Source organism: Triturus cristatus, chromosome 12, assembly GCF_964204655.1.
Source record: "Triturus cristatus chromosome 12, aTriCri1.1, whole genome shotgun sequence".
Taxonomy (NCBI): Eukaryota; Metazoa; Chordata; class Amphibia; order Caudata; family Salamandridae; genus Triturus; species Triturus cristatus.
In genome coordinates this window covers 85,670,861-85,959,218 of record NC_140595.1, presented here as the reverse complement: position 1 = coordinate 85,959,218, position 288,358 = coordinate 85,670,861, and the positions used below count along the sequence as shown (strand labels likewise).

The 288,358-nt window shown below is 45.5% G+C and overlaps 1 protein-coding gene across 2 annotated transcripts; it reads right to left on the bottom strand.

Annotated features, from left to right (window-relative positions):
• Window positions 1-49,236: 49,236 nt before the first annotated feature.
• On the bottom strand, window positions 49,237-191,375 carry LOC146772655 (islet cell autoantigen 1-like protein). 2 transcript variants are annotated; one of them, XR_014972261.1, is made up of 4 exons: window positions 191,072-191,375; window positions 51,810-52,023; window positions 51,186-51,258; window positions 49,237-49,505 (listed from the first exon to the last, which is right to left on the bottom strand). XR_014972261.1 is itself a non-coding variant. In XM_085638868.1 (4 exons), the coding sequence occupies exons 2-4, from the start codon at window positions 51,846-51,848 to the stop codon at window positions 49,384-49,386; spliced, it is 234 nt and encodes a 77-aa protein (XP_085494994.1). In that variant the 5' UTR covers window positions 51,849-51,981; window positions 191,072-191,375; the 3' UTR covers window positions 49,237-49,383. The 2 variants fall into 2 exon arrangements, 1 of the variants encoding a protein (XP_085494994.1); XM_085638868.1 differs by having other exon boundaries at window positions 51,810-51,981.
• Window positions 191,376-288,358: the final 96,983 nt, after the last annotated feature.

Sequence of the window (288,358 nt, the reverse complement as noted above, 5' to 3'; positions counted from 1 at the left end):
TCAAACTCTGCATTCAGAGCCCTGAAATCTTGTCAAGCTGGCCCTCAAACTCTGCATTTAGAGCCCTGAACTCCTGTCAGGCTGACCCTCATAAACTCTGCATTCAGAGCCCTGTACTCTTGTGAAGCTGGCCCTCAAACTCTGCATTCAGAGCCCTGAAGTCCTGCCAAGCGGGCCCTCTTAAGCATTGCATTCAGAGCCCTGAAGTCCTGCCAAGCTGGCCCTCAAACTCTCCATTCATGGTAAGTAAGCTGGGTGGTCCAAGACCTCTAGAACCCTTTGCCCTGGCGGCAGGGCCGGACTGGCCGTAGCGGGCACCAGGCAATCCCCCGGTGCGCCGCACGGGTGGGGGCCGGTTTTGGGCCCCAGGGGGGCGTTTTTGTTACAGGACCGTTTTTGCAGCTATCGGCCCTGTAACAAAATCGTCCGAAAACCGGCTCTGGCTAAGAGCTCAGTGGCACCACCAACCCCCGTGGGAGGGTGGAGTGGGGCCGCCGAGCACTTTGCCAGGGCCGGTTTTGGTTCCCAGTCCGGCCCTGCCTGACGGCCTATATCTTCCTGGATATGAGCTGGGCCCTCCACAGCAGTCAGCCCTGGTCGTTGTGCTGGGGACCCCAGAACAATGCATGCTCGACCCCCGCCCACGCAGGGCCACGCCGAGAGTGCGGGTCCCGCCTCTTTGAGCGCTGCTGGTACTGCAGCCACGAGCTCGGAGCCGCACGTGCCGCTTTACAGCCAGTGGGCCCTGTACCCGGAAGCCCACGCACAGATGTGCCTTGAGTCACCGGCTATTAGAGGCAAACAAATATACGTGATTTCACAGCTGTGCAGCCATCGAGAATATTTTCCTGGCTCTTAACAAACACCCTCTCGGATGAGCTCTTTCTATCTCCTGCACGCAGCGCTGGAAATAACATTTGTGCAAATTTCGAGATGAGCAGGCGAACGTCCATAACATTTTCAGCCCGGGCTGCTCGTCCGCGGCTCCTCATCTCCGTGCCCCCTGCAGAAAAACGGCGGGAAGCGCTTCCCCTGCCTCTTCTCCGGGCGAGGGGAGGGGAAGGCTGAACTCAGACGGATGCTCCCCTGAATGCCCAAACAGCCACCTCGAATCTATTCCAGTGCCCATCCCACGGATGCTATTTTTAAAGAGGTCATCCAGCGAATGATGTGATGTCACAATATGCGTCGAAAGCCACTCATACAGCTTCCAACGAGCATCATAAAATCCAAAAGTTAACGAGAGACAAAAACAGGGGCCTGCTGGGTTGAAAAGCTAAGCCATGATGGTGTCAAGAAGTACTGGCATTCCAAAACCCAACCAGACGCCACAGACCAATATGACATTATGCAAATCCCAACCTGACCAAACTTCAGCTTACAAAATAAAATTTCGGAATCCATAAAATGTCTTAATATTGTCCAAGAAAAGGGAATTCATGAATCCAAAATCCAAATAGGCATGGCCAAAGAAAGGGCCATGCTGCAACAACAAGAAAAAAACCTATAAGACACCAACCAACCAAAGGAAATTCCTCAACCGAAAACCTATCTGGATACCAACAAACTATGCAATATTCCGGAATTGAAAACCCAACCAGACATCAACAAATACATGCAATAGAAACCATTGTCTAACAAAGCCCCATCAGACTTAATCCAATGATATTAACTTCATCCGGACGCACAGAGATACCCCTTGGGATGGAGTCACAGGGGTGAGATGCTCACCGTGTCTGTTACAGATTGAGATATAGAATTTACTTACTACGAAAGTATCAATGACTTAGAACCAGAGGTGTGTTAAATATCTCAAGCTCCGGAAAGGCTGTCATTGGACTGGTTTGGGGGCCTTGTGGTATTGGTTCTTTATGAATTTAAGAGGAAGCGGTCCAGACTTCTGTAGGATGTTGTTGTTCATTATTTTTGGCGTTGCCGCAGAGGATTGTCAGAAAGTTATTTGCACGGAGAGGTTTTTAGTTGGTGGCATCAGTAATTATGTGTTTCGGGAAAGTCTATCTTCTCTAAAACATTTAGTTTCTGTGTTAGGTAAGCTGGGGAGGAAGGCAAGGTGGTGTTTGGTTTGTGTTTGGATTTTGTAAGCATGCCGTAGAAGGATAGCGCATGATAGTAGTGGTCAGTACAGTGAAGGGGATGTGTTGAAGCAAGAGACGATTAGTGTAGCCGATAGGATGGTAACTGATTTAAGGCTAGGATTGTCGGTGGGTGTGGGATGGGAGCAGGAGAGGGGTGGATAGACTCTGTATAGGGGTCAGCAAGGTTGGATCAGTGTTGCTTCTGTTGGAGATGGTTGTGGAAGAGATGAGGTTGACGAAGCCATCCACAAACCTCTTGTAGCGCCTTGTGTAGGTATTCAAGCTGGAATGCTGGGGATTGTGGGGGGAGAGTATGAGCTGTACCCAGGGCCCTTTCACTGGGGCTGTTGGTGGGATGGGAGGGCCGCCTGGGAGATAGAAGTGTTGTATAAATGTTAAGACCAACACAGTTTGTGTAGAAGTTGGTGAACCCTTCTGCAGTATTTCTACCGACTTGTGGCTGCTAGGATCTAGAACCTCATTTACAACAAGCCATAACCAGGCGGTAAAAGTGAGCACAGCCCTGGGAGCTGATGCAGTATCCAGCGTTATCAATTTCATGGGTACCGGGGACACCAGATCACTGCATTACCGTAACGAGGGCCCAAATGTTGTAAAAAAGCAATAATAACAGCGGCATTCACGGAGTCGGGAGTGGGCAACACTGCTGAGTCCTTGTTCCCTCCCCCACTCTGGGTTAATTATGGTTTAGTCCTGATGACGTTTTTAAGTGAATTAATAGCTGTGGAGCCCGTGCCTTGCACTGTGATGGGCGAGCCCAAACCCTAACATGGTTTCCTTGTCTTCTTTATTAATTAGAGAGCTGGGTGTGACGTAGGTTAGGCCCAAACATGACAAGATAATGGAGACCAAAATGAATTGACCCGTTATGTCCCGTTTCACCAAAAAACCCACTTAGACCTCCCCAAGCGCATCCCCACTGCCCTGCGCAAAAGATGTTTTGAGCGTGTTGTCATACAGCGCCGATTTACACGCGAGAGATCGGAGGATAGCGCACCAGCGCTGTAATTCTGCAATCGGCTCTATCACCATCTGGTAAGCGGCTGTGAACAGGGGGCAGGCCAGCACTTGTGAAAGTAAGACTGAAATGTCCGGTATTAAAGGTCAAGGTGCCAAAAGTCAGTGTGTAAGCACGGCAGATGTATCTTGCACCGGGAGCGCTGTACGATTCGGGTTCTAGGCGACCAATCAAATACAACGCAAAAACCGACCTAGAAAACTGTCATCATACAGTGCAATTCCAAGTTTTAAACGAGGCCCCGCGTGCACACAAATACATCTGAAATGCAGTCTCCTCTCCAGGGGTGAGTATGCGGGTCTGAGGACCACTGCGCGTCAGCGTCTCGCTTCTATTTAAATGCAGTGCTGCGGGGTTCGACAGGTGCCCTGGGACAACACCCACTCTGCGCGCGCGTCCTGTGCCGTGCCAGGCCCGGCGCTGCCTCCACTGCAGCCCACAGTCACCTGTGAGCACACGTACAGATGCTTTGTGACTCACAACCCGCAGTCAGCGTCAAGCCCACCTACCGGAGGCGTATTTAATGCAGCTCTGCGCCAGGGCCTGTTGATGATGACGGGCAGTGCGATGACGGGCAGTGCGACTGGTGCGACCGCACTGGGCGCTGACCTGGAGGGGGCGCGCTGACTCAGGTGGGGTCGCTGTGTTAAGCAATAACTTACCATTCAAAAACAGCGGATGTGGAGTTTCTTGGGCATCCAGATTTCAGGCAGCAATAAAAATGTCAGGATAACTTTAGGCATTGTTTTTGCTAGAGAGAGAGAGATCAGAGTTCAATCAATCAATCAATCAATCAATCAATCACAGCATTTATATAGCGCACTACTCACCCGGAGGGTCTCACGATGTAGGGGAGAGGGGGTCCGCTACTGCTCGAATAGCCAGGTCTTGAGCTGCTTCCTGAAGGCGAGGTGGTCCTGGGTCAGGCGGAGGTGGGTCGGGAGGGAGTTCCAAGTCTTGGCGGCCAGGTAGGAGAAGGACCTAGAGTTTTGTCTAGTGGCAGTTTTAACTCGCCATGAAGTGCCACAGAGGGTTAACATGCCTGCTGCAAAGAACAGATCTGTATTTAAAGTGGACAGGGAGTGGATTAGTAAAGCCAGCCTTTGCCAGCGCATTAAAACAAATGAAATGTATGCTAGAGAGGGGCTATGGAGAGATGAGTGGCCCTTTCTCCGGGATGTAGTGAGGGAATCTGAGAAGCTGCAAAGTCGGGCCTGCAAGGCACACATGTTGAACTAAGGGCCTTATTTGGTGTTGGAGTACAGAGTAGTGCATTGCAAATGTGACGCAGAACCCTGGCCGCCAAGCCCTCGGTCTGCCTGCCTCATTTAGACCCAGGCGGACCGTGAGCATTTAGTTGACGAGCTCACGTTGGCTTCGTCAACGGAATACTTTCTCTAGTGGCCAATGGAGTAGGGGGCCGTTAGATGAAGAACTTTACGCTGTCTGCCCTATGTAGGGCAGATGGTGAAGCTTTTTTTCCTGTCCATCACCACCAGGAAATATCAGACAGTAATGGACAGGAAAATAAAACAATAATGATCCCAACACCCGAGGAGACAAACTCCAAAGATGTGGGGGAAATTAGTTTTTTGTTTTTCATATACCAAAAACTTTTGAAAAGTTTGATTTACCGTACTGTTCGTCAAACTTTTCCTCCACTGACATGAAACTCCATGAAAGCAGTTGCTGTGCACATAGCAGGTGGACAAATCTAGGCCTTTGTTCACTGTAACAGCTGTGAACGACAAACATTGGAATGTTGGAGATCCGGACTTCTACCGGCCATTAGACGCCCGGAGCACTCCATTGTTTTCAATTGAGCTCCCAACATTCCAATGTTCTAATATATGGTATTGCATTCATCTCAAGTCACCCTATTTTGGAGGGTGTGACCCTCCTTTGATTTTTTTTAAAAATATTTCAACACATCAAATGTTTCTCATCGATTTTATGGGAACTACCAGTTGCAAACACCCAGCATCACCCTCCTTGGAGACTCAACAGGTTGACTGTTTTGATGTTGAGTTAGTAGTCAAGTGCTACCGGCTGCTAGGGTTGCTACCTTTCTCAGCGTAAAATATTAGCTACCTGTGCATATTTTGGGTGATCTGATGCATTTTTAGATTGTGTTTGTTATGGAACAAGCTGGTTAACCAGTACACAACAAATCATGCCGCACACTTTCTTTGAATAAACTGGATCCGTTGTATCCATATTTGGTGTCATGGCATCAGTTCAATGCACTGGTTCCATTTAATTATAATTCACTCCTTTGAGACATTATAGGGTGACGTGTATTTCTCCTTGTATAATCTGCAACCCATAATGTATATCTCAGCCGTGGATGTGGAGAGGTGAAGCTGGAAGAGCCAGCAAAGGTCCTGTTACATTTCTCACAGACTGAGGCGAGCGAATCGACACCAGAAGTCTGCTGTCACACACCCGGAGCGATGAAGCAAAATGACTCCTGAGATCACACCGAGGGCCGGAGTGGAGGAAGCAGCCTCCGGAAAGCAAAGCTGTATGGAAGGACAGCAGTCTCCGCTTGGGTCCCATCCATCCCAAAAGGCAAGGAGAACAACCAGAGACAAAGGCGGAGCGGCACGACACCGTGCACCTAAATATCTCGAACGCCGTTGGGATGTGGCAACCTGGAGAGTCCACCGTGGTGCAGATGGTACGGCACTGCGGCCCCTAGTCAGAGGTTCATGGTAGCAGTAGAGAGGTTCTTGACTGGAAACTGGGGGACAGAGCACATAACGAATGATCTCACCGTCACTATCCAAGTGAAGATTAACAACTGCACACCCTCCCTAACTCTGAAGGGCTTCAGAGTCAGCCGTGCCTGTTGGAATGACAGGTCTCCACAGGTTTCTGAAGACAGCACTTCTCTGTGTGAACCTCTCCACTAGAAGTATTTTGTAATCTACACCAGACCCACTGATAACCAGACTAGTAGCGCATGGCCCAGTATGGAGAATCCATGTTAGCTCCTCCCAATTTATAGAACGCAGGAGATCCAGGGAGTTGGCGGAAAATTTAAAGTAAAAATAACATTTATGAAACAAAACACTGATAGCAGATGCTTGTCTTGTTTAGCATTGTAGATGAATGGTTGAGTTTCTTAATTCATGAAGATGGATGCACGACATATTCATCCAGCCATGGACACCTCTGCTGAAGAGTTGAAGAAAGTCTACGAGAATCACACACTGTGCTTAAGCGTATATCTTCATCTTTTTATATATAATTTGATCTTGAGTTCCTCACAATTCCATCAGTTTCCTGCAAATGTGTCATCCTCCTATGGGCTCAGTCAGGGCACCGTCTTTGTCAAATCTTCATATTCACCGGCCAATGGCCAAAAAAGATCCTCTTCTTTTTTCTAGTGTATGGGATTGTTATTCTCCTTTGTCCAAATACCCTCAAAGTGCAGCCAAACAATAGTGGTGCACATCAGTGGTCCCGTATCGAGCTGCAACTAAACGGTAGCGAAGGAGCTTGTGATGGCATTCTCCATGATTTTCTGTGAGACCTACCATCAAAATGCAACATCAAACCTACCATCGTAATGCAACATCAAACCTACCATCACAATGTAACATCAAACCTACCATCAAAATGCAACATCAAACCTACCATCACAGTGTAACATCAAACCTACCATCATAATGCAACATCAAACCTACCATCACAATGTAACATCAAACCTACCATCCTAATGCAACATCAAACCTACCATCAAAATGCAACATCAAACCTACCATCCTAATGCAACATCAAACCTACCATCACAATGTAACATCAAACCTACCATCATAATGCAACATCAAACCTACCATCATAATGCAACATCAAACCTACCATCACAATGTAACATCAAACCTACCATCCTAATGCAACATCAAACCTACCATCAAAATGCAACATCAAACCTACCATCGTAATGCAACATCAAACCTACCATCATAATATAACATCAAACCTACCATCATCATGCAACATCAAACCTACCATCACAGTGTAACATCAAACCTACCATCATAATGCAACATCAAACCTACCATCACAATGTAACATCAAACCTACCATCCTAATGCAACATCAAACCTACCATCAAAATGCAACATCAAACCTACCATCATAATGTAACATCAAACCTACCATCATAATATAACATCAAACCTACCATCATCATGCAACATCAAACCTACCATCACAGTGTAACATCAAACCTACCATCATAATGCAACATCAAACCTACCATCACAATGTAACATCAAACCTACCATCCTAATGCAACATCAAACCTACCATCAAAATGCAACATCAAACCTACCATCATAATGTAACATCAAACCTACCATCACAATGTAACATCAAACCTACCATCCTAATGCAACATCAAACCTACCATCACAATGTAACATCAAACCTACCATCATAATGCAACATCAAACCTACCATCATAATGTAACATCAAACCTACCATCATAATGCAACACCAAACCTACCATCATAATGCAACATCAAACCTACCATCATAATGCAACATCAAACCTACCATCATAATGCAACATCAAACCTACCATCATAATGCAACATCAAACCTACCATCATAATGCAACATCAAACCTACCATCATAATGCAACATCAAACCTACCATCATAATGCAACACCAAACCTACCATCATAATGCAACATCAAACCTACCATCATAATGCAACATCAAACCTACCATCATAATGCAACATCAAACCTACCATCATAATGCAACATCAAACCTACCATCATAATGCAACATCAAACCTACCATCATAATGCAACACCAAACCTACCATCATAATGCAACATCAAACCTACCATCATAATGCAACATCAAACCTACCATCATAATGCAACATCAAACCTACCATCACAATGCAACACCAAACCTACCATCATAATGCAACATCAAACCTACCACCATAAGGTAACATCAAACCTACCATCATGAGGTAATATCAAACCTACCATCATGGCCTTGCTTCAGACCTACATCATAACTGATCATCTTGACGTACCATCAGACCAACTATCATGATCTACCAGCGTTGTCATCACACCAACCATTATGACAAACCATCAGACCTTCCATTAAAATACTGTCCGTTCTGCTTGAGATACATATTTGTTGCTATTGACTTTATCTGACTTTAAGTGAGATTGCAATGGATAGTGGCTGCGCATTGTAAGCATGTGGAAATCAGGCAGAGCTCTTGAAGCTACCACCACTGACGTCCATATTACGCTTTTCCTTGGTGTACGTAAGCCTCTGAAACAAACTACATTTCGTAAAATGGTGCCCTTCATATGGATGTGGGCTGCTTTCTCTTCTGGTTCTAAACCTAGACTGGCATTAGTTCATTCTGTGGGTTTCCTTACAGTAATCTTTGGCATCTTCACCAGTAATAACAGGAATAGGGAATGAAATGGTTGACTCAAGTTTGATTCTCTGCACGGATCCTGACCAGAAAGTCCAGTAACTGTGAAGAAAAGAATATCTCTATAATGTGAACTTAGCACAATGCCTCTAGAAGTGCAAAGGATTCACACACAACCATCTAAAAAGAGTGCCACCATATCAAGTAATTATTGTCAGAGAAACAAGACGCCAACCCTCCAGGTTACAAAAAGTGGTCATTAAAAATTGCTTAAGATTATCAAAAGTCCTTCAGACATTGCTCCATCGCCCTTGGAACCAGTCTCTATTAATGATAAGTACAAATGAATATGTAATTTCAAACATTTACTTTCCTTTTACTCCATGGTGTACCACTCTGGCAGTGTACAAGGTTTGCAGCAGAGGGGAAGGCTCTGGAGGGGTTGTATGTCAGAACAGCAACTAAAAACTGAGAACCAAAACTCCTGTGTATCTAGGTAAGAAAAGGTTTCCTACTCTTTAATCTGCGTACCTAAAAAAAAAAAAAATATATATATATATATATATATATATATATGTATATATATATATATATTTTAATATAAATAAAGGTACATATATCTGGAGAGAAGTATGGAAAACCTATACTTACTGCCATATACTAACCTTCATAATATTTTAGTTCTCAAAACTTATCCGTACATATTTTGGCCCTATGGTATTTTCAACTTGAGATTCTGTGGAATACCAGTTCTAGGGCGTGAGCACGAACACTCATTCCTTGGGCTCGGGATTTTTTTAAATCAGAACCTAAATAAGCAAAGGAAGGGCAGAAAATAGAGACTAGAGGTATTGAATTATATTAAAACACTCTCAAAGGGAGAAAGGATGTTGTTAAGAGCATCAGTGAGCTGAAGAGATGGGATGAAGGAGAATGAGGGAGAAAAAAGAGGCAGGAGGGGAAATCAAGACTATGCAGGGTTGGTGTTGAGCAGACCCAGCATTGAGTCCACAACTGGTGCTGCCAAGAAAACTTTGGGACCATCCTCTTATTTGATCTTTTTACAAATTAAGAACTGAAGTCATACAATATACGCAAGATTCCGCTCACACGTTTGTAGATGATGTGAGTTCCTCAATATCAGCAAAAAAAACCAAAGCTATTTACTCCCTTCAGACGGAAGCTGTTGTGTGGTCTTTTTCCCCCTGAATTACTTCAACAGCTCCCATGCTGAAGGTGGCGGCCTGCACGGTGTGGTTTCCAAAGTGCTCAGAAGAGCCAAATAGACGATGGACTTAGCGATACCCAATCCTCACGGCTGCACAATGGTTACCACCAATCAGCAACTCTTCAACAGGTCCGGATACTTCATTTCCGTGCCTTACAATTTACAGCCGTGGCGCGCGCGCCTCCAAGGCACTCCTGTGTACTAAATAATTCATGGAATTGATTGCGTTCTCTGAAAGGCATGGATCTGGCTGAAGGGTCCGCAGCAATCTTGCTGGTCCAGCTGTCAGGAGAGGAGCCCTCCATCATCCATTACCAGCCTCATTGATGGAGCTCTCTGCCTCAGCACTGTGATCATGTCTATAGCTTCCACCAATTAATGATCAGCAATCCATAGATAACAGAATATACCTGAATTTGTAGATGTATGCTAATATTTCTCTTTTATTTACTCTTTTTTGGGGATCCAGCAAAGTTCCTAGGAAGTTAATGAAAATCGCAGACACTGGGATTTGCTTCTTTCTCTTATCTCTGGTCCCAGGGTTGATCTAAAGTTTTAGAGTTAGGGGAAAGGTACATTTGTAGACATTCTCCACCACCTCTCCTGTTCCTTTATACACAGAGAACATATTCAATTTCCTCCTTAATTATAATCCCTTTCACTTCATGCGCTGAAAATATGTAATGGGATATTTACACTCCCTATTGCACACTTTCTCCAATATTTGTTTTGGTGAAACTTTACAAGAATCTTTAGACGCAAGAATGTTTGTTGGGTGGTCTGAGCGTTGCCAAATTACATAACACATTGATGAATTATACATGTACTTTATGCTGAAATACTTATTCTTTTTAATATGCCTGCTTTTATGATTTTAATGTCTAAAATCGAATAAAGCTCGTTTTGATTTGATTTGACATGACACATCGACTGTTTTGATAATTTTAAATTTCATAAACAAAAAGTTTGCCTGGTTGAAATCTTAAAAATCATGGAACCATTCCACTAATTTCTGCTTTTGAAAACACTACTGTTGGGGTAAAAACAGTCATAAATATGTTGATGCTCTGGCAGGGAAAAAAAATGGGTACCAACGAACACGTTGATTAGAGCAAATCAACTAATAAACATGCATACACATATTTATTACCACATTGCAATGGTCAAATTTGGGTTTACTACCACAATACAGCAAAATTAAATAAGAAAAGCTGGCTCAATGATTCCCTGTAACAATTTCATTACAGAGACAAACAACTCTCTTAAAAGTCTTGAGGACTCTTCAATGTGAATTCCACCTGCTGCACAAATGTGGTCACTGGTAACCTGGTTTTGGTTAAATATCTTAGGTTAAAACAAATACACATGAAAAGATTCTATGGCATACACCACATGTGTAGATGCGCAGAGTATAATCTTCTTTTTCGTACCATTGTTGAGGGAGATGAGGGACGTCATGACTCATCGAAGGCTTGCCTCTGATGAGTCATGGTCTCTTCGTACACTCGACAATGGTAATAAATAGCATCTTACACTGTGCATCTATCTATATCCATATAAATATATGTTCACTGAACAAAACAAAGGTTAAAGTGGAGTTATACGTAGGTCTTCTGATAATAAAATAACCAACCATTTTAAAACTAAAAAAAACGTTGGCTGTGTGTGGCACGGGGCCAGCCACAAGGGCTGGCCAACCAGGCCCCGCGCCCAATCCCCCACAATCAGCTTACCGCAGGCAGACAATGGCCAACAGACGCTATCCCACACTGGTTATTTTTTTCCTATTTTTTTCGCTGGTCCCGCTGTACTTCCATAAGACTTCACGGGGCCATGGTGGCTCCTGCAACAGTCCTGCGGGACTGTAACAACCCAAAAATGCTTTTACGTTTGGCCCCAGTGAGGGTCCCTCTGGAACCCACCCACAAGGGCTAGGGTGTCAGGTATCCCTATCCGCCCCCTTACATCAGGTTTTAAATTTTTTTTTAGGACTCGGGGACTGAGTCTCCAGTCCTGTAATGGCAGCTGCAACATTTCTTTTCATGTTGATGCTAGCTAACCACACCTCTTACTCCCGCGGGACCAGTTTTGGTCTCGTTGGCCCAGGCAATCAGAATGGTTTATTTAGACTTCTGTTACCGCGAGATGCACTGCACTAGAAATGTCTATTTTTTCAACCATAATTTCTCTAAAACAACTGAGTAGATTTACACCAAATCACTTACGGTACACTTCCTGAATAAAGAGCTATCTTGCCGCCAAATTTGGTGTTATTCTGTTCAGCTGTTTTTCATTGTCTAAAATTCCCTATGGAAAAAAATGTTTTGTGCCCCCCACTTTTTCTCGGGCTACTCTTGACGGACCACCCCATATCTTACATATAACTATAGAGTGGTGACTGCAGTATAGAGTCCTAAGCATGCACCCTTAGTTAAAATAAAGATCACAACTCCATGGGCAAAGCAGTTTTCTATTGCTAATAGCTCGCACCCTTTAATAACGAAACAGGAAATTTGACAGATGTATACCTTCACATAGTTTTCATCCTGTAAAATTTTACAAGGATTGGTCAGGGAGGCAAAATTTAGGGGCATCTCAAAATGTAGATTTCCTATTTTTCCTCGTAAAATAGATTTTGGTGATACCCTGTAAATCCATCCAGCGGTTTTTGAAATATGCACAACAGAATGTTACAAAACACATTGGGGCTAATCTACTAAAGATTATCAAATTGCTAAATCAGTCTCCCGCGATTTGCAACTGCTGGAAAAGCTTTTCCATTGTGCAAAACGTACCAACGAATTGTGTGCACCCCAATGCAAATAGTTAAGGATGTAGTACTTTGGAATGTGCTTTTCAAATTTCTTTTTTTGCCAAACTAAAGTACAGAATTGTTATTCTATTCTATAAATCAATAATTTGCAAATTGTGAATAGCTGCGATAAATTAGAAGTAGGTGGTAACCAGGTGCAAAATTAAAAAGAGTTCAAAAACAGTTTAATCTTTCAGAATTCAGCGCTGAGTGCTCTGGTGAGGTGAGTGTGCATGTTGGCTGCACAACAGGAGATAAGAGGGAGAAAGGGAAGGGTTTTAAGGGTGCTTGTAACTTAATTTGAGCAGAGGAGGTGTGTACCAAATACTGATTAAGTCGGTTGATGGTAACAGAGTTATTAGATGAATCTGAGCCCATCCTAGGGAGGGAAACGCAACAAAACCAGGCCATATCTTCTCATGCACAGGTGCTATGATTCCTTCACCTCCTTGCCCAGGTATCTACCAGGGGATAGTGGCTTCTGCATCTGCACTCTGTCAGAAGAGAAATAGGAAAAAGAAGCATCATTCACGAAATACCCAGGTAGTTTGCAATGCTGCCTGCATTGTTACTGTTTTACTGGTATAATAAGGGTGGGCGTAGTTCGCGAAGTAGCACTTCGCGAAGCTACGCAAAGTGAAGTTCGCACTACGCGAGCTACGCGTAGCACTTCGCGAACTGCGTAGTAACATGTTCGCACTGTGCAAGATGTTGTTTTCAATGATTGCACAGTGCGGACAAGCAACCGGCACTGTGCAATCATTGAAAATGGCATCTTGCACAGTGCGAGCTGTAGTTTTCTGCTGCTCGAGTAGATTTTTACTCGAGCGGCAGCTTTCTCAACGCGAACTGGTAGTTTCTCATCGCGAGCGGTCGCGAGCATACGCGACCCCTCGCAATGAGAAACCTGACCTCCTCGCGTTGGGAATCTCGCCGGGAGGTTTATTTTCCATGCTTGCGATCGCCAACTTGATGTTGCTGATCGCGAACAAGGAAAAAGTCTCGCCGGGATGTCATTTTGCTTGCTCGCGGTCGCCAACGTGACGTTGAGGACCGCGAGCAAGCAAAAAATGACCGCAGCACTACGCAACACTACGCTACGCGTGTTCGCACTGTGCTACGTGCAGTTCGCGTAGTGCGAAGTAGCGCGAACATCGCAAACTACGCGAGCGTAGCGTAGTGCTTCGCCCAGGCTTATATAATATCCAGCGAATACAAGACTCCTTCCTGACATTCAGCCTTTTACAATCACCGGGCGAGGGGCGAGCTTTGAGATGGTTATCGGCTAGGTAAGTTATCACAACATTCTTATGCATACCATATCCACCATTGCTCAAGTGGCTACATATCTTTTTGTGTCGGCGACAGTGCATATGCATGTGGCCCATGGATGGTGACCTCAAAACATAATCCATGGAGCTGGGGGAGAGCGGAAAGTGGTGGCCGCTACCTGTTAGCAGCAGCGGGGCACGGTGGGGGGAAGGAAATCTACTGTAAAATAATAGCAAACTCCATAATGTTACACAACATAGCACTCAATCAATCAATCCAGGATTTGTAGAGCACGGCAGCCTCACCCGTGAGGATCTCGAGACGCTGCGAAAGAGCCTTCCACTTGAACCTGACAGTGAGGAACTGATGATGAGGAAGACCCGCCATACCCATCACAAATGGAAATTACAAGTTACTATTCTTGAGAAATTGAACAAGAACATTTTTGTGAAGTTAAAAAAAAAATCACGAAATCACATTTCAATGCACTTTGCTACTACTTTTTCCTTCCTTTTCCACCTGCTGTTTTCGCAGTGGGATGTTGTGTTTGTCTACACTCGATGTCAGCAATCCTGCTTCGCCTTCCACCGACAATCTTTTGTACAGATGTGCTGCTCATACTTGATGCTTTTTCGCTAGTGCCTGGTGGTAATGCTCCACAGAACGAGGCACTGAAGGTTTGCAATTCCTCTTGGGTATGAGTGACTCAGGCAAGATGGTTTGTTAAGCTGCCACTTTGTCAGAGTCTGACAAGCTCCACCAGTAGATTAGAGGAATGTTGGCATAGGATGGTTGCAGAAGAGGCAAGTCACTCTACACAGCTGAAAGATCCTTGTCGGCAGCGTCTTGCATAGCACTGTACATTTAAAAAAGCACAGAGAGGCAACATATGCATTTCAGAATGCACAGATGCACAGTAGACAAAATAACTAATATTAACTATGATCCTTTAATGAGTTCTTGGACCACATATGGCGTAGGATGATGGAATAGTACAGCCAACAGTGCAGCCAACGCGTTTCGCCCTAAATAGGGCTTCCTCAGGGCAGTAAATAAGCGCAGATTTCACAGTGCCTTGTGTTGGTTTTCTTGCATCCCCAACATATTGGTTTTTAACTTTGGCGATGGTGTACCAACAACTCTTCATGCTCTGATGCTGCACTGATTGGTCTCTTGTCTTTTGATGTTGGAAGCTGATAAGGTATGAAGTAGGCTAATATGCGCCTACTAACAGTGAGTGGTGAAGTAGTGCTGGCTCGTACACTTAGAGTTGTTACAGCACTTTGACTGCCTCCTTGTACTGGGCCGCGAGTTGCTGTTTGTTGACTATGTCTCTCACTTCTTACATCCTCAGCCTTTGCTCTATGAAGTGATGTGCTTCCTTCTCCCCTTGTTTGTTGACTTCTTTATCCTGTGAGACTTCAGACACTGTGGTCTGTAAGGCGTCAGAACTGGTGGCAGGTCAGTGATATGCTGTAAAAGAAGCCTGAGAGTAAGTATACATTCATACTTTCACACACATCTAAGCCATCATCTGTGAACATAAGCTGATGTTAAAGTAATGTGAGGTAAGTAGCAACCAGGTGTGTGGCCTAATGCAAACGTGTACACACCTCCACACGTATACATACACGCCTCCAAAGTTTCCTAATTTGGAAGTTGTACAATTTTATTGCATGGCCTAAGGGTGTACAGTCATTTTTTTACTAGACTGCATGTACCTTACACTAGTAACCCTTTGAAAAGACGTGTAATGGATCTGTGAAAAGAGTCAGCATTTTTCTAATCCTTTGAGTGAGTAGTCGCAAAGCAAGAGAGAATGGTGTGTTATGTGTCTATAAGTATCCCCCTTAACACAAATGCTATCTAGCCATTCATAAATTGCACATACCTGCTGAAGCTGTTGTTGCTGATGTGTCTATGCTGCTGAAACCTGTTAAATCCTCTGGCAGGAGTGTACGCGTAGTCTCCTGCCTTCCTACCACAAGCTTCTCTTCAGTGTCCGAATGGAGGCGTACCACTGCTTGCATATCTCTTTAACACACCTGTTAGTAGCGCCAACAGCATTGATCATCTGTTGTGTATGGGACTATAACTGTCTTTTTTGTACCGTAGGAAAACATTTGTAAGGCCTTGGTGAATAAATTGTCAATTTCATCTATGCATTCCTCAGCAAAAATGTCCAACTCCTGATCAATTTTCTCTTGCGCCTCCTGCTCCCATCATCCTGGGGTTCTGGCTTTTCGTGGCACGGGATTTGGTGGATTGGAGCAGTTTCCCTTTTGAAAGCTTCTCACTGCTTCTATGCTGTGGACTGGTGCACTCCTACTGGCTCACTTCCTTGTTTGCTGATGTCACAGACATGAGAGAGTACGATGTTCTTAATTTGCGGATGATACCGAGTCCTTGTATACGAATCGATATTCCTATACAACAAATTCTAAGAAATTGTTATTTGAGGCCTTGCTGTATTTTTACGTAGAAATTTGCGGTTTCTTATTAGCGAATCACTACTTAAGTTAAATAAGGAATAGCAAAATCATGTTTTTGTACAGCAGACCACTTGGTACCCAAGTTTGTGAATCATTTCACAATTAGTGGTCTGAAGCTGATCTTGAATCTGATTGGCTGAAAGAAGCTGATAATTTACCACCAAATGGATTTGCTCTTTCGGTAACTGTGAGCCTGTGAAAAAAAATGGTCGTACCTAATGGGGAAGTGATGGAGCCTCCCACATACAAGAAGGGTAGGGGCCATTTTCGTTGGGGTGGAAAACACCCAGTTATTCCAGACAAATGGCTATTTCTAGCCACAGGTCAGAGGTTTAGATAGAATAAATATATTATCTCCTAAAATCTCAATTGTAATCTTAACCCTAACTCTAACCCTTCCTCAGATGGTCCCCTTAAGGTACCAAAGCTTTTTCTAGTTATTTCCGCAGTGGGATTCCTGAAAGCGTCAGCAAATGGGTGGAAGGGTTTACTATATTTAACCCCACCTATATGAAAATATTTCACTTACGAAGGCATTGCAGCTACAAGGCAAAACCTTTAAGGAAGGAATTAGCAAAGAGAGATCCGTTCTACTTTTCAATAAAATGACAAGAGGTCCTGTCAATCAGTAAATAATAGCTACATTCGGTTAAAATAGGCATAAAACATAACATACAAATAGCAAAACAATTCAGTAACAGATCTTCAAACTTGCTAAAAACAAAGAAGGAATAACATTAAAAAAAGATTATTAAAATTGATAAATTTCCAAAGTACATGATATTTTATACCTTATTTGTACAAACATCTTTATAAAGTTACCAAGATGTTCTGTTAAACTGAATATCAAGATTATTTTAAAAGGGTTTTTAGTACATATATTCTAGAAACTAGTATGTAATGTGAAAAGCTTTGAACTTTTTTCTACTTTTTCATACATGCCAACATTTTAAAATGGAAAGTGGGAGATTTTGAAGAAAAACTAAGGGAATGTATTTTCCACGCTACTTACATAGAATTAGGGGCAATTTTAGGAGGAAGACAGCTAAAAAAAAATCTATTTTTGGCTTAAAAAATCAGAAGACTCCAAACTTTCTGCGGATCTAGTGGCATATCTCAGATGGAGTACTCGAGCCGTAAAATAAAAAACACACTGCTCTACCGGATGTGAACTATTGGAATATTTCCCAAGTGCCTTTTCAGATCTGCCTGTAACACACAGTGGGCGCGATTCAAAGGATTTTGTCGTGCTTAGTGTGACTTACTTCTGTGGTACTAGTGGCCTCCTCTTGATGTACTGGGGTAAGCAATGAGTACTCTAGCTTACCTCTGCAATTTAGGGCTAAGCCAGGAGTACTACAAGGGTAAGCCTATGCACAGGCACGCATTTTAGCCAGGTTCTTTGAAAAATTATTCTTTAAATGCACCATCTAATTCTAAGTCATCGTCCCCCTCCTAGGAGTGAAGTACCTTCCCATACCCCCTCGGCTAGTCCTGTCTTACTTGTTATGCTCCCTCTGTTATGCGGTTTGCACACAGTTGTTACACGCCATCTCTTTTAAAGTTCGTCTTCTGCAACGGGAGCAACTCATACTTGTATGTTGACAGAATGAGTAGTAGCTCTAAACGGGTAACAATAAAGCAGCTCACGATAAGGCCCCTTGAATTAAAAAAAGCTGAAATCATCATCATCTGTTTATTCTCTATTGTGATTTATTGCACTCACCGGACCAGGGCATCAATACAATTTACAAGAAATAATAAAACTAGAATAGAACAGCCATGCATTAAAACCATAAAATAAAATGTGAAGTGGGATTTGTGTATTGAAAGGCCAAATGAAAGCATTGCGTCCCACAGGGTACAATTCACAAAATATTGTTATTGAAACCATGGTTTTATAAGAACACATTAGCAGCACAAGCAGAAACATGCATTTTGGGAGAAATGTTTTCTATTTATTTAATTACCATAGTGAGATTTACAAAAGGTGAGGAAAACCAGCAAACTAATGAAAATAAAATTTAAAGGAATGCATAAAAATGTTAATGCCTGCTGATAAGAGCCTCTCAACGATGGCGGCTGCGTTAGAAGTGGAAGAAAAGGTGTCAAACGAAAATGAGACCAGGGTGTTGCAGGATGTTGACATAGGTGAGAGGCAGGTGTAACACAGAGGGCCTGAGTCACAAAGTTATTTGTAATGTGCATATGTCTTATTTTGCCGAACCAGTCCAAAACTTCAATAAAGAAGGCGCTGATTCCGTGGGTAAGTAACCAAAGAAAGATTATTTTAATACCACAAGACCTAGACGCGTTTCGGCGGCGGACCGCCTTGCTCACGTCTTATTTTGCATTGACATCTGTTTGTAAATTAAATTGTAGCTATTTCCTATTCTTTGCTATCAAAGTAGGCAGAATTTATTGCTGTTCTATGGAATAACTATATGGTATTCACAAAGAACCGATTGTATATTAGCTCTATGTTTGATTATTTTACATACTACACAATTTGTACCTGTTTAGTATTAAGAAATTAAATAACTTTTTAAATTATATTTTAGATATTATTTAGATAATCCATGGAATATCTACGAGTGCAACCTAGAGACATTTACAAGTACTTAAAGTACACACAGGGACACACACATATTTCACTGACTTAGGCCACTTGTTACACATTAGTAAAAAAGGCTTAATTTATGCTAGTATAAAGAGACATTATTACTGGTTAAATTATATGACATAAGTTTGTTTATAGTTGTAAGTCCTGACAATGCTTAAGTAAATTGGGTCCATAAACCGAAGTTGGAAGAGACAGTAGCTGGCCAAGTGAGACACTTAGGAACATGTATGCAAGAGGCAGACTGTTGACTGCAAAATAAGCCAACACAGAGCCAGAAAGCAGGCAAGAAATCTAACATGGGGAACAACAATAATTTAGACAGGAGAATATCAGAATCTGAATGGAGAATGTTAGAGATGATAAGGGTTAGAAAAGGTTGACACTTCCTGGTGTTAAGTATTTGCAGATGGATTTTGCTACTGAAAATAAGAATTGGGTAGTTTAGAGATTGGTAGAAAGGGGAAATTTATCTTCCACCAACAAATGCCCTGTTCTCCGTATTGCGTATATACGGCTGAGTTTCCAAAGGTGTGGCATCACCAGGAAAAACCAACAGGGGTACCATCTGCTAAGGGACTGATGTCTTTTGAGCGTCGGCAGCCCCAACCTATGTAGGGTAGGCCATTCAAGACTGATTTTGAGGTCTCTTCTACAAACAGTGTCTGCTGTCGAAAGAACTTTTGAGTATAATACCAATATTTACAGAGAACTGTGGGTCAGCCCACTGCCTGTCATTGGTTCGATTTACTGTCAACAAATTTGCCGGCTTCTTATTCAATATCTTGCTTTCCTCTTCCTGTGTTTATCCTGCCAATTGAGAATATCTTTCTCTCTCATCCGTTTGTTTGGATGACATGTCTCTTTCTTACATTGAGGAAACTACTTTATTTTCTCCTGTTTTCAGTACTCCATTGGAGTTCATGTATTTCCTCCCTCCATCCCCTATGTGCTGACTTCCTGCTAAGTTGCTTTAACAGTGCATTTTAAGTTGTTTTCTTTTACTCAATGCTCCATTGCACAGCAGTGTTTGTTTTCACCAGGGAATTTAACATTGCTTAATTAGTTGTCAGTAATGCAGTTATCAGTTCTTCTGTTTTTTTATACCGTTGTAAAATTTCAGCCAGGCTTGTCGCCTACTGCCTTCTCTGCCTGTGAAAAACACCTCTGTTTTCTGTAAGAGTTGAAGTGAATTGAGATCCCCAGGCACCTGCAGTATGCTGAGGTATTTCTGTAGTGCCTTACTTCATGTGCACTATTGGTATCACTTTCTAATGTGACTGATTACTCTGTGAATTTCCCTCTTCCAAATAATTTTCTAAATAAGCTGGAACACTCAACACTCTAAAACTACTGCACGTTTTTGTAAATGCGTATTTAAAAAAGCTGGCAAACCCTAAAACTCCTTTATGCCATTATTGTTTGGAGGGTTCCAGACCAGGACTGGTTTGCTGCAGAGCACGGGCAAAGCCAAAAAGGAGCGAGAGCTGTTAGCTTTGCCAATGTTTGTTTCTGTTTCTGACCACTGTGGGATGCTTCCTCACAGGAAGCAAACTCCCTATGCATTAGGATAATTAGTTTCTAGTTTTAAAGAAATCCAGTTTTTAAGGTTTGCTTTCATTAAACCAAAACAAAGCGAACGAGCTGCCATGAGTTAACAGCCCATCCAACATTACATTATTGCCGCAAGCGTTCGTATCATGACAAACAGAGCGCATTCCTCCACAATGCCCAGCCTCATGGGGGATACTCTCTAGGCTTGGCGGAACTCCACCACCCTAGCAGTATGGCAGCCTTCAGCAAACCTTTAACTAGAACCTAAGGTTGAACTATATATCAAGGTTGCTGGTCACAGATCTCAAGGACATATAGCGTAAGGGAGGACACATATCAAAGGAGGTATGCAATTAAAAGTAACCGTGCAAGGAATGTCAGCGCTCCATGCAAAACAGAAATAAGCCTTCTAAAGTGCTCTCAGTAAACTGAAAAAATATTTTGCAGGTCTTTTGAAGTAAGCGGACACCGATACTTGGTAGCAGGGTTAGGCTGTGCTCAACCTAATCTAATGGAAGCACTAGCGACATGTATCGAGAGTTTATCAGAAGGAAACTGCTAGTAGTGAAATATAAGACCCCTGCTGTGTTACAAGAATGAGTAGGATGCTTCCTAAAGATGACATTTTCTGCACCATGGAGTCACCAACACCACCTGTCTCGAGAAGTTTTGTTATGTTCAGGATACTAGGCTATTTAAGAAACAGTTGAAGACTTTACTCTTTAATCAAGCCATCTAATCTCTGACCCTCTGCTCCTATGTCCACCAGCCGTGCCGGGACACTCTTGAGTATCCGTGCGTGATATAAATGCATTGTAACATAACGTAACATGTTGCTGGTTTGTATTGTGTTTTTACCACCATCACTTGGCAGCCTCCAGGTGGTGGCAACAGGGATGAAAACTAGGGATGAGGGAGAGAGTTCTAGATATCCTGGTCCTCTCCACAGGGTTACTATCGAAACTCATTCATCTGAAGGTTGTGAGAAGCAGCCTTAGGGGTCTGGTTGGCAGATAGAGAGAGAAATCAGAAGAGGTACTAGTGGGAGGCGGAGCAAGAGGGAACAAGAGAAGGGAGGTGATAGAAGTCTGGGGTGGGATATTCTGGAGTGAAGGTGACAGTGAGTGGAAAGGGAGCATTATTCATTTAAAATTGAGAGAGATTGTTAGAGAGCTACTAGGGCAGGGTAGCGAGCGAGTCCCTGGAGCTACAACATGTAGAAACGAATTGAAAGGCTGTGCATCTGTGGAATAGATCTCAGAGCCGTTCAGGCTCTTTGCCGCTGGAACAGCAAGTCCTAGTGGTGACAGGCTCACAAATTCTATGGTGTGGTTCGTCGGCTACGTAATACTGCACCATCCATCCACTGAAAGAAAGGGCTCCGCAGCTCAGCACCTAACACCGAAGCCATCCACTCCAATGGCAAAAGGTTCTGCAAATTTGAAACAAAAATAAGGTCCGGCTTTAACGCTGTACTATAGCTTTTATGAAGCATACTCCTAAAGATTGTGAATCCCAGAGTCCTTTCGAAGGGGTCGAGTGAGTATCTATTCAGTGTGCTATGAATTGCTGAAAAATGTTGGTTTTATGCTTTTTTATGTTTTATAAAGCTTGCAAGTATCGAAAGGTGCTCTGGCGCTATGGGAACGAAAGCAAGCAAGAGCACAATAAAGTTACAAACAAAAGAGATGTTTTGAGTGCCTTGCTGAAAAAGCAGATGGCTAGGTGCGGAAGGGAGGGTCAGAAGGAGGTTATTCCACCTCTAGACCGCGAAGGCTCGACCACCTGTGCGTTTTCTGTAGAATCTTGGGAGATTTGCCAGCAAAAAAGAAGATGAATAAAGTTGTCTGGATGGGCTGTAAGTCAGTCATTTAGTTTGTTGTACCTGCTCTGTATGCCGCTTTATGACAATAATAGTGCCTTAAAAGACAAATGTTTGCTTGCTGGTAGCAAGTGCAACCTTAGCAGATACACTGGCAGATCTGGGGAGCTCTGTAATTGCGAAAAATTGTTTTGTGATTTTATCATTTTAAATTGTGTATGATTTTTATGTGTATGATTTATTGTGTTACATAAAAAATTCTTTGGATGAATTTACATTGATTATTAAAATACAGATTTATTTTATCATTTTTGTTTCATGACAAGTGCTTCTTACAGATTCAGTATTGAGGGGGACAGTGAAGTGTAAATATGAGTGTGTTTGAGGATTGAGAGGATAGTAATCGTTGATCAATAGCCAAGAGGTACATATACTTTTATACTTGAGCTCTGTTTTTAGCCTAGCCTTGCATTGTCTCAGGCATGCTGGAAGGCCAAGAACAGATTACTGCAGTAGTCCAAACGGCTAGTGACTATTGCCGGTGCCAGCGTTTCTCTGCTTTAATAGAAGTCAACTGGGAAATATTTTCTCCCGAATACTATTTTAAAATCTCCTACTTTCCTCTTTTAAAACGTTGGACTGCATGGATTTGGATTCTTATTTAGGAAACAGCACTTTTGGTTTTAGATTTCTACAGCCTATAGGCAGTATTAATTTAAATTGGGCCGGTAACTGTAGATGGCGGAGTCTGGCACACACTTTTCTTATTTTTTATTATAAGATTTCGACCTAAAGCATTAGAAAAGAGATAAAGGGAGAAGGAAGAAGAATGAAATTAGCAACAAAGGGAGCAAAGGTGGATGATTGAGTATCAAACTTGAGATAAAGATGGAGGGTGGTGGGAGGGAGAAGCAAGAAAGGGGTACACACTGGACTGAGCTGCTGTTCAGAAATACTGGCATCCTCTCTCGCCAGTGCAACAGTCCTAGAAAAAAATGTGCCCCTGCTTTTATTACTTTTATTTCTTCATTATTTACAAATTAACCACTAACTAAAGGTTTTATCATGTGCATTTGCGTCGGTTTACAAGCGGAGGTTGGCGGCAGGACCGATGCCTGGCGCGGCCGCTTGGCAGCAGACCAGCCCTCTCCGTTTGTTTAATATCCCTGACACAACATCCCAGGTTCTCTGTGTAATTGTCGAAAGCATTAAACAAGATCGTCTCGTTGGAAGAACACAGAGGTAATTTGGTAACAAATCTATAGTGTTGCCGTGTCGCGCATGTTTTCGCGATGAGCTCTGGGCCTCTGAAACCCCGCGCTTTTGTGTCTGGCCTGCCGCAGCGGCGCTCTCAACCATTTCCGCCCCCACCCAGGAGCGGGGGGCCGCCACGGCGGTCACGTGACCAGCCCGGTACCCGCAGCTGCCGCGCTTTGCGCGCAGGATGGGCCATCATTAGCCGGATTTACATAGAGTGTCATGGCGCGCGCCGCGCGAGGGACGCCACGCGGCCAGGCCACACCAGCGGCTCGCGCATCTTCCTGCGCCTCGTTCTCGCCGAGCATACTGGGAGATCTTATCGTCTGTTTGCAGGTTGTACTGCCTGGCGCCAGGAGAGCAAACATCTCATTGTTATTCTCCTAGCCAGAAGGAAGGACGGAGCGGGCAGCTGCTCGACGGTCTCGGATGGGATAGTGATTGCGCAGCGAACACGTTCTTTCCCTGTAACCCTGCTTCTCACCATCGTCCCGGGCTCCCAGTGTTAAGACTTCCTCAGAGCCGTGTTAGCAACACGGACCCAGATGTGTGCGATACAGCACAGGATGCAAAAATCACACTTCTGCACACCCCGCTATGCAGATATTACAGCGGCAAAGCCGCGAGTGATGCGTTCAGATAATAACACTTTCCGTGCCAAGATTTTTTAAAACTCTTTGATGAAATGTTGCTCCAACTGATGTGAACCAAGCCTACATTTCCCGAAATGCACCGATTTATTAAGGGAAATCTGGCAAATAGCCATATCACAAGCAAAAAGGTGGGAAACATTTAAAGGCCACTTTTTACAACATTCTGTCAGAATTGCTAGCTTGAAAACTGAATCAAGAATTCGTTGAGGCCTGTAGGCATACATCATTAAAAATGTAACTTAAAGTTACATTTACGCCAAAATGCCAGGATGTGTGAAAGTCACTCTCTCCTGACAACGAGCCAGTGAACTCATTCTGGAATGAATAATCAATGTACTGTTCTGCTACTGGTTTTTGTTGCCCTATTATTAAATGTTTTTGAGTAGTGATTCTTAACCTGGTGCCTGCGGACCTCTAGGGGTCTAGGATTTCTACTCGGTGGGGTTTGGTACTGTTTCAAAAAATCCAATAATATTAGCAAATTAATAAAAAATATATGCATAAAAAACAAAATCAAAACTTTAAAAAACTATAAATCTGTAAGAATTTTTATTTTGAAGGCTAAAAATGAAGCTGGTACCCTTAGCTAATGCAAGGGAGCAGAATAAGTACAGCAGACAGACTCTAGTATGGATGACCGGTGACCTCAGCACTGTTGTGCACAACCAAAAGAGAACACACAATATAAGCAAAAAGGATAAAGTGATATGCAGGAGTCTACCATATTGCTTTGTCTTTAAGAAACAAACCCACATTTTGAAAAGCGCAAAGGTTCCCATTACAATTAAAATGTCAATTTTTTTTATATTTTTTCTTTGTGAACTACATACAATATTTCAAAATCTGTACATTTGCTTAATATATACTTTTTCTGTACTCCAATTATTGTTTTGAGACTCAAACTGTACATGGTGCTTAGGCCGGCATCCCCGGCTTCCAGCAGTGAATCCATTGGGTACATAGAAATGTAAAGGTTAAGAGTTTATTCAAACCAGTACCAATGTGTTTGCTCAGTCAAAATGGAGCTGCAGTAGCAACATAAAGGTAAACACTATGACCACCTCCTATTGTTAGTCATTACTCTTTATAAAGTCCCAATATGTCTGGCCGAAAACATTGGCTGATTTTTAAATTCTGAACACAACATGGGCATTGTGGTAGAAAAGGCTAGCAACATTTCTATAAAACAAATTATGTAAGAAATTACCTCACACTTATCTTCCAAGTGATTGTTTTATGGACAATAAGCTCTAATGTTGCATACACTTTGTTATATTGAATGAAACCCAACATTTATATGATAGTAGAAAAAAACCTACTGGTTTTCGATCAGTTTACATTTCAGAAGTTATTGGTTTGAAAGTGCTAAAAAGTGTACATTAAATGTACCATGCTTGAGGATAAAATTAAGGTAGCAGAAGAAAATACTAAAGAAAAGGTTGCTATTTTGCTGTGAAGCTCACTCTGGATGTGTCCAAATTAATTCTGTTAAGTATTCCGGGTATATATTTAAGGCAGCTGGGTGTGAAATTTACCCTTGCAATTTTGCAAAATGTGGCTATTTTCCAAATCTCATCTGTACTAAGATTTGTGAAAACACATGCAGAATAATTTTCCTAAAACAATTTGGAAGGAGCTCCCCCGGCCAGAATAGGTTTATTTCTCACAAAGCCTTATTTTGCGCAACTCTTTACCCCCCCACAATTTAAAAAAAAACTTTGAGATCTTGACACAGCTTGAGAAATTTTGAAGAAAACTTCATAAATTTTCAGGCAAAAAACCTTTGCAACCATGCACAGAATGGATTTATAATTCTAGATTTTTGAAAAGATCATATAGCACTCACTTTCAAGTGAACAAGTATTAAATTAGTGAGTTTGTGACGTCTCTGGACTATAAAATCACAGATGCTAGAAACTTTTTTTTGGATGGTTTGTCAAAGACATTAAATGCACCCCCTGCACACAAGGAAATCATTTTTATGCCCCATTCTTTGGATAATATAACTCCTCCCATGCCTCCCACTCTATTAAGTCTAGGACTTTGTTCTAGTTTAAACTGTTCCACCAGATGATCTTATTAGTAGCACTAGGGGCCAGATAGCTAACTAGTACCCAGACAACCACTGCCTTAGTATTGCAGTGATCTTGTTCAACAATTGATTCTTATACTTATAAGCTTTGCAAATGCCTCCATTGGACAGACTGACAACTATGGAGATCAATCTCAGACGATTTCCAAGTTTACTGGAAATCTGTTGTCATAACTAAAATAGGAAACTGCTTTAGACATGAGGAGCAAACCTTGATATAGACAAACATAGTTACAATTAAATAATGCGAAATCAGAGGTGTTATTATGCAAATGAGATTGTAAATTTTTCTTGGAAATTCACTCTTTTAGGGATTGAAGACCCTGATACTCCCATAACCAGTAAAGGTAAGATCTTGAAGGTGAACCTGAAAGTTAAGGTATCACTGACGTCCCACGTGAAAGCAGCTGTTCGCTCAGGTCTGTAATACGTGAAGCTTTTTCATAAGAACAGGCCCTTCAAGTCTCATTGTCAGCTAGATTGTGATGCTGAGGGCGCTAATCTGGACTATTGTAATGCCCTTCATCCATAAGTGGTCTCAGTTTCCACAGAATAGGGCTGCAGGTACACTCTTTGGAGTAGCCGCGCGCTCTACAAATCCCAGATAACATAACATAACTGAAAATCAGACTCCTCATTTTACAGCAAAGGTACAGAGAAGCCCTCATCATCAGTGGTGAAGCTGTGGAATGGTTGCCAGTCAGGGAAAAAAAAAAAAGTAAAACTCTGTTTGGTGTTCATCAGGAGATATATGAAACTCCACTTAACTATCCGAAACAGCAGGTAAAGTTTATTCTTTTGCTAGAGTAATATGATCATAGACTATTTCACTACAAGATGTTCAAAAATGTATAGCACTGGAGATGGTGGTAGGATTTATTTTGTGTTGCATACACCTGTGAAAAAGTCACTTTTACCCGAGTCGTGTAGCCGAGTGTTAATGACCCCATTTACAGCCATTAATGTGCTAACATTTTATAATCCAATATGGATGTCATTTTACTGTAGTCTGAGGCTTCCTTGGACATTGAATGTATTTGTTCATTTTTGTGACTCAAATACGCCCTGAAGCCAGAAACCCCCAAATTGTACATATGGACATTTCCTAAAGATGTAACCTCGCTTTCGAATTTGGCAAGTGAAAAAGGAATTTGGGAGAAAAATGAACCTATTATTGCTCAAATAAATTATATTTTCTCCTCCAGAAAACTCACCCCTTCCTCAAGGGGAAAATCCTGACACCTCTTTTGTTAAATACGTTTTTGCTAAGAGCCACACTTTTCTGTCACATGATTAGGCTATATTTACTTCCATCTAGCATATATATACTGGCTTGGTGTTTGTATATTTTTTAGCATGATGCTCCAAAGGGCTGTTTTATAGTTAGAGCCCTGGTCAGTGTAAATAGCAATTGTCTTTGATTTTTTGCTATGCGGGCTGCAATTCTGCAGGATATCCTAGCGGGACTCTAGACTTCTCGACTTTGTGTTTCATTTTGAACAGATGGTACATGTGGCATCTGATAACACCTTAAAAGAAAGCAGGGGAATTCTGGACTGAGTTCCACAACAACAACGGCAGGTACCAGAGGAAAGCGAGAAGTGTCTCCATGGGAACTGGGCAGAGAACGGCCCAATGCTGGGCCTGACAAAGTGGCTAAAATATGACCGCAAATTGAACAAACATTTGAGGAAAAGTCGAACAGCACATTTCATTTGCTTGTAGTTTGCTTGCATGGCTTCAATTTTATTGTCATAAAGTATTATCAAAAAAGGGTATGCACAGATCTCTGGGTAGGAGACAGCGGGGAATAAAAAGGAAAATAGTTGCGTTGGTGGAACTAGAGGTAATCCAGGTAAAATAAAGGAAAATGAACATGAGCGTGAACCCAAGCTATAGAACAAGTGGGGACGATAGGTAGGTGTTCGAGGATCCAGAGCATAGAGCCTTGAAGGATGAACGTGTGAGAGGTAAAGACTTTGATCCTGCCCCTCTGGCCGCTCCACGAGCTCCCTGGGTGTTGACTAAAGGGACGCAATGGGATCTTTGAGTCTGAGTGAACGATGCCTAACCCCCCCCCTCCACCCCACCACTTAATCATTTAGAAAAAATATAACTCAAGGGAACCCTATGGCATTTTCCATTTCGTTTACTACCTCCCTCCATGGGATGAGCAGCGGACCCAATGCCTGCAGACCCTTTTCCGCATTACCTGAGTGTGAGGGAATTGTATGAGGAGGTTTTTTGGGGGTCAGACAGTCAAATTGTAGCGAGCCCCCACCAAACGGGCCTCCTGCCCATGCTATGTCCTACAATATAGTAAATGTTTTCAGAAATATTTATGAAAGTGGGTGGGACTTAACTAATGAGGATGGGAAGATGTCAGTTCCAGAACATGGTACCTTTTGGTACAGAGAGAGATTAGCTACTCTGCAGAAGAGGCTGAAAGACTCTAGGAAATAATAGATGCCGATCAGTGGCCACTCTTTATACAGTGGCATGAAGAGGCACACATACATAAGCATGATGCTCAAACCCACCATTTGAAAGAAATTGAGGATACAATGGAATATCAATTTAGCCACCATATGGACTGAGGTAAGGTTTGTGCTCCGACTGCTCCCTATTAATTTCCCTAGATTACTGATCGACTAGAGAAAGAAATAGACAGCGAAAGCAGAGGGAAAGGGGATTTGTTGGACATGCCCGCCATGCTAGCCAATGGCGCTGGTAGTGCACCTGATAATGCACTCACAAACATATTTTAGCTCGTCTGACGGAGCTGACTCAGGAAGCTGTTGGTGCTGCTTTTGTGTAGGGATTATTACCACATTTAAGAGTCAGTTTACTTCCATATGTTTTGGATAACAAACCAAAAAGCTAGCAGAATTGGTGATGGTTACCAATCAACGCATGGAATTGCAGAAGAAAAAAAAAATGTTGAATCAAAATGAATGTCCTTGAAATTGCAAAACATGCAACGAGTGATTACTGGAGTGGGGAGAGAATGAGGAGAAAGCAAAGAAAAGCAGGCATCTGGAAGAATTGGGAGAGGAAACAGAGGTGCAGAGGATTTAGAAGTTCTTGCTTTGCACGTGGTCAGCTAGGACACTGGAAGCAAGATTGTTTTAATATGGCTTCCGAAGCACCCAGGCTCCCTGACCAACCTGGGTACCATTAAATTGCCCTTAATCCTTGCCCCAAGGTTGAGGGCAGCCAGAGAGGTTCCGACTGTTTAATTTATTCGTAATTGCAATAAATCAAAGCGCCCATATGTGAATTGTTTCATTGATGGTAAATTGACTACTTACCTTATTAATATGTGTCTAAGTCGTTCAGCTCTCAAAACCTCTGCATCTCCGTTATCTCTCTTGGGCTTGCCCATAGACGCAGCCACTATTTCCAATCAGAGACCATTTTCCCGACCATGTGTCCATTTCTGTCGGACTCACAAGTGACAAGCAGTTTGTGTAGTCCAACTTCTCCAGCAGACTTGCTATGCAGGGACATATTATAAAACAAACTGTGTTGTGTCCTAATTAGTTTTAATGACACTTTCCTTAATCTCTTTTACATTGTGCAGAGATTGCCAGTGTGCCAGAGAAGTTTAATAATTTGTCGCCCGCAGTATGACAGATGCAATGAGTGAGCAAGGATTTATTTGTGGGCAGCGATATCTCCAGCGTTTTTGTTGGACACAGTAAATGTGATTCAATGCGGCAGAACATTTCTTTTGAGTTACTTTCCGCTGAGTATTGTTTTCTCCGTGGACTGTTGTTTTTCAGACACCACCAGCAAGAAGGCCATGCATAGTTCATTTGAGGGTCATGAGCCTGCCTTTGCTAGGTTTATAGTTTGTTTTTCAGAGTACATTGTTACAGCTGTAAAGCATGGCCAGCAGTTCTCCCACCTCAAGTATGTAGGAGCTCCAAACAGCAGAATCTCGGTCCTATCAGAGTTACACTGGAAATTACTAGCCCACATCCAGTCCAGGACAATCCTCTAACAACATTTAAAAGACTCCAGGGCATCCAAGGACTCATTTTCAAAAGAAGAGGAACAGCTGTGTATCATCTGCATATGAAATAATCTTTACCCCAAATGTCTCCAACAATGGGGCCTCAAGATAAAAGAGGTGGAGCTCTAAGAAGACCTCTGTGCACCCTAAGGTTGAAGGACTTGTAGCTGTTGAAAATGGTGACATCCACACAGCCTGACCGCTGTTTCCCAACAAGTGAATCCATTCAAGTGCCTGGCCTCCCACCCCACTATCTCTCAATATCTGCAGAAGAGGGGTTAAGAGAAAGTGTTGAATGCAGCAGATAGATCTAATAAGATCAAGATCACAATTTTTCCTTGCTCTAGCATCAGCTTGATGGAATCGACCACTTAGAGAAGGGCTGATTCAGTGCTAGGCCCAGGCAAAAACCCGACTGACAAGGATGTAATAGCTTGAATCTTTCAAGATAATCTGAGAGTTGAATATTAATCAACTTTTATAACATTCTAGCGGCCACCGACAAGAGAGAGATAGGACGATAATTAGCCAGCTGATACCGATCAGCCATAGGCAGGGGCGGCTCCTCCATGTGGGAGGAGGAGCTTCGCCCCACTGCTTTCTCGCACTGTGAGTAAAATGGTATCTTAAATACAATTTTATGTTTCTGCTTCTCGCACTGCGAGAAAGCAGAAGGCAGGGTTTGGTTGGGGGCGGGCGGGTAGGCGTGTCTGCTGGAGGGCAGAGGAGGAGTGGCTTGCCCACTGTTGTGGGCGCTGACTGTTTGGTCGGACCAGTCATACACACTCTGCATTTTCTCTATGTAGGCTGCATGCAGCCTACATAGAGAAAATGGCCTCCACATAGTCTGTGGGGTCGGCGTCCCAGCCAATCACAACGCTGCCATGGCAGCGTTGTGATTGGCTGAGGGGAGGGGATGGAGGCTGCCTGCTGCTGCTTCCTGTTGTAGGCTGATGCAAACCGACAACGTGGGCCGTGTCGGCAAAGGTAAGGTAATGTCATTTTTTTCAAATTAAACCTCCCCCACACGCCCCTCCACCCCCCACCCACGAGTCATACCGGCCGCGACTGGCCATGGGCTTTTTAGCAGTGGGATCACTTTGTCATCAATCTAGTTGGAAGCTGTGCAATCTACAGGGGTTGGGGGGGGTATTAAAAAGGTGGTTGAATAAGAGAATGACCACTTTACTTGCAGAGCATAAGATTGAAGGTGGGCATGCAGCCGTAGAACTAGATTTACAAACCAGGAAGGCCTTTTTTAGATTCTAGTGAAACAGATTTAAATTGAAGAATTTCCCTTCCAGCAGACAGGAGAGGGGCTGTAGGTGAGAGCTCCATCTCTGTAACAAATCCTGATTGTAGCACTATCAATTTTACCTTCAAAATATGAGACTTGAGCCACGTTACATTACCTCTTAGTGGCTAAAAGGGGGTATGTACCATTGAAAGAACTGAATGTTGCACTAATTTTCCCAACACCTATCTTGGCATACATGAGCATATAGATAACATTAAGGAGCACATAGAGAAGTTACATGCAACCCAAGGCATTCCTGACCTAACCATAATGGCATTTGGAAGTGGTTGGGGGACGTTTTCAGCCCTAGTTGAATCTATCCATTGATATTGTTTTAATTGTGGTTGTGATATACATTGCTATTAGACTAATTTGGTACATCATTCCGTGCTCTTGCAAAAATAAAGTGCTACGCAAACAAATGATGTATAGAATGCTGAATAAATCGTATATTCACCCCCAGTCAAGAGATCTGGGTTAAATCCATTGTTATTTTGCTCACCATGCCACCCCAGTTTAGACCCAGCCATTTGCAAATCAGTTTTTACCCTCTTCCTTCTGGGAACAGCTCAGCCCGAACTGCAAGCCAGGTCGTCCTTGGACCAGAAACAAGCATTCTGGGACCGGTTTCAGGGTATTACCCCTCATCAGCCAGGCTAGCTGGAATCCAGTGGCACAGTGAGCAAGGGACCCACATCTGGGCATACCCATGCCACATAGGGTGAAAAGTGCTTCGCACACAAATGATGGACTGAATGCTGAATAAATCATACATTCACCCCCAGTGGGTCCCGGGCTCAATGTGCCACTGGATTCAATCTAGCCTGGCTGGTGAAGGGTGATGCCCCGAAACTAGTCCCAGGATGCTAGTTTCTGGTCCAGGGAAGACCTGGCTTGGCAGTTCGGGCTGGACTGTTCCCATGAGGCACAGGGTCAATACTGATTTGCATATGGCTGGGTCCAAATTGGGGTGGCATGGTGAGCAAAACAACAATTGATTTAACCCAGATTTCTTGACTGGGGAAGAATGTTTGATTTGCTCTGCATTTCGTCCATCATCTGTGTGTCTTTTGCTTTCTTGCCCTAAGTGCGCCGGGTATGCCCAGACATGGGCCCTGGGCTCACTGTGCCACTGGATTCAAGCTAGCCCGGGTGATGCCCCAAAACTGTTTACGTAGTGGGTCGCAACCATGCTCGTCATACTAGCAAATAGCCCCAAAGAATTCTGGATAATGTAGTGGCAGCGGTGAGTACGCCTATGCCACGAGTATGTGAAATAATGCCATCCCTGGACACGTGTTTCGAGGTAATTGCCTCTCGTCAGCAGGGAGCAGGTAGGTATGCGGGGTGCCATGTAGACTGCCAAAATATATAGGTATAGTACCTTTCAAGGCGCGCAGGTGCGGGATCCAGGCTCGTCAGCCCAAAGTCGCTCGAAAGAGCTTTAAATAGTTTATGTAGTGGGTCGCAACCATGCTCGTCATACTAGCAAATAGCCCCAAAGAATTCTGGATAATGTAGTGGCAGCGGTGAGTACGCCTATGCCACGAGTATGTGACATAATGCCATCCCTGGACACGTGTTTCGAGGTAATTGCCTCTCGTCAGCAGGGAGCAGGTAGGTATGCGGGGTGCCATGTAGACTGCCAAAATATATTGGTATAGTATCTTTCAAGGCGCGCAGGTGCGGGATCCAGGCTCGTCAGCCCAAAGTCGCTCGAAAGAGCTTTAAATAGTTTACGTAGTGGGTCGCAACCATGCTCGTCATACTAGCAAATAGCCCCAAAGAATTCTGGATAATGTAGTGGCAGCGGTGAGTACGCCTATGCCACGAGTATGTGAAATAATGCCATCCCTGGACACGTGTTTCGAGGTAATTGCCTCTCGTCAGCAGGGAGCAGGTAGGTATGCGGGGTGCCATGTAGACTGCCAAAATATATAGGTATAGTACCTTTCAAGGCGCGCAGGTGCGGGATCCAGGCTCGTCAGCCCAAAGTCGCTCGAAAGAGCTTTAAATAGTTTACGTAGTGGGTCGCAACCATGCTCGTCATACTAGCAAATAGCCCCAAAGAATTCTGGATAATGTAGTGGCAGCGGTGAGTACGCCTATGCCACGAGTATGTGAAATAATGCCATCCCTGGACACGTGTTTCGAGGTAATTGCCTCTCGACAGCAGGGAGCAGGTAGGTATGCGGGGTGCCATGTAGACTGCCAAAATATATAGGTATAGTACCTTTCAAGGCGCGCAGGTGCGGGATCCAGGCTCGTCAGCCCAAAGTCGCTCGAAAGAGCTTTAAATAGTTTACGTAGTGGGTCGCAACCATGCTCGTCATACTAGCAAATAGCCCCAAAGAATTCTGGATAATGTAGTGGCAGCGGTGAGTACGCCTGTGCCACGAGTATGTGAAATAATGCCATCCCTGGACACGTGTTTCGAGGTAATTGCCTCTCGTCAGCAGGGAGCAGGTAGGTATGCGGGGTGCCATGTAGACTGCCAAAATATATAGGTATAGTACCTTTCAAGGCGCGCAGGTGCGGGATCCAGGCTCGTCAGCCCAAAGTCGCTCGAAAGAGCTTTAAATAGTTTACGTAGTGGGTCGCAACCATGCTCGTCATACTAGCAAATAGCCCCAAAGAATTCTGGATAATGTAGTGGCAGCGGTGAGTACGCCTATGCCACGAGTATGTGAAATAATGCCATCCCTGGACACGTGTTTCGAGGTAATTGCCTCTCGTCAGCAGGGAGCAGGTAGGTATGCGGGGTGCCATGTAGACTGCCAAAATATATAGGTATAGTACCTTTCAAGGCGCGCAGGTGCGGGATCCAGGCTCGTCAGCCCAAAGTCGCTCGAAAGAGCTTTAAATAGTTTACGTAGTGGGTCGCAACCATGCTCGTCATACTAGCAAATAGCCCCAAAGAATTCTGGATAATGTAGTGGCAGCGGTGAGTACGCCTATGCCACGAGTATGTGAAATAATGCCATCCCTGGACACGTGTTTCGAGGTAATTGCCTCTCGTCAGCAGGGAGCAGGTAGGTATGCAGGGTGCCATGTAGACTGCCAAAATATATAGGTATAGTACCTTTCAAGGCGCGCAGGTGCGGGATCCAGGCTCGTCAGCCCAAAGTCGCTCGAAAGAGCTTTAAATAGTTTACATAGTGGGTCGTAACCATGCTCGTCATACTAGCAAATAGCCCCAAAGAATTCTGGATAATGTAGTGGCAGCGGTGAGTACGCCTATGCCACGAGTATGTGAAATAATGCCATCCCTGGACACGTGTTTCGAGGTAATTGCCTCTCGTCAGCAGGGAGCAGGTAGGTATGCGGGGTGCCATGTAGACTGCCAAAATATATAGGTATAGTACCTTTCAAGGCGCGCAGGTGCGGGATCCAGGCTCGTCAGCCCAAAGTCGCTCGAAAGAGCTTTAAATAGTTTACGTAGTGGGTCGCAACCATGCTCGTCATACTAGCAAATAGCCCCAAAGAATTCTGGATAATGTAGTGGCAGCGGTGAGTACGCCTATGCCACGAGTATGTGAAATAATGCCATCCCTGGACACGTGTTTCGAGGTAATTGCCTCTCGTCAGCAGGGAGCATTTATTGTTTATACTTGTAGCATAGGTGTACTCGCCGCTGCTACTTCATTCTCCAGAATCCTATGGGGCTACTTGCTAGTATGACCAGCGGAGTGCGACCCACGTTGTAAGTGTATTTAAAGCTCCCTCGAGCGATTGGCTGACGAGTCAGGATACCGCACCCGCGCGCCGTGAAAGGTACTTAACCTCATATATTTGGCAGTCTACTAGGCACCCCGCATACAGTCCTGTTCCCTGCTGACGAGAGGCAACTACCTCGAAACATGTGTCCAGGGATGGCATTTATTGTTTATACTTGTAGCATAGGTGTACTCGCCGCTGCTACTTCATTCTCCAGAATCCTATGGGGCTACTTGCTAGTATGACCAGCTGAGTGCGACCCACGTTGTAAGTGTATTTAAAGCTCCCTCGAGCGATTGGCTGACGAGTCAGGATACCGCACCCGCGCGCCGTGAAAGGTACTTAACCTCATATATTTGGCAGTCTACTAGGCACCCCGCATGCAGTCCTGCTCACTGCTGACGAGAGGCAACTACCTCGAAACACGTGTCCAGGGATGGCATTTATTGTTTATACTTGTAGCATAGGTGTACTCGCCGCTGCTACTTCATTCTCCAGAATCCTATGGGGCTACTTGCTAGTATGACCAGCGGAGTGCGACCCACGTTGTAAGATGCCCCAAAACTGGTCACAGGATTCTTGTTTCCGGTCCAGGGAGGACCTCGCTTGGCAGTTCGGGCAGGACTGTTGCCATGAGGCACAGGGTCAAGACTGATTTGTATATGGCTTGGTCTAAACTGGGGTGGCATGGTGAACAAAAGAACAATGGATTTAACCCAGATCTCTTGACTGAGGATAAAAGTTTGATTCTCTCTGCATTCTGCCCAACATCTGTGTATCTTTTGCTTGCAGAATAAAGGCACACCCAATACTTTTATGCTGGCTATTTCTCAGGATTGTGATTAAATTAATAATGGAATGGCAAGAGGGGATTCTATTGATCTACCAGATGAAATTTTCCTCCCAGAAAAAAGGGCGTGGGCATTTATTCTGTACCGATGTGCTTGTATCCTATGTATAAACTCCAGTGTAGCCTATTGTTAATCAACACAGATGTTACCAAGAATGTGCCAACATTTTATAATCTAATATAGATATAGTAGTTTAAGGCTCCCTGTGACACTCAAAGTGTTTGTTAATTTTCAAGACTCAAGTAAGCCCTGAAGCCAGAAAGCCCAGAGTTGTACATTTGCACATTTCCTAAAGGTGCAACCTCGCTTTCAAACTTGGCAAGCGATAACAGGATTTGGGAGAATAATGAGCAGAGTACTGTATGAATAAATTAAATATTTTTATCAGGATCCTGCAGCCCTTCCTGGAGGAGCAGATTCTGACACCTGCTCATTAGATATGTTTTTGCTCATTTAAAAATGTTTCTGTCACATGATTACTTCCTATTTACTTATATTGATAGAAAGCATATTTATAGTGGCTTGATTTTTGTATATTTTTAGCACTGTGCTCCAATTTCCCATTTACTAGCAAGAGCCCTGGTCAGTTGAAATGACAATTGTCTTTCATCTTTTGCTGTGCTGCTTGCTGCGCTGCATTAAACAATAGTTGGACTTTAGTGTTCTCGAATTTCTGTTTTATTTCTAATACCCCCATGCATTTTAATCTTCTAGCAAAGGAAATGGGAAAAATTGAGGATCATATGGGAGTGTGAAACTGGTTAACATTTTATCAATTTAGGTCAATCTTTTCTTTCCTGCATTAGTTTTCTTGTTCAGTGCTTCTTTCAGAAACATAGAGCTTTGTAAGTGAAATGGAATTAGATGACTTAGGGGCATATGTATCAAACCCTTTTCCCGTTCGCAAACGGGACGATTCTCAGAATCGGCCCGTTTGCGAACAGGAAAAGGCCTTTTGGGATGTACCATCCCAAAAGGACATCGCAAATTAGAGAATCGCTAAATTTGCGATTCTCTATTTTGCGATTGCATTTATGGAATCGCAAATTCCGATTCCTCAAATGCAATGTATGAAGCCTAGAAAAATTGCAATTTGGCCGTAAGAAATCGCAAATTACCACCAACTTCAAGTTGGTGTTAATTTGCGATTTCATTGAAAAATGCACTTTTTGGCATTTTTCAAAGTGCCATGTGACGCACAGACATGCCCTTAGGGCATGTATGTGCGCCACATGTGCATACATACATATTTCAGGGGTGCAACAGGGTGTCCTTTTGACACCCTAGCACCCTTGAAATTGCATTCTCATTTTGTGATTCTCAAATTGCGAATCGCAAAATGAGAATGTCTTCCCATTCATTCCTATGGGCCTCCTAGCCCATAGGAATGAATGGGAAGGGTTTCCTTAATCGCGATTAGTAATTTGCTAATCGCAATTAAGGAATGCCAAGGAATTGCAAAACATTTGCGAATTTTTTATTACATCCCGTTTTGCAATTCTCAAATAGCGATTCCCTAAAAATCGCTATTTGAGAATTGCAAAAACGGAACTTGATACATATGCCCCCTAGTAACAAAACTAGGAAAAAAACATCTTACATGGAGAATATCATTAAAGCTTTTGTTCCCTCACCGAATCAATAACGCTGAAAAAAATCATGACATCATCAACTGTGATCCAGCATTTTCTGAATGGGATGAGGGGAAATGTGCCCGGCATGGATGAAAGGAAATGTTTATGTAGCTATGAGAATGGTCCATCATCTTGTTCCTTTCAAAGATTCAGTGGTAAATTGAGGACCCAATGTAAACAAATTATGGAGACATCTATAGATATCTAGAACCCTAGTGTATGTTGTGGAGAAATAACTTGCTGTTTAATGCCTTCCAACAAATACAGATTTAGATGCATCCGTAAGATGTGAAGACATTCTCTTTGAGGTATTGGAAGTTTCATAGTATTGAGTTTGCATGACAACCATGGGCGTAAATTAATGGCTGCCAGAGGTATCAAGTTGGCTTGTCCTTTGGTACGCTGGGCACTATCCTCGTAACCCTTGGCTAGCACGTGTTCATAAATTCTGGAGAAATCCAAATGATGCAAAAAAGTACAACATTAAAAAGGTTGCCTTTTTTTTCCTTATATTGAAATTAAATCAGGCAAAGACTATTACATAATGTTGGAAATACCTTAGTACTATTTATTGTGCCTCCTTGAACAAAGCAGACATTTCTCATCTTGATTTAAACCATATTCCGTTTGTCATTGTCCAGTTTTACTTTTTGGCAATGAGGTGCTTCTGTGTAGCTTGTGTTTAAGTTAGGTGTATCAAAAGTTGGAAAGCGAGTTCCAAACGCATGCACAATGTTTTACTAGATTTTTCACCACAAAGGGGTGCATAATTTCGCCAATAATCATTTTACTCGTGTGTTTAGTAAAATAAAGTTGTATGCATATAATGACCTTTCCTCTGCAGACCAGGAGTGATAGCATCTGTTTCTTGCTTTGTTTGTACTGATGGGCAATGTGCTGTCTGTTTTTTAACTGAACAAAGTACTACCCTTTCACATGTGTGAACCAAATTCGGATACATTCAAGGATAAATCGTTTTTTTATAATAAAAAAACAAAATCCTACTGACTGTAAGCACCACATTTCTTTGGTGAGTCAGTCTTACTATTCTCTCTGAAATAATTCTTTTACACTGTATTTTCTTCCTACCTTGATTTCTATTCCCCGAAAGACACCTGGCAGGACGTATTGGAAGACAGAGCATAAAACTTGCATCAAACACCGCCAAGATTTGTCCTACCCGATGACTCCCATCAGCGATAACTACTCGATCCAACGTTTCAACACCTTACAACTAGAGTACACACTATAGATACTGCTCCTGACACCACCATGAGCACAACATGGCCATGGACTCATAAAGTTGGCTTCATTATCAACAGTTCATTTTCTCCCACAATCCTTCATGTGATATGCCATTTCATCAGCGCTACACACCGCACACTCCTAACGTGCACCTGAACAGTCACCTAAGCGAATCGATAGACAGCTGTGCAACAGTGACGGCTCCTCTGCTAAGGCGAAGGAGCGTCGCCCTACTGCTTTTCAGCAGTGTAAAAAAATAAAAATAAAAGGATAATAAAACAAAATTTTCTCTGCTGAAGCAGTTTTGTGGGGTGAGGCGGGGCGGGGCTGCTCTGCTCACAGAACAGGGGGACGAGTGATGAGTGCACTCTTGTCAGTGTGCAAGACTGTTTGGTCAGCCAAACAGTCATGCACACTTTGCATGTTCTCCACCGGCTGTAATGCACAGCCTGGATGGCGAACATGCACAGGCTCCCATTGCCTGTCTGAGCGCCGAACCATGGCGCTCAGACCAAGCACGTCGCTGTTGACAGCAGCGTTGTGATTGGCTTGTGTCCTTCCTGCTTCCGTGCCGACCAGAAGAGCCACAGAGAGATGATGGAGAAGAGATGCGGTGAAAAGGTATGTGAATTTTCTTTTTGATTTCACCCTCGATCCGTACCAGCCGCCACTGCCGTACACCCCAGCAAAACTGATCAAGCAGCAAAGTCTTTTGGCCCCTAAATCCACAAGCAGAGTACTCTGCACAAATCCATGATGGGACCTTGGTAGCAGCAACCCAATACGACCCATTACTAATCAATACAGTAATCCATTCCACCCTATGCCACCACTACCATCTAGGATTCATTAAAGAAGAGTACGAAGCACAACAGAACAGATTATACGAAGACCTCCTTGACTCCACTCAAGGAGAATCCATGAACCGCAATGGGTACCAAGACTCTGAAAGAGCAAGAGGGCTACACAAAAGACAGAAATCCTCTCAATGAATGTTTGTGACATTGGATACCAGGATAAAAACATTGACATTGCTCATTTAGATACTCAGTGGGTTAAGATTTCATTTGGGGTATGTACTAAGAGTCATAGAGACAGTGTCTCAAAATGTGAAGGTCTGCCGAAGAAACCTGTTGTGACCTTATTTTATTACACTTCATTTCCACCTATCACCTGTATTTGTTTGCTTGCCTTATATTTAACTCCCTCATTTTTCTGTCTGACATTAATGCCTCCATCCAATGTGTCCTTTAATTAAAAAAAAATACATATTTTTGCATCTGTTAATCGTTGTTCACAATTATTTCTGCATTGCAGAGTTGTTACCGAGCCTTCAGCAGGGGGGCGGGAGCTGCCACCGTCAGTTCAGTGGGCCTGATTCACGAGAATTTTGTAAAACATAAAAAATGTGTGCATCATGTATTTCAGCTACAATTTGCATACTTTTGATTGATTGCCAAACATTTCCAGGAAGATGTTCAGAAATCTCAGCAAATCGTGTAGCTTGATGTTTACTCCTACTTCAATAAACATACTGCTCCAAGGCATTTAATCTGCAGCTGTAAATTTGGCAGATGTGTACGTTTGCACCCCCAGAGTACGATAGTGCGCCTTTCCTGTTCCCACCATGGGAACGCACTTTTTCGCTTCGGCAGCTGTGTGCTTCTGTGATAGGCAACAACAGGCGAAAGGTTTATAAATTCCCATAGGCTTACAAAAGTGAAGGTGTTGAGCCATATTTCTTACCCGTTTACGTCCACTTTCCCATCACTACCCTAAACCTAATGCTGCAGACAGTCCACTGTATAAGCAGATTGTCCATAAAATTGAGTTCAATTGAAGGGAATAAATGTCTGCAGAACAGGATTCTGTTTATCAGGCTCCCTGAATTTACAACTGCAGTTCAGTGTTTTACGCACATAAGTTCCGCTTAAGAACGTAGAATGGTTTGTTAACCTGCTCAGTGGATCACCACAGGCACTTCCCAGCACCACCAGTTCAATATGTCCAAGGTCTGCAGAGTGAGCGGCCTTGCTTAGCTCAGTGTGGCGCTTCCATATGCTGTGTTATGTGTTGATGCTGATGGGGCCAGAAGACCTTGGCGGTTGCTGATGACAGCAGGCGGTATAGATTCATGCGATTTGTATACATTTAGCTATCTCGGAAACTGCAAGACCAGCTAGGTGAACAGGAATTTCTTTAAAATCCCAATATTTTCTTTTTTAACATGGCAAGTATCCATGTGGTTGACTCAATAATCACGAAAAATCATTTGATAACTCTACTTTCTTCATAGGTTTGATTTTTAAGTTTATATTTCAGAGGCAATAAAATTTCGATTTTCACGGAAGTGATTTTTTTTTTTAACTGCCCTTGTACATTCCCAGAGACATAATACAGGCGGAAGACTCACACATTTTTAAGCCAAAAATTGCTTTATTTTAGGAGTCTCCAGCCGAAATTTGCCTGTGCTTCAACATAAGATAATAGGGGAAATACAGTCCCCCTGATTCTGCTTCAAAATCTCTCTCTTTCCAATATCTGAATGCTGGCATTTATGTGTTCTTCACCTACAAGTACTGTCCAGGCCATTACAGTACCAGCTAAGTGTCAACCCCATCAAGGGTCACGAGGATCATGGCCGGAACAGGAAGTGAAAGGCATCCGAGAGACCGGTTGGTTCTCTGCAGTTCCACTTGTTTTGTTTCCCCTGTCCTATAGCAGCGAAGAAAAGACTGTTTTATGGGCGGAGCTTCGGAGGGCTCAGTCTGGAACTGAGCTGCCACTCTGAATCAAAAGGTGTGTCTTGTCATGTCTACTTTGACATGTTGGTGACTTCCTTGCCATCAGTAAAACTGAAATTGTGCTCAAGAAAGACAAAAGGCTGGGCCTCACCTAGAGGGTTCCTTTCCCCTTGCCCAGCAGAATCTGCAGCTCCCCACCCCTACCATTTATAAAAGGGCAGTGCTCCAGGAAGACTTATCAACAACTCCTTTCAAAACAAAAATCATTGCATTTTTAAAGGGATCTCCTTGGCCCCATTGTCTCACTGTTTGAGGATGCTGTCCTCCACTCCATCTTGTGCCAAGTCAAACCAGAGGCGTCTTATATGAATCCCACTGTGCTTTATAATTAATACTGTGAGCCAAACCTGGGGCTGAACATCAGTAGACATCCGCACCAGCATGTGCGGAATCTCCTTTCAATGTTTGTTCAGCAATTGCTCTACAATTCCAACCCCTGAGCTGATCAGCTCTTCTTACAGAAGGCTTGATCTAGAGGTATCCTAGACTGTTCACCTTATCCTAGTGCCTATCAATTACTTAATTATTAAAGCACTATCTGCACATGCAAATAATATTGTTTCTTCCTACAGTCTTGCACCGTCAAATTAAAGGCTTTCTCCTAAAATCCGGCATGAAAAACTGATTCTCATTTAAAGCTACGGATGGTCACTTCTCTTTTTTGGCCCTCTCCTTCCCTTCCATTCTCTGCATCCTTCTTCTCTCTGATCAAAACCTGCTCCAAGTGGCAGACAAGCTTGCCTTAATCATTAATAATGTGTTTCTGTAAACTGGCAATAACTAATTTCTAAGATCACAAACTCTCCTTTGCTGGAAAGTGATCCTCCTGCAATCTAACAATACCTAATCTCCTCCAGCTGATCTATAACCCACACCAACCATCTGCATGAGCTCACATAACCCCTGTTTCCCACTAATGATCCCACCTAACTCCTAATGCGTCTACAACAAAGAACCTGGAGCGGATCCATAGAATGGTTTGCTTGAGCGCACAAAACGAATCCCAATCACCAACCAAAAACCAATAACACTGGCCTAACCACTAACCGTGGGTTCCGGATCAGCAAGTTGCCCGACATAAAGAGCTTTAACGTCTTGTCAGGGGTAGTAAACGCGATATAAATGCAATTACAATACAATACAATATGAACTATTGTACATGAGGAATGTGTATATATAGACTACAGACAAATCGCTCAAATCTGCCTCCAGTCCTTAATTTCTACAAAAAAAGTGCTGAAACCCAAGTTTTGCTTAGGAGCCTGCCTCCAGCGGGCCCAAGGCCGGGGTTTCTGAATATCAGCGCTGTATTGAATCCAACACAAAATCCTTTCATCCATAACCGTACGCTTCCAGTGTCCAGATCATTGGAATGATCAGAATACAGGCAGGCTGTTGAAAGATTTCATTTGATACCCTATGGGTTTGGGAGATGTACTATGAATTAAGAAAATGATTGCTTTTCTGCCTGAATATATCTGATGCAAATATTGTTTTGGGGAAATATTTGGAAAGTGAACGTATTTGATGGGGTTGTGCTTCTGGAAGTTGCTGCTCTGGTGCAGGCAGTGCTTGAAGCGATGTCTGTAGCGGTGGAGACTTTCAAGTTGTTTGCCAATGGCATATTTGTCAATTTTGATGCTGTTATCGGTGAATAGACTCATTACATTACGACTTGCGCTGGATGGCGCTCTAAGCTAAGGAATAGTATGATTTACTATTCCAACACCTTTCCTACTGTAACGTAGGCTGGAGTTGGAGTAGTAAATCATACTATTCCTAAGTCCAGCGCCCTCCAGCGCAAGTCGTTGTAACGACTTGCGTTGTAAGGAACGCGATCTAAAATACCGCATTGTGAATGTATGCGTAGTAACGTCATACATTCAAGATAGAAGCATGGAGGTCATTCAAAGTATTAGTATTAGACTGTTTCCAAACACAAAAGTGAAAGTAAGTGTATACAATGGTGATTTGGAACTTATATGAGAATTACGAGCCCTGAGGAAGCACTGCACTACGTCTGCGAAACAAGTGCTGTCTGTAATAATCAAAGATAGGAATGGCTAATTGTTGAATGAAGTGCAAGGATACAAAATGAATTGATTTATGGACATTGTGAACAATACATTTTCAGCATCATTATCTTAACTGTTTGGACTCTAACAAAGTTGCCTTCTGAATGTTTGATTTTTGTTCACATACATACATATACACCAGCGGGTAACTGGTGTGTAAGGGGGTGAAGTGCTGGGTTATTTGTCTTGTTTACTGGTATCTAAAGGTTTGAATAATCGGTCCCAAATACAGGATCTCACTGCTGCTCAAGGCTTGTTGTTGGGCCTTGCTATTGTCAACAATCATTGGCAAAGCCAATAGGCCTGGCTCTATGTACCTCTGCATGTAAACACAGGCATTGACAATTGTGTTTACATGAATTGCATGCACAAATGAGGTATATGATATTAAAGACAGTCCTATGGGAAAGGGATGAAGAACGGAGTGATGTATGTATAAAATACATATAAGAGAAAGTTTTGAATGTGGCAAACAGTGTGGTAACTTGTCAGATGTAGAATACTCCTTCATGCGGTCCAGTGGATAACCTTTCCTAGAAGGCACAATGATACACCAAACAGCCAATAGCATGAGGTGTGAGCGGGAAATACCGATTTGGGTAGAGCCAAGGCTCAATCTAGGGTTATTTTAAAGAACTGGTGACATTATGTCTTGCAGAAAGATGTGCTGTCAAGCCATACCTAAAAAGGATATGAAGACATATGTTGGTCAGTCAGTCAGTTCTTCTGCTTGGGGGGGGGGGTGACAGGAGAGACTATCACTACCACATAAGCGAAGCTTAAAGTAAGACTGGGTTTCCTTAGGAAAGGCAAATACAGCCCACCTGTGCAGGTCAAGTCCTTGCCTCCTAATGAATACACGAGAACTGAAGACACGCAGATGTGGCTGAGATTGGTACGTGGACGAATACACCCGCAAGCTGGCTCCATTCCAAATTTTAAGGCAAAAACTTGATTTTGGAAGAGCGGGATAGTCCGGCCTACCTTTTGGCAATGTTCACATCTAGTTAAGAAGGAGGGAATTGGAAAGAAGGACATGAAAATTTGAAAATGTGGTTTTCCTCTGGATGGAACAAGGACTATTTCTCTCCTGAAGGTGCACACTGATCAGCGAAGCGCTGGACCGCTCACTCGGTGACAACTCTTGTTGAGTGCGAAGAGAGACTCTGCCTTTGCGCAGAAAGAGGCGACACAGTTAAACGAATCCCTGTCTCTTCGCTGGCAGCAGCTAAGAGGGTTCATTAGCAGCTTCTGCTCCCCGGGAAGATCAAAGTAAAAACAGCAGCCGGATCAATTAACACAACGGAAGAGGCTTCAAGACGACATGGCACCTAAAGGCTGTTATTAAAAAAATGTATCTCTTAGGGTGATTTGCATTAATGTGTTGTTGGGCCTGTGAAGTCCAGGCACATTGTGTTAATGGAACGGCGAGCATTTCCATGAGTGGTGATGGGTTGAGGACGGCACGCTACATCACGCGCTTGAGGACACAAAAAGTACCACCTACATCCTAGAGCCCAGAAGGGAAATTAATCAACTTTAAGGAGCAAAAATCCTACCTGGAATGATATCTTACCACAGGGGCAGATTTAGATCAAGTTTCCTGGTATATTCTGATAAGGCCCCACCCTGAGCCTCATCTTGTCCCTTTCATCATATCAATCAGTGACGTTATTGGTACTTAAGAAATCCACGTGCTCTCACATCCTCAACTGAGGTGCCTCCTTAAATAAAAACTTACACTAAGTGTTTCTGGTTCAAGTGGTACCCTCAATTTCTTAGCATCCATTGTCTTTATAGGGTAGATTTTTGTTATCTTTTCATCTCGGGATGGATATATTCCCGGTTAAAGAAAGAATTCAGAAACTAATCTGGGGTTTTCTATGCTACACGACACCACCCCTTCAGGGCTTCATCTTTTCATGCAGATGCAAGCTGATGAGGACAGATTTCAGTAGTGTGAGCCATACCTGAGATATGTCACACATGAGATTGTTTAAGAGTGAAATGGAGTCCAGAGGAATCTGTTCGCCAAAAGAGCGCCAACATTGAGGACTGTTGTGAACCTGTTTATGATGCTCTGGCGGTTTGCATTTTTGTGGTAGAAAAGAGATCTATTTGAAGAATCGATACTCAAGATAAAATGAATGCTGTTTTACCACAGATGATTAAGAGTCTATTGATGATTAAGGGGCCATTTCTGCATCTTTGCTCTGTTAAGAGTCACCCTTTCTGTTTTCCAGTAGATGTAAGCCTCGGCTTCAGCGCCGACCTCCATAGGTATTGGGCTACAGCCGCCACTGCTTTAGATTTTGAAAGCTTGTGTTTGATGCAAAAAATCACAGGGATGGTGTCTCAGAATTAAGGCTTTTCCCCCCCAAAGGCTTTCAGGGTTAGTCCATCTACTTTGAGTATAAAGAAGTTGAGAAGTAGACAACCTAGTTTGTTGCGTCATAGCTCCTCCATGGTCAGTTCATCTACTGAATAGGAGCTTCCCATTATACAAACAAGCATACACAGCTGTTGTTTCTTCTGTGGCTTTAGAAATAAGAGAGAATCATGTGTTGGTCTTATTGTGCTAAACAATATTGAAGTGTTCTGAGTCCAGAAAGTCAGGCCACCAAAGGACATGTCCTGGATGTGTCCACCTCACTACGAGTGTGGGTCCTTATTGTTAAATTTGTGGTGCATGGAGGTACTGGTTAAAACATCTATATATCTTGTTTTATCTTTTCTTCCAAGCGTGAATTCAATCCACACATCATGATTTTTGGTGGGCAGGGATGGGAGAGCAAGTACAATTGGCTTGACAGTGACCAGTAAAGTGGGTAAAAGATGCCCACTGATTACGTTGCAGGCCACATAACTTATAGGAAAGAGATTGAAAGTCTTGGCTTTCACCGACCGTCAAACACTTTTTGGTTTCAGTTTTTAGGTCGAGCCTGGGCTGCGCATACGCTGCTCTGTGAGACATGCTGTATTCGAGTATGGACTTGAAGCTCCGCCCACTCTCTGTCCATATTTGTCATTGGCTTGTGTCATTGTCCTTCATAAATGCTTGCTTCTGATTCGTTGAAAGGCTTGATAGTTCCTTCTTAGTACCGCCTTGTCTTAATTTGTAACCTCCCTTGAGGACTGTACCTTTTACTTCTATTGTTACACAGTATGTCTTTTTTTAGTCTTTAGCACTATTTGTCTCCTACTGTAGGCACAAAATGCTTTCCTGCAACATTCAATGCACCACGCGCACTTTCACTTTCCAGGCAGCCCGGGACAATGGTGGCCGAGGTCTCGCATTTACAAGAGTTTGAGTTATTGGCATTGTAAATGACAAAGCCTTTTATTTATTTGTTAGTTATTAAAACAGATAAATAAAAGGCATTGTAATTTACAATGCCAATAGCTTAAACTCATGTAAATGAGAGGCCTAGTGCATTGCAAATGCTTGTTTTGTAGAGAAACAGAGAATTTTCTTTGCTGCCTGCTGGAAGATGGTGGGGCGAGTATGAAGAGAATATAGCAATCACCTCAAAACGGAGCTCTGTACCTTTCGAAGGTCCTTTCAATGTTATGCTTTAGGGAAGGGCTCTTCTATATGGCAGCATTAATACATGCAATCATATGGAGATGAAGTATGTAAAGAAAGAGAATTGTTTCCAAACACTAGACAATTTCGAATATAGTCTCTTCAACTGACTGTCAAAGGCAGCTTCACTATATCGAGGGCCCCTGGAATTATGTGGCAGGGGAGGGTCAAATTATGCAGCACAGATGAGTAAATAATTCGGCAAGAAAATGCAAATTATGCGGCACATTTTGTGATAGTATTACTTCATTATTTTGTGATTTTAAAACTTTTTAACACTATCTGGGCATTATTTGCACCTCATTAGTACCAGTTTAACATCAAATATAGCAATAAGGTACAGAAAAGCGTCCAGGGATCTTTTCTAAAGGGCGGTCAACTGTGCGGCAACATATGTTGCTGTGTATTTACTAAATTTTGAATCGTTTGTGCGAAAAACATTTTTTTGTTGTTAAAATCTGCCGATTATGCGGCAGATGATGGATTATGTGGCAAGTGCAGTATATCTACAATTATGCGAAAATCGCTTCGCCAGCATATAATTCCAGTGGCCCAGACTATATCTGATACAGACTTGTGATGACATTGCCTTTTTTTCCCTAGCACAATCTACTTTGATTCTATGTCTCAGACAGACAGAAGAGTTTGAGAAGGACAGGTTTAGAGGGAGCTGATAAATTGCTTTCGGGAATGCAATAAAAGGGTTTGCATTCCGTGGAGTGATGCGCAGTATGCATATAAAATAATCAAATCGGTGATAAACTAGAGCCGGTGGTTGCATGGGGGGGGCCTGTCGCTCATTTTCGACTTATTTTAACTCATGAGATTTTCACACAGAGAAACGGAGAGAAAAATATAAAAGGAGAAAGATCGAAAAAGGGTGAGAAAAGGAGTAGGCAATGATGAAAAAGAACCCACAAGATTAAGATAAAAGAGCAGGGGGTGTCCGGAGGGGGAATAAAGAGGAAGGAGGGGGAATCATGACTACACAGCCTTAGTATTCAGCGCCACCGATATTCATAGTGCTGACCGCAGATTTCTAAACAAACCTTTGGGCCCCGCCGGTACATGTTTTACAAATTAAGCACTGAACTAAATCCATCAAATCACATTCAGGCTAGTCTGATTTCTTGATAGTGGGTTGTCTTGAGTTTTTGGAGTTCCCTATTCAGTGCTCATGTATACAATATGTCGCAGTGGTCCAGGTAGGAAAGAACTCGAGCTCTGCTGAGCTCAGCACTCAGTTCACAGGAGAGATTCCTCCACAGTATGAGCTGTAACTTGGTGACACGCTTTACCTTCTGCTTTGGAGTTCGGGTTGTTCCCAACTCCACAGATCACTGGAAGAAGATTGTTGGGGCAGCTGTACTTTCAGTGACCGGGATCTAATTCTTGTCCATGGCGAGGAAGAGGAACTTTTTCTTCACCTATTGATGTATGTGACTCAACCATGTGGAGACTAGGTTTCTGTGTTCAAAATGCTACAGCCTGATCGTGATCTGTGTGTCATCCACCACATGCGTTTGAGAGTGCAACAGAAGCAGCAAAAGGCCCCGCGCCAAAGGTCACATGTAGATGATAAGAAGGTGCAGAGAAATATCTTGTGAGACCTTGCAGGAGATGAGTTTAGTTGACAAGGTGAAAGGAAAAAAAGATGAGCAGAATTGCTGAGATTGATTAAACCATTTTACCTATCACTTTTTTTTCATGGAGATTATGAAGGTGCAAGGGGTAGCAAGGGGTATTCCCAAGAGTGAGTCCTGTGCCAGTTATTCAAGCTGCACCTCCTGATTCAGGTCCAAATAAGCCGAAACCAGTCGGCGTTGCTCATATTCCTTTTCAGAGGCGTCATGGTCTGGCAATCGTTTCTATTGGTGCAGAACCAAGGTAGACTGCCATATGGTATGTTCATGTCTGAAATGACACGGTGAGAAAAACATGACTGGTAAGGCAGCCCGAGTACTTACCGCTGAGTGAGGTTAATACAAGCACTCCCCAATCTCCAAGCGTTCCCCTATCTCCAAGTGTTCCCCTATCTCTACCAAGAAGCAATGAGACACATTTCTGTAAGTTTAAATGGTTGTCTTATAACTTGGGCGTTGTCCCTGAGAAGTCTATATTTCTTCCTATGCCCCGCTCTGCACCATAAAGAGGCCCGCACTGGCACCTCAGAACATGACAATTATAAAAACAGAGCGTCATGTACCATCATTTTTTCTAGTACACGAAAAGATCTGTTTACATTTCCAAGAAAAGTGAAAACGATTAGATCTTAAAAAAAGCAGGGAAATAAATAAAATGTAATAGTAATTTAAAAAAAAAAAAGAGTAATGGGAGCAAAGAGTCGAGAATAGGAAGAGAACATTGGCCAAGGAGGCAAAACATAAAAGAATAAAAGCATTGGCATAGCCAATAGGTCTCGCCTTTGGGACCTTAAAAGTGTTTAGCCATGCAACAGCTGATGTTGTTGCACCAAGGATATTGTGCTGCATAACTAAATACTTATAAGGTCCCAAAAGCGAGACCTATTGGCTATGCCAATGCTTGTTAACACAAGTTTTGCATAAGCTTAATTTCACCAAAATGTAAAGAGCTGCAGACAGGCAGAGCCTTGGTTTGAGTTGGATCTGCAAACCTAAGTTGTTCAAAGGGGTTTGTAAGAGAAGAAGAAGCAGAGCCATCCACCAACCTTAGGAACACACTAGAACCCAGCAGATTCCTCATCTTGTGCTTCACACAGGGGAATGCTGCCCACCCTTACAGAAGAAATGGCTCATTTAACAGCAGAGTTCTCAAGGGCTGTCTAGGAAATCATTGGGATCACCCAGGAAACAGCAGGTACAAACTGCGAGGTCTAAATAAGTCGATCCCTAAACGATAGCCATACAATCTTGCGTCTCAAAGGTACGTCCCGTTATTTTATTCATTCACTGGATGTGAATACTTTTTGAACTTCAGCTTTTGATTTAATGGTTTGAAACAAATTCAATGCACTTGTTGGAGTCTGCTACTAAATTCAGCATTATATTAAAATACGCAATGGTGGCAAAATGCGAAAGTGGACGAAATTTTAAAGAAGCTACATGTAAGTGAACATGCTTAGCTTATGTCTTCTTACCAAAAAATCATTTGTTTTTTTGCGTTTTTCATGCTAACCAGAGAACCATACATTTGCGTGTACATCACTCTGGTTTATCATTATGCACAAGTACTTTCAGAACTTGAATACACTGTATATTGCCAGAGAGCGGGGCCTGCTCATTTAAGATAAAACATCGCCTGTATATATGTACGAGACTGCAACCTCGAAGTTTGTTATCCAGAAATCCATATCTCCAAATGGAAACCATCTTGAAGCTAAAGTTTGTGCTCTAACAGTCACACTTGAGCGTAAAACATTCCCACCGAAGATGAAAAATAAATAATTAACGCTCCCCTACTCTCATTACCTTCACAACCACTGGGACTACGCTAATGTTTGCCAGCACACAATCAATCACATTGTCAGAAATTAATCATGACGTCGCAAATGGAACAGCCTGAGCTTAAACAATAAAAGCTTAAATGCTATTGGTGTGATTGTCGGGTACTTACCATCGACTCTCTGTAGGTATTTTTCAATGATCTTTAAAAGGTCCGAACCAGTCACCTGGACAGAGTGGAAAATCTTTAAAAATAAAAAATAGAACAAACTTGTGTTTACGAGTTATTCACTTAAAGTTAATAGTAATCAACCATACCCTAACAGTGAGTGGATACCAAAACAGAGAAAGAAAAAAATAGTACAATCGATAGAAGAAAGAGAAAGTATCTATACAATAAAAGATTATAAGAAAACACACATAAATCTGGTTAATCAAATTACAAATTCCAACAAGCATGAGAAACGAAAGTAATAACTAAAAAGAACCGGTTAAGCAATACACCTTCATTATTTGCTAGTTTATCATATCTTCTTGCAATAGTAGAACAGTTTAACGCATGTTTGTAGTGACAAAATATATTTTGTTAACAAAAAGTTAACTTAGAAAATATTGCGGAGACTTACAAGTTTTCTTCCACTATAATCTTGCTGTACCAGTAGGATATTACCATTTGGTCTTAAATGTCAAAACCATGCGGTCCATTTGCACGGCAGAACCCATCTAAGCATTTATCTGCGAAACAGGAACAGTATTACTTGCTTGTGCCTCAGAGTCAATTGGTTGGTTCCCATACCTCGAGTTTGGCATCCAGTTCAGCATCAGATGCCACCATGTGTTAATCTTCTTTCTTGCCGGTCACTTTGATTAGCACTTGTTTGGTTTTCCAGTATTTTTTCTGCATCCTACTGACGACAGACCGATCCTCTTCTAACTGGTGCAGTCCATAGGTATCCATCGTGTAAATGCTGTACACAGAAGAAAACAGATAATGTGCCACGATTGTCCACCTAATGAAAAGCAGGGACTTTACTTTAAGAATTCAATAGGACTACTATGAACGGCAATGTCTGTAATACAATTTACAAGCAATTCGTGATCCGTGGGCTTTGAAAGGGGGGTTGTTGCCTGTAAACGCACCTCAGCAATTAAACAAGCATTGGCAAAGCAAACAGGTATCGCTATTGGCGAGCTATTGCCTTTTGCAGTTGCTGGGTATGGGTGGTGAACGGGTGGGGCGGATACAGGTGGTGAAGTTGAACGGAAGGCCGGTGGAAGTGGTGAACGGGAGGGCCGCTGGGGGTGGTGAACGGGAGGGCCGCTGGGGGTGGTTAATGTGACGTATGGGAGGGCGGGTTGTTGGTAGCAGGGGTAGGGGGCCTGCGCGATTCACTTGCGGGAGTGAGCAGCTGACGCCGCAATAATTGATAACATATGGCGCCAGCTGCTCGCTCCCGCAAGTGAATCTCCAGACGTGCACGCGTTGCCATTGAAGGCAATGGAACGCGTGCACGTTTTTGTCTGAAAAGCCGAAGCGATCCCTAAAGGTCTTTTTGCCAAACAGCGCATGTGCGCTGCATAGGCGAGACCTAAAAAGAACAATGAAGTCGGTACTCAATATGAAACCAATAAAAGAGAAGTCAAAAAATGTGTGCTTCCAACTTCACAACTGACATATGGGAATGGCAGAAGGGTGCAGAGCTACTCTTTTGCTAATTATAAAAAAAAGAAAAATACGAAGGATCCCAATCGAGTTTGTGGCTCTCCTTATGTAGAGGGTACTAACTCTAGTGACAGTGATCAGGTGTTTACATACGATTTAGGTTCAATGGACAGTTTAGTGACTAACGATGCCTCGAATATTAAAAACATGTTTATTATTTTAAATAAGATGTTCTGAAGTCATAGCTAAGGACCGACGAGGAGGGTGTACATATGGACAGTTAGGAGCTGGAGAGCATCTTTTTTGAACATGCGCAAATAATGTCCATTTGATTTTATAGAAATGAAAAGCAGGGTGAGGGCATTCCTAAATCACATATCTGTCAAGATATTTTTCTATCCACAGAGATCAGTCTGTCTGTTTTGCTGAAGAGATGAAGCATGACTCTACAACAGAGTTGTGCAAATAAATGAAGTTGAAAAGTAGGTTCCAAAAGTAGGAGGCGGTATCTGGTGTTTGTATGGAGCAAACCCAGCTGAAAGGCAGTGGGTGGCTGGGAAGAAGCAAAGGTACAGCCAGTGCCTAATTTGTAAATAAATAAGTGCCAGGGCTATCGTCAGGAGGCCACTGCAGCGTGCACCACACATTGCCCCTGCCATGCTGCCAATGATAGCCACAACACAACTACTAACCATCACAAGTGTAACAATTCGGACTATTTCAGACCCCCAAAACAATAAGAATGGCTTGGGCTGCAGGTAATAGCCATTTTTTTTTTTTTTTTTTTTTTTTTTTGAAAACCTTTATTTCAAAATTCAGGACACAGCTATTCAGCCGACAGCCCGAAGGTTCGGCAGCATTGCAAGTTAGATACAGTGATGTGTCCCCAATGCAGTTCAAAGAGTAATGCAAAGGTCCAATTTTAAGTAAACACAGAAAAAACTCACAACAAACCCCAGCAAGGCAAGGACATTGAGAGCCCATGGCGAAGGCCCCCAGGGGAGGCCGGACCCCACTCATCTACTAAGTATAAGACTGTGTGCGGAGGAAGAAGGGGAACAGCAGAGGCCCAGAACGGTTACTAAAACCAAACTGTGCTGGAAAGTAGGTCAGGGGAAAGCTGTTCCTCGGGAGGTTCCAGGTCCGGGGCAAGACATATTCCCCTCCTGTATTGGTTCCACCGCCCCCAGATGGCATGCCACTTCCGGGGGCGACCTCTAGAGCAGTAGACCGTCTTCTCCCTAAACATGCTCCAATCCATGTTCTCCTTCCACGCGGTCAGTGTAGGGGGCCCCGAGGAGCCCCATAATCGCGCGATATCCCTTTTAGCTACCATGTTACCCAGAGTCACCCATTGGGTCTGCGCCTCATCGAGGTCAGTGGGCCCCCAGACGTTCAGGAGGCAGCACCGCGCCTCCGGCTGTACCACAATGCCCGTCACCTCCCCCATAACTGCATGGACTCTCCTCCAGAACTCCACAATGACACCACATTCCCAAATGATGTGCAGGAAAGTACCCACCATACCACATCCCCTTCTGCACAGGCCGTCCTCCGAGAATCCCATGTGGACCAGCCTTGGCCCCGTCACATACACCCGGTGCAGTATTTTAAGCTGCACCAGCCTCAGACGCGACGGGATCGCAACCTCCTTAGGCGAAGAAACCGCTGACTGCCAGTCCTCATTATCCAACTCAAGGCCATCCCTGGTCCACTGTTCTCTCAGCCCCAATAGCAAGTCTGCCCGGACGTTTATCAACTTCTTATATATGAGCGAGATCTTGCTCTCGGGCATATGACCATCAAGGACTCGGTCCTCAAGGGGAGAGGACTCCGGCACCTTCTCACCCTCCACGAGGACTGATCGGAGGGCGTGACGCAGCTGGATATACCTAAAATACTCTGAGGGCCCTAGCTCAAACTCAGTCTGCAACTCCTCGAAGGACTTCACCCTCCCCTTATGCAGCACATCTCCCACCTTGGATATACCTATCAGATCCCACTTATCAAAGCCCTTCGTATGCCAGAGTCTTCCCAATCTTTCCGATTCAAACAATGGGGTAGCGAGGGTTAGCCTATCCTTCCAGCCCAACGAGTCAGTCGCCATCTTCCATACGCGCACCGCCACACCTGTGGGCCCCGTGAGGGACGAGTCCAAGGACCGCGAATACAACGCCCTGTAGTAGTTGCCGCCGCGCAGCAGCCACCTATCCATGGCATACCCAGGGCTGAGGGCAGGGCCATAAAACCCATGGTTGATCGCGCTCAGCTGCGTGGCCCAATAGTACCGTCGGATGTCTGGGAGCGCAATGCCCCCATCGTACCATGGGAGCGTCAACTTTGAAATAGCTATTCGCGGCCGCCCATCCCACAGCAACGTCCTTTGGAGGCCTTCGACCTCCCGAAAGTATTTGGCCGGTACCCAGTCCAAGGTGTTCTGGAGGGCGTAGAGGAAGCGGGGAAGAGACATCATTTTGAACAGGGCCGCACGCCCAACAAGGGAGAGCGGCAGTCTCCGCCAACCTTCAACATCTCGCCTCAAGCGTACCAAGGGGGGGAGCAGATTCCTCTCATAGCGCTCAGCAGGATCCATGGATATAAAAATCCCCAAATACACAAAACCTTGCTGGGCAACCTGTATCGAACATGTTCTAGGGATCGGTGGGACCTCGCCACTAAGAACGTACAAGTACGATTTGCCCCAATTAATCACAAGCCCCGAGTTCCTACCGAACGATGCGAGTACGTCACAGACCACTATAAGTGACTTCTTAGGTGAGGCAAGATACAGCAGGATATCATCGGCATAAAGCGAAATACGGTCCTCGTGATCAGGTGACCACCGAAGGCCCCGTATATCCGGGTGCCAACGTATCCACGCAGCCAACGGTTCAAGGGCGAGGGCGAACAACAGAGGCGACAGGGGGCAGCCCTGCCGAGTACCCCTACCAAGCTGAAACGGAGTAGATGCCCGACCATTCACCACAACATTCGCTAGTGGCCCCTCGTACAGCAACCGAACCCAACTCACAAAACCGCGACCGAAACCAAACTTGGCCAGCACGGCCCATAAATATGCCCACTCCACCGTGTCAAAGGCCATCGTGGCATCAAGAGATGCCACAACAGCCGGTTCATGCAGCGTGCCCGCCCTGGCGATGACGCCATGAAGACGCCTAAGGTTCAATGCTGTGTTTCGGTGCGGGATAAAGCCAGATTGATCCGGGTGGACCAAATCGCCAAGTACCCTAATCAAACGGGTAGCCAGGAGTTTGGCCAGAATTTTCGGCTCAGCGTTGAGGAGTGAAATGGGCCGATAGGAGGCGCATCTATCTCGGGGTTTACCCTCTTTATGTAGGACCACGATCGACGCCAGCCGCTGATCCAACGGAAGGATCCCATCCCCCCGCGCCTCCAAAAACATGGCGCGCAGGTGAGGGGCGACCCTATCCGGGAACAGTTTGTACAGGTCGATCGGCAGTCCATTCGGTCCAGAGGCCTTACCCGAGTTCAACGCGCGAATCGCCCCCGCCACCTCGTCAACCGTGATGTCACCATCCAAATCGTCCCTATCTATGTCAGAGAGGCAGGGCAACTCGATATCACGGAGGAGATCAGACGAGTCCTCGGGCGGCCTGTCCGACACAGAGGAATAAACCCTATGAAAATACTCCGCGAAACACTTCACAATCCCCTCAGGTTCCACAATCGCCTCTCCCCCCTCTCCAATCAACTCTGGCACCACTCTATTGACCCGTTCTTTCCTGTCCAGCCACGCCAGGAGTTTCCCTGCCTTATCCCCAACGTCATACAGGCGGCCCTGTTGTTCCCTGCTGAGGGTCTTAGCGGCGTTCGTCACCAGGTCCCTATACTCCGCCTGCTTCAGGCAAAGCTCATGCAATGAGGACTCTGTAACCTCCTCCTCCATATCCCCTTCAAGGGCCGCAATCTCCTCCTCCACTTGCCGCACCTCGCCATCCCTCCGATTCTTGGCAGCCACCACCAGGGAGAGGGCCTCCCCCCGAAGCACGGTCTTAAAAGCTTCCCACAGCGACACCGCCGAGTCCACGGTTCCCAGATTGTCCTTAAAGTAATTATCTACCTTCTTTACCAGGGCGCTGCGCATCTTGGGGTCTCGGAAATACCATGGGTTGATGGGGGCCACCCTCCCTCCTCCCTCCCGACCTAGATCCAGCCGGATCCACACTGGCGAGTGATCTGAGATACCGCGTGCCATGTGCCTCGCCTCGGATATCAACGAGGCATGTGCGGCCAGAGTGAGCAGGTAGTCAATCCTGGAGAGGCTACCATGCGCCCCGGAGTGAAACGTGTATTGACTCTGTGTGGGGTGCCGGAGCCTCCAGCAGTCTATCAGACCAAACGTATCCAGGAAGTCTGGAAGCCATTTCTGAGCCCCCCCTGTGTCCCTGGGCGGGTATTTATCCAACAGTCCGGAACCCACAGCGTTGAAATCCCCTCCCACTACCAGCATTCCCCCCGGGAGAGTCAGCAAAGCCCTGCCCAGTTCAGCAAATGTGGAGGCCTGCAGGGCCGGCGGGACATAAACCGAAACCAAAACCAAAGTCCTTCCTTCCCACCGCCCCGCCACCGCCACAAACCTCCCCCTATCGTCAACAATGGTGGAGTCCACCTCAAAAGGCAACGATGCTCTAACGAGGATGCCCACACCCCTGGACCCAGAAGAGAATCCCGAGTGTGCAATGAATTTATACCCCTTCCTATTCAGGGCATAGCACGTATTGCCTATGAGATGCGTCTCCTGCAGCAGGACAACGTCTGGCATTGAGCGTTTCAAAAATTGCAAAACAATCCCCCTCTTGATGCGATCCCCCAAACCATTAACATTCCAGCTTATAACACTTAAGCCTCTACCCCCCATCCTCAAACGGAAAGAGGCCCACCCCACACCCGAGGCGCCACCATGGAACAGCCCTGAGGATAATCATCATGCCTTGCAGAAATAAACCCCCCAACAACAAACTCAAAATCCCCAAAACTCCCCCCACCCTGCACCCCTGCTGCAGCTTAAAAAGCCCCCCCAACTTGCAGTGTGCCTGTCGCCCTACAAAAACAAAAATCTACAAAAAGTACCCTAAGGGAGGAAAAGAGCACCCCTCGTCCTCCCGCAACCCTCCACAGTTACTGCACTCTGTTCAAATCTTCAAGTATGGTCAAATCAAGTCAGGCCGGCTTTGAGATATCAGCCCTGTCCATCCCGGCCACTGTCTCCATGCTCGGCTGTGTCCGTCGCCGGGGCAAAGCGTCCAGCCATTCGTCGGCCATAACAGGAGAGTCAAAAAAGAATGTCCGATCTTCATGCACCACCCGTAGTCTGGCGGGGAAAAGCATGGCATACTTCAGGTCCAGTTCCCGAAGTCTCCGCTTCACCCCCAGGAAGCTCTGTCTCTGTCTCTGCACCTGCTGGGTGAAGTCCGGATAAAAATTCACCGACGCATTCTGGAAGGGGACTGGGCCCGTCACCCTCGAAGCTTGCAGGATAGCGTCCCGATCTCGAAAATGAAAGAGCCGGGCGACAATCGGCCGCGGCGGGGCACCCGCCTTGGGCCGCCCGCCCGGCACCCTATGGGCCCTTTCCACCGCAAAAAACTTTCCAAGGCCCTTAGGCTTCAGATGATTGAGGACCAAGTCTTCCACAAGCAGGTCCGTCGAAGCCTCATCCGAGGACTCCGGGACCCCGATGACGCGCACGTTGTTGCGCCTGGACCGGCTCTCGAAGTCCTCCAGCCGGCGGGCGGCGAGGTCACTCTCGGCCCTCAGCTTCCGGACCTCGTTCTGCAAATCCGCAACATCATCAGTGAGGCCCGTGGTCTTGTGGTCCAGGTTCTTAACGCGTTCGTTTGTCTTGCCCAGGTCCGAGCGGATCAAGTTGACATCCACCAGGATGGCATCCACCTTATGCGCCAGGGCCTCGAATTGCCTCCCCATCGAGGTCTGCATCCCATCAAGCGCGCCCATGACATCCTGCAGGGAGAGCTTCGGTGTCCCAGGCGAGTCCTCCTTCTGGGCATCCGGCGCCTGGCTCAATCCACTCGGCGATGTTTTCAGGAGGGCGTAGCGGTCCATACTGTTGACTTGGGAATACGTTCCCCGCCTGGTGGACTTAGTCTTCAGCCGATCCCCTTCTGCTTTGCCCGACATAATGGACTCCAGGCAGTCCAATGCAGTCCAATGCAGTGAAGACCGTTCCCTCTCAGAGAGAGGAATAAGGAGTGAGCAGGTCCGCCTTGTGCTGCCAGAGTAGCCCGCCGAGCGTCCTTGAGGTTATAAAGCCACCCAGAGCTCTACAGTGTCCGGGCAGACAAAGGGAACGAAATCGAAAGTGAAAGGGCAAGGGCCTCCGTCCGACAGTTCACACCTCACCAGGCCGTTGTTGATCAACTAGGAGTCGGGCATCCTGCCAACTCTAGCCCCTGGCATCTCCGGGAGTTAGGCCGCAATCTTTCGCCAGTCGTAAGTCCGGTTCCCGACGGGCGATCCGACCGCGGGTAGCATCAATCGCCTCCCTGACAACTCAGCAACACGGTGCCATGCATACCATCAGGATTAGAGACAGGATAGTCGACGGAGGGCGCGAGGGTCTCGGGAGCTCTAAGCTCACGCGGCCATCTTGGTCAAGCGCTAGGCTCCTCCGGTAATAGCCATTTTGAATGCATATTGAATTAGTAATTAACTGTTGTTGTGGTCATCTATCCATTAGCCAGACAGTGCCACCTTGTGGCAAACTGTCAAAAGCACCGGTGTTGACAATCAAGTCCTGGTGCCGAGCACCAGAAACCACTGGCTCAAATTAAACACTGGGTATATCAATCAATGGTTGGAGGGGAGTTGGGTTCTGAGATGGGAAGGGGACAACTTTTGCGTTGGGGAATAATTTTCTTTAAAGAGGTCTGCCTTCCTCTCTTTGCTACATTGGAGCTGGGTTGGGTCAGTCTGGATGGATACTGAGAGGTTTCAGCTCTTCAGTGTTCAGACAGAATGACCTTTTGCCTTTTTACCACTTCTTTGTCTGCAGTCTGATGGTGTCTTGGATGAGGGTGAGCGCGAACCACTCTTGTCAGCAGAGCAGTGGGGGTACTGGTCGTGATGGCTTTATAGATGATGCAGCTGGCTTGTAAGTTGGGACATGCTGGCAAGTGGAGTTCCATCAGAGCAGGGGCGGCGTGGTCAAATTTCTTCAGGCCCTCTATGAGGTGTGCTACGGCGTTTAGGATACCCCTAAGGTCAGCCAGTCCGAAGACTAAGAGGCATGGTGCAGGGCATTGCCGCTATCGAGTTACAAAAGTATGAGAACTTTAATGGCATGATTTGACATTAGTAGAGAGGTGGTACCAAAGCATCTTGGTTTCCTTGATGATGCATGCTGTGGAGCTGCAGACGTACTAGTTATTCTTGGAAAATAGCCGTAATTTAGTTATGGTGGGGTTGTGCTTCTGGAAGGTGGTGCTCTGGTGCAGGCAGTGCATGCGGCAATGGGTGTCTGTAGTGGCGGAGATTTTCAAGTTGTTTATCAATGGCATATTGGTGAATTTGATGCTGTTGTTGAGTTCCAAGGAGCTCCATGAAGAGGTTAAAGATGACAGGGCACAAGATGAAACATGGAGGCGTGTGCAAGTATTAGGGGTCTTCTGGGGCATTGAGGCTCCCATGTGAACGCTCTGGTTTTGGTCATATATGTGGGAGGAGACCGAGTAAAGGACACTGTAATTAAAGTTTAGGGACTTCAGGGTGAGGGTGGGATGATCAGTGGTGTCGACAGCGGCAGAGAGATCAAGCAATAATGGGAAGCAGGAGACATCTTTATCTCTGATCTGGAGGGTGTTGTCTCTGATTTATAAATGCAAAACAACAGTTGATGGACAGAATGCAGAACAATGTCATACATTCACCCCAGTACAGAGATCTGGGCCTAAATCCATCGTTTTTTTGCTCACCATGCCATTCCAGTTTGAACCCAGCCATATGCAAATCAGTCTTGACCCTGTGCGTCATGGGAACAGTCCAGCCCGAACTGCCAAGCCAGGTCCTCCCTGGACTGGAAACAAGCATCCTAGGACCGGTTTCGGGGTTTCACCCCTCTTCAGCCAGGATAGCTTGATTCCAGTGGCATGGAGAGCACGGGACTCACGTCTGAGCATACCCGTCACACTCGGGGTGACAAATGCAAAACAACAGTTGATGGACAGAATGCAGAACAATGTCATACATTCACCCCAGTACAGAGATCTGGGCCTAAATCCATCGTGTTTTTGCTCACCATGCCATTCCAGTTTGAACCCAGCCATATGCAAATCAGTCTTGACCCTGTGCCTCATGGGAACAGTCCAGCCCGAACTGCCAAGCCAGGTCCTCCCTGGACTGGAAACAAGCATCCTAGGACCGGTTTTGGGGTTTCACCGCTCTTCAGCCAGGATAGGTTGATTCCAGTGGCATGGAGAGCACGGGACTCACGTCTGAGCATACCCGTCACACTCGGGGTGACAAATGCAAAACAACAGTTAATGGACAGAATGCAGAACAATGTCATACATTCACCCCAGTACAGAGATCTGGGCCTAAATCCATTGTTTTTTTGCTCACCATGCCATTCCAGTTTGAACCCAGCCATATGCAAATCAGTCTTGACCCTGTGCCTCATGGGTATTCCCAGACGTGGGACCCGTGCTCACTACGCCACTGGAGTCAAGCTATTCTGGCTGATGACGGCTGATAGCCAGAAACCGGTCCTAGGATGCTTAATTCCGGTCCAGGGAAGACATGGCTTGGCAGTTTGGGCTGGACTGTTCCCATGAGGCACAGGGTCAAGACTGATTTGCATATGGCCATGTCTAAACTGGGGTGGTGTAGTGGGCAAAAGAACGATGGATTTAACCCAGATCTCTTGACTGGGGGAGAATGTATGCATTGTCAGCATTCCGTCCATCATTTGTTTGTTGTAACGCTTTTCGCCCTAAGTGAGGTGGGTATTCCCAGACGTGGGACCCGTGCTCACTACGCCACTGGAGTCAAGCTATCCTGGCTGATGACGGCTGATAGCCAGAAACCGGTCCTAGGATGCTTGATTCCGGTCCAGGGAAGACATGGCTTGGCAGTTCGGGCTGGACTGTTCCCATGAGGCACAGGGTCAAGACTGATTTGCATATGGCCATGTCTAAACTGGGGTGGTGTAGTGGGCAAAAGAACGATGGATTTAACCCAGATCTCTTGACTGGGGGAGAATGTATGCATTGTCAGCATTCCGTCCATCATTTGTTTGTTGTAACGCTTTTCGCCCTAAGTGGGATGGGTATTCCCAGACGTGGGACCCGTGCTCACTACGCCACTGGAGTCAAGCTATCCTGGCTGATGACGGCTGATAGCCAGAAACCGGTCCTAGGATGCTTGATTCCGGTCCAGGGAAGACATGGCTTGGCAGTTCGGGCTGGACTGTTCCCATGAGGCACAGGGTCAAGACTGATTTGCATATGGCCATGTCTAAACTGGGGTGGTGTAGTGGGCAAAAGAACGATGGATTTAACCCAGATCTCTTGACTGGGGGAGAATGTATGCATTGTCAGCATTCCGTCCATCATTTGTTTATTGTAACGTCTCGGATTTATAAGGCAGCTGTTTCTGTGCTGCAGTATGATCAGACGTTAGACTGGTAGCCGTGTTGGAGGTGGCTGGCCTTGCCGTGATCTGGAAATTGTGCACAGACTGCTTTTCAATGATCTTCCCAATGGAAGTAAGTGAGTGAAGGCATAGTGGTTAGCAACGTCATCTATGTCTAGTTTGGGTTTCTTTGTGAGTGGAGGATCTGGACTGGGTTGAGAGCTTCTCTAAATAGTCAAACAGCCATACGACAGACGCTCTGTGCATAACTTTCTTCCTCTCTCTCACTTCATTAGAATTTTCATTCCACTACACCTGTCTGGAAGGGATACATTAAATTACATTAAATTGCATTTTTTTTTTAAATCTAAAATGCTGGCAAAGGCCAATTGCCAACTCAATATTGCTGATTGTATTTGGGGAGAGGATACTTTGGGTCATATCAGCCTATCTATGGTCTAGAATTGGAACAGCACAAATTCAAATGATTGTAAACTGCATCTGACTTGAAGACGAATATGTTCTCCATGTTTACCGTAGAAAATCTCTTTATCGGCAAATCTCCCAAAATTCTAAAGCCAATTTAAAAGAGAGTGGGTCCCGAAAAAGGGCAACAGGCTTTGTAACGCATAATTGCAACATCAGCAGGTTGATAGATGTAATGCTTGAATTAATCTGAGCCACTGACTTTTTTTTAAAACACATTTTATTGAATTTTAAACAATTTACATCCATTAGGAAAACAGACATTTAGCATAGATGCCTCAGACTTCGTCATACCGTCGGATATAGGGAAGCCATTGTGGGATCCAGGTAGTGCTATCGTACATATTATACAACATTATACCACCATGTTGGATAATTCTGTTAAACAATAGTCTACCTACAAATGCTCCAACGGGCTATTTCAATGGTATTGCAGGAACACATGAAGAACTGAGGAGAAAATAAATAGAATGGAGCAAATTAAACGAAACTAAACCCTACCCTCCCCCCCTTCCCCGAATTCGGCTGGCCCAACCCTATCTCACCATCTTGACAACACGCTCCCTCAGTTGTTCCCACTATAATGAATTTGATTCTGAATATGTACACTTGATAAAATTACATCACAAGACTATATGCAGGGCTACGTTGCATTCACAGGGGGGGCTGGGTTCGGAGGGACTCCTACTGGTCCAGCACTATAACGACTGGTGCCGGCGCAAGTTTCTTGAAAGCTTCCAAAATAATCTCAGTCCATGGAAATATCCTTTTTACATAGTCCGCGGGCTTCTTCACGTCTAAATGCCACGCTTTCTGCACTATCCCATCTCACTACCTCCCGGTGCCAAACATAGAGTGGTGGGGGTTTGGCTATCTCAGCCACTGACAATGGCATTCCAGTCCATTGTTTATGGCCCCCATGCATCTCAACACAAAGGAAAGCCATATGCAAATCAGTCCCGACCATGCACCTCATGAGAACAGTCAGTCCCGAACTGCCAGGCCAGACCCGCTCCAGAAGGGACAACAAGAAACCTCAGACCAGTTTCAAACTACTCATCAGTAAGGTATGGCTCGAGTCCTATGGAAGAGTGACCACAGAACCCATTTTTGGGCATATAACCATCGCAGTTGACCCATAAACTGAAAAAATAAGGAATGCTGGAATTAATCTCAGCCACTGACAATCACTCATGCCCGCATTCCAGTCTACTGTTCTTCATCCGCCAAGCCACTCCAGACAAAGGCAAGTCTTGTGCAAATCAGGACCTACCCTGTTCTTCATGTGAACAGTCTGTCCAGAACTTGCATGCGAGACCCCCTCCAGAAGTGACCAAAGCAACCCCAGACAAGTTTCAACCTTCTTAGGTTTCAGTAGTGTGGTATAGCTCGAGTCCTATGGCACAGTGAGCACAGGATCCACGTCTGAGCATACCTGTCACACTGAGAGCGTAAATTGCAACAGCGTGATGGGGGAAATCTGTGAAATAATCTCATCCACTGGCAATAGCTTAGGTCGCATTCCAGTCCATTATTCTGTTCCGACCATGCCTCTACAGACAAAGGCAAGCCTTATACAAATCATTACCAACTTGCTCCTCATGGGAACAGTCTGTCCCAACCTGCCAGTCGACACCCCATCCAGAATGGACAAAAGGCAACTTTAGACAGATTTTGACCTACTTAGGTCTGATCGTTTTTTATCACAACAAAATCTGCATGATATGGTAAATACTGTATGTTTATCCCTGTTACATTTTGACAGGTTTGACCGGCTGACATTTCAGCAGAAAGTTAACGATTGTTGGGTTATTGAAGCATCCGATAATTATCGGATGCATTAAATAAAAACAAACTTGTAATTCTGTCCCATGCACAAACAGAGTATTACACACGGAATGGAATTTAATGAGCCACTCATAATTAGGCCCTAAGACAATTCATATTTCACTTTGTTTTCACTATTTATTTTTTTAGAATACATTATTTTATTTTCACTGTGGTTTACTGAGTACTGTTTTAGAGATTGACACAGTTTGTGAGCAAACAAATTAGTCGTTCAAACATTTTGGGGAGTTGGTCAAGGTCTGAAAAACATACAAACAAATGCAGATAGGAAGTCAAAAGAGTATTGTGAAAGAATCCAGGAACGTCAATTTCCAATGGCTAGGAATTATGTGCAATAATCTTGACCATCAGTACAGGATATGAGATATAACAACAAAAGTGAAAAGTGAGAATAATAAAGATCAACAGCTTCTGCACTCCCAAAACACTATCATTCAGCAAAACTAGAAAACCAATACATTTTTTTTTTTACAGAGTTTTATATAGCGCAAACTTGACCCTAAGGTATCGGGTATCAGAGCGCTTTACATAGCACCAGTTGTGTTACATGAGGACACGTTCATTTTTGTTTTTGTTAGGCACGGGATATTAAGTGATTTGCCCAGAATCACAGGATGTTCAGCGACATTGCCGAGACTCGGACCCAGTTCCCCAGATTCGAGGTCGACCGCCCTATCCGTTAGACCAACTCCTCTCCAAGTAAGTGTGTTCATGTTGAACTTCTTGACAAAATAAGTTGCTGATCAATAGTTGCAAGACACACTGAGGCAGCAGAAAGCAGACAAAAGATTTTCCAGGTCAAGAGAAAGTCAATACTAAGATAAAAAAAAGAAACTGTAAAACTGTACCATGGTTGTTTCAGGTTAACAACATCCCTGGGTACAAACAAAAAACAAAAGTGCGAGAGGAACAGGAAGCAGATATTAAATTGTCATAGAAAGAGGACTAATAGAAAAAAGCAATAAAAGCAGATGAGAAGCAATAACATATTGAGGCTAGAGGTTACAAGCTTTAGGCAACCCAGGATGAGAATCAGTCTTTTATGGGCCTGGAAATAGTGCTGTGGAGTTTTGCCTGCCACCTTAAGACTGAACACTTCCTTATAAAAATTTAAGAAAGCAATTAGAGAATCATTATTTCTAGAATATATGTGACACTTTAAGTTCCTCCCATGTCCTTTAACTTGTTTTGCTCTGCGACTTCTTTTTAGGATATGGATAAGATCCATTGTATGTGTGGGAGTTTGTTGATGTTGTAACTGCAATCCAATGCCTGCAAGTGGTTCTTTGGAAAATGTACTTTGAAAAAATAAAATGCAATAGAAAAAACAATGAATTTGGTGTTCTAGATAAACACCTAGAGTAAATGCAGTCAATTGAGAACAAAGACTGAATGAGGTTACTTAAAGATAATTTAATGTGGTATGAACGCTCAAAGCATGATTAAAAAACAGATAATCTGAATATATCTATCAGTAAAAAAAAATGATTAGAAATGAGAGCTGCAGGTGATGCCTTGGTTTCATTAAGGTGTAAAGTTATCAAGGAATGGATGCTGAGAAGGTCTCTTACGTCTCCTTCTTGTGTTCCAGTTGAAAGGGCACCTCCTACAAGTAGCCACAGTGCAAACCTGCACTTAATAGTCAGCATGAAATGTGTCAATTGTTTCTGTAAAAGGGCTCAAGTTAGAAGGGAAAAAAACCACAATGAGTAAAAGTCCTCCTCTGCAATCTTGTAGCTCTTGATTGAAGATGAGGATTAAAACAGAAGGTGCTAGCAAGGCACCTAACTTAGCCTGACATTAGGAAAGAGACAAGCAGGGCTACCCAGAAGCAGATTCATTAGAAGTTCCGACTGTAAGAAGAAAACACCAAGGACACAATAGGTAGTAAGGAGGCAAAAAATGTGACAAACATTAAGGGGGCAAATGCCCTGAGACACATCCGTCACTTGTAAATGCCTACTTACATATGAAATATCCAAAAAAGAAAAGCAGCCGGGTTGTAGGAGACTGCACTACCTGGATCAGTCATGTGGTATAATGTTATTGCCCACCTCAAATGATCAGCTGCCCCTTGACCATAAATATAAACATGTATACAGGGTGGATAAGAGGCAATACGATCGAATAACAAGTAGAGAGATGCAACGAATAGAAGTTGACAAACAATAACAAGTCGTTGCAGATGTTTTTGTGTGGCTTTAAATCAGGTATACTTTGTTTGCATTAGTTGGGAACAGCCAACACGTTTTGCCCAAACAAGGGCTTCTTCAGGGCGATTAACGATGCCGTGTAGCGGGCATCATAGGTAAAGGTAGGTGTAGCACGAGAAGTAATCGGCTGTTACAGAGCCTTAATCTCTAATAGCCGTCCGTGGGTGTATCTCACTGTGTTATCCAGTCCTTGGAGTAGTTAACACTCTGTGGGTATGTACGTTCGTTTGATGATCGCAGTGTAATGAAGTTGGAGCCGTGTCCAGAATTTGTCCTATCGATAGCAGTCATTTGGAACTATTAGCTAAAAAAATGTACATTTATTTTTGAGTGTGTGAACATATGTGTCAGTATGCGTCTGTGTGTGTATGTATGTGTGTGTATGTATGTGTGTGTATATATATATGTATATTCACTGAAAAAACCATAGGTTTCACACATGTTATAGTTAGCTGGACATTTTACTGATAAAAAACCAATGAAATTCCCCCGTTATAGTTAGTGCAGGCAACTATAACTCACGCGACCGCAATCCTCTGCTGATGCTAATACTGTATTTGGACACTTATTTGCCCATGTCTTCTTCCATTAAATTTTAGCTATACATATATTACAAATATTTTTTTTTCATTAGGACACATATGTCATAAGCAGAGGATTGCGGTCGCGTGAGTTATAGTTGCCTGCACTAACTATAACGGGGGAATTTCATTGGTTTTTTATCAGTAAAATGTCCAGCTAACTATAACATGTGTGAAACCTATGGTTTTTTCAGTGAATTTGCAAGGTTTTTTAAATGCTGATTCCTAACTATAACGTGTGTGAAACCTATGGTTTTTTCAGTGAATTTGTACGGTTTTTTAAATGCTAAGTTACTTTACGCCATTCGTGGCGTGCGCGCCCACTTAACGCAGTTCGTTCCGTGCGCGCACGGTGCGCTTCGCGCACCGTGGGCGCACAGTGAGCACGCGGTGCGCTTCGCGCACCGCGCGCCCACTTTACGCAGTTAGTGCCGTGGATGGGCCATGTACGCACGATGCGCTTCGCGCACCGTGCGCACATGGAGGACATATTATGCGCTTCGCTGTGAAAGGTAAGCTTTTACATTTTCTACTACAAGAATATGCCATGCACAAATGGTGCCGTTCGGGCACCATTTGCACACGGGGTGGCGCACACTTAACGCAGTTCGTTCCGTGCACGCATGGTGCGCTTCGCGCACCGTGCGCGCACAGTGAGCACGCAGTGCGCTTCGCGCACCGCGCGCCCACTTTACGCAGTTAGTGCCGTGGATGTGCCATGTAAGCGCGATGCGCTTCGCCCACCGTGCGCACATGCAGGACATATTATGCGCTTCGCTGTGAAATGTAAGGTTTTACAATTTCTGCAGTAGTGAAATGCCATGCACAACTGGTGGCCTACAGGCACCATTTGCACACGGGGTGGGGAGAGTGGGGATATTGTTTTTTTTTGTTTTTTTTTTTTACCGTACGCGTACGGTAAGCGTAATCGGCGATTTTTCGTAAAAAAAATAAAATGAATTTTGAACCTTGGGGTCATTGTGGGGACCCATTAGTCAAGGCTAGGTGGTAAGGAGCTGTCTAAAAAGTCCCTTTACATGTTTTTTGCCTTTGTTTTTCCTCTCCGCTTAAGAGTGCGAGAGAGAAAATGGCGGCCGCCGCTTCCTGGTTTCGGACGATTCGAATGTTTACTAAGATCTAACAGCCAATCAGAATCGCGCACGTCACCGTACGCGTACGGTAAGCGCACCGTAAGCGCACCGTAAGCTGGCTCAGATATATATATTGATTTAAAGGCTATTTTCTCAGAATCTACTGAACAGATTTACACCAAACCTACAAAAGGCACTTCCTTGACCTGAGGACTACCTCTCTGCCAAATTTCAAGTAACTCTGTTCAGCCGTTCGGGCTGTAGCTGTGTCTAAAGGTCCTATGGAAAAATGCATGGGAAAAACGCGTTTTGGGACCCCCCTTTTATCTCAGCCCCCGCTTGACGAATCCCCCCGAGACTTTCAGGGTAGGAGCGGAGCGTAGCGCCCCACCTATATTGAAAATTTCGCGAGGATTCGTCGACCGGCGCCAAAGTTATTCAAAATAGAATGTTGCGGTTTTCCTATGGAAACAGGGTCCTAACTATAACTACCTACTGGCAACCGCCAGTAGGTAATATATATATATATATATAAAATTGTTTATGCATTATAATACAGTTCTTTTAATTAGCACTTTTAAAAATCTGTATGTATAATTTCCATCTTTTTGCAATTTTTACTTTCCATCTTTGATTCCCAATACCACATTAATTTGGGTTTTTAACTAGTTACTTTACATGGCATTCAAGCTATGATTTTAAGTAAAGTAACTATTTGTGGGCAATTTGTTTTTAATTTGCAATGTTTGCACAGTTTGACTCTATGTAATTTGCACTAGGATTTTATCCTGTTTGTACTGTATTGCGACTTTTGCACAGAATTAACATCTCTTGCCCCTGAAAAGGTATTTATACTATGGATATCATTTTGTGAGTGCTTTTAATATTTGGGAAAATGTCAGTAAGCTATTGCTTTGTTGTTACTTTAATAACGTGGTATTAAGCACTGTCACTTTTAAGCACACTTGCACTTTAAATTACAAAAAAAGCAATGAGAAAAAATTGGTTTAAAAATCATGTGACTAATGACCAGCGTGTCATGTGATCAAGGCCCTCCGGGGCTGAAACGCGTAATGGCTGCTACATCGCTGTAAGGAGGAAAATAAACGCATTCTACCGCCAATTTGATGTGGTCTACGCTCCTTTGTGTTCAAAGAATCGAGGAAACTTACGAGGAGTTCGTGGATATATGGAGCCGGTTTTTGTCGTCCCCGGCTCAACGTAGACCCCTTCTCATCGAGGGCGAACACACAGACAAGGAAGACAACGTCCGTTTTCGGACACTGAAGATATAATCCGGGAGGATTTTCTGCAGTCTTGCCCCCCAGCCGTTATTCGAAGGATCTGAAGCCGAGCTCGGAGTGCGGCGTTACCGGGTCGGAGGACGCGGAGCTACGCATGCGCACGAGTGAAGGTAGGATCAGTTCTAATAGAACGCGCTGGGTGAGAAGTTTAGCGGGGACAAGTGATAAGGGAGATACTTTGTGTTAAACTAACCGGGTATAAACTCTCTGCCACTTCTAAGTCCCAACCAATTTTCACTATTGAATCCTCGAACAGCAAGATGTCAGCCGACATGCTCCGTGATCGGGAGACAGCTGCCCTTGAAATGTTTAACGATGCACATAATCCTGTAACGCACGCTACCAATCAAAATACTAATACAAACATTTCAGGAACTGGTTTAAAGGAGAAAATGCGTTATTTGGAAAAATTGATGAAAGGCGAACAAAGTAAATGGTGGGAAGCCAAGTCCCTCCAGAGCTATTTGGATGTAGGAAGAGTCCCACGGGGACTGAGAATATTAATAGCCCCCAGCTACGAGACCCCTGACCCCAGGATGATGAAGGAGTGGGCAGAGACCAACCTTGAATCCTCAAGGAAGCTAGTTACAATTCTTGTCAAGTACGCTGAAAGTGACCGTCTTAAGGCGCAGGAACAGATTGATCAACTGAACACAGAAATCGAATCAATGAACCTAAAAGATGAAGAAACTAAACTACGAGCTGAAATGATGAAACGCCTACGCAAGGAAGAAGAAAAAATAAGGGAACGCAAAACTTTTAAATTCCATCGCGACAAAGTCGACTATGAATGCGGACGCATTTTTACCTTTGCGCGAAAGTATGATTCCCTTAGAAATCCCAAGGACACGGGTGCACAAACAGTGAAACCAAAAGTAATTGCAAGCACCAGTCGATCAACACTTGAATACTCTTCCACTTCAGATCTCAGCTCAGCTATTGAAAGCGAAACTGAACAGGAATCAAGAGCTATCAGCCTGGCACAGACGGCAGTTAAACATACTCTTGAGCAAGAGGTTGGTTTTTTATGCGTAGAACGACGTCAAACGCTTCGCCCACGGAACCATCAACAGACACAACAAGAAAGACAAATACCATCAAAAGAAGGGAGAGGCGAAAAGCAAGACAATGGAAATCAGAAAAGACAAAATCAAAGGAAATGGAAGCGCAAACCGCAAAAGAACTGAGTGCGAACAACAACACGGTTGTTAACCTTTCTAATATCCATCTCAATGAATCAGAGAAAAGGATTCTGTCTCTGGGGCTTTCATACTGTCCAAAAAATAATTTCAACTATGCCTCTACTAGAATAGACTTCTTTAAAGGAATACGGAAATTAAAACTTAAAAATTTCATCTGATTAACAAGAAATCTGAGACACCACCACACGGAGAAAGTATGACAAAGGATCAACAAATCTCGCCTCCCTTTAATCTCACAGGATCTGACATGCCCATCCTGAGAGTTATGGAAGATTTGGCGCAAACGATCTCTCAACCAAACATGACCTCTTTCTCTAGTGACACTGCCAACACGGCTGGGAATCAGATAAAGGCTATAACTCCATTTAAACCAAGATCTACCTTTACCCCAATAGCTTTGCGAGATGCAATTGACATCTTTAATGAACAGATTACGGTGGGCATTAAAACGTTGAATTTCAAATTACAGAAATCATCCAAGTACAAAATTAACAAATCTGATATCCAATACCATCAACTAATGAAAAAACTCAAATCTAATCCAGATCTGATCATTCGGAATGCTGACAAAGGAGGAAACTTGGTCATTTGGGAGAAAACACAGTACATCGAGGAAGCCATGAGACAACTTTCGGACCGCAAATGCTATGGTCGTAGTGACAATTTAAGTCTGAAAACAACATACAATTTGTACTACACAAAGCTCCTTTCATGGAAAAGTGCAGGACTCGTTTCAGCAGATGAATACAAATTCCTCAAAAATGACACACCCATGACACCTGTCATTTACTTTCTGCCTAAACTACACAAAGACCCAATTCGACCTCCAGGAAGACCTATAATTTCTGCGCGAAATAGCCTGATGGAAAAGACATCCCAGTACATAGACTACTTTTTACAAGAATTCGTGCAAGGTCTACCCTCCTACCTCAGAGACACCAGTGACTTCCTTCTAAAAATCAATGACTTTGTCTGGCAAAAACAGTTTTTACTTATAACAATGGACATTACATCATTATATACCAGTATTAATCATCAAGATGGGTTAAGAGCTGTGCAATTCTATCTCAACAGAAGACCCCCGGAACAAGAACAACATAACAAAATGCTGGTTCAAATGATTGAATATTGCTTGCACAACAATATCTTTCTCTTTCAGAGTGCTTTGTTTCAACAAATTCGCGGAGTGGCTATGGGGGCCAGCTTTTCCCCCAGCTATGCCTGTTTACACATGGGCTGGTGGGAGGAGCTGGTCCTCAAGAGCCAACATGAGGCCACTCTCCGTAACAATGTAAAACTCTGGCTGAGATATATAGATGATCTCTTTGTTGTGTGGGATGGTACAAAAACTGAAGCTGGGGAATTCATCAAGTCTTTGAATAAGAATGATCTTAATCTTGAATTCACGGCTGAGATAAGCTCTGACAAAGTCATTTTTCTTGATGTTGAAGTTTATATCAAAGATGGGTTACTGGTAACCAAATTACACAGGAAACCAACAGCGGGAAATTCCTTACTACACGCGTCCAGTGCCCACCCCCAACACCTAATCCAAAGTATCCCTTACGGTGAGATGATTAGGTTGCGTAGAATCTGTAGCAATCCAACTGACTTATCAGCAGCACAACAAGCAAGTAAAGACAGGTTTATAGAGAGGGGGTACTCCCAAAAATGTATTAAAACAGCAATTCAGAAAAGCATGAAACAAACTAGGGCCCAATTGCTCCAACCTAAACAACAGCTTACTGAAACAGGTCCCCTATCTCTTAAAACTACTCCCCTAAGAGGGAATTTCAGAATTATCTTGGGCTTTAGTAATCAGGAAAAAGAAATCTACCAGATTATTAAAAAGAACTGGCCTATTTTACTAAATGACCCAATAATAGGCCATTTGTTGCCCATGAAACCTTCTATTACTTACAGCAAAGCACCCTCAATGAAGGATATCTTGGTTCAAAATAACCCAGTTGACAAACCAGCATCCAATTGGCTCTCCAGCAGACTGGGCTTCACCAAATGCAAAACCTGCAAGGCATGCCAAAACGGTGTTAACACTACATCTTACACCACACCCTTTAAGATGCAGGCAATCAAGATTGATAAAGCCCTCACATGCAAAACTGATCATGTGGTATATGTTCTTCTGTGTCCATGCGGTTTAAGATATGTGGGCAGCACAAAACTTCAGGGACACAAGAGAATCTTGCAACATATTCGGGCAATCAAACATGCTGATCAATCTTACCCAGTGGCTCGCCATTTTAAGGAGAAGCATCAATCAGATCCAAAGTTTTTAACTTTTTTTATTATTGATGCGATCCCTATCTCTAAAAGAGGTGGCGACAGGGAAAAATCTCTACGCAGACTCGAAACCAGATATATTTTGGAACTAGATTGTAAACATCCAGGAGGTCTAAACATGACTGAAGACCTCCATACATTTTTATAGTTCCAATAATGGCCTGTTTTTAATCTGAATATCTAAGTCATTGCTCACCCAAATATATAACTGAGCATACTAACAGGCCCTCTTGACAGCTGTTCTCCTTGATCCTAGATTAACAAAACCATTAAGGTTATCATTTTATCATGACATGGTTTTAAACAAACTATTCTTTTAGCACTCCATTTATTTATTTTTAATAAATAGCTGCTTTGCACTCAACACATTTTATTTGAACACTCCTATTTGGGTGATCAGCAATGCTTTGACAAGTCCACATCCATCTAAGAACAACTACTAGATGGACGATTAATTTAGACTAAATCCCATAAAATAACCTCACGGAGTAAAAATTGTTTATGCATTATAATACAGTTCTTTTAATTAGCACTTTTAAAAATCTGTATGTATAATTTCCATCTTTTTGCAATTTTTACTTTCCATCTTTGATTCCCAATACCACATTAATTTGGGTTTTTAACTAGTTACTTTACATGGCATTCAAGCTATGATTTTAAGTAAAGTAACTATTTGTGGGCAATTTGTTTTTAATTTGCAATGTTTGCACAGTTTGACTCTATGTAATTTGCACTAGGATTTTATCCTGTTTGTACTGTATTGCGAATTTTGCACAGAATTAACATCTCTTGCCCCTGAAAAGGTATTTATACTATGGATATCATTTTGTGAGTGCTTTTAATATTTGGGAAAATGTCAGTAAGCTATTGCTTTGTTGTTACTTTAATAACGTGGTATTAAGCACTGTCACTTTTAAGCACACTTGCACTTTAAATTACAAAAAAAGCAATGAGAAAAAAATGGTTTAAAAATCATGTGACTAATGACCAGCGTGTCATGTGATCAAGGCCCTCCGGGGCTGAAACGCGTAATGGCTGCTACATCGCTGTAAGGAGGAAAATAAACGCATTCTACCGCCAATTTGATGTGGTCTACGCTCCTTTGTGTTCAAAGAATCGAGGAAACTTACGAGGAGTTCGTGGATATATATATATATATATATATATATATATATATATATATATGTTCCACCAAGGCCCATGCGCTTGAGAGGGCACTCGATGATACTTTAATCTAATGGTATTATTTGCCTCCTTGCAGCTCACTTTCTTTTAGTCCAGCATTTTGGCCATGCCCAATTCACCTGTTGGACTACTATAACCATCATGCCAATCGGCATCACTGTAAGCCACGCCCACTGGGGCGCGTTTCATTCAATAAAAGGAGAATCTTAAAACAGGTGATACTTTTTGTGCCACGGTGGAGAAGCCCATGACTAAGAGGCGTGGTTGCCTCGAAACGCGTCGGGCATGTCCAAAATGCTAGACTAAAAGAAAGTGAGTTGCAAGGAGGCAAATAATACCGTTAGGTGAAAGCATTGTCGAGTGCCCTCTCAAGCGCATGGGCCTTTGTTGGAACATATATATATATATATATATATATATATATATATATATATATAGTCAATACAAGTGCCTGCACTTTCCTTTTATAGCCATCGACCTAAAAGGCCTCAGAAGTCCACCCAGAAGTCAGAAACCGTCTAGCTTTGATGTTTCGGTCTTCCATACTCTACAACCCTAACCTCTTTGGACATAAAAGAGGGTCCACATTTTGGATGCTTGCTTAAAGGTACTGTGCTGACACATATCCTGATATTTCGGACAGACTCCTCCTCCAGAATGGATTTTCCACGCCTTAGGTAATTTAAGCTGCATCTCAGATTGTCCTACTAAGCTAAGAATAGAAACGTATCCTACTGAATTGGGGGCAAACTTAGCGCGGACATTGGTAGATATAGATATTTCTGAGATAGCCATATCTAACCTCCAGCTTTGTATTCTGGAATGGGTGTACAGTGAGTATAAACCTGTCTCTTATATTTTGTCCTTGCCTTAAGAAGGTACTGATGGAGTATTTCCTAGCTTCCCTGAAGTGCCTCTGGAGATGTGTGGCAGTGGTAGATGTGGTAGAAGAAATACATTTAGGAAAGGTTTGGCCGGATACCAGAAGCACAACACAAAGGAGAAATTCCCATGGAAGAGTGCAAAGAGTTGGTCTAGGCAAACACTGCTATGAAAATCCAGCTGCGCCACTCACGCTGATGCTCCACCAAAAAGCACTGTACGTGTTGTTCTATGGCTTGCTCATTTATTTATTTACAAATTGATAAAGCGAACAATTACCCGAAGGTGTCCTGGGCCTGATTTTAGGCATCTAAGTTTTACAAATAGGAATCGGTGTGCTTTTAAAGACTTACAAAATTTTAGGATATTGGGTTTGGAACGTAACTCCATAGGAAGTTTTTTCCATGTCTGTGCTGTAACCACTGAAAACTCCCTTCCACCCAATCTTGCTCTATGAAATATAGGTACAACCACCAAATTGGCAGAGCACTCTAGAAGGGATGTGTTTTTTTAACATGGAAGAAATATAGTTAGTATGGCACGTCGGATGAAAGGCCTTATGGCACACGCAGAGGGCCTTAAACCAGCGTCTCTTCTGTACAGGGGGCCAGTGAAATTTTCTAAGATGTGTCGAGATGCTATCAAAAGTGATGTTACATGTAGCACCTCTCCTGCACCTCTACGATGCATCCCACACATATTACTCTTACGGACGCATGGATAATAGCTTTGCATACTGGTGCTGTACGATTATATATGTGATGTATGGCTGTTATTTGCTATTATACTGTTATTGACATACTGTCCTACATAATGTATGCATGGAAATTAAAAAATGTTAATAAACAGATATAAACAAAAAAATGAGGTTCAAATGACATTCTGGTGTCAAATGTGACTCGCAGATTGCGGACAGTGTTTGCCGGACTGGGACAGAACCCGAGTGACTGAGTTCACCAAGAGGAGGACCAACATGAAGGACTGCCAAAAATCAACACTTCAGTATCATCAGTGTTTAGGCAAAGGGAGTTAGCGTTCATCCAGCTGGCTACCTCCACAAAGCAGCCTTTAAAATGCTTTTGCAGGTGGCTAAAATTTCACTCCATCCGAATTATAATCTGGGTGTAGTATGCATAGCCAGAAAACTGAAAACTTAAAGAGGTAATTAGATCAGTCAGTGGAGCAACATAAATATTAAAAACTTTGGGGGTAAGAGCGGAGGACACGTGGAACCCCACAGGATAGATCTTTAAAATCAGAGCGTAACGAAGCCCTCTGAACAGTCTGTTATCTATCTTTCAAAAAGGGCTTGAATCATCGGAGGGCAGTGCCCTGAATACCAATGGAACCTAGGGGCATATGTATCAAAATCCGTTATTGCGATTCTCAAATAACGATTTTTTGAGAATCGCTATTTGAGAATCGTAAAACGGGATATATTAAAAAATTCGCAAATATTTTGCGATTTCTTGTTATTCCTTAATTGCGATTAGCAAATTGCAAAATCGCAATTAAGGAATACCTTCCGATTCATTCCTATGGGCCAGGAGGCCCATAAGAATGAATGGGAAGTAATTCTCAATTTGTGATTCGCAATTAGAGAATCACAAATTAAGAATAATTTCAAGGGTGCAAGGGTGTCATGAGGACACCCTGATGCACCCCTGAAATGAGCATGTGTGCGCATATGGCGCACATACATGCCCTAAGGGCATGTATGTGTGCCACATGGCACTTTGAAAAATGCCAAAAAGTGCATTTTTCAAAGAAATCGCAAATTACCACCAACTTGAAGTTGGTGGTAATTTGCGATTTCTTAAGGAGAAATGGCACAACTTGGGTGCTTGTTACATAGCATTTAAGGAATCGCAATTTGCGATTCCTTAAATGCTTACGCAAAATGAAGGAATCGCAAAATTAGCGATTCCTTAATAATGCGATGAGAAAATGGCTCATACATCACGTTTTGCAATTTTGTATTCGCAAATGCTGTTTTTTTGCGAATCGCAGCGTTTGCGAATACAAAATCATTTGATACATATGCCCCCTAGTCTCTCCAAGAGAACAATGTGTGAGACCGTGTCGAAAGCTGCCGATATATCAAGGAGGATGAGATCAGCAGAGATCCCTTCACCCAATATCATATGAATATCATTTTCAGTAGCTGTGAGCACTGTTTCAGTGCTAAGCGAATGCCTGAACCCCCACTGGAATGCATTAAGAATGTTACTTTCTTCAATAAACAGAAACAGATGAATGTTCTCCCAGCTTTCCGAAATCTTAGTAAAAAACGGGAGGAGGGAGGCAGGGCGATAATGCGATAGGATATTAAGATCAAGAGTTTCCTTTTTAGGAGGGGATGACTAGTGCTGTTTTACAAAATGAGGGAACTGAGCCATTCGCTAATGAATTATTATAGATGGTTGTTATTACTGGAGTATGAGTGGAGGCCAAACGTTTAAGAATCTTAGTAGAACAGGGATCTAGTGGTAAGCCAGAATTCTTGGTCATGATTTTGGATATCACAACATCTTTAGTAATAGGAGTAAAGTCCGACCAGGATGTAAGAGGAAGGGCTGCAGAATCAAGAGTACCGGCTGTTAAGGAAGCAGACGTAAAAGAGGATAAGACTGTGGAGATTTTATCCTGCAAAAACTCAGCCAGCCCTGAGGAGAGAGCTCTACTAGGGAGTGTTTTAGGCATATAAGCCATGTCTTTCACTAAGAAATTGTAAAGAGAGAAAATTTATTTTATGGGATTCTAGGTCAGTAAAACTTTGTTTTGATAATAATCACATCTAGTGTTATCAATACTTTATAGGCCTTAAGTTCGTACTTATATGCCACTCTCTCTGCTTCAGCATAGGTGAGCCTCCATGTCCTTTCTAACTTTTTGCATTTTCTTTTAGCTAATACCAATTTATGGGAATACCACGGGACAGATGGAACTTTTTGATGTCTGCTTTTATAGATAAAACTAATCTAGGGAGTTTGAAATCTAATTATTGAAATAATAACTGGCTCCATCAGGCTAGACATTGGATTTTGTGGTTTTTAGACAGGTTTCTAATTATTCACTGCCAAGTTTGGGCCAGGCACAGAAGGGCACTTTCATGGCCAGTCGAGTGTGGGAATTGACCTTCACTACAAGCAAATGAAAAAATATGACCTTGTGGCCTAACAAAGGAACGTCCATAATGGAATCAACAGCTTTGTGATTTGCTTTGGCAAAAATGCATCCAATATATGTCCTGCCTAATGAGTAGACGACTGGACATGTTGGTGTAACTCAAAAACTGAGCAGATATGTGCAAGGTCTAAGGCGTTGGTATTCATAGTGCTGTCAAAGAGTATATTGAAATCACCCAAAGTAATTCAAAAATTTGGCTCAAGAAAAGCAGCTGAGATTACCTCATGGAGCGAACCTCCAATGTTTTTGTTGATCCCGACTGTCTATATAATGATAATATTTTCACTGACAGTTATAGTTCACTGATAGCAAAGCAGTCAATGCTTCTGTATCTCGCAAGGTGTGTGTGAGCCACGGAGAAAAATTGAATGTCTCCTTGGGTATCAAGGCTAGTCCTCCCCCCATTCTAGTGGTCCGATTGACTGTGCGTGTAACATAGCCCTGGGATACAGCTAATGCAAGCTCCGGACCAGCGTCCTTCTTTATCCATGTTTTGGTAACAAACAGGCAAACTTCTGCTCTTCCATCAACATGCGCACTTCGGCTGCATGAGCAATCGGTGAATGTGCATTAACTTGAGAAATAAGTGAATGTGCAGAACACAGTTGATGCCTTGTCCTAGATTGACTAGAGCGTGATTAATGCCTTGGCTACGAGGAAAACATCCATGTGTGCGATTCTCCGTATTCCTACCAGAGATTGCCTGTGTTTCACCTAAACCCAGACTTGAGGGAGAAAATCCTATTGACTGAAGGTACACACGGCACAGAGTAATACAATTGAGGGAAGGTGTAAAAAATGCAGCTGTTGGGCCCTGGGCATGGCGCTGGAGTGGACGGGCTGGCCTTCAGCGTGCCAGCAACGTACTCACAGCGCGAACGCGAGATATCCGTCCGTAAATAACAGATGGAATGGCTGCAAATCACCTTCCCCAAAATATTTGATCTTGCACTCAACAAGATGGACACTCATGTGGAAACACTAAAATAAAAAAATGTCAGAGACCAAGAGCCTTCTTTGTGCCTTGGACCAATTACGCCAGACTTTGGGATAAAAAAACAGAATCTAAAAAATGCATATTTAGAAACGTCAGCTAATAAAAATCATCAACCCGCCAAACAGAATTATAGCACCCACCTCCTGCAATTTTCTGTTCCCTAATATTTTCAAAATTGCCTTCTCATCCAGATCCCCCTCACTCACTAGGCATTAGAAATGAAACAAAGTAAAATTCAAGCAAAAATGTTGTACATTAGGTGCAAACATGAGGCAGCCATCCTTAAATCATACAAGGACGGTCTGCACATTGTGTTGCCCGAAACACTAGATCATGCATGGAACAAGATGGCTAAGTCTCTCTGTCTGTCTATCAGTCTGTGAACGATAGCTTACAGATACAAAATATTTCAGACTAGTGGCTTTCGTGAATTCTTTCCAAAAACTGGCAATAAAGTGAGCTTCTCTGTCAGTGATGATGCCATCAGGGAATCCATGAAGCTTGAAGATGTTTTCCAAGAACATTTGGCCAAGTTCCACTGCTGTTGCCAATCCTCTCAGTCGCACAAAATGTCACATTTAATGAAAGAATCCACCATCACCGATAATTGTTGAATACTTATGATGATAGCCAGTCAGTCAGTAACTTTATTACGATCACAAGGATCCTGAAAAGTATACAGCACAACAGAAACCAAAATGTACAGCAATAATGAGATGACAATTATAAAAAGTTGTTGTTGTTGTAGTACTTTATTCGACATTAGCAAAAAATGTCATAAAAGTTCATCTCAATGTATATAGAAAGTTCATCACAATGTGTATGAAAACATTTTAAAATAGACCATACTACAGCAACCAACTAAAATTCATATGAAATTAAAAAGAATAAAAAAGTCATATATGCTCAGGTTATATTCACATGACCTCTGACATTGATGTTATAAGCAGAAAAAGGTTGCAAATTCATGTGGGTGGATGATATTCTTGCAGATGATGCACCTTAAGCAACCTACGTCTTAACCTCCAAGCCCAACCCAGATACTTGGCAGTCCCGCAGATTACACTTGGGACAGTTGTGTCGTATGTCAAAATACGCAATGCTGCCCTTGCAGACCTTATGCCCAGATTTTTACAAACAGGTTTAAGCCACCTTAGTCTGGGTTGCCTGTATGCCTGGCAAGCAAACATAAAGTGGCCGATGGACTCGGTGGGCGAAGCACAGCCAGGGCAACCTGTTGGGTGCGTATTTACCTTGTTCCAACTAGATTGGAAATCATAGAGAGGAAGGGTACCATACCGGAGCTTGAGGTATAATGACCGGTCGTGCGGTGATTCAATAAAATCCAGAAAAAGCTCCAATTTAGGAGCTGGTTTCATATCTAAAAAGCGCACAGTGAGGACACCATCCTGGCTTCTTAATTTTTCGGCCATAACACAATCCCAGTAGATTTTTTTTAGCATTAGTTTGGGGGGTGGGACCTGAGTCACCCACGCTTCTTCCAAACCAATCTTCTGCAGTTGTTTTTTCAAATTTATTATCCAGGGGATCTTGTGGTCTGCTCCCAAGTTTAGTAACTCATCTAGGGCTAAGGCAAAGTGGTGGAGTTGGGGGGACCTTCTAATCCTCGACCAGAATAGGATAGGACGCAGCCTGGCCACGTCACTGATGTTATATCTGCCAAAGTCGCTGCGGAGTGGAGCTAGTGGGGTAGACAGGGGGAGAGAGACTAGATCTCTAAAGAACTTGTTCTCAGATCTAATTAGCTCTGTCAAGTTTTCAAAGCCCCACAATTCCGCCCCATAGAGGGCTGATGACAGTGCCTTCCCCTCATAAACCTTAACAGCCGCCGCTATTGGTCTACTGTGTGAGAGCCTCTGATATTTCGATATTGCCCCTGTAGCTCTTTTATGGGCGAGGAGCATTTTGGAAAGATGGGGGGCCCATTTGAGCTTATTGTTGACCCTCACTCCAAGGTAATCGAAAGCATCCACTAACTCAAGTGTGGTACCATTGAGGTGGATGTTATTCCTAAAATTTTTTGAGGGGGAGAGCGCCATCAGCTTAGTTTTTGATGTATTTATTTTCAGCCCCCTGGTATCGCAGAACTGGGAGAAACGGGACAACAATGTTTGTAAGCCCATGGGGCTTTTCGAAATCAAGAGAGTATCGTCGGCGAAGAGCAGGGTAGATATTTTTTCCCCGCACAGGGTCGGAGCATCGACCCTGTCGCCTCTCAAATGGTCTGCCACACCATTTATATAGAGAGAGAACAGGGTCGGTGCCAAAACACATCCCTGTCGCACTCCTTTCTCGACTGAGATACTCTCTGTAAGTTGTCCCTGCAAACCCCACCTGACTTTGGCGAAATTGTCTGCGTGGAGGCGTTTAAGGAGGTTCAGGGTCAGGGGAGGGATTCCCAAATCAAGTAGTACCTGCCACAGCTGTACTCGTGGGACCAGGTCAAAGGCTGTTTTTAAATCAATAAACGCCAAATAAAGGCTGCCTTTTTCGATGACCACAGATTTCCAGTAGATGGTACAAAATCTAAAGACCTGGTCAATGGTACCTACTCCCTCCCTGAAACCCGCCTGCAGATGACTTAAAATATCCTCCTCGGCTATCCATGCCTTGATCCTGGTTAGGAGGACTCTGCCAACCACTTTTTGGATTACATCGATTAGACTAATCGGTCTGTAGTTGGCAGGGTCCCCTCTATCGCCTTTCTTATATATGGCCACCACCTCCGCCCCCTTCCAGGAGTCCGGAATTGGGCACCCTAGGGCTAATTTGTTAAGAAAGCGCAGGATAAATTCAGCCCAAAGGTCTTTTTCGTGAAGCAATAAGTCACCTGGGATGCCGTCAGGGCCAGCTGCTTTGCCCGGGGCAATCATGTTTATTGCAGAGAAGACCTCAATCAGAGCAAAGTCAGGCTCCTGCTCAGTGGCTTCCGAGTACTCTGATGCAAGCTCCAGCTCCCTGCGGCCCACTGTATCACAAGATGAGTAGAGATTTGAAAAGTGTGAATACCATTGGGAACCCGTTATGTGGCTTGGTATTGGATCAGCCCCACCCCTCATACCAACGTTTACAAGATTCCAAAAGTGTGATGAATCTTTTAATAGGGCTGCGGCCTTTAAGTCTTGCCAATGGGATTCATCCCACAGGCGCTTTGCCAACCTTATGGTATTGTAATACATTTTCCGGGCGTTAATGATGAGTGATTGATCCTTGGATTTAATAGCTAGGGATAGCGACTGTCTCATGACCCTACAGTCATGTGAAAACCAAGGATTTTCTGATTTTGGAGGGGGCTGCTTTGAATCCCCCTTCACCTGTGCCACAAAAAAAATTCCGACCCTTCCTATCGTTTGTTGGTAGATTTTTAGGGGATCAACAGTAGGGAGGGTCTTCGAGTGGCAACTGGTGAGTAGGTCCATTGCTGCAATACCATCTTTAACTAGGGATTTGATTTTACCTAGATCCAACTCACACTTTGCCACCCTAGGCCACTTGAGTCGTCTGTTACAGTTTGTTAGGGCGACCTCTCTAGCCCCGGGCCTCTCTTCGTCCGAGTGCTCGGTAAGAATGATGGCCTGGTCCCTCCTAAGTTGTAAAAACAAAGGATTATGGTCGCTCTCAGACCTATCAACCACTATCATGTCAACCAAATATGGCCAGATGTCAATGCTCAGAAGGATATAATCAATGCGTGAGGGGGCTCTAGTTCTCATAAATGTAGGGGCGCCTAAGCCGTCTGAATTTGTACGGCCATTTGTTGCCCTCAGGTTAAACTCCAGGGTTAGAGCATTTATTTGCACAGCTCTTTTGGTCCAGTTCTTCAGTGGTGGAAGGGTTAGTTGGGGTATACCTTGTTTGGAATCAGTGTCACTTAAACCCAGAATGTCATCACAGCTCAGGGGCTCGAAAGTGCAATTTAGGTCCCCGGCAACTATGACACCCGCCTTGGGGGAAATTGAAGAGAGTTCCGACTCAAGAGCTGAGATAGTTGGACTTACTTGCCCCCCAGGAGTACCCCTAGCATAAATATTGAATATTTCAAGGGAGGGCTGCTGGGCTACCCCTTTGATGGAAATATGCAAAAGGTCCTGGGATATGATTGAGTGCCGTTTAACTGTCCAGTTCAAACTAATACTGATCCAGATTAAAAGACCCCCGGACGGTCGACCTCGTGTGGATCTGATCGCGGGAACGAAAAAGGTAGAGAATCCTGTCCTATGCAGGGGAGCTAGGCTCCAGGTTTCCTGGAAGAGGATAACATCGAAGTTATTGATGAAATCACTCCAAACAGGGTCTGTAAGATTCCTCCTTAAGCCTGCAATATTCCATGATAGTAGCTTGATATCACCCATAGAGGGTGGCGTGGAAGAGGCCCCTATGGCAGCAGGTAAGGTGATTTGAGGGTTCACCTCTATCGTCAAGCTAGCAGTAGCTTTTCCCCGGACATTTAAGGGCGAATAGGACGAAGGAATGCTGTTTGAAGATGGGCCCATGGCAAGATGGAGTGGAAATGTGTGTAATGGGGGAGCTGTAGTTGTGTTTAGTGGTCAATCGACTTGTCTAAGGCCAGAGTCCTCACCCTCTCTGTGGGAATTCCAAATAGGGAGCTTACGGATCTGAATGGAAGAGTAAGCTGGTGGTGAAGTTCTGTACTCGAGCAGGAGTAAATTTTCAGCTAAATTGGGATCCCTAAACGTAATCTCTATGCAATCAGTGTCAGCATCCACACGAGAAAGCCTCCTTACCCTAACAATATCCTCTCTGATGATAGATCTGCATCCTCTTACGTGTCTCAACCAGTGTATAACTTTGTTCTGCAGGGATTCGCTGCCCTCAGAAGCATAGCAAGATTTTAATTTTGGTGCATGGGTCATGAAAACAGAGATACCCCTGCACCCGAGATGGTGAATTGGCAGGGGAGGTGGGGAGTAAGATGTAGAATTACCTCGACTAAATGTAGGAGGACTAGGAGGACGTCTAGAGAGAGGAATTCCAGAGGTTGCACTTGATGGTACAGGGCTTATCAGTGGATCTAGGTGTAGCCTGGAGTGGTCATTTTCTCTAGAGATGTTTCCCTTAGTGTGCGGGCCCATGTTTGCATGACCAACATTAATTTTTGGGGGAGGTAACTTTAGTGGATCGGACTTCTTCGTAGACAAGAATAACCCAGGGACAGATGAAGAGACCGGGGGGGTGGGCGGGGGGGCCTTATGTCTAATGAGACTCTCCACCCTATTGTTGAGTTCAGCCACCAACTCCTCCAGTCTCGCCACTCTGTCATATAATACTGAGTAGTGATCGACAGCGGAGCTGATTGAAGTCGAAGAGTCAGTTATAGGTCCGGCGGCCTGGCTAGATGAATGAGACAGGTCAGGGTCAAGAGGTGCGAACCTGTTATTACATAATAGGACTTGTAAAGCAGTATCCGAGTCTGGAGGAAGTACTTCCAAAGTGTTCTGAGTAGAGGTAGGCGTGGAGGTATCAGAGGCGGGGTCAGACCTTTGTTGTTTAGTCGAACTATGAGCAAGAAACATAGTTGGTATAGTAGCAATTGTCTTGGGTGCAACTATAGCTACCTGATTTTCCCCTTGCTCATCGAGCAGCGTGTCCTCACAATCATGCACTATCTCCTCTATTCTGGTCAGAACACAGTTAATGGCGGCATGGCTGTTCTTTTTAGATGTTTTAACTTTTTTACCGGTATTCGTCTGCCCTCCCTCAGCGGCTTTCCTTTTACCCATGGCTTTTTCCCAGCTTTCTTCCGGCAGGAGTAATACAAAACAAGCTGACAGGCTGTTTAACAACGACCAAGTGAGTGATAGAAAGCAATATCACACACTGCAACAGCAAGCCAGTTATAAGGCCAGGGTTTCGGGAGGACAGCTAGGCGTAACACAGTACCTTATCATTGGAGTGTGGTAATGGTAAAGATGGCTCTGATGCAATAAAGGGGGGGTGGCCCAGCCCGGCCTCCTTCGTCCTCTGACGGCCTCAGACGGCCCGCCCTTAGCCCGGGCTTCGCCCGGCGCGTCCCGCGCGCGTCCTCGCGGGACGAGCAACCGCCCGCAGCTTTAAGCGCCTCCAGGCGCGGGAGTATCGCCAGCGGGAACGTCACCAGGGCGCCAGGGGAATGCTGGGTAATGTGGTCCGACCGCTCGTCGATGTAGGGGGGACGATGGGTGTAGAGTGCGCTCAGCGGAGCACCAGCCCGGCCTCACACAAAAGCCCCCAGCAGCAGCACACAAGGTCCTCGCTACCGCCCGCAGCTTTAAGCGCCTCCAGGCGCGGGAGTATCGCCAGCGGGAACGTCACCAGGGCGCCAGGGGAATGCTGGGTAATGTGGTCCGACCGCTCGTCGATGTAGGGGGGACGATGGGTGTAGAGTGCGCTCAGCGGAGCACCAGCCCGGCCTCACACAAAAGCCCCCAGCAGCAAGTTACTAAAAACAATTACACAATTTACACAATTTAAAACTCCATAGGAAAAAAGTGCAACGTGCAATAGCAGCCAATAACAAGTCTGATTGAACAGAATTAAAGTGCTTAATGTGCTGGGTTACAGAGCAAATAGATACAAGATCTTAGTCAATTACAAAAGGGTTCGGGACAAGCCATTCCTTATGGGCAACAGAAAACTTCAAACACATAGTTTCCTTCGCTTGATCCAGAGTGCATGCCAAAATTTTGAAAGGCCAAACACAATAGGTTTTTCTAGTATCGTGCACAGAGCTTTTAACACCTCTAAGTAATGACCACGTTCTACTAGAGTACTGTAGGAAGGTGGATATCTGACTATGGTTACCCCCAACTTTTTTGCCTAGTGTCTAGCTGGTTTTTCGACTTAGTTGGCCTGAGATCCTGCCATTCAGGGTCTCAGGCTGTCTGCTCTCTCTTTAAAATGGACTCCATGTACCCTAGGTACATAACCAATTGGTAAGGATCACCTTATTGGACCCTGTACAGTGTACCCTAGGTACCCAGGGCATAGGTGTACCCTAGGCCTCCCAGGGGCTGCAGCATGTATTATGCCACCCCTGGTCTGGCCTTCCAATCAGACACAACTGGCTGATCACTCAGCTGGGGCAAGGTCGTGTAATCACCCCTTGCTTAGATATAGTATGCCTATATCTACCCTTATATATAGACACATGTGTACCTATCAGTCACTCCTATGGCAGGCCTTAACAATCCTGGAGGCAGAGTGCTTGGTAACATGTGAGATGGTGCTCTAGCGTGAGCTGAGCCTGTCTGCAGCTTTCGAAACCATGTCCTTATAGCTGTTCTATGATATAGCCTACCATATACTCTTAAAGTGCCTTATAATCTTAGACGGTTATGGTAACTATGGTTTGGCTTTATCGAAACATGTCGTGTAAGGTGTCTAACACTGTGGAATAATACCCCCATGCCATTTCTGGACATGAGAATATTATTCCCCCCTTCTAGAGGGAAAGACATGTTAAAATCATACTTCAACTGTTAGCCTCTGACCAAAGCCTCAGCATCACAAAATGGATGCTGCTGCCACGACACAAGTCTGACCTCCTGCAGCTGGGAGTGATCCCAGCCAGGGAGGCCTGGACAATAGGTTTCCTGCTTGGGGAGGTGCTAGCACCTCCCCAGACAGCCTTTAGTGTATTGGGGCAGGGTGGGCTGAAAGGAATGAGACATGCCTGGGGCACACAAGGTGTTCCTTGCATAGTCCAGTTCAAACCGGCGCTGGGGCACTCAAGCCCCAGCTCTGGCGCGAAACTGGACAAAGGGAAGTGGGTGTAACCACCCCCTCCCAGGTCCCACCCATAAGGCGTGACCTAGCAGGTATCCCAGCCCCCCAGATTAGTATAAGAGTGGGAGTTGGGCCTCAAGACTTTAGATTATCCTGAACCTGCAAAACTGAACAGAAACTCTGGACCTTCGACATTCGACGAAAGAAGAAGACTGAAGAATCTCCCTTGTAGCCAAGGAGTGGCTACCCTGTGCAAACAGGCACCATCAAGAGACTACCCTTTGCTTTGCGACCGTTCTACGAGGAACCGACTGCAGAGCCCGACCAGAGCCTTGACTTCCAGACTTCTCCGACCCTGATCCACATCGACAGCAAAGCTGAGATCCGTGGAGGCGACGAGCGACGTGGGACCGGCTACCTGGGAAAAGTGGCTAGTAACTTAAAGCGCAGCTTCTGAGGTACCCTCGAAGTTGTGCACCGGGGATTGAGAAGCCCCAACCCCAAGCACCATCTGCACCGAAGATCAGCCCCCCACACTCCACGAGTCCTGCGTGGGGCCCTTCAGCATTTTCCTGCTTGCCGCGTCTGTCCGGTTGCTTGCCCGCTGGCTAGTGGCCTTTGTGACGACGCACCCTGAAATCTTCTGCACTGGTTTGGCTCCTCCAGACTGGCTCCCGCTTCTCTGCAAAGAAGAAGCACCCCAGACCTTCCTGGTCTGCACCAGAAGCAAGTCCTTCGTTCTTCGTGGGTTCCGCTTGCCAAGGCTTGGTGAGTCCTAGTCCAACTTCGACGCCGCCGACAGCAAGAGCCTTCGTGGGACAGCTCGCCTCCTGGTCCTGGTCGTCCTCGACGCTTCCTGGTCCTCCTGGCTGCAGCGACAAGCTTCACCTTCACCTGCAATCTTCACGACATCGCCTGGTTCCTTCCTGGTTCCACGTGGTCACTGGCTAGTGACCTTGACTCTGTCCCTTCTGCTTGCAGGTTTCCTCTCTTCTTGATCCCAGCCTTGGGATCCACCGGACACTCTTCACTGACTGCCTGTCAGCATCTTTCTTCAGGCATCCATAGGAGTCGACGACGAAAACGACGCATCTTCACCCCTATGCACCCGCAGCCTGTGGGCTAGGTAACTTGGGTACTCCGGTGCTCATCAGGATAGTGACTATCCTAATGTCTAGTTTTCAAGTCTCAACTTCCTAGCTACTCCGGAAGTGTCCTAAATCTACCGTTTTCTAAACTGTACTATTGCTATTGACTTTTACGCATTACGCGTGAGTGTTTCCACTCTGCACACGAATGCCGTGGGCCTCCCACTTCCTAACTAACGCTAGTGTAGTGTAGCCCCAGCGATTCCCTAGGCCTAGGCCTATTCTATTTCCGTGACAGTGGTTCTTATACCACTTACTTAGTATATGGTTTGCGTGGCCCCTAGGGCCTAACTGTATTACTTACGTGTGTGACTTAAGGTATGCATAAATAAGTCTGTGTTGTACTTACCTCTAATCTCATAAAGAGTGCTGAGGGTTTGCTTAGAATAAATACACTTTATTTTATATATATATCTGTTGTGGTGTCCTTTCATTTGGTATTCAAGGGATTATATATGGTATCACAGCTGGCTTCACATGCCATTCAGAGTTTAGCCTAAGACTGCTCTTGTCCATGCTACCACTAGGATAGCTGGTCTATAAGGTTGACTTTACAACCAATCACCATAAGGGTATTTGGACTGATATAAGGTGTACACTAGAACTAGTGACATCATACATCAGGCCAACTTCTCACATTGGTGAGCAGCGGTTGGGATCTGAGCTTGCTGTTGTAATACCATTGTAATCTTGAGATACTAAATTGAAAGATCACACAGATATTGTCTAGGTACATATAACATAGATTATAATACTTAAGTCCTACTGGACTTTGTAGTTGTAGGTTGAAGGGAGTAACACACCCTGACTACAACTACTAGAGAGGTTTAGTAGATACAACTAGTGTAGGTAGGTGCACACACCACACCCTCACTAGATCATGTCTCTGAGAGGAGATCAAGTAGATGCTCCCTCAGGAGGATCAGGTCTGCAAAAGACCCCCTCTAGATATGATACCTTAACATTCCAGGAGATGAGACACTTGTGTACCTCCAGAGGAATAAAACAGGGTGCAAACCCTACCCTCCTTCAGTTAAGACAACTCCTAGAGGAGTATGACATTCTTAAGGCATCTCAGGCAGGTGCCCTAGGCACAGAGGAGGGTCTACCCACCACAGAGGAGTCAGAGGAGACTTCAGATGAAGAGGTAGACAGCCAGGGCCAAGTAGGAAGACTTAGCCAGGCTAACCTAAGTGTACATGGGAGTTTGCATGGGGTCCCCCCATACAGACCCACAAGTAGGCTTACACAGAGAAGCAGGAGGGACAGATCCCCTTCAAGGGAATCCATCCACTCCCATGTCTCTAACATCTCTAATGCTTCCTCTCCCAGGGGAATGACTTCACCTGAGAGAAAGGAGCATGAAGCCAGAATGAGGGAAGCTAATCTGAGGATTCAGAGGGAAGAACTTGCCCTTGCCAAAGAGAAGCTTGCTCTGGCTAGAGAACAAAAGTTAAGTGGGTTAGAACCCACTGGTGGCAGCAACATTCCTAGAGATAGGGATAGGTCTTATGACCATAGAAACCTAAGCAAGATAGTCCCCCCATATCAGAATGGGGATGACATCCACAAGTGGATGACTGCTTTGGAGAGGGCCTGCAAAGTACAGCAGGTTCCCCAGAGTCAGTGGGCAGCTATCTTGTGGCTCTCCTTTTCTGACAAAGGTAGAGACAAGCTCCTCACAGTCAGTGATGAGGATGCAAACAATTACAAAGTCCTGAAGAGTGCTCTGATAGATGGGTTTGGCTTAACCACTGAGCAATATAGGTTGTTGTTCAGAGACACCCAGAAGACACAGACACAGGACTGGTCTGATTTTGTGGATTGTGCCACTAAGGCTTTGGAAGGTTGGTTAAATGGCAGCAAGGTGCAGGACTATACAGGATTGTACAACTTGATTATGAGGGAGCAGATCCTTAGTAATTGTCAGAACCAGCTTCTCCATCAACACCTGGTAGACTCAGATTTGACCTCTCCCCAAGAATTGGGAAAGAGGGCAGATAAATGGGTCAGGACCAGGATTAGGCCTAAAAATCAGGGTGGTGACCAAAAGAAAGATACCACCAAGCCTCAAGAGAAGGGTGGGGATAAAGCAAAAGAGAAATCTTCCTCAGGGCCCCAAAACTCCACACAGGGTGGTGGGTCCCAAGCTCCCTCCTCTACCACAGTTAAAAAGCCTTACTGCCATGTGTGTAAAACTCCTGGGCATTGGAAAACTGACAGCAGTTGTCCACAGGCTAAAAACAAAACTGTTCCTCCAACTACTCCTGTCACACCACCTATTACTGTCAGCAGTAATCCCCCAGGTGGTGGGAGTGCCCCCAAAAATTTGGTTGGGTTTTCTTGGGGAACACAGGGGGATCCTGGCTTAGCCAATTCCCCTACAGCAGCTACTCTTGTCTGTGATGGTGGCATGGGGTTTGCCAACTTCACTGCCTGTCCCAACACTTTGGGTAGGTACAGACAGGAACCCTACATCAATGGTAGAAAAGCTGAGGCCTACAGAGACACTGGAGCTAGCATCACTATGGTGGCCCATAGGCTAGTTCCCTCTGAGCAGCTTTTGCCTGGTTTCTCATACCAGGTGACTAACATTGATGGCAAACAGAACAGTCATCCCATGGCAGAGGTATGTCTCAGCTGGGGAGGTGTCACTGGCCCTAAAAGGGTGGCAGTGTCTCCAACCTTGCCTGTGGACTGCTTACTGGGGAATGACTTAGAACTCTCAGCTTGGGCTGGAGTTGAACAAGACACCCATTCCAAAATGGTAGGCCTTTCCCAAAAGGGTAGTGGGGTTGTGCCAGTCACAACCCCTGTCCAAGCAGATTTCCTCCCTGAAAAGGTTGGAAGGGCGGTGGTAGCCACAGCCCAGGCACAGACAGACTTCCCTGTAGAAATTGGCAGAGCTGTGACAGTCACAGCTCAAACACAAACTGAGTGCCTTCCTGAAAAGGTTGGCAAGGCTGTAATGGTCTCAGCCCATACTCAGACTGATATAGGTGTAGTGAAGCCTGAAACTATGGATCACTCCACACAAACAGAGAGTAGTGGGGAGGAAGAAAAGTCTCCCTCTCCCCAGACATTAGGAAAAGGTCAGCCTCCTCAGGGATCTGACCTCACCCCTTGTGAAGGAACTGCCCCAGAGGTAGCCAGGCCTGGCCTGGCAGAGCCTCTGATGTCAGTGGCCCCTTCCAAGGTGGGACCCAGTCTGGTGCAGGTAGCCTGCCTCTCTCTACCCTGCCTCAGTCAGCCCAGGGCTGCAGAGGTCAGGGAGGCCAGTGGACCCCAAGAGGGCCCCTGTCCACAAGAACCCCCCCATCAAAAGAATGAGGATTGCCTGGCTAGTAGCCCTAGCCAGGTGATGGGTAAAAACATTCCTGAGGGATCCCCTTTACAGGTAGTTAGGGACCTCCCCCAGAGGGATTCTGTTGGGCACAGGCAAACATGGGACCTTAGGGCCCCAAACCTGACCTGTCCCTCCAGTAAGCCCACAAAAGGGACCCAGCCTCCAGCTTTAGGTAGCCAGAGGCTGACCCTGAGAGCACAGTGCAACTCAGTTAGAGAAAGAAAGGCATCCATGGTGGAGGATGATTGGAGGAAGCTGAGGCCTCACTCTGAGGACACTCACTTCAGTACTCCATCTCAACACCAGCCTTTTTCTTTGCAAAGACACACCAAAGGTAGAGATTCCCTATGGTGGAGACCCTATGATATCTTTAGGATGAGGGATTGCTTAGTGGACCATGAGACAGGGGGTAACCATGCCAGTGCTGGTTCTTCCTTATATGGTCACTTAGGCAATAGAGGCTTACCTTGTCAAGGCCAGCCTTATCTCCTTTCGTTTGGGGGGGGGTTGTGTAGGAAGGTGGATATCTGACTATGGTTACCCCCAACTTTTTTGCCTAGTGTCTAGCTGGTTTTTCGACTTAGTTGGCCTGAGATCCTGCCATTCAGGGTCTCAGGCTGTCTGCTCTCTCTTTAAAATGGACTCCATGTACCCTAGGTATATAACCAATTGGTAAGGATCACCTTATTGGACCCTGTACAGTGTACCCTAGGTACCCAGGGCATAGGTGTACCCTAGGCCTCCCAGGGGCTGCAGCATGTATTATGCCACCCCTGGTCTGGCCTTCCAATCAGACACAACTGGCTGATCACTCAGCTGGGGCAAGGTCGTGTAATCACCCCTTGCTTAGATATAGTATGCCTATATCTACCCTTATATATAGACACATGTGTACCTATCAGTCACTCCTATGGCAGGCCTTAACAATCCTGGAGGCAGAGTGCTTGGTAACATGTGAGATGGTGCTCTAGCGTGAGCTGAGCCTGTCTGCAGCTTTCGGAACCATGTCCTTATAGCTGTTCTATGATATAGCCTACCATATACTCTTAAAGTGCCTTATAATCTTAGACGGTTATGGTAACTATGGTTTGGCTTTATCGAAACATGTCGTGTAAGGTGTCTAACACTGTGGAATAATACCCCCATGCCATTTCTGGACATGAGAATATTATTCCCCCCTTCTAGAGGGAAAGACATGTTAAAATCATACTTCAACTGTTAGCCTCTGACCAAAGCCTCAGCATCACAAAATGGATGCTGCTGCCACGACACAAGTCTGACCTCCTGCAGCTGGGAGTGATCCCAGCCAGGGAGGCCTGGACAATAGGTTTCCTGCTTGGGGAGGTGCTAGCACCTCCCCAGACAGCCTTTAGTGTATTGGGGCAGGGTGGGCTGAAAGGAATGAGACATGCCTGGGGCACACAAGGTGTTCCTTGCATAGTCCAGTTCAAACCGGCGCTGGGGCACTCCAGCCCCAGCTCTGGCGCGAAACTGGACAAAGGGAAGTGGGTGTAACCACCCCCTCCCAGGTCCCACCCATAAGGCATGACCTAGCAGGTATCCCAGCCCCCCAGATTAGTATAAGAGTGGGAGTTGGGCCTCAAGACTTTAGATTATCCTGAACCTGCAAAACTGAACAGAAACTCTGGACCTTCGACATTCGACGAAAGAAGAAGACTGAAGAATCTCCCTTGTAGCCAAGGAGTGGCTACCCTGTGCAAACAGGCACCATCAAGAGACTACCCTTTGCTTTGCGACCGTTCTACGAGGAACCGACTGCAGAGCCCGACCAGAGCCTTGACTTCCAGACTTCTCCGACCCTGATCCACATCGACAGCAAAGCTGAGATCCGTGGAGGCGACGAGCGACGTGGGACCGGCTACCTGGGAAAAGTGGCTAGTAACTTAAAGTGCAGCTTCTGAGGTACCCTCGAAGTTGTGCACCGGGGATTGAGAAGCCCCAACCCCAAGCACCATCTGCACCGAAGATCAGCCCCCCACACTCCACGAGTCCTGCGTGGGGCCCTTCAGCATTTTCCTGCTTGCCGCGTCTGTCCGGTTGCTTGCCCGCTGGCTAGTGGCCTTTGTGACGACGCACCCTGAAATCTTCTGCGCTGGTTTGGCTCCTCCAGACTGGCTCCCGCTTCTCTGCAAAGAAGAAGCACCCCAGACCTTCCTGGTCTGCACCAGAAGCAAGTCCTTCGTTCTTCGTGGGTTCCGCTTGCCAAGGCTTGGTGAGTCCTAGTCCAACTTCGACGCCGCCGACAGCAAGAGCCTTCGTGGGACAGCTCGCCTCCTGGTCCTGGTCATCCTCGACGCTTCCTGGTCCTCCTGGCTGCAGCGACAAGCTTCACCTTCACCTGCAATCTTCACGACATCGCCTGGTTCCTTCCTGGTTCCACGTGGTCACTGGCTAGTGACCTTGACTCTGTCCCTTCTGCTTGCAGGTTTCCTCTCTTCTTGATCCCAGCCTTGAGATCCACCGGACACTCTTCACTGACTGCCTGTCAGCATCTTTCTTCAGGCATCCATAGGAGTCGACGACGAAAACGACGCATCTTCACCCCTATGCACCCGCAGCCTGTGGGCTAGGTAACTTGGGTACTCCGGTGCTCATCAGGATAGTGACTATCCTAGTGTCTAGTTTTCAAGTCTCAACTTCCTAGCTACTCCGGAAGTGTCCTAAATCTACCGTTTTCTAAACTGTACTATTGCTATTGACTTTTACGCATTACGCGTGAGTGTTTCCACTCTGCACACGAATCCCGTGGGCCTCCCACTTCCTAACTAACGCTAGTGTAGTGTAGCCCCAGCGATTCCCTAGGCCTAGGCCTATTCTATTTCCGTGACAGTGGTTCTTATACCACTTACTTAGTATATGGTTTGCGTGGCCCCTAGGGCCTAACTGTATTACTTACCTGTGTGACTTAAGGTATGCATAAATAAGACTGTGTTGTACTTACCTCTAATCTCATAAAGAGTTCTGAGGGTTTGCTTAGAATAAATACACTTTATTTTATATATATATCTGTTGTGGTGTCCTTTCATTTGGTATTCAAGGGATTATATATGGTATCACAGCTGGCTTCACATGCCATTCAGAGTTTAGCCTAAGACTGCTCTTGTCCATGCTACCACTAGGATAGCTGGTCTATAAGGTTGACTTTACAACCAATCACCATAAGGGTATTTGGACTGATATAAGGTGTACACTAGAACTAGTGACATCATACATCAGGCCAACTTCTCACAAGTACATAACGGGAAAATCCATTTTTTCCTCAGTAGCCAGTAGGACGGGCAAAAGAAAAGTAAATGGACAATAGATTCCGAACTTCCTTGACATTAGGGGTGGGCGACAATTTCCGTTCCGCTCCCGGAAATTGCGACAATTCGACATTTCCGCGTTCCGACCGGAACGCGGAAATGCCGAATTGTCGCAATTTCCGGGAGGGAACGGAAATTGTTGCCTGGCCAATATAAATAAAGCAGGTGCCCGAGTTGAAGCTCAAATTCAGTAACGCATTCATCGGCACAATACATTCGGGAGCTAGGTCGAGGCTGGGCAGGTGTGCTGTTCTCCCCATATCGACCGTCAAAAACTAGCTGTGGTCCTACCTGTCGCGCAATCCCCGTGTAGTTCCTGACACCAGCTGCTCTGATCGGTCTCTGGCCCGCGGCGTCTCTGGCCCACGGGCGGCATGTGAACTGCATGGAAGCCCCGCCCCACACACCAGCGGTGGGCAACATCTTCCGCCCTTTCCCCCACTACGATGGACAGCTGACTCGAGGGACCCGCAACCTGTAGCGGGCGGCAGCGGCAGGCCGGAAGCACCAATTTCCGCGATCACGGAAATATCGCGTGATCGCGGAAATTGCTTGCATTCTCGCGAGAATTGGCGGAAGTGCCTTCCGCCAATTCCGCCCACCCCTACTTGACATGCCGGACAGAGATCATCAAATGTAGTACTGTTCGACCATTTTGAACAAAACAGTTTGGTAAGAAGTGTTTTATAACGGAATTGCAAAAAAAGCTTCCGTGCAAAAGAGGGAACAATTTCATCAATACTTGGTTCGAAGGATAAGAAGCATTTAAATGTAAAAAAGTCTTTGGTCAGGCTAGATTCCGAAGCTATAGCATCCTCTGCTAAGATAGTTTCCCAGGACACGTCCTTCATTCTTGCTCTTGAGATTTGTCTCATACTTCCTGTGTTTGTCCAAAAAACATCCATGCCCAGCTTACCCAAGATTTTCTGTACGGCAATAAACCCGTTGATTTTTGATGCTTTGGGGAATCTCAGGAGGTCTAGCAGAGTCTCTCGGTATGGTTCAAGCTCCTCCACAGTCCAAAGTCTAAACCAGAACATTAGCAATCTATAATTCGCCTTGGGTATCAGTTCTCTATGTGCCAGATCCATGTACACAGGTTTCATTGGGGAACTTTGGGGTAAATCCACTAATATTTGGCCAAGTTTCACTGCTGGTGCCAATCCTCTCAGTGGCACAAAATGTCACATTTAGTGAAAGAATGCACCATCACCGATAATTGTTGAATACTTATGATGATAGCAATTTCACAACAAAATCCAATGTGACACTGAGTTCATAGACCATGACGAGGATCGAATGGGAAGAGGTTGCAGGCATCCGGTAGGTTCAGATCTCTCTGTTTTTGTCCAAACACAAAATGATCATCGTTTGATATAATCTTAGACATACTGGAACACCATAACTGTCTTTGTATTAACTATTGCTTTTATCTTTGCCCAGGGTGTCCTACGAGGGGAGATACTATTGAGGGAAGGTGTAAAACAGGCAGCAGCTGGGACCTGGGAATTTAGTGGGCGTGGACGGGCTGGCCTTCAGCGCAGTACTCACTGCGTGAATGCGGGAGAGCCGCTACATGACCTGAAATTGCAGCTCCTGTTGAAGGAAATATAAGGCATTTTTCCTATATAGGAGTGTTCCCGCCGTGCAGATTTTCTGTAGGTATTATTATTTATCTGTCCTTGTCCGAATTAGACTTGGGGCCAGATGTACGACCCTATTTTGCATGATCAGAATACACAACGGCCATGTACAATCCCTATTTAGCGACTCACAATTTATTTGCAACTCGCTAAATAGGCATTGCGAGTCGCTATTGTCGCTATTAGGAAGGGGCGTTCCAAGGGCATCCCTTCCTAATAGCGAGTCAGAGGTGACCGCAATCGCGAAACACTCCCAATTTACCGCCCTCTTCAAGAGGGTGGTAAAGCACTCGCAAATGGGAAGGGGTCCCCAGGGGACCCCTTCCCCTTTGCGAATGCAGGGGAAAATATTTTTTAGGGGCAGGCAGTGGTCCCAGGGACAACTACCTGCCCTTAAAAACTGAAACAAAATTGTTTCATTTTTCATTTTTTAAATGCATCTCGTTTTCCTTTAAGGAAAACGGCTGCATTTTTTAAAAAAAATGCTTGATTTAAAAGCAGTCCCAGGCATGGAGGTCTGCTGAGCCCAGCAGGCCACCATACCTGGCGGGGCAGCCATTCCTAATAGGGTCGCAAATTGCGAGTGCCTTATTAATATGCATGAGGCATGCAATTTGCGACCCCCATTAGGAATCGTTAACACTGTTGTACATGTCATTTAGCGACTCGCAATTGAGCGCAATTTGCGAGACACTAAATTACATGGTCGTACATCTGGCCCTTGGTTCGTAAAATTGATGTAAAATGTATTTTTCTTGAGTGATAGCTGATAAGATGTTAGGAGCAGGGACCAGTTATTCTCTTTCTTCACCTTGTCTAGACAGTGCATCGGCTTTGCCAAGTCTATCTGCTGGTCAGTGGGTGACATTGTACAGAGATTGGAAGAGGAACAAGGCTCACCTTGCATGTCTTTCATTTAACACTTCAAAGATCTCAAACGTAAAATATTTTTATGGTCTGCCCTGAGCAGGATCTCATGTTATCACTCCTTCAAAGTAGTATCTCCTACCATGTAAAAGGCTCTTTTAACACAAGATGGTCTCTATCAAAGATGGTGTTCAGAAGTGGAAAGCATTCTCAAGTAATAGATCAATAGTTTCATAGCCTCTGTCTCGGGATCTCTCTGCGGCAGGTCAGCTCCCATTTCAAACGCTGAAGCATCAGGTTACACGATGAAAGACAGTTGCATATAAACATGTCTGAGAATGGGTGTAGTTGTGAATGTCATCTTCAAGGTCTGAAAGATAGGCTCCTGTTCCTTGCCTGATATAAAAGGATGCCCTTTTTAAGTGAGTTAAGTGGTTGGCTTCACAATGGCTGCAATGTCTTTGATAATATGTCTGTAGAATTTTGCAGAGCCCAAGAATCTCTGCATTTTCTTGACAGAGGTGGGGGCAGGTTATTCTAGCACGGTTCTGACCCTTTCCATTGCCCATACATCTCCCGTCATCAGATGTTTGGCAGCCCAAAAAAGTAACCTTGCCACTTTTAAATACAACTTTTCCTGCTTTGTTGTACAATTAATGTTTCCTTAAATAAGTCTGTACTTCTCAAATGTGAGTACAATGCTGTTGGATATTTTGGGAGTAAATCAAGATATCGTCCAAGTAAATGAACATGAACATAACTAAGTGGTCTCTAAAATTGTTGTTCACAAAATGCTGGAATGCTGCAGGGGCACAACATAACCCGAAAAGCGTGACCAAATCTTTATAGCGGCCATAACTAGTGTTGAACACTATTTGCCATTGAACTCCCTCACGGAAGCTCTTCAATGATCCCGGTTGGAAAAGATCTTCACCACCATCATTGGATCCAGCAGTACCGATATGAGGGGAACAGGATAGTGATTGTGGATAGTAATGGCATCCGACTCTTGAGAATCTAATCTTGGCTGATATTTCACATTTGGTTTGTAGATAAAAGACTGGGGCCCTTGCAAGTGAGGTGGAATATAGCCTTAAAGCAACCATAGCGGGCTATACCGGCTATTAAAGTATTAAAGGCCCGCGCCGAAGCCGAGGGCCTTTAACAAGGGAGTGGGACTTTAGTAGCCAGTGTAGCCCAGCTACGAAGGGCTATAAGGCTATTAGAACATTCTGCCACTAGAGGGCAGAATGTTCTAACAAACAAATCAAAGGCTTCAGGGAGCGCGAGGGGATTGCAATCCCCTCAGGCTCCCTTAAGCCTTTGTTCGCAGCCACAGCTGTGAACAAAGAAACATTGGAATGTTGAAGCTCCGGCCTTCTACCAGCCATTATAAGCCCGGTGCTACTCCATTGTTTTCAATGGAGCTCCCAACATTCCAATGTTCTAATGATGAATAAACCCCTTCTCCAAGTTTTCCTGCAGATATTGTTTTAATATGCCATCTTTTTTCATTGATAAAAGATATATTCCCCCACGAGGAATGGTTGTGCCTGGCATTTAATCAACACTGTCTTACGGAACATGAGACGGTAGAGTGTTAGCCCCTTTACAACTAAACACACCTCTGAATTCATTGTAGACCTAAAGTATAGTTTCTTCTTTTGGAACCTACATCTTTGTAGCTGGAGTATTGATTATCTTTTACACAAGTACACAATTAAGATTCTGAGACATTTTTACCTTCTTTTGAGGAACCTAATTGTTTCTGCAATACTCAGAACAGTTAGCCAGAAGTTCACTGTCAATCCTTGGGTTGCGCTTGGACATGAAGTTCCCAGAATAACTTGAAAAGCTGGTGCATCACAGGCATCAAGGCCAACAGATTCTACATATACAGATTGAGCAGATGTGAACATTGTCTTGATGTGCAAACAGCCCCGGACGTAGGAGCTGTTCGGTCTATTCCTTGAATCTCCTTGGTTTGGCATAATCTTGCACTGGAATATCATTCCTTTGCTGAAACTGAGTAACCACAAAACAACCACAAGATTCAGAGTCGATCTGAGTGCAAACCTGTAAAGGCCCTTTGCTGTCAAGAGGACTACATTCATGTAAGAGTATGTCCTCATATTGACAGAGGAAATTGCAATCTTCAAGGTCAACCTTGGTTAAGAAGAAGCTGTCCCGTTTCCCGACAACACAGGACATTATTTCAAAATATGTCCCGCCTCATCACAATACAGACAGGTGGCCTTACTTAGAGATTGGTGGCTAGGATACTCCATCACAAACGTCACGGACATTCCATTGGCCACATTACGAGACAATTATGGCCCACGGCACTTGAAATACGGTGGATGGGATACTCTTACGTCTTCATAGAGAATCCTGTAAGGCCCTCAATCATTCTTTCTGTCTCAGCTCTTTTTCTTCTAATGACAAAGAACTTGTTTGTGCTCCATGGCCGCATGATTTCTATTTCATTTGTTGGGCTGTCTGAATTTCTCATAAAGATATTCGATGTAATTTAGCAAGGCCTCGTCTTTTTCTCATTTGCGTCTGTCTTGTTAAACATGGATCTGTAGAGTCAAATCAATAAAAGCAGCTGTGGTGACGGGACGGGTTATAGCTAGGGATAAGGCCTCTTACAATTCTTTCTTTATTCCCCGATAGAAATCAATGGAGCCAGCTGTGTGCAGAGCTTCAACTGACAGCTGTTGAAGACAGCGAATACATGTGAAGAGTTTAAGAGTAATGCCCAAGGCTGAGGAGTTTACGGTGGAGGGTGTAAGGGGGAACGGTGTAGGTATGAAGGGTTTAGAGATAGCGGTGAAGGATTTACGGTTGAAGTATTTGGGGTTGTGAAGTGAAGGGTTTATGGATAAGGGTTTAGAGATGAAGAGTTTAGGATCAAGGCTGAAAGATTTAAGAATGAACGGCGAAGGAGTGAACAGCAAAGTGTGTAATGGCGAGGGATTAAGGGGGAAAGTGTGACGTTTTTAAGAGTAAAGCGTTTATGGGTGAAGTGTTTAGGGAAGAAGGGTTGAGAAGCGAGGGACTTAGGGTTGAAGGGTTAAGGGGTGAATGGTGAAGAGGTTAGGAGTGAAGAGTAATGCCCAATGGTGAGGAGTTTACGGTGGAGGGCATAAGGGGGAAGGGGGAAGGCATGAAGAGTTTATAGTTTAAATATTTAGGGTTGTGAAGTGAAGGGTTTATGGATAAGGGTTTAGAGATGAAGAGTTTAGGGTCAAGGCAGAAAGGTTCAAGAAAGAACGGGGAGTGAACAGTAAAGGATGTAATGGCGAGGGATTAATGGGGAATGGTTAAGGGCTGAACAGGATGAGTTTATGGGTGACTGATGAAGGTTTTAAGAATGAATTCTGAAGGGTACGGTAATGAAGGGTTATGGGGTGAAACGTTTAAGAGGCTAGGGAATTTGGCAATTTTGTAAATGTAACAACATTTAAGAATGAAATTCGGTAATTAACAATAACATGTAGAAACGGTGAGGTAAGAGCCACAAAGTAACCGTTGAAGTGGTGACTAATAAAATAGACTAACTCACAGAAAAACGAGGAAATGATAAACAGCCGCAAACCCCTTGAGTTTGCGACCCAAGGGCTTATGCAGTGAAGAGCTTTACGCATTAGATCTTTGGCTTGTTTATTTGCTTACTATGTCAGTAGAAACATACTACATAAAATTATCGATTTTGTAAGAAGAGGAAACGTAGAACATGAGGAAGGTGCAACCCCTGCACAAAGAACAGTCCAAAAAATATCGAGCTGCGTGCGAGGCTGGGGGCATATCCGCACACCTCCCCTCTCCGTGAGAGATGCCACCTGTTCACGCGCCAACTTCCTCTGTTCCGCGGGCCTTGAGCAACGCGGCAAGAAGAAAATCACGTTAACTCGTGTTCCTGTCACCTTCATCTCCGGAACACTCTCCATAGGGACGAGCGGTCTTTCGGATCCCCCAAAGCCCCGTCCACCTGCCACTTCTAATGAGGCTGCGCCGGGAATCAAAATGGCAGCCGTGGGTCTCCCAGTCGCGCGAGAGGCTCCTCCCGCGTGCCCGGCTGCAACTGCACGTGGCGCCTGGGCCCTTCACGCGCACCACACGGGGCTACCGGTGAAAACAGGCTCATTTAGTTGATGAAAATATTTTTGTCTCCTGCTAAGCAGCAGAACTGCACAATAATTAGGAAGAAATGTGCATCTGGTGTTTCTTAATGCGGCTGACTGGATTTCAGCCCCTTACTAACAAGTGCGTTTAGAGAAGCTATTTTGGCTTTTATCTTATTCCAATTACTTTTTAACTTGTCAGTGTTTCCGTTTTATTTAATTTAAGTGCTCAACAGCTCTAGTGTTTGAAATCTTCTTCCCAAAGGCCCACCCTGGAAGGTTAAGAAGTACTCGGGCATTAGAAATGTAAATGGGTGTATAGCCCTAGGTAACTTGCCACCATCTGCCATTAAGAGTTCATAAAGCACAATGCGATATAAGAACAGCAACCCTGCCTTGAACATAAGGCCAGGAGGCTGCCCCTACACCTATGAAATATACCAATGCTCGTGGCATAGATATGGTGATTAAATTAACTCCTCCATTAGATGTAAAACTTCATTATAAGCGTCTTGAGAGATTTACAGGGAATATGCTAAGCCAACGTCACCCGTTCAGAGAAAATTTATTTATTTTGGTGTTTTACAAATAACCAGTTGTCATAAAACAACTTAATAGTGCTGAAGTTTGCTGTCGAGGTTCAACTAATATTTTTTGGGGGATAAAAAGTGCTAATATTCCATGTCAAATGTTTTTAAAAGTCGTTACGCTTTTTTGAAAGTCTAACTAATCACATGCCCAGGATAACAGGAGTAAAAGAGACTACCAAAGCAATTTTTTAAAGTAAGTCAATAGTTAGGGGACATACCTGACAGATTCCACTCTATTTGTGTTTTTCATATCTACACGCGTAAAGGAAGACAGGAAAGCCAATGGGATTTGTAAAACTTAAACTCTAGTCGCGGAGAGTAAGGGAAGGGACTTCGAAAGGTACTAAATTGAAAAATAGAACATTTGTCAGTTCTCAGTTTTTTTGTTGCATTGAAGTAACATTTCAACTCCTCCAAATTTGGAAGTCATAGTTTAAAGGAAATTATATATATGAAAACATATTTGCCTCCCTGACTAATATTAGGAGGGATTCTGGCCTTTATCTGAACTTAAAAAAGTAGAAATAAGGCTCAAATGAAGCCCTGTCTGTCCCTTTCTGTGGCAACAACATTAAATAAGCAATACTTGCAGAAAGGAAGAACAATTGTTACTTACCTGTAAACAGGTGGTTCTCCAGTATTGGTGTCTTTCATAGATTCACATGCTTGAATATTCCCCGTCGTCGGAGTGGGAGTCCCACGGTAAATAATATAGCAATATATACAGTCATAATATATATATATATATATATATATATATATATATATATATATATATATATATATATATATACATAAGTAATCATATAAAAACAGAGATACAAGTAGGTGATAAACATCAAGAATGTCCCTATATGAAATCTCCATAGAGATACATGGAAAGAGAAAAAAGACATTCGCAGTCTATCTCTGTCATTATGTTAGTCCAAACTACGGCCAATCAGGCGCCAGCTCCTCTCTAGAACCTTCTCCTCAGAGCTCCTCACCTCAGATTTTCTACCGCACGTCGTGTGACAGGGAGTCTCCCTGAGCTCTGCTCAGTTTTTTTCTCTTCAGCATGCCTCAGATTTTCGTAGCACTAAAGTGACTTTAGAGTGTATGAGGAGAACAGAGCCTCTGAAGGGAGGAGGGAGGGTCGCATGTGAATCTATGAAAGACACCAATACTGGAGAACCACCTGTTTACAGGTAAGTAACAATTGTTCTTCTCCAGTATTGGGGTGTCTTTCATAGATTCACATGCTTGAATATAGAATAGCTAGCAGTAATAATTATCGTTGTTTCCATAATCATAACAGCACTTAAAATTGTAATGACAATAAATATCCTTATATATATGATATTATTCAATATTTATATAAGTGCAAATGAAACCATTATTCAACGGTAAATGGAAACAATATGGAGGAGGGAAGGAAGAGGCTCACCTTATTTAAAAAGATTGCGAAGCACTGCCTGCCCAACTGCAGCATCCTCTTCGTTTAAAGTTGCCAAGCAGTAGTGTCTTGTAAACGTATGTCTGCTCGACCACGTAGCTGCTCTGCAGATCTGATGTAAAGGCACTCCAGCAAATAAGGCGGTTGAGGATGACATCGCTCTAGTGGAGTGAGCCCTCACTGCTGACTGCAATGGCTTGTTTGCCTTTTGATGGCAGAAAACAATGGCTGCTGAAACCCAACGTGCAATAGTTGGTTTTGTAACTGGACGTCCCTTGTGAAAGCGTCCATAAGCTATGAAGAGTTGATCAGATTTTCGAAAAGAAGCTGTTCTGCTGATGTAGAACTTTAAACATCGTTTCACATCCAAAGAATGTAATCTTTGCTCCGCAGGAGTTTGAGGATTAGCAAAGAAAGTCTTTAAGATCACTGGCTCGTTAATATGAAAGTCTGAAGGCACCTTAGGCAAGAATGTTGGATTAGTGCGCAATACCACAGAATCTGGTTTGAACTGTAGGAAAGGAGGATTTATTGTAAATGCATGAATGTCACTGACGTGACGTGAAGACGTTAGCGCCAGCAGAAGAGCCACCTTCCATGTTAGATACTTTAAGTCGACCTTGTGAATAGGTTCGAACGGTGGTCTCATTAGTTGTGCCAATACGATGTTAAGATGCCACAACGGAGGAGGGCGTCTAACGGGTGGAAATTTACGAAACAACCCTTTGAAGAATTGATGTATAATCCTTGAAGAACAAAGGGAAGTTGACCCATCCTGACGGAAACGGGAAATTGCCGCCAGAAAAACTCTCAAGGTTGCATGAGAAAGTCCGGAGTTAGCTAAATGCAAGAAGAACGGTAGCAATTGTTCTGGTGTAGAGTGAATTGGATGAACTCCATTAGATGCGCACCAGTGGCAGAATCTCCTCCACTTCAACTTGCACGTCTTCACCGTAGAAGGAGCCCTTGCCTGAGCCAAAATGTCTCTACAGTCCTGTGGAATGTCTAAATGGGCAAATTCACAGTGCTCAGGTTCCAAGCTGATAAGCTCAGTGAGGAGGGATTCGGATGACAAATTTTCCCCTTGCTCATTGTGAGTAGATCTGTACGAGGATGTAGAAGGATTGGTTCGCATTGGGACATTAGGAGTAATTCTGAGAACCATGCCTGCCGAGGCCAACGGGGGGCTATGAGAATTAGATGGCAAGGTTGCCTCCGCATCTTCCACAGGACACGAGGTATGAGAGGGATTGGGGGAAAAGCGTAGGCAAACAGCTTATACCAGTTCATCAAAAGGGCATTGCCCCGTGATCCTTGGTGGGATGCCAACTTGCATAAACGCGGCATTTCCGGTTCTCTGATGTGGCAAAGAGATCCAGCTGTGGGCGACCCCATCGTTGAAATATCCTCTCTAGAGTTGGCTGATGTAACTCCCATTCGTGGGTCGACAAGGAGAACCTGCTCAGGGAATCCGCCAGGATATTGGATACTCCTGGTAGATGAACTGCTACAATCGTGATGTGATGGTTGAGAGACCAATCCCAGATCGACTGAGCTAGTCGAGACAGTTTCGGAGATTTTGTTCCGCCCTGCTTGTTTATATAGTGCATGTAGGTTGTGTTGTCTGTCTGTATCAGAACTGATTCTCCTTGGATTAAAGGAAGAAAGGATCTGAGAGCCAGATATATAGCCATGAGCTCCAACCTGTTGATGTGCCAGGCTTTTTGACATATCGACCATTTCCCCTTTATTGATAAATCTTCCAAATGAGCACCCCCATCCCTCTAGAGAGGCGTCTGTTGTTATTGTCATGTCTGGTACTACCGACAGAAATGAAATCCCTTCTGTTAGATTTAATGGTTGAGTCCACCATCTGAGTGCCGACTTCATCCGATCTGTGACGTTTACAACGTCGTTGAAGGAACCCGTAATTTGACGCCATTGAACGTCCAGTTCTTCTTGGATGGGGCGTGTCCTTAACCTGCAATGAGGGATCAAGGCAATGCACGATGACGCCATCCCCAGAAATGACTTTAACAGTCTTACAGAAACTGATCTTTTTGATCTGATAAGGGTTACCAGTCGGAGAATCCTTTGAAGACGGTCTTGGGAGAGAAATGCTCTTGCTGACACTGTTTCTAAAGTTGCTCCCAGGAAATCCTTGCGATGAGAAGGATGTAGATGGGACTTTGTGGAGTTTATGGAAAGCCCTAAGGAGCGGAACACCTCCTGGCAAAGACGTGTGTGCTGTAGAAGTTGATCTTCCGATTGTGATTTTAGGAGACAGTCGTCCAGATATGGGAAGATCTGAACACCCTGGAGACGTAGGAACGCTACCACAGGGGCTAGCACCTTTGTAAACACTCGAGGGGCCGAGCGTAGACCGAATGGTAATACCTTGAACTGGAAATCCTTTCGACCCACTCGAAAGCAAAGAAATTTCCGATGTCGATGTAGTATGGGGATATGAAAATATGCATCTTGGAGGTCGATTGTTGCCATGAAATCTCCCTGTGAGTTTAAGCGCAAGATCTCGACAAGCGTTAACATACGAAAGGATTGTTTCTTTAGATACTTGTTGAGAGCCCTCAGATCTAGGATGGGCCTCCATTCTCCGTTCTTCTTGGTGATAAGAAAGAATCGGGAATAAAATCCTTTTCCTCTTTGAGATCTTGGTACTACCTCTATGGCTCCTTTGTGCATTAGAAGTTGAACTTGATGTAAAAGTTCCTTGATATGAGCCGGTGGTGGTCCGGTAGGTGGTGAGGGTGGAGGGAATTCGATGAACTCTAAAGTGTGACCGCTTTCTAAAATGTCCAGAACCCAACGGTCCCTTGTTATGGAGGACCATTGAGAAGAGTACAGAGAGATTCGACCTCCAATTTTCTGGGACTGATACAAGTCATTGTCTTTTCGGAGTGGAACCTCTGTACGAGGATTTTCCTCTGTAAGTCTTGGAAGACTGCTGTCGAGAGGATTGCTGTTGGTTATAGGAATAACGGTTGGAACCTTGGTTGTAAGTTCGATACTGATTGCTTCCTCTCCGAAAATTAGAGGAGGTGCCACGTCCGCGTGCACCCCGAAAGGGCTGTTTTCGAAATTGTAATGTACCCAGAGAGCGAGCAGTCTCTGTATCCTTCTTTATCGATTGGAGAGCTTCATCCACATGATCTCCGAACAAAGCTTCTCCATCATATGCCATATCTAATATCTTTGCCTCTACCTCCTGACGAAAGGATGTTGAGCGCAACCAGCCCTGCCTGCGCAATACCGAAGCTCCAGCGAGTTGACGCAAACCCGTACAGGCGATATCAACTGCACAGTCTATTATCTCTGCAGATGTACTCTCTCCCTCTTGGAGTAACTTCACAGCTTCACTCCTAGACGTCTCAGGCAGTTTGTCAACTAGAGCTGATATATCCGCCCATACTTGTTGCTCGTAACGACCTAAGATGGCTAAGGCATTAGCCGCTCTTACAATGGTGATAGCCATCGAAGAAGATTTTCGCCCTATGGCATCTAATCGACGTCCATCACGATCAGGTGGTGCAGTAATCGTAGATGCAGGGTTTCTAGCCCGACGTTGCGCTGCCTGTGTGATTACAGAATCTGGTTTTGATTGACCAGTGAGGCACGCTGGAGCTCCTATTGGTGACTTATACTTTTTCTCCAGTCGAGGCACTTGTGCCGGAAGGCTATTTGGTGTCTTCATTATCTTTTTGCCTTCCTCCCAAATGAATTCGATAATAGGGATTGTCTGTGTTTGCTTATATGGCTGATTTTTAAAATCGTACAGAAAACAATCCTCTTCTTTGTGTTCCGTTGTTAATTTGAACCGTTGGGCTGCCCTTTGCATTAGCTGGTGAAAACTTGCAATGTCAACAGGTGGTGAGTCACCAGGTATCACCGGAGAGGGAGATGGTGTTTGGGCATGGTAGTCATCCCACTCCGCCATATCATCATCATCATCATCATCACCATCGCCACCATCATCCAAGATTTCACCATCCTCCCTGTCCTGAGGAACTTCCTCTTCACTAATATGCGGAGGTAACGTCCGAGTTGAAGATTGTCTCAGCGGTACTGAAGGTATTACAACTGGCACTGGTTCCGATATAGTTGTTGGCACCACTGGAGTAGCCAGAACCACAGACTCTTGTGGCGATAAAGGAAAGCGCCGATTATAATCGTCCAACATGAGTTGAAGATTTGTTATAAGCGACAATGGCAGCGTCGCCGTTTGTCCTTCCGTAGGAATTTCTTCCTGATAAAATCTTTCCTCATCCTCACTACTTTCATCTTGGCATTTTATTATTAAATCCGATGGACTGTGTGCCGTCCCGAACGATTCAGGTAAACCCTCTTCCGAATCTTGATCCGAATCGGTTGCAAACAATGGTGAAGGAAGGTGGGAAACATCCACAGGTATAACCTCACCTGCCATATCTTGTCGACTACTTGGTGGCAATGGCAACAAGGGAACCGCGGCAAAGGATGAAGTAGTCGCTGAAGACGCGGTAGAAAGTTGGTTACCCAATGACCTCTGCGCAGAAGTCATCCTTTTAATCTTTATTTTCACAGAGGAGACTGCCGTCGAAGGGATCTGAGGTATAGAGGCCCCTGACGACGTCTGCGTAGACGGAATCGTTGATGGAACTATCGTCGACGGAACCATCGTCGACGGGACCGGAGTCGACGGAACCTTTGTCGACGGAGTCGTCATCGACTGAGTCGTCGTCGACGGGAACGACGACGAGGTCTTCTTTTTCTTCGTCGACGGAGCACTCGTCGACGGGTCAATCGACGACGCAATCGTCGACGAGGCAGATTTTACAATCTTCGACGACGACGATGGTAACGTCGACGAGATCTTTCCCTTCTTCGTCGACGACGATGCAATTGGCAATACAGATGATACCGTCTTTATAGTACTGATGATCATCGTCGACGACAACGTCGACGGAACCGTCGTCGACAATCTTGATGCTGACGTCGTCGTCAGAGTCACCGTCGACGAGCAGGAAACTGCGTATTTCGTCGTCGGAAGTCTCGTCGACGATGAAGCCAGTTGTTTGCCAGAAAACTGAGAAGTTGAAGCCTCAACAGCCTGAGAACTATGTCTCGTGGGCGACAAAGCAGTAGTCAAGGAAGAAGACGTGGCAGATGTCATAGACAGAGACATTTTCTTCTTTTTAAGGAAAGGAGAAGGTAAATCTTGTACACTACTGCGTTTTGAGGCTGTGTGGGAACGGCCAGAAGTAAAGCTCTCTACTTCAGAAATCACTTCATCCTTATCTTTCAGTCTCTGGAGCCACAACAAGAGACGGCCTTCCCTGTCTTTCAGAGTTTTTGTAGAAAAAGTTCTACAGAATTTACATTTACCCACTTCATGGTCAGGGTAAAGACAGTAAATACACTTACTGTGTGGATCTTCAGAGAATAAACGTAGTTTTCCACAAGAGGAACAAGGTCTAAACAAAGACTTCTTACTTGAAGACATGCTGAAGAGAAAAAAACTGAGCAGAGCTCAGGGAGACTCCCTGTCACACGACGTGCGGTAGAAAATCTGAGGTGAGGAGCTCTGAGGAGAAGGTTCTAGAGAGGAGCTGGCGCCTGATTGGCCGTAGTTTGGACTAACATAATGACAGAGATAGACTGCGAATGTCTTTTTTCTCTTTCCATGTATCTCTATAGAGATTCCATATAGGGACATTCTTGATGTTTATCACCTACTTATATCTCTGTTTTTATATGATTACTTATGTATATATATATATATATATATATATATATATATATATATATATATATATATATATATATATATATATATATATATAAAATATTATGACTGTATATATTGCTATATTATTTACCGTGGGACTCCCACTCCGACGACGGGGAATATTCAAGCATGTGAATCTATGAAAGACACCCCAATACTGGAGAAGTAGAGATATCCATGCTGCTACCATCCAGATGCCTCGCAGAAGTGCTTTGCTAAGCTCAAACTATTTTCCCACCTTCAGTATCGTGAGGTGTAGTCTCTCTCCCTGGCCCAAAACTATTTACCTTCTGATAGATTTTAAAACAGTATTTTTCTTCAGCTGTAGAACCAAAGTCAAGAAAAGTATTTGGTACATGTACATCTCTGGGCCTACTCACATGATGTAGTAAAGGGCCCTTCTAGTTCTAAGGACTAGTTGCACGACTAGTCAGCCTCAGCAAAAATAATGGGGGTGAAGTGGGCAGCTTGACCTGTAAAATTTTCCACACATTAGGTATATGATGTGGAAAGCTTTGGTGTAAAGTAGAAGTCCAAGCTCCCTACTGGACAGAGCCTGACATGAGTGACTCTGTAGGAACAAGAGCTGCCGTACCTGCAGAACAAACCTGTATCCACGACAGAATTTCCAATCTCAGGTATGCACGCTTTTGAAAGTAGCTTCCCTTCCTTCAGGTGGCACTCAGGGTTCTGAACAAAGTGCATATTCCCAATTGCTTTCTGCATTTTGCTATAGTTGACAGATGGACTGTGCCAGAGTGGACTGGGCGATATATGATAGATATGACAGCAGATTATGTACCTTGCTCCTGACGGTGTGACATTTTTCTTCTATGTAACAGACACTAAATAATTTCCACGTAAGCACGTATGTCTAGGACTTCAGGCCGCAAACTGCCATTTCAGGAGGCACTGGGTTGATGGCAGTGCTTAATTTGTAAAAACACAAGTGATAGGGCTCTCGTCAGGAGTCCACTGTAGCTTGCACCACACATTACCCCCACCAGCACAGCCATTGATAGCAACAACACAACTACTAACCGTCACACTTCTACAACTGTAAGAATTCAGAATATTTATGGCCTTCAAAGTTATCTCTAAATTAGCCAGACAGAGCCACCTTGTGGTAAACTGTCACAAATACCGATGTTGACAATTAAGGGCCAGTGCTGAGCACCGGAAACTACCGGCTCAAATTAAGCACTGGTTGATGGTCTCTCTTATTCCACCAGATATGCGTTTTATGTACTCTGTGTCACAAGGTACACATTTGAAAAATGTTCGAGAGCTACAACTCTCTTGTCCACTTAAAGACAATCTGAATTAAGTTTGCACATAGTCGCAAAGTTACCTGTAACTTCAGGATTTATACAAACACTTTGCATTAGGAACCTTCGGCTAAAAGAAGATAATAAAGAAAAACATTTGGCAACAAATTCACTTTAGTGGGGTGAATCCTCTTGCACTGCACGCTTTTGTGAGACCATTCTCTCGGAAAAATATTTATGTTGAAAGTTTCTATCATATGCACAGTTAGTGAACTTGACGCATTTAGTGAATTATGTTTGCTTTACCTGACGTCATGAGAGTGTAAATTGAACGTTTGCCACCTGAAGTTGCTATCATTTTGGCATTTGAACTTTTCAGTTCGTACTTCAACTAATGTATCGGGGGGAAGGTGATGTGTTACCTAAAACCTAAAACATTGGCAATGACATGTTCCGGCACTTGTCTTTACCTATTGTGTCGCAGATATTGTTAGTGTATCTGCCCCAATCTGCAAACGCAGCAATGAGTAGCCCTTGATCCAATTCAGCTCCGACCTGCACAGTAATGTTGCCCACAACATAAAAGAGTTGCACTGTCGGTAAATTCCAGTTCGGGAGTCAATTTCCATAAAGCTTGTGCTGTAGTTACTGGATCCCTGGGACAGTTCCTTCCTGCTTGTGCTAACTGTACCGATGTCTACATTCTCTCCAGCCACCTACCTGAAATCCATCGTTAGGGCAGATTTGAGTGCTCTTAGTTGCAACAAAACTAAAGTAAATTTGACATTCGTGGTCTGAAAAGTGACCTTTACTGTTTTATTTACTGGTTTATATTGTACATACGTTACAATAGTTAGCTTACATGCCTGAAAAGATATGCCTTTATTAAGAATAACCAAGTTTTGTCAGAAGTGCACCACAGCCTTTAATGGACATATTTATGGTGATTGTTCTAACTACTCTGATTCCGGTAGGAGAGTCCCTTTGTCACAGTAGTTACTGCTGGAAATGATCCCGGCTTCGGGTATCTCCCCCGACTGAAATAATTTAATATATATATAATATAATTTATATATACAGTATTTGAGTCTGGAAAAACAAAAAAATGTCCTTGAGTAACTTCAATTCTCTCTCTTCCAAAATCCTCAGCACATTCTGCAGCCTCTCATCGTGTTGTTCCATCAACATAATACGATGTAATTTTTTTATATTATAATTCCCTCTTGAATAGAAATTGCATTAGTCCTGCAGATGCTAAACTGGATAGCATCCCCGTGAATTAATGAACACTGTCCAGCATCATCAACATATTGAGATAACATAGCGTTTCAGCTAAACCATGTAGGTGATGGGCTGAGCATAAATCTAACTTGCAAAAATATTTACCTCTATACAGTGGTCACAATGCCATCTAAATTTAGGGAGGGGACAGCCATCCACCCATATGCTATGATTAAGCGTTTTTTTCTATGCCACAACTCTGGGTGAAAGCCACAACAGTCATTTCCGTTGCTCCAATCATTCCGGCTTTACACATTTTATCAATTCCTTATGACAATTCATTTCTCACACTCCATTGTACTCCCAGCGGCTCCTCCGCTATGGCGGAGGAGCCTCTCCCCTCTGCTTTTCAGCAGTGAAAAATGAAAAATAAAATAACAAGAGTTATCATTTTATTTTTCCTCGCTCACTTCCTGTTGCCAAGTCGAGGCCGGGGCCATCCGTTCTGACACAACACAGCTGCAGGAAAGAACAGAAGTGGTGTCACTGCCTCATGTGCACATGACAGTTTGGCCGACCGTCTAAAGCCGGCCAAACAGTCATGCGCCCTTCGACCTCTCCACCCGAGCTGTGCTGTATAGCCGGATGGAGAGCAAGCGCAGGATCGATTCCCTTAGGGAGGGCCTAATTAGGGCGCTCACACCAATCAATGGCCTGCTGAAATGCTGCATAATTCCAGCATGAGACCAGTATCTGGATTGGTGTAGGGGAGCTTGTGACATGACAGGAGTCTAGAGATATAGGTTGTCCGATTGGGTTGGTCCAAGGAGGGTTTTTTAGAAAGGGAAATGCAAATATATGTGAAATTATCAGTAGAGTGCCTATTGAAAATGGATGGTTGATGAGGCTTGAGAAACTTTCCCTATCGTTGTTTTGTCCATGAAAGCTGGTGCATGTCAGCCATATGACTGAGAGGAGAGGAGTTGGCCTAACGGCTAGGGCGGGCGACCTCAAATCTGGGGAACTGGTTTGGAGTCTCGGCAATGACGCTGAACATCCTATGATTCTGGGCAAATCACTTAATCTCCCCGGCCTAACAAAAATGAATGTGTGTCCTCATGTAACATAACTGGTGCTATGTGAAGCGCTCTGAAACCCGATTTGGGTCATGTTCGCGCTATATAACACTCTGCAAATAAAAATAAATATGGGTATAAAACTGTAAAAGAAAAACTGGTTGAGAGCAACCTGCGCCTGGCCCTCAAAGGACAAGAAAGTGGAGTTTGACGTAGTAATGAAGTTAGAACGGTGCACAAGAGTCTGGTCTGTAGGAAGACTGCAGAGGTGTCAGGTTGAGTGTTTGTTCACTTGCCTTAGGGACCTTGAAAGACGCTTGGTATTGATTTCTGGGACCGTTCCAAGTACTGCCTTATAGTCAGCCCTTCACTGTGTCAAAGACTACTTTTCAGGATAGATTAATGCCAACTTTGGCACCACGACAAGGACATCATTTCTTGAGGAAGGTGCTTCTATACAAGGGATGCCCCAAATCTACATACTGGGCACATTCAGTTTATACCTCAGAAATTGACTTCTTCAATAATGTGGGGCTGGAACCCAAACTACGTAGCTTGTACCATTCCCAGTAGAATGGCGCTGTGGAGTGTGCTAATAGATTAGTGGAAAGGGGCGTATGCATGGCAGCAGATAATATGAGGTTGGAGGATCTCATGACAGAGAAGTTGTGGGCATAAAACAATTCGCCCTATTCGACTAGCAGAACATCACCATTCGAAGTGCTGAATTGACATAAGGGTGTTTACTGGTGTGAATCTGAGAAGAACACCGGTGACCAGAGCTTGTAAGGAGTCTACTGCTGATAGTGAAAGAAAGAGGATGCAGTTAAGAGATTTGGTTAAAATCAAATTTAGCAATTAACTGAAGTATGGATCTGGAAAAGCTATGAAAGCACTGTCAAAATCAGAGATACGTGTTGAATAAGGAATATGGTGGCGCAAGGTAAGGGTGGTAAACGTTAAGCAGAACATGGTTGGGGATCATAAAAATAGGAGGAAAGAAGAGAGAAATAGGAAATATTAATCTTGGAGAGAAGAATCAGCATCAATCTACACGAGAGTGAAAAAAAACAAATCTCTAATCATTTTTATATAGTATTCAGCTGGAGGGTTTTCTTTATTTCTGGAGCTATTGGTTGTTTTGTGTTTTTATCAAAAAGGGAAAATGTATTGTGTCCAGTCCTGTGTCTGTGTGTGTCTGTGTTGTCTTATGCTGTGCCAGAATGCTGTATGTGACGGGGTGCTGGAACAGCCCATTCGTTAAAGGAGTGGAACGGTAATAGTTGAATATGAGCTGGTTAAAATAATGAAGAGGCACTATCATTGGAAAGGTCATGTGGGTCCTTGTTGTGGGTTTGAAATAAAGAGATTCACTTTTCTCTCACCTGTTGTCCTCCGTCTTAACAACCCCCTTCACTCCCTTTCCAAGAGACCAGGTCCCTTGCTCAACCTTTTCTCCCTTTCATTAAAACAATTAAGGTCATATTAAACTCTGGTTGAAAATTGTTTCTAGCTCTAAAGGATCAGAAGTTAATAAAAATGTGGCAACATGTGATCACATGCAGTGGACGGCCCTTCGCAAAGGTTACCTGGCCATTTTTCAGTTGCTTATTTCTGTATTTGGTTGTTAAACCGGTACTAATGAGGTGAAATATTTGCCCAGACTGTATTACCATGTGTAATAATGGCACAATAATGAAGTAATACTATCAAAAGCTGTGCTGCATTTTGCTGCATTGTCTTGACTCATACTTTAGTCAATCCTGCTGCATAATTTGGTGCTCCACTGTCGCATAATTCCATTGGCCCTGGCTATAATGCACTTGTAATACGAAGGACCAGACATCCACCACGTTTGTGATGGAGTATTCCATCCACCATGCTCTAAATAAAGCCTTCAAAGTCCTGTCACAGACATCGCGCTATCCCCCAGATAAAGGACTCAGGGTTCTGTTACAGCTCCACGCACTCTTCCATTCAAAGGACTCTGGGCTCTCACAACGACTACACCCATCCAATTAAAGAACTCCGGGGTCTTGTATAATCTCGACACCACCTTCCTGTTCAAAGAACCCAGGGGGCTGTCACAGTCACTGCATGCACCTTTCTATTCAAAGTGCCCCTAGGCTGTCACGGCCACTGCACCCCTCTCCCATTCAAAGACTTTAGAGCCCGTCAAAACATCTGCATCCCCTTCCCATACAAAGTGGTTAGAGCCCAGTAATACAGTGAACAGCCGGTTCCCTGAGAAAGAACTTGTGCCTTTTCTCTGTTTTTAGACCCCATGTGTATTCAAAACCCCCCAGGCCTTTGGTCGGATCCCTGAAAGGATAACAAGACCTAGATCTAATTACAGCGGGGCAAGAGATGATACAAAGGATGATGCAACATATGCACGGACACAGGCCCTTCTCATTATTTTTCCAATGGTTTGGGCCTTTGTAGGTCGAGCCTGAGCCAGCGCGCATGCGCTGCTCTGCGAGACTTACGGTAGACGAGTAGCGAATAGAAGCCCCGCCCACTCTCCGCCCATGTTTGCCATTGTCTTGTGTCATTGTCTGTCCTAAATGCTGACTTCTGATTCATAAATAGGCTTGTTAGTCCCTCCTTAGTACCACCTCCTCTTCATTTGTCACCTTCCATGGCGACTGGCCCCTTAACTTCGAGTATTACACGGCATGTGTTATTTAGACTGTAAACACTATTTTCTTTAATGAGGTTCTCCTACTGCCTTCTCTACTCCCCCCTCCCGCCTATTGTCCGTGCCTTCTCCTCCCTCGCCCCGCCCGCACTCCCGTTGTCCGTGCCTTCTCACCCCCACCCGCCCGTTGTCCGTGCCTTCTCCCCTCCCGGTGTCCGTGATGACTACCGTTTGCAATGCAATAGGTCTTGCGTAAATGCAAGGCCTATTGCATTGCAAATGCTTGTTTTTATCTCTAGCTAGCTAGCTGACCCCTGACATAAGTCTATCAGATCAAAATTATTCCTAGTAGCAGGTTGGAGTGAACCATTTGACCATAGTTGCATCTCAGAGAGACTACATACATGTGGCACTACAAACTAACCTCCATACCATTTATGGGAGTGAAGCTCAGAGGTTAATGACTATAAACAGTCAGACACCTTCTCACTCTTATTGTTATGTTATGTTATGTTATCAAGATTTCTAAAGCGCGCTGTTACCCTGAGGTGTCCTGGCGCTGTGCACTACCTGCCATAGCAGACAGTTAAGACATTAAGAGAAAAAGGTCGTCTAGGAAAAAAGCCAGGTTTTTAAACCCTTCCTAAATGGAAGAAGTTCTGTAGAGTTCCTGAGATGAAAAGGGAGGCTATTCCAGGCTTTGTCGGCGCAATGGCAGAAGCTCCTACCACCCCAACTAAGTTTGTGGTAGCGGGGAAGGATTGCGAGTTTAGACTGCAGAGAGCGCAGGGTTCTCCCCGGCACGTACCATTTAATAGAGTGTTTTAAGAAGTCAGGGCCAATGCCATTGAGAGCTTTAAAGACTATACATAGAGCCTTGAACTGAATCCGAGCTGCCACCGTAACCAGTGAAGGGATCTGAGTCCCCCCCTTACTGAGGTGAACCTGGGTGTGCCAGTAAGTAATCTAGCTGCAGCATTCTGAACGGTCTGGAGTCTGGACAGGTGTTTTTTATGGATATTAATATAAAGACTGTTACAATAGTCCAGTCGCGACAGAAAAAGTGCCGTAACAGCAATTTTTAGGCAGTCTTCTGGGAGAAAAGATTTGACTTTACGTAGGAGTTTAAGTGTAAAAATGCAGGAAGAAACAACTCTGCTAACCTGATCCTCAAAAGACAGTTTTGAATCTATGAGCACTCCGAGATTTTTTGCCTTCGCGACTGGAGCAGGGGGCCTTCCCATAGTGGTCGGCCACCAGTCCGGTGTCCAAGGGTTGGCCGTGTTCCCAAAAAGTATGACCTCGGTCTTTTCAGCATTAAGTTTGAGGCAATTTGATGCCATCCAGGCAGCAATTGCCTGCATACAATTGTGACACTTAGAGGCAATTTCAGCCTCTGCCCCCTTTTTGATTGACAACACAATTTGCGTGTCGTCGGCATAGGACTCCAGTTTGGCTCCCAGTTCTTCACACAAAACCTACATTCACACACCTACCAGGCGCTTGACTGGGATCAAGAAGCAGTGCAGAAATCAGGGCTTTAAGTGGCCGGGTCCTGCCGGTATTAAGCGCCGGCAGCTCTAAAAAGCAGGCGCTGAGACAGGTCCCTATCGGGCTCTCCATTTTTGCCCTCACGCTCAGGGTGGGAGAAAAAAAATCTTAGCTCTGTAGCAGTTCACTGCTTTTTATGTAATTTGTTTTGCGATTTTATATTGCGCGAGCTTGTAGACGGTCGCTTTACTGGAGCGCTTTACATATTTATATTTTTTGTTGGTAGACGCCGGGTGTTTAAGTGATTTGCCTAGAATCACAGGATGTTGAACCAACGCCAAGACTTGAACCTGCTTCCCCTGCTCCAGAGTCAGCAGCTCTAGTCATTACGCCACAACCTCTCCCACAAAAACGAAAGCCTTTTCAATATTATATACAACAAAGCCATAGTTGCTGCGTATTTATCTTATGCAACTAATAAACATTGACAAAGCCAATAGTCCAGGCTTGTTGTAGGTGTCATGTTACTAGTTGCATTATATATCTGGATGCAAGGACACGCAGCAAAATACCATGTCGGGTGGCACGCTATGCTACGCACAGACTTTTAGCTTAAGTGTTTTAAGCCACGCCCTCAATTACACCAACCACGACCCTTAGACCCCCCCAGTGTTTTCATCCCACTTAAAGCTCTGGGTGAAATACCAGCCTCGCCCAAAATTTAGGAGCAAGAGTGGATTTCACTTACATGTAAAACTTCAGAATATGCGGCCAAATGCTGCTTTTTTTTTTTTTTTACCTTAGGGCCTACCGCAGTATCTAGATACCTAGTAGAAAGAAATACTTTATTTAAACAATCAAGTCCATTAAAGTGCCAAGTGAAAGGTACATGAAGAGAAAGTCAGCAACACAATGCACAAATGTAGCCATGATTGGTAAAATGCATATATTATTAAAAATGTCTTTAAAAAATGTACACTAACGGTTAGTATCTTTTTATGAGCATCAGCGACTCATCACATAGCATCCCACAAGAGACTCCCCGGGTTTCTTTGCGTCCTTTCCAGGCGCTGCCAGCCTGAAGCCCAATCGCCATGCAGCGCGCGCACCGCTGTGCCATTAAACGAGGCCACGAGGAGGGAGCAGAGCAAATGGAGGCTAATACCAGTCAGAAAAGAAATCAATAAAGAGATCACTCGACCATGTTCAACACGGCACAAAAAAACAAAATACAAATGTTTTCTGTGGCATTTTTCTTTGCACTGCAAAGTCCCGCAAAGCGATTCCAAAGCCCTTCAAAGCCAAACACGCAGGCCCGGCAGAAGAGAGAGAGAGTCGGGCATCAGTGCTCAGGATTTAACCTGTCAGAAGCCGGTGTGTGTAATTTAACCAAAATCCTACAGCGAAAGAGAAGGGAGCACGCCCCGGGGAGGATGGAGTCCCAGGGAGGCCCTCTCGGCTCAAAGGATAACTGGACTCAGCCTAAAGATGTCAGAAGACCCGGCCAAGCCTGACCTTGTCATGGCGGCCAAGGTCATTCGGAAATGTTAAACTTCGAACTGAGAAGTTTGAAGTGGCTACTGTTTAATCTCAAACAATACCTGATTCAATATTACGAGTATAAATAAACGATAAACACCCAGTGAACAAACACAAGCCAGTGTCACTGTGCGCCACACATACTTAAACAAACAACAACACTATACACTGTGCTATGAGCTCTCAGTCCCCAGTTATTACAATGTCCAACACGTAAAAAGACACCGGGTTCAAAGGTTTATGAACTCTGCCATCTCTATATTTTATTTCTCAGTCACTTCAATAAAAGGTACTACAGTGGCAGATTATCCAATGATTAAACAGGAGTAAAGCAGCGTTTAACTTTTCTTTATATTGCAACATAAGGATGAGTCTACAACTAGGCCACCCTCACATTATATGTGATTCCCAACCTCAAGAACCCTTGCACCTTTTCAATTTATTACATTAGCTGTGAGGAATTTACAGCACCGGGTGCAAAGGCCGCTCCTTAACTTGAGAGTTCCTGAGGGCACAAGACAAGGCGAGCTCTGCTCTTCTCCTGGACAAAGACAAGTCTTTTCACCCAGCCCTGAGGCAGGTGGGCATAACTGGGCAGTATGAAGTGTTGGGTAGTGACTTTCTTCTCACTATGACATGGGCCTGCATAAATTGCTTGCACTCAGGTGATAGCTGTGGTCAAGAAGGCAAGAGGTCATTTTTGGGAGCGGTTAGCTGTTTGGGCTCAGATCTAATGTAACATAATGGTTATCATACCATGAATGTCGAGTCAGGGATATATCATTTGAAAGGAATGAACAATTGTTACTTACCTGTAAACAGGTGGTTCTCCAGTATTGGTGTCTTTCATAGATTCACATGCTTGAATATTCCCCGTCGCCGGAGTGGGAGTCCCATGGTAAATAATATAGCAATATATATACAGTCATAATATATATATATATATATATATATATATATATATTCTCTCAACAATGGTAGCTCACTGCAAAACGCACTCGAGCCTTCACGGGGTTACCAGCCTTTATTAACAACCAGGTATGGACGTGTGACACCAGCAGGTGAGTTATGCAGCTTCCCCCAGTTCCGACGCGTTTCGAGTTTCCTCTTCTTCATGGGTTAGGGAGGAAGTATGTGCGTGCTGCGGGCCAACCCCCTAATGTCAAAAGTCCCGCCCTCAATAAGGCTTGACTGGGGCTTGTGGGAGTTGAAGTGCCAAAATGTCCGCAGACTCTGCCATATTTCCCGCACTTATTTCTGCAATTTTGAGTCCTGGGTGGACCCCCGCTTGTTTCCACGTCCTCAATCCTGCGTGTCGGCCCCACAATTGGAACGATGTATTCGTGCCTGTGGCTCCCTTCTGTATCCGGGATGGTGCAGTTTCTGGCGGATGAGCGTCCGCCTCGATATTCTCTCAACAATGGTAGCTCACTGCAAAACGCACTCGAGCCTTCACGGGGTTACCAGCCTTTATTAACAACCAGGTATGGACGTGTGACACCAGCAGGTGAGTTATGCAGCTTCCCCCAGTTCCGACGCGTTTCGAGTTTCCTCTTCTTCATGGGTTAGGGAGGAAGTATGTGCGTGCTGCGGGCCAACCCCCTAATGTCAAAAGTCCCGCCCTCAATAAGGCTTGACTGGGGCTTGTGGGAGTTGAAGTGCCAAAATGTCCGCAGACTCTGCCATATTTCCCGCACTTATTTCTGCAATTTTGAGTCCTGGGTGGACCCCCGCTTGTTTCCACGTCCTCAATCCTGCGTGTCGGCCCCACAATTGGAACGATGTATTCGTGCCTGTGGCTCCCTTCTGTATCCGGGATGGTGCAGTTTCTGGCGGATGAGCGTCCGCCTCGATATTCTCTCAACAATGGTAGCTCACTGCAAAACGCACTCGAGCCTTCACGGGGTTACCAGCCTTTATTAACAACCAGGTATGGACGTGTGACACCAGCAGGTGAGTTATGCAGCTTCCCCCAGTTCCGACGCGTTTCGAGTTTCCTCTTCTTCATGGGTTAGGGAGGAAGTATGTGCGTGCTGCGGGCCAACCCCCTAATGTCAAAAGTCCCGCCCTCAATAAGGCTTGACTGGGGCTTGTGGGAGTTGAAGTGCCAAAATGTCCGCAGACTCTGCCATATTTCCCGCACTTATTTCTGCAATTTTGAGTCCTGGGTGGACCCCCGCTTGTTTCCACGTCCTCAATCCTGCGTGTCGGCCCCACAATTGGAACGATGTATTCGTGCCTGTGGCTCCCTTCTGTATCCGGGATGGTGCAGTTTCTGGCGGATGAGCGTCCGCCTCGATATTCTCTCAACAATGGTAGCTCACTGCAAAACGCACTCGAGCCTTCACGGGGTTACCAGCCTTTATTAACAACCAGGTATGGACGTGTGACACCAGCAGGTGAGTTATGCAGCTTCCCCCAGTTCCGACGCGTTTCGAGTTTCCTCTTCTTCATGGGTTAGGGAGGAAGTATGTGCGTGCTGCGGGCCAACCCCCTAATGTCAAAAGTCCCGCCCTCAATAAGGCTTGACTGGGGCTTGTGGGAGTTGAAGTGCCAAACTGTCCGCAGACTCTGCCATATTTCCCGCACTTATTTCTGCAATTTTGAGTCCTGGGTGGACCCCCGCTTGTTTCCACGTCCTCAATCCTGCGTGTCGGCCCCACAATTGGAACGATGTATTCGTGCCTGTGGCTCCCTTCTGTATCCGGGATGGTGCAGTTTCTGGCGGATGAGCGTCCGCCTCGATATTCTCTCAACAATGGTAGCTCACTGCAAAACGCACTCGAGCCTTCACGGGGTTACCAGCCTTTATTAACAACCAGGTATGGACGTGTGACACCAGCAGGTGAGTTATGCAGCTTCCCCCAGTTCCGACGCGTTTCGAGTTTCCTCTTCTTCATGGGTTAGGGAGGAAGTATGTGCGTGCTGCGGGCCAACCCCCTAACGCTCATCCGCCAGAAACTGCACCATCCCGGATACAGAAGGGAGCCACAGGCACGAATACATCGTTCCAATTGTGGGGCCGACACGCAGGATTGAGGACGTGGAAACAAGCGGGGGTCCACCCAGGACTCAAAATTGCAGAAATAAGTGCGGGAAATATGGCAGAGTCTGCGGACATTTTGGCACTTCAACTCCCACAAGCCCCAGTCAAGCCTTATTGAGGGCGGGACTTTTGACATTAGGGGGTTGGCCCGCAGCACGCACATACTTCCTCCCTAACCCATGAAGAAGAGGAAACTCGAAACGCGTCGGAACTGGGGGAAGCTGCATAACTCACCTGCTGGTGTCACACGTCCATACCTGGTTGTTAATAAAGGCTGGTAACCCCGTGAAGGCTCGAGTGCGTTTTGCAGTGAGCTACCATTGTTGAGAGAATATCGAGGCGGACGCTCATCCGCCAGAAACTGCACCATCCCGGATACAGAAGGGAGCCACAGGCACGAATACATCGTTCCAATTGTGGGGCCGACACGCAGGATTGAGGACGTGGAAACAAGCGGGGGTCCACCCAGGACTCAAAATTGCAGAAATAAGTGCGGGAAATATGGCAGAGTCTGCGGACATTTTGGCACTTCAACTCCCACAAGCCCCAGTCAAGCCTTATTGAGGGCGGGACTTTTGACATTAGGGGGTTGGCCCGCAGCACGCACATACTTCCTCCCTAACCCATGAAGAAGAGGAAACTCGAAACGCGTCGGAACTGGGGGAAGCTGCATAACTCACCTGCTGGTGTCACACGTCCATACCTGGTTGTTAATAAAGGCTGGTAACCCCGTGAAGGCTCGAGTGCGTTTTGCAGTGAGCTACCATTGTTGAGAGAATATCGAGGCGGACGCTCATCCGCCAGAAACTGCACCATCCCGGATACAGAAGGGAGCCACAGGCACGAATACATCGTTCCAATTGTGGGGCCGACACGCAGGATTGAGGACGTGGAAACAAGCGGGGGTCCACCCAGGACTCAAAATTGCAGAAATAAGTGCGGGAAATATGGCAGAGTCTGCGGACATTTTGGCACTTCAACTCCCACAAGCCCCAGTCAAGCCTTATTGAGGGCGGGACTTTTGACATTAGGGGGTTGGCCCGCAGCACGCACATACTTCCTCCCTAACCCATGAAGAAGAGGAAACTCGAAACGCGTCGGAACTGGGGGAAGCTGCATAACTCACCTGCTGGTGTCACACGTCCATACCTGGTTGTTAATAAAGGCTGGTAACCCCGTGAAGGCTCGAGTGCGTTTTGCAGTGAGCTACCATTGTTGAGAGAATATCGAGGCGGACGCTCATCCGCCAGAAACTGCACCATCCCGGATACAGAAGGGAGCCACAGGCACGAATACATCGTTCCAATTGTGGGGCCGACACGCAGGATTGAGGACGTGGAAACAAGCGGGGGTCCACCCAGGACTCAAAATTGCAGAAATAAGTGCGGGAAATATGGCAGAGTCTGCGGACATTTTGGCACTTCAACTCCCACAAGCCCCAGTCAAGCCTTATTGAGGGCGGGACTTTTGACATTAGGGGGTTGGCCCGCAGCACGCACATACTTCCTCCCTAACCCATGAAGAAGAGGAAACTCGAAACGCGTCGGAACTGGGGGAAGCTGCATAACTCACCTGCTGGTGTCACACGTCCATACCTGGTTGTTAATAAAGGCTGGTAACCCCGTGAAGGCTCGAGTGCGTTTTGCAGTGAGCTACCATTGTTGAGAGAATATCGAGGCGGACGCTCATCCGCCAGAAACTGCACCATCCCGGATACAGAAGGGAGCCACAGGCACGAATACATCGTTCCAATTGTGGGGCCGACACGCAGGATTGAGGACGTGGAAACAAGCGGGGGTCCACCCAGGACTCAAAATTGCAGAAATAAGTGCGGGAAATATGGCAGAGTCTGCGGACATTTTGGCACTTCAACTCCCACAAGCCCCAGTCAAGCCTTATTGAGGGCGGGACTTTTGACATTAGGGGGTTGGCCCGCAGCACGCACATACTTCCTCCCTAACCCATGAAGAAGAGGAAACTCGAAACGCGTCGGAACTGGGGGAAGCTGCATAACTCACCTGCTGGTGTCACACGTCCATACCTGGTTGTTAATAAAGGCTGGTAACCCCGTGAAGGCTCGAGTGCGTTTTGCAGTGAGCTACCATTGTTGAGAGAATATCGAGGCGGACGCTCATCCGCCAGAAACTGCACCATCCCGGATACAGAAGGGAGCCACAGGCACGAATACATCGTTCCAATTGTGGGGCCGACACGCAGGATTGAGGACGTGGAAACAAGCGGGGGTCCACCCAGGACTCAAAATTGCAGAAATAAGTGCGGGAAATATGGCAGAGTCTGCGGACATTTTGGCACTTCAACTCCCACAAGCCCCAGTCAAGCCTTATTGAGGGCGGGACTTTTGACATTAGGGGGTTGGCCCGCAGCACGCACATACTTCCTCCCTAACCCATGAAGAAGAGGAAACTCGAAACGCGTCGGAACTGGGGGAAGCTGCATAACTCACCTGCTGGTGTCACACGTCCATACCTGGTTGTTAATAAAGGCTGGTAACCCCGTGAAGGCTCGAGTGCGTTTTGCAGTGAGCTACCATTGTTGAGAGAATATCGAGGCGGACGCTCATCCGCCAGAAACTGCACCATCCCGGATACAGAAGGGAGCCACAGGCACGAATACATCGTTCCAATTGTGGGGCCGACACGCAGGATTGAGGACGTGGAAACAAGCGGGGGTCCACCCAGGACTCAAAATTGCAGAAATAAGTGCGGGAAATATGGCAGAGTCTGCGGACATTTTGGCACTTCAACTCCCACAAGCCCCAGTCAAGCCTTATTGAGGGCGGGACTTTTGACATTAGGGGGTTGGCCCGCAGCACGCACATACTTCCTCCCTAACCCATGAAGAAGAGGAAACTCGAAACGCGTCGGAACTGGGGGAAGCTGCATAACTCACCTGCTGGTGTCACACGTCCATACCTGGTTGTTAATAAAGGCTGGTAACCCCGTGAAGGCTCGAGTGCGTTTTGCAGTGAGCTACCATTGTTGAGAGAATATATATATATATATATATATATATATATATATATATATATATATATACATAAGTAATCATATAAAAACAGAGATATAAGTAGGTGATAAACATCAAGAATGTCCCTATATGAAATCTCCATAGAGATACATGGAAAGAGAAAAAAGACATTCGCAGTCTATCTCTGTCATTATGTTAGTCCAAACTACGGCCAATCAGGCGCCAGCTCCTCTCTAGAACCTTCTCCTCAGAGCTCCTCACCTCAGATTTTCGTAGCACCAAAGTGACTTTAGAGTGTATGAGGAGAAGAGAGCCTCTGAAGGGAGGAGGGAGGGTCGCATGTGAATCTATGAAAGACACCAATACTGGAGAACCACCTGTTTACAGGTGAGTAACAATTGTTCTTCTCCAGTATTGGGGTGTCTTTCATAGATTCACATGCTTGAATATGGAATAGCTAGCAGTAACAATTATCATTGTTTCCATAATTATAACAGCACTTAAAATTGTAATGACAATCAATATCCTTATATATATGATATTATTCAATATCTATAGAAGTGCAAATGAAACCATTATTCAACGGTAAATGGAAACAATATGGAGGAGGGAAGGAAGAGCCTCACCTTATTGAAAAAGATTGCGAAGCACTGCCTGCCCAACTGCAGCATCCTCCTCGTTTAAAGTTGCCAAGCAGTAGTGTCTAGTAAACGTATGTCTTCTCGACCACGTAGCTGCTCTGCAGATCTGATGTAAAGGCACTCCAGCAAATAAGGCGGTTGAGGATGACATTGCTCTAGTGGAGTGAGCTCTCACTGGTGACTGCAAAGGCTTGTTTGCCTTTTGATGGCAGAAGACGATGGCAGCTGAAACCCAACATGCAATGGTTGGTTTAGTAACTGGACGTCCCTTGTGAAAGCGTCCATAAGCTATGAAGAGCTGATCAGATTTTCGAAAAGAAGCTGTTCTGCTGATGTAGAACTTTAAACATCGTTTCACATCCAGGGAATGTAATCTTTGCTCCGCAGGAGTTTGAGGATTAGCAAAGAAAGTTTTTAAAATCACTGGTTCGTTAATATGAAAGTCTGAAGGCACCTTCGGCAAGAATGTTGGATTTGTGCGCAATACTACAGAATCTGGTTTGAACTGTAGGAAAGGTGGATTTATTGTAAATGCATGAATGTCACTGACGCGACGTGAAGACGTTAGCGCCAAAAGAAGAGCCACCTTCCATGTTAGATACTTCAATTCAACTTTGTGAATAGGTTCGAACGGTGGTCTCATTAGTTGTGCCAAAACGATGTTAAGATGCCACATCGGAGGAGGGCGTCTAACAGGAGGAAATTTGCGAAACAACCCTTTGAAGAATTGATGGATAATCCTTGAAGAACAAAGTGAAGTCGAACCATCCTGACGGAAACGGGAAATTGCCGCCAGAAAAACTCTCAAGGTTGCATGAGATAGTCCGGAGTTAGCTAACTGCAAGAAGAACGGTAACAATTGTTCTGGTGTAGAGTGAAACGGGTGAACCCCATTAGATGCACACCAGTGGCAGAATCTTCTCCACTTTAACTTGTACGTTTTTATCGTAGAAGGAGCCCTCGCCTGAGCCAAGATGTCTCTACAGTCCTGTGGAATGTCTAGATGGGCAAATTCACAGTGCTCAGGTTCCAAGCTGATAAGCTCAGTGAGGAGGGATTCGGATGACAAATTTTCCCTTTGCTCATTGTGAGTAGATCTGCACGAGGATGTAGAAGGATTGGTTCGCATTGGGACAGTAGGAGTAATTCTGAGAACCATGCCTGCCGAGGCCAACGGGGGGCTATTAGAAGTAGATGGCAAGGTTGCCTCCGCATCTTCCACAGGACACGAGGTATGAGAGGGATTGGGGGAAAAGCGTAGGCAAACAGATTGTACCAGTTCATCAAAAGGGCATTGCCCCGTGAGCCTTGGTGGGGATGCCAGCTTGCATAGTCTCGGCATTTCCGGTTCTCCGGTGAGGCAAAGAGATCCAGCTGAGGGCGACCCCATCGTCGAAATATCATCTCTAGAGTTGGTTGATGTAACTTCCATTCGTGGTCGATGAGGAGGACCGGCTCAGGGAATCCGCCAGGATATTGGATACCCCCGGTAGATGAACTGCTGCAATCATGATGTGATGGTCGAGAGACCAATCCCAGATTGACTGAGCCAGTCGAGACAGTTTCGGAGATTTTGTTCCGCCCTGCTTGTTTATATAGTGCATGCAGGTTGTGTTGTCTGTCTGTATTAGTACTGTTTCTCCTTGGATTAAAGGAAGAAAGGATTTGAGTGCCAGAAATATAGCCATGATCTCCAGCCTGTTGATGTGCCAGGCTCTTTGACATATTGTCCATTTTCCTTTTATTGATAAGTCCTCCAAATGAGCACCCCATCCCTCCAGAGAGGCGTCTGTTGTTATTGTCATGTCTGGTATTATTGACAGAAATTAAATGCCTTCTGTTAGATTTAATGGTTGTGTCCACCACTTGAGCGCCGACTTCATGCGATCTGTGACGTTTACAACATCGTTGAAAGAACCCGTAATCTGACGCCATTGAACGTCCAGTTCTTTTTGGACGGGGCGTGTCCGTAATCTGCAATGAGGGCTCAAGGCAATGCACGATGATGCCATCCCCAGAAATGACTTTAACAGTCTTACAGAAACGGATCTTCTTGATCTGATAAGGGTTACCAGTCGGAGAATCCTTTGAAGACGGTCCTGGGAGAGAAATGCCCTTGCTGACACTGTTTCTAAAGTTTCTCCCAGAAAATCCTTGCGATGAGAAGGCTGTAGATGGGACTTCGTGGTATTTATGGAGAGCCCTAAGGCGCAAAACACCTCCTGGCAAAGACGTGTGTGCTGTAGAAGTTGAACCTCCGATTGTGATTTTAGGAGACAGTCGTCCAGATATGGGAAGATCTGAACACCCTGGAGACGTAGGAACGCTACCACAGGAGCTAGCACCTTTGTAAACACTCGAGGGGGCGAGCGTAGACCGAATGGTAATACCTTGAATTGGAAATCCTTCCGACCCACTCGAAAGCGTAGAAATTTCCGATGTTGTTGTCGTATGGGGATATGAAAATATGCATCTTGGAGGTCGATTGTTGCCATGAAATCTCCCTGTGAGAGTAAGCGCAAGATCTCTACAAGCGTTAACATACGAAAGAATTGTTTCTTTAGATACTTGTTGAGAGCCCTCAGATCTAGAATGGGCCTCCATTCCCCGTTCTTTTTGGTGATAAGGAAGAATCGGGAATAAAATCCTTTTCCTCTTTGAGATCTTGGTACTACCTCTATGGCTCCCTTGTGCATTAGAAGTTGAACTTGATGTAACAGTTCCTTGAAATGAGCCGGTGGTGGTCCGGTAGGTGGTGTGGGTGGAGGGAATTCGATGAACTCTAAAGTGTGACCTCTTTCTACAATGTCCAAAACCCAACGGTCCCTTGTTATGGAGGACCATTGAGAAGAGTACAGAGAGATTCGACCTCCAATTTTCTGGGACTGATACAAGTCATTGTCTCATAGGAGTGGAACCCCTGTAAGAGGATTTTCCTCTGTAAGTCTTGGAAGACTGCTGTCGAGAGGATTGCTGTTGGTTATAGGAATAACGGTTGGAACCCTGGTTATATGGTCGATACTGATTGTTTCCTCTTCGAAAATTAGAGGAGGTGCCACGTCCGCGTGCTCCCCGATAGGGCTGTTTTCGAAATTGCAATGTGCCCAGAGAGCGAGCAGTGTCTGTATCCTTCTTTATCGATTGGAGGGCTTCATCCACATGATCTCCGAATAAAGCCTCTCCGTCACATGCCATGTCTAATATCCGTGCCTGCACTTCCTGACGAAAGGAAGGATGTTGAGCGCAACCAACCTTGCCTGCGTAGTACCGCTGCTCCAGCAAGTTGACGGAAACCCGTACAGGCGATATCAACTGCACAGTCTATTATCTCCGCAGATGTGCTCTCTCCCTCTTGGAGTAGCTTCACGGCTTCACTTTTCGACGGTTCAGGCAGTTGTTCAACTAGCGCTGATATATCCGCCCAAACTTGACGGTCGTAACGACCTAAGATGGCTAAGGCGTTAGCCACTCTCACAATGGTAGAAGCCATCGAAGAAAATTTTCGCCCTATAGCATCCAAACGACGTCCATCACGATCAGGTGGTGCAGTGATCGTAGATGCAGGGTTTCTAGCCCGACATTGCGCTGCCTGTGTGATTACAGAATCTGGCTTTGATTGACCAGTGAGGCACGCTGGCGCTCCTAATGGTGACTTGTACTTTTTCTCTAATCTAGGCACCTGTGCCGGAAGGCTATTTGGTGTCTTCATAATCTTTTTGCCTTCCTCCCAAATGAATGCGATAATAGGGATTGTATGTGTTTGTTTAAAAGGCTGATTTTTAAAATCGTACAGGAAACAATCCTCTTCCTTGTGTTCCGTTGTTAATTTGAACCTTTGGGCTGCCCTATCCATTAACTGGTGAAAACTTGCAATGTCAACAGGTGGTGAGTCACCAGGAATTACCGGAGAGGGCGATGGTGTTTGGGCATGGTAGTCATCCCACTCCGCCATACCATCATCCTCATCATCATCATCGCCACCATCATCCATAATCTCACCATCTTCCCTGTCCTGAGGAACTTCTGCTTCAGTATCATGAGGAGGTACTGTCCGAGTTGAAGAATGTCGCAGCGGTACTGAAGGTAGTACAATAGAAGGTATTGGAACCGGCACTGGTTCCGATATAGTTGTTGGTACCACTGGAGTAGGCGGAACCACAGACTGTTGTGGTGATAAAGGAAAACGCCGATTATAATCGTCCAACATGAGTTGAAAATTCGCTATAAGCGACAATGGTAGCGTCGCAGTTTGTCCTTCCGTAGGAATTTCTTCCTGATAAAATCGTTCCTCATCCTCACTAGTATCATCTTGGCATTTAATTATTAAATCCGATGGACTGTGTGCCGCCCCAAATGATTCAGGTAAACCTTCTTCTGAATCTTGATCCGAATCAGTGGCAAACAATGGTGAAGGAAGGTGGGAATCATCCAAAGATATAACCTCACCTGACATACCTTGTCGAGTACTCGGTGGCAAAGGTAACAAAGGAGCAGCGGCAAAGGACGCAGTAGACGCTGAAGGCGTGGAAGAAGTTTGGTCCTTTAATGACCTCTGCGCAGAAGTCGTCCTTTAATCTTTATTTTCATCGATGAGACTGCAGTCGACGGGATCTGAGGCATAGAGGCTACTGAAGACATCTTCGTCGACGGAATCGTTGATGGAACTATCGTCGACGGAACTATCGTCGACAGAACTATCGTCGACGGAACTATCGTCGACGGAACCATCGTCGACGGAACTATCGTCGACGAAACCATCGTCGACGGAACGATCGTCGACGGGATCTGAGGCATAGAGGCTACTGAAGACATCTTCGTCGACGGAATCGTTGATGGAACTATCGTCGACGGAACTATCGTCGACGGAACCATCATCGACGGGATGGGCGTCGACGGAGTCGCCGTCGACGGGAACGACGGCGAGGTCTTCTTCGTCGACGGAGCACTCGTCGCCGGGTGAATCGACGACGTAATCGTCGACGAGGCAGATTTTACCAGCTTCGACGATGACGATGGTAACGTCGACGAGATCTTTTCCTTCTTCGACGACGACGATGCAATAGGCAATATAGATGATACAGCCTTTATAGTACTGATGATCATCGTCGACGACGACAACGTCGACGGAACCGTCGTCGACGATCCTGATGCTGATGTCGTCGTCAGAGTCACCGTCGACGAGCAGGAAACTGCGGATTTCGTCGTCGGAAGCCTCGTCGACGATGAAGCCAGTTTTTTGCCAGAAAACTGGGAAGTTGAAGCCTCAGCAGCCTGAGAGCTATGGCTCGTGGGCGACAACGCAGTAGCCAAGGAAGAAGACGTGGCAGCTGTCATAGACAGACATTTTCTTCTTTTTAAGAAAAGGTGAAGGTAAATCATGTACACTACTGCGTTTTGAGGCTGTGTGGGAACGGCCAGAAGTAAAGCTTTCTACATCAGAAACCACTTCATCTTTATCTTTCAGTCTCTGGAGCCACAACAAGAGACGGCCTTCCCTGTCTTTGAGAGTTTTTGTAGAAAAAGTTCTACAGAACTTACATTTACCCACTTCATGGTCAGGGTAAAGACAGTAAATACACTTACTGTGTGGATCTTCCGAGAATAAACGTAGTTTTCCACAAGAGGAACAAGGTCTAAACAAAGACTTCTTACTTGAAGACATGCTGAAGAGAAAAAACTGAGCAGAGCTCAGGGAGACTCCCTGTCACACGACGTGCGGTAGAAAATCTGAGGTGAGGAGCTCTGAGGAGAAGGTTCTAGAGAGGAGCTGGCGCCTGATTGGCCGTAGTTTGCACTAACATAATGACAGAGATAGACTGCGAATGTCTTTTTTCTCTTTCCATGTATCTCTATGGAGATTTCATATAGTGACATTCTTGATGTTTATCACCTACTTATATCTCTGTTTTTATATGATTACTTATGTATATATATATATATATATATATATATATATATTATGACTGTATATATATTGCTATATTATTTACCGTGGGACTCCCACTCCGACGACGGGGAATATTCAAGCATGTGAATCTATGAAAGACACCCCAATACTGGAGAAGTGCCTTTAGTATTAAACTAGAAAACTGAGCATGTTAAACGAGACCAGAATTGTACAAACCAGAAACCATAGCACTTCAGTTTGTCAAGTTAGGACTCCAAATTTATTGTTGTAGTTCCATGGGGTTAAAACACAACTTTGTGTATAGCTGTGAGGCGGGTTTGTTTAGTGAGCATTTTATAAAGGCCTCGGGTCTGCAGTCTACTACTTTGTTTAGGAATCCAGGCCTCTGTCAGCGAAAGAATACAAACTAGGTGGCCAGAGTCATTGGCGTAGCATGGGTGGGGCCACAGAGGTGGTTGCCCCAGGCAAAAATTCTTAAGGGTATTCTTAGGGGTGCAAAATTTAAAAAGAAAAGTGGAAGGATACTTGCCTTGCCCCGGGCGCTGGCAATTCACACTACGCCGCTGACCAGAGGTACTCCGTACTCACCCAATCTAAGACAACAGTTGCAGTTTACTTTAGTTGAAGACAGTGTATTGGGTTGGGTTTGTACTGCTCAGTATGGGAAACATGTCACTTAGGTCCCCCGACCAGGAAAACGGATGGGTGTGGCACAGGGGTTTCAAGGGTAGTTCTAAGGCAATGGTTTATAAAGAATCCCGGAGTCGTTGCAAAAATACGGGCCAGTCGTTTGAAAGTGGCTCGACATTGTCAAGTAATTTTGGAACCCGTGGTATTTAGGGTCCAAAGAGGCCCTAGTTGGTGATGGGAGATCCTCTAGTTCTGGCTCTGGTGGGGCACTGGCATTCCACCATTGACAAGCTCGCAATTTTTTGTATTGGGCCCTAGGTATCTGTGGACACCCTCACAATGCCCATGCTGAAAATAGCCCATCTGCATGACAGCCAGCTGGACCAAGGCATGGAAATCACTGTGGCTGTGGAGAGGCTTCTTTGAGGAATGACACAGGGACTTATTAGATCTCGGCGGATGGAATACTCCATCACAAACGTGACTGGTATCCCAGCCGCCGTATTACGATCTCTATAGGATATACAGTGGGATCATAATATTGCTAACGTGATATCTGTTACGTTTGTGATGGAGTATTCCCCCCCGCCAAGGTCTAGAACAACTCCACCAAGTAATATCACTACTCGAGGCTTACTCGCCTCTACGTTTGTTCGTGTGCCAAAGATTCTTCTTATAGAAGGTAGGCATTTGGTCATAGGGTCTTTACTGGCTCCTGTTTTATTTACCAATCTGAGTTTGATCAGTAAATAAACTTTTGGTAAAGTAGCACAAAAGTATTTTTGAGTCACGGGTGGAGGGGAGCAAAGGGAGGGTGCAGGTGGGTGAAATCAACACAGAGGGAGGAGAAGGAAGCAATATGGGGGCGTAGCACCATGAGAGGAGTAGCAACAGTAGGAGCATTGATGGGGAAGCAGTAGAGGGGGTGAAGGAAGCAATATGGATGAGAGAGATGGACGTGGACTATTGGAGGGGAAGAGAAGCACATGGGCTAGAGAGAGGAATTTGGAACTGTTATGGGGAAGCACATGTGTGAGAGAGCAATTCAGAGGAGAAGCACAATAGGGAGAGCACAACCAGGAGGGGTGGTGGGAAAGAAACACATGGACTAAAAAAAGCAACAGAACGTGGTGGAGGAAAAGCAGTACATAAAGGAGACAGCTCGAAAACCTATACACTCCCATGGAGTGCTTCATGAAAAAGAAAAAAGTAGTGCTCCAAAATTGAGCAGTGGACGGAAACCAGAAATGCGTTCATGCTCCAGGGGAGGGACAAGCACAAGAAGAGGAAGTTAACCCCTCACAAGCTGACAAATGAAAGGCAAGCAAATGAGAGTGATAGTAAAACCAGCCAATGGTAAGCCACAGATGGGCTCTAAGCCCACTGTAAGCTGACAAGAGGTCTTTATGCATACCAACAGGTTGTGCTGTCTGGTAGGCGAGACCTAAAAATGGGGAGAACAGAAGAAACCGGGGGTGTATATTACATTTGGTTTAGCACTGACCCTTAATACGTATAGGCATTATCTTGACCTTTACCTTACCTGTTTGGGGGCTATAACTTAATAATGTTTTTGAAAAAGACTTATGGTTCCCTTCTGTATTACTTACTTTCATTCTACATTATGTGTGTGGTGAGTAAAACATATGAATGGCCATACCCACACAGCTACTAGACGAGTAAGCTAGCAAATGAGAAACTTTTTTAAAGATATGTATATCTTCCTTTTTCTTTATTGAAGCAACTTTTCCATTGAACGTGTAACCTTTCTCACATTTCATAGAAAAATGGGAATGTTGGTGCACATTCTCACCCGTACTTAAGAAGGAAATATAATAATAAACATTCTAAAATGATATCTTCTTTTTATGCTTATGAAAATGCATTTTTGTGAAAAGCCTTCACTTCTTAAATTCCTACAGTGAAAACTGACAATATTGTTGCATGCTCTGTTTGTTATTTCACTTACAATTACATTTATATTTACATTGTAACTAAAGCTGAGAAAAAATAAAATGGTTTATTTTCACCGAAAATTATTTTCCGAGAATGCTATTTACGTCATCCGTGTTCCCTGTGTAAATGGGAGTTATTGGGACTTTTTCCCACAATCAGAACTCTTACACTAACGCCTATGGTTAGGAAATCTTTTTATGTACCAGTTTTTATTTCAAGGAAATGCTTTTTCCATTAAAGGGCTTTCCTATCTTCTTCTATCCCGGAAAATACGGCGTATTTATTCCACTTTCTTACAGCTTTTGCATTCCTAGAATTATTCACAGAGATTATAAATCTGTTTGACTGCACAAACATCTAAATTGCTTTACCTTTCGAAGTTTCAATGAATCCCCAAATAATGATCAAAAATACATTTTCCAAGGCCTTAGCAGTTGGCACAGATCATGTCCAACATAGATTCATGGATTTCTGGCACTCAAAAATGTCTCTTAAAAGTATATGGCACTAAGTAAAATGCACGAAATGACTTAACAATGGTAACTGGCTCTGTAGCTCTAAAACGGCCATCCAGGACATCTTGTCCTGGAGTTGAATGAACTTTCAACCTTGAATCAAACCCATGGACCATCCAACTCTCCAGATTAAAGGTTCTCCAGCAACCAAGGAGGCAAGCTCTCCAGGTATGGTTGCAGACTCTGGAATGGGTTTCCATTGGATCTGTGGCTGGTCCGTAACTCCAGCTAAGAAGTTGCAAACTTTTCTTTTCAGACAGCAAATGCCATTTGGAATCTCTTGAACAATCCATTCCTAAACGAGAAAGCCTCTGTAAACCTGCAAACACTGGAGCTTCCAGCCTCTGAGCTGAAACTCTATTAACTTGCACCTTGAGTTACTTCTCCCGGTGGCGAAAGGTAATCTAAGTGGCAAACACTTAGCCATCCAGTTTAAAATGCAGCATTGTCAGTGACGTCAATTACATGTTGTTGCTGCTACACCTCTACTCCTGCTCGAAACTTCTGCCTCTTTCTGGCGATGTTTGCCTGTCAATGAATATTAGTGGGATTCTTTTACAAGTTGAAAAAGTAACATTAAGTGAACCTAAAACTGGCCTGTGATAAGTCAACATTGAACCCACTTTAAAGAAACACCCTTTGCAAGGGATAGTCAATACAAACATACTGAACTATATCTTGTTTACAAGAAAGTAGCTCACTGTATAAGAGATAAAGCACCCCCTACTGTACATTATAAGGATATTGCAAGTCACTGAGAAGTTCCATAGCCATATAGAGGAACCAAACCAAAGGCCGAGTTCCTTTATATGGTTATGGAACATCGCGGTCACTTGCAATATCCTCATCATGAACGCCAGGGGGTACTTTATCCCATATAATCCATGGTCACATAATCAACTTTCCCACAAACCACTTAAAACCTTGGTGCGCAGCTCTTTCATATGAAAGAGGGAGCATGTTTCAAACATGAAGAATAAAAAGGAAACCTCTAGTACAAAATTAAACACATCAAAAAACGGTTATTTGTTGCAAACACACATTAGAAACAGTTCAATAGAGTTCAATTAAAATAAAAAGGTGCACTAACTCAGAATGCGTGGAAAGAGGCAGAAAGATTCTAGCTTTAGTAAGGAGTTGCAAAAAATAAACATGTTCTCTTTGCTTCTCACTGTAAGCTATTAAAATAGAGCAGAAAAAAAGAAAACCGTCTGCTTGTTGCTTTAAACAGTTGCTTCAATTATGCTCCATCACCTGACCTGCCTTTAACCTCGGCTGTTGGCTCTGGCAGCAGGCACTGTGACAACAGAAGTCTACTGTGATTACTTGTAATAGTCGAGTTCTGACATCTTTTCTTCATAATGGGCGACTGGATGCGTCACAAGTCGCTGATTCTAAAGAAATTGGATACCGGCATTTATACAGGGATTACAGAATCCCGTGGTATTATAATAGAGCACTATGCGATATCCTGTCACTCATCCTTCCTCAGTTGGGAAACAGAAAGCAACACAGATACATTCCTTGCAATCATCAATTCATCCTGTCCTCTTATTTATTATTACTACCGTTATGTGGTTTCCCAGCGAGTAAACTTCAAAGTATCTAGGTGCAAAAGAAAGGAAGAAAATAAGAAATGAGCTGCAGACAGCATAAAAATAACTAGGAAAGACCAGGGCCGGCTCTAGGGTGGTGCGACCGGTGCCACCCCACCGGGTTCTGACTTTGCATGGGAGGCGCTTGTTTGCTATTTTATATTGAGCTTAAAGGCACCTGCTGCCGCGTTCCTGGCCTCCAGCAATTTTCAGGCAACAATTAATATGTCAAGAAAACTCTGGTGATTAATGTTGTTCCAGGCGAGATCAGAGATTTATCTAGTAGAAGTTTTGACTTGTGGAAGTTTTGCTTCATGGTAAGGTAGTGTAGAGGGTTAATATACCTGCTGCTAAGAACATGTACCATGAAGATCACAAAGTGAATATAATGTTAACAGGTCAGTGGGTGACTGCTTTTGTCAGAGACTTCCTTTTGCTAGTTGCAGTTTACAGTGAGCTTTTAACTGTGCAGACTTCAAGGTATAGATTACGTAGGGATGGATGGAATGTGTGTAGTCGCGCTTCGCAAAGCTCCGCGAAACGGTAAAAAATCTCCGCGAGCACGCAAAAGTTCAGCGAACATGCGGAATTGCTTGTTCCGCCTGTTCGCGATGCTTTTTTCTTGTTTGCGAACGCTGTTTGCGTGCTTGGGGTGAAATACCTCGCGAACACGCATTTTGAAAGCGCGAACAAGCAAAAAATTCCGAGAAGCCACGGATCGCAGAATTTGGGGCAATTCCGCGTTCTCCGGCGAACGCGAAATTACCCAAACTCAGCGAGCGGAATGGAATTTACCGCCCAGGCCTATAGATTAGAGCGTATGGATTTTTTATCCAGACTTTCTTTATTCTAATGTTGCAAAAAGGGTTCATTTGGTTACAAATCAGTTCTTGTTATTAAAGAGAGCCCCAAATTCAGAGTTTGTGCTTCTCCAGACCAAGTACTCTTCAACTATACTGCCTACCTGTCTGGATAATATCTGAATCCACCCCTTGTTTCTCCTTTGTCTTATGTAACATTTCCTATACAACTGTTTACACACATATGATTGATAGTCTCTGTGTAATGTGTGTGTTGTGTAAAGTGCTCTGACACCCTTCACTTTTATGAGCGACGCTATACAATTACTTAAATGCATCTGAGAGAGAGTGGATATGGAGATTGTTAAAGGGTGGTGGGGAGGCAATCTGTGGTGGAGGTGGTCATTGGGGGCACCAAAAAACATTGTCGCACTGGGCGCCACTAGTGCTAAAGCCGGCCCTGGGAAATTCTATAGGTCTATGTCTAATGTGCTGTAGTGAAAGCACCTTAAAGCCAGACAAGAAAAGAAAGGCATATATATTGGAATTTGCCTAGTTGTCAGTTCGTTGCAAGCACCAGAGAGGAGGTGAAAGGATACACCTAAACACCAGTAGTATGTGGGGAGAGATAAATGCTCCACTGGGCGGGGCTGTTGTGGTGAGACAAAGTCTAAGCAGACCCCCCCCCCCCCCAGATATCGCGACTTGCAGAAAAATTGCCAAATCAGCACTTCTGTAAAAATCCTGCAATTTTTACAAAAGTGCCCGCAAAAATTGGCACTTTAGGAAGTTTATGCATGTGACACAGGTTGATAACATAACACTGTATAAAGTCAGGAACATTAAGCAACATGGTCTAACGCGGCATACATAATAGTGCAGATGTGGGCGAGCTGCTCCTGTATCATGCAACATCCTCTCCAGTCTGCACGCCATCTTGTGCTGCTAAACACTGAAAAGACTAAGTACTAATGGAAATAAGAGCAACAGGCTCAGATAAACGGAGGTATGCATCAGTGGGCTGGAATCGGGGGCAGCCCCAAGGATGGTGAACCCCGGCACGGGCGGAGGAATCTCACAGGATGGGGGATGAGGAAGGGAAGGAGTGAGGGGAGAGGGAGGAGCAACAAGAGAGCGCCACATGGGCAGCAAAGGAGGTATCTCTTGGTGGGACGGGAGCGCCGCGCAGAGGAATGATTGGTGCCCCGGGGATCCCAATCTCTGTTGTAAAATATAAATATATATTATATTGGGAGAGGAGTTGGCCTAACGGCTATGGCGGTCGACCTAGAATCTGGGGAACTGGGTTCGAGTCTCGGCAATGACGCTGAACATCCTGAGATTCTGGGCAAATCACTTAATCTCCCTGTGCTGAACAAAAATGAATGTGTCTTCATGTATTGCAACTAGTGCTATGTAAAGCGCTCTGATACCCGATTCGGGTCAAGTTCGCGCTATATAAAACACTGTAGAAAAAAAAAAAAATTATGCACTCAGGAGTTCAGGGCGGTCTCTTGTCCCATTTGGCCCCACTGCATTTGGGTATCTTTCCCAGTCGGGAGGTGAGAGATCCACCCCAACTCTGCGCAGCACATCCTGGTCAGCTAATATACCAGAGTGTAAATCTGAGAGCCACAGCTGCAAGGGAGTGGAAAGGGCCGACTTCCAGCACATCGCCATCCCCTGCTTGGCGAGAATTAGAGCTAGGCCAGTGAACTTGTTGGGAGGATTTATGTTCACTGGTGCGGGTAGTAAGACCTTATAAACAATGTAGTGCGTCTTTCGCCAGGTGGTAATCCAGTGCATTCGAGATATGAATACGTGTCTTGTCCCAGTAGGCGCTGATGGAGGGGCATTTCCACACTTGTGGTCAAAGTCTGCAGCATCCGCTGAGCAACGGGGACAGGCATCTCCAGTGTCCAGATACATTAGGAGTATCCGCTTAGGATTGAGATAACTGTGATGTAAATAACTGAACTGTGTATATTTTGGTCGAGTTTGTGAAGTTAGTTTTAACCATCCCTATGCATTGGGCCCGTTGCTTATCCATAAACGTCATGTCTAGTACAGCCTCGCAATGAACCTTCAGAGCTGGGAGCAGTGTTCTACTATGACTATGTAAAGTACTATTTAGGCAGGTAATAGACCGTCTAGCCCCAGAATGTGTAAGTAATGTGTGCATAAAATTAGGAGTCATTGGTTCATCATGTGTCCTATGCCAGGCCTGGTGCAAATGACGTGTGAGGGTAGCGTAAAGTAGAAAAGAGCCCGGTAGAATGCTGTAGTCATGCATCAGGCCCTCAAAGGTGTATATAACCTTGTAGTTGTAAAGGTCCCGCCATGTGGTGAGGCCCGCCCCTGTCCACTGGGTACAGAGGGGTAGGCCCGGTGCATAGGGTTCTGTGTACAATGCTTGCTGGTATCGGCTCCCCAGCAGGACCTGGCCACCCGAATAAGGATGTTCCCACCCTCCTTTAGGGTTGACCGCCTCAGAGCCAAGAAACCACCTCAGGTGGAGATGATCCCCTGAACCAATGGCCTAGTTTTAACATGCCGTCTCTAGCCAGCCAACAAGTCGGCTATTGCAATTGAACTGCTACATCGTAATACTCGTAGTTCCGGGCCCCTAAGCCGCCCTTGGACAGCAGGCGTATAATTTGGTGATCGTCGTCCATCGCCTCCAATTGCCCCATATCAGTGTAATCAAGAGCGAGTGTAGTCCTGTGAAGAACCCTTTTTTCAAAAGGACTGGGATGACCGAGAAGAAGGCTATGCGCCCCATAGGGGAGAGTGGGAGCATTTCCAAAATGCTAGGGAACCTTTCACAGCGGACAATGCCCTCCCTGTATTGCCATCTATCAGGTCTTTGTCAGTGTGGTAAACTCTAATCCCCAGATATTTGAAGGTATCATAGCTCCAGGGGAGGGGGGTGCGGGGAAGTCTCTGTCGCTGCTCATCGCAGTCGCTGTCAGGGGAAAGAGATGGGATTCGTCCCTATTCACTTCGAGGTCAGAGGCCTTACCGAAGTGATGCAGTTGGTCAGCCAGGCGTTGGATGTTGTCTTCATCCTCGTGATGGTAGACCAACGTGTCTTCGGAATACAGTGAGTTTATATGCCACTGCTCTTCGAACCTTGCCACCGGTGAGTTATAAAGCTGCAAAACCTAGGTCAGGAGATTCAGTCCCACACCAGGTCGGTGAAGGACCTCCCTCAAGTAAGCCCACCTCAGAGTGTCGAACGCCATCTCCATGTCAAGGGCAGCCACCCAGGAATTGGCTCCGGATGTTCTTGCCCAGTTCATTATCATGAAGATGCCGTGTACATTTTTAAAAGGTGTCAATTGGGCTCAATTAGATGTTGTGCTATAGGTATCAATCTATTAGACAGCACTTTCCACAGAATCTTGTAGTCCGTATTTAAAAAGTACAACGGGCGATAAGACCCAATCAGCAAGGCATCCCTTTCAGGTTTGAGGAGCACCATTAGCACTGCTTCCCTCACAGAATTTGGAAGCATCACCGCAGAGTATGCCAATTTATATGTGGGGCTAATCAGTTGGTAGGGAATAAGAAGGATACGTGATCCAGTCGCCTTCCAATTGGTAGTTATATATCAAAAAAGAGTGGATCACTTGAACCTGTTATCCAGGGTTTGGTGGTTATCCGACCGTTCCTTAAAAAACCCTCATTCACGTTTTTAGGTGGATTATATGGCGGTATATCTTGGTTCTCCGCCTTTGTAACGTGATTGCATCATCATCGGGTTTAGTGTTGTGCTACCTCCACCTGGAGGAAAACCACTGGATATTACAGTAGCGATCAGAAATCAAAAAAGGACAAGGTGCTCATGTGTCGTGAAACAGTGAAAGTTAAAAAGGGGGGATGTTTTCTCATGCTACCTGGACTTTAGACTTTATTGTTGTCTGGTGCGTGGAAAAAGAATAAAAATAGAGGAGATTGTGCAGCTCGGACAGATAATGTGTCCGCTGTACAGTCAGTCCAATGAGTGGGTCGACATGTTTCAGCTCTTTACGTGCCCAGGAGGGTCAGGTGAGCTTTCATCAGGACCAGGGGGTGTTGTCTTAAAGAAGGATGTTGTCCACTTTAAGGGTGAGGAGTTCGGAATATTTTCCAATGATCTCCTATTAGAAGGTTTAGTACCTTAAAAGCTCGGATTTCGGGCTTCTTAGGAAGAATGGCAGCGTAGTGAGGCGGAAGTCCCGCTCTGCACGACTTGTGCTGACGCTGTCTTCCTGCTGACAGCGTCAGCACAAGTCGTGCAGAGCGGGACTTCCGCCTCACTACGCTGCCATTCTTCCTAAGAAGCCCGAAATCCGAGCTTTTAAGGTACTAAACCTTCTAATAGGAGATCATTGGAAAATATTCCGAACTCCTCACCCTTAAAGTGGACAACATCCTTCTTTAAGACAACACCCCCTGGTCCTGATGAAAGCTCACCTGACCCTCCTGGGCACGTAAAGAGCTGAAACATGTCGACCCACTCATTGGACTGACTGTACAGCGGACACATTATCTGTCCGAGCTGCACAATCTCCTCTATTTTTATTCTTTTTCCACGCACCAGACAACAATAAAGTCTAAAGTCCAGGTAGCATGAGAAAACATCCCCCCTTTTTAACTTTCACTGTTTCACGACACATGAGCACCTTGTCCTTTTTTGATTTCTGATCGCTACTGTAATATCCAGTGGTTTTCCTCCAGGTGGAGGTAGCACAACACTAAACCCGATGATGATGCAATCACGTTACAAAGGCGGAGAACCAAGATATACCGCCATATAATCCACCTAAAAACGTGAATGAGGGTTTTTTAAGGAACGGTCGGATAACCACCAAACCCTGGATAACAGGTTCAAGTGATCCACTCTTTATTGATATATATATGCCAATTTATAGACATGGAGGAGGGGTGGGGTCAGCTGTGATGCGGACGCAGCATAGAATTCGATGGGTCAACCATCCGTGCCCAGGGTCTTACCGCGCGGCATCTGCTTAAGTGCCTGAGATATTTGGTCTGTGGAAAGCGGGGCTTATAAGGCTGCCTGGTGCAATGCCTGCAATCATGGGAGATGCAGTATCGCGGAGGCGTCAGCTGCCGCTGGAGCTGTGTACAGTGTGCTGTAGTAGGAGTGGAAAGTGAGGTTAATCACTTCCTGTGAGTTGACAATAGTGTTGGACTGGTCCCTTGAAAGGGGTCCTGGGGGAGTCTGAGTGGATGAGCCAGGCAAAAAGTCTGCCCGCCTCGTCTCCCTCCACATGTCCCTCTGGACTCTCTGTAGTCCAGGGCTTCCAATTTAACTAGAGTGGTATTGTGTTTGAGCCTCGTCTGATCCAGTGGGAGAGTGGCTGCCCGGCCTGTGGGTAATAGCAGTTCATGCGTTCTAATTTCGGCTTCCAAGTGTTGAAGCTCCCTGCGCAGCACAAACTTAGTTCCATAGACCGTTTTGATGGCTAGACCTCTACGGACCACTTTGAATGCATCCCATTCTATCTGAGGAGGTACCACCGTTTTCCTGAAAGTACAAATCCAGGTGGTCCAGGAGAGTAGCACGGAATGCCATGTCTTGTAAAGCTTCCACGGATAGGCGCCACGTCGGACTGTTGGGTCAGTCCCGGCCCCTTGATGGTGAGAGCTAGAGTGTGTTGGGGTCGGAGGAGGTTCACCAAGGTATTCAGCTTGTGTCACTCTGGAAAGTTCGCCGGCGCTGCAATAGAAGAGACCAGTTCTGGTGTGGAGGTCGCGTAGACCTGACTAATATGAGCATTCCCTAGATACTGGGTGTAAGCAGAGCCAGGCGTCCGGCACCTGGTTGCGGGATGCCCATTGCTGCAGGTGTTTTGTCATTGAAATGGATCGTGCACCGGGGACCGGTAAATGGGAATGATCTAACACCACATCTGGAATGCAATTATAATTTCACCCCCCAAAAAAATCACAGAGCTAGTATATCAGTTAGTAATGCTGGGGTTAACGAGTCTAGGAAGAGTGCCTGGTTGGAGTTAGGGGCATTCAATGATACCAGGGAAAATGGAAATCCATCCAGCAATCCTTCTACCACCACATACCTCTCTTCCGGATCGGCTTTAGTGTGCAACGCTGACAGAAAAACCCATGAAGCAACCCATATCATGACACCCCTGGCATATCTCAAGTGTGTGTTCCTTCCCACCGTACCCTTCAATCTCCTGCACACCCCCTCCAGAGCACGGGATGAGAGGGGAGTCTCTTGAAGGTAGGCTATGTGTACACCACGCATCCTCAGGTATTGGTAAATGCGATACCTCTTAACATAGCTGACCATGACTCTGACATTCCAGGTCATGAGATGGCAGTGCGTTGCAGCAATGTGATTGCTGACGAACATGATTAATGTAGCAAGAACCAGGACCCCTGACCCGCACCCCCCTGCCCCACGTCAATGCTTACTATACAAAATAACATGAAAATGAAAAGAGCAAAGAAACTCAATATCAATACCTCAACAACAAAGCAACTTAGAGAATATGCTGATGTGGCTTAAATGCTCCAATAAGGAAGACGACCCATGTGACCAATCTGCTGCTGCCTCTGTGGCCCAAACAGTCGACCCTTCATTGACATATGTAAAGTACATCGTACAAGTAGGCCTCCAGCTAGGCGAGGGCCCATCTCCTAGTGCAATTCGCTCAGCACAGCGTCCATTCGGTGTAGGTGGTTCACACCAGATCTTCCGTTGACATGGGTGTGAGGACTGGGCCTCCACGCAGCAAATCAAGGTCCATGTCTAAGGCCGCAGGGTCTACTCCTTCTGCTTCAACCGAGGGGGCGGGGGAGCATTGTGTCGTTCAGCCATGGCACCTGCCTCAGCCCTCTCCCTGGCTGCCTTTTCCCTTGTTGAGCCTGCCCTTCTGTCTCTGGCCAGAGGTCGCCAACACCTCTGCACCTACCAGGTTCCCCCTCATCTTTGGATGGCGAAATGATGCCCCGGCCTTCCAGCCAGGTCCATGCCTCTTTGGGGAATGCACAGAAGATGGTGTTGCTGTTATCTCTAAGGAGGCAAAGAATTGCAATGTGTATTTCACTTCCAGAGCTCGATATTGCAGCTTCACCTCAAGGAAAAAGGCCCGGTGCCTTTGCATGTCTGAATATAGTCATGTAATATGTTCACACCGAAGTTTTGAACTAACCAGTACCCCTCCGCATGTGCAACCTGTAATATAGGATCCCTGTCTCTGTAGTTGAAAAGGAAGGCAACCACCGGCCTCAGGGTGCACTCAGAGGGGCTGGGGGGGACGGGGGGCACCCGGAACTCTGTGCGCCCACTCCACGGAGAAGAAGGTTAATACTTTGCCCCCCAGGACAGTCTGTGGCAGCCATTCCTCCAGGTAGAGCTCCACTCTGGGACCTTCTGTGCATTCCGACAGACCCATGATCCTCACGTTGTTGCGACACAAGGGGCCCTCATGATCCTCAATCCATTTCTTGAGCTAGCGTACCTCCTCCTGAAGGGCCTTGATACGAGAGTCCACCTCCGCAACCACTGGCCTGAGCAATGCCAGCGTAGATTCTGAGTCCTCCACTCGGTCTTTCAACTTCTTGTGATCTTCGTGCATGAGGTCCATCTCGATTCCCAGGGCATCTATTTTAGGTTTCAGTGATGATTTAATATCCAGAACAGCCTTTAAGATCTCATCGAATTTCCAAGAGTGGCCTGACAGTGTACGCTCCAATATTGCATCAGGTGGACGTAGGGCGCCTCCATCCGAGCCACTGTGCCCAGCCTCTGTTGTGGCTGCATTGGCCCTGTCTTGTTTAGGGCAAGTGATACGTCCTGCTAGGGGGCAGGCGTGCCCCCCGAGTGCTCGAAATTATTGGATGCCCACCACTCTACTCAGATCAAGGGCCTCAATACCTGCAGGATGCAACACCATGCTCATGTGATAGTTCAAAGATGTCCCCACCAGCCAGGCGGGGGGCCCGTATAGCAGAGGGGTGGCCTGCTGGTGAGGCCAGGTGCTGCAGAGCGTAGTTATACCTCCGCCGTTGGTAAAGCACCTCCTGCCAACATAATGGGGGTGCCCTCTTCACCAAAGACGATGCTCACAGTTATATAGCAGGGGGAGGACCACCAAGCAGGCTGCAGGTCGTGAGGAGGGAGTGCAGCTCCCGCTGGTTGATATGTGTTAACAGAGTCACCAGAGGGAGGAAGGGGACCCCCCACACCACTGCTCTTCTCATGGGCCCCACTCAAACAAGAAGTGGAGGTCAGGGGGGCTGCTCGTGGAGCCCTGTCCAAGATGCCCGGGCCATCAGGATGTGAAGTCAGGGAGGGGGGCTGCCCCAAATCATAGCGCCAGCCTCAGCCTGGAGGAGACTGCTTGGCCGCATAATGGGCCCGCGCAAGACAGGTGGCACAGCAAGAACCCGGCCTCAGCTCAACTGAGGGGGCTCTCCACCTAGGACCCCCCGATTCGTAGGCCACAGTATGGGGTGTACAGTCTGGCCGCAGATTGCGGCAGCCCAGCGGAGTCACAAGGGAGAGAAGGGAGCCCTGTGGTGATCACTGCTCTTTGCTCAGGGCCCCACTTGTGCAGCAGGAGGAGAAGGCCAGAGGGGGGAGGGGAAACCTGCAAGGCCTCGTCCGGTGCCTCCAAGTCGGCTGGGTGCAGTCTCAGGGGGCGCCACAGGCCCTGATGTCAGTCGCGGCTCTGCCAATTTCTTCTGGGCTGCACAGCAGGCTCGCTCAAGTCAGTCGGTGCAGCCAATCCTCGACTGTATCCCTGCCCCTCGAGGTTGCAGCGGTCAGCGCCTCACGGCCAGGCAACAGTGAATCCAGGTCCGAGTCACTACACAGGCTCCACTGAGTTAAACCGAAGAAAAGCGGGCCGAGAGCTAGGCCCCTCCCACATCGAGTCCACGGTTCAGTGAGCGTCAGCAGTCCACTTCCCAGACGGGTCAAAACCTAGGCCAGTCGGGTACCACCGGGGGGCGGCGCCACCACACAGCAGGCTTCAGGGGTGGGTTAATTGTGCAGCAGAGTGTGCCAGCCGGATGGCAGGATCCCTGGAGGATGAGTGGAGATGGACTAGGCTCACGGAGTTCAGTTCATTGCGGGACCTGCTGCCCCTTAACCATTTTTTAGGTTGGAGCCTACCAAACAGCGAGCTATCTGGTTTGCTTATGACATCTTGGGGACATTTGGAAAGCTTCCCTGGGAATGCATTCCACCTGTTAACCATTGGCCTTGTGGTTTGTAACTCACATTTGCTTGCTTTCTATTTGCTGGCTCTGTTTGTTGTAGTCTGTCCAGCATGAGCTCATCCCTTTTCTTGCCCAAATCCTATTTACTGTATTTGTCCACCAGTGCTCGATTTCTGTAAACAGGCCTTTAAATCTTGTTCTTATCTTGTCACATTTGCTGTGAATTTAAAGACAGAGGTCAAATGTCAAGATGTCTCTTCCAGGGAGCTTGGTGTTTAATTTTCTTTCTCTGACTTCAAAGTTAGAGGATTTATGAGACAATATATGCTGGCTCCGGAGAGAGTGCTTGAGGAAGGCTGTTATTTTTTTTTCTAGCACACAACAAAATTGTATTGTCTGTAAATGAACTGTGCAGATATTTCAGGATTAGAAAAGCCAAAGTGAAGTATATTTTTGGGTAATTCTGAAGTGTGGTGGAAACAAGTATTGGAGTGCTTTACATGAGCTCAAGTTACATTAAACAAGAAGTTTTTGTGCGCTGGTGAAATTTACTAATTTGCTCACAATCACAGGATGTTGAGCCGACGCTGGGACTCAGACCTGGTTCCTCAGGTGCAAAGTTGGTAGCTCTGTCCATAACGTCACATCCTCTCTTCTAAAATGTCTCCCCCTCCTGTGCCTCGTCTCTCCCTGATAAACACCTCTACCCCTACAATCCCCGGAGACTCATGGTGCCCCTCTCCCACTCACATGACTAACAAAAATAAGAGAGTGAGAAGAGGACTCGTCCGTCTTCCCTACTGTAGTATGTATTCTCACCCACCAATACTAGCTGGTGGTGTGCTTCCTCATAGGATCCCCTCCTAATGCATCTGGGTGTGCTACGAAGCCTGAGTTACAGCGGGACTGGGTTTTTTGTTTGGGACACTCAAAGTCAAAATGGTGATTTAAAATTGCCTCAAGGTCGCCAGCCCGTTGAGGCGTTTTAATAATGGAGACCTTGGGCAAGTTTTAACAACAGTGGTGGGTGTTTATGAGACATGAGCGGTCTCGCACATCCTTAATAAAGGTCTACATGTTTCGGCCATTTCTGATACGTGCCCCGTGAGTCAATATAGCTTTCATCAGGACCAGTGCTACACACACGCTAAGACATGCGGTTTTCTTGTAGTAGATCGTAACTTAAGATAAAATAGATCACCTCTTGTAAATGTTTTGCTGTGCAGGAGTTTTTCACAACATGGTAGCTCCGAGGGGGCGGACCCTGTAGTCACACTTTCGTCAAGGTGTCTCACCCTCTGTCAACCTGGATTCTTTCTCATGAGCGCCGCTTCTCTGCTCACCCCTATTGCTCTCCCACTCTTGAGTCACCAGTATACCCGACACTCCATTTGCCCCCTGCTGCCTTGTACGTGCATCTTAGGAAAAGTGGCTGTCCAATGCCAGAGAGAGCAGAGTTTTCAAATTTAGATATGCACTCTCTGGAATTAGAAACCCTCCTATTACGAGGCTCGGTGCTGCTGGACACACTGCCAGGTCATAGATATTGACATGTCAGAGTCTCCAGTAGTGCCTACGCGGTATTTTTGTGAAAAGCACATGTTATACCTGGTGCAAAAATACAGCAAATATTGGGGTTGCAATTTTTTTTTGCTGCACAATTTACCATCCCAGACCCATCCCATACCATCCTGGGGGATATGTCTGAAGCCAACTGCTGAAAAAGGCTGGTCAAAGAAAGGTCTGGTTAAAAGTGGAAGGCTGCAAGCCTCTGTTATCTATAAGCAACAGGTCATCTTTACACCTATGCATTAAAAACCCAGACCAAACAATGCAATGCGTGCAAACAATAGACCATCCATTGGACACAAAACTGGTATGATTAAAGAAGGTATCTTTCTAAAAAAAAAAAAAAAAATCCACCCAGTAGTTACGTTTTACGTATTTCATGCGTGATATGACATCAGTGCCAAGGGTAATATGACACACTTCCAGGGATTTCACTGGAGGAGGTCAAAGACCCAGTGATGCCACACACTGCGATGTTATGACCTGCAGTCAAAGGAAGGAAGGGGTGTCATGTCACTTCACCTAATACCTGCCATTTTGGTGAATCCATGTCACCGAAAAATGAACTCTACCGGTGAACTTGTTTTATGTATACAGAGCCCCCCATCCCCCACAGCTTCGTTTCTCCACCGCCACGCGCATTACGCCCACGGGAGGAAGCTTCAGTCCCTCGGTGCTTCCCCGGGAATAGGTGTTGAATGAAACCTCTCTCTCCTAGGTACACATCGGAAATGGCATTTAATCTCCGAGGGAAGCTATTCCTGCTGCTCAGAGCATCCCAGTCCCGGGAAGTGACCCGTGCAGACACCAGCTCTTTCTGTTCTCTCAAGGAAGCAATTTGCCGGCTGCCGCCGAAGGACCATTTGCATGGCTGAGCTGCGAGGGGCAGCCAGTCAAGGAAGACAATTAATGCGCTTTTTTCTGTGTGGCTATGTTTTAATTTGTCTTTTCTGAGGATTCCTGCCTCGGTTATCGTTTTTGAACATTGACAAAGCGTTATCTTCTGATCTGTAAACAATCCGGAAGAAAAGGCATTTTACGGGCTGCAACATCACGAGGCTAAAGGGATGTTTAGAAACGGCGGGACAGATGTCTCAGGAACAGACAGGCGCAGATGGAATCTGCATATCGAAGGCTCATTACTGGCGCAACTGGCTGTCATGGCTGCGCATCAGGGACACGACGAGAGCCGCGTTCTTAAAGAGAATGCGAGCTAGCCTCGTGGCGTGCGCATCAGGGACATGTGCCGCGTTCTTAAGTTGAATATGAGCGGCCTTCATCCATGGCACATCTCAGGGGAAAGTAAGCCTTGTTCTTAAACAGAGTTTAAGCTTGCCTCCTGGCGTGCATAATATGAGAAAAAGCCTGTGAGCTTGCCTCGAAATGTGCATATCAAGGTCAAATGTTGTTCTTAAACAAACTGAGTTTAAGCTTGCCTATTGGCGTGCGCACCAGGGGCAATAGAGCCTTTTTCATACACTGAGTTTAAGCTTGCCTCATTGCGTGCACATCAAAGGAAAGCCTGTGAGCTTGCCTCGTAGTGTGCATATCAGGGCCAAGGGCTGTTCTTAAACTGAGTTTTATCTTGTCTATTGGCGTCCACACCTGGGGCAAGAGAGCCTTTTTCATAAACGGAGTTTAATCTTTCCTAATGGTTAGGGTGACCAGGTTTTGATTAGAGAAAAGCGGGACAGGCCAGACATAAGCCTAACTAAAGCCTTCACCTTACTTTAATGTCGTCGGGACACCGGGACTGTCCTTTGAAAACCGGGCAGTTCGGGGGAAACCCAGGACGTCTGGCCACCCTACTTGTGGTGTTCAAATCAGGGAAAGAGCCTTATTCATAAAGGGAATATGAGCCTGCATCACGGCTTGCACCCCAAAGACCAGAGACCTGTTCTGAAAGTAGATGTTATAATACATCACGGGGTGAACATCAACATTATGGCAAGCACACCAACGACAAGAGCATTGTTCCTAAAGTGAACATAAGCTTGCATCACTGGTGCACACCAAGGACAAGAGCCTTGCTCCTAAAGTGAACATGAGCTTGCATCACTGGTGCACACCAAGGACACGAGCCTTGTTCCTAAAGTGAATACAAGCTTGCATCACTGGTGCACACCAAGGACACGAGCCTTGTTCCTAAAGTGAATACAAGCTTGCATCACTGGTGCACACCAAGGACACGAGCCTTGTTCCTAAAGTGAATACAAGCTTGCATCACTGGTGCACACCAAGGACACGAGCCTTGTTCCTAAAGGGAATATAAGCTTGCATCACTGGTGCACACCAAGGACACGAGCCTTGTTCCTAAAGGGAATATAAGCTTGCATCACTGGAGCACACCAAGGACAAGAGCCTTGCTCCTAAAGTGAACATGAGCTTGCATCACTGGTGCACACCAAGGACACGAGCCTTGTTCCTAAAGTGAATACAAGCTTGCATCACTGGTGCACACCAAGGACACGAGCCTTGTTCCTAAAGTGAATACAAGCTTGCATCACTGGTGCACACCAAGGACACGAGCCTTGTTCCTAAAGTGAATACAAGCTTGCATCACTGGTGCACACCAAGGACACGAGCCTTGTTCCTAAAGGGAATATAAGCTTGCATCACTGGTGAACATCGGGGACAAGAGCCTTGTTCCTAAAGTGAATACAAGCTTGCATCACTGGTGAACACCAGGGACAATGTGAGCCTTGCTCTTAATGTGAATACAAGCTTGCATCACTGGTGAACACCAGGGACAAGAGCTGTTCCTAAAGGGAATATAAGCTTGCATCACTGGTGAACATCAAGGACAGGAGCCTTGTTCTCACTGGAGCACACCAAGGACAAGAACCTTTTGCTCCTAAAGTGAATATAAGCTGGCATCACTGGTGAACATCGGGGACAAGAGCCTTGTGCCTAAAGTGAATATAAGCTTGCATCACTGGTGCACATCAGAGACTAGAGCCTTGTTCCTAAAGTGAATATAGGCTTGCATCACTGGTGCACACCAAGGACAAGAGCCTCCTAAAGTGAATATAAGCTTGCATCACTTGTGCACATCAGGGACAAGAGCCCGGTTCCTAATGTTAATAGAATCTTCTATCATGGTGCGCATCGGGGACCAGAGCCTTATTTGTAAAGTGAATAAAAGCTTGCATCATGTAGAGCACATCCATGACCAAAGCTATGTTATTAAAGTGAATATAATCTTGCACTATGATGTGCACTTAGGGACTAGTGCCTTGTTCCTAGCTTTCATCACCGCATACATATCATAAACCAGACTCTTGTTCATAAAGAGAATATTAGTTTGCATCATGAAATGCACATCAACAACCAGATCCCTGTTCTGAACTGAATGCAGGCTTTCGTAATGGCAATCACAACAGCTGCTAAAGACTTATCCTTACAACTACTATTAGCTTGCATCATGGTGTACACATCATGGACAAGACTCTTGTTTATAACGAAAAATAAGCTTCATTCATCACCGACTAGTCTTTCAAGTGAATTCTGGCTTGCATCACAGTATGCACATGCAGGACTAGACTCCTGTTTTTAAAGATAACATAAGCTTCCATCATGGTGTTCACATTGGCGACCAGAGTCCATTTCTAAAGTGAAAATAAGCATTTATAATGGCAAGCACAACAGGTGCTCGGCTCTTGTTCTTTAAGCAATAGATGCTTGCATCAAGGCATGGCTGTTGGTGACCAGACTATCTCAAAACAAAGAGAGTGGCCCCACTAATCTAAGAGACAGGGTACCTTATACAATTAATGTATCATAAAACAAATTGTCTTGGATAAATGTGCTCATTCACAACGTCTTACACTGTGCTATCCATACATTCATACACATCCTCATCATACTCTCAATTATAAAAATCTGTTTAATAATACATTCAATAAAAACAGTTATACAATTATATGAAAAACAACTCATTCCTTTAAAAAATAAAAATAAAAATAGTTCTAATAACAATCTCAAATTCTTTTAGAATATTATCACAAAGGCATTAAAAAGAGAGATAAAAACCATGACAAACACTTGTCATCACAGTTGTGTTAATTCGAATGAGTCAATGTCAAATAGGCCTGTAAACTCAGTAATACATATACTTCATAGTTCCTCGAATTTAACAATCAAAACAAGGGAAGCGTTGACGTGTTTTTGTGGAAGAAATTTTGTAGAACCACCTTCTTCAGGACCAGAACATTTTTTAATGTCCCTCTCAACGATAAAATAATCTAATATGTGTCTTTTGGTTCTGATCCTCCAGTTGAAATACGGGATATGAACAATTGTTACTTACCTGTAAACAGGTGGTTCTCCAGTATTGGTGTCTTTCATAGATTCACATGCTTGAATATTCCCCGTCGTCGGAGTGGGAGTCCCACGGTAAATAATATAGCAATATATACAGTCATAATATATATATATATATATATATATATATATATATATATATACATAAGTAATCATATAAAAACAGAGATATAAGTAAGTGATAAACATCAAGAATGTCCCTATATGAAATCTCCATAGAGATACATGGAAAGAGAAAAAAGACATTCGCAGTCTATCTCTGTCATTATGTTAGTCCAAACTACGGCCAATCAGGCGCCAGCTCCTCTCTAGAACCTTCTCCTCAGAGCTCCTCAACTCAGATTTTCGTAGCACCAAAGTGACTTTAGAGTGTATGAGGAGAAGAGAGCCTCTGAAGGGAGGAGGGAGGGTCACATGTGAATCTATGAAAGACACCAATACTGGAGAACCACCTGTTTACAGGTAAGTAACAATTGTTCTTCTCCAGTATTGGGGTGTCTTTCATAGATTCACATGCTTGAATATAGAATAGCTAGCAGTAACAATTATCATTGTTTCCATAGTCATAATAGCACTAAAAATTGTAATGCCAATCAATATCCTTATATATATGATATTACTGAATATCTATATAAGTGTAAATGAACCATTATTTCAACGGTAAATGGAAACAATATGGAGGAGGGAAGGAAGAGGCTCACCTTATTTAAAAAGATTGCGAAGCACTGCCTGCCCAACTGCAGCATCCTCTTCGTTTAAAGTTGCCAAGCAGTAGTGTCTAGTAAACGTATGTCTTCTCGACCACGTAGCTGCTCTGCAGATCTGATGTAAAGGCACTCCAGCAAATAAGGCAGTTGAGGATGACATTGCTCTAGTGGAGTGAGCTCTCACTGGTGACTGCAAAGGCTTGTTTGCCTTTTGATGGCAGAAGGCGATGGCTGCTGAAACCCAACGTGCAATAGTCGGTTTTGTAACTGTACGTCCTTTGTGACAGCGTCCATAAGCTATGAAGAGTTGATCAGACTTTCTAAAAGAAGCTGTTCTGTTGATGTAGAACTTTAAACATCGTTTCACATCCAAGGAATGTAATCTTTGCTCCGCAGGAGTTTGAGGATTAGCAAAGAAAGTCTTTAAGATCACTGGCTCGTTAATATGAAAGTCTGAAGGCACCTTAGGCAAGAATGTTGGATTAGTGCGCAGTACTACAGAATCTGGTTTGAACTGTAGGAAAGGATGATTTATTGTAAATGCATGAATGTCACTGACGCGACGTGAAGACGTTAGCGCTAGAAGAAGAGCCACCTTCCATGTCAGATACTTTAAATCGACCTTGTGTATAGGTTCGAACGGTGGTCTCATTAGTTGTGCCAACACGATGTTATGATGCCACAATGGAGGAGGGCGTCTAACAGGTGGAAATTTGCGAAACAACCCTTTGAAGAATTGATGGATTATCCTTGAAGAACAAAGGGAAGTTGAACCATCCTGACGGAAACGGGAAATTGCCGCCAGAAAAACTCTTAAGGTTTCATGAGAAAGTCCGGAATTAGCTAATTGCAAGAAGAACGGTAGCAATTGTTCTGGTGTAGAGTGAAATGGATGAACCCCATTAGATGCACACCAATGGCAGAATCTCCTCCATTTTAACTTGTACGTTTTTATCGTAGAAGGAGCCCTCGCCTGAGCCAAGATGTCTCTACAGTCCTGTGGAATGTCTAGATGGGCAAATTCACAGTGCTCAGGTTCCAAGCTGATAAGCTCAGTGATGAGGGATTCGGATGATAAATTTTTCCCTTGCTCATTGTGAGTAGATCTGCTCGAGGATGTAGGAGGATTGGTTCGCATTGGGACAGAAGGAGTAGTTCCGAGAACCATGCCTGTTGAGGCCATCGTGGGGCTATGAGAAGTAGATGGCAAGGCTGCCTCCGCATCTTCCACAGGACCCGAGGTACGAGAGGGATCGGGGGAAAAGCGTAGGCAAACAGATTGTACCAGTTCATCAAAAAGGCATTGCCCCATGATCCTTGATGGGGATGCCAGCTTGCATAATCTCGGCATTTCCGGTTCTCCGGTGTGGCAAAGAGATCCAGCTGTGGACGACCCCATCGTCGAAATATCATCTCTAGAGTTGGCTGATGTAACTCCCATTCGTGGGTCGACGAGAAGGACCTGCTCAGGGAATCCGCTAGGATATTGGATACCCCTGGTAGATGAACTGCTGCAATTGTGAAGCGATGGTCGAGAGACCAATCCCAGATCGACTGAGCTAGTCGTGACAGTTTCAGAGATTTTGTTCCACCCTGCTTGTTGATGTAGTGCATGCAGGTGGTATTGTCCGTCTGAATTAGGACTGGTTCTCCCTGGATTAAAGGAAGGAACGACTTGAGAGCTAGAAATATAGCCATGAGTTCCAGCCTGTTGATGTGCCAGGTTTTTTGACACATTGTCCACTTCCCCTTTACTGACAAATCCTCCAGATGAGCACCCCATCCTTCCAGAGAGGCGTCTGTTGTTATGGTCATGTCTGGGACTGCCAACAGAAATGAAATCCCTTCTGTTAGATTCAACGGTTGTGTCCACCATTTGAGTGCCGACTTCATCCGATCTGTGACGTTTATAACGTTGTTGAATGAACCCGTAATCTGACGCCATTGAATGTCTAGTTCTTCTTGGATGGGGCGTGTCCTTAATCTGCAATGAGGGATCAAGGTAATGCACGATGACGCCATCCCCAGAAATGACTTCAATAGTCTTACAGAAACGGATCTTTTTGATCTGATAAGGGTTACCAGTCGAAGAATCCTTTGTAGACGGTCTTGGGAGAGAAATGCTGTTGCTGACACTGTATCCAATGTTGCTCCTAGAAAATCCTTGCGAGGAGAAGGTTGCAGATGGGACTTTGAGGAGTTTATAGAAAGCCCTAAGGAGCGAAACACCTCTTGGCAAAGACGTGTGTCCTGTAGAATTTGATCTTCCGATTGTGATTTTAGGAGACAGTCGTCCAGATATGGGAAGATCTGAACACCCTGGAGACGTAGGAACGCTACCACAGGAGCGAGTACCTTTGTAAACACTCGAGGGGCTGAACATAGACCGAATGGTAATACCTTGAACTGGAAATCCTTTCGACCCACTCGAAAGCGTAGCAATTTCTGATGCCGATGTAGTATGGGGATATGAAAATATGCATCTTGGAGATCGATTGTTGCCATGAAATCTCCCTGTGAGAGTAATCGCAAGATCTCGACAAGCGTTAACATACGAAAGGATTGTTTCTTTAGATACTTGTTGAGAGCCCTCAGATCTAGTATGGGCCTCCATTCCCCGTTCTTTTTGGTGATAAGGAAGAATCGGGAATAAAATCCTTTTCCCCTTTGAGATGATGGTACTACCTCTATGGCTCCCTTGCGCAGTAGAAGTTGAACTTGATGAAAAAGTTCCTTGATATGAGCCGGTGGTGGTCCGGTAGGTGGCGTAGGTGGAGGGAATTCGATGAACTCTAATGTGTGACCTCTTTCTACAATGTCCAGAACCCAACGGTCCATTGTTATGGAGGACCATTGAGAACAGTACAGTGAGATTCGACCTCCAATTTTCTGGGACTGACACAAGTCATTGTCTTTTAGAAGTGGAACCTCTGTACGAGGATTTACCTCTGTAAGTCTTGGAAGACTGCTGTCGAGAGGATTGTTGTTGACTATAGGAATAACGGTTGGAACCCTGGTTGTATGGTCTATACTGGTTGCTTCCTTTCCGAAAATTAGAGGAGGTACCGCGTCCGCGTGCACGCCGAAAGGGCTGTTTTTTAAATTGTAATGTACCCAGAGATCGAGCAGTCTCTGTATCCTTTTTTATCGATTGGAGAGCTTCATCGACATGATCTCCAAATAAAGCTTCTCCGTCATATGCCATATCTAATATCATTGCCTGCACCTCCTGGCGAAAGGATGTTGAGCGCAACCAACCTTGTCTGCGCAATACCGCCACTCCAGCAAGTTGACGGAACCCCGTACATGCGATATCCACTGCACAGTCAATTATCTCTGCAGAAGTACTCTCTCCCTCTTGGAGTAGCTTCACAGCTTCACTCCTAGACGTCTCAGGCAGTTTTTCAACTAGAGCTGATATATCCGCCCATACTTGACGGTCGTAATGACCTAAGATGGCTAAGGCATTAGCCGCTCTTACAATGGTGGAAGCCATCGATAAAAATTTTCGCCCTATGGCATCCAATCGACGTCCCTCACGATCAGGTGGTGCAGTGATCGTAGACGCAGGGTTTCTAGCCCGACGTTGCGCTGCCTGTGTGATTACAGAATCTGGTTTTGATTGACCAGTGAGGCACGCTGGAGCTCCTAATGGTGACTTATACTTTTTCTCCAGTCTAGGCACTTGTGCCGGAAGGCTATTTGGTGTCTTCATTATCTTTTTGCCTTCCTCCCAAATGAATTCGATAATAGGGATTGTATGTGTCTGCTTGAAATGCTGATTTTTAAAATCGTACAGGAAACAATCCTCCTCTTTATGTTCCGTTGTTAATTTGAACCATTGGGCTGCCCTATCCATCAACTGGTGAAAACTTGCAATGTCAACAGGTAGTGAGTCACCAGGTACCACCGGAGAGGGAGATGGTGTCTGGGCATGGTAGTCATCCCACTCCGCCATATCGTCATCATCCTCATCACCATCGCCCCCATCATCCAGGATCTCACCATCTTCCCTGTCCTGAGGAACTTCCTCTTCAGTTTCTTGATGAGGTAATGTCAGAGCTGATGATTGTCTGAGCAGTACTGAAGGTATTACAACTGGCATTGGTTTCGATATAGATGTTGGTACCACTGGCGTAGCCGGAACTACAGACTCTTGTGGTGTTAGAGGAAAACATCGATTGTAATCGTCCAACATGAGTTGAAGATTTGTAATAAGCGACAGTGGTAACGTCGCAGTTTGTCCTTCCGTAGGAATTTCCTCCTGGTAAAACCTTTCCTCGTCCTCACTAGTTTCATCCTGGCATTTTATTATTAAATCCGACAGACTGTGTGCCGTTCCAAACGATTCAGGTAAACCTTCTTCTGAATCTTGATCCGAATCAGTTGCAAACAAAGGTGAAGGAAGGTGGGAATCATCCAAAGGTATGACCTCATTCCGACTACTTGGTGGCAATGGCAACAAGGGAGCAGCAGCAAAAGACGAAGTAGTCGCTGAAGACGCGTAAGAAATTTGTGTATTTAATGACCTCTGCGTTCTTTTAATCTTTATTTTCACCGATGAGACTGCCGTTGACGGGATCTGAGGTATAGAGGTCACTGACGACATCTTCGTAGACGGAACCGTCGACGGAACCAACAGCGACGGAACCATCGTCGACGGAACTACCGTCGACGGAACCACCGTCGACGGAACCATCGTCGACGGGATAGACGTCGACGGGAACGACAACGAGTTCTTCTTTTTCTTCATCGACGGAGCACTCGTCGACGAATCAATCGACGACGAAATCGCCGACGAGGCAGATTTTGCAATCTTAGACGACGACGATGGTAACGTCGATGAGGTCTTTTCTTTCTTCGTCGACGACGATGCAATAGGCAATACAGATGACACAGTCTTTATAGTACTAATGATCATCATCGACGACGATAACGTCGACGGGGCCGCCGTCGACGATCTTGATGCTGACGTCGTAGCCAGAGTCACCGTCGACTAGCAGGAAACTGCGGATTTCGTCGTCGGAAGGCTCGTCGACAAAGAAGCCAGTTTTTTGCCAGAAAACTGGGAAGTCGAAGCCTCAGCAGCCTGAGAACTATGTCTCGTGGGCGACAACGCAGTAGCCATGGAAGAAGACGTGGCAGATGTCATAGACAGAGACATTTTCTTCTTTTTAAGAAAAGGCGAAGGTAGGTCTTGTACACTACTGCGTTTAGAGGCTGTGTGGGAACGGCCAGAAGTAAAGCTTTCTACCTCAGAAACTACTTCATCCTTATCCTTAAGTCTCTGGAGCCACAACAAGAGACGGCCTTCCCTGTCTTTCAAAGTTTTTGTAGAAAAAGTTCTACAGAATTTACATTTACCCACTTCGTGGTCAGGGTAAAGACAGTAAATACACTTACTGTGTGGATCTTCTGAGAACAAACGTAGCTTTCCACAAGAGGAACAAGGTCTAAACAAAGACTTCTTACTTGAAGACATGTTGAAGAGAAAAAACTGAGCAGAGCTCAGGGAGACTCCCTGTCACACGACGTGCGGTAGAAAATCTGAGGTGAGGAGCTCTGAGGAGAAGGTTCTAGAGAGGAGCTGGCGCCTGATTGGCCGTAGTTTGGACTAACATAAGGACAGAGATAGACTGCGAATGTCTTTTTTCTCTTTCCATGTATCTCTATGGAGATTTCATATAGGGACATTCTTGATGTTTATCACTTACTTATATCTCTGTTTTTATATGATTACTTATGTATATATATATATATATATATATATATATATATATATATGCTTCAAAAATAAAGCCCCACTCCGACTTCTGTGCAAACACAAGACTTTATTCGTCTGAAGCAGCATATATATAACTCAAGTCCTGACCGGTTTCGGCGTCACCACGCCTTGCTCACAGGTGAGTTCAATATTTACCATGTGGTCACGAGGCCATAGGATCAACTACAGCCCCCAGCATGCATCATCGTTGCTTTGTAATCACGAGGCATTGCTTAATATTCATGTTTTGCCCAAATAGCGTTTTATGAACAATGTCCCAACAACGTACCAATTTGTAATGTGCACGCATTCCTTCTCACAGCAAGTGCACTTTTATGCTGCCTCTGTCCATGATAAGGGTTAGCACTGCGGAGCTTCCAAGCGGAGAAAACTCCCCTATTCCCTTTCTCTCTGATGCGCTACCAATACTTCTGGCAATCCTTCGTTTGGTGCGCGAGAGCGTGTCATGCCCCCTCCATAAAATCCAGCACAACATCCTCCGTTTACTGGGGGCCACCGACTCTGCAGGGTGGGCTCAAAGGTTGCAGGAGCGGAGAAGCCTGCATGTTCAATGCTTCAAAAATAAAGCCCCACTCCGACTTCTGTGCAAACACAAGACTTTATTCGTCTGAAGCAGCATATATATAACTCAAGTCCCGACCGGTTTCGGCGTCACCACGCCTTGCTCACAGGTGAGTTCAATATTTACCATGTGGTCACGAGGCCATAGGATCAACTACAGCCCCCAGCATGCATCATCGTTGCTTTGTAATCACGAGGCATTGCTTAATATTCATGTTTTGCCCAAATAGCGTTTTATGAACAATGTCCCAACAACGTACCAATTTGTAATGTGCACGCATTCCTTCTCACAGCAAGTGCACTTTTATGCTGCCTCTGTCCATGATAAGGGTTAGCACTGCGGAGCTTCCAAGAGGAGAAAACTCCCCTATTCCCTTTCTCTCTGATGCGCTACCAATACTTCTGGCAATCCTTCGTTTGGTGCGCGAGAGCGTGTCATGCCCCCTCCATAAAATCCAGCACAACATCCTCCGTTTACTGGGGGCCACCGACTCTGCAGGGTGGGCTCAAAGGTTGCAGGAGCGGAGAAGCCTGCATGTTCAATGCTTCAAAAATAAAGCCCCACTCCGACTTCTGTGCAAACACAAGACTTTATTCGTCTGAAGCAGCATATATAGAACTCAAGTCCTGACCGGTTTCGGCGTCACCACGCCTTGCTCACAGGTGAGTTCAATATTTACCATGTGGTCACGAGGCCATAGGATCAACTACAGCCCCCAGCATGCATCATCGTTGCTTTGTAATCACGAGGCATTGCTTAATATTCATGTTTTGCCCAAATAGCGTTTTATGAACAATGTCCCAACAACGTACCAATTTGTAATGTGCACGCATTCCTTCTCACAGCAAGTGCACTTTTATGCTGCCTCTGTCCATGATAAGGGTTAGCACTGCGGAGCTTCCAAGAGGAGAAAACTCCCCTATTCCCTTTCTCTCTGATGCGCTACCAATACTTCTGGCAATCCTTCGTTTGGTGCGCGAGAGCGTGTCATGCCCCCTCCATAAAATCCAGCACAACGTTGTGCTGGATTTTATGGAGGGGGCATGACACGCTCTCGTGCACCAAACGAAGGATTGCCAGAAGTATTGGTAGCGCATCAGAGAGAAAGGGAATAGGGGAGTTTTCTCCTCTTGGAAGCTCCGCAGTGCTAACCCTTATCATGGACAGAGGCAGCATAAAAGTGCAGTTGCTCTGAGAAGGAATGCGTGCACATTACAAATTGGTACGTTGTTGGGACATTGTTCATAAAACGCTATTTGGGCAAAACATGAATATTAAGCAATGCCTCGTGATTACAAAGCAACGATGATGCATGCTGGGGGCTGTAGTTGATCCTATGGCCTCGTGACCACATGGTAAATATTGAACTCACCTGTGAGCAAGGCGTGGTGACGCCGAAACCGGTCAGGACTTGAGTTATATATATGCTGCTTCAGACGAATAAAGTCTTGTGTTTGCACAGAAGTCGGAGTGGGGTTTATTTTTGAAGCATTGAACATGCAGGCTTCTCCGCTCATGCAACCTTTGAGCCCACCCTGCAGAGTCGGTGGCCCCCAGTAAACGGAGGATGTTGTGCTGGATTTTATGGAGGGGGCATGACACGCTCTCACGCACCAAACGAAGGATTGCCAGAAGTATTGGTAGCGCATCAGAGAGAAAGGGAATAGGGGAGTTTTCTCCTCTTGGAAGCTCCGCAGTGCTAACCCTTATCATGGACAGAGGCAGCATAAAAGTGCACTTGCTGTGAGAAGGAATGCGTGCACATTACAAATTGGTACGTTGTTGGGACATTGTTCATAAAACGCTATTTGGGCAAAACATGAATATTAAGCAATGCCTCGTGATTACAAAGCAACGATGATGCATGCTGGGGGCTGTAGTTGATCCTATGGCCTCGTGACCACATGGTAAATATTGAACTCACCTGTGAGCAAGGTGTGGTGACGCCGAAACCGGTCAGGACTTGAGTTATATATATGCTGCTTCAGACGAATAAAGTCTTGTGTTTGCACAGAAGTCGGAGTGGGGCTTTATTTTTGAAGCATTGAACATGCAGGCTTCTCCGCTCCTGCAACCTTTGAGCCCACCCTGCAGAGTCGGTGGCCCCCAGTAAACGGAGGATGTTGTGCTGGATATATATATATATATATATATATATATATATATATATATATATATATATATTATGACTATATATATTGCTATATTATTTACCGTGGGACTCCCACTCCGACGACGGGGAATATTCAAGCATGTGAATCTTTGAAAGACACCCCAATACTGGAGAAAAATTGAATCCCACTTAGGTTTACGCAGTGTTTATATAATTATTGCCAGGGCTAAATTGTCCCCCACCGTAGTGCTTTGTTCTTAAAATGAATATAAGCACACATCAAGGCTTACACATCATGGAATGGAGCCTCGTTCTTAAAGTGAGTATAAGTCGCATGTTCACGGCGTACACATCTGGGGGAGAGCTTTCTTCTTAAAGTGAATGTGAGCACTCATGATGGAATGCACATCAGGGAACGGAACCACAATCTTAACGTGAATATACGCTTGCATTTCAACATGCACATAGGGGACTGGAGCCTGGTTCTTAAAGTGACAATGCCCTTGCATCATGGTATGCACATGTAAGTTTCTAATAAGTCATATACATCAAGCGAGCATTATGATATGTTAGTTGAGACAAGTACCTTGTTTTTAAAGTCAATATAAGCCTGTTTTTAGGCATGCACTTCAAGGGCGAGAAACGTTTTAATGCGAACATAAGCTTGCACTATGGAATGTACATTCAGGTCTGGACAGCCTTGTTTTTCAGTGAATATAAGCTTGCTTCCTGAGTTGTACACGAGGGTCTATATCATTGTTCTGTAAGCTTGCACCATGCCATGCTTATTAGGGACTGAAGATTTGTTCCTAAAGTGAATTTAAGCTTGCGTCATCAGCAGGAGTGCATGTCAAAGTCCAGGCTCTTGTTTAAAGTGAATATAAGCTTGCAATTTGGAAAGCACATCAGGAACAAGTACTTGTTTTTAGTGTGAATACAAAAAATGCATCAAAGAGAACCCATCAAAAACAAGATTTTGTTCTTAAAATGAATGTAAACTTTGCATAATGACGTGCACGTCGGGGAACAGAGATGTGTTCATTAACTGAATATATTTGCATAGCAGTGTGCACATCAGGCTCTTCTGTCTTGTCCCTAAACTTAATGTAAGCTTGTATCATGATATGCACATCAAGAATAAGATCTTGCCCTTAAAGTGAATATAAGAATGCATCATGGAAGGGCACATCTGGGACCAGACCTCTATACTTAAAGTGAGCATAAGCTTGCATCATGGCGTGCCCATCAGGGACCAAAGCCCTGTTCTTGAAGAAAATACAAGCTTCCATTGTGACCTGAACATCAGGGTCAATGACCTTGCTGTTAAAGTGAATGTAAGCTTGCTTCCTGGCTTGCTCATCAGAGAACAGAGCAGGGGTGTCACTAGGGTTGGTGTCACCCAGTGCGGGTAACTCATGGTGTCACCCCCTCATGACTTACCCCATGGACCTCCTCTGTGACAGAGCTAAGGCTGCCTTGTCCGGCATGCCTTCCCGGTGGTCATCCTGGCTCCTACAAACCTCCCGTTCGTCCACGTCCTTGGTCAGGGTGTCCCTTCTGGATCCGCCGGCCTCTGGTCACGCTGGTTGTTCTCCCACCGCTTTCTCCTCTGTAGCGTCCGCTACCGCGTCCTCCTTCGTGTTGTCCTCCTCTGCTCTCCTGCTTTCACTTCCTTACATCCGAGTTCCCCTCCACAGTTCCGCGCCATCGGAATATAAAGTCCCTCCTCCCCCTTGCACCGGAAGTATTACACCGGCAACAGAGGAAGAGACCAGGAAGCAGGACTCCTTGGTGCCCCCGGGGCTCCCGCCACAAGCCCCCAAGGACTTTTCCTTACAGTACTCCCCTACCAGGCATGGCCGATCAGGCCAAGAGTCCACCTGAGCGCGAGAGAGGAAGTCCACATTGGAGCGACCCAGAAGGTGATACGGAAAGGACTGGAGGGCCCATGTAAAGGCAGAGGCGAGGCTGCAAAGTTTGGCCAGCAGCCAACACAGCGTAACAAGATTGGTGTCACCCGGTGCGGTCCGCACCCCCGCACCCCCTTAGTGACGCCACTGGAACAGAGCCTAGCCTTTTTCTTGAAGTGAATATTAGCTGCATCATGTCAATCACATCAGACACCAGAGTCCTTTTCTTAAAGTAAATATAAGAAATGCAACATTGGCAGACTCATAACCACCTCAAACTCAGTGCACTGAAAACAGAATTCTCACTGATCTCCCCGCCCACCATAACCCCTAATATCAAAGACTGGCTACCACATCTTACTGCCTTGAATTGTACCCCGCAAATCATTGACTCTGCTGAATCTCTAGGTATGACTTTGGAGAAAGCCTTTTCCATGCAAAAACACATCAGTGCTGCCACCAGAGGAGACCATCAGTTGCAAATTCTTAGGCAACTAAAACCTTTCCTCCCCTTGGCAGACTTTAAAACAGTCATTCAAGCCCTGGTATTATCAACATTAGATTACGGTAGTTTTACCCTTGTGGGCCTCACAAAAACCTCACTTGCACCGCTGAAAGCTACAGCTGCTAGGCTCATCACCGGATCAAAGGAAAGTGATCATATCACCCCTGACCTTCAATCACTGGAGTAGCTACCCTATGAGGCTAAGACCAATCTCAAAATTGCATGTATGACCCATAAAGTGCTGCACAACAGCACCCAATCCTACCTGACCCAGAAACTTACCATAGTGGGTGAAAACATATTACCAGAAGTACAAGCTCCTTACTATTTAAGCCACAAAAATTAAAGAAAAAAAAACCTTCAACCATCTTTCGCCAGAATTGTCCCAAAAATGTGGAACTATTTGCCTCCTGAGATTTGATGCAACTCATCCACATTCATCTTCCGGAAAAAAGTACAAATTCTGCTGTCCAACAAATTTCCTCTCACTCTGAGGACATACCTCCCTTTCCTCACAAGCGACTCTTCCTTCCCTGTTTGGTTGTTGCTTATCATCATGGCTCAGCCTATCCCTCCGAGGCCTATGCTGCTTTATTTCCTGCATCTCTCTGCCGTCTACACACCGTTCTGTCACCTATCGGACTATGCTTAGGCCTGGACTTATATTTGGTTGGTTACATGTACAAGGAACCCCATGTTGCGGCCTGGCAGCTGTCTACAATCTGAACTCTGCGTGCTAACGCTGTGGTTGCAACTTTAGCTCTGGTGGAATGAGCATGCAAACCCACAGGGGGCTGTTTCTTAGATCTTGCGCAGTAGATTTTGAAACGGAGCACGATCCATCATGAGATGGTCCTCTTCTATATGGCTTCTCTTTTCTTGACTCTGACATACCCCACAAAAAGTTGGTCGTCCACCCGGATCTCTTGTGAGCAGTCAAAGTAGAACAACAACGCTCTTTGTAGTCACTCGTTTTCCTCAGAGGGAGGATGCAGAGCATAAAAAGTAGGCAGAGTGATAGTTTGGTCTACGTGAAATGGAATGACCACTTTGGGAAGAAAGGAAGCCCTCGCACGAAGCACCAGTTTGTCTGGGAAGATGTTCAGGTAAGAAGGCTTGGATGACAAGGCCCGAAGCTCAATGACCCTCCAGACAGATGCGATTGCCATCAGGAAAGCTGTCTTGATGGTAAGGAGCCTGAGAGGACAATTGTGTAAGGGCTCAAATGGAGCTCACATCAGAAACGTCAGGACCAGATTAAGGTCCCACTGAGGCATATTGAAAGGGAGAAGGGGGAAACATATGTTACAAACCTTTCAAAAACGTATGTATAATAGGGTGTTGGAAGAGGGAAGGTTGGCCAGGCAATCGCAGAAAAGCAGATCTAGCAAAGGTAGTATCCCTTAACAGTGCCCAGAGCAGGGCCCTGATGGGCAGGGGAAAGAATAAACAGGAGAACCTTAGAAAGGGGAGCAGAAAGAGGGTCAACTTGTTTCTCGGCACACCACAAACTTGCCCCAACGGCAGGCGTATATCATTTTGGTGGAGGAGTGTCTGGCTGCCAGAATAGCATTGCAGACTTCGGATGAAAGGTCAAAAGCTGCCAACTGTTGCCGCTCAATCCCCACACAAGAAGGCAGGGCATTGACAGGTTCAGGTAGAGAACCCTCCGTTGCTGCTGTGACAGAAGATCCTCCCGAAGGGGCAGCCTGATTGGAGAACCAATGGCCATGCTCTACAGATCGGGTTACCAGACTCTCCTTGTCCAGTTCGGAGCCACAAGGATGACCCAATCGTACCCAACCGTCTTCATAATTCTGGGCAGGAGTGGTATAGGTGGAAAAGTGTACAGGAGGCCTGAACTCCACTTGAGATGGAAAGCGCCTCTGGACAAGAGCCACCTTGGAAACTTCAGTGCACAGAACTGCTGACATTGCGCATTCTCATCGGTGGTGAACAGATCTAACCAAGGCTCTCCCCTCCGCTGAGACAGACCTTGCACCACCTCCGGATGGAGATGCCATTTGTGATTCGCTAGGCATTTTCAGCTGAGTTTGTCCGCTCTGGAGAGCCTGACAGATGTTGAACCACCTAGGGATGTGCCCAGCCATATCCAGAGATGCAGGGCCTCTTGACAAAGTGTCCACGACCCCACTCCACCCTGTTTGTTGCAGTACCACATGTCTGTGAAAACCTGTACTAGCCTTCCCTTGATGAAGGGCAGAAAGGCTTTGATTGCCAACCAAATCGCCCAGAGGTTGATGTGGAGTCCGGATTCCGTCAGAGACAGAGGCCTCTGATCTCCACCTCTCCCAGATGTCCGCCTCATTCCAGGACGGATGCATCTGTCGCTACCGTCAGATATGGTTGGGGGTACTGCTCAAGAATTATTTTCCGACCCACCATGACACCTGGAGATAATTCTAAGGTAAGGAATCTGCAGCTAGAAGTCTCTATTAGGTGTGTATTTTAGCTCACTGTCATGGCTGCACATAAGATGGCTGTTACCTTATTGGATGGGGAAGGGAGAGGGGTTAGCTGCTGACCCAATCACAGTTCGTCAACCACCAATGCAGAGCACTTGCAGTTCCCTCCGAGATCTGGACCTTGTTGAAGTGATTCCCCGATCCTGCCCACACTTGAGCTTCAAGTCCCACTATAGAGTCTGCATATGCCAGCGGGCATTCCTCACAAGCAGGATGCAGAGTCAGTCTCACCGAAATCCAAGATAGAGGCTGAAACATCTGTATCATAGCCTGAATGTCTTGGGCTCCCATTCTGGAGGATAGGCCCATGACTACACCATGTTCATAACAGCTCGATGAAAGGGAGCGTCTGAGATGGAGTCAGGTGTGACTTCGGCATGTTGATAGTGAACCCCAGCAAATGCAGGAGGTGTGCCTTAGTCTGGAGGTGGGAGACAATAGCTTAGGGCAAGTCCACCTTCAAAAGCCAGTCATTGAAATAGGGGAAGACTGGTAAACCCTGATCTCCACAGATGAGGTGCAACCACTGCCATCACCTTGAATACCCGAAAGGCATTGGTAAGGCCAAAAGGCAGCATGGAAAACTGAAAGTGCTCGTGGCCCACCGTGAACCGGAGGGCAAGTTAGACGGGAATGTGGAAATATGCGTCCTGTAAGGCCAACGCCACCATCCAGTCTCCCTGGTCCAGGGCAGAAAGGCCCTGAGTGAGATTGAGCATTTTCAATTTCTCCTTCTTGAGGAAGAAATTGAGAGCACGCAGGTTGAGGATAGGATGAAGACTTCCTTGGGCACCAGAAAGTAGTGGGAACAGCAACTACAACCTACTTCTGGCATGGGCACACTCTCTATGAATCCCTTGACCAAGGGAGCTGTCACTTCTTGGCAGAGAAGGGATAGGTGGCCCTCTGTCAGCCTGTCATAAGTAGGTGGCATGAAGGGCTGGACAGTATCGAAGGCGGGGGTCTGCTCCAGGGTAGTATCGAACGGGGAGGGGGGTCCCCACCGGACGATCTACAAAAACTACCAGTCTGATTTTATGCACTGCCAGTGGGGTGGGTGATGGCGGATCCTGCCCTACACTGGGTACCCATGATGTTAAGAGGGCAGACTCTAAGGGCTTGAAGGCTGTGGCTGCCGGGGAAGTGGTGGACTGGCCCGACATCAGACTGCTCGACCCACAGGGTCTGTAGGAACCACTTCTTTGGCCACGCAGAAGCTGGGAAGCTTGTGCGCTGCTGTGGCTGGATGAGTACAGACGCGGCTGGAAGCCTCTTCCATGGCCTATGAAAGGAGGAAAAGGAGCATTGGGGTGACGTGGGGCCATGAAAGGTCAAAGCACCGAGCCGGAGCCCTGCTGTCTATAAAGTGCTCCAGCTCTGAATCCACCTTGTCTCCAAAGAGACAGAAGCAATCAAAGGGCATGTCCACAAGTGATTTTTAAACATCGCAAGAAAAGCCAGTAGTCCTCAACCAGGCATGGCACCGCAGGGCCACTGTCGATGACACCGCTCTGCCCAGTGAGTCGGTGGCAGTGGCGGCTCCTCCGCTAAGGCGGATGAGCGTCGCCCCACTGCTTTTGTGCAGTGACTCAAAGGGGAAATAAAATGATAATAACTTTTCTCCTACTTCCGCCCACTTTGCGTTTGGGAGCGGGGGCAGAGAAGGAGTGGTAGCACCCTCCTGAAGTGTGCAGTGACTGCTTGGCCGACCCTCTTGGGCCGCCCAAAACAGTCTTACGCACTTTGATGTTCTCCATGCAGGCTGCATTACAGCCTACATGGAGAACATGCCCAGGCTGCAGTCAGCGGCTGAGGGCCAAAACACAGCACTCAGACCAATCCCAACGCTGCTAAGGCAGCGCTGTGACTGGTTGACTGGTCGCATGGGTGTGCTCCCGGTAAGGCAGAGTGAGGGAGGACTACGGAGGCGAGGAAGCAATTAGTAAGTTAAGTTTTTGTTTTTTTATTCCTGCTCCCCCATGTGTTCCCCCCTTCCACCCCATACCTCCCGCATTCTCCCCTATTCCCGCCCACACCCCCTTACCTCCGATCAGTGCCAGCCGCCACAGGTCGGTTGTGTCCAGTCCTCATCCAATAGTGAACTTAACTGCATTCCTAGAGAGCGGCAACAGAGTGGGAGTGCACGGCATGGGCCTCCTCCGGCACAGCTCGTAGCACCTGCGCAACTGTATCCCATACTCAAAAGTCTTAGACAATACGTCAAAAAATGTTACCCAAAATTTGACTAAGGGGTAGTTCTTCCCAGATATGCACTGACCGGCATGGAAAGAAAAGAACTGACGTCAGCACCCTGGGGTGGCGCAGCGCATGTCACTTCCGACGACGCCATGCAGAACCAAACAATGCCACCCACTGGCACGCAGAGGTACTGCTCAAGAATGTTTTCCGATCCAGCATGACACCTGGAGATAATTCTACGGTAAGGAATCTGCAGCTAGAAGTCTCTATCAGGTGTGTATTTTAGCTCGCTGTCATGGCTGCACATAAGGTGACTGTATCCTTATTTGAAAGTGCATTGAAAGATATATCAAGAACCTGCCTGTAAATTGTGCATATACTTGCATCATGGTGACATATCAGATCTCTGACAAGCTCACATTTCTGGAATGCGTATGAGAGCTTTACAGTCATGAATTTAAAGTGGTTATTTCCTCACTGCCGTAGCATGCTCATAAGGGGACCAGCGTTTGGTTTTTAAGGAAATATAGTCTCACTGCCCTGATGACAAATCAGGAGCTTCTTTTACTAGTAGCACAGACATGTCTTACAGAACCGCTGACTGCATCTTGCAGCCGCACCTTTTGTTCAGGCCAAAGCTGGATTCTCCAACATTCCAGATCCCCCCCCTCACCCCCCCCCATAGACAATCTGCAGTTGCTAGACGGAATCTGTGCTAGCTGTGACTCAAGGTCGCATGATCACTTAAGAACCTGGGCGTATTTCTAAGAAGGGGTTAGTTGCACAAGCGCTGTTTCTAATCTCCTTAGAATGTGGATTAGACAGAAGGAGTGAGTAGTGAAGAGTAAAGATGGCGGCTGAAACTGGAAGAAGTGTGGGCTAGCCAGCGTTTGGCTACAAAATTTATTTGGATGTTTTTTACATCGTAAACATGTGTCTTGCAGCTGCTTGAATGGGGTATAGTACACCGTAAGCATACAGAAATGCAAAAACACAGCGGTCTCCAACCAATGACCATCATGCGTTAAGGTGTAAACACAGGGAGGCAATGTTGACTCAGAACCCAGGACCCTCAGGAGATTCTTGAAAGGTCTGAAGATCTCGAATGGCCAGGTTCTACATGTGAGTGAAATACATGAAACTAGGGATACAGCATATGATGTTGAACTTCAGTCCTATGAGCTCACCAGATGAAAAGAAATCTGAGGTGCAGAATTTAGGATTACAACAACACTGGCCTTGCCACACTCCCACAATGCCTTCAATCATATGTGGGTACTGTTCTGCGCTGAGGCATACTTCTCCCCTCTCCCTAACATCTAGTGTGGGCAGCCGCTTGGCTTAGCATAGCCTCTGGCACCTTTTAACAATTAATTGACTCTGCTTCTAAGCTCTAGCATAACTCTCGATTGAACGCTACTGCCACCATGATGGCCAAATCAAACTGTGGTCATCAACTGGAATCCAGTTGACATGTCTAGTTTGGGGTGCATCGCTAAACCCAAAGTCTGGTTCACATGCCCTGGAAGCCCCACCTCCATTGCATTCGACTGCTCACTGACCAAGGCATAGGGCACCCCAACACCCAAACATACTATCCAGTATGTTTGGGTGTTGGGAGAGAAGTGTGGCTCAATGATTAGAGCGGCAGACCCTGATGCAGAGGTCTAGCCCGGGACCAGGGTTCAATTCCCCGCCTCGGCGGGTCTTTGGCTCAAAAATTCCACGGACCTGATAATTCTCGCCTTGGTGCCTATTCCAATCATGAAGTCCCACTCTGCAACTCTGGGCAATAGCTTGCCTAATCTCCACAACGGCCCCCACAACGCTAAGGATGCCTGGCCTCCACCTTGGGGGTGCCCAGGAATGGACGCCTCACAGGGAAAGCCAGGATGGGTTCCACAGCGATATTCGTACAAGCGCCTTGAGACCCTTGCGGGTGTGTAGTGCGCTATACAAGTATCAAATTTACATTTATCCACAAGTGGTGTATTCAATTCAGGGCCACCAATAATAGCCATTCTACTGTCTTTGCCATCTCTGATGGTTCTTACCTTAATGAGTGATGCTAAATGTAATTGTATTAATGCTGTGCTTGCACTATTGCAATAGGATCAATACAGAGCTCCCTGTTGCGATCATGAACAAACCGCTACACGATGAAGACGAAATCTAGGCGCATGTTCAGCCTGAAGAAGTCAGACACCGCACCAGCCAGGGACACCCAACTTTCTGTCCAGCAAAGAATACTCAAAATCGAAAACCCTCAGGCTAGTTTACCCAGCAGTGCCCAGCACCCTGGGTATTTTATCGAATTTATTCTCACCATAGATGCCAAAGGCCCTTACATCACAAGGTGCAATCAATTGTGGGATGGCTTCTTGCATCCTAGGCTCTAACCACTAGAACATTTGCCCTTGCATGTCTAACACACAGCATCATGTTCTATGTGCAGCCAGTGGCATTGACGTGCATTGACATGCATAACCAATTGCTGTTGGTGCCAGGCCGCTGTATATAATGGATTGAAAGTTTAATGCATGTGATCAAGAACTCAGAATGGTTTATCTTCTCTATGAGACTAGGTGGCTTCAAAAGGTAGGGAGCCCAAATGCACATCCCTTCTTTAGTGACAATCACAACCACCTGGACACATCAAGCTAAGCTCTGAGAAACCGATAGGTGCCCCTCATGACGCCTGCACCCACCAAAACCTCTTTTCTAATTGATTTGTATTTTCCAGGGGCTTAGTATTTCTGTTCTGAGGCAATCTTTCATCCTCTGGGGCTTGATAGTGCAGGGGTTTGGCGCAGGCATACAGTCTTTCTCCTCTAGGCATGGGTGGCGCAGGGGTTTGGAGCGGGTATACAGTCTTTCTCTTCTAAGGCTGAACAGAACAGGGGTTTTGTGCAGGCTTTCAGCCTTTCTCCTCTAGGGCTGGATGGCACAGTGTTTAAAGCAGGTTTGCACTCTTTCTCCTCTAAGGTTGCATGGGGCAGGGGTTTGGTGCAGGCTTACAGCCTTTCTCCTCTAGAGCTGGATGGTACAGGGTTTAAAGCAGGTTTGCACTCTTTCTCCTCTAGGGCTGGATGGCGCAGGGGTCTAGCCCAGGGTAGCCTAGGACCGAATCGGACATGGGGGCTGGGGCAGGCTTTCAGTCTTTCAGCCCTAGGGCTGCCTGGCACATTGGTATGGTGCAGGGTTGGCGTGTCATTCATATTTAAATCTGGGTGGCACATGGGGGTTTGTTTCGCCCAGAGTTTGTCATTCTCCTATATATTGTTGATTCAAAGTCAATTGTGGTTACACACAGTGTGGGGCATATGATGCAATTTAGTGACCAGAGTGAAATGACTTGGGGTGTTGGACCATTTACCAACGTACGTGTTACTCTTGCGAAGAATGTATATTTCAATATACTTTTAGGATTATTGAAAAAAGAGGTATGCTCAGTTCTGTGCAGTGTGTCCAGCTGCACAGTGAAGGTCTGAAGTCTGTGCCAAACCACTCACGATATCTCCCAACACATCAGAGCAGCTAAAAGACGAACAACAGAGTCTGCCATCATCCTCCCGAGGCATGGACGAAAACTCTCAACTACTCTCCGGTCACCTGGGGCCCCCGTGGCTGGCCAGTTTTAAGCAATGGCGAAAATATCAGAAGATAAACTAAGCAGAGTAATCTGTTTATCATAATCCTGCAGTTTCCACAGGGCTATTCCCATCAGAGATGCACCTCAGGCTAACAATAGAGGAAATCAGATCTGTCTGACTTTTTAACTCAATTTTTATGTATTTCTCAACAAGGTTAGCTTTTAGCCTGCAGGCCACGAGAACAGAAAGCTGCAAATCCTGCCTCTGGAGTTATCCAACCCCAATACCGTATAAGAGAAAACCCTGCCGAACTGTGATGATGTTTGCTGCGTTTAAATTATGTAAACAGGGGGTGTCCAATGCAGCACCAGGAGGGCCTGATCCATGCAAGTGTTTACCAGATAACCATTGTGCATGCAATAATTTGTATGTATATGTCTTGTGTGTGAATGTATCGTGTGAGGCTATCCTTCATATCTGGCTTGGATCCTGCCCTCCTTGGACTATGTTGGAAACCCCTGATCTAAGCAAACTACCGCCTGAGGGGCAAACGTTGGACTCAGTGACCGCCACAAGGGGAAGCATATTTTGGTTCTTATAGCGATGGCACATTAAGTCCAACTGAAAGAGTGTGCATCTTCCTATGGACCACCGGAAAGCGGTAAACAACGTTTACCCCGCAACTTTTTCCCCGCTTGGAATCACAACGCGGTCGTTACAACGACCGCGTTGTGATTCCGCATACCATTACTCCGCAAGTCGGAAGAACGACTTGCGGAGGGGGGGGGGGGTGGTAGGTGTTGGATTTAAAATCCAACACCTTCCCTAGTGTCCGCACACACTGGAGTTGGAATAGTACTATTCCAACATCCAGCGCCCCCACTCCTCAAGTCGTTGTTCCGACTTGCGGAGTAATGGTATGCGGAATCACAACGCGGTCGTTGTAACGACCGCGTTGTGATTCCAAGCGGGGAAAAAGACGGCGGAATAACGTCGCACATTCCCGGAACGCTGTACTTAGGGGAAGGAGAGGGATTCTTGGTCATGCGTAGTATTAGAACAATGGTCCTTAAACAGAACAGTTCGGTCAGTAGGACTAGTAAATATAGACTTGAATCAGTACTATATTGCGAGTGTCCAGCCGGACAATCAATTTAATACATCAAAAATTTCAAAGAACACAAATACAAGCACAGCAATAACGTGGGACACAATCCTGCATCATACATGAACACATGACAAATACATTTAAGACAAAACATATCAGGCAAGACGGGGTAGCTTGTGGAATATTGAGCACAATTTCTGACAAGCTTAGAGAAACAGTAACTGCACTCCTTTTATCATATGCAATTAACGTGCAAACTGTTTACATTAGTCGATGACGTTTCGATCCTCTAAAAACAATAATAGGATCATCATCAGGACAGTTAAGGTACAAGCCTGAATCAATGAAAATAGCCTTGATTGGGCTTGCGGGAAAGTTACAGCCGTACGCGGACTCAGAGGGAGGAGCTGGAGCCGCAGTAACGATAGTTCTGTGGATAGAATGGAAAAGATATTCTGGCGTTTTTCAACAATGGTATCCCAGCTATTGAGCATCGGACCCCACAGCATTCTGTGCATCGCCACATGCTAATTTACTGAATTGACTATCACGTATTGTTGAAAAACGCCAGAATATCTTCACGGCTATAACATTCCTGCAAGCCCAATCAAGGCTGATATGTTTTTGTCTTAACTGTATTTGTCATGTGTTCATGTAGGATGCAGGATTGTGTCCCACGTTATTGCTGTGCTTGTATTTGTATTCTTTGACATTTTTTATTTATTAAATTGATTGTCCGGCTGGACACTCGCAATATAGTACTGATTCAAGTCTATATTTATCCTACTTACTGAACAGTTCTGTTCAAGGACCATTGCTCTAATACCAAACTGTTACCCGAGGTCCTTATCTACCTTCTGGGTTCCCTTGTGGTTGTAAAAATATCTTGGTCATGCGTGGCAGATGAGGAATGTTTCAGGAGGAAGTTTGGGTGGGGGAAGGGGCAATCCTTTGCCGGTCTTATGGGTCTAAGGCAGTGCTTAATTTGAGCCACTGGTTCCCGGTGCTTGGCACCGGCACTTAATCATCAACACCGGGCTTATAACGCAAACTCGACTCATGAGCACGAGTTAAGGACACATTCAGTTTTTGTAGGCACGGGGAGAGTAAGTGATTTGCCCAGAATCACAGGATGTTGAGCCTACGCCGAGACTCGAACTTGGTTGCCCAGCTCCAAGGTCGACAGATCTGGCCCTTATGCCACATCCTCTCCCCGCTTGTAGGGTTTCATGGTTAGTAGTTAGTTCTGTTATAGGTGGTGCTAATATGAGCAATGGCCAGTGCAAGCCGCCTCCTGCTAGAAAGGCCCGCTTATTTTTTCACAAATTAACCACTGCTCAAGGAGCTGAACGATTGCTATGGATGATTGACAAGTGGCTGTTTTCAGAAAACACCTCAAAATGACTCTATGAATATTAGCAGTGATTGGTACCTCATACGTGGTAGGATTTTCCAGATCCTGGCTGTGTACGGAGATCACTCTTGTGTCCTAGCCTTTTGTTTTTTTTACAGTTTCTGTGAAATGTTTTGTTTTTTTGCATTGCATTGGTTTTCTTAGTTTCCTGGCCAGGTAGCTGGGAGCACAGATTATTGCTGACTTGTTGGTGACACAGCAGCTCTGAAGATGGTGTAGACCTGCTGGAAAGGCCCTTCCATAAGTCGGGCACCGTACACGGTGGCGAAGGTGGCGTCTGCTTTGTATGATAAGCCCGAACGATTCACCTTACATGAAGATTTGGGGAATGAAGCGATAAGCTTGGATAGTAACTTGTCTGGTATTGTTGTTAATGAGAAGAAATTTGGTTTTAAGGTCAGAATCACAAAGGTTTTACTGTATTTGGGTGTGATTCCTGACAATGTTGTGATTAATTCTTAAATTATTATTGATAAGACACAATTATGGGAAAAAGATATCTGAATCGAGCTCTTAAGGTCTAGTTGAAGGTCAAGTGTTTCAACTACAAATATGGATGAAGCTAAAGGAGTCCTTGAGTTGGGGGATATCTTGGACTGTGGAGATTTTTCAGATAAAGTTCTGTGTTGTTGACATTTTGGTAGGCTTTTAGGAATAGCCATGTGGGATTTACATGCCGAAGATGATCGCAAAAAGCGTGGGTTCTTAAATATAAAATTTTGACAGGTCGTGTAGATGAGCTGGTGTTCCCGTTGGAAACAAGAGAACTATTGCAGCATCATGTTGGTGTACCCGTGCATGTTGACATCAGGATTTTATGACAATGGTTATTGAAGGCTGCCCAGAAGTCGTGTGGAACCCTGTGTCTGGTGTGGCTCTTATCGCTACTAAGAACAGTGTTGTCCTAGACTTGGATGGCTACTGTCAGAGTGCAGCAGGGTGGTGTGAAGTAGAACTGGTCGATATGAAGGGTTGCCTGCTGCCCACTTGAGCCTACAGTAGGCCGGCTTCTGGTTTCTTGAGCATCTTTCCAAATAATGGTAGGTGTGTGATGAGTTCAAAGTTCGCAAGATCCTCCAAAGTGGCTCTAATTGAAAAGTAGAAGGGTCTGCCCTGCTTTAAGTGCAATGGGGATGAAGTGCTGACCAGGATGAAGAGGGGAGTGAGACCTTAGCTAGGAAGGACGTTTGTCGATGTCATTGGAACAACAGCCCTTCGTATGTGGTAGCACTTAGAGTGGTGATGACGTTGATGACGTCTTCGATTGAAAGTGACCTGGTCAGGCAGGGTGCTCAAAATGTAGGCCCTGCTTCCCTATTGGTAATTCCTCAGTGACTCTGGAAAGCTTTTGAACCCAGGCATCAGGCCTGCACGATGCACAAAGGCTTCAGTGCGTATTTCACTAAACACGGCACTGCGGCTTTGTAGTTGCAGAGGAAATGTGGTAAAGAAACCCAGTGATTTTCAATGTGTCGGTGAAGGAATATGAATCATAGAAGTGGAATTTTATACTGAAAACAAAAATTCCATGGGACATGAAAAAAACACAAAGGTTTCCTTTTTCTCAAAGTTTTCTAATCTGCTCACAGTCTATGACCTTATAGGGCCTTCTTTAAACACTCATGTGTAGTTGATACTTTTTTTTGCCTTCCACTGTGTTGTGCTACTTAAAACATGGTCACAAGTCTCACATTCTTGGCTCACTTTCTTCGTCTTGGTCTTGATTGGCGAATGTATTTCCATGGTTATGTGAATGAGCTTGAAGGGTAAAGAGTTTCAGATTGAAATTCCTTGTAGGGACGGGGATGTCTCTTGCTTAGTACACGGTCAGTACCCCTGCCCCAAGCACTGCTCGATTGCAAGAGAAATTGCTATCCTACCATTATTTGGAACTAACATCAAACTAGTATAGCATGTGTGTAGACCCCTAGGCCTGTTACTGGGAATGCAATGTCCAGCACCTGTCCTGCGACACCTAGAGTGCCCTTACAGCAAGCAGTGTACTACTGTCCGTGCCCTGGCTGTATCACATTAAGCGGTGGAGGCAGTACCGTGCTTTTTATTCTGTAGTGTGACCAGACCTTTTTTTCTATGGTAGTGTGTGTGCAGTCTAATGACTCGTCTCATGTAAAGTTTCACGCTGATATGCAGGTGTGTGTGCCGGGCACTGAGGGACATGTATGGTAGTAGTACTCTGTGTTTTGAGTGAGTTTGCGAAGTTGGACCAGTAGATCAATTTGGAATGCTCCTGTTTTAGTACAGAACAAGATGGTGGATTAAGACAGCTTCTATCTTTCTTTTGGTTTTTGCAGAGTTTTATATAGCGCGAACTTGATCCGAATCCAATCGGGTATCAGAGCGCTTTACATAGCACCAGTTACGTTACATGAGAACACACATTCATTTTTTGTTAGGCACGGGGAGATTAAGTGATTGGCCCAGAATCACAGGATGTTCAGATTCATTACCGCGACTCGAACCCAGGTCCCCAGGTCCGAGGTCGAGCGCCCTAGCCGTTAGGCCAACTCCTCTCCCCATCTGATATTGGCAGTGTATTGCCCGCATTCCTGTGTAGGTGGAGACCACGAAACTGAATTAAAGAGGATGGAGACAGGGTTTCCTATAGAAATTCCATGAGTGCCTTGTTAGCAAAGGACAGCTGATTAGTTCTTCCTGAGCAATGCCAATTGCTAGACGTTAGGAGTGAGTGGAGGGAATGCAGTTTGTTGTTGTTCAAGGATGTTTCAAGGCGGGGCTTGCCCTTCCATCTGTATGTGAGTGCTGCTTCAGGAAGGCTGATGACTGTCCGTTGTAGAGAACTCAAACTGCAGTGTGACCACGTTTTTAGATACTTAAACTCCATTGATACCTGCTTTGAGAGCCTCACTTTTTCAGAAAGGTTGCATCAGGAGAAGAGCCTGGAAATGACACTTTGAAGAGATCCAACTCAAATCGGTTCTGAAAACTAAAAGGAGTGGAGTCACATCCTCTTTCTAGACGACAAGTACAAACGTGGAACACACATCACCCAACTTTGTTCCAATTCCAAGTTCTTCATGACCAAGGAAGGAAGTGCTCCTTAGAGTACTTAAAAGACTGCTGTTTGTGACAGGGGCTGGTGTCACCTCTAAGGCAGTCTCACAGAGATAAAGGGACGATACCTGAAGTCTGCATTTTCCGGTGGAAGAGTTCAGGGTCTGCTTTGAAGCCTGGTACCCTGCCGGCCGGCTGAGAATGGGAGGAAGTGGGCAGAGCACCGCTGGATGAGAGACTGTCCAGGAGGAGACGCCCAGCATGTTCTTGATGAGAAAGCAAGCAAGCAAGCCAGGAGTGCCCCATGTGTGAGAGGAGAAGCCCAAATTGGTTCTCATCATAAACTGCGCCAAGCCTTTTATAAAAACCAACCACTAAGTGAAATCAGTAATCTGCTAGTTGACGATTGTTGAGTTCTGAGCTCTTGACCCCTCCCCAACACTGTCTCCCCGAAACTACTCGTCCCCGCTACCCTGAGAGTCAAGCGCAGAAAGGGTTCTACTTGGCCCAGTTTTCAAAGACATAGTAGGACAGGCTACACAGTAGGAGTGACAATTGACCACAAACACCAAGGTTGGGGTCCAGTAGCCCGTGTGCCCTGTGGCCCACGAATGATGTTCTAAATGTCTGTAGTGGTAAGAAAAATACCTTTCATGTCACATCGGCAGCGGTGGACCAGCCTCAGTCTCTTGTCAGACTGACATGCGACTGACTGTCCCAGCCCCACTGGCCTGAGGTACCAGTTAGTCAGAAAATGTTGCAAATTCCCAATTTCTCTACCTATGCGCCCTCACCTTGAGTAAAGGTGACAGGCAACTGGTTGAGTTACAATCGTCTAAAAGACCACTAGAGTGCATAAAGCGAGTCTGAGTGCCCCAGCAGTTTTGTTGGGTATGGGGGTGTTATATACCTGTCCACAACAGAATAATGTGTATTCCTTCAGGGCTGGTTTCCAGGCTAGAAAGCTGATGATTGATTCCTAGATCCGTCCTGCCCTCTGAGCATCTCTCTGGCCCTCACCCATCCGAAGGTTTTATCTTTGTCTTGTCTGACCAGCCCTGGAGAGAAAAGACACTGTCAGACACAAGACATCTGCCTGGGGCTACCCTGAACCTCCTTGTCCTTTGGAAGCCTTGACCAATGGGAGATTTTGGGAGTGCTTGGTGTGGCATCCTGTGTTCTGTATCTAAGGGATGGTGATTGAACTGTTCTGTAACCCGTGCATCATCCCTGGAATGTTATGATAAAGGATGTGGCGCAGCAGTCAGAAGCCCAGGCAGATGCTGGGCTGAAGCTGCGGATGGAGCCTTCCACTACGACTTAACCTGAATAAAGTGAAATAACCCAACGCAGTCCTTCTACTTCTCATTTGACAACTTAACACTTGGTACATGCACGAGTGTGTTTTAAATATACAATCCCTCGGGCACAAGATCACACTAGCTTTCAAGACTGCCGCCTTGAGCCAGAATTTATCATTTAGAAACGTGCGACGAACTCACTGCAAAAATACCAAATGTAAACACCTCCTGCCGAGCAAGAAGACAGGCTGTTTAGCCACCTAAAAGTAGCAATGCCACATGCAATTAACAAAGCAATTAAATTAACTCATTTTATATCATTCCGCACTGCAGGCTCGGCTTTCTTATGTTCTATATCCCAACACTTTTCATACTCATATAGTTTGTACAAGGGCAAAAATACGCAAATCATGTAAATTTCCGACAAAAGAACTACGCGGCAAACCCTTTTCTTCAAAGGTAACCTTGTGGTATTGACATGATCGCCATGCTTTCTGTCTCAGTAGATGTTATGTTCTGTTAACAAAGATTTTGGTGTGTCAAGGCGCTAAAGAAAACACTACTAGACTATGGTTTGGTAGTTCTGATTCCAGAAAGACTTTGCCCCATTCTTAGACTGTAAACAACATGTTTTACTACACCCAGTTTTATATCACTTGGACATCTTACCGACCTCGAAAGGGTGAAGGGCTGAGTCGGCCCTGCCAGGATTTAATGTAAGGGGGGGCGCCTAACACACTTTCCTAGCTCTGCCAGGACAAGCCCTGGGGCTAAAAGGTTAGAAGTGTGCTTAATATGGAGTAAAGTCGTCGTTGAATACAGCTTTTCCAGAAGAAAAGGGCTCTTAGGTCTGGATGGTTCTGAATAAAGAAGCACTGATAAGCCTCAAAAGCCCATTTCACGGTGGGACATCCGGCTTGGTCGCACAAAAGATGGCAATTTCCAGACATTGTACAGCAGCGCCGAGGCTTCCCGTCGCGGTTCCCTTTGATGCTTCCTCGGGCCAAGGACTTGTAGACAATGGGTTGGGTTTTTTGGAAGCACAGATTGGCAGGTGCATCAGATTGAATGAACCGGCTTTTTATTTGACTTGCACGGTGTCTCTCATGATCATCCACTCACCAGTCACTTTCTTTTTCTGATAACACTGTGCATTCTCGGATAGTCTTAATGTTCATCTAAAGATCCATGGCTTATGTATGTATGTATGTGGTATTTGTATAGGGTGAACCAAGGCAAAAGCAGCAGAGCGCGGTACGGTGTCCAAAACAAGGTTACCTCAATAAGTGATCGGAGAGGTAGAGGGTTGGTGGACTGTTACTGTTTCATGGTGTAGTTTTCTGTAAACAAACGCACCTTCAACTAGTTCCTGGACTGCAGCATGGTTGGCGTGATCCTCATGGACACGGGAATGTTGTACGCGATCCTGGATGCAAAGATGAATAACTGTTGTTGTATGTAAGTAACTATGTGGTATTTGTGTCGAACGAACCTACCCAAAAAGGCTGCAGAACTTTGCCCAGAAACAACAGCAAGCATGCTTTCGACATGTGATACGAGAAGTAGCTGGTTATTGAATACTGCGTGGTACACGAGTGTTCTTTAAAAAGAGATATCTTCAACCCTTTCCAAAGTTGGAACAGGGTTGGGGCGGTCCTTAAGGAAACGGATGGAGCTCCAGATACTGGGTGCATAGATGCACAAGGCCTGCTGCCTCGTTTTTCCTTTCTTACACTTCTTAGCCTGGAGTCTGATGCGGTCCTGGCTGTGGGTGTGCCGAGAGCCACCACAGATGACTTTGCAATATTTCAATTCAATTCAATTCAATAATACTTTATTTCGACCTGTTTCGGATATAAAAGTAACAATAAAAACACAATACAATAAAATACAGAATAAAAACATCATCAGTTAATAAAAGACAACATTTTTTCAGCTAACACCCCAGATTAGTCTAGGCACTGTTTCGAATTAAAAAACTCCTTTTTATCCAGAATGCATGGAGATACTTGGAAAGTGCAAACACAATGTGGGCTGCTGTATTAGATTTAAAGACTCTAAGTGCATCTGCATATTTACGAAAGCCCAGGTTCCTACAAACAGGTATAATCCAGTGCTTCCGAGCTCTGCTATACATGGGACAGAAGAAAAGAATGTGGCATTCATTCTCTAGATCCGAGCCACAGCCAGGGCATTTGGAAACCCCGGAGCTAGACCACTTGTTTGTGAAACATGCAAGGGGGAGGCAGCCGAACCTCCATTGGATGTATAACTTTCTGGCCAGCACAGGGTAGATTACATTTAAATAATCCTCAAAGGAGTATACAGATTTGTACTCTAAAAATGAATTTACCATAGGACCAATGTGTGAGTTATGCAGCCAAACACTAGTGCATCTAGCTCTATATGACTGGGTAAGGTGTTTTCCTGAGATCACACTACAGGCAATCGCTGGCTGGTACCACAAATCCGCAAGACCCATTAACATTAGTTCCTGTTTGACATAGGAGAGCCAGGGGATGTGCGCAGCTTTGCTCAGGTTTAATACTTCCTGCAGTTCGGTTCTATATTGTGTGAGTTCAGGAGTTAGCCATAATTTCCTCCAGAATCTAAGGGGTTTAAGAGACAATTCCTCCTGGATTGGGAGTAGGCCCAGGTCAAGCCGAAGAGGAATAAGGGGGGTACTCTGCGGGAGCATTAGCAGCTGCCTCAAGAATCTGTTCTCCGCTTTAGTTAATTCGGGACTCACAACATACCCCCATAGTTCACCCCCATACAGGGCCGCTGATCTAGCCCTGGTTTTATAAATTTCTAAACCTGGGTTTATGGGCCTATATGTTGAGGCATTGTTCATTTTCAATATTCCACCCGCTGTTTGAGTCAGTTTAAGCTGGGATTTTAAGAGATGGGGCACCCAGGAAAAGTTTTCGCTCAACGTGACACCTAGGTATTGAAAGGTCTGCACTCTCTCAAGCGAAACTGTGTCCAGTATAGGAGGGGGTCTGGTGCGTCGTGGGGGATTAAAAATCATGAATTTAGTTTTGTCTACATTGATTTGTAGACCATGATCAATACAGAATTTGTGGAACCCAACCAATGTACGCTGTATCCCCATGGGTGACTTAGCTAATAAGAGAGTATCGTCGGCAAACATTATTGCCGCGATTTTCTTACCTGCCAGCCTGGGTGCATCGTTGTTTAAGACTGCATCCAGGCGAGAGATCAACCCATTCACGTACAGGCAGAACAAAGTGGGGGCAAGGACACACCCTTGCCTAACTCCCTTGTCTACCGGGAACCTTGCGGACAAAACTCCTCCCCTCGCACACCTGACTTGCGCAAAATTCTGAGTGTGCAATCTCACTAATATGTTCAACAAAGCATTAGGTACTCCCATGTCCCGGAGAACAGCCCACAATTTCCCCCTAGGCACAGTGTCAAATGCTGAACGGAGATCAACGAACACCATATAGAGGCTGCCACCCTCTATAGTGACGGTCTTCCAGTATAGCATAGCTAGGCGGAATAGCTGATCCGTGGTGGATGTTTTACTCCTAAAGCCAGCCTGGTAGGGTGACAAAATATTATTCTCATTGATCCACTCTTGCAGGCGATCTAAAATAAGTCGCGCAAATATTTTTTGGGGGACATCAATGAGACTGATAGGTCTGTAATTTGCTGGGAGCAGAGGCGACCCCTTTTTGTAGATAGGTATAATCTCTGCTCCCAGCCACGACCCGGGAACTTCAGCGCCTCGCAAGATGTTATTAAATAGAGCGCACAGATACGGTGCCCAAATCAGGGGCTGGTCCTTAAACATGTCACCTGGAAGTTTGTCTAAACCTGGGGCTTTGCCCCACATCATTTTTCCCAGGGCAATGATAGTATCCTCGTATGTAAAGGCCAAGGTCTCAACCTCGTCAACTCCAAGTGCAAGTGGATAAAAATGCAGAACATCTAGGTCAGAAGATCCTGCATAGAGAGACTTAAAATGGGATTCCCAAACCCCGGGATCTAAATTTACTTCTATAGCCTTGCTGGGTTCTGCAGTCCCATTGTTTACAATTGCCCAGAATCTCCGCGAATCCTTACTAGTAAGTGCAGAGGCAAGATCGTGCCAGCGCTCCCAATCCCAGGCAATTTTTGCCTGTTCCATTATTTCCTTGTAGGAGCGTCTGAGGGCACGAATAGTTGAACTATCCGTGCCATCCTTAATTGCATTTACCAAAAGAGTTTTTGACTTCCTGCACGCCGCGTTATACCAGGAGGAAGGGCGGGGCACCATAGGTTTATTGGAGGTTACAACTGGGTTAAAAATATCGGCTAATGAGACCACCAAGTCCTGGTGAAGAGTGAGCAAGTTCACAGAGGGAGCAGAATGCTCTTCCGCGATCAGGATATCCCGTGCCTTGGTGAGAAAGGGGAGAATAGTTGAGTATAATCTAGGGAGGGCATCCCTCTTATCTTGCAGTTTCGCCCATTTGACACGCCGCCTGTTATTAGATAGAACAAGGCCAGGGTCAGATGGCAGTTCGGGATGTCGCTTTAAAGCAAGAGGGGATAACATCTTTAGCACCAGAGCGTTATGATCGCTATCAATCCTGGTCAGTACCTCCAGATCCACGATCTTTGGCCAAAGCCTTGTCTCGACCATAACATAGTCTAGATGAGATTCGTGATCTTTTTTGTTGTACGTGCATCTAGACGGAATGTCCGAGGGTTTCCTACCGTTAACCGCCCTAACTGAATTGTGAAGGGTAAGAGACATAATCTGTGTAGCTAGTGGGGACCAGGCCTTAGCAGGAGCAGAGTTGCATGGAGGAATTCCCCAGAACTCATCCTCTTCCAACAAGGCTCCCTCGTCCATCCCTGGTAGGGGCTCATAATGGCAGTTAAAATCACCTGCAATAATAAACTGGATCTCCCGATTCAAAGAGTCGAGAAAAGCTGAAAGTTCTCTGATGGTTTGAGATTCTCTAGCCAATGCTGTGGGGCGGGAATAAACATTGATTAGGGCTAGTTTAAAAGAGGATTGCCATGTCAGTAAGACACATAAAATGTCAGCTGAATTGGTCTCTATTAGTTCTGCATTGCAACCCAGATGGATACCAACCCACATGGACAGGCCGCCGGACGGCCTCCCAATGCCACCCCAACGTGCCATGGTATTAAAGGCTACAAACCCCAATCTATGGGCTCCCTCCCTAGCCCAAGTCTCTTGGAATAAAATCACATCGTAGGTGTCTACAAAGGAACCCCATTCAGGGCACTTAAGTTTGGTGCTTATTCCCGCCACGTTCCATGATATTATGGACATTTGCTGGACGTGGCTATTGGGTAGAGATGGAAAAACAGTTGAATGGGGTAGACTCTGCGATGGGTTGAGTTCAATGGGATCCTCGGGGGCAATGATGTCATTGGCTAGATTTTCTGTGGGGTGTTGCTCGATTAGACTACAACCAATACTCTCAAGAGAGTGACCAGAGCTGATCGCTTCAGGGGGAGAAGGTACCTCCCTACTACAGGGAAGCATATTGCCTTCATGAGTTGACTCAACCTGTGGGGAAGCCTGAGTCCCGTCTAGCGACCATATCAGTCAGTCAACCTGATCTAACTGGCTGTACCTGTTGTAGAGGGGGATAAAAGTGCGGGACACGGTATGAGCTTCTCGCCTTGAATGCCCGACACGCCCCCTTCGGGAATGGGATACAAGGGACCATTCAGTTTCTTGACTATCTGTGGATTGACTAGGATAGAAGTAGGAAAGAGGGCATGTTGCAATTTTTGTTTCAAGGTGGGAAAATCCCCCCCTGCAGATATACTCCACTGTTTCGGGGTCCCTAAAATTGACTAGGACACAATCACCCTGTATAGTTTTATGAGTATGCCCTATCCAGCCCACCCTTCTAACCATAATAATCTCACTGTTGACATGGGGGGGGCAAAGGCCTGTGGGTACACAGCCATTGCATCGTCTTATTCTTTAGGGAGATGTAATCTTCTGTGATGGCTTCACTTATTTCGGGGACTCCTGTGAGAACGACCACAAGGGGGCAGGATTCGGGAGGTAAATCAATTGTCACAGAAGACCCAAGTGCCTCTCCCAGATCTCCCCTTCTTGTCAAACTTCCACTGACACTGCCTTTTGCCACCAGAGCAGGTGCTGGAATAATGGGAGCAGATGGTTGGATGTTAATGGCCCTGACTTCAGTTTGGAGGGGTGCTGGGTTGACAATATGGGCAGGAGCTGCCTGATCTATAATAGGGTGATTAGACAGTTGCTGAGTGTTTGAATTAATTAGGTTGTTTAAGGGTGCAGCTGGGGTTATCCCATCCGGCCTGTTATTGTGATTGCATTTGCAGGGACGTTGCAATTGTGAGGTGTTATGGACGTTTCCCTGAGCTCCATTGATAATGATCTCAAGCTGTGCCAGGTGAGTTGTTATCCTATCTAACCTAGTAAGAATGGGATCGAGTAGGGTGTGCAGCATTGAGTTAAATTGCAGCGGTGTTACAACCCCTTCAATTTGCAGCGGGATGTTAGATGAAACGCCTGCATCGACCATATCAGTGGGGGGAACTGAGTGCGGGGAGCATAACTCAAGAACTTCACTTAACCTGATAGGGACTTCCATGGTTAGATTGTCCCGGCGATTTGGGGTTTTCTTACCCCCAGAATGAATTCTTTTCCCCCTAGGTGCTTTAGATTTATTCTTTAGGGGCGCTATCAGAGTTTTATCCTTTTTATTGCGCAGGATAGGGCCTAAGCACGGCGGTGGAGGGGGACTAATTTTCGATGAAGTTAATAGTTCATCGCAGCTCAAGGTGTCACTTTGTGGAGTGTCATCAATAAATTGGGTCAGTAGGAGTGCAGATGATTTAGCGCCTGTACAATTAGAAATACCCTCAATTGCTCGAGGAGTACAAACAGAAGCTATGGGACCCAGGGAAGACCGTCTGGCCTGGGCAAGTTCTTGCGAAACCCTTCGTTCCATAAGAACTATGCCCTGGTCTATCACTGAGTTGGCTCTGATGATGAAATTATCTAAGGTGCCCGTAAGGTTGTCGTTGCGAGCAGGAATCCTGCCCGTTTTAGAGGCCATTGCGCTAAACTGAGTATGGGGGAAACAATTGCGTTGGAACGTTAGAGTACCCACAGCTATGACAGGCAATGCCTAACACCCACTGTGCCCACTAAACTCTATCAACCCGCAAGCAATACGACAATGTGGATGTAGAGGCCAAATCAAACCTGCACCCAAGTCCGTGAATGAAAGGGACGTGGCCCGGACCGGACTCTTGCGAGCTCGAACGGGCTACAACGGGCCCGCCCTTGGCCCGGGCTTCGCCCGCGCTGCGATCCGCGCTGCGGATTCGCGTAGACGGGACTAAGTAGTGAAGGGGGCGGGGCTGCCGGAGGAGGAGCAGGTGAGCTGAATTAACGGAGCGCAATGCTCCCAGGTCCTCGCAGTCCCGTTGTATTAGGCAGTTCAAGGGCCCCACAAGCAGCGTAGCGTCCTGGGCACAAAGAGCAAAAGGAAGACCCAACCTTCAGCACGCCAGCCGAGCTTTTAAGTGGTGGTGAAAGAGCCTGCGAGCGGCTCCCGCGCAGCGGGGGCCGCGAGGCGTGGCGTCGGAATGACCAGCGGGAAGAGGAACAGGTGAGCTGGATTAACGGAGCGCAATGCTCCCAGGTCCTCGCAGTCCCGTTGTATTAGGCAGTTCAAGGGCCCCACAAGCAGCGTAGCATCCTGGGCACAAAGAGCAAAAGGAAGACCCAACCTTCAGCACGCCAGCCGAGCTTTTAAGTGGTGGTGAAAGAGCCTGCGAGCGGCTCCCGCGCAGCGGGGGCCGCGAGGCGTGGCGTCGGAATGACCAGCGGGAAGAGGAACAGGTGAGCTGGATTAACGGAGTGCAATGCTCCCAGGTCCTCGCAGTCCCGTTGTATTAGGCAGTTCAAGGGCCCCACAAGCAGCGTAGCGTCCTTTTAGCGCTCCGCTTTGGGGCTTCAGAGGAAAGATTCAGTGCAGTTGAGCGAGATTCTGCTGTGCACGACTTGTGCTGACGCTGTCTTCCTGTGACTTTGCAATATAATTGGGGGTGCTGGTCGTGATAGCTTTGTAAATGATTCCGCTGGTTTTGAAAATGATGTAGGCGGATAGGAAAGCCAATGGAGTTCCTTCATGATGAGGTGACGTGATCCTATTTCTTCCTGCCCTGGATGAGATGTGCTGTAAAATGTAGGATGCCCTGACGGTCTGGCAGAGTCGAGTACGGGAGGCCATGGAGCAGCCATCACTAGCATTCAGAGGCTGGAGAACGAGGGCTTGAACAGCAGTTCTAAAGTCACTATCTGGAAGTACAGTTTCACGTTCTTTAGAGGAGAGAACTGGTACCAGGTTGTCTTTTCTTTTTTCTTTCTTGCAATGTGTTCCTTGAGGGTGAGACTGGCCGGTGTCCAAGGTGAATCCAAGTGATTTGCCATTCAGTGAAAGTTGGAGTTTGAAGCCATCAAGGTTCATGTAATTGAGCCAGGTTGGTACTATTTCTACCTTGTTTTTGTTGACAAATAACAGAGATTCTGTCTTGGTTGGGTTGTGTTTCAGCAGGTACTGGATATTCAGGTCTGGATGAGGTGGAGGCAGTGTCTGCCTCAATGGATGTCTGGACCAAAGGAGACTTTCGGGCACATTTGTATATCGTCAGCATATTGGTGAACATTAAATTTGTTGATGTCCCAAGGGGCTCATGGAGAGGTTTGAGATGACAGGGGAAAGTATGGAATCATGAGGGACTCTGCAGGTTATAACAATCTTTTGGGTGTTGGAAGGTGGATATGTGAATCTGGTATCGATTAGAAAGACAGGAGGAGAACATATGAAGGACATTGCCAGTGAATCCAATTCGAGACTCCAGTGTGTGGATGGGGGTTGGATGCTCGACTGTGTTGAAGGTAGCTGCGAGGTCTAGTAATATCAGGAGGCAGGGATCATCTTCATTTTTCATCTTCAGCTTCTTAACTCTACTTCCCCTCCATAGATGGTGAGCCTTTCAGCCAGACATGTGAGCGCACAGGAAAGGATGGCTTTGTAAATGATGCAGCTGTTTTGAAGATGGTGCCGGCTATCAAGGAGAGCCAATGCTGTTCCATCAAGACAGGGGGGATGGGATCATATTTCTTCTGGCCCTAAATGACATGTACTGCCTGTAGGATGGCCTTTTGTGAATGGGGACCGTGCAAAGTCTGGGAGGCTGTAGAGAAAGGAAATGCTACCAACCATAGGCAAGGGAATGTGTAATTGAACAGCAGTTTTGAAGTCCCTTCCTACAAAAAATAGTTTTACTTTCTATGAGTGTCAGGGTGCATTGTTTTCAGATACCCTGTGATAGCCTGGCAGGTGCCCTGCATAGATTTTCTGCAAACTGATGGTTGCGGGTTCCAGTACTAAGGTCGCTGACTACGCTTTTGATATATTTTTAACAATAAACAAGGGAGAAGAAGTTATCTGGTGGCATCCAAGTTCACAGCCTGCCACCATGCAGCCTAATCCAAACTTCCGCAGTTGACTGATGTTGTGTGATTCTGTGCAAAGCACTTTATTCCACTATGGCTTCTAGTGTATAAAATGTATAAGATAATGTGGAATTCAAATATTTAAAGTCCCTTCTTGATAAAAACAATCTTTTGTCGTCACCAAACCTTCTATTTAATGTACATTTCTCCACCGCTTCCCAGCTGTTTGTGCACTATACAAATGTCAATGCATTCATAGAATAAATGGAGAAGCAAGTTTGATGGAATAGGATGATTTATCCCAGATCTTCTGTGCACAAAGGGCATGGATTGTGTGATTGCATGAGCTGCACGAGGAAAGAAGTTAACGTTTGCAAAATACTAACATTGTACCAAGATAAACATACCACCATGCACAGTCTATCTATATTATCACTTTCCTGACACTAAAGTTCGATATATAGGTATCTAGTGGACTCATATTGTGAGAGCGAATTTCAGCCTACCGCACTAAGCATCCTGGGGCTTGTAGTTTCAATTTGTCTATTGTCAGAGAAGAGGTGTGGCGCCGCGGCCAGGGTGACTGCCTCGGGAATCTGGGGCTCACGGTTTGATCCCCAGCGCCGGCGGCAGATTAGCCCAGCACCATGTGACTCTGGGCAATAGCTTGCTTAATCTTCCCGACGGCCCCCAGCGCCTAGAGACCCTTACGGGTGATTGTTCGCACTTTACAAATGTGGATTATTATTATGCGAGCGTCACTACAGGTCCTGGAATGCATGTTGGCTGAAAACCCAGGATTGGGAAAGAGTCAGACCCATGACGCAGGCTCAGCGTGTCCTCGTGCATCAAGCACCTTTATTCAATCCTCATGCTTGTAGGTTACGCAAAGATATTTACAATTCAGAAGCCGACTGTTGGAACAATTGTAACACAATACTCATCATCTGACATAGCGTGCCTTAAAGACATCTAGCAAGAAATGCTAAAAGCATGCTCAAATTAGACTGTTGCTTTTCTGCTCCATTTGCAGACGGGAGGGCCATTTATATTAGTCAACAAGGTTTACATATAGCAAAGGTCTCAGGTTTCCCATACCCATGCATGAGCAGTTCTTCTAGTCCAGGTTTTTTGACGTTCTGAGACTTGGGGGTCTGTTTTATGATGTTAGAAACAGGATTACAAATCCGGTTTTACAAAAAAAAGCAGAAATTGATAGACTGCTCGCGAATTGAACTTGGAAACTCAAGGGCTCCATAAAAGAGATTTTAAGGTAACAAAATCTGAAAAATTCATGCATATTAATAGAGTTTCGTACTTCCCTTGACATGTATGCTTTGTGGTCATGAAGAATAAATATGTCACCAGAATGCACATCTATGTAAATAGGGCTGCCATGAGTTCAACACCTTGTGCAATCACAACTACCATAGTGCCAAATGGCAGCCCGCTAACAACATGTCACTTTCAATACAACAATCCCAATGTCCCTGTCATCACTTACCAACACCAGAGAGGCAACACGCTTGTCAAGCGCTACATAGCGGCAAAGTGGCCCCATGTTATGGGTGATATTATCAACTAGTCATTACTTTTTAATTGAAATCACTGTGCATTCTGAGACAGCTTCAAAGAGGCCCATGTCATGTGTGATACTTTAAGTGAGTTTTAGCTTCTTGGCCTTCACAATGTTGAATTCTGATTCTGTGCATGGACACTGGCAGGCAAAGTGGTGTTGATTGATAAACTAGGACTAGCTGAAAGAGTTGCCACACGACTTGGAGCCACTTGGCAGCTAAGCGAGAGACTTTCATTTTCACTAATATGAGGACGGGCTCACAATTTGCAGCAAGCAGAGACTGGTCTCACTCAATATGAGGCCACCGGGTGACTTGAGGGTCTGTACAAGGGCAGAAGGGGAAGACAATGCCATAAACCTTGCCTATAAATTCCAGAAGTGTGCAGCTTTTCCTATCTCTGTGTGGGACCACACTGCCGATGGTCCATAGGTTGAGTTTCCTGGCTATTAATATCCAAAGCCGTTGTTGCAATGTACGCGTGACCAAAAGTCATCGCAACAAATGCGCCACAGTTTTAATTTTCCCACTCGCCTGCTGTGCACCAGTACCCACAGTGCGCTTGCATACATACTGCGCATGTATGCACACACAGGCATATATTTACTGTTGCCTCTAGCCGCAGTTATGGTGGGGTAAAAATTATTATCGAAAGTAAAGTAGGTGTATATCTATGCTTCCCCACAAAAGAGGACAGATGATGTTGAACCAGCTGAGTCAACCTTTTCTCTCAGACTTCAACTGGAAAGTGAATGTGAGGAACAGGGATTTCCTATAAGCATCCAGAAGCTGTATATTTTACAATATTTCAGGAAAGTTAATTTTCTGGTGACCCAAATATAAGTGCCCCAAATATTCTAGGCCTGGCGTTAGAACTCCAAATTATCCTGTTGTACAACGACTGGATTATTTCTGTGTATTCGTCTTTCAAGAGGAAACATAAATACAGCTAGTTTTGTGGCATACAGTGGTATTTCCGTGTCTCCACTTACTTAGGAGAGGACGCATAGAAATATAGCTAGTACTAAAAATGTGTCATGCAGAAGTATTTCCATGCCTTCTCTGCACTTTCAAAGGAGGTACAGAAATACAGCATGCCTCAAAAATATAACATACTGTTGTATTTCAATAGCTCTTGAGGCTTCCGAGAGACACAGAGAAAGAGGAGAGCCCGCTGCTGAATGCCAAAGCTGCCTACTCTTAATCCAACCACATAACTCCTTCTTCCACCACCATACATTACATCTTTTTATCTCACCCTTGTAGATTCGTCTTCATCGTCGCTTTCTCCTTTTGTCGCTGTTCTCCTTTCTTTCCCTCCTTTCTGCCTCTCTCTCTTCCTCGAGTCAAACTCTTCGAATGAAAAAGAGTCTCGGCCCTCAAAAATGATTGCCAATGACAACCACCGCACAAATTAAGCATGGCTCACCCCGGCATTGCTTAAACCATGGGTGTAGCTATCAATAGTGCATTAGGTTCAGTGGCACCGGGGCCTGCAGGAGCCTGAGGCCTTCTTCAACTCAACTGACGGATTCTTTTTTAAAGTACAAAACCTGGAAACGGGTTAGTAATTCCCTTGGCTGCTAATTCCGATGGCGCGCTTGGCACGCATCTGTCCTAGGCCTTGGCATCTGTCCTTCTGAAGAGAGCGCCCTCCCTGCACTGCAAGGCACTCCTCCGCCGGGGAATAGGAAGAACTCTATAAAAAGTGATTAGGCGCCTCAGGGGCCTAATGGACGGCACCTGTGCCCGGCGCGGGCCGCTACGCGCGCGCCCTCACCTGCCGGGCCCGGCGATGCGCCTGTCACTCTCCCTGCCGGCGCGCGCCGCTCCGGAGCGCGGCGTCCGCAGAGGTGTCTCGCGCTTGACACGTTTCAAAACTTTGTGACTGAAGATGTATTTCCGACAGCCTGAGGAGACCGCGCGCGCCTTGTTCATATCAGCTGCGCAACGAATGCAGGCTCGCGGCTTTCACCGCACACCTGCGTCTTTCAGGAGCGCGCGACATGAGGGGAGTGAAGCGGGCTCAACGTGATCAGAGACGGACCCTGCTCCATTCTGAAGAACAAATGCTGTCAGCCAGGGCCGGCCATTGCTCAGAATGCGCCCGGGCAAAACTAAATGTGGCGCCCCTACTTATCCCACGCCCCTCAAATGTTCTCCTCCCTCGCCGTTACACTTGAGCCTTTTCTCAGCCCAGTATTTAGTGTTTACTTTGCCACAACTTTACAGTTCTGATTTTGTGCTATACTTTGTGTGAGAATGAAAAACCCTGCTCTGCTGTCTGGACCTGTTGTATGTGGTAGGGTACCCATGATGTCTGCATAGACTCTCCCGAGGGTTACCGCGCTGTACAAGCATTCATTCATTAATGCATGAGTGAAATACTCACTGCTGCTATTCTAGCTATGTAGTCTTCATCAGAAGATCCCTAAGTAACAGTGGATGTTGTGAAGCACATCTGGAAAAGAGACATGGCAGTGTTGAGAGTTATGGAAGGTCTGTGCCCTACCTACTTCACTGCTCTTGACTTTAGAGGAGCATTTGCATCTTATCCAATGGCTTTTCTTCCTCTTCCTTTGTGTGCCCCTCCCCTCGAATATGCTTTTTAACGTCATTTTGATTGGATGATTGTAATCTCAGGGAACTCCGTAGTTCTTTTAGCATTCAGAAGTGCATGCGTTTTGTTTCTCTCCTCCAGTCTACTGCCCCCCCCAAGAAACCCATCCCTCACAGGCCCCATGTGTTGCCCCCACTATCTTTCCATTTCTTCCCTCACGCAAAAGTGCAAGTCTTCAGAAAATTATTTAGGGGACTAATTACGTATCCAGTTCACAATGATATCATAAGAAACAACGTCACATCATAATGTCGTACCCTTAAAAAATCCCCAACTTAAAACTATAGGGGCCTATTGGAAAAAAAATACCATTTAAAATAATCTTGCAGAAAAGTGAAACAATATATATTTTTGTGTACCTTTTTATAACACACTTGAAGATTTTTCACAGCTCAAGGTGCAGCTGAGTCAGAAATAGAGGAAACAGACACGAGTTTCTTTTATCATTACATATTTAAACTCTATTTAGAGAATAATCAATATATGCTGAGTGTTTTTTTAACAGTAAGACTCGGTGTTAATGCATGTTTGCTTTTCACTGATGTCATTTGTCCATCTCTAAAGTACAAAGGGGCTGCACATTTGCAGTTCCTTATGTGATAGAACGTTTAACGTTGTAAAGTTCTCAGTCTCTTTTCGGATAAGAGCTTTAAAGATAATTACCCCACTCAGCCAAACATAAATAGGATGATATCAGTGGAAAGGGGGTTTCAAAAGACACTGGGGTCTGGTAACACGCATACTATATTTGTACACGCAAGCAGCTTCAGCGCAGGGGTCCAGGGTGACATCTTTCAGCTTCCTTCTATATCCAGTAAGTGGAACAGAGTCCTCTAAGATGGTGGTGGGACTTCATACATCCGCAACCACTGACTTCTGCCCAGCTTCACGCCTCCCCATCACACTCAGCTTATGTGTGCGTTTTTGTTCTTATTTAACCCCTTACTAGTTCCACATGGCTTCCTCCAAGTACGGTATTTAGTTTGTAGCTTTGCAACCGTCTTCCAAGTATGGTATTTACTTTGTAACTCTGTGACCACTCCACTGTCCCCCCCCCCATCCATCTTGGATTGAGTATTTATTTTTATTTTATTTTTAAAACTTTTTTCCCACTGCGTCACAACACATACGTGCACATGCACGTGAACTAATCGTTGCGCTGGCCCTTTGTTTTCTTTTTTTTAACCCACCTTTTTTTCCTTTACTGATGCTCTGTCGCTTTAGTCAAAATCCATTTTTTTTCTTATAAGCCGATGTTGAATAGTATCAGGAATAATATTGGCAAAAAAAGGCAAGACCTGTTGGTTTTGCCAACTCTTATCCAAGAGTCTACAAAGACACAAGCTCCGGTGCATGAAATCTGCCAAGGAACAATACACGTGAGAGCCCCCTTAGAATGCTTGGAGCGGATTACAGTTCGCATCATACTCTACACAGACAAGAACAGATCCAGGAGCGATGATTCTGGCTGGCAAACACCCTCCCCTGCTCTTCCAAGTAGGATTTTGCAAACCATGGAGACATCTCTTTGTCCAATTCTTAATTTCCAAGTTCACTACAGGGTAATAGATGCCCAAGCCTACAGGGAAAAATACCCCCTTCTTATATAGTTTGCTGCGTGTTATTATATTTTCATGACACTTTATACCTCCTTTATAATTCATGATAATTCAAGTGTATATCGGATTTATCCATAAATTCAAATTAATTTTGTAGAATTTGAGAATGCCTTGCATTTGATTGCATTTGCCATAATACATCAGCTGTACCGGTCATGATAACTTGATCTTCAGATGTGTCGATATTTGTTACTCATTCTCAAGAGTGATTATACCATTTTCTTAACAAAACAATAAAATAACATCTCAACCATCCTATCATGGTGACACCCACACGTGTAATCTAGTTTAAAGTGGTCCTTTCTATAAATAGCTTTATGGCGCAAATAGATGATTTTAGGTTATCACACATTAAAAGTTTCTTAGCTCAGAATGTTTATATAAGAATGGGGCATAACATTGGTCATTGGTATTAAATAACAACAAAAGTGAAAAAATCAACAATGCAATGTTCTTGAACTGACTCATCTGGTTTGCAAACCTCACTATTTTTTATACACTAGGGGCCTATTAGGATGGCGGGCGGAGCGGTGCTGGGACCGCCCGCCAGTGGTGCGGCGGTCCCGCACCGGCAATTAGGATGCCACCGCCACGGTGGCGGTGGCATCCCCCATCCACTTCATTGTGGCGGGCGGTGAAAACAGCACCGCCCGCCACAATGCTTTGCTTGCACATTGTGCATTTGCATGCACAACGTCGCAGGCACCGCGCGGTGCCTGCCACATCGTCCATGCAAATGCAGGGGGGTACCATAGGTACCCCCATGTGCACACCCCATCCCCCCAACATCCTGGGGGCCCGCAACAGGCCCCCAACTGCGGAATCCGCATGCCTTGATGCCGGCACGGAAAGGCTGCTTTGCGCTCCCATTGTAATATGAATGGCGGTGTCTAGCAGACACCGCCACCATATTCAACCCTTTTCCGCCCGGTCGATGAGTCGACCGGGCGGAAAAGCGGCAGACAGTCTTCCTGTCCGCCGCGGTACCCCCGCTATCATAATATGGCGGGGGGGGGGAAATGGGAGGCGGGCGGGGAATGATGTTGGGCGGATCGCCACCGACATGTGGGCGGTGGCGATCCGCCCAACATCAAATAGACCCCTAGGTTCAGATTTTTCAGTTTTTGTAACTAATAATGAAAAAAAAAACGAGCGTGGCAGTGTCAGGAACATTGATTCCTATAGATTTTCTGGTTGATAGAAGGCTGTTCTATGTTTTTTGTTGTTGTTGTTTTTTTTTTACAGTTTTGTGAGTAACAACGAGTAAAGGAGAGTTATCCTATATGTCTGCAGAGGCATGGCTAGGTGGCCGGCGGCCATCATGGAAGAGAAGATAACAGCTCCCTTTTCATCCCTCTCCGCCTTGGGTTGACAGACCGTTCTTCAACCTTTCCTCCCTCTTTCAAGAGCCAACCCCCATCCATGAGACATGCACCCAGCTGAGATGCTCTCTGGCTTCCACATTCTGCTGCGGTACCCAACTGCAGGAGTTTGAGCTTCGGTTACCGTGCGGTGCCACTGGTGCATTGGTACACATCCTTAAATACATTTTCCTCAAATTACACCAAACAAATACGTCCACTGAGCTTGACTACTCTATGGAATTCAAGAAAAGGATTTAAAGAAAGTGGAGCTAACTGGTACATTCTAGTGGATAATTTTTTAAGACATTACTAAAAACACATATATCCAGTGGCGGCTCCCCCATTAGGGCGTTGGGGCGTTGCCCCACTGCTTTCTCGCGGTGCGAGAAGGCAGAAACATAAATGGTAAAAACGACCATTTATGTTTCTGCCTTCTCGCATTGCGAGAAAGCAGAAGTGCCTCTGTGCTTGGTTGGGGGCGGGAGGGTGGGCGGTCATGCTCGAGGGCGGGGGGGAGTGGCTTACCCACTGTTGTAGATACTGAATGTTTGGCCGTCGGCCCTAAGCCGACCAAACAGTCAATACCCACAACAGTGGGTAAGCCACTCCCCCCCCTGCCCTCAAGCACGACCGCCCACTCTCCATGTTTCTCTATGCGGGAGAAAATGGCGCGGCTGGGGCGCTCTCCCCAGCGCCTCACCAGCATTGTGATTGGTGGAGGGAGGGAGGCGGCCTTTCCAGAGCGAGGCGGCCTTTCGTTTCCAGTTGACGAGGAGGAGCTGCAGGAATTGGCGCTGGACCGGACGGCGGGAGTCGGAAGTCGTCGGACCCATCCAGAAGCTCTGTAAGTTTTATTTAATATTTTGAAGTATTAGTAAGTTATTTAACCCCTCCCGCCTCCCCCCATACCCCACCTGACTACCCCATTTCTACCCCCCCCGCCCATTATGCTGGCCGCGACTGTTAACTTCTAGCGAAGGTCTCACCCGGTTCGCGGGCTGCAGCCTAATTAGCTCCATTTTGTGACCCGTGGTCGGCGGCAGGAGATTAACATCAGGCTTAATGGAAAAAGCAGGGCAGAGGCAGACAAAAGGGGAGGCTTGCGGGGGTGAGTTTTTATGGCGCCTGTCAAAGTTCTGGGGCCGAGGGTGTGTTGTGCAGACTGCGCGGCTGGCTCGTGAGATGCCAACCTGCGCCTAGAAGCTTAGCCCAAAAGCCAGTGCTGAGCATTGCAACTTGAGCACTGATTCTCTGACACCTGCCTCGTGCAGCAGGGGATCCGCCCTCATTTTTCCGGCCTTAAGGCTTACACACCCTTGCTGTGTAATGTGTTCCGTTCCCTGCCGTTCTGATACCACGGTGTGAGGGAGGGCATGGGAAACCCCCCCATAAACAGTAATACGAGATTGTGAGTGACGATGCGATCAATTTAAAGAGTGTATTTTAATATATAATATGCGTGTGTGTTCATGCTTTAGTATCACTTGGCAGCAGTGCAATCAAGCAAGCAGTATTGCTTTCAGCAAGCCATAGCAATACATATTAAAAATATCAAATTATTATTGTATTGAGAAAAAAAAAAGCTTTAAATTCGCATTTTTACAATGCATGAACAGTGGGCAGCACTTAAAAGTATAAGGCGAATATGATTTGCCCTGGGAGGCGCTAAAGATGTCAAATTATTGTCCTAAAATGCAAACTGTATACGTTCATCCGGATCTCTGCGCAGCGCAGTCGGTTAATGGTTAAGCCTCAGACTGTCGCCGAGGAGTTAAAAGTATGTTCCCATAAACAAAACTGTGTTCTGCTGTCATCAAATGCACCCTCGAGAGCTGCAATCATTTTACCATCGAACGAAATCCAGTTCTCACTACTAAATTAACCTCGCTTCTACCCCCAACCCTGTGTTTTTGATGCGACAACTACTGTGATCAGAAATGCTACCCCGTCCAAAGCTGATTCTAAGAAAGGCTGTGAAATGATCAGTACAATTAATAACAGCTAGGATAACTCCACAATAATCAGCGTAGCAGAGACTGGCCCCTGTGAAGAAATAAAAACGTGCTGTGTCTAAAAATTAAACCCTGGGTGCTCATTGCCAAAGGTTGCAATGGCTCGTGCATGGCCAGCATGCACGACTCGTCTGCGACAGTTATTTTAAAGGCTTCTTCTGGGCAGGCCTCTAAAATAACATGTGCTTCTCAGCATCTCCAACTAGGGCCTGCAGGGCCCCCGCTGGGACGCACGTCTCGTTCCTCTTCCCGGGTTTGCTGCGTTCTTTCACCAGCCGCCATGCTTTCCCTACACCTACATTTTCTCAATCATGCACTTCTGATATTATAAAGCAAAGATTTGCCCACTGTTTAAAGAAAAAAAGAACTCCCTCCAAACCTGCTTTATAATAGGCTCGATCACTTCGCTTGCGACATAACACTCAACAGCTTCTACGCCCCACAACTTTCAAATGTCACAAGCCGCCACTGCATATATCCTAAAGGAGATTACAAGAAATGCCCCTAAACATTGCAACAAGTTATGGTATATTGAGAGTCCCGAACCACCATAGTTTTTTGGAGAACATTTTGAAACTATGAAGCTAAACTATATATTTTTCAATGCAACTACTTTAAGAATTTAGGTAAAGGCCATAGGTATAACAGCCACTTTATGTAGTCTGGGTAAGTAATCAGAAACTGCCTACAATATTGAGGCAAAGTGTGTAAGTCAGTTTCCTTCATTTATACCTCCTACGTCTTTTCATTGTCCTTCCCTTCCTGTTCTCAACAGGATATTACTCATGCAGTACAGCAGAAAATCTACTAAGAACAGACAGGGTGGGAAGAGAAGAAGTTACACAGTTCTCACAATCTTAAGCTTTGGGCATGGGAGGTACTTCTGAAGTTAACACGATTTTCAGATTTAGACGGCATACATATTTCTTATGTTACACACATTTTTGAGGCTCAAAACTTAAAAATCGAAATAATTTCGAATATTGAATGATATCAATGTCACAATAAAAATAGATCAGAAAATATATAATAAAATAGCTACCATGGCAGCAAAAAAGCACCCACAGACACTACACAACTAATGCTACATCAGCATTGTGTTCATCTAGCTCAAAATATATAACCCCTTCAACACAAGCTTTTCATGTTAATTGAAAATACATTTATGTGTTTTGAATAATGGCTTATTTTCTGAAAATAAAACAATTTGTCCAATTAGCAGCTGTTCAGTTTTTTTTAAATAAAACAATTTTTTAAAATATATTTTTTAAATATTTAGTATAAAAACTAATTTTGATGCCAAAACATCAACTTACCATATTGTGAAACTATGATACCTTTCCCAAGCTAATCTTCATATACACAAAATAACACCCTTTTGTCCCTGAATGCTACGATTGCATATTTAGGGCCTGATTACAAGTTCAGCAGTTCCACCGCCGTTGTTATGTCGGATTCACCGCTGCCGACTAGGCGGTCTGCCTGCCGCATTATGATGTTGTCAGATTGGTATGTGAAAGACCGGCGGAGCACCGACGACACCAACAGCCATTCGCAGACCGCCTCAATGGCAGTCAGGGGAAAGCAGCTGTCATAGGGCGGTATAGAGAAGTTTCACTGCTGTCCAAATTACGAGTTGGCTTTCCGACGAATAGTCCGTGGTGGTGGGACTGCCTTCTTCGAGTCAGCAGAATCAAGGGAATTGTGGTGCATATTCACCTATTTTCTTTTCTTTCCTTCAGTCTCCAACGGGGATCCTGTTCTCCAGGTGCACCCTTCACCTTAGCATCTTGACCCTGAAGAAAACTACCCTTTTGGTGCCGAAATCCAAGTAACATTTTGTACTATTTATCCATTGACTGAACTGGAAACATATGGTCCAGAGTCCAGCAATGGGAAAATACTCGTAAATAAGTATTTTTTCATGTGACATGCATATGTATACACAGCAATCAAAATATAAACACCAGTATCGACATATATGGAAAAATACACACCGCCATCAGAAACACCACCGTGGGGCCAGCGGTCACATCATAATACAGCACACAGGAGACCACTGCCGCAGTGGTCTTATTTGGACCCCAGCGGCGGCGTTATGGCGGTAAGACCGCAGAACTTGTAATCGGGCTCTGTCTGTCCCATCATATCACAGGGATGACTTCTGTCTGTCAAAACTGACTTTAACGTATGATATGCCTCGCCTATCCCATCTGGCAAGCATGAGCTACACAAGCACGGAATGAATAGTATTCCTACTCTAGTTTATGCAACAGCAGGGAAGGTGTTGGATTCTAAATCCAACACCAGTGCACCCCCTACAGCAAGTCGTAGTAATGAATTGCGATGTAATGATCAATCAATCAATCAATCAATCAGGGGTTTATATAGCGCACTACTCATCTGTGAGGGTATCAAGGCGCTGGGGGGGGAGAGTGGCTCTGGATCAGTTGAAGAGCCAGGTCTTGAGGGCCTTCCTGAACGTGTGCAGGGTCGGGGAGTGTCTGATGTTCACAGGGAGCCCCGTTCCACGTTTTGGCTGCGATGTAAGCAAAAGCTCTCCCGCCGGTTCTGTGTCTGCGGATTCGGGGGACGTCTGCCAGGGCGAGATCGGCGGAGCGGAGGTTCCTCTTGGGTACGTGGAAGGATACTCTCTCGTTGAGGTATTTGGGTTCGATGTTGTGGAGGGAGTTGTAGGCGTGGGTGAGGAGTTTGAAGGTGACCCTCCTCTCGGCGGGGAGCCAATGGAGGCTTCGTAGGTGTTAGGTCAGGTGCTCATGGCGCGGTGTCCCGAGGACGAGTCTGGCTGCGGCGTTCTGGATGGTCTGGGGTCTGTGCAGGAGAGTTTTGTTGATTCCGGCGTATAGGGCGTTGACATAGTTCAGTCTGCTGGTAATGGGTGTGTGGGTGACAGTCCTTCTGCAGTTGGAGGGGATCCAGTTGAAGGTCTTACGGAGGATGCAAAGGCAGTTGAAACTAGTGGAGGCAACGGCGTTGATCTGGCGGTTCATGGAGAGAGAGGAGTCAAGGATGATGCCGAGGTTCCGAGCGTGGTCTGTAGGGGTGGGTGGGCTCCCGAGGGCGGAGGGCCACCAGGTGTTGTCCTAGGTGGAGGTGCAGGGACCAAGGATGAGGACCTCGATCTTCTCTGAGTTTAGTTTCAGGCAGCTGTCCTTCATCCAGGCTGCCACGTTCTTCATGCCTTCCTGGAAACATAGTCTGGTGTCTTCGGGATTCTTCGTGAGCGAGAGGATGAGCTGGGTGTCGTCGGCGTAGTATATGATGCTGAGCCCATGCTGTCTGACGATGGCGGCGAGGGGGGCCATGTAGATGTTGAAGAGTGTGGGGCTGAGTGAAGATCCCTGGGGTACTCCGCAGTTGATTTCCGTGGGTTTGGAGAGGAAGGGAGGGAGTCGGATCCTCTGGGTTCTGCCGGAGAGGAAGGATTGGATCCAGTCGAGGGCGGCTCCTTGAATTCCCGCATCGTGCAGTCTGGCTGCAAGAGTGCGATGTGAAACGGTGTTGAAGGCTGCGGAGAGGTGTAGAAGGATGAGGGCCGCGGTGTGTCCCTGGTCGAGTAGCATGCGTATGTCGTCAGTGGCGGTGAGGAGGGCGGTCTCGGTGCTGTGGTTGCTGCGAAATCCCAACTGGGAGGCGTCCAGGATGGAGTTTTCTTCTATGAAGGTGGTCAGCTGGATGTTTACGAGTCTCTCAGTGACTTTGGCCGCATAATGGTATGCGTGGTAACAACGACCGCATTGTAATGGCACCGGGTTGAAGAGACAGGGTTGTAAACGCTGTTCCTCCTCTAGTCCTTGTGTCTGGGACACTCATCATCTGTACACCAGTTTCAGCCTGGTATTCCTTGTCCTTAGCGACTTTCTAGTCACAGTTCAACGTGTGCTCCACACGCTGTGCCACCATTACACGCTCAGCAGGCGAAGCATCACCTTTTAACCACAGTTCGTCTTGGACACTGCAGTTTATGCACCTGAACATGAACCGATCTTTTATTCTCTTATCACACAAGGCACCAAAATTGCACTTAGCTGCTAATCCCATAAATGTAGTCGCATACCTTTCCACTGCTTCTCCTTTGCTTGCATACTGAAATAATTGCCATTATGGAGTGGCCATAGAGGATTTGCACATCTGAACAGTGCAATAACATTGTTTTATTTATATGATAAAGTTTGAAATTTTAAATATTGTAAGTGTAAATTGTATTTATATAGCATGTGCTACCCCTAACAAGGGGATGAAGCACACTACTCTGGGACCCAAGGTTAGGTATGAGAAGCTAGTAGATTAGTAAGAAGTGTTCTTTATTTTCTTGTTGATTAGTTGTAGTAAGTGTGTTCTGTTAGTGGTCTTGGGATCTCATGCATGTACTGTATTGTTTTGAAGGGACACATTTATTGAAGTGGATGTTGTCTTATTAACTTTATATTAGGAAAGAGTTTAATGGGGTGGGCGAAAAAGGGAGATGGGGTACATTCTCGCACACTTTCTGAAAGTCCCACTTTAGCTCTCCACTCACACCCTCCACACAACACCCTAAAGGCACAACCGACTCAACCAGGACAACCCCCAAAGCAGCTCCCATCTGGGACTAGCAAACTAAGGGCCACATTACGATGGCAGTGGGAGTGGGACCGGCCGACAATTAGTCGGCGATCCCCCCGCCCAGTTTAAGATGCGACCGCCGTGTAGGCGGTTGGAAACATCCCTTTTTCTATTGCGGCTTGTGCTGCGGCCTTAAAAAGGCTGCAGCACAAGTCGCAAAAGAAAAAGGTATGCCTTTAAACATCCATGCACCGTGTGGCAGGCACCATGTGGTGCCTGGCACACGGTGCATTGATGTTTGGGGGAGCACCACTTGTGCCCCCCCAGATCACATAGCGGCGGCCAAGGGGGAAGGGGTGCCCTGCCAGGGGCTCCGGCAGTCCCTTTCTGGCTGCTTGTTCATGGAGGTGGGACCGCCATGAACAGGCAGTCGGAAAGGGATATCCTAATCCCTACGGCGGTGTCTGGACATGCACTGCCCCCATTGTAGGGATTAGAAATGCGACTGCCGTCCCAACTGGATCTTTTGTCCTGGTGGAGGTGGCCGTCCTACCCCCCCCCCACCTCTTCAGTCTAACCAGCTGGATTGTAGTGCAGCGGTCAGACCGATGCCCTGGATGGTGGTCCACACACCATCAAAATGAGGGCCTAAGTGTGTGGCTCTCTCACCTTAACTAGAACATCCTTCATTGGCGCTGCCCACATCCAACACTCAGGCTGGCGTATCCAGGTGCTGCAGCGCAGCTGGCTCCATAATCAATAACGCAATATGAGCCGGATTCTTTGCAAAGGTTACTGACTGCATAGGACAATTTTATCCACCGCCACAACAGCACTAAGAGGCCTGTGCTATACAAAAACATTGTAACAAAGATTGACATAATCTAAGAGGCACAGAGGCACAGTGATTAATCAACTTCAGTAAGGAACTCACAGCCCAGTGGCCAGCTAATTGAAGTTAAAGGCTCCACCAGAGTGCAACTGACACTCGTCTGATGTTCACATGGAACATTCAAAGAGCTCCTTCCAATTAGTGTGGGAGTTGTAGCCCGCACTGTGACTTGCTGTTGTGGTGTGAGGAGAAACCTTATGATGAAGCATGGCACCTCTGGTGGTTGAGGGTTGTCGTCCTATTTAAGGAATACCCCTAGATATCCTGGGCTTTGTGTAATTTCCAAATAACACCAACATTAGCAGGTGACCAGGCCTCAGCAGATGCTCACATCTTAATACTAACATATCTGATCTTAACCCTAAAACTTACCACACTCAGAATTTCACCAAAACTGGCAAATCAGCGCCCAAGCAGAATAAACACCACTGATTATTCTAAGCTGTGAGTCTGTAGATCAGACTAATGAAAGTCACTCAAGTAAACACACGCACTCAAACTACATGAGAGCGTAGAGAACAGGTGTGGCATTCTATGGGTAGCCAAGACCAGCTTTTTGTCTGAAGAGGTCACATCACATGATACTCTTTTGCAATCTAACTTTAAAACCTTTAGCGAACAACTTAGATTAAGCGTATGAGTATTATCACTGAAACATTTCACATGCGTGTGCCACAGGGACATCTGATATCCATCAATAAAACATCTATATCAAATTACTGTCTGCAATCATGTCACATTATCAAATGCAATTCCAATACATGCAGAGTACATCCAGTGCTTAATTTGTAAAATATTAAATGCCAGGGCTCTGACCAGAAGGTCACTGTAGCTTGCACCACCCATCGCCCTTGTCATCGCTGCAAACAACTACTAAACATCTCTCTTGCATGTAAATGTGACAGTTCAGATTATTCCAGGTCCCCAAAGCTAAAGGAATGGCAGGGGAGGTAGGTGTTAGCAATTTTTTTTTATGTACATTGTGTTCCTAAACAACCGTTGTTCTGCTCATCTCTAAATTAGTTGAGCAGTGCCACCATGTGGTAGACTGTTCTAAGTATGGTGTTGAAAATTAGGTGCCGGTGCTGAGCAACTGAAACCAATTAAGTGCTGGTGCCAAGCACCGGAAAACACCGGCTCAAATTAAGCAGTGACTGCATTGAACTGCCGGGAAGAGGATGTGGTCTTACGGTTAGACTGCCGACTTTGGAGCTGGGAAACCAAGGTTCGAGGGGTCGACTCCGCATCCTGTGATTCTGGGAAAATCACTTAATCTCCCCGTGCCCACCAAAAACATGAATGTGTCCTTGCGTAACGTAACTGGTGCTCATGTAAAGCGCTCCAATACCTTTGGGTTGAGTTCGCGCTATATAAATCTGCAAAAACAATAAAAAAACGACATAACCTTTTGAGCAAGCCAGAAGAATATAACAGCATCAGGCTGTGCCTGAAACACTTCTAGCAGTGAATGAAGGAAAGCCGTCTCTGTGAAATGCACCTAGAATGAAGATTTAGGCATTAAGGGGGCAGATCCCCAAAGCCCTGGCTCAGAAACCGCTGCTGCATTCAGAAGCCCTACGCAACTAGGAGCCATCCAAGCGCAACCACAAACAGTTAAGAATATTGAGATGCAGTTTGATGAATATTTACTATTTGGCTGGTAAATGACTGAGTTGGTCAGAACACGAGTTTCTAACCAATGCTTTGAAGAAGGTTGATTCCTCTTCTCCAAGTAACCACAGCATTGAACTAACCGGGGCATTGATGCGATCGCCAAAACTCGATCAATGTAATATTAACAGCTGCACATACCAAAGAGAAGCTGCTGACTCAGGAAACCAGGCTCTGGTTTAACCTAAAACAATCTGATGACATCACACCTGATCACAAAGAACGGCACTGGCTGACCCGTTTAATCAATAATCTTCATTACTCTAAATCCTGGTCTTCCTCACCACAGTCCCGCAACCCCACCCTCAGTCCCTCTGTTTTAGGATTTGGCAACCAATGCTAAAATGGCCTGTGCATGGACATTACAGGAAGTGATGAGGATTTCCTTCCTCTTTGTACTTTGGGGGTGGATCCCGAGCAGGGGACGCCATGTTGGCAGGCTGTAAGCATTCAGATGTTTGTTTTGAGATGATTTGGTGGACAATTCTGTGGCAGGCGTGAATGGCTCCCAATGTAAGTGCAGGGATGAGGAAGGCGGATGAGGAGGTAAATTCAAGTTACTTGCATCCAGAGTAGACGCTTAATATATCTTGCGAATCTATTCCATGCCTATACTCCTGAGCCACAACTTGAGAACCAACAAGGTGACACCTATTGCCCTGTTCAAGCTCAATCAAATGACGCGCCGAGGGAGATCCATATGGGTGCCTGAAACCCAACTATTGAACCACTAGCCACCTGACAGGAAACCTAGCAAATCTAGTATTTTTCAAGAAAATAGGTGAGCTCATGATTGCCTCGTTTTGCCGTAGCAGCATCTTTGAAGTGGCTTCCATTATAAGCTAGAATTCTGCAATTCAGTGGCATTTTCAGCATAAACATGGATTTGCTGCCTTCGCCACATAATCCAGCATTTCCTGCATAGTTTGCAGATTTCAACAACAAAAAAATAGTCACTAGCCAAACATATCAAATGTTACTAATGAAAAGCGCCACACCTGGGGCCCTGTTGCGACACAGCCTTCCCTAATGGCTGTATTCTGGAGTTGCACAGTCTGAAAGGGTTTTAAAATGACAAAAGAGAGACGCAATGCTGCCACATAATGAGCCACATATTTTGCAAATGTTAATCAACCCAGCCGCATAATTCCAGTAGCATTGGATCTTACATCAGCCTCTAAAAAGCAATTACATATACATAAACACATCTCCCATCTCTCTCTTGCTCCCTTTTACTGCTGCTGGCATATCCGGGTGCTACAGAGACTTTCTCATGGAGTGCCCTGACCCTTTTACACAAGATGTTGTAAACAAGAGCTTAAGTCAGACAAGTGCTGGTGGTCTTTGGCCCTCTGGTGATGCTCGTGTTATTAGGTCGAGCCTGGGCAGCGCGTGCGCTGCTCTGCGAGGCATGGTGTATTCGAGTATAGACTTGAAGCCCGGCCCACTCTCCGCCCATATTTGTCATTGGCTTGTGTCAATATCCTTCGTAAATGCTGGCTTTTGATTAGTTAATAGGCGTTAGTCCCTCCCTAGTACCGCCTTGTCTTCATTTATAACCTCCAATGAGGACTGGCCCTTTTACTTCTGTTGTTACACGGTATGTCTTATTTAGTCTGTAAGCACTATTTTCTTTAAATAGTTTCTCCTACTGCCGGCACAACATGCTTTCCTGACACATTAAGCGCTCCACGCGCTCTTTTTCACTTTCCAAGCAGCCCGGGACAATGGCGACCGCTTATTTGAAATGAAATAGGCCTCGCATTTACAAGAGTTTGAGCTATTGGCATTGTAAATGACCATGCCTTTAATTTAATGCCTTTTATTTATGGGTTGATTATCAAAACAGATAAATAAAAGGCATTGTCATTTACAATGCCAATAGCTTAAACTCTTGCAAACGTGAGACCTATTGCATTGCAAATGCTTGGTTTTTCCCTGTCGCTAGAATTCAGCTTCAGCCCGTGCATCCCTTTGTTCCTGCCCCCACTGCCCTCAACTGAGAGGCAATTAGCAATAATCTCTTTACAGCGCTGACATGTCCCTTCCTCTAATCCCACAGACTCGCCACCCACTCCAAAGCTGAGAGAGTGCTGCTGCCTGCACGCGGGTGGCCAGGGGGTCGGTGCCAAGGCAGGGCATTTGTGGGCATTAATACCAGGGAAGCTGGGCCCATGCAGGTCAGCATCTGGCTATGGTTGATCAATAGCCCTTGAGATATTGACTCAGTCTCTCCCTTAGAGTTGAAGTTTTGTGAATAGCAGCCCTAATGTGCTCATTAGCCCAGGGAGGAATTGATTCTCTTGGCAAAGAGTTCTAATTTTATCAGAGTTGGTACCTGGCCCACACATGACATAAACCGTGTGTGGCATGAAGAGCATGGACGGCGTACACAGGGCAAGCTGTGCAGCCATTGGCACCAGATGGCATCAGCCGGCTTCACAATGCCAGCTCTTGGCCCAGGCTGCCTTTGTTCACAAAGCACAGCCAGCTCCTTCCGGAAAAAACAACATATGAAAACATTTGGTTTCAAAAACGAAATTCAGGCTTCAATGCCTCCTCTCAGCTTAATATTTCAAAGCACTCTGCAGAGCCAAAGAAACAGGTAACCCTCCTCATGATCAGGGGCGTAGCTTCAGGGGGGTGTTTGGGGAGTTATACCCCCCTCTAATAAATGTATTTTCAGATTAATAGTAGGGTACAGGGGCTTTCAGTCGGGTATGGCGAGGTGTCTGTCGGATTTCACCTGGGATTTTTGCATACACACACTGACAAAAACACACACACTCTCTCATCTCTGTTTTGAAAGCCATTAAAAAAATGTATTTTACAGAATATTCTGTTTCACTCATTTAGTACTCCTATTAATCTGTATTCCTCTCACTTACCACTGCCTTTTAAGCCCCTCTCATGGATCCTGCTTGTCATAAAATGTATTTCAGTGGAGGCTCCTACACAATGTCGTAGGAGCGTCGTCTCACTGGCTCAGAGCCAGCAGCTAACAAATACAACAATATTTCATTATCGTTTTATTTTTAAGCAGTTGGCTCAGCCAGGGTGCAGAGGGAGGGGCGGGCCAGGGCATGGGATGGGGGAGGAGGAGTGCTATGTGCACTCTCTAAGTGCCGTCTCAGGCCGACCAAACACACATGCGCACTTAGGTTTCTTTAACCCAGCTGCATTAAACAGCCAGGTTAGAGACATAGACTCCCTGTGCCTAAGCGAGCGTCTTTTCAGCCTGCTCAGGCCAATCCTTGTGCTGCTCTCAGAGCAGCGCGAGGATTGGACAGGAAGTCTGATGTAGCCCCAGTGCCTCTGGGTCAAGGAAGAGGAAAGACCCGGCACGAAGCGGGACCCGGCCGCAGACTTCAGGTAAGTGTTCCTTTTTTATTACTAAACTACCCCCCGCGCTCCCCTTCCCATGCGACCCGCCCCAACCACTTTTTGTATGTGGTGGCCGCCACTGATGTATTTTAACATTATATGCCAGCGGGATGGTCGAGAAATATGATGCTCAAAGCCTCCCAATCTTATCGACCAAGCTACGCCCCTGCTCATGGTCTGAATGTAGTCCGTTTTATTTTCAGGTTCCCTAGCTTTCTTTGTTTAATTCGTTTTTATGCAAAGTAGCCAAGGCTTCTGAGCACACTATACAAAACAGAAAAAAATACGAATACAGAAAAACATAAAACGAAAATAACAGTAATCGTTGCAGAAGGGTAACATGATTTTACTGCACTTACAACATTCCCCAATAATTTCAGTGCCTCATTTAAGTGGCATCGACTTGCACCTTTTCCACAAATTTATACCCACCTGCCTCCTTGCTTGTTATGTACAATGCACCCCCTCAATGGGTGCGGTGCTACCCCTGTGGATCTGCACCCTCCCCAGCTCTCACAATTTTCAGGTCCAGGTGGCAGGCGAGGCATGTTGCAAGTCCTCAGATCACACTGCGATTGCGGGACGGTGGACAAAAGGCAGGACGGGGACAGTGCAGGTGACGCGTCACTTCCGGTCCAGATGTCACCATGTCAGCGGGCTAGTTATGCCCGCATCGACTTGTCCTTTTCAGGCCTTCGCGGCATCGGGATGGGGACTGTCGGGGTTCCAGATACCTGCAGACCCTAGATGCGAGACCAGGAGGAGCTACAGCCCTTTGTGCTGCATGGATAAACTTTAACCTATAACACCCCCTCCCCCTCCCCCCCAGTCGGTGTGACTGTCCTTTGCAAAATAGAGATTGCTGCCCATCCCTCCAGTGCTGCCCTAAGAAGTGTTTGTATTGGAGAGTCTATTCATCCCTCTAATCATTTTTTGCTGCCTGTAACTGATTCACCTAAAAAGAGGGCGGGAAGTTTTTTCACAGGTTGCAGAGCGCCGCAGCAGTCCCGGGCCTGATGTTGGAAAGACCTGAAAAGTAAAATGGCAAGTCGGCACGGGCATAAATAGCCCACCGACATTAGTGACATCAGTGCTTAATTTGAGCCAGGGATTTCCGATGCTTGGCACCGGCGCTTAATTGTCAGCACCGGCTCTAGTGACAGTCCACCACATGGCGGCGCTGTCTGTCTAATTTTGAGATGAGCACAGCAACAGTGTTTATTAAGTTAATATACATTAAAAAAAGATTAGTACCTGCCGCTCACGCCATTATTATAGCTTTGGGTGGCCTAGAATAGTCTGATCTGTCACACTTGTAGGCGTGTGATGATTGGTAGTTGTGTTGATACTGCTAGTGGCAGAGCTAATAGGGGCAACCAATGGGTGGTGCAGGCTGCGGTCGCCTCACGAGAAGGGCCCTAGCACTTACTTTTTTAGAAATGAAACACTGCTTCCATTCCTCGTCCCGCTCCGTCGAGATAAGGGACAGAAAGTTTTACCTGAGGACCCGCCAACCCCCCCTGCCTGCCCCCTGGGCCAGAGAATGGCAAAGGGAGGGAGCAGGTCCACAGGGGCCCGAGTCCAAGCGCCATACACCAGAAGAACTATTCTGGGTCGCTCTGTTGTCACCAACAGCATACACTCCATCACCCATATCCACATGCATTACCAGGGGAGGCTTCTCCACTAGGGCAGAGGAGCGTCACCCCACTGCTTTCTTGCAGTGCGAGAAGCAGAAACATAAAATGGTACCAACTACCATTTTATGTTTCTGCTTCTCGCACTGCGAGAAAGCAGAAGGGTTTGGTTGCGGGTGGGCGGGCAGGCGAGGCTGCTCTGTGAGCAGGGCTGGACAGGGGGGGAGTGGTGTGCCCACTCCTGAGTGCGCATGACTGGTTTGGTAAGCCCTCTGGGGCCTACCAAACCAGTCATGCACACTCTGCCCTTCTCCATGCAGGCAGCAATGCAGCCTACATGGAGAACATGGCCGGGCCATTAGCCCCTAGCTAGGCGGCATCCCAACCAATCACAACGCTGCTTGCAGCGTTGTGATTGGCTTAGGGAGTGGGAGCCTGGCTGCCTGCTTCCTGTTCCTGCCAGAGGCAGGAGAGCAGGAGAGGAGCAGAGACGATGCAGGACCTGGCCGGCGGGAAAGTACATTTAATTATTTTTATTATTAAATTAAGCCCCCCGCGCAACCCCCGTGCGACCCCCCTTCCGACCCTTGCCCCCCTTCATCCGCAAGTCATGCCGGCCGTGACTGATGTTACTCATTTCCTTGCCTGACTGTAGTGACTTCTCCACACTTTTGGCGATTTCTATGGTCTCTTTCAACGTAGGTTTCTTGTGGTGTAGTAGTCATTTCTCAGAGATCTTTTTTCTGGAGCAATGCATCATGATGCTGTTGGGAGTAATAACACACCTGGTAAAGACCAATACTGCAGGGTGGTGTATTTACCGGGTGCAGGTTTCTTCCCCATTCACAGCTATGCACCAAGGAATGGGGGTAATGTTCGTAGATGTGAACTCGGAATATTATTTCTCACTGCACAAATTATACCAAGTTTTACTTGGCAAAGCGCATGTAGGGGATAGAGTTGTGAATTTAGCCAAAACTTTGTAATTCTTTTTTGTCTTGTTTTAATTTGATGATCTTTTTTATTGAGTTGATCAAACCAATACAATTAAAACTGAGCAAGCAGACATCTCAGAATTTGTCAGTCAGAGACCCCATCATGGTGACTGAGTTATTAGTAACTCTGCTGCACCAGCAGAGTTTACAGAGTTTTGCCTACTCCGCGTTCCGTTGCGAACGCGGAGTTTAGGCAAAGCTCCGACTCCGTGGCAGAGCGGAGTTAGCTGACCCCTCCACCCTCCCAAAGTAATTATAATGTTTAAAAAAAGGCACTTGCCTGCCGTAGCTGCCTCCTCCTCGCCATGGCTGCTCGCCTTCCTTGTCCTCGCCATCCTCTTCTTTCATAACCACTACGTTGTACGTCTTGCGCGTGCCCATGCAAGTTACGGATCAGGCCTCCACTCAGGTGGAGGAGATGGGCCCGCCCACAAGGGGGCAGGAGCCACCAGCTGTTCATCAGTCTTCGCTAACTGCAACATATATTCTCGGTAGGGACCCCAAAATCTCTAGGCCTTGCTTCCAGGGCTTGTAATGGTGAATACAATTCTACCTCCTCGTTACAGACTCTGACGTCTCATAGCCAGTCTCGGAGTTTGGGAAGGGGGCCTTTTAACCAGACCCTGGCCACCAGCCACTAGTCAAGCAGCAGGACCACCAGTCATCTCCTGGAGCAGGTAATGTCCATACCAAAACACAGGATCATCGGAAGTGGTGCATGGGGCAGTGAGACTGTCGTTATTTCAACGATCATGCTAGCGACTACAGACCAGAAGGCTCTAGTTGGAGGGCAGTTGCAGGTCCGGTGTATGAAGTCAGCAGGGTCAGTGGAGCATCGGGCACACTCAGAGAATTGAGACGGATCCATCTTGTATAGTCGATGCGGGTTATGGTTCGCTGGGTTAATAAAATTCAAATGAATAAGTCTATGGCTCTGGTCAATGGAGATAAGTTTAATCTGTTCGCAGCAGTGACACCAAATCTTATTGGCGAGAGATGTCCCCAGGTCCACCTCGCACCGCTATCTAAGGTTGGAGTGGAGCAAAGCCTCTGTCCTCTTATATAAGAGAAGACACAGCCCCTAGTGTTAGTAAAAATATACATCCGCGTGAGGGGGCACATTCTTGGGGTTCAAACGAGAAGTCAGGCCATTGTGCTAAGGCGGCATGACGCAGTCTCAAATAAGCAAGAAGGTCTAGTGCGTAAATTTCACCTGGTGCCCGAAATTGCTCAAGAGTGAGAAAGAGACCGTCTTGAAATAACCGCCTGATTTTAGCGATGCCCAGTCGCGGCAGCGTAGTGCATATGGAGACATCCATTGTAGGAGATAAGGATGGGTTATTAAAGATGGGTCTCCTGGGGTATACAGTGGTGTAACAAAACTTGAGGGGGCCCCCCTGCATGATACATGTAGGGGCCCCCGCTCCGGATTTAATCAGGAGCTCTCGGGCCAGAGTACTGTGCTGTGGGGGCCCCCTGCAGCTCAGCCCCCCCCACCACCACGGGTGCTGCGTTGGCCTGTGTTACGCCACTGAGGGTATAGACTGCGGACTGTCCAGCACAGCTCACCTGCGTCCCGTTGCCCAGTGCATACAGTAAACTCTATCGATATATTTACAAGGTCTGGGCATCTTCACAGCTAGCGTTGTGTCCCGGTTACCCGCATCAAGCAGGTCCCTCTCAATCGGGGGGTGTTGGGCTGGTCACCTCGGAATCAACCAGTAGATAGCATAGTGCACTAGTGCACTTTCCCGGCTAGTATGCAAAGCCATGGGATCTCAACCTGGGACGCGAGCTCGTCCTGCGACAGATCATAGAGTTATCCTGGAGGATTGACCATAGGGTTCTAGAGATCCATATACCAAGATAGCAGACTGAGTCGTCCCTCCACACTAGTGGGAAACCTAATGGGAATTGCTGGGTATCGTCTGTAGTAGGGAATATTCCCATTTTTCCTCGATTTATACGCAGTCCAGCACGCCTCCTACTCTGCATGTCAGTTTTTGTGATGTCCAGACTGATATAGTTGGACACGTTTTGGGATCTGTTGATTAGAGAAGTAAAGGTGTAGTTGCATGCTACAGTATATTTTGTCAGGCGGTTCCTTGATTTTGTCTTTGCGTTGCTTTCGGTATAGGGTTAGAGGTCTGCTTTGTTTTGCTTATCTAATAATACAATCGAAAATTGAAAATGTTCACAGTGTGGGTTGGGTGCATTCGTGTTAGTAGTCAAGCTTCCAGGAATGTAGTTTATATGATAATATTTTCCTTGTTTACAATTTCATGCAATGTGTTCAGGCGTGTATTTCTGTTCGGAGTGTGGGGTGGTTGTGTCGGTGTGAGCGGATAATTTGTCAGGGTACTTGTCTGGCATGTTGTAGTACGAACGGTGCGTGTCTCTACAGTTGGATGACGCAATCCAAATATATCCGACTGCAACCCAACTCTCTGATTGAACCCCCTTTCATCACACAGTACGAAGGGACAGAAGGTGATACCTAAATCCTAAATAACTACATGTGTGTACCGTTCACAGGGCCTGACTTGCTATTCGACCACAGCGACAGCTCCTCCGCCATCACCCCCACCGCCAGCACCCTCAAAAACTTGAAAAATAAAATAATAATAAAACGGGTTTAAAACTCATTTTAGTTTTCTTCTACGTGACTGTGTCCTGAGTCTTGGGGGTGGGGCCGGGGGGGGGGGGACAGTACTGCAGGGGGAGTGGTGGGCACTGTTATCAGTGCGCATGACGGTTTGGCAGAGCTGCGTTGCCGGGCTGTCTAGGAGCATGTGCCTGCCTGCAGTGGAGAGGCGCAGAAGAGCGCAATGGTAGAGGGCCGCAGGTAAGTTATTTTCTATTTTTTTTTTGTCTCCGTCATTCCCCATCCACTCCCCCCCCTAAATCCCCTGCACGCCTCATTTCCCTGACACAAGCCGCTCCTTCTCTGCCAAGCCCCTGGTAGGCTGCAAGTTAGGGTTCCGCTTTCAGAACTGGATGGTCTGCTATGGGCCAAGCATTAGCAGTCGTCTCACCCTGTTCTAGTCACAGCCTCCTGCAGTGTGGGCTGGTTTGAAAATTTCTGCCAGAGTCGATCTTGGTTTCCAATCCAGCTCCGATTGTTTGCTACATTGTCCATGGATGTGGTCACTCAGTGGGTTTTGCTAGCCAGCGCAGACTGGGGACGCAGTGAGTTGGGGCTCATTGAAGACATGTACTGTTGCCGGAGGGCTCGCGGTGTGATGTTTGTATTCAGCATGAGCGAAAAAGCACATTTGCATGTTCTGAGGGTTCAAGTGCTCGTTTGGACTGGCACCTGAGAGGCGTTGCATGTCAAGAGCCGTATAAGGCGAGACTGATGCCAGATCGCAAATGGGTGGTGTGCTTTGATGTTGCATGCAGATGCAAGCATGTCTGCTGTTTGTATTGTTGAGTGCTTGCCCAAGGTAGTAGCTGTGCTATGTCAACAATAGAGTATTCAACATAAGTGTAGACAAGTCCACCATGGCTGTCTGCTGGGACTGATGCTGCATGGGAGGGCGTATTGCGCTCGTGGAAAGGACTATTATTGGGGTGTTCTGCAAGCCTGGTGTATATGTCCATTCCAGAAGATAGGGTGGATGTCTGGATGTTGATGGAGTCTATTAACTGTAGGTCAGTGGGAACCAACAGAGGAGATGCGGGTGTGCCATATTTACTTGCGGAATGAGAACATGTGTATAGTTTCTTTTGTGCTGAAGTTGTCTGTGAACCTTGCATGGTTGCCTATGTTTGTTTTTCTCTTCAGCATTTTGGGTGATTTTGTACTACTAACCTGTTAGTGGTGCATTAGTTACTACTGCTAGTTTTGAATTTCTTTAATCTTGGCAATGGTTGAGATGTTAGTCTTTTGCCTAGCTGTTTTTTTTATAGTTATTTTCTTTTCTGAAATAAGAAGGGTGTTTTAGTTCTTGGTCATTTGAGGCTTAGTCCAGTGTTCCGGGATGTGTAATACTGCAACCTGGGTATTGGGCAGCAGCGGCTCATGGAGGGAGTGCTGCGGGGCGGTGGGGCGGGGTGGGAGAGTGGAGGGGCAGGGTGGGGGGTAGTAAACTCCGGCTCACGGCCAACTGGAGTAATGTAAATAAATAAACAAATTTAATTGCGCGTGCAATGAAATTCATTTTATTTATTTATTTATTTATTTACATTACTCCGGTTGGCCATGAGCCGGAGTTTACTACCCCCCACCCTGCCCCTGCCCCTCCCCCGTCCCCCGAGAGGCGTGCTGGAATCGTCATCTCCACGCTGACGACAGGTCTGCTCAAACGTAGGAGGTCCTGTGCTTGTTGTGTTGTAGATTTCAAGCTGTCCCTCGTCGATGAGGTCCAGCAAGACTTAACTGGCCTTGGGTTGCGTTTGTTCATGGTGAAATGGATGATACATGTCCTGGCAGAGCAGACATAACTGTTCCTTTTGGAGCAAGACCAAGGCCACTTTTGATAAAGATGGTTTGTGTCTTTAGTTGCACAGTAAGCAAAGCAAATGAACTGAAATGCAGCCCAGAATACATACCAGTGGCTGATATTAATTCTAACTCTCCACTCATCACTTTTTTGTTTTTGCAAGTGAGTGTAGTGGTAGACTTAGACAATTTAAGTCCTTTGTCTATATTTCGGGCATATGGTGTGATGGCTGCATATGGTCTCGCACCATGTTTGCTTTTGTAGTTGCTTGTGTTTAACTGGGGTCACGTACCGCGTTCCTTCTCCATGGTGACCAACTATGACTTGGGTAGTTACAGACTGGATGCCGTGGAGACAGGACGTGCTGGACATGGGCTCCCTTGAATTACCACTATACACTCTACTTGGAAACTTCACTGAGGCTTATCTTTTTTTTAATTTATTTTTTTAGAGTTTTATATAACGCAAACTAGACCCGAGACATCAGGTATCAGAGCGCTTTACATGAGCACCAGTTTCGTTACAGAAGAACACATTCATTTTTGTTAGGCACAGGTAGATTAAGTGATTTGCCCAGAATCACAGGATGTTGAGCGTCGTTGCTGAGACTCGAACCCAGTTCCCCAGCTTTGAGGTCAACCGCACTAGCCGTAAGGCTACAGCCTCTCCCCAAACAGTCACTTTATGCTATTTCTGGAGTTTACCCTCAGAATGTATGGACTTTCAGATGACATTTCTAATGTCGGGTGACTGCAGCCTGAACTTGTCCTTCATGTGCTATATATTTAAATTGGAGAAAAGTTAACCGATCCACTGATCTCGGTTCAGTTGAGGGCAAGAACTTTTGCTATGAGACTCATTTGCTTTTATCAATAGCAAGTAAATTGGTCATTTCTTTAATTCGCACACAAAACAAAGTTATGTGTCACACACCATACTACTGGCTTTAGGTTACATGGTTCTGAATACCGTCCACATTTCCCAGCCTTGGGCTAGTTCCGTTCTGTCAAATGCATCACTAGTCCCTAAGGTCAGAAGACTATGGGGCCGATTACAATGTTGGGCGGAAAGCCTCCGCCAGACACTGTCTCGGAATCGGGACCGACCGACTTGTGGTCGGCGGTTCCCACCAACGGATTACAATGCGACCGAATACTGTTTGGTCAGAATCCCATTGTTTCCTATGGAAGCCCGTGTTACGCCTGAGAACCGGCCGTAACACTGGCTACTATGGGAAATGGGGTGTTTGCAGGAAACCCTGCACCCTGTGGCAGGCACCCCATGGTGACTGACACACAGTGCAGGGTTTTACAGGGAGATCCCGTAGGTACCCCCTCGGTCATCAACCGTAGGCTGCGGGGCCCTGCCAGGGGTCCCCAAACTCACTTTCCGACAGCCTTTCTGTTTCGGACAGGCCAACGCTAAAAGTCTGTTGGACGACGACATCGTAATCCCATGGGCAGAAACACTGTCCACAGGGGTGTACAATGTGGTTCCGACCAACACAAATACTTCGCGAGTCTCTCGGAATCGCTTCGGAATGACCAAGCAGTTTCTGTTCCGACCGCGAACATCGTAATCGAGCGGTCGGAATGTAAACTGACCGAGTTGGTCGGAAGGGCTCTGATGCGGTCGAGGAGATTCCGACTGTCGGGAGGAGGCTTTCCTCCCGACATCGGCCGATTAGCCCCTATGTTGCTTATTTATTTTACCTAGGGCATGGTCATTATGGGTTTCATGGAGCATAAGAAAGTAGGAAACAACACCACATGGAAATAAGAGTTGTTTAAAAAGTCTGGGATACATCCTTCTAGACTGAACTACACAGTATTTCAGTCTCTCTTCGCCTGAACACCAGAAGTGGACCATGAGACAACAACAACAGAGAAGTCATGACATAGTAAAATGTCAGGGCTTCAAGGCTTTGAAAATATTGAGATAATTTTAAAAGATGCAGGCGTAGAAAGTTTTTGGTCTCAACGATCCAGAATCGGCTACCAACTTTATCCTTCATGAAGCTAGGAAACATGAGAAAGTTATTGAGAAGCCACAAGTAAGGGCAGATACATCATGGAAAATGTGGACAAAATTAAGGTGGGTCCAGTCCCATGACAGCTGAATGGGCCAAGGATGTGTCTTCATATTGAACCATTGCAACAATCTCAACGCTGGTTGTAGAAATGGGATTTTTAGTCGGCTAGGGCACGTGCCAAAGTGGGGCAGAACCACCACTCTAGTCACAATAAGGGAGTTACACTCCTAAAATAACCCCTGCTCACCCCCTTGGTAGCTTGGCACGAGCAGTCAGGCTTATCTTAGAGGCAGTGTGTAAAGCAATTGCACATAACCAACAGCAATACAGTGTAAACACTACAAAAGGACACCACACCAGTTTAGAAAAATATCCAATATTTTTATATATTTAAGACAAGACCAAAAATGATTAAAATCCACAATTCAGTACTTAAAAATCTTCAGTTATCACAATATGCTTGAAAAACAGTTCCTTGATGTCGATAGCTCCGTCCGGGGCTATGGCGGCGGCATGAGCAAACAAATCCAAACAGTTCTGGCTGACCGCGGTGTCACGGGCCAGCTACTGTGTCAGGAAGACCCACAACAGTACCTTTTAGAAATGCAGGGTGTCGGCGATCTCTTGTGGAGCTTCCAAAAGCACGCCGTCCGCAGGGGTCGGTTCCGGAGGTCAGTGCAGGAGTCATCGGGGCCCTCGAAGTCACACGCGTTGTAGATCGAAATCCTCTCTGTTGAAGTCAAGAGCGCTGGCGTCGGCAGGCGTCGGGTGCTGCTGTGCGAAGTGCAGTGGTGCGACGTGCGGTGCCCTCAGGTCGCGGTGCGAGCAGCGGCTCGGTGGCGGCATCAGATGGCGTTGTCGGTGAGACCAGGGTCGCGGTGCGAAGTGAATGCGGTGCTCGTCATGGTGCTGGCAGGTCGCGGTGCAAGCAGCGGCGTTGTCGTCGCTGAAGCACTGTCGTCGGCTGACGAACTGGAGTCGATGGCACCGGCTTCGGTAAGCCAAGGCTGCGGTGTGGGAGGAGGGTGGTGCGTCGTGTAACTTTACGAGCGGTGCCCTCGAACCTCGGTGCAAGCAGCGGCGTCGATTTCGGCGTGGAGCGTCATCGTCAGGGATATCAAGGCTTCATCGTGAAGCGAGGCGAGGCGGTGCGGAGTGCGGTGCCCAGAGGTCGCGGTGCGAGCAGCAGCTCGGTGGCGGCGTCAGCAGGCGTCACCGGTGAGACCAGGGTCGTAGTGCGGCGTTGCGTCATTGCCCTATGCGGTGCCTTCAGGACATGGAGCCGGCAGCGACATCGTAGACATCGTAGGGTTGCTTTTCTTCTGTTGCAGCACAAACACACAGTCCCCAGTGCTGAGGGCAGACGAGCTTTAAGTCTTTGCTGTCCCTGAGACTTTTTGAACAGGGGACAAGCTCTACCTCAAGTCCTTGGAGAAACTCACAAAATAGATTGCAGAAAGTTCAGACCAGTCCTTTCACTGCCCAAGTCAGAAGCAGCCCCTGCAGGCCAACACAGCAAAGCACACAGCAAAGTGGTAGTTCCTCCTCACAGCTTCTCCGGCTCTTCTTCTTGTCAGCCTTCTTGGTCCAAAAGAGTTCTAAATTTCAGGGGTCTGGGCCCCAATATTTATATCCTAAAATCCTTGGATCTCTTAGGCAGAGTGAGTCTGTGCCCAGCCAGAACCAGTTCTGCCTTCTCTGGTGTGACTTCCTGGCAGGGGGTGGAGACAGCATTGTCAGAGGCAGACCAGGCCCTTTGAGGTGCAAGGAAATCTCCTCCTCCTTCCCCAATTGCAGCCCAGGTCTATTCAGCCCTTTCCTGACCCACCTAGACTATCTGGAGCCACTCCTGCTCCCCAGCCCTCTGTCATCCAAAACCCAAACAGGCAATCCACATACCAGCAGAGGCACACGGGATGACTGAGCAAGAAAATATCTACTTTCTAAAAGTGGTATTTTCAAACACAGAATGTAAAACTCACCTTCACTAAAAGATGCATCTTTAGATTCTGAGTTCAGGCAAACTAAACTTTATTTTCTTACCTAAGTCCCCGGGCCAGTTATGTTTATAAGATGTTATAAACAAACTTCCCATTCAGTCCTATGGGGAACAGGTAGCCTTGCAATAGCAAAAAACAAAATGGGCCATAATTCGCTACCAGGACTTGCCACACACACCAGGGCATGTCTTACCTTTCACATACATTGCACCCTAATCACAGGGGTACCTTGGGCCTGCCTTAGGGGTGGCTGACGTGTAAGAAAAGGGAAAGTTAGGGACTGGCAAGTGTGTGCACTGGCCAAGTCGACATGGCAGTTACAAACTGCTTGCAGACTCTGCAATGGCAGGTATGAGTTACTTTTTGAGGGCTACTTACGTGGGTGGCACAATCAGTGCTGCAGGCCCACTAGCACCATTTGATTTACAGGCCCTGGCACACTCAGTGCACTTTACTAGGGTCTAACAAGTAAATCAAATTATGATTAGCAGGGGTAAAGTGCCCAGAGTCCTAAAACCAACACAGACAAGTCAGGAAAAAATAGAAGGAAGAAGCAAAAAGTTTGGGGATAACCCTGCAAAAAGGGCCATTTTCAACACTGGTGATACAAGGTCAACGTTTTAAAATGGATAAATGGTGTTGTGTAGCATTCTGGACGTGTTGTAAGCTGCAAAACAATCTGGCAGTTACTCCCAGATACTAAGCATTTGCATAATCAAGTTGTTCAGGAAACAAATACACACATTCATAACTGTGCCTTGGTGAGAAAATCATAAATGCTGTGGAAAATGACACAGAAGCTTGATATGGAAAAAATGTATTCCGTGAGACCAAGTGTTATACAGCAATGGGAAAATGGCTGACCCCTGTGGGACTCCTCACTTCTGGGTTTTAAGAACTGATTCCCATGGAGTGTGCTCTAGTGAGGCCTTACCCTGGACCCCACGATTCAAGAATTTATAATATCTAGGCATGTTCCTACGGGGTGAAGATCTCTGCCTCATCCCCTCCCATACTCAACTCCTCTGAGTCAGATCTCACCCCTCTCTCCATATCTGATGTCTGGTCTCGAGCCCACTAGAAAGTGTCCTAGATATTATAAATTCTCTTGTGGGGATGGGACTTTGGAGGGCTGCTTGGACTTAGTTGTTTGGCAGATAATTCACGTGGCTCTCACACGTCACTCTTTAAACTGTAGGTCATAATAGAAACTGTAACTTTTATAATTCACCTTCACCAAGATTAACATCAGGCTGGAATCTCCTCTTTCTTCCTTTGGTTCTTCCTAGATTGGTTTTCTGTAATGCAAATCTAAAGAAAATACACACACAATATGGATGCCAAGTGGCCCCAAGCTAGCACTGACTTTTCAGTCTAGCGTCTGCTGCATTCTCGGACTGGCAGTTTCCTTTGTTTGTAAGAGTATAAGTACAAACTCAGAAATCCTAGCAGGCACAGCAGTGTCGACAAAGAGGCCATAGATGGCAGAAGATGCCAGGGCGCCTTTGGCTGCTAGGCTTCCCATCATCCTTTGCATGCATGTCATTTGCATGTCTGCTTTTCAATCTGTTTGAAGAACTAGTCACAGGCTTTTGAGAAAGGTGCCCCTCCAGCAAGAACCATCCTCAAGGGTCACAAGAGGCAATTCTCAAGTTTTAGATAGATGTGAGACGATGGGAGAGGCTTTTCCAACCAAAGCATAAAAGTTTCCAAAAATCATCTTCTTCTTATTATTATTAGTTAAATTTATAAGGCGCGACAGCTACCCAAAAAGGGTTTCCTAGCGCCAGGCAGACTAAGGAATGTATCACAGTTTAAATGATTACTGGTTAAAAAACTAAACATCTTGCATTATGTTGAGCACTTTCAATGGACATGAGTCACTCCTACTCTGAGCTTACCTTTAGTTAGAACTTCAGAGCCAAGAGCATCAAACAGACAAATAATGAATATTAACAACAAGAAGAGCAATGACAATATACGTAATAAGGTTGAGAATAAGAATACTACTCAGAGGTTGGAGTCTAGACAGGGCCTACTCCGTCATTTATTCTTCTGGGGTTGATGGCTATTCCTGGATCGGTAAATTGCGTCCTGCCTAATACTGACAGGGCCCACTCAGTCGTTCATCCTTCTGGAGTTGATTACTATTCCTGGATCGATAAATTGCGTCCTGACTAATACTGACAGGGCCCTCTCAGTCGTTCATCCTTCTGGGGTTGATGACTAATCCTGGATCGATAAATTGCGTCCTGCCTAATCCTGACAGGGCCCACTCAGTCTTTCATCCTTCTGGGGTTGATGCCTCTTCCTGGAACGATAACTTGAGAACTGCCGAATCCTGACAGGGCCCACTCAGGTCGCTATTAAGGCAGAGGTTTCCAAACTTTGAAGCATGCCACCCTCTAGGGTGGCGGGTGGAAGGGGGAACTGACTTCGGGGGGTCGTCGGCCACGGGTCGAGAGGAGTATCACGCTGTAAACAGTGCTTTGCTTTTAGTGAAAAAATCAGAGGCAGTGAGACACCATGTAATGGATCTTCAGTAATAGAACGTAAGTGCAATGTTGGAATTGGTAAATATTTTTAGAGCTGACAATTAGATAGAATTGTGAACAAAACATGTTTTCGTTCTGTGATTTTTTTTTTTTTTTACCTGTGAGGGATGACTCATTAAAAAGTTGAAAGACCACGGCTATACGGGTTAATGTGGAGGTAATAATAGTTCGGCTTGTTCGGTGCACTACATAAGTAGCAATGTGTTCCAATCCCCTGGCCGTACGCGAGTATCGTGTGATCTCAGACAAGTCAGTGTATCATATACTTGAATACTTTTTCCTGACTGAAGAGTCTTCGGTTAACAGCTGTATAAATTCACATTCTAAGGATAATGTATGATGTGCGATTAGATAAAAGGCATACATAAATTCACATTTGTAGGAAAATGCATGACGTGCCATTAGAGAGAAAATGTATTTTTGCTCTCGGTTTTTGCGTCTTCCGCCCCTTCAGAGAAATCTGTCGGCGTCGTCTTTCAGTGCACCCCTTCACAAATGCAGATCACAGACTGTTCTCTGTATTATACGAAAAGCTAATATTTATAAGCAAGCGCGCGCGCTTCCCACTCTGCAGCAGATGCCACTGCAGAGCGCGAGCGCTGATTGCGTCACGAGGCCGGAGCCAAAACACATAGAAATATCTCAATGAGGCACCGGCGCGAGGCGTGCCCGGACTCGGCAACGAGGGCGCCCTCGTCGCATCTATGCAAAACCGTATCCGGCTCCGAGAGGCCAAACCCCGGAGAAAACACGTGTCAGAGGCCGAGAAGAGCCCGGGGACGTTTCACTTCAGGAAACGGAAACTGCGCGCTGGCCTCCTGGCCTATAGGCCTGGAAAGTGCGTCTCTCTCAGGTGTCGCGTGGGTGCTGCTGCCGGCGCCATTCCTGCAGACTGTCATTCCGGCTACATGGAATTATGCGGCAGAATTTAATTATACGGCAAAAAAAAGGGCACACTGTGCAGCAATTTGGCAGTGCCTCTTTCGGTGGAAAAATAGCTCTAGGGAATAGTGATGTACATTCAGTGCTTAATATGTAAAAATAAAAAAAAGTGCCAGGGCTCTCTCAGGATGCCGCTACAGCTTGCACAACATATTGCCCCCCTCTATACTGTCAATCATAGTAGGAACACAACTACTTACCGCCACACACCTGCAAGTGTGATAATCTGCACTATTTCAAGCCCTCAAAGCTATAGGAATGGCTTGGGCAGTGTAGTATTCGGCGCGCGCGAGGCGTTCTAGCCTTCCGCGCTGCCGAGGTGCGCTAGCGCTGACGCGTGACGTCAGACGCTAGCTAGTTAAAATAAAGGGGCGTGGCCTCGGCGAATCAGTCGGAGCCGCGTGTGTGAACTGAATACCGGCTCCCGTGTCTTAAGCGCGTATGCGCGGCCATGCTAATTAGGCCTTGTAAAGACTTCACACTGGCGACGAGGGTCTCTTGAGCCCTGATGTGCTATCTGTTACCCCACAGTGTCCCTGTTGGCCACCCATGTGTCCTGAGCCTGTGTGTGCAGGCCCCCTCCTGGTGACCCGGCTGAGCCTGCTGTGAGGCCTGGTGAGGAACACTGCAAGTCCCCTGGAGGCCCACCCAGCCATCGAAGACGCCGCTGCGTGCGCCCTGGTGCCCCAATCCACTGCCGGTAAGGGGAATGTCTCGCCCAGGTGGTGCCGCACCTGCCCCACGAGGTGCCTGCGACGGCCCCGCCCTCCTACGGTTCAGGCCTACGCCGGGTGTGCTCGCCTCAACCCAGAAGCGCCTAAGGGGTCCCGCGGATGACGTCTGGAGGTAGGCGCGCCCGCCGCTTGGTGTAGACGCTCGAGGGGAGTCTACGCGCAACGCCTGTAGGGGGTGCACGCCTGGTGGCGTCGACGCAGAGGAGAGGAAGCCAGCTTCCACCGCGTGCTGCGCACGTGCCAAGATGGTGTCGATTCCCGCCATTGAGCCGTTTGCCGTTGACGGTGCCCCGTCATCCCTTGCCCCGCGCTGGAGGGATTGGAAAGACCGCCTACAAATTTACTTCGAAGGGGCTGGCATCGCGAGGGAAAGGCGCAGGGTGTTGCTGCTCCACCTAGGAGGCAAAGACATCCACCGCATCTATAAAACTCTCGTGGAAGCCATGCCGAAAACGTACCACACACTGCTGAACGCGCTCAACGCCCACTTCGAGCCCATGGCGAACAGAGACTATGAAAGGTTCATCTTCCGTCAGGCCAAACAAGAGGCGGACGAGTCCCTGGATGCGTTCCATGGCAGGCTGAAGGACTTAGCCAGCACATGTTAGTTCCGCGACGAACAGGAGGAGATCCGAGGGCAGATTATACAGGGTTGTTACTCGTCTAAGCTTCGTGTCACGGTCCTCCAGGAAGAAGGAAAGCCCCTGGCGGACATCCTCACCCTTGGACGGTCAAAGGAGCTATCGCAAGCGAGAGCCTCGCATATGGAGGCAGCCCTACATCGCCCTGTCAAGACGGAGCAAGTGCAAGTGGCGGAAGCGGTGAACGTAGTGCGGCCAAAAGGAAGGCAAGCCGGAGGGAAACGGCAGCCGAAGGCAAAGAAGAAAGACTGTGGATACTGTGGCGGCCAACCCCACCGCATGCAAGACTGCCCGGCCAGAGGGAAAAAGTGCGGCGCCTGCGGGTGGATGAACCACTTTGCAGCGGTGTGCCGGTCCACCAGAGTCAAGAAGGAGGCGGCCCATGCGGTACGCGAAGAAGCAGACAGTGAAGACATGGACGACGACACCGAAGAGTACCCAGTCCATTATGTATTTGCAATCCATCAACCACAGAAGAAGAAGCGCAGACTTCCGAAATGTCGCATCCTAGTACAACAACAAGAGGTAAAGGCGACAATTGACACTGGGGCCTCCATCAAGCTGATGGCCGCCAATGTCTACCACCAACTGCGGGTCAAACCCCCGCTGAGAGAGGCGAAGGTTCGGGTGTTCGCATACGACCAGAAGACGCCCATTCCCCTCATCGGGTGTTTCAAAACAGAGCTACAACATGGTGAGAGGAGCATCAACACCACCGTCTATGTCACGGAAGAGGGCAGCGGGATGCTGCTGAGCGGGCAGTCGGCCGAAGAATTGAGGCTGATCTCATTCGCCATGGCAGTCCTGGAGGAAGAACTGGATACCATCATGGAAGAGTTTGGAGAAGTCTTTAACGGCATCGGGTGCCTGAAAGGGAAGGAAGTATCCTTACACATCGACCCATCGGTCCAACCAGTGGCGTTAAGGCACCGGAGAATTGCTTTCCACCTGCGGCAGAAGGTCGAGGAGGAGCTGGAGGTCCTGGAGAGACAAGGCATCATCGAGAAGGTCAGTGGGCCAACCCCGTGGGTATCCCCGATCGTCATCGCCAGGAAGCCGAAGCAGCCAGGACAAGTCCGCATCTGTGTGGACATGCGCCTCCCTAACGCCGCGGACAAAAGAGAGCGACACCTGACGCCCACCATTGACGACATCCTGGGGGAGCTGAACAGGGCCAGGTGGTTTTCGAAGATGGACCTACGGTCAGCCTACCACCAGCTGCCACTTCATCCGGACTCGAGGTACATCACCACATTTTCCACCCATGTGGGCCTCAGACGGTATCGGCGCCTGAACTTCGGCATCTCGAGTGCCGCCGAGTTATTCCAAAATACTATCAGAGAAGTGCTCAGTGGGCTCCCCGGCGTGCTCAATGTGAGCGACTACCTGCTCATATACGCGTCAACCACAGAGGAACACCACCAGTGGTTGAGAGGGGTCCTCAAGAGGATCCAGGAGTCAGGCTTGACCCTGCACCGGGAGAAGTGTCAGTTCCTGCAGAACAAGATCAGTTTCTTTGGGTACACCTTTTCGGACCAAGGGGGGCCCCAGACCTGGACAAGGTGAAGGACGTCCAAGATGCCCCAGCTCCGACGAACATCTCGGAGGCCCGAAGTTTCCTGGGCATGGTCAACTTCTGCGGCCGCTTCATTCCAGACCTCTCCAACCTCACCAAACCCCTCAGGGAGCTGACCAAGTCGTCCACCACGTGGCAGTGGGGCCCGGAACAGGAACAGGCATTCCAAGCGACGAAGGCGGCCCTGTCCGTGGAGACTACCCTCTCATACTTCGACCCGGCAAAGCCCACCAACATGGCGGTCGACGCGAGCCCGTTTGGGCTGGGAGCGGTCCTGACACAACTCCAGGACAACGAGGAGTGGGCACCCATCGCCTACGCCAGCCGGTCCCTGACCGAAACTGAGCAGCGGTACTCGCAAATCGAGCGAGAAGCCATCCACTGGGCATGCCGGCATTTTCACGTGACATCATTTCACGGTGACAACCGATCACACTCATTCCTCTATTCCAAGGGTCGTCCTCGAAGCCGCCACCCCGGATTGAAAAATGGATATTCCAACAACAAGAGTACGACTACCGGGTGGAGTACAAACCGGGGGCCCCAAACCCGGCGGACTATCTGTCACGGCACCCGCGGAAAGCCACAACAGAAGAGAAGGAGGAGGCCGAGGACACAGAGGAGTACGTCCGGTATGTGACAGAGCGGTCACGACCCCTCCCAAGGAGCCTGGCCGCAATAATAGAGGCCTCAGAAGGTGATGAATGCGTGAGAGCAGCAGCGGAGGCTGTCAGGTCGGGAGACTGGAGGACAATCCAAGCCTCGCTCAACAGAAGGACGCCCCAAGCCAAGCTGACACTGGAGTCATTCTTGAAAGTAAAAAGTGAGCTGTCCGTTGACGCCCAAGGATGTCTTCTGCGGGGTCCGAGACTAGTCATGCCGGCCAGCCTTGCTCAACAGGCGGTGGACCTCGCCCACCGGGGACATCAAGGAATGGTAAAGACAAAGGGCAGGCTCCGAGCCAAAGTATGGTTCCCAGGCATGGACGCGATGGTGGAACAGACGGTGAGAACCTGCACGTGGTGCCAAGCCGCAGGACAGCCGGAACGCCCTCACCCGGTGGCGACCGAAGACAATCCTCTGCAACCAAGGGAGTGCTTGAGTGCCGACTTCGGACATCTCCCCGATGGACGGTACGCGCTGATCATTATCGATGACTTCACCAAATACCCAGAGGTCGAAATTGTGGGGAGCCAGACAGCCACTGAAGTGATCGCGAAGTTCGAAAAAACCATCGCCACTCATGGCATCTTCGGGGTGGTCAAGACTGACAATGGACCGCCTTTCCAAGGGCAGGAGTTCGCAGAGTATCTCAAGAGCTGGGGGATCCGTCACCGCAAAATAACACCACGGTGGCCCCAAGCCAATGGAGAGGTGGAGAGGTTTATGAGGACACTCAACAAAACCATTCGCATCGCCATGGCTGACGGGTCTCCACTGGAGAGAGCGATCTACAGTTTTCTGCGGGAAAACCGGCTGACCCCCCATGTCACAACCGAGGCAGCGCCAGGAACAGCCACCATGGGGAGAATCGTAAGTGACACGATCCCGCACCACCCTACATGGCTTCCGGCACAAGCCACCAACAAAAAGACCTTAGCCAATCGGATGCGCTCGAACGACCATGCCAGCCGGCGAAGGGGAGCTAAGGAGTCCACGATACAACAGCAAGATCGAGTGTACGTGAAGGACCGCTACCCCGGCAGCAAGTTCAGACTTCCTTTCGAACCACAACCATGGGTTGTCACTCGCCGGACAGGCACGATGGTGACCGCTCAAAGAGGTGCCGAAACGGTCACGTGAGATGTGTCCTTCTTCAAAAAAGTCCACCCAGGAACACCCTTACGCCCCGGGACCGAGCCTGAGGGGCCGGGTCCCGGCCAGCCAAGCGGAGATCAGGAGGTAGAGGACGATCGGAGTGAGAATGGTGGTTCCCAGTCCGCCCCAGCCACCCCGGGGGGCAACACGCCTGGCAGCTCCCCAGCCCGGGTAGAGCCGAACACCCCAAGGCGCAGAACCCCCGAGGTGGCCCTTGCCAGAGGCGGCCCATCCCGCTACAACCTGAGGAAGAACCCGGCACCGTCATCCCAGCTGGCGGACTATATGGTGTAACCTGTAAGGACTGGCAGACTGGTAATAGATTCATCGTTGGTTTTATGTTTTGCTTAATGTTTTATAAAGGTTGGAAGGAGTGTAGTATTTGGCGCGAGCGAGGCGTTCAAGCCTTCCGCGCTGCCGAGGTGCGCTAGCGCTGACGCGTGACGTCAGACGCTAGCTAGTTAAAATAAAGGGGCGTGGCCTCGGCGAATCAGTCGGAGCCGCGTGTGTGAACTGAATACCGGCTCCCGTGTCTTCTTAACCGCGTATGCGCGGCCATGCTAATTAGGCCTTGTAAAGACTTCACAGGCAGCAGGTAGTAGTCATTTTTAATGTATATTGAATTAATAACTGTTGTTCTGCTCATCTCTGAATTAGCTAGACAACACTACCTTGTGGCAGACTATCACAAGCTCCGTGCAGAGCACCGGAAACCACCTGCTCAAACTAAGCACTGAGTACATTTCATGTTTATTATGTTCCTGTCCCACTAGGCTAGGAGTCCTGTTGGATTCAAGCATGGGATCTTAAACATGAACATGATTTTGTTTTAGTAGTAAAATAAAGAAGAAAAAATAGCCCCCTCCAGTATATCATGGAAAAATACAACTCATCCAGGCAGAACACGTGAGACCTAAATTATCATAGGTTGGGCAAAGACAAGAATAGGGAGGAGAGCCATTGAATCAAGAGTAGACAACTGAAATAGAAAAGAAATCTGTCTGATCATGATCAAGGGGCCCACTTCAAGTTTATGTCACGCATTGGAAATAATAAATCTCCCTACGGTTAGCTAAAGCTGTTTGTAGGCTGACCTAAAAACAGAATAACGAAGGATTCATTCAAATCACCCTTTTTGACTCACATTCACCAAGTTTTTGCTTCCTGCGGCAAACAAAAGCCCTTTCTAAAGTCCACAAAAGTGTCATGTTCACACTCTCTGCCAGCAGTGTCACCACTCTAGTTTGCTAGTTTAGCACTCAAAATCTGAAAGTGACCAGCCACATGCCTTTAGTGGAGTTAGACCAAAGTTGAACCCAGTGTGATCTAATTTGAGTAAGTTTTGATCCATTTGATCTAGGAACATTTTTCCTGTTAAAAGCTGCCGTAAAGGCAGAACATGACAGATGATGCGGCGAGTGCAGCAAAGTATTTTTTAATATGGAAATTGGCCTGGCTGCACTATTTATTTTTCCTGGGTATATCCTAAAATAATAAGTAATCGTAATGACGAGGCACCAGAATGCCAGGCATTGTGGAAGGGAAATCATGCAACTTCTGACAACTGATGACATCACAAGGTTGACCACTTGGCACACTGTTAGCCCCTCAACAGCCTCCCATGTGCCGCTGAGGGGGAAGATGTTGCTGGGTGTAAACCACAGAAACTATACAGGGTCCCTAGAGCCAAGTGACCCCAAACATGTGCATCAGAGATCAATTACAGTGACAGTCTTGTAGCTATGTCACACTTTATACTACAGGCTCCCCTATTACTCAACTCTATGTGACTTGTTTCCTTTACCTCAGAAGGATGAAAGGCCACATTGGCCCCAAGAGGGTTTGTGCCGAAGACCTGGCAATAATACGCACTACTGAAGCCAAGGCATTGATCCACTGAGCTATCTTACCATTATGCATGATTTGGGATTATAAAGGCATTTAACAACATAATAGACATGCAGCCTACAGGAGTGCATAGATGCCATATTCATGGCAGAGTGGGTGCTATACAAAGGATTCGAACATAACACCAGATAGAAGGAATGTGCTTCTGATAGGGGTCTGCTATACTTCACAGTATTCTCTTTCAAGCAATATACAAATGACAAGATGAATATTTTTTTTAACAATCCCTGCAAAACTATTTCAACTTGTATAACACAATTATTGTACACGTCCATTAAATGCCAGGTGGATGCAGGATTTAAAGCTTGGAAGCTAACCATTCCTTATCTGTAGGCCTGCACACAACCCACTTGTGTGTATCTTGTATTACTAAAGGCAAATGTAGGAAGCATTGTAGTTACAATAGTTTATACATTGTTTTTCAGGACCAGTGATACAATGGATTGCTCTTGTAAATAAGCAGGTGCGGCCTGTGAATCTTAGATCGGTGGGGCGGGAAGGGAGTCGACAGACAACAACGAGGTAAACGTAAATTTAAAAAACGAAAACCACTTACCTTGCGTACCGCCACCTCGCCAAGATGGCGACACGGTGAGTGCAAGTTAAGTGTTTTTATTTTTTTTATTTAAGTTTACCATGTCATCGTCTATCGACTCACTCCCCCCCCCCCAACACCGCCCCCAGCTCTTACCTGCACGGGCCCTGCCTGTAAATAAGTACATTAAGTATACCCCAAGAGGAGAATCCCCTTACTCCTAGCAGTATTTGCTCATCTTCAATTTTCTTGTGCTTACGGGGTTCATCCTACACATTTTAAATTTGCCAGGAGTCTATGCAGGGCATAAGACTTCTGCTCCCGCGAGCAGAGAGAGACTAGATGTGTTGCAATGACAAACACCGTTCAAGGTTTGAGAAGAAATTCTATCTACTGTTACTTCTGCAGCTGTAATATAAAGTCAAAAAAACAAGCTTGATATGGCAAGGCACTGTGCGCAAAAAATCCTAATAATCCCTAAAATCAATGATTTCAAAATGTATTTGTGTGCTCCAAGGAAGAGGGCAGGCACTCATACCCTCAAATATTAAACCAGATGATTCGGGTCCAACAATGCAAATTATCCTGAGCACTACACAAAGTTTACTGTATAATTAGAGTCCAATCATTTTCTTTCATCTCCGTTGTTTTATTCTTGGACACTTCTCACACTGGTCATTTTGCTTCCACAAGTTACAATCTTCTCCAGGTAGCGACAATAGCCAACACGTGTTTCGTCAGATACGATGCGTCCGCATCTCTGACTTCATCAGGGCTATAAACAAATCAACAGCATATGTCTGAATCACACACAAAAATATATATTCATAATGTCACCTCCACCATGACACCCGTGTGAACAGCAATGTTGTGCCAATTCATCAGTAATTGTGCAAACAGGAACAATTGCGACGATAATTGCCGTCTACGTATCATCATGAACAGAGGGAACTAATGAACGAATCGAAAAGTTTTTTCATACATTATATCATATTCTATACAACCAATAGGATATGCATAACCTAACATCCAAAGCAGTGCATAGAATCACAAAAGACACCTCCTTAGTGATATACCACTACCAGTATTTTAATTATTCCAGACAGTGCGCTCACCTTACTAAGTATCTCTCTATTTCCAGATGTTAATACTGTTTGTACAATGATTCTTGTGCAATCTACAATAAAATATCAAGTTCGCATCACATATCTATATGAACTTAATGCCGAACACTCATAATAACATGATACAATAGTTCGTCGACACCATACCATTTACATACTAAAATCCTCCATCCAGGATGTTCAGATGGTCATAAAATCGTCAGTCCTGCAGATAGAACAAGTGCGTAAGGAGAATTGATTGTGTGTAAATGCAGCTCCCCATATTCACTATTAGATCTGTATTTAGATCAATAAAAATATGCCTATCTACACGTGACTCTACTTCAGGCACAACGTACCAAAAGATCTCAACTTGGCCACTAAACAGCTTACACTATTATCTATACCCAACGTCTAAGGACACCATGAACATCCGCCCGTGAAGAGCCATGAAATTATATTATTGAACCGGACACACACCATTATTCCCAATGTGTCCATAAATCGTATTAGACGCATATGCTCACTATATTCTATCCCGAGCATAATGCGATAAGTTAAAAACACGGGATACGTCTTACTATCCTATCGCTAAAAGTAATTACAAAGAAAGTTATCTATAGGTGAGAAAATTGTAACCCGTACTTACCAGAGTAGTGGAGAGTACTCCTTACTCGTTATCACGGTGTCTCATTCAGGCGCCATCTTGAATCCCTTTTATTTATACTAAGCCTGTACTCGGCTTACAGCACGATATTGGGTGCCAGTGCTTTTAAAACATTTATTTTAAAACATAACTTATACAACTATAAGCATCTCAACCGCCATATGATTCCCAATATGAGGTCATCACAGAATCTTGATCAGCGACTCCGTACATCGTAATATTAACCTTATCCAAGATGGCCACCAATTTCTTCAAACAGGAAGCGGAGTCTAAACGTGAATCTCAACATGTCAATGCTGAACGAGTTTTGAACACAACTTTATTGTCCATACCAAAATATGAGCAATAATATTATTACCTGTGCTTAACCTAAATTTAATATTAAAAAAGGGGGTTTCGCCATAATATTCTTGCTCAATTTTCAATTTCTAAATTCCAATATACTGCCCGATTTTCCAATATGTGCAAAGTCCCTAAAATGGATATAACACATATCTGTATCATTATAGTAGCGACGGAAATATGTCCATTATATCTCAAAATGTATAAGTTGAATATGAACAAACACCACTCTGATCGATCTCTAGTCACTGCATCCACAATCATCGCACGATCATGTGGGCATTCAAATCGTTACAAAGGAATAGTGTGATCACTCTAGTTCATCAAACTCAACAATCAGTGAGCACAACTGTCTGGAAACATCTAAACTAAAATTCTAATAACAATTGGAATACATTTTTTGTTTGTTTTATGTGTAGGGCATCTTAAAAGAACAATTGATGTATATCCGCAAGAGAACGTTTTTTCGGGGAACCCTGAGTCATCTTCTAAGACAATTATCATATCCGATGTCTACCCCCATATATGGATAGTCATCATGGTTTATGCAACTGATGTCTACACCCAATATTCTGAAAATCTATGTCACCAAGTGTACAAACACATCAGTCAAAGAACTGTAAACATCTCATGTACCCAAAAAGTATTGCAGTTCATGATCCATATTTAGACCATGTTCTACAGATTTCAACATCATTATTAACCGTGCCTCATTCTGCCTTAGCATAAGCTCCCTATTACCCCCTCTAGGGTCACTCTGTTTCATCTGTAGAGCATGGAATCTGAATGATAGATGTTTACCCTGAGCTGTACAGTTACATATAGGTTGTGCTATTGGATACCTCATATCACGTTGCTTGACAGCTCTAAAATGTTCAATAATTCTTTCCCTCATTGGTCGAATCGTACTGCCTACATAGATCATCTCACATTTACAAATCAGGACATAGACTACATACTTGGTCATACAATCAATATGAGTCTTGATTTTGAGAACAGGGGAGCCATTGAGATTGAACTCATGTACATCATCAATAGCTAACTTGCACATACTGCAATGGCCGCATTCGTGGGAACCAATGGTCATGGTATGTAGCCATGTTACTGGTTTTGATACAAGTGGATAGCTTGGACTAATGATCCCACAAATTGAATTGCCCTTTTTATAGGTGATACTAGGACAGTCTTTTACATGGCTCTGTAAGTCCTTATCCAATCTCAATAGAGGCCAATGCTTTTTAAGTATAGCATACAGTTTATTGGAATAGGTATGATAGTTGTTAATCAATCTCACAGTTCTTTCCTTGTTACCATTGCCTATGGCAACCTTATCTTTCAGGGTATCTGTACGTTTCAGCTTACGTGCTCTAGTTTCAGCCCGATTCACCACGTTTGCACTGTATCCTCGTTTGAGGAAGCGCTTCCTGATATCATCCAAATTGCTATCAAATATAGATTTCTGGCTACAGTTTCTATGAGCCCGTAGCATCTCGCCATAGGGAATTGTATTGATTTGACTTTTTGGGTGTGCACTCTCTGCATGCAATACAGAGTTGCAAGAAGTGGGCTTGCGATACATGCGACTATGGATTTGGTTACCAGAGATGTATCACTCGACATCTAAAAACACTAGTTCTGTTTCGCTCTGAGTCATAGTGAACTTCATGTTGTGGTCATTGTTATTCAGGTGTTCAAAAAATCTATCCAACTCATAGATAGGACCGGTCCAGATCATCACACAGTCGTCGATAAATCGACCCCAATAGTGTATGCTGTCTATAAATTCTCGACCGCGAGGTCCCCTGATGTGCACCGCCTCGAACCAGCCCATGAATAGGTTAGCGAAAGACGGCGCAAATCTGGATCCCATCGCGGTACCGCACTGTTGTTTATACCGCTCACCATTAACGAGAAACATGTTGTTATCAAGTATTAGCCTGGACATTTCAATCAACATTTCAGAGTGAGACATATATTCTATTTGTCGCTTATCCAAAAAGTATCCAAGGGCATGTAACCCCTTCTCATGTTCTATATTTGTATAAAGTGCGACAACATCAAAGGATACCAAGATCATACCAGGTTCCCGCTTGACATCACATAACATATTCAACAAATGCTTAGTATCACATATATACGAGGGTAGATTTAACACATGTGGTTGTAAATAAACATCAACATACTGGGAGAGTTTCTCAGTTGGCCCCCCATTCCCCGAAATAATGGGTCTACCTGGGGGAAATTGTAGCCTTTTGTGCAATCTTGGCAAGGTATACAGACAAGGAAACCTAGGGCGGTCAACCTGAAGAAATTTCAATTCATCCTCATTTATAAGTTCTTGTTCACGCCAATCTTTCAGATGACTGTTAACAATACGCGTGACCTCATACATTGGATTGCTACCCAATTTAGTGTAGCACTTACTATCTTTCAGTTGTTCCAAAATTTCATTATCATTCTCTACTTTGCTCATAACCACCATACAACCCCCTTTATCTGCCTCCCGAACAATTATACTCTGATCTTGTGCCAATTCACATAGAGCAGCTCTTTCTTGAGGGGTCAGATTATCTTTGTACTGGTAATCCTTATATTTATTTTTGTTATCTTGCCATTTATCAATATCTGTTAGTACAGCTTTATAGAATAAATCAATATTATTGCTACTAGATAACTGTGGGAACCAACGTGACTTAGCTTTAAGGCCACTATCCTCACTCAAGTCATAGTTGAGTTCAAATTCTTGCAATAATTTGTAAACTGTTACAGGATCTTCTTCATTTTCAGTGATTGACAACAGCATGGCAGTATTCTTAATATCAGCAATGGTACACGACATAGATGGTTTGGCACACACATCACTAATATTGGACGGAACACTATTTGCAAAGAATTTCTTTAATTTTAGCTGTCTGATGAACCTGTATAAATCAATGTTGGTATCAACAACATCATATATTTTAACAGGACAAAACCTCATGCCCGTACTGAGAACTGAAATCATTTCTTTCATAAGAAATAGAGAGATACTTAGTAAGGTGAGCGCGCTGTCTGGAATAATTAAAATACTGGTAGTGGTATATCACTAAGGAGGTGTCTTTTGTGATTCTATGCACTGCTTTGGAGGTTAGGTTATGCATATCCTATTGGCTGTAAAGAATATGATATAATGTAAGAAAAAACTTTTCGATTAGTTCATTAGTTCCCTCTGTTCATGAGGATACGTAGACAGCAATTATTGTCGCAATTGTTCCTGTTTGCACAATTACTGATGAATTGGCACAAGATTGCTGTTTACACGGGTGTCATGGTGGAGGTGACACTATGTATATATATTTTTTGTGTGTGATTCAGACATATGCTGTTGATTTGTTTATAGCCCTGATGAAGTCAGAGATGCAGACGCATCGTATCTGACGAAACACATGTTGGCTACTGTCGCTACCTGGAGAAGATTGTAACTTGTGGAAGCAAAATGACCAGTGTGAGAAGTGTCCAAGAATAAAACAACGGAGATGAAAGAAAATTGATTGGACTCTAATTATACAGTACACTTTGTGTAGTGCTCAGGATTATTTGCAGCTGTAATATAAAGTGTTGTTTCATTATTTTTTTCGTATAGTTCAGCATCTTGGTAAATGCTTGTCACTGTGGATTTAGGTGATTATACTCTGTTCCTAAAGTGCTCCAGAGGAGACAGGGAGGAGGCTGGGATGTAAACGTTCCTTGCAGAGCTAGTGCTAATGGTTGGCATCTTGTTTCAGGGCACTGAATGCAACAGCAAAAGCCCACTAAGCATCATCTTCACCAAAGATGGCCGAATGCTGCTAATGGATCACTGGCAGAATATCGGAAGCACAAATATGGTGTTGACAGAATATTGTGTCAAAAATACAGAGGATCAAAATATGTATATCGTCAAGGTACATATATGTGAAGTTATATATAATAAAACTTTGCTTACCTATAGAAACTTACCTTCACAATATTTTTGTCCTCCGTATTCTTGACACAATATTTTGCCCCACAATATTTTTGTTTCCGATATTCGTGTAAACACCGACACTGAAACAGCACCGAACTTTCCTCCAAATGCTTTGCATATTTCACTGCTTCATATTCACAGCATGAAACAATTAGGGGTGGGCGGCATTTGCGAAATTAACTTTCGCAAATTATCGCGAAAATGTTTAAAATTATCGCAAACAAGCGGAAATATCGCGAAGATGCGGAAGTTTTTTTCCCGCATGTTCGCGAGATTTTCTGCATGGTTGCGGGTCGCCAACTTACCCATGTGGTTGCTTGCGGGCGCGGCCATCTTGTTTTGAGTTGTCTCGCGGTGCATGATCGCGAGAAGAAAGACGTGATCGCGCGACGCATGACGTCACTGCGGGCGCGAACTGTCGCGAGACAGCGCAAATGGCTAAAAACAATACAACATCTCATGGAGAACGCTACCGGATCAAGAAAACTTGTCGGCGAACACAGGGATTCAGGTAAGGCGATCGCGCGCGCGCGAGAATGTATTATTTTACAGCGCGAGCAAGAAACAAATTATCGCCAAGCTGCGGAAACCGGAAATTTTGACATTTTCGCGCTCTCCGCGGAACGCGAAAATGTCAAATTATCGCAATTTCCGCGAACGGAACGAAATTTTCGCCCACGCCTAGAAACAATCTGATTTCTTTCTTCCTAGTGGCATAGCCAAGGCTGCCATGAGCCCTGATGCACGTGTTAAAAGTGGGCCTCCATCTTCTAGTTGGATAGTAAGTTTTAACTTGCACCCATGACTGGAGTTCAGTGTGCCTCATTTCCACTTTATCTTCTGGACTATTGACAGCTACAACCCTCTTTCCTTCAGCCTTGGTGGCAGTGCACCAGTGCTTATTTTGTGAAAAAACAAATAAGTGCCAGGGCTCTCGTCAGGAGGCCACTGCAGCTTCCACATCACATTGCCTCTGTTATGCTGCCAATTATAGCAATAACACAACTATTAACCATCACACTCCTACAACTGTGACAATTCAGCCTATTTCAGGCCCCCAAAGCTATAAGAATGGCTTGGGTGACAGTTTATAGTAATTTTTAATGAATATAGCATGAATAATTAACTGTTGTTGTGGTCATCACTAAATAAGCTAGACAGCGTCACCTAGTGGCAGGCTGTCACAAGCAATGGTGCTGACAATTAAGTGCTGGAGCCGAGCACCAGAAACAACCAGCTCAAATTAACCACTGCAGTGCATTGATTCCACTTGCAACAGGACACATAACGCTTTATGGATAAGCTTACAGATTACTCCATTTCACATGACCGAAATCTCCCTTCCTGGCCTTTTTAAATAAGGAATACGTTTCTGGCCATCTTTGCCAGCCACCTGAACTCGCCTTTCGTCACACCGACTAATAAACTGTTCTTACTGCCAGTGCAGTACAGATGCAAAATGTGGGGATTCCATCCATGTTTGAGGCTTCAGGACTTCCTCACACAGCACTTAAATACTGATATAGGACAAACAAAAATGTTTTAAGGCATGGGCAAAGTGGGCTCTGACCCAGGGCCCCCGCCTTTCAGGGGGGTCCCTGATAGAGCCAGCTCTGTTCGGCAGAGTCTTTCCCTGATGACCGTGACTAATTCTTAAACAGATTGTATTAAATATCGTTTTCCTTTAATGTATTTTTTAATGTGGGTAATGGATGGGAGTCTATTACAGATATTTGGCCGAGAAATGTTTGTGTTTCAACACTATGCAACACCCATAAAAAGGCTTCTTTTAGATCAAAACAGGACCTCACCTACGAGAATTGGGAGGATGTCACAGAGATCATTTGCAGTAATATTAGTGAGTTGCTGCTGCGTTGCAATATTAAAAACACATCATTATCCTTGAATATTAGATGTAAACACATTGAGAATTTGGACCAGTGTGCCTGGGCACTCAGTGACCCGGCTAAAGAGAGCATGAAAGAGCTCAAATTCGATCATAAATTCAAAGCTGTTCAGAACAGGGGACCCCAAAATACATTTGGCTCAGGGCCCCCAAAATTCTTAAGATGTCCCTAAGGACAAACGCACATGTTGGATGGAAAGACGCTTCACCATCTCGGCTAACTGTTCCTTTGCCAGGCTGGTGACATTTAGGCCGTGTTACTCTTTAGCAGCCAACACCGCTAAGATAGCCCAGACTCGTAGGCCCCAACACATAACATGACAATCCAACCAGCATGCTTAGGCCTGTCAGCTGCAGAGCCAGGACTGACTCAGGGTCATCCTCGATGGAGGACTAGTTACTCCTATTGTATTGTAACATATATAGAGAGTTTACTACCCCTATGTGGGGCGCTGAAGCGCTTGCAGCATGCCACACTGTGCAGGAAGAGTGGTTGGAAGGGTGTTGTCTTTGTTTTGAACCCCTAGTTGGGAAGTGTTTTCATGCCGTGTTGCAGTTCTGAACTGGTGTGAAGGCAGCAGAGTTACTGGATTGGTTTGTTACTTCCAATGGTCTCTTTAGCTACAGCGCACTGAAGGGGTCCCGAATGTGTATGGACACTATACTGAAGCAATAAAATGAATAATGGCCTGTCCTCCATGAAGATGAAGGCAGGGAGGTGAGCGCTGGAAGACACACGGAAATAGGATACATGTCCTTAATGGGCAGGATACCGATCAGGAGGCAGTCTGGGGGAGATTCTGATGGATGGGGCACTTAGACCATTAGCACAAGGCCTCGCGGCAGAAATAAAGGCAATAATACGATGCTGAGACATGCACACCATGGCAGCGATCACAAATCACCGCAAATCAAGCTGGCTCCAAGCAAACGATTAACCAGGCCACAGGCGTGACAGCGCCGCTGGCGGGCCTCGACGTCAGACATTAACGCGTCACTTAGTAACAGCGCGTCTACCCATCTCTCCCCGCCGACGACTACCTGCACCTAATAGTAAAAATAACCTGTGGAGAGGATGGGGTCTAACGGCTAGGGCGGTCAACCTCAAATCTGGGGAACCAGGTTCAAGTGTCCGCAATGACGCTCAACATCCTGTGATTCTGGGCAAATCAATTAGTCTCCCCGTGCCTAACAAAAAAATAAATAAATGAATGTGTCTGTTTGTAATGCAACTGGTGCTCATATAAAGCGCTCTGATAACTTCGGGTCATGTCGTGCTATATAAAAAAACAATTAAAAAAACCCTAGAGGTGGGCTGGAAACTGCAGGCTTGAGCCAGAGACCGGGCTCTGGAACATATCGAGGTCTTCTTAGAACCTCAAGCCCAAAATCTGCCGACCTTTCATGTGGCTGCAGCCTGCCACCGGAACTCTCACCTCATGCACCAAGAGTTAAAGGCAAAGCGTGAACCTTTGATGTAAAACAGGAGAAAGAGATACCCATCTACTGGCTGAATTGTACGTCAAACCAGAAAACACGGGAACAGTCCAATTTTCCCTATGTGGACGAGTTTTTCGATGCTAGGCACATACTTTATTTTCACTGTGCCTCCCTTTTGTACTTTATCACACATATGAGAACACCTAGAAATACTTGAGTTTAAGAGGAACGCTGTTTGATGTAATAGACTATAATCTTGTTCCATGCATATTAAGAATCTAGTCCACATATCGGAACATAACAACTTATTTGCCTCTTAGTTTGCTAATGGCAGTGTCATCAGGGCAGGGGGGGGGGGGGCAGCCATGTTTCTAAGTTCATATTTAAAAACTTTTAATAATGCCTATCAATGCAGTGTTGAAATCTGATATACTAAGGTAGACCCCTCCTACATGTTCAAGAAATACACGTTTTTGAATTTTTACACAAGTTACTGCCCCGGCTCTTAGAGCCAAGCCAGTTCCTTGGCTCAGCTCTCCCTGTTAATATGATGGCTCGCCCCCCTACAGATATATCAGTATTTTAAATCCCAGCCAGATTTTTTCGGTTCTGTACCTCTGTAAATAACAGGTATTATTATAAAGAAATGAACAGCACTCTTTTTTTAATCCCCCTACAATGAATGATGGGCTGAACCAATCTGGTTTCAATTAACTATTGGGCACAACCTCATTGAGTGTCACAAATTTTGTTTTTTTGAATATTGAAAGTTGAGGTCAAACTTATGCGAGCACCGGGGAACTGAGAGATTACATCTTGTGACCACATGTACATATGATGACTACAAAACATTCCCTCTCCTTGGGCGCTGGGATGCTGAGTCAGCCCTCATTATGCTCTGCTGTTGTGCATGAGTGAGGCAAGATAGCACAGAAGGCAACTCTTTAAACAAGGGAACTCCTGCAACTACAACTGTACATAGACAATAAGAACCTCGTTTTTTGATCTATTTTATATATTTAAATATAATTGTATATAGTATAATTTCTTAATTATTTTGTTGTGTTTTATTTGTTTTTACTTTGTGAGTTAATATTATTTTAATATGTGTGTGTGTTTTAGTACAGCTGAATTTATTTTTATTTGGTAATAATATATAAATGTAGCCTTTTATTTTATTTGAATTTAGTTCTTGGTGGGTTATTGGCTTGTGGAGGAAGAGGGTGGGTAGTTTTTTAAACATTTATCTTAAATTGTTTATAATGTTTTGGTTTTAATTTGTAATTTATTTATGAATTATATAACTTATTTTATTTGTAAATGATTTAATAGATATTTTTCAATAAAATAGTAATCATTGTAATGTTAATTGGTTAATTAGATTATTGATTGTATAAATTATTTTTTCATTTTGAATAACTTTTATATTAATTGATTGTAATATGGTTTTCATATTAATTATTTTTCCTTAATATTGTCTGTTGAATTAGTGCCTTCATGTTTTTCAAGTATTGCTTTAATTTGTTTTTGTTGGTGTTCAATATTTGGGGTAGTGAATTTGGAAGTGTTTTAAATATAACTGTTGTAATGTAATTTTAGTAAAAATTTTATAAGTTTGTTTATATCTGCATTCTTAAGTTTTTATGTATTAATTGCAATGTCCAATTATTTTAATGAATTTTGTAATGTAAAAAAATATATTTTATATGTTTGTTAAAATGTATTTATGGTATTTTGTATCTATCTATCTATCTATCTATCTATCTATCTATCTATCTATCTATCTATCTATCTATCTATCTATCTATCTATCTATCTATCTATCTTAATGTTGGAGTAGGAATAGTTAATTTAAGCTTCCCAGTGTCCTACATTTCCCCTTCTGTTATTTACGTTGGAGTGCAAATAGTAAATCTGACCCCTTCAAAGTCCAACACTTTCCCTACTGTAACTTAGGTTGGAGTGGGAGTAGCAGATATGAATCCTCCAAGGTCCAACATTTTCCATACTGTTACTTTGGTTGGAGTGGGAGTAGTGTATATGAATCCTCCAAGGTCCAACACTTTCCCTACTGTTACTTTGGTTGGAGTGGGAGTAGTATATATGAATCCTCTAAGGTCCAACACTTTCCATACTGTTACTTTGGTTGGAGTGGGAGTAGTATATATGAATCCTCCAAGGTCCAACACTTTCCATACTGTTACTTAGGTTGGAGTGGGAGTGGTATATATGAATCCTCCAAGGTGCAACACTTTCCCTACTGTTACTTAGGGTGGAGTGGGAGTGGTATATATGAATGCTCCAAGGTACCACACATTCCCTACTGTTACTTAGGTTGGAGTGGGAGTGGTATACATGAATCCTCCAAGGTCCAACACTTTCCCTACTGTTACTTAGGTTGGAGTGGGAGTGGTATATATGAATCCTCCAAGGTACCACACTTTCCCTACTGTTACTTAGGTTGGAGTCGGAGTGGTATACATGAATCCTCCAAGGTCCAACACTTTCCCTACTGTTACGTAGGTTGGAGTGGGAGTGGTATATATGAATCCTCCAAGGTCCAACACTTTCCCTACTGTTACTTAGGGTGGAGTGGGAGTAGTATATATGAATCCTCAAAGGTACAACACTTTCCATACTGTTGCTTACATTGGAGGCGGAATTGGAAATCTGATCCCTTCATAGTCCAATCTTTTTACTACTGTTTCTTACATTGGAATTGGAATAGTAAATGTGATGACTCCAAAGTCCAACATTTTCCCTTCTGTTGCTCAGGTTGAAGTGGGAATAGTAAATCTCAACTTTCCAAAGTCCAGCACTACACCTACTGTTGTTTAGGTTAGAGTGGCAATAGTAAATCTGACCCACTTTCCCTATTGTTGTTTCCGTTGGAATCGGAACAATAAGTATGACCCCTCCAAAGTTCAACCCTTTTCCTACTGCTCTTCACTTTACAGTGGGAATAGTAAATTTAACCCCTACAAATCTATTTTTATGTGCGTGCTTGTTGTAATTTAAAAAAAATGTATTATGATTTAATTTTAAAGGTTTATAAAGTATGTAAAGTCAGCATTTTTGTCCTTGATATTTCTTTAGCTACATTTTGTATTTTGATATTTTTAGCTCCAAAGTTTGTTATAATACTATTATTAAATTACAATATATGCTACTTATATATCTAAAGTGTTGGGGTTGGTGAATGGTCACATTCCAAATGATGATTAACCAGCTTGATCCCTGTGAGCAAAAGGTTTTTATTGTCAGAAATGGGCTCAATGCCAGAGAAGAATGGACCAAATGTTTCTAGACATATCATGTCTTTGGTAGTTTCAGCAAAATGGAATCAACACTAAGGCGATTTTTTGTATGAAGAGGATTTAGGTTTTATGTCATCTTTTGATTGTACCCCAGTTAATAGAAAAAAGTTGTAGGATAACTTTTAGTCCCTGTTATCTCTATAATTCCTTATATAATACAAAAATTGAGGATCCATCCTGCAAATGATGGTATTTTTGAGTTAAAACAAAGGAGGGAGGGTCATTATGATCTAGATATACAAGGTTTTTATCTATATTCTTTACTATAATGATTTCCCTTTATCGACAATTTAAAACATTGTCGCTTTTTAACAGCAATGTGGAGGTTTGAAAATTATGTGAATTCTAGAATGACTCAGGTTGCGCTCTTTTTAGAGATGATAACTTTATTTAGTATACTTGATGTATGATCTCGATCATCGCTATATGATATTAATAGGTAGTCGACCCTTGTGGTTGTTCTAAAAAAATCTTTTATATAACATTTCATATATATATTTTTATCCTTTTAAAAGGTTTTTAAACATACCCGGCTTCTTCAAAATAGGAGTGTGTACGCTATTAGGAAAGATAGATATGTTTACATAATCTTGCACTCCACTCTAAAATGGCCTCCACCTTTTCTTGGTATGAGTGTCAGGACTTAGGGAACACAAAGGAGCCAGATACAGGAAGTAGTCATGATCCGGTAATCACGTGCCATTTAGACGGGTATTTAAATTGGCTAGCTGAATTCAAAACAAGAAGATAGGACGAATGAACACCGGCAGTTAAGCGAGTACGGAGGTAAAGATTTACGAAAACTAGATTAGCATGGTATCCATGTCCTATGTGACAAGTAGACATCTCTAGTACAGAGGAGTCTTGTGAATTTATTTTATATATATATATATATATATATATATATATATATATATATATATATATATATATATATATATATATATATATATATATATATATATATATGTTTCTTTTTAGTGAATTGAAACTCCTGGGAGACTAATGGTCTCATCAGTGGAGTGAGTTTAATACACTTGCGACTGGTGATAGAGCTGATACGGCAAATTCCAAAACGGCTATCTCTAAATATCTATTTCAAACAATAGGAAGGGTCACGTTGTTCTTATTAATCTATTAGTATTTATGGCAGTTTATGGCCAATATTAATTTGGTTTCTAATATTAGAGCAGTGTGAAATTTGTTTATAAGAAACATCTTTTGATTTAGTCACACAGGATATAAAACTATAGAAAAATTAAAGCATGGAAGTAATGAAGGGCGGAAAACAAATAACTAATTCCCGTTGTTTTTTAAATATAGAATATATGTAACTGTACATTGGGGGGATGGAGCTATGAGGTCCAGCGAATGATTCACTTACCCATAAGGATTCTACTTTTTAAAGACAACTCTATGCGTTTGCTCGGTGAGTTATGATTCTGTTTAGAAATAGGGAAAAACAATTTGAGTTACGGTGGCACTATAAGAATATCCATAATTTACTATAGAATATGAATGGGAATGAGTGACTGTATAAAATGGAGAATTTATTCTATCCCCTTTTTTAATACAATTTGTTTGAATGTAAGGATAGTGAGACATCCTATTTGGAATGAATGGAAGGATGGGTTGGATGTATATCGTATGGAGGCCATTTATAATTGGTTGCGCAGACAGCCAAGTACATACAGACATATGTTGTATTTAATTTTTGGGAGGGTACTTAGTGAAATAAATCGAGGGGTAGTGCCACACTGGGGCGCTCAAGTGATGATGGACTATATGTTTTTTTTAATGATTTAGATCCAAATTAGCGTTTGACAATTATTATGTAATGTTTTTTCGATTAGTAACAAATATGTGTTTGTACATAGGTCACATTGAGAAAGGTTTTTAAAGAGAGACATAGAAAAATTCTGTCTTGAAAAAGGTGGTCACTATTTACAAGAATTCCGCCGAAACACGTTGACGTATTCAATCAATCAATCAGAACATTTGTAAACCGCACTTCTTACCTGTGAGCGTCTCAAGGCGCTGGGGTGGGGGGGGGTGCTGCTACTGCCAAGGTCTTGAGGAGTATTCTGAAGGTTAGCAGGTCCTGGGTCCTGGGTCTGCCGTAGGAGGATGGGGAGGGTGTTCCAGATCTTGGCGGCGACGTGGGAGAACGATCTGCCGCCGGAGGTCGCTCTTCGGATGCGTGGGACTGTGGCGAGGGTGAGGTCGGCAGGTTGGGGGTGTAGAAGCTGAGTCGTCTGTTGGTCTGTTGAGGTATGCTGGTCCGGTGTTGTGGAGTGCCTTGTGTGCGAGGGTGAGGAGCTTAAAGGTGATCCTCTTGTTGACGGGGAGCCAGTGCAGGTTTCTCAGGTGGGGTGTGATGTGGCTGTGGCGAGGGATGTCGAGGATCAGGTGTGCAGAGGCATTTTGAATGCGTTGAAGTCGTTTCAGGAGTTTGGCCGAGGCTCCTGCGTGGAGGGCGTTTCCGTAGTCCAGCCTGCTGCTGATGAGGACCTGGGTGGCCGTTCTTCTTGTTTCGGTGGGGATCCACCTGTAGATCTTGCAGAGCATGCGGAGGGTGTTGAAGCAGGAGGACGAGACGGTGTTGACTGCTTTTCTTATTTTTTTTTTTGTGCTAGCAAATGTCAAAATGTAAGATAACAAATGTTTCTATTGCTCTTTTATGACACAAATGCGTCGAAATAAAGATTTAAATGAATGAGACGGTGTTGACCTGCTTTGTCATGGAGAGAGTGGAGTCGAGGATGAACCCTAGGTTGCGTGCGTGGACTGTGGGTGTTGGAGCTGTTCCCAGTGCGGTCAGCCACCAGGAGTCGTCCCAGGCAGAGGGGGTGGAGCCGAGGATGAGGACTTCCGTCTTGTCCGAGTTTAGCTTCAGTCGGCTGTTCTTTATCCACTTAGCGACGGCTTTCATTCCTTCGTGGCGGTTGGTTTTGGCCGTAAGGGGGTCCTTGGTAAGGGAGAGGATCAGCTGGGTGTCGTCGGCGTAGGAGATGATGTTGAGGTCATGCAGTCGGGCGACGTGGGCGAGCGGTGCCATGTAGATGTTGAACAATGTCGGGCTGAGGGATGAGCCCTGGGGTACGCCACAGATGATCTCGGTGGCTTCGGAGCGGAAAGGGGGGAGGCGGACGCTCTGGGTTCTGCCTGAGAGGAAGGAGGTGGTCCAATCCAGAGCCTTGTCTCGGATCCCAGCGTCGTGGAGGCGTGTGCGTAGGGTGCGGTGGCAGACAGTATCGAAGGCGGCTGACAGGTCCAGGAGGATGAGGGCCGCGGTTTCTCGGTTGTCCAGCAGGGCCCTGATGTCATCGGCGATGAGGGCAGTTTTGGTGCTGTGGTTCCTGCGGAACCAGGACTGGGATGGGTCCAGGATGCTGTTCTCCTCGAGGTAGCGGGTCAGTTGTCTGTTGACGGTCTTCTCGATGACCTTCGCAGGGAACGGGAGCAGGGAGATGGGCCGGAAGTTCTTGAGGTCCTTGTGCATTGAAATAACTAACTCCATTCAACAGGCCGGCGTAATTGATAAGGAAGTTTGTACCAATCATATGCCTGTTGTCTGATATCTTTTATGGATTAGTTCACGAACTATGAAGAAGACTATTGTCGTATAAGTTTTGTGTCTCTCTTCTTCTTTTTATCTCTCCTCCTTGTTTCCAATTTTCACTTGTGTTTGATTCACACCGTACTTTATTGGATTGTATAAAATATTGAAGCTATCTTTGTATTGGAATCTGTATGTTCATCTTATATTTTAAATATTTTTTTTAATCATGTATAATATAAAGAAAATGTTGTTATTATGAAATGGTTGTGATGCGTGGGGCAATGTTTTAATTAATGACTTATTGATCGTATGATACCGATTTTTAAGTACTAATTTTAATAAAATATATTTTCTCAACATTGAGTATCTGTGGAACTACAATTATAGACATCTTGAGCTATGACATGTGTGGAATATGAATGTATGAGATTTTCTAAAAGAGAATATATGACCAAATTACCAAAGGGAATATTTACTCTTCTTCAGTTTTATTGTCAGAAAGCCATCAATTTGCAACTGTAAAAACCAGCTGCATTACATACTAATGGTGCATTGGGAGTCACAAACATTGTTGTCATTCGCAATAAAGACATTGCAACCCTTTGTAAATGTGTTGGGGAAATGGATGTAAAAGGGCAACCACCCTGCAAAGCAATTCACAATGAGATGTCTCAGTGGTTTGTGAACAAAACTGCAGTCATAGTGCATTGTTTGGATATCAACACACAACTGTGGGTGAAATCCATTGCAAAGCAGATGTAAAAGGGAGAGCACTTTGATGCCCTTCACATCACTTTGTTTTTTAAATTGCAGACCTGTCCTTTTAAGGGACAGGGATGGTGTAGTCCGGTGCTTGTCGCACAGAGAACTCCGGGATGGCTGTCACCAATTTCCGATCGGAGGAGCGCTGCAGCCATACTGGATGGCGTCATGTGGTCTTCCACAACAGCGGCAAACATAAAGGCCGATGCGGAGCCAATGGTGGTGGTTGGTGGTCCGAGAGTGCGGAATCAAGCGTAAGAGAGCAGAGAAGGCTGGGCATTTCGGACGGAGGTGGCCTCAGCACCTTGAAGGAAGAAGACAACGGTGATAAGTACGGAGCAGTTGAAAAGCCACCTGGACAAGAGACGAGAGCGGGAGAACCACAAACACAGAGAGGCAGACGACTGCTACCCTGCTGTCAAGCCCAGCGGTCCCAGAGGACAGGAGGACGCTGTGATCCCCGACGCTACGACCCTTGAGGGCCGTGGCCTCAGGCAAGTACTAGGGGAACGTAGATTGTCATAGAGGAGGTGATGGGCTGGAATGCGGTCAAGGAATAATCCACATTTGTAAAGCGCAAACAATCACCCGTAAGGGTCTCTAGGCGTTGGGGGCCGTCGGGAAGATTAAGCAAGCTATTGCCCAGAGTCACATGGTGCTGGGCTAATCTGCCGCCGGCGCTGTGGATCGATCCGTGACCCCCAGATTCCAGCGTCAGTCACCCTGGCAGCGGCGTCACACCTCTTCCCAAGGAATGGGAGCAGTTCAGGGGTGTAAGAGCACAAGTAGGACAGTGAGCACCACCCCACTGAGAGCACAAACATGTGACGGGCACTATAGTGAGGAAAGCTCCAATTGTTCAACCTGCATCACGCTGACCCCATTCTGCTGTTTATTTGAGGACCTTGTTACTCCTGACCCTGGCTTATTGAGGAAGAGAGCGGAAAGGACAGGAGAGACGTGTAAGGGATGCCCAGATGAGGAAGGGGAACGCGTGAAAAGAGCAGGAGAAGAAGGGAAACAAGTCCTCGAAGGGAGGATACTGTATTCTTGCAACCGGCTGCCCTTAGCAAGTACAATAAAACCACTGCAACCTAAAGCACTAACTGAGCGTTGCTCTGGCTAGTGAGATTAGACCACAGATGGCATTTTCAGAATTTTGAAACACTAATGCAGGAATGGAGACATGCTGCCTTCACAAGCCTCCATCACTGCAGTCATCGCCAGTTGGCGGGTTTTGCAAAGGGTGTCCTACCTCATTAATTTGCAGGAGGGATCATTTTTGCCAATTCTGAAGACTGTCAATTTTTTTGTTCTCAGCATACAATGGTACATGCGGATGAGAAGTCAGTAAGTGATTGGCTAATGGCTGTGTTTATCAAAGGTAAAAAGCAGCCATGTAGTTTTTAGCACAGTGTTCCGTGTTTCGCTGCGTTCTGTGTTATGGTCTTTGATATAGGTAAGTAGTAGGTTTTACTGTTCTTCACTGCCAATTACCACTTAGAGAAATGTATTTATAATTGTCTATGTATTTTCCAGCAGTTTAGGGCCAACTGGCATTTAAAAAATGTTTTTATGTGTCTTGCCGTAATTTGTAGGTATTACCGCGGTACTCCGTAGACTTTTTTGTGCATATTTAGATGTGTGACCAATAAAAAATACACCACACTACACCATATTTGTAAAATATAGTGCATTTCAGTGTATTTTGAAATTTTTCACATATTCATTAAAAAAAAAAAGTCTAAGTACGGTGGTACTCCTGAAGTACATTTAAAAAAACATTTTTAGAAAGTAATAAATATTTTTCCCTACCTATTACCACTTTGATAACGTGGTAATAGGTAGAGGAAAAATATCAAACCTACTACTTACCTATATCTGAAGGCATAGTGCAGAACACAGCCAAAGTGTACCCAAAAACAACATGGCTGCCTTTAACTTTGTAAAGGCAGTCATTAGCCAATCACATAATGACTTGCAATCACTATTTACTGCAAGAAATACCGCTAAAGTACAGCAACTACAGATATCACTAAGTTAAAATACCTTCTAACTTACAAAATACATACCCTACTTACCTATAGTACCAAAAAGCATCTCCAGTGCACTATATTATGAAATCCTGCCAGATTTCATTCAAATCTGTCCAGCCGGTTCTGCACTATGCACGAGTACAAAGTCTAAGGGAAAATGCATTGGTGCTCAAACACGTTTTAGGACACCCTCTTTTCTTTGCACTCCCTTGAGGAATCTCAGCAAAACTTTGCATATTCTGCCAATGTAGAAAGAGGAATAGGTCTGCAAAGTTTTGAGCAGATTCATCAATCTGCCGCAAAAATTAATAATGGTAAAAAATCATACAAATTCCCATCTCTGATAACCCTAACAATAACGACAGAGTTGCTATCGCCACTCTATAATGTGTGTGTGTATATATATATATCTATTGTTAATTGAGGCCACCCTGAAGGGTCGGGGGCTCCGGTACTTGGAGGTTTTTGTTTGGAATCACAACGAGGAGCATGACCCACTCGCAATCGCTTAACCTACCAAGGAGATGCCACTGCGCGAAAAAGGTGATTATTCGTAGGAAGGGATTTGGAATGGAGGACAATCCACTCTGACTCTTCCTGTACAAAAGCAGCTTTTCGGAGGCGAAGGATTGATTACAAATTATGCAAATCCGGAGAAAGCACGTGAATGCAGAAAATACTGTTCACTGAGGTAATGCAGGTACTTACTATGAACTGGGGAACACCCGAGTGAATGCAGATCTATCATGATTCCATGTGATGCTTTTGAATTATGGTATACTGCATTATGGGACTTGTAGGATAAGACCATGTCATGTGACTTTGAAATATAAAAGCATGCACTGCGCACGTAGCTTTTTCACTGTGTTTCCACCTGTTATCAAGGCTGTAAAGCTGAAACGTGTAAGGAGTTTGGAATCTAGCGTGCTGCTGTCTTCGCAATAAATGCTCTTTCACTCGAAATGGGCCTCAAATCTTTCTTCCTTCTTTTTTGATGTATATATACACCAAATAAAAGCAGCGGTTGCACTGACAAGCGGACTGGTGTTTCCGGTGCTCATGATGGGCCTTGCCTTCCCTCTAATATAAGTGCATAACTGTCGTCCCATGCAATGCGTCAGCAAACAAGAAGCGCCACACCAATTGAGGTTCTTGGGATCCCCAGACATTAGGAAAAGGTCAGCCTCCTCAGGGATCTGACCTCACCCCTTGTGAAGGAACTGCCCCAGAGGTAGCCAGGCCTGGCCTGGCAGAGCCTCTGATGTCAGTGGCCCCTTCCAAGGTGGGACCCAGTCTGGTGCAGGTAGCCTGCCTCTCTCTACCCTGCCTCAGTCAGCCCAGGGCTGCAGAGGTCAGGGAGGCCAGTGGACCCCAAGAGGGCCCCTGTCCACAAGAACCCCCCCATCAAAAGAATGAGGATTGCCTGGCTAGTAGCCCTAGCCAGGTGATGGGTAAAAACATTCCTGAGGGATCCCCTTCACAGGTAGTTAGGGACCTCCCCCAGAGGGATTCTGTTGGGCACAGGCAAACATGGGACCTTAGGGCCCCAAACCTGACCTGTCCCTCCAGTAAGCCCACAAAAGGGACCCAGCCTCCAGCTTTAGGTAGCCAGAGGCTGACCCTGAGAGCACAGTGCAACTCAGTTAGAGAAAGAAAGGCATCCATGGTGGAGGATGATTGGAGGAAGCTGAGGCCTCACTTTGAGGACACTCACTTCAGTACTCCATCTCAACACCAGCCTTTTACTTTGCAAAGACACACCAAAGGTAGAGATTCCCTATGGTGGAGACCCTATGATATCTTTAGGATGAGGGATTGCTTAGTGGACCATGAGACAGGGGGTAACCATGCCAGTGCTGGTTCTTCCTTATATGGCCACTCAGGCAATAGAGGCTTACCTTGTCAAGGCCAGCCTTATCTCCTTTCGTTTGGGGGGGGGGTTGTGTAGGAAGGTGGATATCTGACTATGGTTACCCCCAACTTTTTGCCTAGTGTCTAGCTGGTTTTTCGACTTAGTTGGCCTGAGATCCTGCCATTCAGGGTCTCAGGCTGTCTGCTCTCTCTGTAAAATGGACTCCATGTACCCTAGGTACATACACAATTGGTAAGGATCACCTTATTGGACCCTGTACAGTGTACCCTAGGTACCCAGGGCATAGGTGTACCCTAGGCCTCCCAGGGGCTGCAGCATGTATTATGCCACCCCTGGTCTGGCCTTCCAATCAGACACAACTGGCTGATCACTCAGCTGGGGCAAGGTCGTGTAATCACCCCTTGCTTAGGTATAGTATGCCTATATCTACCCTTATATATAGACACATGTGTACCTATCAGTCACTCCTATGGCAGGCCTTAACAATCCTGGAGGCAGAGTGCTTGGTAACATGTGAGATGGTGCTCTAGCATGAGCTGAGCCTGTCTGCAGCTTTCGGAACCATGTCCTTATAGCTGTTCTATGATATAGCCTACCATATAGTCTTAAAGTACCTTATAATCTTAGACGGTTATGGTAACTATGGTTTGGCTTTATCAAAACATGTCGTGTAAGGTGTCTAACACTCGGGAATAATACCCCCATGCCATTTCTGGACATGAGAATATTATTCCCCCCTTCTAGAGGGAAAGACATGTTAAAATCATACTTCAACTGTTAGCCTCTGACCAAAGCCTCAGCATCACAAAATGGATGCTGCTGCCACGACACAAGTCTGACCTCCTGCAGCTGGGAGTGATCCCAGCCAGGGAGGCTTGGACAATAGGTTTCCTGCTTGGAAAAAGTCAATAGCAATGTTACAGTTTAGAAATAGATAGATTTAGGACACTTCCGGAGTAGCTAGGAAGTTGAGACTTGAAAACTAGACACTAGGATAGTCACTATCCTGATGAGCACCGGAGTACCCAAGTTACCTAGCCCACAGGCTGCGGGTGCATAGGGGTGAAGATGCGTCGTTTTCGTCGTCGACTCCTATGGATGCCTGAAGAAAGATGCTGACAGGCAGTCAGGAGAGAGTGTCCGGTGGATCCCAAGCCTGGGATCAAGAAGAGAAGAAACCTGCAAGCAGAGGGGACAGAGTCAAGGTCACTAGCCAGTGACCACGTGGAACCAGGAAGGAACCAGGCGATGTCGTGAAGAGTTGCAGGGGAAGGTGAAGCTTGTCGCTGCAGCCAGGAGGACCAGGAAGTGTCGAGGACGACCAGGACCAGGAGGCGAGCTGTCCCACAAAGGCTCTTGCTGTCGGCGGCGTCGAAGTTGGACTAGGACTCACCAAGCCTTGGCAAGCGGAACCCACGAAGAACAAGGGACTTGCTTCTGGTGCAGACCAGGAAGGTCTGGGGTGCTTCTTCTTTGCAGAGAAGTGGGAGCCAGTCTGGAGGAGCCAAACCAGCGCAGAAGATTTCAGGGAGCGTCGTCACAAAGGCCACTAGCCAGCGGGCAAGCAACCGGACAGACGCGGCAAGCAGGAAAATGCTGAAGGGCCCCACGCAGGACTCGTGGAGTGTGGGGGGCTGGTCTTCGGTGCAGATGGTGCTTGGGGTTGGGGCTTCTCAATCCCCGGTGCACAACTTCGAGGGTACCTCAGAAGCTGCGCTGTAAGTTACTAGCCACTTTTCCCAGGTAGCCGGTCCCACGTCGCTCGTCGCCTCCACGGATCTCAGCTCTGCTGCAGATGTGGATGAGGGTCGGAGAAGTCTGGAAATCAAGGCTCTGGTCGGGCTCTGCAATCGGTTCCTCGTCGAACGTTTCACAAAGCAAAGGGTAGTCACTTGATGGTGCCTGTTTGCACAGGGTAGCCACTCCTTGGCTACAAGGGAGATTCTTCAGTCTTCTACTTTCGTCGAATGTCGAAGGTCCAGAGTTTCTGTTCAGTTTTGCAGGTTCAGGATAATCTAAAGTCTTGAGGCCCAACTCCCACTCTTATACTAATCTGGGGGGCTGGGATACCTGCTAGGTCACGCCTTATGGGTGGGACCTGGGAGGGGGTGGTTACACCCACTTCCCTTTGTCCAGTTTCGCGCCAGAGCTGGGGCTGGAGTGCCCCAGCGCCGGTTTGAACTGGACTATGCAAGGAACACCTTGTGTGCCCCAGGCATGTCTCATTCCTTTCAGCCCACCCTGCCCCAATACACTAAAGGCTGTCTGGGGAGGTGCTAGCACCTCCCCAAGCAGGAAACCTATTGTCCAGGCCTCCCTGGCTGGGATCACTCCCAGCAGCAGGAGGTCAGACTTGTGTCTGTGGCAGCAGCATCCATTTTGTGATGCTGAGGCTTTGGTTAGAGATAAACAGCAAAGTAGGATTTTAACATGTCTCTCCCTCTAGAAGGGAGGAATAATATCCTCATCACCAGAAATGGTATGGGGGTATTATTCCAAAGTGTTAGACACCTTACACGACATGTTTTGATAAAGCCAAACCATAGTTACCATAACCGTTTAAGATTATAAGGCACTTTAAGAGTATATGGTAGGCTATATCATAGAACAGCTATAAGGACATGGTTCCGAAAGCTGCAGACAGGCTCAGCTCATGCTAGAGCACCATCTCACATGTTACCAAGCACTCTGCCTCCAGGATTGTCAAGGCCTGCTATAGGAGTGACTGATAGGTACACATGTGTCTATATATAAGGTAGGTATAGGAATACTACACCTAAGCAAGGGGTGATTACACGACCTTGCCCCAGCTGAGTGATCAGCCAGTTGTGTCTGATTGGAAGGCCAGACCAGGGGTGGCATAATACATGCTGCAGCCCCTGGGAGGCCTAGGGTACACCTATGCCCTGGGTACCTAGGGTACACTGTACAGGGTCCAATAAGGTGATCCTTACCAATTGGTTATGTACCTAGGGTACATGGAGTCCATTTTAAAGAGAGAGCAGACAGCCTGAGACCCTGAATGGCAGGATCTCAGGCCAACTAAGTCGAAAAACCAGCTAGACACTAGGCAAAAAGTTGGGGGTAACCATAGTCAGATATCCACCTTCCTACACAACCCCCCCCCAAACGAAAGGAGATAAGGCTGGCCTTGACAAGGTAAGCCTCTATTGCCTGAGTGGCCATATAAGGAAGAACCAGCACTGGCATGGTTACCCCCTGTCTCATGGTCCACTAAGCAATCCCTCATCCTAAAGATATCATAGGGTCTCCACCATAGGGAATCTCTACCTTTGGTGTGTCTTTGCAAAGTAAAAGGCTGGTGTTGAGATGGAGTACTGAAGTGAGTGTCCCCAAAGTGAGGCCTCAGCTTCCTCCAATCATCCTCCACCATGGATGCCTTTCTTTCTCTAACTGAGTTGCACTGTGCTCTCAGGGTCAGCCTCTGGCTACCTAAAGCTGGAGGCTGGGTCCCTTTTGTGGGCTTACTGGAGGGACAGGTCAGGTTTGGGGCCCTAAGGTCCCATGTTTGCCTGTGCCCCACAGAATCCCTCTGGGGGAGATCCCTAACTACCTGTGAAGGGGATCCCTCAGAAATGTTTTTACCCATCACCTGGCTAGGGCAACTAACCAGGCAATCCTCATTCTTTTGAAGGGGGGGTTCTTGTGGACAGGGGCCCTCTTGGGGTCCACTGGCCTCCCTGACCTCTGCAGCCCTGGGCTGACTGAGGCAGGGTAGAGAGAGGCAGGCTACCTGCACCAGACTGGGTCCCACCTTGGAAGGGGCCACTGACATCAGAGGCTCTGCCAGGCCAGGCCTGGCTACCTCTGGGGCAGTTCCTTCACAAGGGGTGAGGTCAGATCCCTGAGGAGGCTGACCTTTTCCTAATGTCTGGGGAGAGGGAGACTTTTCTTCCTCCCCACTACTCTCTGTTTGTGTGGAGTGATCCATAGTTTCAGGCTTCACTACACCTATGTCAGTCTGAGTTTGGGCTGAGACCATTACAGCCTTGCCAACCTTTTCAGGGAGGCACTCAGTTTGGGTTTGAGCTGTGACTGTCACAGCTCTGCCAATTTCTACAGGGAAGTCTGTCTGTGCCTGGGCTGTGGCTACCACTGCCCTTCCAACCTTTTCAGGGAGGAAAGCTACTTGGACAGGGGTTGTGACTGGCACAACCCCACTACCCTTTTTAGAAAGGCCTACCATTTTAGAATGGGTGTCTTGTTCAACTCCAGCCCAAGCTGAGAGTTCTAAGTCATTCCCCAGTAAGCAGTCCACAGGCAAGGTTGGAGACACTGCCACCCTTTTAGGGCCAGTGACACCTCCCCAGCTGAGACATACCTCTGCCATGGGATGACTGTTCTGTTTGCCATCAATGTTAGTTAGCTGGTATGAGAAACCAGGCAAAAGCTGCTCAGAGGGAACTAGCCTATGGGCCACCATAGTGATGCTAGCTCCAGTGTCTCTGTAGGCCTCAGCTTTTCTACCATTGATGTAGGGTTCCTGTCTGTACCTACCCAAAGTGTTGGGACAGGCAGTGAAGTTGGCAAACCCCATGCCACCATCACAGACAAGAGTAGCTGCTGCAGGGGAATTGGCTAAGCCAGGATCCCCCTGTGTTCCCCAAGAAAACCCAACCAAATTTTTGGGGGCACTCCCACCACCTGGGGGATTACTGCTGACAGTAATAGGTGGTGTGACAGGAGTAGTTGGAGGAACAGTTTTGTTTTTAGCCTGTGGACAACTGCTGTCAGTTTTCCAATGCCCAGGTGTTTTACACACATGGCAGTAAGGCTTTTTAACTGTGGTAGAGGAGGGAGCTTGGGACCCACCACCCTGTGTGGAGTTTTGGGGCCCTGAGGAAGATTTCTCTTTTGCTTTATCCCCACCCTTCTCTTGAGGCTTGGTGGTATCTTTCTTTTGGTCACCACCCTGATTTTTAGGCCTAATCCTGGTCCTGACCCATTTATCTGCCCTCTTTCCCAATTCTTGGGGAGAGGTCAAATCTGAGTCTACCAGGTGTTGATGGAGAAGCTGGTTCTGACAATTACTAAGGATCTGCTCCCTCATAATCAAGTTGTACAATCCTGTATAGTCCTGCACCTTGCTGCCAGTTAACCAACCTTCCAAAGCCTTAGTGGCACAATCCACAAAATCAGACCAGTCCTGTGTCTGTGTCTTCTGGGTGTCTCTGAACAACAACCTATATTGCTCAGTGGTTAAGCCAAACCCATCTATCAGAGCACTCTTCAGGACTTTGTAATTGTTTGCATCCTCATCACTGACTGTGAGGAGCTTGTCTCTACCTTTGTCAGAAAAGGAGAGCCACAAGATAGCTGCCCACTGACTTTGGGGTACCTGCTGTACTTTGCAGGCCCTCTCCAAAGCAGTCATCCATTTGTGGATGTCATCCCCATTCTGATATGGGGGGACTATCTTGCTTAGGTTTCTATGGTCATAATACCTATCCCTATCTCTAGGAATGCTGCTGCCACCAGTGGGTTCTGACCCACACAATTTTTGCTCTCTAGCCAGAGCAAGCTTCTCTTTGGCAAGGGCAATTTCTTCCCTCTGAATCCTCAGATTAGCTTCCCTCATTCTGGCTTTATGCTCCTTTCTCTCAGGTGAAGTCATTCCCCTGTGAGAGGAAGCATTAGAGATGCTAGAGAAATGGCAGTGGATGGATTCCCCTGAAGGGGATCTGTCCCTCCTGTTTCTCTGTGAATGCCTACTTGTGGGTCTGTATGGGGGGACCCCATGCAAACTCCCATGTAAGCTTAAGTTAGCCTGGCTAAGTCTCCTTACTTGGCTCTGGCTGTCTACCTCTTCCTCTGAAGTCCCATCTGACTCATCTGTGGTGGGTAGACCCTTATCTACAGCTATGGCACCATCCCTGGCAGCTCTTTCAGCATCATAGGCCTCCAGAAGCTCCACTAGCTGTCTAAGGGTAGGGTTTGCACCCTGTTTTATTCCTCTGGAGGTACACAATTGTCTCATCTCCTGGAATGTGAATGCATCATACCTAGAGGGAACCTGTCTAGGATTCTCCTCTCCTGAGGGAGTATCAGTGTGATCTCCATCCAGGGGCATGATATTTAGTATATGGTTTGCGTGGCCCCTAGGGCCTAACTGTATTACTTACCTGTGTGACTTACTGTATGCATTAATAAGACTGTGTTGTACTTACCTCTAAACTCATAAAGAGTGCTGAGGGTTTGCTTAGAATAAATACACTTTATTTTATATATATATCTGTTGTGGTGTCCTTTCATTTGGTATTCAAGGGATTATATATGGTATCACAGCTGGCTTCACATGCCATTCAGAGTTTAGCCTAAGACTGCTCTTGTCCATGCTACCACTAGGATAGCTGGTCTATAAGGTTGACTTTACAACCAATCACCATAAGGGTATTTGGACTGATATAAGGTGTACACTATAACTAGTGACATCATACATCAGGCCAACTTCTCACACTGGCGGTCGCCAGTAGGTAGTTATAGTTAGGACCACGTTTCCATAGGAAATCCGCAACATTCTATTTTGAATAACTTTGGCGCCGGTCGACGAATCCTCGCGGATGTTTCAAAATAGGTGGGGCGCTACGCTCCGCTCCTACCCTGAAAGTCTTGGGGGGATTCATCAAGCGGGGGCTGGGATAAAAGGGGGGTCCCAAAACGCGTTTTTCCCATGCATTTTTCCATAGGACCTTTAGACAGGGCTACAGCCCGAACGGCTGAACAGAATTACTAGAAATTTGGCAGAGAGGTAGTCCTCAGGTCAAGGAAGTGCCTTTTGTAGGTTTGGTGTAAATCTGTTCAGTAGATTCTGAGAAAATAGCCTTTAAATCAATATATATATCTGAGCCAGCTTACGGTGCGCTTACGGTACGCTTACCGTATGCGTACGGTGGCGTGCGCGAGCGCGATTCTGATTGGCTCTTAGATCTTAGTAAACATTCGAATCGGCCGAAACCAGGAAGCGGCGGCCGCCATTTTCTCTCTCGCACTGAGAGTGATTTTTAAAATATAAAGCCCAAAAACATGTAAAGGGGCTGTTTAGACAACTCCCACACACATAGCCATGTTGAGGGAGTCCCCAAAGATCCCCCAAGGCCAAAAACGGAATTTTTATTTTTTCGGTAATTTCGCCGATTACGCTTACCATACGCGTACGGTAAAAAATTATAAAAAAAAAAAAATTATCCACACTCTCTCCACCCCGTGTGCAATTGGTGCCCGAAGGACACCAATTGTGCATGGCTTATTACAGATAAGATAAACTAAAATATTTAACAAAACAATAATAAAAAAAAAAATTATCCACACTCTCTCGACCCCGTGTGCGAAGGGCACCATTTGTGCATGGCTTATAAAATATTAAAATATTTAAAATATTACCTTTCAAAACGAAGTGCATCATATGTCCTCCATGTGCGCACGGTGCGCGAAGCGCATCGTGCGTACATGGCCCATCTAGCGTAACGTGGGCACGCGGTGCGCGTAGCGCACCCCGTGCCCACCGTGCGTGCACGGCACTAACTGCGTAAAGTGGGCGCGCGGTGCGCAAAGCGCACCGCGTGCTCACTGTGCGCGCACGGTGCGCGCACGGAACGAAGTGCGTTAAGTGGGCGCGCACGCCACGAATGGCGTAAAGTAACTTAGCATTTAAAAAACCGTACAAATTCACTGCAAAAACCATAGGTTTTACACACGTTATAGTTAGGAATTAGCATTTAAAAAACCTTGCAAATTCACTGAAAAAACCATAGGTTTCACACATGTTATAGTTAGCGGAAATTTTACTGATAAAAAACCAATGAAATTCCCCCGCTCACGCGACCGCAATCTTCTGCTGATGACATATGTGTCTTTATGAAAAAAAAATATTTGTAATATATGTATAGCTAAAAATGTATGGAAGAAGACATGGGCAAATAAGTGTCTAAATACAGTATTAGCATCAGCAGAGGATTGCGGTCGCGTGAGTTATAGTTGCCTGCACTAACTATAACGGGGGAATTTCATTGGTTTTTTATCAGTAAAATTTCCGCTAACTATAACATGTGTGAAACCTATGGTTTTTTCAGTGAATATATATATAGCCAGTAGGTGGTTATAGTTAGGACCTATTATCCATAGGAAATCCGCAACATTCTATTTGGAATAACTTTGGCGCCGGTTGACGAATCTTCACAAAATTGTCAAAACTGGTGGGGCGCTCCGGTCCGCTCCTATCCTGAAAGTACCGGGGTGATTAGTCAAGCGGGGGCCGAGAAAAAAGGGGGGTCCCAAAATGTGTTTTCCCCATGCAATTTTCCATAGGAACCGTTAATCGCAGCTGCAGCCTGAACTGCTGAACGGAATTGCATGAAATTTGGCAAAGAGATAGCTCTTGGTTTACACGCATGCCTATCGGTTACATGGTGTAAATCCGTTCAGTAGTTGCTGAGAAAATCAAAAGTAAAATCATAGATATATCTGGGCGGAGCCTAACCACACATCTCATCGTGAAATCTCATCCAAGAAGTGTTGGCAGCCATCTTGGGACCAATATACATAATAGCACCTCATTAAAAAGCATTGCAGTTAATAGAAGGTTTTAAGACTTTAGTTACATTTTAAATCATTTGTTGATGGTACCATACTCATTTTAGGAATTGTGGTGTGTTCTAAGGTGATTTTACCATGTGAAAAAGCCTTCTGCTGGGATATCATGAATCATGTTTGAGAGAAAACTATTTTCTCATGCTTTTCCAACAGAGGTTTGGAAGGTGATCTATAAGCTAAACTGAGAGCATATTTTCTGTAAATTCACATTATCTTTCTCATTCATGTGAGAATGAAGTCTGATATTCTCAGTAAAACATGTACATCCAACAAGGGCAGAGACTGTCAGTTGATTCCGTTGTGTTCTACTGCAGCTTCCCAGAGTGTTCTAAAGAACAACTAGAGCGCTAACACTCCTACTTATGACAAACGTATGGCACACCTGAAGCCATCTTGTTTGGAATAAAGTGGTAACTCTTAAAACATTTAATTTAAAAAGGAACAAAATGAGGAGGTTCATTTTGCCATAGAAATTATGATTAGTGCTGCAGAAAGAAAAATTAGGGCACATTTTGAGTGGCTTCTCAAATCCTCTTCTATTTCATTAAAAAAATTCTGACATGCAGACTGAAACATGCACTTTCAATACCAGCAGCAGACTTTCCTGGTAAGCAGTAGCTTTACTACAGTGATCTATTGAGCAACTAGAGTGCTAACATTCAGACTAAATGGCAAATGTGTGACACATCTGAATGCCTTCTTGATGGAACCAAAGTAAACAAGCATTGAAAATGCAATAGGTCTCGCCCTCGTTTAAGTTAAAGCAATTGTAATTAGGTGGCTTTTTAGCTTTGCTTGTATTAGTGTTTTTCAAACTTTCATGTACATAACATGCATATAGATGCATGCATGCATATATGTATATGTATGCATGCATTTATATTTGTATTTATATAGATATGCTGATTATATATATATGTTTACATATGTATGTATATATATATATATATATACACATACATATATATAAATGCATATGCATATATATGCATATATATATGTGCATATGTGTGCGTGTAGAGAGAGGTAGAGAGAAGTAGAGAGGCAGAGGTGTAGAGGTAGAGAGATAGAGGTGTAGAGAGGTAGACGTGTAGAGAGGTAAAGAGTAGTAGAGAGAGAGGTAGAGAGTAGAGAGTGAGTAGTAGAGAGTAGTAGAGAGTAGTACAGAGAGTAGCAGAGAGTGAGTAGTAGAGAGTAGTAGAGTGAGTAGTAGAGAGTGAGTAGTAGAGAGTAGTAGAGTAGTAGAGAGTGAGTAGTAGAGAGAGTAGTAGAGAGTGAGTAGTAGAGTGAGTAGTAGAGAGTGAGTAGCAGAGAGGGCGTAGTAGAGAGTAGTAGAGAGTGAGTAGTAGAGGGAGTAGTAGAGAGTAGTAGAGAGTAATAGAGAGTGAGTAGTAGAGAGTGAGTAGTAGAGTGAGTAGTAGAGAGTGAGTAGTAGAGAGTAGTAGAGAGTGAGTAGTAGAGAGTTTTAGAGAGTGAGTTGTAGAGAGTGAGTAGTAGAGAGAGAGTAGTAGAGATTGAGTAGAAGAGAGTAGTAGAGAGTGAGTAGTAGAGAGCAGGAGTAGTAGAGAAAAGTAGAGAGCAAGTAGTAGAGAGTGTGTAGTAGAGAGTGTGTAATAGAGAGTGAGTAATAGAGAGTAGTAGAGAATGAGAAGTAGAGAGAGTAGTAGAGTAGTAGAGAGTGAGTAGTAGAGTGAGTAGCAGAGAGTAGTTGAGAGCGAGTAGTAGAGAGTGAGTAGTGGAGAGTGAGTAGTAGAGAGTAGTAGAGAGCAAGTAGTAGAGAGTGAGTAGTAGAGAGTAGTAGAGAGATAGTAGTAGAGAGTGAGTAGTAGAAAGTAGTAGAGTGAGTAGTAGAGTGAGTAGTAGAGAGAGAGTAGTAGAGACTGAGTAGTAGAGTAGTAGAGAGTGAGTAGTAGAGAGAGAGTAGAGAGAGTAGTAGAGAAGTAGAGAGTGAGTAGTAGAGAGAGTAGTAGAGAGTAGTAGAGTAGTAGAGAGTGAGTAGTAGAGAGTGAGTAGTATAGAGTAGTAGAGAGCGAGTAGTAGAGAGTGAGTAGTGGAGAGTGAGTATTAGAGATTAGTAGAGAGCGAGTAGTAGAGAGTGAGTAGTAGAGAGTGAGTAGTAGAGAGTGAATAGCAGAGAGTGAGTAGTAGAGAGAGTAGTAGATAGTAGTAGAGTAGTAGAGAGTGAGTAGTAGAGAGCGAGTAGTAGAGAGTGAGTAGTGGAGAGTGAGCAATAGTAGTAGAGAGCAAGTAGTAGAGAGTGAGTAGTAGAGAGTGAATAGTAGAGAGTGAGTAGTAGGGAGAGAGTAGTAGAGAGTGAGTCATAGAGAGTAGTAGAGTGAGTAGTAGAGAGTGAGTAGTAGATAGAGAGTAGTAGAGAGTAGTAGAGAGTAGTAGAGTGAGTAGTAGAGAGTAGTAGAGAGTGACTAGTAGAGAGTGAGTAGTAGAGATTAGTAGTAGAGAGTGAGTAGTAGAGAGTAGTAGAGAGTGAGTAGTAGAGAGTAGTAGAGAGTGAGTAGTAGAGAGTAGTAGAGAGTGAGTGGTAGAGAGTAGTAGAGTAGTAGAGAGTGAGTAGCAGAGTAGTAGAGAGAGAGTAGTAGAGAGTGAGTAGTAGAGTAGTAGAGAGTAGTCAGTCAGTGTCAGTCTGTGTCAGTCAGTGTCAGTCAGTCAGTCAGTCAGTCAGCGTCAGTCACTCAGTCAGTGTCAGTCAGTGTCAGTCAGTCAGTGTCAGTCAGTCAGTCAGTGTCAGTCAGTGTCAGTCAATCAGTGTCAGTCAGTCAGTGTCAGTCAATCAGTGTCAGTCAGTCAGTCAGTCAGTCAGTGTCAGTCAGTCAGTGTCTAGAGCAGCGCTGCTGACCTGGTTCTCTCCCTCTAAAGCAGCTCTACTGACCAGGTTTCTCTGGCTCTACGGCAGCTCTGCTGAGCTGGTTCTCTGGCTCTAAAGCAGCTCTGCTGACCTGGTTCTTAGGCTCTAGAGCAGCTCTGCTGACCTGGTTCTATGGCTCTAAAGCAGCTCGGCTGACTTGGTTCTCTGGCTCTAGAGCAGCTCTGTTGACCTGGTTCTCTGGCTCTACAGCAGCTCTGCTGACCTGGTTCTATGGCTCTACAGCAGCTCTGCTGACCTGGTTCTCTGGCTCTAGAGCAGCTCTGCTGACCTGGTTCTCTGGCTCTAAAGCAGCTCTGCTGACCTGGTTCTCTCCCTCTAAAGCAGCTCTGCTGACCTGGTTTCTCTGGTTCTACAGCAGCTCTGCTGACCTGGTTCTCTGGCTCTAGAGCAGCTCTGCTGACCTAAGTCTTAGGCTCTAGAGCAGCTCTGCTGACCTGGTTTTCTGGCTCTACAACAGCTCTGCTGACCTGGTTCTCTGGCTCTAAAGCAGCTCTGCTGACCCAGTTCTATGGCTCTAAAGCAGTTCTGCTGACCTGGGTCTCTGGCTCTAGATCATCTCTGCTGACCTGGTCTCTTGGCTCTAAAGCAGCTCTGCTGACCTGGTTCTCTCCCTCTAAAGCAGCTCTGCTGACCTGGTTCTCTCACTCTAAAGCAGCTCTACTGACATTTGAGATGTCATCAGTGATGTCACTGACCATGTCATGAGTGATGTAATATGTGACGTCATCAGCAGTGCATTGCGGGGGCGCAAGTTATAATTAGCTGAACTAACTATAACAGTGGAATTTCTAGGGTTTTGTACGAGGGAAATGTCCAGATAACTATAACGCCCCTGAAACCTATGGTTTTTTTAGTGAATTTCTAAGGTTTTTTTAAATGCCAATTCCTAACTATAACGCCCCTGAAACCTTTGGTTTTTTCAGTGAATTTCAAAGGTTTTTTAAATGCCAATTCCTAACTATAACGTGCATGAAACCTATGGTTTTTTCAGTGAATTTCAAAGGTTTTTTAAATGCTAATTCCTATCTATAACTTATCTCTGAAGATATCATGTTTAATGATTTTGATTTGATTTCTATATCTTTCAAATTCAGTGTGTCAATTTCATTAATGATCTTTTTTTTAAAATACTTTTTTATCACCATTTTTTAAACTTATTTTTTCAATTAATTCTTTTAAAAATTAAAAAATATTATTTGAACTTAATGGGTTTTTCAAACATATTTTTTTATATTTTTCAAAATATTTTTTTTAACTATATGTTCAAAACTGTATTTTATATATTTTTTTCAATGTTTTTGGATCCGTGCACCCTATGCGCACCGTTCTCGATCCCTACGCGATAGCATCCGCGCATGGTATGCGTCGGGTACGTGTTTAGTGCGCGATCGCAATGTGACCGGTACGCAACTCCCAGCCTATACGCGACATGTTCGATGTACGTAACGCGACGTTTACGCACTTCCGCGATGCGTCATCTGAGTCTATGATGCGGTAGGTGCGCGGATCCCGCGAAGTATTTAACATTTAAAAAACACTTAAGCTTAATCTTTATCTCCCAAGAATTTCATTTTTTTTTCCTTGGATCCGCGAACCCACCGCAAGAGAATCCGTGCATCCAACGCGATAGAATGCGCGCACCATGCGTGCATTTCGCCGTTTTTTTTAAAAAAGGGGGGCCCCAGGGGGTCCTTCTGGGACCCCCTAAGCACCTCTAGAGGGTCAGAGTATTTCCACTCTGCCCCCTTTATATGTTTTACACACTTTTTCCCCTTGCTTCTTCAGCCTCGCTTCTACCGAGGCAGAATATGGCCGCCAACAGTTCCTGGTTTCGAATGTAGACAGACACTCGACAGCCAATTAGCATTCAGTGCGCGATCGGGAGGGTGCGCGCTCGGTTCGGGGAGGGTGCGCTTACGGTGCGGGTAGGGTCCGCGGATTCTCCCCGGCCATAGATATTTATGTACTTTTAACTCTAATTTTCTCAGGAACTACTGAACGGATTCACACCATTTATGCAAAAGGCACGAGTCTGAACTGAGGACTACCTCTTTGCCAAATTTGGTGTCATTCCGTTCATCGGTTCGGGCTGTAGCTGCGACAACAGATCCTATGGGAAATTGCATGCGGAAAATGCGTTTTGGGACCCCCCTTTTTTCTCGGCCCCCGCTTGACAAATCACCACGAAACTTTCAGGGTAGGAGCGGAGCGGAGCTGGCCAAAAGTTTGGAAAAGTTTGCGAGGATTCGTCAACCGGCGCCAGACTTATTGGGAATAGAATGTTGCGGATTTCCTATGGAAAATAGGTCCTAACTATAACTATCTACTGGCGACTGCCAGTAGATAATATATATATATATATATATATATATATATATATATATATATATATACAGTAAAGGAGTTGAAATAACGAACTGAGTCTCGCAGAAACAATTGTGCCATTGATAAAGGGAGAACTTACCCGAAACGCGTCTGGCAAAGAATTAAGGTGTTTTGGTGACTGCCTCAAAAATGTTGTATATTTCATGCTACGGAGGATCCGCGGACCCGTCAGATCTAAAGAAAAGATCCGATTTGCTGTCACCACATCAGCAAGATGTGGTGGCAGCCATCTTAGGACTCAGTCCCAAGTCCTAAAATAAAAGTTAAAAAAGGTATAAGGGGGCAGGGCATGGAAATCCTGCCCTCCTAAACCCAGAGGGACCCCCCCCACACGGCCAAAAATGTTTTTTTTAAATGTTACCAAGAATTTGCGGAACATCCACGCTAATAAAAAAACACCCCCTTGGGGTGGGTAACAGCTGAGGGGTTGGCGGCCCATTTACATATTTAGCAGAGGGGTCGAATGGCCCCCCTCCCCTTGCCTCTAAGAGGATCGGAGGACCCCATTTTCCTGGGCCAACATTAGAATAAAGAGAAGGGGTGCAGCACCACTTCTCAAACATGAAAGGTTCCAGAGGTTCTCATTCCCCGAGGCCAAATACAAAATAAAGGGGAGGGGTGCACGTGGCCCCCATTCCTGAGCCTTGTAAGGTCTGGGAATCTCATCCCCTGAGGCCGATAATATTTAAAAGAGGAAGACCAGCTCAGTCAATCCCCTAAAGGCTCAGGAGGGGTGCCACGTCCCTCCGCCCATTAAAAAATTGGCCCGGGGATGGGGGCCTCTGGAGCATTATTGGCTCGTGGAGGGGGGTCTAGTGGCCCCTCCCCAAAAAAAAATAATACCGTCCTGTGGATGTAAAGGCTTGGGCGGGGGCCCATGCCACCCTCCACTTAAAAAACTATACGGCCCCAGGACTGAGGTCCCCGGGGCCTGTAAAGACTTGGTGAGGAGGACCACAACCCCATCCCAAAATTAAAACTTGTGCACTAAGGTAACTATAACTTGCACCCTCACCATGCACTGCTAGTAAACCCACATATTACATCACTCATGACATGTTCTATGACATCACTGATAATATCGCTGCAACATTTGCAATTAAGTTATTGCTACAAAAACTGTGCATGGGGGCACAAGTTATAAATACATTAGGGCAGGGGTTATAGTTACTTGAGATAACTGGCGAATTTCAGTGGTTTTGTACTTTTAAAACATTCTGTGTCATTCAAATTTTCACCTAAATTTAAGATTACATTAAGTTTTGTTTTTTTCAGTGTGTGAACATAGATAGATAGATAGATAGATAGATAGATAGATAGATAGATAGATAGATAGATAGATAGATAGATAGATAGATAGATAGATAGATAGATAGATAGATAGATAGATGGTAGATTGTTGTATGTTTTGTCTCAATTCAAAGTTCAAATGGATAATATCTCAACAAGATCCTGGTTCACCTCACATCTCTCCGTGCACCTTTTTGTTCCCCTTTTTATAGGTTTTAAAAAAAACATATTTGTAAAAGACTCTAGCTCATGTGATAGCTTCTAATGTGTTCAAGACCAATCCATGATTGCACGCTGGTTTTTTGCAGTTTTTCAGAGAAACATTCATCTTTTTACCTTCCATAAAAGAGTTAGTGAAGAATTAATGGAGCCCTGCAAAGCTGAATTCTTTCACGCACACTGTTCAGCTCATACAGGACAGTGAGCATACCATCTAACCATGTCTTCCTTTCTAGTAGCTTGAGAGGGATCTGTGTTCAACTGTATTCTTTTTATATTCCTTCGTCATTTAAGGCAGCATAGGTGCTTAATATAGGTTTCTGTGCATTTGACGTCATGCTTCTCAAACTTGCCAAAAGTGACCACGGTGTGAAAGATTGCCTGGAAGGATGACTCAGGATTAGCCACCAGCAATCGCACATCATCAATTAATAAAACAGTCTAATATTAATTTATAATATCACTGTAACATTGGCAATGACATCATTGATGACAAAACTGTGCATGGCGGGGGCGAGAATTATAGTTAAGGCCAGGCATCACAAAGGCTAGGAGTTGTTATAAAACTCCATTACTTAGAGACAGAAGGAAATGGGAAAAGAACCAATGGTCGCTAATTGCTGAAACTTTATATAGAAAGGAGATCATAAAAGCTTTTGGAAATTACTATCTGTTCACCCCTCTTATGTCAGCCATCTAGACCCAGTAATAAAACCTGACACTTGGGATACCCACTTTAGTGGTCTTTATAGTGGTGTACAGCGGCAAAACAACCTACAGAGCCTTCCCTTAGATGGGGCTTGTGGCCACGTGGAAATACAAACCCAAAATGAGAACAATGATTCTGCCACAGCTGAAGCCCAGCTCACCTTTACTTTACTTACCAAGAGGTAAAAATAACGAAAAAAGGAAAGGCACCAGGAATGGATGGCATTCTGGGCGACCTTTTTTTCTCCCAATCAGACACCTGGTCTCCACTCTCCATACCTGAATGCCCTGTCTAATAGCATTGTAAAAGGCAACCCAATTCCCTCAACATGGCACGGAGCTGTTATCATACTTATCTATAAAAAAGGTGAAAGAACAAATCCCTCAAATTATAGACCCATAAGCTTGCTAGATAACCCGCAAAAATTCTTTAGCAGGCAGGTCCTGTTTAGACTAAATGAATGGATAGAACAGAACAACATCCTTGATGGGGCACGAGCAGGGTTTAGAACAAGGATCAGCACCCTGGACCAGGTCCTCCACTTCAAGGTCATAACTTGGAAATATGTCACCTTGAAGCGTGACCATCAATATGTCACTTTCATCGACCTGAGAGCGACATTTGACCTGGTCCCAAGAAAAAACTGTGGGAAGTTTTGGAAGGGTATGGCATCCCTTTAGATTTATTAAGAATATTGCAAGTGCTCCATGCTAACACATACGCAAAGATGAGATGGAATACCGCAGGGGACCTGACGGATAGGATAGAGATTAAGCAAGGCGTTAGACAAGGGCGTGTCCTTGCCCCAACACTCTTTAGTCTATATATTAATGGAGCAGTGAGGAAACTGAAGGAATGCAAACTTGATGCCCCTTAATTAGCTGGTGTGCCTGCTCCAATTCTGATGTTTGCAGACAGACGACACCCTGCTAATCTTACAAATGCCCATGGGGCTGCAATCAAAACTGAATGCCTTTGTTACCTTCTGTGAGGAATGAGGACTAGAATTAAACCTTTCCAAATCCAAAGTCATGACTATAAATCCCCATACAAATTACAGAGGTAATGTGACTATTGAGGGGCTCCCTCTTGAAAAAGTCTCACATTTTGACTACCTTGGTGTGAGGCTAAGTGATAACCAAACATGGGGTCCCCAGTTGGAAAAAAGCAAAGCCATTTTCCAACATAAAGCCTCTGCAATAGGGAGGAAATACAGGGCAGCCTCGGAAACAACTGTGTCCCCAGTCTTCACCATATATAGAGCCTCAGCTCTAACATAAGCGATATACGGAGCAGAGATATGGGGCTATGCCACAACAGAGACTCAAGCTAAAATTGAAAACAAGCTCATTAAGGCCCTATTTAAACTTCCCCCATGTTAGTCTACTACACCATTGAGATTAGATCTAGCCCTTAACCCAATACTTCTAACAGTTCTAATAAAACCTCTGCTATGTTGGGTTGGACTATGGTCCACACAAGAACTAGGAATTTATAGAGATTGCATAAAAGATCTGCTAGGCCTTAACAGGGACCAGAGCCCCCCATGGCTGAAGAATATTAAAGAAACATCACACAGAATAGGCATGGACGGATTATGTACATACCCGGAGTCAATTGTTAAAGGAGATGCACAGAAAGTTAAACAGCTATATTGGAAGGCAGTTCTGTTGCAAATGTGGGAAGCTTATCACGACAGTAGCTTGACAGGCCAGTTTTTGAACCACAAGTATGCACCAAGTTTTGAGCCCTATATGGACAGAATGTACCCATTTCAGTCCAAAAGTTTAAATGTGCAATTTAGATGCGGACTACTACCCTTGAGAGTTCACACCCCGAAATGGGCTAACGCACCTTCCCATTCCAAATTATGTCCAAATGACCCTAATACTGAGGAATCGGAGGACCACTTTATGTTTTTCTGTCCCTTATATAGGAGTGCGTGAAAGAAATTGCTGCCAGCTGTATGCCCACGTATGGGATTGAGACACTATCGGGAAGCTGCAAGACTTATCAAGAGTGATACCAGAGAACAACTAGCCTTTGCAGTATCTTGGTACTTGCACTGCGCCTGGAACCAAAGGAAGAGGGCCCTAGATAATTGCTAACCCTGATAGTCAAATTGTCAGAGAAAGCTCTAGCAGGCCACTTAGTGTCATACATATTTACATGGACCTTTTTAGATTGCTATTTGCAGATGCTTTTATATATAATTATATGAGACTTCTTTTAGATTGCTCTTTGCACTAGAGGACATATGCTCATTTAAACATAAAAACAGAGCTAGCACATAGCGGTGACATGAATATGAACTGTAATAATAATAATTAACTCCTAGCTGCCCCCTTCTTTTTAAAAACTGTTTGTCTGTATCTTTGCACGTGCAATAAGGGTGTATGTATGATATTTGCTGCAATCGGATTTTATGCTTGTAAACTTTTTTGAATGGCCCGGCTGCCGAAATAAAAGATATTTCATATATATATATAATATATATATATATATATATATATATATATATATATATATATATATATATATATATATATATATATATATATATATATATATATATATATATAAAAGAGCACCCAACATTTGAAGGCCTCACAATATCGTGACTTCTGTAACTTGTTTATTCGCAGGCAGCATTCCAACAAAACCTCGTATAGCACAGTTCAATTTCACAGCCACAACTTCGTCAAACATTTCAGGCATCATCGCCCTTGCTCACTGACATGGCTGCAAGAAGAGAAAGCGTCACATCTTGCTTTTTTAAATACGTTGGTAATGTCCCGCCCATCGGACGTTTGCGCAAAGTGCATTATGGTTCTTGCAGTTTTCATCACAATAAACCCTTATAGGGTGCCGCTTTACCAACTCCTTCAAACAGTTTTAAAAACCACAGTGGGTCCCTGGGCAACTTACGAGGCTGTTGGCACGCTTGCTTATGCCTAACGAATCGTTGCACGTAGTTCCACTTGTGCCGATTTCATAACAGCAGTACTGGACCCGCGCTTCTGCGGGGGGGGCCTTTCCGACTATGGCGCTGGCCGTAGTAAATCAACCAAAAAAAAGAGCAGTTTTTCGAGGAGCCTGTCGCTGCAGGTCAATACAAGGACTGCTGAATACCAAGGTTGCCTAGTTTTCCCTCCATTTCATGTCTCTTTCTTTCACCACTTATACCTCCTATCTTTTATCAGATTCTTTTTCATCTCTTCTTTCTCCCTTTGTCACTGTTTATCTATCTTTCTCTCCTTCGTTTTTCTTTCTTTCTTTCTTCTTTCTTTCTTTGTTTTCTTTCTTTCTCTTCATCCAGATCAAACTGTGATGATGAAAAACAAGTTTCGGACTCCAAAATTGAGGGCAGAGCCCACCACCTGCAGCCACTGGCACAAATTCCTGATTCGGTTGCCCCAAACATACTCTCATTCTCTACATTTTTTTTCACTTTTGCTCCCCTTCTTGTGCTCCATTCGGTGCTCCATGGCCTATTTTGTGCACGGTCTTTGTGAACCAATCTGCGGTCTCCAGCAGAGTCTGGGAAGAAGGAAGACTTAGCGTGGCGCCCTGGTGTTTAGACTTTTTGGAGGAATCATCTTGTGTACTCTCCCAGTTGCCCCCCCCCCCCCTGTTCATTGTGGAAGTGACGCTGCCCCACTCTCCTAGGGCTGGGGATTCAAGGAGGGGATGCCTACCAATCCTGTGATGTAATTTCCTGTGATGCCATTTGCATTAAAGATCATTTTTATGGCTTCTGCCATTGCTTTGGAGGTGGAATTCCTTAAAGACCTTACTACCATTTTAGTTTTAAGTCCTAAAAACAATCATTTTAAAACTTGGAGAAAAAGGTCTACGCCCTAGTCTGATCTAGGTAGCAAAGCTAACAGTCTGCAGTATGTTTATGGGACAGGGGCTAGAGCACAACATACTGTCCCATCTGTGTTCAGTTTGTAAAATAATAAGTGCCAGCTTGCACAACCCATTGCCCCGTCATAGCTGCCAATGACGGTAACAAAACATACGCTAACTATCTCTCTCCTGCAAGTGTGTCGGTTCACACTATTCCAGGTTCCCAAAGCTTAACCCCTTCGGTGCCACGCCCTTTCCCCCTCCTGTGCCGGGCGTTTCATACGCGGGTGGGGTTCATGACGAGATAGTCTCGTCATGGGCACAGCGCGACCGTGCTCCATGACGAGACTATCTCGTCATGGGCACAGAAGAGGTTAAGGAATGTCTGGGAAGGCAGGTATTAGTCATTTTTATGTATATTGTATTCATAAAAATCTGTTGCTGTGCTTATATCTAAATAAGATGAGCTGCACCACCATGTGGCAGTCTGTCATAGGTGCCGGTGTTGACAATTAAGTGCTGATGCCGAGCACCAGAAACAACCGGCTCAAATTAAGCACTGTCGCTGTATCTAAATACCTGCCGCAGGTTGAAAGTTGGAGGACGATAGGTCTGAGCGGAATAGCCTTTAGTAATATAAAGTGTCCCATGCCTTTTTATATTGTCTAAAAGCATTCAGAGTTACTTAGGAACCACCCCTCACACAGATGGCCCATGACAAGACTGAGCCGACAGTCCTAAGGGGCTGGGACTCTCTTGGCTACCAGCAGAAGCCACTCTAACCAAGCCATGGACCAAAAAACGGAACTTTAAAAAAATTAATTGGGAATGGAAGAGAGATGGTCAGTGCATCACAAACAGGCTTACGGATTAAACGTAAAGCAAAGAGGTGTGGAGGGAGGCCAGGGGAGTTGGGACAACAGTTCAAAATGAACCATGGAACACCAGGTGATAATGCCATACCTGCCAACTTACACAGTGCCACTGGGTGACACTCGATATCGGCTCCCATCATACGGTTTCCCGGTGAGGAGCCGATATCACACGGTGGCAAGGAAAACGAGCTGAAAACTACTGTAAATAGTGGTTTTCCAGCACGTGTTTCGAGGCGTTGAACTGTCGACATCCATTAAGTGTGAAAACACTCCAGGACATCGGCATCAGACTCAACAAGCTTTTCTTTTTTTGGGGGGGGGAGGGGGCTTGGGGGCGCGGTGGGGTTCAAAAGTGCCTTGTATGTAGTTCTCAGCACAAGGCCTTGCACGGTTCAAGGCCCCAACCCCTCCTCACACAGTGAGATTGTTCAAATTGGCAGGTATGCAATGCTATCATAAGTTACGTTCTCGGAACAGGTATCCTAAATTGAGTACTCATTAGTGGCTGTTCTTGTCTTGTGGGACGGTGACTCACCGCTGACACGCATTCTACTAATGCCTAACTGCGATCCTTTCCAGTAGCGGCTCCTGGAGGGAGCGCTGCGGGGCGGTGTGGTGGGGCGGGGGAGGAGCAGGATAGGGGGTAGTAAACTACAGCATACAGCAGCACGCACAATGAAATTTGCTTTATTCATGTATGTACTTACCTCTGTTCGGCCGTATACCATAGTTTACTACACCCCACCCAGCTCCTCCCCCGCCCCGCCCACTGTCCCGCAGCACTCCCTCCAGGAGTCACTACTGATCCTTTCGTCTGTCTGACTAGTGCATTATACGTTGAGTGAGTTTTCCTTTCCCCCTTCCAGGCCACATGATAAACATTTCCGAGCTCTGTAGCTGAGTTGTCTTTTTCTCGCATATTGTATGGGTGGGGGGCTAGTACTATTATTGGATGTCCTGAAAAAGAACATATTTTTATTGCACATGTAAGGGCATGCTGTTCTATGCTTTGTCACATTAACACATGTAACCCTGTTTTTGGCTGATCAGCAAATCTCTGCCCTCTTTCACCTGGCATCAAGGATTGCGACATATGCAGTGACGATGCCACCAGATGGATGTGTTCCTTGACTGCAATTTGCACTGTAAGTGGAAAAAGATAAATGTACAAAATGTTCAATAAAAAGATTTTTCTTTAAAAATAGTATCTGTTCTTATTGACAAGCTTATATGTCATTCCAACAATAAATTAGCTCACCAAATTAACATTTATCAAGCCACGCATTAAAGTAGCACTTCACCACCGTGCTATACAAGGTGCGACAGTTACCACGTTACCTTCTAAACTACTCTGAGCGCTGCGTAGTTTCATGTAGATTTATTAAGTTCAGTTACAGGTTGTTATGTTTCTGTGAAGCAGGTAGTTAAGTTCTGTAGAGCAGCCCCACCAGGAGCAGCCTGCCTCCTGCTCAGTCCATTCTCAACTGTCACACTTCACCTCACAGGCCCCCAACATTCCAATTCGCATCATCACTCCAACAATCCATGCAGCATACAGCCCACTCACACGGGCTGAGCAGGTGGAGAAAATGGCAGAACATTAACATGAACAGGATACTACAAACTTGTACTCCCCACTCGAATGGCAAACTATCCCGCGCTAGTCTATATTAGAACATTGGAATGTTGAGGGCTCGATTGAAGACTATAGAGTGCTGCGGGATTCTAATGGCTGGTAGAAGCCCGGAGCATCAACATTCCAATGTTTGTTCACAGCTGTTGCTGTGAACACAGGCCTCCCGGAGCCCAGGGGAATTTTAACTCTCTCGGGCTCCGTGAGGCCTTTATTTTACAAATTAGAAGATTCTGCCCTCCAGAGGCGGAATGTTCAAATAACCTTAGAGCCCTCCGTAACGGGCTCTACCGGCCAATAAAGGCCCTCTCTAGAGTTAAAGACCCGAGTTGAAGCAGTGCCCGCTATGTCAGGCTCTAAGGCTATATTATCCAAACAAATCTGGAGCTATTTGTGGAGCACTTATTACACACAGGATTCAAGACAACAATGCACTCAGTGGTATCGCAAGGGTGTGCACCCTCATACTCGTTAGTGGTGGTGCCACACCACTTACATCATCAATGACAGCCATACCTCTGAATGAGAAGAAATTTCCTAAGGAGCTGAGATCTTACTGCTACCAACGAGTAAACTAACATTCGAAGCAAGATACCATGAGATCACTGAAATGGGCGGGTTGATGGTCAGCACATCTGGGCTGGAAGCAGGGGTTGGAAGGGGAGGAATGCCAGGAGGTCCTAGCTCAAGACGAGTCATGGAAATCTTGAATATAGTACCGGCACAAGACATTTTGCCATCCTCAAGATAGATTTCCTCATTTGAGTTTTCAAACAATATTATACTAATTGAGAAGGGCACAAATAAATGGCAAAAAAGGAGTGAACCCCAAAATGAGCTTTCATGCATTAAACAAGCACATCACCCCACGGCCTACACAAGCTGCCTCCATTTCCATGGTTAACTTCTAAATGATCGGGGTTTTGCTAATAGATTCAATGGGAGCACTCAAAGATCCACTAAACATCCTGCCACCAGCACCACCCAAAATCCTGCACCTCACTTAAGCACCACAATGTCACGTGAAGATATGTCTAACTGATGGAGCCCAAGATGGAGATATCAGAAATGGCTACTAATCTGGAATGGACACATACACCAGGGCTGGACCATTGAACCCCCAAACACAGTCCACGCAAGAGGTCATGGACCACGAAGATCAGGCCACGGATGCACCTCCCTTGATTCCACTGGACCCTACATACGCCGAATGCTTCAAGTCTACATTATACCTTCGGCATTAACTCCTTTTTGTACATTAGACGTGGACTTAGTTTAGGTATAGCCGAAATTTGCATGACTCTGGCAAAGTCTTGAGATATTCACAGTGGCGGCTGGCATCTAGTGGAAGGGCGGGTTGGGCGCCCGCCCTTCTGCAAAAAGATATCAAAAAATAAAATAAAACTTACCGAACTCTGAGACGTCCTCGCTCCTGACCTGTTCTTTCGCCGACACAGAAACTGGAAGCTGGAACTCCCTTGGCCAATCCTGGGTTAGAGATGTTTAGAGTGCGCAGGTGTGGCTGGCCGTCGCAAGACGGCCAGCCAAAAAGACACGCGCACTTTAAACAGTGCACGGCCAGCCCACCCTTCTCCCTGCTGCTGTTGCTCAGCAGCGGCCCAGCCCCCGTCCTAACGCCCGGCTCTGGACGGGGAATAAAAAATAAAGCGGTAATTGTTTACCATTTTATTGTTCATCGCTGGGGCTTTGGGGGGATTTTGAAGTGGGGTGACGCTCCTCTGCTCAAACAGAGGAACGCCTCTGAATTAATTTCTTGAAATTTTGCATTACATAATTTCTCTTATTTTCTGTAGGGGAAGACAGGCCTGAGCTGAAAAATTAAGGTAGAACTCAATGGAGTTTCGCACTTGACAATGCACAAACTGTACTTACAAATACTTAGACAGTAATTGTAACTAAATCGACTTCTTTGACTTTCCGAGAAAGATCTCTTACACCAATTACATGGAGCACCGCTGAAATGAGATGCTACATTTGAGAGCAGACAGCTTCCTTTTGTGAGATTTCTTTCTCCTTGCAACCAAGGCTCTGGCAAAAGAAAATAATAGTTCCAATTAAATTAGTAAACAGCGATCCCAGATAAAATCCATATTGTATTTCACAAGTCTCTTGAGTTTCTGGGAAAACATTGAATTCTGGGTTCACTGGGACGTGTAGTTATTTATTTTATGGAATTACTATTGCTCTTTGTTCAAGAGCTTCACAAAATTAATGAGATGGAGCAATAAATGTATGTAAAGTTAGAACACAGAAGGAAAATTAAAGAACAGAAAAAGAAGCTGCAGGAGAAAAGCAAGGTGAAAACAAAGAAAAATAGAACATAGAACATCTGGGGTCATTTAGACTCTGGTGGATAACCCACTGGCCAGGGTATGGTCACCGTGATTGAGTACCAACGGCGGCTGCTCCGCTAATGCGGAGGAGCATGGCCCCACTGATTTTCAGCAGTCCAAAAAAGGAAATCTTTTTATAATAACATGTTATTTACTGTTTTTTAGAGTTTTATATCGCGCAACCTCGACCCAAAGTGTATCAGAGTGCTTTACATGAGCACCAGTTTCGTTACAAATGGACACATTCATTTCTGTTAGGCACGGGGAGATTAAGTGATTTGCCCAGAATCACAGGATGTTGAGCGTCCCTGCCGAGACTCGAACCCAGTTCCCCAGCTTCAAGGTCGACTGCTTTAGCCGTAAGGCTTCATCCTCCCATTTTATTTTTCCCCGCTGAGGCAGTTTTGCGGGCGGGAGGAGCTGGGCTGCTTACACAGCAGGCGGAGGAGTGGTGGGCACTTTCTAACTGTGCATGACGGTTTGGCCACCTGTCTTAGTCCGGCCAAACAGCCATGCTCACTTTGCATCTTCTCCACCAAGCAGTATTACAACCTGGGTGGAGAACATGCACAGGCTCATAGTCCCAATCTTAGCGCCGAACAATGGCACTCAGACCAATCACAACATTGCTGTCATGGTGACAGCAGTGTCGTGATTGGCTTAGGGGAGCCTGTGTACTTCCTGCTTCCATTCTGGGACTCATCGTGAAGAGAAGCGGAGGAGAGACCTGGCCATAACAGAGGTAAGTGTATTTTTTTTATAAACAATATGTTTTCTTCACCTGCCCCGCTTCCCCAGATCCGGGCCAGCCACCGCTGCGGAGGACCGTCCATCTACTCCTGCCTGTATGGCAGGTCTCACTGCACTATGAAGAGAGCCACTGCTGCAGTGACCTCCTTCACAGAACCGCTGATTTGCCAAGTGGGCACCATGTTTAAAGAGCATTTGCGCTCGTTTGGATTGAGAAAATAAGCAACCAGAGTGGAGTTTGTTTTCTTGAGACAGAAAAAAAGTACCTGTTGCACATGTAGTTTTCTCTATGCATCAGGGGCCATTATTTATTTTCCATGTTTGGGTAAAACAAGCCTTACGCGGCGGACAGGTAGTGGAAAGGAGTGCAGGTTACCCTGCACTACATAGGGTGGGAAGGCAGTCAATGTGACATACTGCCAGGACAGAGGTTTACCCATATTGGAACACCCAGAGCCTCTGTGGGTGCAAATCTGGTGCTTCCCCTGGTTCAAAACTTAGGAGCTGGTTACGATTGCGGAAGGCCCGTCACCTCCAGTCATGCGGTGGCGATCATTCTGCAATCATACAGCGATTTACCCCCCGCCACATTACGTTGACGGATGGAATCGCGCTCGGACCGCGGTGGACGCAAAGACCATCCGCCACGGGTCTGCCAAAAGCAATCTCACAGATTGCCTGGCAGACAGTCCCCATAGCCAGAAATGGTGGCGGTGCCTAGCAGGCACCGTCTACCAAATCATGATGCTGGCTACAGCCGCCATAGAAAGGCTGTTGGGGATTAGTGACAGGGACCCATTGCGGGCCCCCCTTGTGTTGGGGGAAGGTGAGAGTGCACTTGGGTGTACCCATGGTACCCCCTTACATTTCACAGCACTACATGGCAGGCACCGTGTGAAATGCACAACATGGCATATTGACATCACGGCGGGTGCTACACTCAGCAGCACACGCCGCAATGTTAATGATCAAGATCCAACTGCCATGGTGGCGGTCACATCGTGATCGGTTGTGCTGGACCGCCGCATGCATGGCGGACGGTCCCAGTTTACACCAAGATGGCAGACGGACTTATGTCCGTCCGCCATCCTAATGAGCACCTTAGTTTTGAAACTATGAGTTTCGACGGGATGAGAGAACTGCTGATATGCAGCAATCTTCCCTCACCAGCAACCTCTAAATCAAGCCTACAGTGTCCACAAGAGTAAGCAAAAGAGGTTCTACGACATCCTGTGTGCAGGGTTTAAGATGTGCAGATGATTGTAGGTAGTGGGCCTGGGCATTCATTTTTGGGGACCAGGACTTATTTCTCATCATCAGACTTCTACCCAGAGCAGGACAGGGAAAGGCAGAAAATGACAGAAGATGTGCAAAGAGAAAGACGTCATATAGGCATGCAACAGAGTTAAAACAGTATCTGCAGGACTGAAATAGTCAAGAAGTTTAGGACGGTAGTAGAAAGATGCATGAGGTTGAATCAAGGCTAGGAGGCCAGTGCCGGATTAAACCTTGTGGAGCCCCTTAGAAAGTCAACATTTCTGGGCCCCCTCGTAAATTATCTCCTAATACGTTTTTAATTTTACCAATCAACAATTTTAATAAACCAATTTTATTACACAAAACTAAACATTAACAATTATTCATTTTATTAAACAAAAGTTGATTGGAAACAATTTAAGAAAGCTTCATTGTAATTTTCTTCAAGATCAAACCAATATTATTTTGATTTGTTGCTGTGGGACCCCTAAAGGGAGTGGGGCCCATAGGCCGGTGCCTACTTTGCCTATTTTGTAATACGGAACTGTAGGAAGACTTGCTATTCGGCAATCCCACCATTCAGCAACCGAAGAGATGGTCTTCTAATGAAAACCTTGGGCAATTCTATTGATTTTTATTTTTACAAACTAAACACTGCGGCCTCAGACAAACAAATGTATAGCCTTCATTTCTCAATATTTTACATACTGAGAAATTTAACACTGGAGTGCTCCAGGGAAACCCAATGACATACCCCAATGCAGATTGCAAAATTTTCTTATTTTGTATTTAAAGTTCTAAAGCCTTAGCCTCAAGGAACACAAATGTAATCAACAAGAGTAATTCAGGATCAGATCTTAACTTTCAGGTCTGAGTTTGTAAGTGATAGCTCATGGTGCCTTTGAATCTCCACCCCCACAAACACTAACCCTCATCGATAACAATATTGAGATATTACAGTGAACAAAGAAAGGCTGGCCCTAGAATCTGAAATATTCAAACAGTACACGTAATAAAAGAGGAAGAGTCTATAAGCATTTGTCTTCTTATTTTCAGATTATAAGCTCTAGATCTGACTCAAGAAATACCCACTTATTAGATAACATAGCGCTTGGCCAAACTTATACAAAACTGAGAATCAATTCGAGCCTGCCAATATCAGGGTAAAAGGCCTCCCTGAGGCAGTGGAAGGGATGCTGCATGAGGCTACCTAGAACAATTGCTCACAGGTTTTTCTTCTCTGAGGGGACCCTATTTGTTTCAGGAAAACCACATCAATGTATATAAATATAATGTATATAATGATATATAAACTTCGACAATAAAAAATACAATATTGTAAATTAGGTGAGGTGAGATGTTCTTGCCGTAGCAGGTGGTAAAGCTAAAAAAAGATGTACATGAGTAACTGTATATGCATGTGTAAAGAATGTAGATGTTGTTCCCACACATAAAAGACACATTCCAACCTACCAGACATACTCCCCTTGCCCTGCTCTACTATGCCCACTACCAGAAACATTCATTTTTCTCTTGAGCCGCACTCTGTTGTCAGAAAGAAATTACTTGCTGTATATATTCCCGCCAGTGTCTTATTGTTAAAAACAGCCATTAAATATTGTATTCATCACAGTCTATTTGCTATTTATGTAAATACAGTTTTTTTGTGCAAGTCTATTCAGAATGAGGACAGTATTTTATACCTTTGTGGTTTTTTGGAGTTAGGTTAAGTTTAAAAAGTAGGGGTGGGCGATAAATTCCGCTTCGGCGGCAGAGTTGGCGCAGTTTTGTCCACTCCACATTAAGCATGTACCGCAGGGTTGTGGCCAAATTCCACCAACCCCCGCGTGGCAGAGTTTTTTCTCATATTCGTCTCACCAACAGTAAGCTGGCAAGTGCAAGCAAGAATTGACAACCCCTAGTGCATTTTTAGGAGTTAGGAGGGCACGAACCAACATTTTTCCAATGCGGGTCGTCGTGCCTATTTGCGGTGGGAAAACTGCTGCTCGAGTAGAAAATCTATTCTCGTGGCAGCATAACCAGCTGGAGCAACAACACCCACGCTGAACAAGCTCCCAGCTCTAAAAATCAGCGTGAGCAGCGCAATGTGCCAATTGTCACCTGTTTGTGGAACTCCACGGAATCTCTGGGAGTTTTCATGTAAATCCGCAAAATACTGAGTTATGTCCACCCCTATAAAATGTGCTGCTCTGAATTTAGAAGTGATGTTAATTTTAGAAGCAGGGCTCCAGGCATCATTTTGAAACAGGACTATTTTACTCCTGACTTTTGTAATGTAGGAACAAATTGATTTGTTACTTGTAAATCCCTAATACGCATTCCCAGTGTGAGTCTTTAAGCAGATAAAATAATTCACTATATGCTTTCATTTTGACCACAACTATTTATTGCATGTATCCAATGCTTTATTTATCGCTGGAAATTCATGTCAGTTAATTGCAGTGTGTATTCTACCTTGAAGTCCCATCACATGAGGCAGCAAGAACAGCAAAGCGCCTTCTTGTGGTCTGTAGCTGGTGATGTCAGTGATCTGGGGCTGAATCTAGAGCAGTGCAATTGTAGACTTTGGGGGATTTTTGCACATCCATTACTCTATATTTTTACAGGTGAGAGTATTTACCTCATTATAAGTAGTGAACAGGCCAGTAACCTGCTAATCAGTCGGGTTGCTTTGCAGTATTTTCAAATGTAACTTCTGGAGTCTCAAAGATGGTGCTGACAGTGCTTAATCTGAGCCAGGGGATTCTGGCGCTCAGCACTGCCACTTGTCAACACCGGCGCTTATGACAGTCTGCCACATGGTGGAGCTGTCTGTCTAATTTACAGAGGAGGACAACAACAGTTGTATATTGAGTCAATATACTTTAAAAATGGCTAATACCTGCCTCCCAAGCCATACTTCTGGCTTTGGGGTCCTGGAATAGCCTGAAATGTCACACTTGTAGGAGTGTGATGCTTTGTACTTGTGTTGGTTCTGTCATTGGCAGCGCTGGCAGGGGCGATGGGCAGTGCAAGTTGCAGTGGGCTCCTGATGAGGGCCTGGCACTTATTTTATTTTTTACAAATTAAGCACTGGTGTCCTGATCTACCAGCATCTCTGTTGGGGACAATGTATGGGGCAATTACAAGATGGCGGCTCTGTGAACCCTTCTCTTGGGAGGAGATACGCAGAATCACCTATGTACTGTCTCAGACTCACTATGCATCACCAGCCAGAACCTTCACTCTCAGGAATGTACCCCAAACACTATTTTTGCCTCCAATCATAGACAAACTGGAGCATAACAGTCTGAGTATTATTAATGTAAAAATTCAGATAATTGACAATGCTCTAAGCTTGATCCACCCTGTTGATGGGTGATGTGAAGCCAAAGGGTCTTTGGCACTGTATATGACTTGTAGATGATAGTCGTCAGTCGGTAAGTCTAAAGGTGACACTCTGTAAAATGTCAGACTGTGTGCCCGCCCACCTGAATGCCACTTGCTGTGTTTCCAGCTGTAGACATGTACCCGAGACTCATCCTTTGAAGTTTATGGCTGTCACTGTTCTTTCAGATTAAAACCATAAACAGTGGACAATCCAGGAGTCAACGGGCTCCCGCGAAGGCCCCCATGTCTGTCAAGAAAAACTGGTGTTTGCGTCCAAGGGGGATGATAGCATATGCACAAGGTTCGCATTCACCTGGCAGCTGTTGTCTGAACTGGGTTGGCGGAGTGAGCTAAAGAATGATGATGGATTAAACCCGGATCAGTTGACTGGGGGTGAGTGCTTGCAATGTTCAACACTCCGTCCATCATCCCCTTTGGTTTAGCTTTAAGCTCAACACAATTTGAAAGTAAAACCTAATAAACATGGACCTCATTTAGGGGTTGCCAGCAGTCGCAGCTGCGACTTCTGGCTTGCCCATTGCTACCCCTGCCACTGCCTTTGCGACCCCTGGCCTCAGAGGTGGGAAATCAGTGCCTGGAACACAGGAGCAGCTCACCCTAATGAGCGTCGTTTGGAGCTCTATTTTCATGGTTTTCTGTCAAGTTATTATTACATAACTAATGAATAATATTATTCACTTTTCGTGTGATAATAAATAGAGTACAATTAGCTGGATTGTGACCCTATCGGACAGCTAAGAAACGAAAAAAAATGCTTTTAAATGTATGGTATATGCATGCTTGTAGGTGAGTGTATTATCTTAGAGTGTTTACATGTGTGTGTATGTTTAAGCATGCAAAATGAAGGTCAAATGGTGTGTGATGTCACGCCCGCTGCCCCAGGCATTTTAGTGAATTGACCCTATGCTGATAAAATCTGTGGAGTGAAAAACTGCAGAATACTTTTTCCTACAATCCTGTTTCTCACAACGGGGGAGCCAAGGCAGATTGTCATTGCGTGAAATATTTTGTTAAGCATAACTCAGAAGGTGGTGGTAATTCGTCCCAGTGAAATAGCGAACCCTCTTGCACGGTAATTCCCCATGGTGAAGGTACGTGGAATAACACCTGGGTGTTGTACTTTTATAGTGTGCACTTATCTGCCCCAGAGGAGGTGTGCAATATTCATTATGTCATAATATTTTTACCCTTTGGCTGACTCAACAAAGAAAATGTGTTGCTCCTCTGCACAATACCTATATCTGTAATTGTAAAAAGGGAAAAGCCAAACCAACCTAAAATGCCTTGTTTCTCTGAAATACGTTGCAGTAGATATTACCAGACTCCTTGTATTTAGGAATCTAACAGAGTTCTACAAATTCAACGTTTTGAGTGACAACTTACGCCCTCAGTATTAATATGGAAGGGGAGCCTTATGGCTAGAGCAGTCAACCTCAACGCTGGCTAGTCGGGTTCGAGTATCAGCAGGGTCTCTCAATATCCTGCAATTCTGGGCAAATCACTTAATCTCCCTGGGCTTAACCCAAAAAATAAAACAAAATTGGATGTGTCCATCTGTATCGCAACTTGTGCCCATGTAAAGCGCTCTGATACCTTCGGGTCAAGTTTGCGCTATATAAAACTCCAGGAATAATAAATATGCTGCAAGTGGTTAAGCCAGGCGTATAGCTTTTGGTAGCCGAATGTCAACCCTCAAAATGCTTGAAAAACTGGTCGAAATGTTGTGCTAGAATCTAAAAGATTTTGCAATGTGTTGGTGGGGGGCCTAGCTATTATGTGTAGGTGGGCTAGCTATTATGTGTAGGGGGGCCTAGCTATTATGAGTAGGAGGGCCTATCTATAATGTGTAGGGGGCCTAGCTATAACCTGTAGGGGAACCTAGCTATTATGTGTAGGGGGGCTAGCTATTATGTGTAGGGGCCTAGCTATTATGTGTAAGGGGAGCCTAGCTACTATGTATAGGGGCCTAGCTATTATATTTAGGGGGTCCTAGCTATTATGCATAGGGGCCTAGCTAGTATGTGTAAGGGGAGCCTAGCTATTAGGTGTAGGGGGCCCTAGCTATTATGAGTAGGGGGGCTATCTATTATGTGTAGGGGGCCTAGCTATAATGTGTAGGTGAACCTAGATATCATGTTTAGGGGAGCCTAGCTATTATGTATAGGGGCCAAGCTATTATGTGTAAGGGGTCCTAGCTATTATGAGTACGGGGGCCTCTCTATTATGTGTAGGGGCCTAGCTATAACGTGTAGGGGAACCTAGCTATTATGTGTAGGGGGTCTAGCTATTATGTTTAGGGGGCCTAGCTATTATGTATAGGGGCCTAGCTATAACATGTAGGGGAACCTAGCTATTATGTGTAGGGGGCCTAGCTATTATGTTTAGGGGAGCCTAGCTATTATGTATAGTGGCCTAGCTATTATGATTAAAGGGAGCCTAGCTTTTATGTTTAGAGGGGCCTAGCTATTATGTAGAGGGGTCATGCTATTATGTGTAAGGGGAGCCTGGCTATAATGTTTAGGGGGGCCTATCTATTATGAGTAGGGGGGCCTATCTATTATGTGTAGGAGGCCTAGCTATAAGGTGTAGGGCAACCTAGCTATTATGTGATGTGGGCCTGGCCATTATGTTTGGGGAGCCTAGCTATTATGTGTAAGGGGAGCTTAGCCATTATGTGTAAGGGGAGCCTAGCTATTATGAGTAGGGGGGCCTAGCTTTTGTGTGTAGGGGGACCTAGCTTGTGTGTGTAGGGGGGCTAGCTATTATTTGTAGGAGGGCCTAGCTATTATGTGTAGGGGGAGCCTAGCTATTATGTTTAGGGGGCCCTAGCTATTATGACAACTGCAGAAATCTCTTAATGATGCCGAGGAGACAAAATGCCAGATTTTGCAATGTGTTAGGGGGCCTAGCTATTATGTGTAGGTGGGCTAGCTATTATGTGTAGGGGGCCTAGCTATTATGAGTAGGCGGGCCTATCTAGTATGTGTAGGGGGCCTAGCTATAACCTGTAGGGGAACCTAGCTATTATGTGTAGGGGGGCCTAGCTATTATGTATAGGGGCCTAGATATTATGTGTAAGGGGAGCCTAGCTACTATCTATAGGGACCTATCTATTATGTGTAGGGGGACCTAGCCCTTTGTGTGTAGGGGGCCTAGCTTTTGTGTGTAGGGTGCCAAGCTATTATGTGTAGGGGGGCCTAGATATTATGTGTAGGGGGAGCCTAGCTATTATGTTTAGGGGGCCCTAGCTATTATGACAACTGCAGAAATCTCTTAATGATGCAGAGGAGACAAAATGCCAGATTTTTCAATGTGTTAGGGGGCCTAGCTATTATGTGTAGGGGCCTAGCTATTATGAGTAGGCGGCCTATCTAGTATGTGTAGGGGGCGTAGCTATAACCTGTATGGGAACCTAGCTATTATGCGTAGGGGGGCCTAGCTATTATGTGTAGGGGCCTAGATATTATGTGTAAGGGGAGCCTAGCTACTATCTATAGGGACCTATCTATTATGTGTAGGGGGACCTAGCTTTTGTGTGTAGGGGGTCTAGCTTTTGTGTGTAGGGTGCCTAGCTATTATGTGTAGGAGGGCCTAGATAATATGTGTAGGGGGAGCCTAGCTATTATGTTTAGGGGGCCCTAGCTATTATGACAACTGCAGAAATATCTTAATAACACAGAGGAGACAAAATGCCAGATTTTGCAATGTGTTGGGGGGCCTAGCTATTATGTGTAGGTGGGATAGCTATTATGTGTAGGGGGCCTAGCTATTATGAGTAGGAGGGCCTATCTATTATGTATAGGGGGCCTAGCTATAACCTGTAGGGGAACCTAGCTATTATGTGTAGGGGGCCTAGCTATTATGTATAGAGGCCTAGCTATTATGTGTAAGGGGAGCCTAGCTACTATGTATAGGGGCCTAGCTCTTATGTTTAGGTGGTCCTAGCTATTATGCATAGGGGCCTAGCTAGTATGTGTGAGGATAGCCTAGCTATTATGTGTAGGGAGCCCTAGCTATTATGAGTAGGGGGGCCTATCTATTATGTGTAGGGGGCCTAGCTATAATGAGTAGGTGAACCTAGCTATTATGTGTAGGGGGCCTAGCTATTATGTTGAGGGAGCCTAGCTATAACCTGTAGGGGAACCTAGATATTATGTTTAGGGGAGCCTAGCTATTTTGTATAGGGGCCTAGCTATTATGTGTATGGGGCCCTAGCTATTATGAGTAGGGGGGCCGCCCTATTATCTGTAGGGGCCTAGCTATAACGTGTAGGGGAACCTAGCTATTATGTGTAGGGGGTCTAGATATTATGTTTAGGGGGCCTAGCTAATATGTATAGGGGCCTAGCTATAACATGTAGGGGAACCTAGCTATTATGTGTAGGGGACCTAGCTATTATGTTTAGGGGAGCCTAGCTATTATGTATAGGGGCCTAGCTATTATGTGTAAAGGGAGCCTAGATTTTATGTTTAGAGGGGCCTAGCTATTATGTAGAGGGGCCTTGCTATTATGTGTAAGGGGAGCCTGGCTATTATGTTTAGGGGAGCCTAGCTATTATGAGTAGGGGGGCCTATCTATTATGTGTAGGAGGCCTAGCTATAAGGTGTAGGGCAACCTAGCTATTATGTGATGTGGGCCTAGCCATTATGTTTGGGGAGCCTAGCTATTGTGTGTAAGGGGAGCTTAGCTATTATGTGTAAGGGGAGCCTAGCTATTATGAGTAGGGGGCCTAGCTTTTGTGTGTAGGGGGCTTAGCTTGTGTGTGTAGGGGGCCTAGCTATTATGTGTAGGAGAGCCTAGCTATTATGTGTAGGGGGAGCCTAGCTTTTATGTTTAGGGGGCCCTAGCTATTATGACAACTGCAGAAATCTCTTAATGATGCAGAGGAGACAAAATGCCAGATTTTGCAATGTGTTGGTGGGGGGCCTAGCTATTATGTGTAGGTTGGCTAGCTATTATGTGTATGGGGCCTAGCTATTATGAGTAGGAGGGCATATCTAGTATGTGTAGGGGGCCTAGCTATAACCTGTAGGGGAACCTAGCTATTATGAGTAGGGGGGCATAGCTATTATGTATAGGGGCCTAGCTATTATGTGTAAGGGGAGCCTAGCTACTATGTATAGGGACCTAGCTATTATGTGTAGGGGGGCTAGCTTTTGTGTGTAGGGGGCCTAGCTTTTGTGTGTAGGGTGCCTAGCTATTATGTGTAGGAGGGCCTAGCTATTATGTGTAGGGGGAGCCTTGCTATTATGTTTAGGGTGCCCTAGCTATTATGACAACTGCAGAAATATCTGAATGATGCAGAGGAGACAAAATGCCAGATTTTGCAATGTGTTGGGGGGCCTAGCTATTATGTGTAGGTGGGCTAGCTATTATGTGTAGGGGGCCTAGCTATTATGAGTAGGAGGGCCTATCTATTTTGTGTAGGGGGCCTAGCTATAACCTGTAGGGGAACCAAGCTATTATGTGTAGGGGGGCCTCGCTAATATGTATAAGGGCCTAGCTATTATGCATAAGGGAAGCCTAGCTACTATGTATAGGGGCCTAGCTATTACGGTTAGGGGTCCTAGCTATTATGCATAGGGGCCTAGCTAGTATGTTTAAGGGGAGCCTAGCTAATATGTGTAGGGGGCCCTAGCTATTATGAGTAGGCGGGCCTATCTATTATGTGTAGGGGGCCTAGCTATAATGTGTAGGTGAACCTAGCTATTATGTGTAGGGGTCCTTGCTATTATGTTTAGGGAGCCTAGCTATTATGTATAGGAGCTTAGCTATAATCTGTAGGGGAACCTAGATATTATGTTTAGGGGAGCCTAGCTATTGTGTATAGGGGCCTAGCTATTATGTGAATGGGGCCCTAGCTAATATGAGTAGGGGGGCCTCTCTATTATGTGTAGGAGGCCTAGCTATAAGGTGTAGGGCAACCTAGCTATTATGTGATGTGGGCCTAGCTATTATGTTTAGGGAGCCTAGCTATTATGTGTAAGAGGAACTTAGCTATTATGTATAGGGGTCTAGCTATAACATGTAGGGTAACCTAGCTATTAAGTGTAGGGGGCCTAGCTATTATGTTTAGGGGAGCCTAGCTATTATGTATAGGGGCCTAGCTATTATGTGTAAAGGGAGCCTAGCTTTTATGTTTAGAGGGGCCTAGCTATTATGTAGTGGGGCCTTGCTATTATGTGTAAGGGGAGCCTGGGGAGCCTGGCTATGATGTTGAGGGAGGCCTAGCTATTATGAGTAGGGGGGGCTATCTATTATGTGTAGGTGGCCTAGCTATCAGGTGTAGGGCAACCTAGCTATTATGTGATGTGGGCCTAGCTATTATGTTTAGGGATCCTAGCTATTATGTGTAAGGGGAGCTTAGCTTTTGTGTGTAGGGGGCCTAGCTTTTGTGTGTAGGGGGCCTAGCTATTATGTGTAGGAGGGCCTAGCTATTATGTGTAGGGGAGCCTAGCTATTATGTTTAGGGGGCCCTAGCTATTATGACAACTGCAGAAATCTCTTAATGATGCAGAGGAGACAAAATGCCAGTGACGTAGCTGAATAAGTAAATATTGTAACCCTCCTGGCCTATTTTCTAAATGAGGGATTTAGTTGGGTCTCCTGTTTGTGTACATTTAAAAAAATTGTATGACTATTGCATTGCTCTGTGAAGGGCTCCAGAGGGTCACAAACAGGATTATTGAGGAAGCAGAGAACAAATTCTACCTGTGCGGGGGCGCCCAGGACTTCAGGGAGAATCCGCGAGATGTTGCAGGGAGCGCGAATGAAGAAATTGCCTATTTTCCTTCAAATACCGGCTTGTGATCTCTCTGCGGGAAGTGATCTGCATTAGCACCTTCCCTCTGAAGGATTACAGTGCGCTAAACTCTTTCCAAATGCCAAGCGGTTAATGGGAAAGTAACCATTGTTTCCAGACCCATTGGAGAAAATTGGACAGCCAACGGAGTGGCTCTAAAGCGGGGAGAGAGGTAATTATCTCTTCAAGGGGAGGCAGTGAAAATACAGTCTGCGGAGCGGCAATCATAGGCTTTTTTAGGGCGACAGTCCCAGGCGCTGAAGGTTGTCCAGCTGGAAGCAACGCAAGCGAAGATGAAATCAAGGCCAGGCGTGCACAGGAGCCGACGTTTTGTTGCGTGTCCTCTTTCACATGGGTGATTGTCACTGGTGGGAACTCTGACCTTCATGTGTCCATCCAAGCCAAGACCAAAGATCTAATGTCTTCACTGGGCTGGCAAATATGAAATCAAGGCCAGGCGGGCACAGGAGCCGACGTTTTGTTGCGTGTCCTCTTTCACATGGGTGATTGTCACTGGTGGGAACTCTGACCTTCATGTGTCCATCCAAGCCAAGACCAAGGATCCAATGTCTTCA

Excerpts from the sequence above, each read along its gene's own strand:
- LOC146772655 (XM_085638868.1), bottom strand. The coding sequence starts at position 51,848 with ATGGTGGCATCTGATGCTGAACTGGATGCCAAACTCGAG. Across the intron at positions 51,259-51,809 it reads AACTGGATGCCAAACTCGAG|ATTTTCCACTCTGTCCAGGT; the intron begins GTATGGGAACCA and ends TTATTTTTAAAG. Across the intron at positions 49,506-51,185 it reads ATACCTACAGAGAGTCGATG|ACATGAACATACCATATGGC; the intron begins GTAAGTACCCGA and ends GTGTCATTTCAG.